At 49.3% G+C, this 283,596-nt stretch overlaps 2 protein-coding genes and 2 long non-coding RNA genes across 15 annotated transcripts; 2 read left to right on the top strand and 2 right to left on the bottom strand.

The window, feature by feature from the left end:
* Window positions 1-47,168: 47,168 nt before the first annotated feature.
* SOX8 (SRY-box transcription factor 8) lies at window positions 47,169-52,575 on the bottom strand. Its single transcript, XM_084537447.1, has 3 exons — window positions 51,787-52,575; window positions 50,367-50,605; window positions 47,169-49,483 (listed from the first exon to the last, which is right to left on the bottom strand). Exons 1-3 carry the CDS (start codon window positions 52,227-52,229, stop codon window positions 48,747-48,749), a joined length of 1,419 nt encoding a protein of 472 aa, XP_084393573.1. The 5' UTR covers window positions 52,230-52,575; the 3' UTR covers window positions 47,169-48,746.
* A 7,581-nt stretch (window positions 52,576-60,156) lies between these two features.
* On the top strand, window positions 60,157-250,836 carry LMF1 (lipase maturation factor 1). 5 transcript variants are annotated; one of them, XM_084536873.1, is made up of 10 exons: window positions 60,157-60,326; window positions 69,546-69,855; window positions 117,637-117,785; window positions 137,161-137,226; window positions 190,983-191,150; window positions 224,900-225,083; window positions 227,869-228,022; window positions 230,215-230,398; window positions 239,707-239,819; window positions 250,516-250,836. In XM_084536873.1, the coding sequence occupies exons 3-10, from the start codon at window positions 117,774-117,776 to the stop codon at window positions 250,688-250,690; spliced, it is 1,056 nt and encodes a 351-aa protein (XP_084392999.1). In that variant the 5' UTR covers window positions 60,157-60,326; window positions 69,546-69,855; window positions 117,637-117,773; the 3' UTR covers window positions 250,691-250,836. The 5 variants fall into 5 exon arrangements, with proteins under 5 accessions (XP_084392999.1, XP_084392997.1, XP_084392998.1 ...); XM_084536871.1 differs by having other exon boundaries at window positions 69,546-69,866; XM_084536872.1 differs by lacking the exon at window positions 60,157-60,326 and adding an exon at window positions 68,185-68,201 and having other exon boundaries at window positions 69,546-69,866.
* A 21,805-nt stretch (window positions 250,837-272,641) lies between these two features.
* Window positions 272,642-277,381, top strand: LOC311445126. 8 transcript variants are annotated; one of them, XR_014698226.1, is made up of 6 exons: window positions 272,651-272,862; window positions 273,226-273,495; window positions 274,158-274,277; window positions 274,542-274,823; window positions 275,147-276,551; window positions 276,670-277,381. It is a non-coding gene; the product is annotated as an uncharacterized lncRNA (long non-coding RNA). The 8 variants fall into 8 exon arrangements; XR_014698222.1 differs by having other exon boundaries at window positions 272,642-272,862; window positions 273,404-273,495; window positions 274,638-274,823; window positions 275,147-277,381; XR_014698223.1 differs by having other exon boundaries at window positions 272,642-272,862; window positions 273,404-273,495; window positions 275,147-277,381.
* A 919-nt stretch (window positions 277,382-278,300) lies between these two features.
* Window positions 278,301-279,937, bottom strand: LOC311445127. The gene is made up of 2 exons (XR_014698228.1): window positions 279,379-279,937; window positions 278,301-279,168 (listed from the first exon to the last, which is right to left on the bottom strand). It is a non-coding gene; the product is annotated as an uncharacterized lncRNA (long non-coding RNA).
* Window positions 279,938-283,596: the final 3,659 nt, after the last annotated feature.

Raw genomic sequence — 283,596 nt, 5'->3', positions numbered from 1 at the left:
TCCTCAGATCCTCCCAGGGGGCTGCCATTGGATTTCATCCTCCTCTTCCTCATTTTGTCAGTCTCTAAAAGCAAAAACATAAAAGTTTCCCCATTTGTAAAGCATTTTTCACAACAATGAAAAGTATGATGCAATGCTAAATATGTTTGGTGTAATAATCTTCTGTTCACTAAATAATCACTCACAGAGTAATGGATAGATAACAGATATTACAGAACATGAAAAAAATAAAAATAAATCTCTCCCATGGCAGGACCCTGCTCTCCACGGGTGCCCCTGTTCCTGCTCCAGCTCAGTCCCCTGTCAAGTGCTGGGAACTGAAATCCCACAGGGATGATGGCCTGATCTTGCAACCCTGACATGAAGGAAATTAGTCTCATTAACTTTAATAGAACACTCAACAGGAGCAAACTGCCTTTACACAATCAAGTCTTCCTCACACAGAAGGAAATGCACACCATCCCTCTGCTTATGGCTTCTCCCAGTTTCGCCACTTCGTGCTCTGCAAACCCATGGTTTGTTTAAGGGCTCAATTATATTTTAATTACCAAGATTCATCTGTACCAACAGTTCTGTCGTTTCAAGGCCATACTAAAGAATGGAGCTCATTTTTTTGCTGCATTTAAATCTGCAAAATCATTTTCTAGGTTCCATGGATGATTGAATTTTGCACTACTGGGACAGGAGAAAAACTGAATCTGAGATACCAGAGGGTTGTTTTGTTGTTGTTGTTGTTGTTTCTTTTTTCTTTTTTTTTTTTTTTTTTTCTTTTTTCACCTGACTGCAAAACCAGCAGCACGAAACAAGACCACGGGGTGGCAATTAAAGTAATTACCAAAAAATTAGATCCCTCCCCCTTTTTCCCTCACATAATGGCAGGTCATTAAAGTTAATAGCCAGGATCGCATTTGTACATGTCAGCAAAAAGTCATTGCAGCATCTTTCATCTCCGCTACTGCATGCAGCTTTCCTGCCATTCCTTCAGTCTCCGAGGGAGCAGCACGGTATGTCAGCTTCTGGGTTTGGGTTTTCTTCATTTTGCACCTGCTTCTGGGACTCGTCAGCAAAGGCTTTGTGGTGCTAAAACTGGTCTGTTGGGATAGGAAAGCTTTCAAGTCCTCTGAAGATTTCTAGGTCAGGGAGGAATTTTTGTTAGATGTAGCCCCAGAGACGACTCCATCTGGAGCCAGAGGTGGGTATTTGGTGGAGCAAGGGGAAAACCTGAGCTGCCTTTGATGGTGGCATCTCCACCCCGAGGGGGCAGGTTCCATCCCCATGCCGCAGCTGCCATGCGTCGAGCTAGGAGTGCCTCTGCACGGGGATGGATTCAGTCCAGAGCATCTCAACACCTTGACTTCCCACCAGAACAACACACCCATCCTTGAAAAGGTCCTGTGGGGTTTCACAAAAATGAGAGACCAGCTGTTCACCCTCAAAAAGGATCCTACCAATGCATGGCTTTTGGATAATGGATCCAAGCACAGCCCATGGGTACAGCACCTACTGCCTTATATTAATATAGATAAAGGTCTGTTCTGGGCACAGACAGGTATCTTCACCATAAAAACCATGTGTATCGCAGTTGGGCTTGTTGAAACAGTCTTTCTCCTGCTCTTCTCTCCAAGGACAAAGTTTGCCTGTCTTCTCAGCTGGCATTTGTGCCTCTTCAGAGCAGGGAGGAAGATAGAGGCAACAGGGAATGATAATAAGTAACAAAGGAAAACTAACACATGCAGTGAACATGCAGAAAGATTACCAATTTTATAGCAGCAAATGATACTAATAAATACGTGGCTCGGGGGAACCTGGCATCACAAGGGAAGTTCCAGGCTCCAAGCCACCAGCTGCTCTGTCCGCTCTGGTATCAGAGCACGACCCGAACAAACAGGATCTCTATTTTACATCTGATCCCGGAGAGATGGAGAGTGTCTGTGTTTGCTGAACTCTTCAGCGGGCCTCTCCCAACGGCTGAGCATGCCAGAGGCTGTTGAATGATGCAGGCTTGATGTGATCCTAGGAGAAAATTTCATTTCCCCATTTTTACGCTGGAAGGTCTCTGAACTATCCCAGCTGTTCGGGAGCAGTGAGGGTCTTTGGGAATGATGCACCTCAGCCACACTGCTTTTCCTCCCCACAGATCAAAACTAGCAATGACAGGACAGTGTGAGGCGTTCCTGAAGGAGAAGGGAAGAGGATCCTGCTATCGTGCTTTTGGGGAGAAATATGCTGAGATGTGCGCTGGGGGCTGGAGCTGCTGTCTCCCTCCCACCACCTTCGTGCCAAGGCTGTGCTTCCCAATGGTTCTCACTTCCCAACATGGATTTGGGGAGCCCCTTTGCAGGTATGGACCCTTTCCTTCACCAGGGAAACGGTCTCATGGCTTCACCAGCATCCTTGTCTTCACCTGGCTTCGCCCCCGGTTCCAAGCCCCAGAAAGGATGATGGTTTGGAGCCCAACATGACTGGTTGTGGGTAGTCATCATGGAGGGTCACTGAACACCCCCCAGGCTACTGAAAAGCTTCGCTTGCACCGACCCAGAGAGGGGCAGGGGACCAAATCTCGATTTGTCTTTTATCTCCTCTTCACACCTTGCCGAAAGGAGCATGTCTTTCACAGCCAGGACTGCCGTGGAGCTTCCAGCCTTCTGCAAGTCTGTCTTGTGGCTTCTAGTGGCCCTAAAAATTGCAATTAATATGTGGTGGAAATTCCCTAGCCTTGCCCATGCTCTCCCTGTGCAAGTCGCAGTACCTCCCATATCATTAGTCCTCCTTCGGCAAACTGCTATTGTGCATTTGATACTTTTATCTTTTAACAGTTTTCCTTTACATTTTTCATCTGCTAAATTGCATTTTTGTGGGCTTCTCTCTCTCTCTTTATTTTAGTTTATGTTATTTCTTTCCCCGGTGTAACCGTACTCTTAGGAAGATTTTAATTACCTTCCTTTAAAGCCAAATGACAAGTAGAGCATGTCATCTGTAGCTAAAGTATCACTTGAAAATGCAAAAGCCCCGGCTTTATCAGGCTTAAAAGCTTTCCTGGAATATGTTCAAAAACTGCTGACTGGGCAAGATTAAACATCGCAATGTTAAGTAAAAGATCTCTGCATGTGGTATTCCTTTATTCCCCCGGGCGATCGAGTTAAACGGCAATGCAGCCTTCAGGCCTTCTTCTAAAATATTATTAGTTTTTTTTCTTTTCTTCTCCTTTGTGCGATAGGGAGAGGGGTGGGCTCTTTGGGGGTGAGAATCTCAAAACAACTGTACCCAAAAGCAGAGGGGAGCCGCAGCCATGCCGCCATCAGAGGAGATCGGGTGTTTTTGGAGCCAAGCAGGGACAACAGAGGGCACCTGAGGAGCATCCCCATGCCACCTGTGCCTGGTGCTCGCCATCCCTGGCGCTCACCACCCCAAGCAATCCCCTCTTGTGAGCCGGGGTGGCCCCACGGCGCAGCAAGGCTCCGATGGGAAGCTGGAGGCCTGGAGGCTTTGGGGCACGGGGGGGCTCTGGATTTATGGTACCAGGTTTTTCCCTCCCTGATGAGGGAGTGAGATGATCCCTCTCTGCTGGCCAAGTGCTTGGAAAGGAGAACTCTGGGATGTGGAGGGAAAACACTTAGGGCTTAAAAGGCACGTTGGACTTCCAGGTCTGTCCAGATTGTCTCTGAAGAAATCCTCCGAGAGCTTGGATTACTCATTTTTAATACGAACAGGAACCACCTGCCTGCAATCACACACATAAACTGTTGGTTACATCTCAATGGAAGAGCAGCTCGAATGCTTTTTACTGTAATGCTTAACCCACTGTGCATTTTGGAGCTTTTTCTTCTTTTAATTGAAAACACACTTTTCAGCTGTGCGACGTGCTCGCCTTTATCTCCCCCCCGTCTCCCCAAGATGCAGGAACAAATCCAGACCCTTGCAGAGGGCTCTCCTTGGTTTGAGGTTGGGGGTTTGGGGTGATGCAGGGCATGGCAGGGCTCATGCCATCACCACACCAGGGCTGAGCTCACCCACGGCTCTGCTGCCCCCACAGCCTGTGGCCCCTCGGCACAACCACTGAGCTCCTTCTCCCCTTTTCCTCTTTTGAGACCTAGACAAGGGTCTTGAAGAAGGACTCCCAGAAAGATTTCTATTTTTCTTTCTGCAGATTCATTGAACCCTATTAACTCTCCCCACTAAATACAACTAGGACTTCTACATTTTTACTCTAATTTCTGGACAAACAGGCCACACAGTGCTTGTCTCCCAGATTTTAACCAGCTGGGAAAATAGAGCTCTCATTTTCGTGCCAAGCGTCCAACATTGGGGTGTTTTGTTGTTGTTCCCTTTTTTTTTGTTGTTTTTGTTTTCCCAACCAGGAAAATGCAACAGTTTTTCATCCTTGACCTGTGTGTGTGTAGCTGTGGTGTTTTAGCAGCTAGAATCACCTTTTGTCCTGTGGGGTTTCCATAGGGACTGAGCATTCCCTTCAATAAAGGGCTCAGAGTGAATGTAGCCTTCTCAGGGATATCACACAACCAGGCCTGCAAAAGCCTTTTATTAGGACATTCACCTCTGATGGGATAATTTTACCTATCAGATCACATAATCTCTTCCCCTGATGCTGAGCCAGGAAATGAAAAAAGACCAGTGGGGAGATTTTTGACTCCTGAGCCAGGTTCTGCTGTGATGACAGCCTCGATTACTTGGTCACAGTCTTCTCAAAAGACAAGTACATCGAGCAAAGCCTGAAATTACAATGCTCGACCAGACAATAGGTGGGGCAAGAAAGTGAGCAGCGACCAGACACTTTTAGATCAAATTATCAGCAGATCATGCCATTTAGTCTACTCATAAATACCTTAGCGGGTTAGTTAGCTCGCAGAGTTCACCAGGCTGGAAATTAAGGTATCTTCTGTTGCTCAATTTTTGTCCGCTGTAGTAATGTTTGGTGCAAACACAGGTGATTGAAAAAACACAGAGGTTAAGAGGATTTCGGAAAAGAGGATGCAGATTAGCACACAAGTAAGCTGAAACGTAAGCCTTCCTCTGCTCTGACTTGTTACCGCATATCCTCTTTCGCTGGGTCTAGGAGCAGTAACATAATCACGGCAAAGCGAAGGGCTGCACAGACCGCTGGAAGGTAATTAAAAAATACCTGGTTGCAAGAATAAACTATTGCCAGCCCAGAGGAATGGAGCCGGGGTTTCTGCTACACACTTTGGGTACAAATCATCGTCCCCATGAAAACAGAGCTACTGCCATGGTGAGGAGCAGATCCCAGATGCCCCACAGCAGGATCTGTTTTGCTGCTGTCCCTTCTGAGCAGCCAGAGACCTTCAGCAGGCAGAAGCTGGCAGTAGGGCTGCAGCCCGGCTTCACTGTCCCCCCCCCCCCCCCCCCTCACAGCTTTCAGTAAAATTCAGTCTGAACCTCTGCACTGAAATTTAAGCCGCCTCTTCTCCATCGTGCATGTGGAGAACTGATCATTCCCTCTCTCTTTTGCAGCAGTTTTTGAAGATTGCTCTCATCTGCTTTTCCAGTTTTCTCTTCCTGAGGCCAAACCATTATCCCTGCACCCTTTCTTTCATCAGGCCATTGATTCAGCTGGTGGCCTGCCATAGTCTTCAGACTCTTCTCTGAAGGACCACCGCCTGTCCAGTTGCTCTGCATCCTTGCCATTTACCCACAGGTTATTTTTGCAGTACTTTGCACTTGTTCACCTGCAAATCTAGTAAATGTACACTGAGCTAGGGCATCCTGGTGCTTAATCAGAAGATTGAATAGTATCACACCTTGGGCAGGTTCCTTGAGCCCACAGGATCCAGTTTTCTTCTATAGGTGAGGCACAACTGACTTCTTTCCCCAGGTTCCCTGTTTCACACCCACTCTAACATAGAGTAGCTTTGCCATGCCAGATAGCAAAGTCTTCTACACCCACGAACAACTGAAATTAAGTCCAATGTAAGTAATCTGCTTCATGCTGGCACTTCTGTCACTGCACCTGAACAATTCGCCTTTTGAAAGATAAAGCATTTCCCTTCCAGAATGTCATTGTTTTGCTGAAAATCAGTGGCTCATTCTAAAATGTCACCATTGTTCTTCCAAAATAACTCCTATGCTTGTATAGCATATCAGCTGAAACCTCTGAGCTGCTTGTCAAAACACCGGCTGTGTTCCCTCCAGCCCCTCCAAAAGAGCCGGGTCCTGTGCTTCCATTTTTCACTATAAACACAAATTGGCAATGGTCTTTTTAGCAATGTTGTGGCATTCACATTCTGGTTTCAGGGTTTGTTTGAGTCTGAAGGCACAGCAGTTGGGAAAAGGTCCTATTAGATGTAAGCAAATGTGCCAGGACGGGGTGGCCAGCCCTCCCTGATATAAGGTTCAATGCAAAACCTCCAGCGTGGCAAGAGCCACAAGCTGCACGTCACGTAGAGCAAAACCCCCAGGCGGGAAGAGCTCGAGCAGCAGAAGGACTAAAGGCTGGGGGAGCAGAAAGGGGAACTATAAAGAATACATCCCCGATGGAAGCCAGCTCATTGACCCCGGGTGAGGTCTGGGTCACCCCCTGAGCTCAGAGGTGTTGCTGCAAACTGACAGGAGTGCCAAGCGGTCAGAGTTGTTGGTTTATAGCTTGTGCATGGTGGAGGAAAGCCCTCTCCCTCACGGAAAAACTCCTTTTATAGGAATCTGAGAGGTGGAAGACAGAGACTGTCTTTGTGCTTACTTATTGATGATAATTTCTGGGAATTCCGCCTTTCCCTTGCCCTTCAGTGTTTGCCCTACAAGTTCACTTTTCATTTATTATGGGGAAGCAAGGCAAGGCAGAGGCATGCAAGTCACCTCCTAGGGTATTTTCTAACCAGAGCAGGAAGTTGCAGCTGGGTTGGTAACAAAGTCATCTTCCCTTTGATTTCCCCCCTGAGTCATTCCCTGCAGCCTCAGCTTGCTGCTGTAGTGTTGATCTGCCGTTTCACCTCCACTGCGAGTCTTCCTCCAGGATATTCCTACATGAAAGAGAAGGAAAACCCACACGGGACATTATTCTCTCAAAGCCAGACAAGGCCATTATGATCATCAAGTCTGACTTCACACGTAATACAGGACATACCTTTCTACACGGAGCTTGTAGCTCCTCTGTGAGCCGTAGCAGATCTTTGCAAAAAACTCCTGGGGTTAAAGTCTTCAAGCGATGGAGAATCTACAGCACACCTCCGTAATTCTCTGCTTGCTCCTACTGGTGTCTGTAGCTCGCAATTCCTGGAGAGGACGAGGATGAAAGGCAGGCACAGATCCTCGCTCCTGCACATCAGGAATGTTTAAATCAGCTGAAGGGTACTGAAGACAGTCTCTGTTCCTGGAAAGATGAGAAGATCAAGCTCATTGAAAAACTGCATATCACTGATCACACAAAAACAGCATTTCAAGCTGTTTGCAAATGAATCATAGAATCCCTTAAAAATAATAATAATAGAAGAAATGCTCCTGAACTTCACTATTTGAGACAAGTCTGTAGTGGAAGCAGTGATTTGGAAGGACCAGAATTAAGGAGGGGGGATGTCTATTTTCCATGCTATTTGGAAAGTGCCACAGCACATCTTAGCACCAGTGTGGTGAACCAGCCCACCTGAAAACCCCAGACCCTTAACACAGCCACAGTCCCTCTCTTTTCCTTGTTGCCATCCCCAGAAATTGCCGTCCAGCAGCTCGGGCTGGGGGCAGCATCCCGGTGCTGTGCTGCAGGATGCGTGCACCCACACACCCCCATAAGACCACATCCCCCTGCAGGGGCCATCACCAAACCTTGGCTTATCGCCTCCTTCCTCTGCAACATCTCAAAGCCAGGCTGGGGATGAGCAACGGGTGCTGAAAGGGTTCGTGGGGGCTGTTTGCTGGTTCCTGGCGGAGGCTGGAACATCTGCACCAGTGACCCAGTAACCAGAGAGGCCACTCTCCCCCACCTCGCCAGCTGGGCCGTGTTATGATCCTGACCGCAAATAAAGACAGCAAGGAAGCAGAGCACGGGCTGTCAGTCCGGCAGATAACCCGGCTGCCATTCCCAGGCAGATTCCCCCGGTATCAGGCCCAAGGGGCAGGTGCCCCCTCTCCCTGGGGGGTCAGAGTTCAGGCTCATTAGCGCAGGCTGAGGGAGAGCTAATCAGGGTGGAAGGGCTGATGTCAGAGCCCCCCTCACCCTGCCCGGTCCCACCAGGAAGGAGTTGCCCTGGGCTCCCACACAGCAGCCTGGCCATTAATTAGCTCCTTGATGAACCAAGTCTCCTTTCAAGTGAAGCAGTCTTTGCAGAAGCTGAAGGATGAGGTAAAAACATGGTGTTCGTTCCGGCCAGTGGCAATAACCATGCTTACTTCACCAAGGTCGTGATTTTAGCCTGGGGAGAAGCCAGACAGCAAAGCACTTCCCACCATCCACACAGAGCTATGTGGTCATCATATAAATGCTGTGGGCTGCTAAGGATGGACCAATGGCCCCTCCACTGGAAAAGGTTTCACCACTTTGAAAATCATTACTGAACGCTGGCATGGTCAAGCAGTCCAGCCCGTAATGGCTTAATCCAAAAAGGGCTGCTAAAATGCACCATTCCAGCTCCGTCCAGCTGGGTCCTTGTGCTGCATTCGTCGCGGTGGTATTGGATGGCAGAGCAAGGCAGGGACACGGAGGGAGGGGGCAGAGCCCGGGCTCCCAGACATCTGCCACACAGACCATACACAGCCAGTTGGGAGCAGCCAAAATCCCAAATCCGTTGCAGTGACAACACTTGAGGAGCCTTGACCCTGCTGTTCCAACATGCTCACTCCTCAGCCCATGCATCTGTTGCAGCCGGGTGGCATGCCCAGTGAGCCTGCAAACACCTCTGCAGTCCTGGGGAACGTGCCCATCCTGGGTCTATGCACCTTTTCCACCTGTGGCTGGTGAAACACCAAGCAGGCACCTGGGCTGGAGCAGCCCCGAGCCAGCAGAGCATAACCTGGCTGATAAATACGTGCAGAGGGGAAGGGCTGCCCCTGGCCGGCTGCACATGTCCAACTGCGCCCGCACATTCCAGGCTGAATTCAATTTTCTGCTCCTCACCCAGGGCCCTGGAGAGCAGCAGCTGCCTCAGACTGCACCTAAGATGCATATAAATAGAGGCATAATACCTTATTATAAAGGAATGCATGTCTAAGTAGGAGATACAGTTACCTTCTGAGGAGGAAGGGGGAGGAGGCGAAGCGCTGCGCAGAGGAAGGAAAAGCGGGCTGACAGAGATCTAGATTGACTTACAGTAACGAGATGCTGTCGAGATTAAAAATCACATTGACCCCCTCCCTTGCGCTGCAGCAAAAGCAGGGGACAGGCCCTGGCACCCTCCACTCCACAGTGCTGGGGAAGGACTTGGGTCTGCTTCTGAGATGCTGGGGAGTGAAAACAAGACCCTGACCCATCCTCAGGTGCACGGCACAACCACACAAAGGCATCCTCTGCAGGATGGTGAATTCTGGACACTGCTGCCTCCACTCTGCAGTAATTGAGGGAGTAATCTTGGAGTCAAGGATTTAATTTAGGGGCTGGAAATTGCTTTGGGCACAGACCAGCACTTGGGCCATCCGGTGTGTTCCTGGGCACCCCTCCTCAGCAGTGCGTCCCACAGCAGGTAGTCACCAAATCCCTGCTGTGCACATGGTTTGTGGAGGCCACCAGGCTGAGGACACGTGCCAAGTGGGGGCTCTGACCCAGGGTCCCCCACAGCCCTCTGTCTGTGCAATTTTGGGACAATCTTGCCTCTCACTTGCAGCCAGCAATTCCAGGCAGACTTCAGGGCTCTGCCTCCAGACCTGGCAGAAATCCTATGGACATAAACCATCGCCAGCGGGCACCACCCAGACAAGCAGAGTCGAGCCAGAGCCACCCAGCCCTGTGCCCCTTCCAATCCAGCAGATTTTGGGGACCCCTTGGTTCTTCCTCGAGGGCTGGGCTGCTACCACCCCGCTGCTGGCTCAGCCCGCGCCGTGGCCCGGCACACCGCACGCATGGCTGAACCAAACGGGACCTGCATGCAGCTGAGCTTGCCAGCGCTCCGACTTTGATCTTCCCAGCCCGGGATGTGATGTAACACCTGCAGAATTATAAAGTAATGAGTGAAAATAAAGTTTCTGGCAAATAAAAGGCACCAAAAGCAGGGCCTGGGAACCCGTCTGACAGCCCCGGCTCAGCACAGCGCCCTGCACGGCTCAGGTTTGGGGAGTTGGTTGGCAGAGGGATTTTTAAGTGGTTTTGTTTGTTTTTCCAGGCCAGACCTGTTGCACTTGTGCTCGCCCAAGCACCAGGCCCCCTCAGGGGGGTGAGGAGGAGGACGGGGCAGCCCCCATGGCTGTGCCCCCTGCTCGCAGCCCTGGCTGGACCCTGGGCACGGCCTCACTCCTCTGGCCAACGTCTGAGGTTTCCTAGCAATGTTATGTGCTACCTCAGACCAAAGAAAACACATTAGGAGAGCATCCACTTTAGAACAAGGACACAAACCGGTGCCAGAAACCATGGAAACCCCAGAGAAAACAACTGAAATCCGTGTTTATTCGCGGCTCCCGGTAGCTGCAGAAGTCCCGTTCCCACATGAAAGCGGCCATCGGCGGCCACCGAGCGGCCTGGCAGCCCGTCCAACTGCGGCCTGCCCCTGGCCTGCTGCTCCCCACAGCCGGGGGGATGTAAAGCTCCGTGTTCGTTAGTTAATGCTGGCAGAGTGCTCGGTGGATGAAGCTAGAAAGCCTCATACAAAGGCTAAGCGTCCGTCTTCTAGAGAGATTACTCTGCAAATTCAGGTGTCGGCAGCTTTGGGTTACATGAAGCTGACCCAAAGGAATGACCCGGCTGTGAGGGAAGAGTAGGATCTGGTTCAGTTTGATCCGTAGGATTTACCCTGGGATAAAACAGTGATTGGAAACGCACCCTAGACCTTTACCAACTGTGTCAGGGAAGTAAAACACATTTCCAGCTTGAACCCTGCCAGAGCAGTGGGCCCTTATTCCCTTGTACCAACTCTGGATTAAACCAGGCCCTCCAGCCCAAATATTTCTATATCCCTGGCAGGGGATCAAGATATCTGTAAGCAGAGACATGCAAATTTCCACGACTGAAGACGTGGCCCCAGCTGACGGAAGCAAAGGTTCTGAATCTGGTGTGTCTTTGGGCTATGGGAGAAGGCTTTCAGGGCAAGGAGCTGGTTTTCATGTTAAGAATCCTGCCATTTCTGATGATTTGTGACAAGCATAATCCCATACTAATTAGATTTCGGTGCATGTGTTGAAAGCACTGTGCACATTTAGATCGGTTGGGGTTTATGGAGGCTCTTGCTTGTTCTGCACAATTGTTTCAAAATTAATCTTTGGAAGCCTGTAAGCTCAGACCAGATAGGGCAGCCAGAAATCCAACCAAAAAAAAATCACTTTTTGTTTTCTAATTCTCCTGATCTAGTTGGGTAGTAGGCAGGTTACAATTTCTGACATTACGCTACCGCTCAAAAATGTCCCAAGCTGTCTGCTTTCATTGCATCAATGATATCAGCTGTGTTGACCTGCTCTTAGAGAGTTTTAATTCTGTTTGCTCTTGGCTAAACTCCATTCCTAATCCTATTTTCACCCATTTCTATCCAATTTAATACAGCTTCTGTAAGTCAAAATTAATTACTCCGTGTGCTCTCCCAGCCTTGTGGTCTAAAGGAATAATAGAGAAATCCTTCCTCATCGTTAACGGCACCTCAAGGCTGCTCTTATCCCAGGGAGCTGTGAGAGGGAGTGGGAGTTGCTTAAGAAAACCATAACACTTTGCTCCTTTTTGCAATTAGTATTTCATCATCACCGCTATCACCTCGGTCAGTCTCCGCGTGCCCGTTTGTGCATTTTTAGATGTGATACCTGAAGAAGAACGCTGATCTCCTGGGGCAAAGAAACAAATCAGCACCTCCAGGTCACCTTCTCCCTTTTCCTTCACCTACTCAGAAATATTTCATTTGCCTTTCATTTCCAGTATTAATTACTCCTTCCGTCCAACCTTTGCCAATGGGGTTCCCAAGGGGAGGAAGGATGGTTGTCTGGTCACACGCGTCTCACGTTTCGTTAGCCAGGCCTCCTGGTTTATGACTTACCCACCTAGACATTGGGTTTGTTCTTTAGAGCAACGCCACAAATTCCAATTAACTGAGATTCCTAAAGCATCCAGAAGATGTAAAGAAGAATTCCTAATAAACCCTAGAATAATTATTTTATCCCTGGTCTGCAGGCATCTAGGCATCCTACATCCAGGAGGGATATTTGTTCCTAGGTTTTGTTTGTAATTGTTTTACATCCTTCTCTTCCTTCTACCTCTAAATATAGATACAGCAACCACTCACTACGGAACTGAGAGGCACAAGAGCTACCTGGCTGCTTATGCCTGAATGACAAATCTGCCAAACCACCCCAGCACCAGGCACCTTATATAAGAGCAATCTGTCAATTAATATAATGTAATAAATAGACTATATATGTGAATGTCTTTTCTCCTTCATACAAACCACAGGAAGGTTTTTTCATTACCCACATGGGAGACTGGGCACAGCGCCTGTCACTGCAATTACAACAGGTGGATAAAGTGAAGCCATGTTAACTAGCTCTCAGTGCTATGACACAGCATTAGCCTTACATGAGATTTTTGTCCGTCTCTTGGCTGGGATGGGGGTAGAAGTGATATTTTGGGACATTGTTGGGACTCCAGGAAGGCATCACGTGGGGACATTGGGGGCTCCATGTGCCTCCAGAGGAGAAAGCTTTGCTCATGAGCTCTCTAGTCCAGAATGGGAAAATCAATGGACATTAAAGTAATAAGCCTATGAAAAAGAAATGAAATGTTTGTGTCTCTGTAACTGTGCACACCCAGCAACCAGTCTGGCCCAAGCTGTTCCCAGTGTTGCTGCATTTCAGAGCTAATTGCCCTCATTGGAAAGAGGACAGCACAAAGCTCTAGAAGGAAACTTCAAGTGCAGTGTGGCCAGCTTCTCTGCCAAGATGCAGAGGGGAAATTTCCTCCCTAGTATTCAGTAAATTGTGTGCAGAGGGTAGTCAGAGTCCTCCAGTAAAAATCAAATGGCTTTTCCTGGGAAGCAGAATGAACCACAAGTACCAACTCAGTGACATCAGTGAGCGTGATACAGGGTTAAAAATATCTAGCCAATAAAAAGTTTGTTTTTTCTATGTCAGACAATAAAATAAACCCATGATATAATAAAACAAAGAGTTTGCTTTCATACACTATTAAACCATTCATGCTGGCCCATGCTCTGTACTAAAGGGTAAAATCCAGTTATAGACAAAGTTACTATTAATGTAAAACTCTGCTCATTACATAGACCTAAGAGCAGATGCAGTTCTGCCATGTTCAGTTCTAAAAGATGTCATTGCAATGCTCTTATGTCTCCGAAGCATGGTTCACTTGGCATTTGGGGAAATATTTACTTGACTTCTTTCTTACTCTTTTTAATGTACTTGCTAAACCTTCACTAGAGGATTTTGTGTTTCAAAATATGTTTTCCTCATGTTTTGGAAAACAGCAAAATAACATTACGGATAATAGGTAACCACCAGAAATTCAGTCTGAATATCTTTGCAACAGCAAGACAATAATTACGTGATGTTTATGAGCAATACACAACTTCAGTTTGATCTCAGAATAAATCCTGTGGTCATAGTTTTGCTTTTACTTCTACAAAGTTCTTACTCCAACTTACAATTAAACTCTTGCAAAAAAAAAAAAGTTAAAGTTAGGAGTAAGGTATTAAAGAAGAGAGGTTGTCACACCAAGAAATTATTTTCCTATGCAACCTCTAAATGTTCTGTAGCTAGTTCTAACAGACACTCAGCTTGTGTAACTACAGTGTCCCAAGTATCAAGAAAAACATGTTTACAGGATAGAAATAATCATTTTTCCTATAACATTATGCTAATTCAGGTAAACAATTTGAAAATGAAAGCTTTTTAAAAATTAACTTCACTTCCATCACTTCATTGCCATTATTCATGCTGCGTTGTCTTCCTTTTAGCCTCAGTAAATTGTTCCTCTTTCAATTTTTCAGTAATTAGCACGTTGGTACGTGTTGGGCAGGAGGTTGTTTTAGGATTTGATTACCACAAAGCAGCACAGCAGAGACATGTGGAACAGTATTGTGAGGCATTGCGTCTTTCCCAAGTGCCTGGTTCGTCTGCTCTTAATAGCATTACCCCTGTAGCTTAAACAGAAGTTCATGTTGCAGAGCTGACGTATTTTGCGTAGGACCAGCCAAAAAATTATGTTCCTTCATAATGAAGAATGTCAAGGTTTTGTAAGTCCTTTTAATCCCCACCAAGGCTTTTGGAAACTATTTGTGGGGGGAAAAAAAACAACAAACACAAACACAAAGAGAAAGACCCTGCCTGACCCACCCACGCCACAGAGCCAGTAGCTCGCTTGGTGGTAAAGCATCTCCCAGGGGAAGCAAAGGCCAAAACTGCTTGTTATATTTCATCTGCTAACAGAGCTGTGCTGCAAAACGAAGATATGCAAGTGCTAAAACACACCGAGCACAAAGGTGCTCTTTCATTCCTGGGAGCCATCATCTTCAAGTAATTAACTGGGGATTAGAAATGATGCCCAAACAAATGAGATACGGAAGGGCAAGAAATTATACTCCTTTCTTGAACCTTGCATTATATGGAGCGCTGCCAGTGCAAACAGCAAAGAGAACAGAGCGTTATGTCTTACCAATAATGAAAAAATAAGATTGCCGATTAGAGCGGGATGGTTGTTTTCAAAACAAAGCAACTCGGGGGCGGACAGTGCTCTGCCTGAGCCTCCAGCACGGTCATCTTCCGCTGCCCCACTTCCTGAGGGCTCGCCGCTCCTCTGTCCCCCGTAGGAAGCCAGTGAGGGTTGCATGGGACTTGCCACAGCTTCTGCAGCTGTAAATCAAAGGCTGTGTCAACAGCATGTCAGCAGCATGAAGGAGTACTGCTGCTCCTCATGCGGAGTTTTCTTCTAACAATCTCTTCCTTTCATTTGCCTTTTTACGGCTGATGCGTAGCTCAGGAAGCAAAGCGCAGGAACAGTGCATTTGGTGGCAGTAAAACTGCATTGTCTGCACCTCTGGGGGAGTTTTATCCCTGAGAAGCACTCACACAGCAAGGCACTGGAGCTGCCGGAGCACCACAGCCTGGGGTTGCCCGCAGCAGGGTCTCCAGAGGAGAGGTCGCTGGTGCTGCCCTCCTGGTGCACGGCTGGCCCCGCGGTCTCCATGTTGCTGCAAGCACAGCACGGAGCGCCCTGCACACATCTGAGCTCCCCAGGCAATGTGTGAGTCCACAGCAAAATCCCAGCACAGCTCTCAGGGAGCCTCATGGCTCCCCCAAAACCTCTACAAGGTGCACAGGCCCCAGCAGCTCATGTGTCCATGCTGCCCCTGCTGCTGGTGCCCTGATAAATGCTGGGTTTTCTCTGGTCGGAGCAGCAAGAACCCTGCTACTGAGGGACTCCAGCCCACATCTGGGCCAAATCCTCTGCCCTCAGGCATCTCTGCAAACTCAGCCCTGCTTCTCCTGCTAAAGGCAGCAGCTGTCCTGCAGTGTGCTGGTGGCACAGGGAACAAGCCCACCTCGTTGTCAGCCCTATGGAGGAGAAAAGGAGGCAAGCTCTACACCCTGAGAGCAGTAATTGAGCATGTGTGTTAAGTAACTTTACAACGATGCTTCACTAGGAAGCCAATAAAAGGACAAAACACAATCACCGTGCTTTAATTAAGAAACTAACATTTAAATGGGGTGCCTCATCTGCTTGTGTTAAGCATGTTTGATTTAATTTGTTATAGTACACTTATTAAATAAATCAGCTTTATTGAATTTGCTGTGCCGGTGGCATGCTGAACAGAAGTGAATAGGAGAGAAGCCGGGTCTGGAATTTTCTTTTTAAGTCAACGAAGGCTCTGTCTGCTTGCATTGGCATTCAGGAAAATTAATTCCAGTTAATTAAAGACGTGAATTTAGAGCAGATCAGTTCAGCCACCCTAACACTCCGCGCAGACCTTTTCATTCAGAATTCGAGCGCCGTTGATTCAGCTCGGCTTGATTCACTTGGAGTGTGACGCAATAAATTGAATTAAGGCCATTTAAAATCTGAATGAACAGTGGCACCAGCCTTTCTCAGGGGCTAATTTGCCCCCTGGGTCCCACCTGAGCATCTCCACATAGCACTGAGGTTCCCAGGAGCGAGCGGGTTAAGCTGCCCTGTGCCCTGCTCCTGGCCCCGTGGGAAGTGCCAGCAGCCAGAAGAGCGAAGCCCTGGAGGGGGGAACAGCCCTGGTGCCACCACCCAGCCACTCCCTGCCATCTCCAGTCCAGACTGGCATGGAAATGCCATATTTAAGCTCTCTGAGACAGGAGATCCAGTATAGAGCTATTAATACATACTAGCTGGGGAGAAATCCTCCTGCAGTCGGCAGCCTCTGGCAAGACCACAGATCGTGGAGCCCAGCAGTCCCTGGGGACCGGGAGTCCCAGCCCGTCCCCACCCACCCGCTGCTTCATCTGCAGCAGGGGCAATCGCCCACCTTTTTCAGGGAGCCCCCAGCCCCAGTCCCTGCAGGCGTGGGGTCAGCGACGTCCCCCCGGCACTCTCACGCTCCAGCGCACCCAGGTGCGGGACGCTTCAAAAAACACCACCGCGAGCCCCAGCCTTTTCCTGGCTCGCCTCCATCCCTGCATACACTCAAGTCATACCTACTCATTTCACGGGGCGGGCAGGGGAGTTTAAAAGTCGCTTGTGAAGCCCTGGGCTGAAGGAGTGGGGCCGAGGCGTCGAGCTTGCTCCGTGGCACGTCGGCGGGGAGCGTCAATGAGCCCTTGTGCCGCCCGCCGCCGCGCGGTGCCGCCTGCCGTCCCTTCGGCTCTGCCTGCCCTTCTCCTCCGAGGGAAATGAAATTCCTGCCTCAGAATTGGCGCCACCGTGCCAGAACTCCAGTGACCTCTGTAACCACACAAGATTTAGTGGTTACTTTATTTCAGCTGTAATGAGGCTTTGTAAACCGCTAAAAGCCAAATGTTTTCTTCTCCTTTAACTCTTGGTGGATCGCGCGAAATAAATAACAGAACAGACGTGCTGTCTGTGCATGAATTGAGAACTGGCTTGCAATTACCTAGTGTCTGAAGTGGGTGAGGCGGTGGGACAGGGAGCAGGTGGGTGCTGAGTGAGAAGCTGTTTGCAGACAGCAGCCCTCAGCCCCCCCAGCAGCAAAGCCAGGGCTGCCCAGGGCACAGGGACAACTCTGGCTGCACTGGGGAGAGCTTGGTGCCGGGACCAGAAGGCAGATTTCCCCTGAGTCTCATGCAGGCATATGGGAGCGGTCATCTCACCTCCTGCAGCTCCACTTGAGGCTGTCCAGAGAAGCAAGTGCTCATCCTTCACTTGTTCACTACAAGCTTCATCTGCAGGAAGGCTCATTCCCATAAAAAGTGGTCTGGCTGCAGTCTGTCCTACTTGTCCCCACTAAAAACACCTGCCCTGAGTGCAGAAAGCTGACATTAGCTGATAAATACAGCTGAAGTAGTTAGTGGGGATGTTTTTAGGGATGAAATGCTCTTTCTTTAAATGTATTCCTTATTCCAGAGCCTGCTTTGCTGCACCATAAAAAGGTGATGATCAAAATACACTGATGTGCCTGTGCTCTATAATGAACTGCTTCACCCTCTGCTGCTAATGGAAAAACTTGCCCAGTTTTTGTGCTTTGCATCATGTTGGGATGTTTGCCACTCCTGTAGCTGCAAGGGCAGCCAGTGTGGTGCAGCCGTCATGCCAGGATTCAGGAAGAGAAGCAGGGGTGTCCCCAGCACACAGACAATGCCACCGCCATGCCACCACCACTCTACCATCACTGGGAACTACAGGGCCATGCAGGATTCAGCCGGTGTGACCCAATTAATTTGGAACAACTGGAAACATCTTTCTCCAGGTTTAATTTGCTGCATGAGTGAATATCGACTGTGTGATGATTTAATGTGGGAGAGGGGCAAGGCCCCAGGCAGGACCATGGCACTGAGTCACCGAAAAGAGGGCTCATGCTCCCTACCTGGGCTGTCCCCCGGTGCTGGGAGCGATGTGGCACCCGGTGCCCATCCCTGCTGCCAGTCCCTGTAGAGCTGCGTGCCCCGAGTCAGCAGGGACCTCGTGCCTGCTGTTAGCTGATAGAGGCTGCTCATCGTGTGGAACTATTAATTTATCAGAAAACACTGCCTTCTGCCCACAATTCCTCCTCACAAGATGAACTCAGCTGCACAATCTATCCCTGTGGTTGAGACAAGCCCTTTGAGGTGGAGGTAAGAGGAGTCTGCAGAGGTGAACTGAAAGTCAGGATTGCTGGTTTCAACTCCCAGCTTGGCCCTGAGTAAATAATAACAAGGGAGTAATGAGCTTTAATCAGGTGAGTGATCCGCTTGTGCTCGGGGAAGATCAAGAATTTCCATCAAATTCACCTTGTGGGTATTTTGCACCCAACCCTCTGCCCGACCAACGCCATGCAGCAAACTGTGGCTGGAACAAGGGGATGGGTTCAAAGGGCTGGGGGGTTCAGCAGAATTTTTTCAAGTGCACCTTCTCTTTGTTCATTTTCTGGTGAACTAATCTAGCTTGATATTCTAGTTTTTGTTACAGCCGTGACCTTTTCTATTCTAATTCACATATACAAGTCTAACCATTTTGGCATCTGTTAAGCTATTTGCTGTAACAATAATCTTGCATCAGTAAGTTCCACAAGTTTATAACCTATTGTACTGCAACAGTTTTATTTAAACAGATAAAGTCAGATTCTCACCTGCAGTAAGTTGGAGTGAAGTCAATTTATGCCATCAAAAGAGCTGGCCCAAATTTTTAATTTCATCAAACGCCTCTTTGATCTTCTATTAGAGGAAAGGCAAAATAAAAGCACTTTATAACTGGAGGGGGTTATGCCATGTGTTTTATCTTCTTTTGCCTCTTAAACTTTCAGAGTTCAACTGTGCTGTCCCTTTCAACCGTTCCTGGTTAGAGAGCCCCACTGGTGACTCTGGTTTGCAGTGACCCTCAGTACACGTCCAGTGGATCACCTCTCTGGCTTGAGCCTGCAGGACAGATTTCCTGCTGGGTTATCCACTGTGAGAAGACACCTACACGTTGCAAACATGTTTTAGGGAAGGCAGCAATTAACTCCGCACCTGCAGGGTGCCTTGTGGCTCTCTGCGGGGTCTGGTGCAAGACAAGGTTCTGCACTAGGTGGCCCTGCTCTTATCTGATCTCACTGCTCATGGGTTAAGGAAGGACCTTGTCCTGTCATTTGCTCTTGCTACCAGGAAGAAACATCTTCTCCGCATCCAACACCAAACAAAGGCTTTACTGTATGACGTTCTGCCATGTTCTCCTTCTCACCTTCCTCTTTAGTCCCTCCCTTGACCTCCCCATGATCCCTTAGATAAACCAGTTTCATCCCATGGAGCAGCCCTGCTGCAGCCAAATCACCTTCCTTTCCATTCCGTGTTGCCAATGTCATTTCTCTCTGGCATGGTACTTCAGCTGAACAGCACCCTGGGAAGGTTTCTCAAAAGGCATCTTTATGCCTCCATTGCTGTGTGGGCCAAGGAACACCATATGAGAAGACACTTTTCCAGTTAGACTCCTGCTTTTTATTTTTTTTTTATTTTTTTTCTTTCTTTTTTTGTACATGAGATCAGTCTGAGCTACCGAAATGGCCCAAAGGCTTGAACTAGGTCAATGTGCAATGATTGCATCGTTGGATTGCTGATACCCATCTCACCGAGGACAAGGCCATGCTGCCGTGACAGACCTCTGAGCATCATCTAAAGCTGATCATTTTCTGTCTCCACCAGGCAGAGCTGGATCTGAAACCCCAGGCTGTGATGGAAGCACAGCTTACCTCGGAGCTGCAGGAATCCCCACGCTGAGCTCTGAGTGAGGAATTTAATCAAGTCGGGTCTCCCTTGTCTTCAGGAGTGACTCAGGCCAGCTGCTTGAGAGGAAAGTGCAAACAGCCAGCCGTGGGCCTCTGTGCCCAAAAGGGAAGTTTTGTCCTTACCCCTGTTAATTAGAGCTCTGCAGAGCACTGAAGCATGAGGACTTAAAACCTTTCCCCAGTATTGCTTCTGGGTTTCTCCTAAGCCTCTCTGGGTCACGCTGCTGGTGTTACAACCCTGCTCCTGCTATGTTCCCCTCAGCTCTGGCTCACCTGCCGTGCCACAAGGCATCAGCAAGCCCAGCCAGCAGTTGTGCAGTAAGCTCCTGGAAACTCTGAAAGGTTAGAACATCCTTATAAACAGAAGGGCTACAAAAGTGGTATTTCCAGTCCTTCACCAGCATGGCCTCTCCCTGGGAGCCTTTGAGTCATGTTTTTCATAGCAAGGCAAAACTAAAATAAAAATAAAATAGAAAACCACAGAGCTTTTAACTTGGACTCTGTGCTGGGATCTGCTCAATGTTAGGAATAAGGCACTGGGTACTCTCCTGCTTTTACAGAGCCTACACATGGGCATGCCTCTAAAAGGGTCTGGTAATGGGGACAGGATGTAGGTTTCAAGAAGCGCTGATTTTGGTATCTGACCCTAATGATGATTGAAGACTTGCAGTGCAGAAGCAGGGAGTGGAGGCCCATGGACCCAGTGCCTTGCATCCGCTGGTCCCAGTTGAGTCCAGCAGGGCCCAGTGGAGAGGCGCGTACTGCCTGCTGGGCCTCATAGATGGCCTCAGGGCAAAGAGGGAGCAAAGACAAAATCCCAGAGCACACAGGGGCAGTGGCCTTCCACACCCTGCTTGTCGGGCAGAAGGGGAACCCTGCACTTATATTTACAGATGTTGGCCATGAGCGCCCTGAGATCTGCCTGCTGGCCTGGTGCTGGTGCAGCGCTGTCAGGCCAGCTCATGCCATGGGCCCTGGCCCCTATCTACACTCCTTCCAGCTAACGCTGAGCTGAAGCTGCACCTCCAGAGACAAAAGAGGTGAAGCTGAGCTTAGTTAATTCATTTAAACTGACTTCAACATGAGCCTGACTTCTCCTTTGTCTAGGCAAAAGCAAGAATGGGCTTGCTCACGGTGCGTAAGGCCATCGCCAGACATACACTTGGAGCCACAGAGGCTGTGACAAGAGCACGCAGGCCATTACCACACTAACGAAGCTGTGACCCACAAGAAGACCCTGCCAGCCCAGAGCTGGGAGTTACTCCCGGCACAGGCAGGAAAACCCATTGCAACCATACGTGAAGCAAGCCTGCACACGGGAAGAAGGTGTCTGCCACTGGGCTATGCAGCAGCGATCGCGACAGAAGTCCCTGGCTTGTGAAGTTGTCAAACTGTAAAGTTAATGAGGTAGAAATGAGAGTTCGGTGCAGGCGTCTGAATGTTGGAATGACTCCCCAACGGGCTCCCCCTCCTCTTATTGCAGCCTGCGTAAATGAAGTGACTAAGGGTCTCCTTGGACGCCGGCCAACTTGCCACTGCTGCTGCAAGGAGTGTGGAGTCTTGTTTTGCAGATTAATAAATACGAAGTTGCCGGTGAAGGAAGAACATGTGGTTTCTAAGAACTAGACAAGCAGGAAAAGCAGACAGACATTACCATGCTCCTTGTCCCGGTATTACAAAAAAAAAAAAAAAAAAAAAAAAAAAAAAAAAAACACAACAAACGCCACACAAGCCATGCTTGCAAACACCCCTCCACCAGGCATGGGAAAGCAGTGCTGGGGTGAGACAAAGCAGAGGTGTTTCTAGGAGGCTGGGGGATGCCGGGGGAGGCAAAGGCTTAGGTGCTAGGTGGAAAAAGATGCAGATTTTCGTGCTTTGCCACTGAAAGAGGAACTTAAGCTGGATGCATTTGGTTGGAGTTGAGGCCTGCATTGCCTGTGTGGAGGGACAGGTTGATGACCACAGAGCTGAAACGCCAGAAGGAGAAATGAGCTGGCAAAGGAAGACCTTCCCTTCTGGTACCAGTGAGCGGGTGGCTCTGCAGGGGAACGCACAGCACCATCAGTGTGTCTTTGTGGGAGCCCAGGAGCAGCATGAGTAGTGCTGCAGGTGGAAATGAAGAACAGACCTGTGTGCTATGGAAAGGTGAGGGATGAACATAGACATCTGCAAACTGCCTTGCTGGTTGAGGAACCAGCAAGGTACCCTCTGGGGGCTCCACCAGGTGACCTGCAGCACTGCTGAATTGTAGGAAGAACATGAATTGTAGGGGAAAACCCTCGTCTCATATTGCATTGCTTCAAATAAGCCATAGCCACATCTGTCCCTGGGTCCCACCACAAAGCAGGGGTTCGGGGAGCAACTTTCAGCTGAGGATACGAACAAGTTCAAAAGGTTCTGAAAGTGGGAGCCAGCGTTGGAGCAGGAGTGACCCATGTGGGTTCAAATGAGAATTTGGGCCCCTTTGCTGCTTCTTTCCCACACCAGAGGAGCTGGTCCATATGTGGACATCGAGAAGAGCAATCCCAGCAAGCCCAAACCATTTCCGACGTGCTGCTCAGCGTGTAGAGCGGGTCAGGCTCTCGCTGCACACATCTGTGCGCTCTGCATTATCTGCACCATCAAGCTTTCTATACTTCAGGCTCGAATCCACTCCCGGTGCATGCCATTTTGATAAAAAAGCAGCTGTTTAGATCCGGTATCATATCCAGTGTGCAGACAAACACATGTAATGGCAGCCCAGGGGTACTCTGCTCTCTGCTGATGACACACACAGCAACAGGGAAATTGTGAAGATCAATTTTACACCTAATTTAACATGAGTTAACATGTCTCTGTGAGTTTCCTAATGCAACACAGTCCCACTGCGTGTCACTTACAGCTGTTTCCTTTATTTTGTGACTTCCAAAATTGCCGACTTGTGAGTTTAGGAAATTGCCAAGCTGTGACTTTGGATTTTGCCGACTCGCGCCTTCCAAGATGCGCTGGAAAGGCTCCAGGGAAGCTCTGCGGCGGCTCTGGAAAAGCTTTAACGTGTCTCATTGGGAGCGGGGGTGTCTGAGATGGCTCTAGGGCATGTCCGGAGACACATTTGAATTCCTCTAGGACAAAGACTGCCCACGCTCTGGTGTGGATTTGGAAATCTCCTAGGAGCTCTGGGAAGGACTATTGAGGAGGTCCAGAACTGCCACAAGAGACTTGGTGCTATTGGGATGGTGCTGTGGGGCTCGGGGGAAGCTCTGCAGAGCTCTGTGGTGCTCTAGAAAGCTCCAGAGGTTTGTTTTGCCCCCAAATTAGCTCTGGAAAGGCCTGAGATGGTTTCTGCAAAGGTCACAGGGAGCTCTGTGAAGGCTCTGGAAAAGCTGTGGGCTCTGCAGGTCTCCAGAGATCTACAGAAGCCACAGCGCCACTCTGCAAAAGCCACAGTCACAAATCGACAGCTTCACAGGGTTGCCACTTGGCAGCATCGGGAGGCTGTGACTGCAAAATTCACATTTGTGACTCAGCGGATCACAAAGTCTGTGATTTATCGTGTTTCACTGCATTTTGCAAGTGTTTCACATTTGTGGGTTACAAATCTGAGGAGCTGTCAGCTGAAGGGCAATTTTCAGGCATACTTCCGTCCCATTACTGCTCCTCCATCACCTCTCCTGCTTCCTTCACTCTCAGAGAGAAGAACCAGAGTTCAAAGACCGTGCTCGAGCCTTCCCACATACCTGCACACCTTCTTCCTCCTCATTTTTTTTTTCTTTGCAGAATCGCTGTTTTTCCATACACAGAGTACAATATTTTCCAAGTTACTTCTTCATGTTTAATCACTACTAGAAAGCCAGCCCTTTCCTGCCTCCCCTTCTTCCCCCACGACAGATTTTGTTTTCTTACAGGTTTCACACCAGCGTCTGACTGCACACATTTTCCTCTGCCTTGCCTTGTCTGTTTTCATTTCTCCGTCCCTGCGGTATCCCTTCACCTTCCCAGGCAGGAGCCATCTGCACCACACCCTGACGTTTGCCTTCTGTACACAAGCACAGTCACTTAATTCAGTTTCTCCTCGATGGCCACAGTCTCCCCCCCACTCCCCTCTGTCACCAGCGGTGCTGGCACTGCTCCTCCTTTCCCTTCTGGTTTTCAGCACTGTTGCACACCGCAGGAGATATTATTGTGCTGCCTTATGAGAGGTAGAGAGAGATGGTCCTGCTTCTGGGAACAGATTGAGAGGACAGCATAGTGCAGAAGAAAAGCAATAGGATGCATTGTATTTCATTTTCCCACTCTGGCAGCTATTAAGCGTACCCATGTAAATGTGTGTGCCAGGTGGGGGGACAGCAGTGGTGGGTCGGATGCTGGCAGCATGAGGGATGCAGAAGCTTTCTTCCATGTGTCTGTCTTCCAAGTCTCGCTGTGGTTTTACCTCCTGTTTTGCCACTAAAGCATTGCTTACATTTTGCAGTAATCTCTAAAGAACAGGGCTTCAAGAGAGGGACTGCAGAAGGAATCAGCTTGCAAAGTCAGCATGCCAACCTTGTTTTATATAATTCCAACATTTCCCAGGAATTCTCATTTAAGACATTTTCACCAAAGCACAGTCATTCAAAAATTCCTTGGCGTTTCACTTGCAAAGCACAAATCATATGAGGGATGCCAATTCACATGAGTCAAGACAAGCAGGTCAAAGTTGGTGGGATGGACATCTCCTTACAAGTGCTTTGCCCTGGCTGTCCCCCCCATGGGGACACCTTTCCCTGGGTCTCTGCTGACCATCCCCAGCCCTGATTGCATCCATCAGAGCCGCTCGCTGCCTGCTCCTGCAGTAGAGAAGGAGCTGAAGCTCAGGATCCCTCACCCAGCCACACGGTGCTGTTAATGGGGTGAGATGCTTGCAGCAAGCCCTGCCTGCCCCACCATGTGCTGGAGACATCTCCTTTTCCCACCTCCCAGGCATGGCCTTTACCTCTTGTAAAGTGGTAGCAACAGCTCCTGTTCTGTAGACCTCAAATTCAGCAGCTCCCATCCCAGAGCTGGAGCTCGGGGGGCTTTTAAACACAGGTTAAGGTGAAACTCCAAAATGCTGCAGGGAATCAAAGTGCTGCTTCTTCCAGCTGCCTTCATCAAAACAGCACAATTGGTTCTTCATCCTGCAGTAACTAAAGTTTTTTTCCACTGGGTCCTAAGACTGATCTTATGCCATGCTCCCCATTCCCCATGCCCAAATCCTCATTTACCCAAAGGTAAGAAGTAGGTGCAGTCTGCATCTCCATCTGCCTCTCCCATGCCTGTGTTTTCCCTCTTTTCCTATGAGGGCCTTTTCATCTGGGCTGAGCCACCAGGAAAAACACGAGCTGCCTCCCAGCTCCTTGGCTCCACGGCATGGTCGCCGGGATTATGTTGCAGATGTTGCCTGGGCTAAATGTGTAAGGATACTACATGGTGGTGTCACAGCTGGACATCCCATTAATAAGAATAATATTTGGTTTGAGCCATTTTAATTGAAACCACGGCTGTAGCAGCATGTATTTTTTTCTTAATCGTAGGCAAACGTGTTCCTCTCGGCCCTCCCCGCCTCCTGTGCGATAGTTATTGCTCTAAGACATCTGGTTTCACAGTTCAACAAGCACAGGCGTATTTCCACCATGTAGTTCCTCGCTTGTTGACAGGGCAGAATTTTTTAATATGGGGTTACTATCATCCAGACTTCCTCCACCTCCTCATTTATGTGACGGATACCTCTAAACAGTCCCTCAGCTCCTCCATCTTCAATCTGCTGGCCCAGTTTTATTAGCTCGCATACATGACACCTCGATGTCTGATTTCCCTCTCCCCTCCCCTCCTAGATGAAATCCAAACCCCAAACGTGAAACGGGACTGATGCTTTTTTTTTGCTTTTGCTTTTTTTTTTTTTTTTTTTTTTCCTTTTGCCTTTTGTTTAGGGCTGTTCTGTAGAAACAAGGCCAGCAGCTTGGAGGCCATTAATATGGTTTGGGGGTGGGTGTAAGGGCAGGATGAGCCCTCTGCTCGGTCCGGATCAGGGCTGTAGGACAACCAGGAGCACAGCAGCTCCACAATCTCAACTTTCTTTCTCCATTGCCTCAGATTTTGCAGCCATTACATTTTGCAAAGTGCTTTGGTACCCATGTGAAGGCAAAAGGTGTGATCAGCCACCAGGGCTCGCCCACTGTGGCCAGGCTGACCCGTGCCAGGGGTCTGCATTGCTGCTAGCCAAGAGGGAAGTGGCACGGCTCTTGCAGCCCTGCTCTACCCTCCACATCCATCCCTCTGGGCAGATATTTCCAGCTGCAAACCAACCCCTCCGGGTGGTAGAAAGCATCACCCCATTGCAGAGATGGAAGGAGGGGAGGTGACTGGCACAGGGCACTGGAGGTGCCAGGAGGTACCAGCAGCAAGGTATCCCCGTGGAGATGGAGTGAGTTTATATAAATCATTGAGCAGATGAGAAAAGGGCATTGAGGTTGCACTGGACTGGAGGGAGCCCAGTGGCAAAGCCCAGAGCTGAACTAAGCCACTCCAGCAGGACTTTGTGCACCACCTAGGAGAAGTTTGAGCCTGGCTCAGAGAGGTGCACGCTCACTGCAACAATTACACCTGCTTGCCCGAGGTGTGAACTGGCCTTTTTTCTTTTTCTTTTTTTTTCTTTTTCCTCTCTAGGCTTTATTGTGCAAAAGGGGAAAAATAGAAGCAAAAATTATTAGGTAAGGTAAAAACAAATTTTACCTTTCATTCTTGGTTTATTGGTTACTGGAAAATAAGTTTTACAAACTATCTCTTGCAAAGGACTTGTTTTCAGCTAGTTTATATAGTAGCTTTTGTTCACATAAAAATTTAGAAAGCTACTTTCCTCTTCTCCTTTCCCCCCCCTCCAATACATAAGGGAGGTATTACAGTGTGAAATATATCTACCGCTAGCAGGGCTGTGTTGTGAAGCTAAAATGAACACAGTAAATTCTGAGAAGGAATTTGTTTAACCTATAACCTTAAAGTAATAAGTGGAGTGCTAAATGTTTTGGCTCACACTGATATATTTTTATAACACTTGGCAAGGCAGCTAGGAGTCTGAAAGAAAAACTCGAGCACTGGAGAAACAGCTCCCTGCCTCTCCGAGCCTCGGCCAGGCGCGGAGCCCTGTCCTCTGCGCAGGCACCGGGGGCACGCGTGGGGCCGCGTGCGCACACGTGTGGGGCCACAGCAGCCGCCTGAAATGGGACGGTGAAGCCACTGCAGCTCGACCCAGCTCACCCCCAGCCTGCTTTGGGCTGTATTAGTTGCATTTGGGTTTTTGTGGCTTGATTAAAATCCCTCCGGAGGGTTTTGGGGAGAGCACTGGGAGGCAGAAGTGGACGCAGTGTGGGTCCCACGCTGCTTGGACCCCCGGAGCTGGTCAGGGGCATCCTCAGGGCCCTGCTGCTCCCCATTTCCCCATCTGCCACTGGGAACAGCAGTTACCCTCCTCCCTCCAGCACGCACACACGTTTTCCCGAAGATTTAAGGGGGATGCAATGTGCAGGCCTGGTTTTCCTTCATTAACACCCGGCTGACATGGATTTCAATAACATCACCCCCTGCTCGTGCCACCATCAGGGCTGCGCGCGGGGGTGCCGAGCATCGCTGGGTCTCACCACGAGCCCCCTCCGGCTCCACAGCAGCCACGGGGCAGAGGGCAGCAGCCTGACCTCAGCTCCCCAAAGCCGCAGGGAGCTGCAGAGCAGGAGTTTGCACGGCCGAGGTGCAGACCAGGATTCGGCCCATCGCCTGGCGGGGGGCCAGGGTACAGTCTAGCCTGAAGCCCGCCTGTGTACTTTGGTTGCAAACCCACGCGCCGCAGGTTAAAGCAAATCCTTCTTTCTTTCCAGACAACGTCACTCCTGTTGCACCTCGGCCCGAGGTGGTGTTTTTCCTGGGGGGAGACCAAGGGCGCAGCGCTGGAGCCGGGTGAGGTGCTGCTGGGCTGCCCCGCTCGGGCAGAGCTGGCCGGGAGCCGAGGGGCGCATGGGGGCTCCAGGGCCCCGCTTCTTGGGGGTGCAGAGGTGGGGAAGGAGGGGATTCAGCCCCAGGAACCAGCCCAAGGGCTGCCAGCAGGCCAGGGCACCAGCAAAGTGGTAGCCTCGCCATGTAGATATGGGAAAATGGATTTTGGTGCCTCTGGTCCATTCAGGACACGGCCCTGAGAAGCAGAAAGGGTTGATATTCTGTGCTTAAAGATGGGGAAACCGAGGCACGGAGATATTAAGTGACCTTTTTGCAGGACACACAGGAGCCTGTGGTGGACCAGTGGGTGCCACGTGTCAGGACAAGGTGAGGAGCTCAGGACCCCTCTGTCAGCCCCCTGAAGCTCATGAGATTCACAAGGGGACATCTCTGAACCAGGGTATTCTTCCTCCCACTAGCAGCCCCCCCGGCAAGCACCATGCCTACAGAACCAGCCCGCACCCTACCCCAGGGAGCGGGGACAGCAGCAGGAATGTTTCGTGCCCCTCATTCTCCTTTTTTTTTTTAATTTGGCATTATTAATCTCGGGGGGGACATAAATAACCTCGCTCGCCCCTTCCCCGCCTCCACCTCCCAGATCATTTACTATGGATTAATATTTGCTAGCTCGTTTGCACAGTAGCCTGTAGATTTTCAGCCTCCTCACTGGAATGATGTTGACTTGCAGAGAAATTACAGGGGCTTTGCCCTGGTACAAAGCAAACAGTGTGTGCTGTAATCAGACTCAACACCTCAGCAAATAATGAAAAGAGATATTATGTGGCTATAATTTCCATGCGGGATTAGGTGTTTGTCTTGTAAAGCATTCAGGTGCCGCCGGGTGTATAAATGAGTGTGTAATTATGGTCATCAGGTTAAACAGAGGGAGCAGGAATCCGACCCGGGCTCGGGCGTGCACAGATGGGCCTGGCGGTAGCTGTTAATTTGCAGCTATGAATGGCTCTTACAGGTCCTGAATATTTGAGTGACTCTGCTTCTATTTATGGTTCCCGAAAGCAGAGCCCGACCCAAGGCTCGCAGAGGTCCACGGGAGCCTTTGCCCCGTCTCGGCACTGAGCCCCCTTCAGAACAGCTTTTGCTCATATCTGATTTTTGGCATAAATCAGATGTGTTCGATGGAGGAGAAGCACCTGGGCAGGGAGAGCGTGGGGACACCGCTGTCCCAGGGACACTTCCCCAGCAGCTCCTCGCTCTCAAGGGGTTTGGGCAGCGGGCAGGAGGGCGTGATGGGATGGCAGCACACGCGAAATTTCCTCCTGAATCGGTGCCTTGTTCCCTAAAGCTGGAGTGGGACCAACCCATTTTCCCCAGGCCAGCTGGGAGCTGACAGCTACCACTGCAAGCTCAGGGAAAGGCACCAAAGGATGACTGAGGGGTCTGAGCGCAGGGGGCAGAAATATCTCCTCCAGAGGCTTTTGCCAACAAACCCCAGCAGGGTCCAGCATGAGGTGACCAAAGCCCAGAAATTGAACCCATGCAAAGCTCAGACTGCTCTGGGCAGGAAGAATTGTTAGCTGCTGTTGAATACTCCAGGGAAAAGGGATGGACTCAGCCCCTCCGGATGGATGCGGGGATGTACCCCAGCCAAACACTCACACTTGGGTCCAGTACGGAGACAACCTGAGATACCTCATGGCCAAAAAGATCCAACCTTATCCCACACTCAGCTCTACAAACCTGATGATTTATCCCCTGCATGAATTAAGCCTACCCACTCAGTCCCAAGCCAGCTTGCCAGCTCCTGAGCCTTCCCCATGCACCCATGCAGAGGACCAGAGCTGTGGGGATGAGGCCGACACCCAGGAGGCTTTTGGGCAGCCCGGCAGGGAGAGGAACAGCTTGGCAAAGGCCAGGGCATCGCGGGGCCGCAGCCACCGGAGCAGGATGGAGGAGGCCGGAGGAGGAGGAGGCAGGAGGAGGAGGCTGGGCTGGTGCCCAGCAGAGGACGCGGCGCCTGCCCAGGCTCTGGCTCAGCTGCTGGAGCCAAGGGGACGATTTGCAGCCCCGGCAGCCGCCTGGAGCCATCCCGGCTGCCCAGCCTGCAGGCACACCAAGGGGGGGAAGGCAGGAGAACTATGACCCCACAGCACCCTCAGGGCCACATTTTTCCCCAAAATCCCACCCCATCATGGGGCTGCCCCTGTGCAGAGCCCCCTACACATGGCAGGTCAGTGTCCTTAAGCAGATGGGTGCGCAGCCCCCCCGGCACTCGAGGGAAGCAGCCCGGCCAAAATGTCTACGCCGCGCTCACGCCTTCCCCGAAACGGAGTCGCGGCTTATTATAGCAAATGTTATTGCAGCGGCGAAGGAGGCTGCATCCAGGAGCAGGCAATATCCTGCCTGAAATGTTCAGGGACTTCTGCCATGTGCGCATTCTTCCACGGTGTAATTAGGGTGGCAGGCGCTGGCGACAAGCGCGCAGTCTGCTCGGGACGGGGTTGTTTTTTTTTTTTTTTTTCTCTCTCTCTTTGCAGGAGATTCACCTCACATTGGGAACACACTGGTTTATTGAACACAAAATGTTCCAGAGGAAATCATTAAAGTGGGGTGGAGTGACAGAGTGCTCCGTTAATGTCACCTAAGAGAAAAAGGGCTTCCAGAAAGGAAGAATTCAGGAAAGCCCTGACGGCCCCACATGCTCTCGGTGAGAAACAGGGACGTGAAGCCGATGCTCTCCCAGGGAAAGTCTGCAGCAAGCCGATGGCTCCTGGGATCAGTACGAATAAAACGTGGATGTTCTTAAAGCAGAGCCCAGCAGGAGCTCATGCACAAGCCCACAGCCCTGCAGCACCTTGGGGGTACCCAGGAGCCTGGGAGGGCCATGTCCCCACTGGGGACACTGGTGGAGGGGAGGATGCTACCCCCAATCTTCTGAAGGCCACAAAATTATTTTCAAATTAAGAGTTTTAACAATCTCTTATCAATGTTGCAAGGCTTCTGCTTGCTGCAGAGACCACGCGTGCCTCCTGGTTGGAGAAGTGTGCGTTCAGGGAGGTTTTAAAGGAAAGGACATCACAGCAGGAGCCACGGAGAGTGATGAGGCTGGGCTCTGAGCAGCCCCCAGTCACTGCATGGGTCTTATCTCTGCACACACAAAGTCCCTGCGGCTTCGTAGGGATGGGTTCAGCCCTCTCCCAGCAGAGACATGAGCAGCATCTCAGAATAAACTGGGGTTCACACCCCGAGATGGGGATGAACCCGCTGGCAGGGCTAGGAGAAGCAGAGGTCTGCAGGTGTCAGCTTGCACCGTAGCCATCAGGGGCAGCAAGCTCCGGGGTGCTTGGGCAGAGGATGCTGTAGGTATGTGGCCGGCAGAGTCGGGACATTTGGTGCCCTGAAACTGTCCAGAACATGTAATAATTTACTATTTAAGTCCACTTCAGCAAGGGAAATGCAGACCTTTAACCCAGACTAAGTAACCATAAAGCCCATCTCCCTCAATTGCAGAAGAATTAAATGGGGAAAAATTAACTACTGAGTAGGCCTGTGTTTGCTGAGGGTGTCTGGAAATAACTTCATTCATTCCATGCTAGGTGGGTATATGGGGGAAATGCGTTACCCTGAGCGCTGCCTTTGGGTTTCACCTTAAAGCACACACTTAATATTTAGCTTGTTGTTTTCCTGTCTCCTCTCTGGGGTGACCTAGTCCCCAGGGAGAAACTTCCACAGCTATTTCAGAGCCCGAGGATGTGATTCATTTCGAGCAACCTATGCAAACACTGCAATAAGTGTCTGCCACCCCAGGAAGTGGAGGAAAGCTGTCACTCTTTAAGCTCCGTGGTGGGTGCCTAAATTCACAGCGAGTTTCTCCCACCAGCCTCATGGGTGGGTGCCACGGTGCCGCTGCTGGCTGCTGCCACCCCATCCATCTCCAGCCTGAAATGTCTGTCCCAGGAAAAAAGGACTGTGCCTTGGGTAGAGAAGGCAGAGCCATCCCCGGGTGGCCCTGCAGCAGCCAGGCACAGCGCCTCGTCCTTTCAGCCAGCTCCGTGCCCCAGCCCCAGTGCCCAGGGGAAAGCTGGGGGGGCTCAGTGGGCTGCAGGGAGAGGGAAGAGCCTGCTCACCGGTGAGGATTCGGGTAGTTTCACAGCAGCAGTGTGTAATTCAGAGAGAAAATTTAGCCGGCTAGCTGCAGCAGATGCAGCTGCATTCGCACAGGGAGGAACAGGATTTTAAAAATTTGGAAAGACAAAGCCTGAAGGTCCTCATCCTCTAAACTACATCCAGCAAACCTCTGTGGGCCCGATAGCTGACATTTATATCCACCAAGGGAGCTGTAAAACAATTCCCTCCCGCCTTGGTGCAGTTCCAAGCAGCCTCTACATGGAGCGAATGATGCAAATCCGTGCCCCTCTTTTTTGCATCTCCTCTGCATGCCTCCTCTTACACCGTGCCTCGCTGCCCCTGCTGCAGCCCTCGGGATGGGGTCAGGGCAAGCGGGCAGTGCTGCCCAGCTGGGATCGGGATGATGGGGCTGGGACTGGGAAAGGGGGTGGGAAAAGGGGTGGTGATGTGGGCAGGGATGGGGCATTGGTGCCGTCTCGCTCAAGGAAGGATCCAGCTTCAGAGCCAGCAACGTCAGTTGGTATTTTCCTTCGTCTCCTCTGTAGGAACTGACACGATTCAGCTCTGTTCATCTTTAAGAAATAAATGAAAGTTGCAAGGGGATTTTAGGAGGTCACTGAGTCTGGCTGTGGTGGGAAGGGAGGCGGAGATGGTTTCATCTCACTCTTGCTTGTGGCCGGGTGCTGTCTCTAGCATCCCTGGGAAAAAAGAAAAAGCAGATGCTCACAGCAGAAAAAAGCCCCTTTGCTCTCAGAGCAGTCAGCTGGTGAGGAGTGACTGCAAGGGGCATCCACAAAACCACCTGCTCCCCTGCTGTTATCCTGGGCAGGGGCCTGGGCAGCTCCAGGTTGCACAGCTGAGGGCTGGGGGCTGCAGGCAGCACTGAGGGGAGGACAGGATCTGCTGTGAGAGCCCCAAGCCCACACTCAGCCACCAGCAGGCGTGAGCACATCACCACCAGGACGCTGCCCCCACCAGGGTGATGACATAAATAAGAGTAATAAAACCCCGCTCTCACCGCAATAGCGAAGCCGGAGTGTGGAAGAAAGAAAAAAAATTATGCAAAGAAGGTTTATCGGCTGATCAGAATAACAAGTGAACTCGATCTGGAAGGGGACAGCCTTCCTGGGTAATGAGGATTATTTACACATCATTTCCCTTGCAAATCAGCCGCACTCTCCCAGTGCCAGCGGCACAGGGGGACGGATGCTCAGCACCCGGCTGTGCCCCTCCGAGGGGCCGGGGCGGCGCAGGGGGCTGCAGCACATTGGCAGCTCCGTGCAGCAGGGTGTGAGGCTTCACCGGGTGCCTCTCAGGCATCGCTCTGCTCTCCGTGGCCGCGCTGCATGGCTCCAGCAAAGCAGTTAACGTCATCCGCAGCCGCTGCCGAAGGGGGAGTTGCAAGCCACAGAAGCGAGTTTACATTTTGGCAATTAACAGTGTTCATAGCTATTTTGCTCGTCATTAGCGGGCAGAGCATCTGTCCCGTATCACGGAGCAGCACTTGCCAGTGACCCTGAAATCCTGCGCGGCGAGGCCAGCGTCTCAGCAGGCTGGATGTCCCGCTTCCTCGGCTCCGAGGGATCGCCCATTATTGAGTGCAGCTTCCAAGCAGCGCTCAGAGAGCTGTCTCTCGGAGCTATTTGGGTCTTACCCAGGCTTTCTGGGCCAGGACTATTCCCATATGCATGATCTATGTGTTCCAAAATATTAGCGTATTGGAAAGGTCCTAACTCAATTTCACTCTGCGTTTTCCAGACATTTATTAAAACAGTGAGCTGTGAAATTCTGCTGCGGATTCCCCCCAGCTCAATTTGTGTCTGGGATGGAAGAGCGTGGAGAAGACCGATCCAGTGCGAACCAGCACAGGGGAAACCCTCGCTGGGTGCTAACAGGAGCCTCTCACAGGGATCCCAGCGCGACATGTGAAACAAAAGCTGCTTCTTCTCGAGTATTCAGTGCAAGGAAACACCACAAATAACCAGGGCCTCTTTGTCTCTGTTAGAAGGATGTTTGTGGGACTCTCTGGAGCATCACCTCACTTTTCTTGGAGTATTCCTGCGCCATGGCCAGTGCTGGGCACAGCCGTGGGTGAAGACAGAGTTTGCTCTTGCCTGCAATTGTCCCTGATCTGGGGTTTCTGCAGTCTTCTGCTGTCCCGTGGAAGGAGCAGAGTCCTGGAGGAGGAAGATATACCACAGATGTGCCCGGGCTGCCAGAAACAGAAGGGATGGGACGTCAGGGCTGGCCCATCCCAGAGCTGTGTTAACTCCCAGCACAAACTCTTCCAGCCTCCTGGGAGCAGGGTTTCAAAGTGTCACCCGTGGGTGTGATCTGCCACCAGGGCTCCAGACCACCAACGACGGTGGAAGATCACTGAGTTAAGGCTCCTGGTGGGCAAGCATCATTTTGCGGGTTCAGAAAAGATCCTGCCCTCCCAAATCCTGCTCCTGGTGAAGGATCAGCAGTGGGACCATGCAGGACCTCCCTCTGTTCCCACTCAGCTCTGCTGGGGGATTTTTGGCAGGACATTAGGCTGGGGCTCTGTGGGAGGAGGGCTCAGCTCCAGACACACGTGGCCGGGGTGGGCACGAGGAGCTCCACAAGCCAGCGGCACGGAGGAGCCACCACGGCCCCGCTGAAGATGTGGAGAAATATGAAAAAGGGGGAACAGAATTATAAAGGCCCTGTGAATATTCTGGGTAGTAACCCGAGTCTGGCAGGCTCAGCGTGCTGAAACCCACCACACCCACGGCCAACAATGCACATTCATCTCGGCGTTCTGGGGGGCAGAGGGCGGCTGCTCGCACGCCGGCGCTGGGACTTTGTTCCAGAGCATCGTGCTGTGGGACGGGGACGTCCCAGCACAGACATCGTCCCATTGTCCCTCTGCCCCAGCGCTCCCACAGTCCAGAGCCGGTCTCCGAAGAGCAGACAGAGGAGGTGTTTGGGGGTTGTGTTTCCAGCCCCGAGGCCATCTGCGCTACGTGGACTTGCCAAGCTCAGCGCCGCTCACCCCAAAAACCTACAGAAGGATTTGCACCATTGTTAAAAATTTAGAGGCAGGCTTATTGCAGGATGTTACAGTTGAGTTTCGGTGATGGGTTCTCCAGGAGTTGCTGTAATAAAGAGCTCGTTGCTTCGTGGGCTTTGGGTACCAAAGGGCCAGGACAGCAGCCACTCAGCCAGGCTCCACTCTCATCACGCTTGTGCAAACCTGAAGTAACATTCCTGGTGTCAGCAAAGATGCTGCGTGTTTGGAGGCTTACGAATGGAAATAGGATTTGGCCTAAGATTTCTCCCAACAATCTTTTCTCATGCAAATACGGCCATTTTGCACACAGCCTGAATACCAGATCAGCACACGTTTTACTGCTCGGGCAGTCTCACGCTTCCAGCACACAACCTGCAGCCCCATTCCTGGCCGTGCCGCACATGGGCACGGGGCTTTCCCTGCCTGGGACCCCGCAGTGCCATCCACCGGTGGTGGCTTTGCTCACTGTAAAAGCAGATTGCAGTTGTTGCTCTATTTGCAACATCGGCCCATCAGATGGGACGGCCAAGGGCTGCTCCCGTGGGAGCATTCAGCCACGAAGCTGGGAGGAGCAGAAGAAATCAGGATGTGACGAGGAACCTGGGAAGCCCACAGGGAGCTTTGCTCCGTCTCCTGGCTGTGGATGAAGGTGCTCGAGCATCGCAGCACGGGGAGGGGACAAGCGGAATCCCCCGGCTTAGGTAACAGCCATGGGGCAGAAACGCTGGAGGAGAAAGGCATAGGAAGAAGAGAAAGGCATATTTCTGCTCCGCCAGCCGTAACCAGGGCGCACAGCCCTCATTCCCCAGTCCCTTCAGGTGCTGCGAGGGACCCGAGCCGGGGGAATTCACTTTTGTCTGGCTCCCGTCGCACTGATCCCGCTGCAGCTGGGAGGGGATTTCCCGTCAGCTCCAACCCAGCTGCTTAAAAAACTCTTCCACTAAGTGAGCTAATATTTCATGAATAAATTGAAGTGGTCAAGTCCCATTTTGTGCAGAAAGCACGGTTCCCTGCCGATTAGCCTCCTTGGTACTTTCGGGGATATAAATAACTTCACAGGCTCGTTCTCTGCGCCTTTCAAAATAAAAGCAACATTCAGTTATTTGATTTTTTTTTTTTAATTTTATGCAAATGATCTTCTGTTCTGTGTTATTATGTAAACGAGCCAACTGAAATGGTAATGAGGGAACCCAGAAGTATGCATATATTAACTGCCGCTTTGGAGCTTTACACCTCCAGAAATGGCACTGAATTGCATTTCTGAGGGAGGGACAGGTGTCTGGAGGGTGAAGATTTTATCCCAGGACTTGGTCACTTCTGAAATCCCTGTATATGAATGCTTCCTCCCCAGGAGAGCAGTCAGGCCGTCCATTCGGGGAGCGAGTCAGCATTTCAGCCAGAAATGGCTTATTTTCAGCGTGAGAAACGTGGTGCCTACAGGGGCCGTCAGGCTGGCAGCAGCACTTTTTGTCCCCCTCACCACAAGTCCAGCTCAGACCCAAGCCCACTGAGGCCAAGCAGCAGCAGCAACACGTAACGAGGACAAAGCTGGAGGAGTTTTTCTCTCCGTGTGCTCCTTTGCAGAAGAAAGTCTGGGGAAATCATCCCGAGGTGCACCGCACCAGGGCCTGGAGGAAAGGAGCATTTCTGGGCTGGCCAGAGCTCATGCTGGGATATGCAGGTAGGATGGTTAAGTCCTCAGAATAACTTCTTGTGTGCTTGAAGTAGAAGCAAAGCCCCTTTCCAGAGGCAATGCAGTATCTAGTGAAGCCCAGGGCAAAAATCACCAGTGTGAGAGGAATTAAAACATTTCTGCTTCCTAAAGAGCATCCTGGAGTCTGCCTGCTGCATAGGACATGCCCCAAGCAAGAAGAAAAAAGAAGAAAAAAAAAAAAAAAGAAATTAAAAAAATAATAAAAAAATAATAATTAAAAAAAATAGAATACCATAACAAGTAACATCTTCATTTTCTGCACTCTTCAAGAACATTCAAGGGTTTCAACCAAGATGAAAGCATCAGTTTTTACACCTTTCTAAAACACCCTGAGATAGCTGAAGCTGAGACCACGAGGGAGCAGGATCCTCAAATCCCTCCTAATCCCCGTGTTTAGCAGGGATGTTTGAAGTGATTAGAGGCACAGCGAGCACCGTTCCCAAGAAGGTACAGCAGATGTTGGACACGGAGGTGCACTAAGCTCTCGGCTGTAGCTGGACTGCAGAAATTTTGGACCAAATCCATCCCAACATGTCTGACCGTTGTGATTATTTGGCTCCAGACACAGCGGACTGGACCTGTAATATCACAGCACGGATCCACTTCTCGCATTTTGTGAACTCGCCACTGCATCGGGAGCTGGAGTGAAATCCAGGGGCCTCCTGAAGGCAGCGGGAGCCTTGTCCTTGATTCCAAGGCACGGGGGAGCTCCACATCTGCAACGTCTGCTTCGTAATTAAACGTGAACCATCAAATAATGGATAATTTATCATAGCGAAAACTACACCAAACACATAGGTCTGATCCAAAACCCCATGAAAGGCTGCCACTGAGCCGACTGGGTTTTGGAACAAGCCCATGGTGTAATAAAAAATAAATCCCTGTAATTAGGTAAAAGGGAAAAGATCCGAAAGATGCCATTTGAGCCATTTAGGGCTCCAAATCTGCACCCTGGGGTTAGGGCTGGGTGGCCCTGGGACCTCAGGTCAGGGCCTCGTGAAACAACAATTCCCCCGGGACCTGGGGTGCCCTGAGCCTGGACGGGATGCGGAGACGTGGCTCTGTTTGGGATGCTGCTGCATCTGCCCTGGCCTCTGCCCGTGTTTCCCAGGGAAAGCTGCTCTGCTCTGCTCCCCCACGCCAGCCCGTCCTCCCCTCAGGCACTCCTACAACCGTCCTGCTCGGGCTGCTGCACCAGCCAAGATGTAGATGTCATTTTGGGCAACACCGCAGCCTTCTCCGCTTTGTCTGTTTTCTCTGGAGTGTATTTTCCCAGAGATCCAGAAATTTATCACTTGGAAAGCACGGCACAAACAGCGGGATTTATTGCTCAGAACCAGGAAACCCTGACTTTTAAAGCATGTTTAAAGTCCATTTTTCACGCTGGGATGAGACAAACATCCCCGACATCAGTGCCAGGAGCGCATTGGGCCCCAGTGTGGAGTCAGAATGAAATCATGCCCAAAGAGGATATTTGGGGTTTGGAGCTGCATCGTGCTCCGTGCCTTTATCAGACTTGTTCCCCCCCCCCAATTTGGGGGCCTTCTGGCCTCGGCAGTGAGACACAGGTGATGGGGAAAGGTGTGAGAAGGGGAAAGGAGGCTAATTATTCCTCTCATCACTCAGTGGGCCTGTGACACAACAGGAGGGTGTCCAAGGAGGTGATTGAACAGAAAGCTGAAATTAGATAAAATAACTTATTTTTTTGTTTTGTTTTGTTTTTTGTCTCCACAGAGCCAATAGTCTGGCTGCAGAGCTCTGCCACAGGCAGGGGCCAAAAGCAGAGCTGGGCTCAGAGGAGCGTTAGACAAATCTGGGGAAAATACACAACCTCGGGGCACAGCATGCAGGCAGCACAAGTGTCTCAGCCTCTGTGACTGCTGGAGGCAGGCAGAGAGCAGGGAAGGGCTGTTTTGTACAGGCTGTGCTTGTATCTGTGGTCTGGGGGGGCCGTTTGCTCTGCAGGGCAAACCTACATGTGCTTTCGGAGGATGCTCTTTTAGCCAGACCTTTGCTCTCCTCCCATGCAGGCATTTCTATCTTCCTTCCTTCTCCCAAGCAGATCTGAACATCTATGTAGTTCAGGGCTGACCGTTTAGTGGTTTGGGGTTTTTTTTGTTGTTTTCTTTTTCCTTGGGGGGGTCAAAGAATTTTCTCTACATATCCAGAAATAGAGCACAAACATCGACTACTCGGATGTTTTGTTAAGTTATTTTCATTAAAAAAAATAAACTTGCTTCCATATGAGAATTTTGTTAAGTGTTTTAGGTACATTTTTAAGTTCTCTGTATCCCATAACCAGATGTGGAGTTCAGCCAACTGTTCCAGGGCCTGAACACACAGATCTTAAGGGATGGTCAAAATCTGGCTCTGAAGCTCTCACCTGACTTCATTCTGATAGACGTCGCTCCAAGCTCCTCCTCCGCAGATCTGATTTCTCCCAAATGTTGAGAATATCTGGATCCCTGCCCGAAACTTGTCCTCGTGGGTCCAGCCTTACCCCGGCTCCATCTGGTGACCAGGAGAGGCTCCCGAAGCCGGCAGACCTCCTGTGGGGCAGGTGGGCCCAGGGCAGTGAGAGCTTCAAGGGGTCAGGAGCAGGCACTGGGGGCCTCGAGAGCTCGGGACATTGCTACCCACCTAGGGAGGGGCTCATTAAATCCTCCTCGTTAGGAAAGGGCGGCGTTCGCAGGAAGAGCGAGTGGGCGGCTCGTGGCTCAGCTCCGCGGGACCGAGATGCTATGACCGCAGTGAGATTCAGCTTTGGTGGCAGAGCTGGGGCACAGCACAGCATGTCACACCGTGGCATGGCATAGCACAGCATGACACAGTGCTCAAATCCTGTGGCTGCAGCTCGGGCAGCATCGTCGCTTCCCAGCCGACCTGTCCCCAGCTTCCCCGGCTGCCTCTTTCCCAGCCACAGCACAGACAGAGGAGCACTACCAGGGTTGTTTTCCTCCTTTCACAGCATTAAGAAGTCTCCGAAGGAACCTCACAATTTCCAGTGAAACCAGCTACCTGCCCACCTCTTCTTTTTATTATTATTATTTTAGTTCAGTTTTGTTTGATGTGCGTGCCTTAACTTTCCTGCATGAAGAGTGCTGCTAACTACCTCTTAAAATATTACAGAAGGGATGTATTCTACTGAGAATAGCATTTTTGGTAATAACCTCATTTTCCTTTTCACTTATTCTTACCTAAAAAGTTTCAGATTGCAGCTCATCCATCTCCCTGACACCCAAATCCCCTCTCACATTTCCAAATACATATATTGTTAACCCATTATTAGCCCAGAGTACGCAGGAAACTAAAAAAAAAAAAAAAAAAAAAAAAAAAAAAAAAAAAAAGGAGAAAAAGAAAAAAAAAAAAAAAAAGAAAAGAAAAGAGAGAGAAGTGTGAGAAAAGGCTGGGACCTGAGTGAAGGCACAGGATGCTTGGGGATGTACAGTCACAAAGGCCAAGCTGGTGGCCCCATGCTGCCTGTGTGAGCTGGGACCAGTCCTCCCAGTTCATCCCTATCCAGCCAAGCTCCCCCAGAAGTCAGTGGGAGGTTTCCTGCAGGCTGCAGGAGTGCAGGACAAGGTGCTTCGGAGGTTTTTGCTCCTCTGTCTCTAGGAATGAGCGGGTTTATCCGTGCCAGCAGCGCTCCCTGAGCCCGTGGCAGGCACCTGCTGCTGGTGAGCAGCCACGGGGTGGGCACGCATTTGGTTATCAAAACAGCACCGAGGTGGGACAGATCCTGAGGACAGAAATATCCTTGTCGGAAACAGAGTTATCCTCTGTGAGCTTCTGAGCAGCATTAAAAATGTAATCTTCAGCGTGTACAAATGTCCAGTTTATGTCAGGGTGGGGGCTTTCTATTTTCATTGGGCTGGAAGGAATCACTTGCAGAAAAAGAAATTCCTTATCTTTGGTAAAGTTTCTTCTTTCCCCTGAAACTTTCAGCCAGCTGTGCACAGACCTGACAGTAAACTGCTATTCCTATTTGCTAACTCTTTAAAAAAAAAAACACACTGCATTCCTCATCAAAATCACACCTACCCAACATGCCTGGAAACTTTTTTTTTTATGCTTTCCCTCCCTTCTGTGTGTGTGGCTTTTATTATAACTCGCAGGCAACTGCTTAACATCAACAACAACAAGGAAACTTTGGCAGAAGCCGGCTCAAAGGATCCGTGTGCAGGATGTTCAATGGCCTTCCTAGCTACCAATGCTTCCAGTTGGCTGCTTTTCCTGCGGCCGCATCCTCCCGCTGCCGCGCCGTGGAAGTGCCCAGCGCTCGCTCGGGGCTGCTCCAGCTGCACGAGGCTTCCCCGAGCGGCCGCTCGGGGGGAACAGGGAAGCGGGAGAGAAGTTTATTCCTTCTTCTCCTTCCTATAAAGGAAGCTGCTTCTCTCAAGTCTAAATATTTACTGCCGTTTCTGGACACACACACGCGTGCGCGCGCCCAAAAATCGATAAAACTGTCCATGGAGCGAGATTCCGATTCCCAATTATTTTGCTTTTGCTAAGTTTAAAAAATAAAAAATAAAAAAAAAAAAATCCCAACTTTGTTTGTGCATTCTTATTGCAAACACAATGACAACAATGGCTAAATAGACAGCATAATAAATAGCACCACAATGCCGACATAAAGGCCTTTCTGGTACTGCATACAAAATATAAACTGTGCCATGCCATTATTATTCCGGAGCCCTTGCTGAAACAGTGCAGTTGAAATTCCACCCCCAATGTGCACCTAATCAGCCATTCAGAGCCCCTTAATGACTTGTCAGTTCTTTGCCCTGCCATTTTCTGTCCAATTAATTCTTTTATTGTGCACCGGATAAAGGAAGACAAAGGCCTTCCATGCAATAATGAATCATTAAAATTCAGCAGCTCCTCTCTTGTGCTCTTGGCTCCTCACCAGCAATTCAGGCTGTTTCGCATTCGTTATGTGTGTGGTGGTTAAAATTCACTCTACCTCAAACAAGACCTTTCAAAATGCTTAACCCTTTCCTGGGTGAAGACCTCCATCGCCACGCTGTGAATTCAGACCAAAAAAAAAAAAAAAAAAAAAAAAAAGAGAGAGAGAGAGAGATAGGAGGGGGAAGAGCGAGGGGAGGAGAAAGGCAGGCAGAGGTATTTTGGGTAAACGTTTTAATATCACGTCTCCGGCAGTCACAATATTGCCTGCACACACATCCACAAACAAATACGGGGAGCGGGAGCCGCTGCCAGGGCGGCTGGGGAGGAGCGGAGCTGGCGGTGCGTGCGCAGGGGCGAGCCCCCTGCCCGGGCAGCGCTCCCCGACCTGTGCCGGAGCCTCGGCGGTGGCCGCTGCGCATTTGCATCGCTTTCCCTAAACCAACACGGCCCCAGGAGCGGGTGGCGAGAGGCAGGAGGGACACACTCTTATTTTGGATTAGGAGCGGCTTGGTTTTCATTCCTAATTGGTTTAAGATAAACTGAAAGAAGCCGGCTTTTGGACCTGAATAAGTGTGTCCAACTGGCTTTTTTTGCTCAGGCTTCTCTAAATCAGGTCAAAACCAACACTCCAGCTAAGCCAGTGACACAGCGTGTCTGGCTGAGCCCCGCGGCCATATGGGAGCCTCTCAATAGGGGTCACCCGCAGCGCCCCGCGGCTCTTTCAAGCCGGCGCCGGGAGGGCAGAGCCCCGCTTGCAGCCACCCCGACCGTGCTTCTGCAAGCACCAAACCCTTTCTGGGCCAGCTGGTGGCCACGGCCACCCTGCCAGGCTCTCCCGTGGCAAGATCTGGCCACCCCCGGGCAGCAGGGTTGCAGCAGAAGATGGGGGTTCATTGGTTCCCAGACCTGTTAAAACTGCTTTTTTTCAGCATGAACTGCGTGGTTTTATTGAAAGACATCACCTCCCGTTTTGCTCCTCGTGCAGCACAGCTCTGAAAGAAAATAAACTCGCTTTCCACCCAGCACACAGAGACAGCTCCGGCCGCAGCCCTGCTAACACAATCTGCACTCACCCTTTACTGCCAGCACAGCACGAAGCTCCTCGGCCCCATGGTGGGAGCTGGGGGCCCGAGTGCCCACCCCGAGCCCTGCCTGGAGCAGGCACCTGGCAGTGAGAGAGGCTCTGGCACTCGTGCAAAGCCGCTCCTGCACCTGGCCACGGCAGGGATTGCCCCACAGCCCCCACTGCCCTGGCACAGGATGGGGCTGCGGGGCGGCAGGAGGACGAGGCAATCTGTCATCAGCGCCATTTGTTGTGGTTTGGGCTCCAGGGGATTGTTTTCAGCTCCTGCTGACTCATTTGGGGAATGGCTTCGCCTCTCCAAACATCATCCTCTGCCACTTGGTGCCGTCCCTAATTCCTGCCCGTAAGGAGCACGCGGTGACCTCGGGCTGGCAGCTGCGGGGTGGTGCGTGGCAGAACCCAACTGCCTGCAGCTCCCCGGCTCACACAGGCCCCTAAGCATCCCCCCACTCCCTTCACTAGGATGCCACATGATAAATCCCCAAAAAACTTTGTGGAGCCTCTGCAGGGTCTCTGAGGAAGAGCAGGAGGTGCTCGGGTGAGGTCTGATCTCTCTCAGGAGCTGGGTTCCTCTGTGAATCACTCACAGTGTGGTTGGGAGTGCCAGGGAAAAGTCCCCAGCCCCAGGAATGAGAGTTTGGAGCCCTTCTGCTACTGAATTCATGCTCACACATTTGCCCGCAGAATTAAAAAGGCCTACATCAGTCAGACCCAAAGTCACGCTCTCAAAGGCTGAAAACAGGGCAATGTCGGAGACTTTTTCATGCCCTCACAGTCATCCTCAGCTTGCCCAGCGCTGCCTTGCAGCTCCTGTGGTGGCTGAGCTGCTGCCACTGCTCTCAAAATGTCTTTGACTTTATATGGGAGGTGGTGTATCTTTTTATTTTATTTTATTTTATTTTATTTTATTTTATTTTATTTTATTTTATTTTATTTTATTTTATTTTATTTTATTTTATTTTATTTTATTTTATTTTATTATTTTTATTTTTATTTTACTCTATTTTATTCTGCTCCCAGACATCAGGCAATGCGTAGTCAGAGCTGCCGGCATCCAGCCTTGCCAATAGGATGAACACAGCAGAGGGAGGAGGCAGCTGCAACTCTTCTCATCTCTGCGAGGTCGGGGAAGCAACATGAGGCCGGCCAGATCCATGCACTCAGGCCATGATAGCCACAGCCAGGCTGGGCACACCTTCACCATGCCTGACAGGAGCAACCTGTCTGTGCCCCCTCCCCAAAATCTCCAGGGGAAGAGGATGGGATCTGCCAGGGATCCCATGGGTTGCGATACTGCATGGGAAGGGATGTGTGTGCCAACAAATACACAGGTGCTCACAATGGTGTGGACACAACCACATTTATTAGCAATTTCCTCATCAAAAAAAGGCAGGGATTCTCTGCCCGTTGAGTGTCTTGGGGCAGCCAGAGAGGGAAGAAGCAGAGAGCAGTAAAATGCAGCTGGTTAAAAACCAACACCCGTTGCCCACACAGAGGAGAGGCTGCAGACACACACCCAGCGCAGTAAATTAGAAAAGGGCAAAAGAAAAGTCTGGGAGCCACCCTTCCTGGGTGTCCCCCTGCAGGGTGGCACGGGGGCTCCTGTGGGCTGGGGGCATGAGGGACCCACGCAGAGGGCTGGTAAAACCCAGCACTGCCACAGAAATGCCTTTGGAGATTTTTTTTTTTGCCATAAAGTGAATATCCAACTGTAAAAAAAACGTGTAACAAAAGTTGATATCACTCCAGGAAAAATTATAACAAGGAGGATGGGAAGGGACTTTTTCTTCTTTCCACCATGTAGAAGGAATGTGGATATGGGCTATAAAATTAATTTCCTCTTTCTTACTAAACAGTGCCTTCTGAGCAGTTCAGATAAATAGCAACATTCATTCTTCTCTGCACCAAAATAAAAAAGAGGAACTTTTATCGCTTGTGTATTCCTGTAATTATCTTGAGAAGCCTTTTTTGTTGACAGCCAGAGGTCAAAAGCCGGTCTTGCTTTCACCTGATCTCATAGACTTCTGCAGAGACATTCCAGATTCACGCCAACACAAGAGCCATCGGAGCCGGGCTGGGGACACACAATGCTGCCATTCACGTCGGGAAGACGCCCGGCTCATGGAAAATCACTTCTCGTTCTGCAGGCTGTATCCACACGCAAAATGGAAGAAAGGAACAATGCACGAAAATGCATTTGTACAAACAGCACTAATTTCGACTCAAAATGCTCTTCTCTGCATATAAACTGTGCCACAGATCGGAGTTTACGAAAACGAAATGGGAGACATACTTTGAGTGTAAATCTAGGCGTGGGGAACGAACTTCTGGTGCCCTTCGAAATTTCCAGCACACTCTGAAGCCCGAGCGACTAGCTTAACTCAGAGCGATGAGTTTTCTCTGCCTACCACCTCCTTGGACATCCATTTGGTCACTGAATTTTACTCGACGAATTTGCAGTGGGTATCACCCACTCTGCGGGCCGACAGAACAAAGCTGAATGCCACTATTCAGCCCCGGCTGTCCGGGGGGAGCAGCTCACGGGGGCTCCCGAGGGCTCGCCAAGGCTCACGTTACTGCCCTTACCTGCTGAGCGCTGCGGATCCACAACGTTTTATTTCCGCAGGCGTTACTAGAAGCTAGCTTGATTTTCCAAAGCTCGGAGAGAGTGAGTGAGAACAAAAGGCCAGTAAGCATGGATAAAAGCAACTGGATTTAAAATCTGCATATTTTTGACACGCGTTTCCTCGGCGCTGTCACCAGGCTCGGCTGGGGACCCTGCGGCCACCCAGGGCTCACACAGCACCCGCGCCCAGCAGGAGGGGAGCGCATCCCGCAGCGCTCGGCCCTGCCAAGGATGTGCTCTCGCTGCTGGGCAGAGCTGTCCCCAGGCGTCCCCCGCTGCGAGGACACTACAGCTGGCACGATGCAATACTGCAGCAAGAGAGGGACAGCTCGGAAAGGCTTGTGGCTATGTGCAGGTCTGCCTGCAGAGCCCAGCGCTTTGTGGTACCCTCTGGAAGCTGGTCAGGAGGAGCTGATCGTGTCCCCACAATTAATTCCTTCTGCACAGTGGGAGAATGTACCTGCAGGGATACAGCAGGCTCCCAGGTCACGGACCCAAGCCACAGAAACCCCTCTGCCATGAGCCAGATCCTCAGCTGGAGATGCTTTTGGTGCGACTTTTAATTTCATTAATTTGAGTGTTTTGCAACACCACCCCACACAGATACTTGACTCTGTTTTAAATACTAATCCAGGCATCAGTGAAGTCATTGAAAGCTTTGGCATTAAACATCAAGAAGAAAGTAAAGATAAGCACTTATATTCCATCTCACTTTTTTTTTTTTTTCCCCTAAGCATGTCACTTTGGAGAGGAAGTCCTACATCTACATGCACAACAGGCAAAGCCAAAACGCATCAATTTTTCTAGCATGAGCTAGAATAAGTCTTGAAACTTGCATTGTAACTGGAGGGAAGGGAAAGAAGAAAAGAGTCTCCTCTGCAAGTTACTCTGCAGCTTTGGCTTATAGTGTAATAGTCATTTTGCCAGAAGTTTTGTAAATGAGCACAGAGAAAATGGTGTCCAGTTACAGACACTCTGGCAAGATAGGTCTTGGCAGAGGCTGCAAACAGCAGATTTGCTTTGGGACTCTGTTGTTCAGACTTTGTTAATGTTCTTGAGCTTCATTAATTGTCATCACATTTATTTTCTCCGTGTTAAAACATTTTCCACAGGGCTGCACTGCAACCAAGCCCTGAGTGCATTTCTCAGGCAGGGGCGGCTGGATTTCCCTAATCCCAGCCCTTTCCTCCCAATTAGGGCCCAGCCTGAAAATCTCACACGGGTTTTTCTCAACTGGTGAAACCAAACTGCAGCTTAGTTTATATAACCAAGAAAAAAAAAAAAGTCACGAATGTAACTATTTTAATGACTGTATTTAAAAAAACCACTACATGCAACATATAATTTTGTTGCTATCATAATTAAGAGGTATTTACACGGGCTCACCAACCAGAAAACAGAATCTGTTACTGTAAAATTCCTACGTGCTGTACAGAACAAAATGAACTCAGCTAAAACCATGCAGTCTGACCTTGCAAAGCCTTACTCATGTGAGCAGTCTCACTGAAATCCTATGAAATCCTTGGGATTACTTGCATAGAAATGTACTCCTTGAGGAGGTAAAAAAAATAAATTAAAGTCTCCTAGCAAGGCACCATTTAAATACAAGGAAAGGGAGCAAAGGGAGCAAGAATAAAAAAAATCGGAGAACAGAAATCCTTGGTCAACATATTTTATTCTGAGTAGCCTGTCTCTTTCAAAAGCGTTCTCCAAGTCACTTTTTGGCACAGAAATAGGCTGAAGTAGAAAGAAAACGTAACACAGACTTGATAAAAAGCAATTTTTAATTTTATCAAATTGATCTGTACAAAAGTTAGCATTGCTTAGTCAGAAGCTAGTGAAGAGAACAGATAAGTAACAGCCAAAGTCTTTCAAACTTTATACAGAAAAATAGATTGCATAAAAATGAATTTTCTGTATTTTCCCCCGCCCCCACGACCCCAAAAGGAAATATGCAAAAAATATTTTTAGAAAAAGAGTAGGAAATGTAGAAAAGGTAAAAAGATGATAACCTCTGAAATGTGTTTTTAGATTTACAAAGTTTTTAAAGGCACAAGTTACCATAAAATAGATGGTTATTATATGCTCAGCATACAATGGAAGAAGTAGAAATATATCAATGAAATATTAGTCTAAAACTAAGTACCTAAATTTTTTTTTTAGTGGAGAAGATTTTAGTTTCACAGCTTGATGGATGATATCTGGTCCCTAGAAGCCAAAAATCAAAGCAGAAGTTGATAATTCCTCATTAAATTACATCTTCCTATAAAGTAGTCCTGGTTCTGAAAGTGTACAAAGATCCTGCAATGCCTTAAATCCAATTTGAACGCCTGAAAGCAGGTAGCCAGAAAAATATCTTGCTGTCTGCTCCTTTTGCAATTGTTTTAGCCTCCGAATTTAATTAGTAACTTTTGCAGCAAGCCCTTAGCGTTGCACTTCCCTCCCTCCTTATTTTACATTCCCATTTGAGTTTCCTGTTCATGACCAGGTCTGCGTGAGGCAGATTTGTTCAGTCCCTCTCTCAAGCACGACTGCTGCAGCGGTTCAAAACAAAAAAACCCAAAAACCAAAGAAAATCTAGACTCATAACACCATTTTATTGTATCATCTCCACTATTTTTATGCTCCCTCCCCACCCCATCTTTAAAATCTTTTAAAATTCTACTTTTTGCACAAAATTACTTCATTAATTAAAAGACAAAATAATACAGAACATAAATACATATTTAACAGATTTAAAAAAAAAAAAAAAACACTTTAAGCTTCCAAAAACAAAACAAAATGTTAATTACAGCCAAACCTTGCTTAGAAGAACTCTTGACTAAAAAACAAATACTTCAGACATTTAATTGGTTGGTCCCACCAGACTCGTTTGTTCCCACAAGATTGTTACACGGAATCGCCGGGTTTTCAGTTTTCAGATGCGTTGGTCCGAGTGAGTTCTTGCCCTCAAGGTTGGTCCGTTTCTCACATTGCAATAGACCCTTAAAGTCTTGAACATCTTTCCTTCCCCCCCGCCCCCCGCTCCATTTTTGCACTTGTCAGCTTCCATGACGAGAAAGTTCAGTTCAGTCCTCACAGAGGAGTCAAATGGTTCTGTCCTTCATTTATTCAAAAGGAATCACCGGTCCTTTACTTTTAATTTTTTTTTCCTTATTTATTTAAAGAAAAATAGAGCTCTGTCCTTTCGGAGAGTTTTGAAGCAAGGGGACATCCAGTCGCAACGAGCAGAGTTCCCAGTGGCTCAGGAGGCACTTCGGAAACTTATCGCGGCACTCCACGTTCGTCTTCATTCCTTCATTAGTGCATACGCTGGGGAAGCCCTCGGGGGCTCCACGCATCCTTTAAGGCCTCGTCAGGGTTGTATAGACCGGCTGGTCCCAGTTAGCAGTGGGGCTGTGGGCCGGCGGGATGGACAAGCCGTTGAGGATGGGCGTCGCGTAGGGGCGCCGCGAGGAGTGGAAATAGGGATACTGGTAGATGCTGGAGGGGTAGCCGGGGTAGGGGTTGTAGTAGTTGGAGCTCTGGAGGTCCGTGTAGTCACACTGGGAGCTGGAGAAGGAGGCGGCGGCCGTGGCGGTGGAGGCGGTGGTGGCACAAGCCTGGGCGCTGTAGGAGCCGTAGTCGGAGTGCGCGGGGGAGCCGTGGGACTGGTCGCTGTAGTGGCTGGGGCTCAGCTGCTCCGTTTTGATGTGCGGCCTTTGCTGGCCCGAGTCAGCAGACGACGGCGACGCCGAGGCCGGGCTTTTGTGAGTCCACACCTGGTTGGCCCCGCCGGTGCCCGTTGCCGAGTGGGAGTAGGACGCGCCGTAGGAGCCGGCAGCAGCGTTGGGGCCATGGTCGGCTGGCATGGCAGCGTGGCCATTGAGCGGCAGGTACTGGTCAAACTCGTGCACATCGAAGGTCTCCATGTTGTTGATGACCTCGCTGCTCAGCTCCGAGATGTCCACGTTGCTGAAGTCAATGTTCTGGCGGCCGCTCTCCACGAGGCGGCGGCCCTCGTGCTTCAGCTCCTGCTTGCTGCCGTGGTGGAGGTCAGTTTTGGGGGTGGTGGGTGGGGTGGGTGGCCCGTGGGTCTGGCCTGAGGACAAAGGGACAGCAAGGCTTTAAGGAGAGCAGCCACAAAATACCCAGTGCCTCCATAAGGACAAAAAACACTCATTCTTTCCCCCCTCCCAATAGGGAGAGGAAGAAATTTAAATGTATAGCCCCATGTTAGAAGTGGCTGACATCCCCCTGCGACCATATCCTCAGGTGGGATAAACAGCCTGCAAAGCTTGCAGCAGGGAGATTTTGGGGAGCAGCACCCCACGGAGGTCTTTCTCTGAGGCACAACGGGACAGCCCCACTGCACAAACCACCCCTCGCCTGAGAGAGGAACCCTGGGGGACTCAGAGGGACCCCTCGAAGTGGGCAGCCTGAAGGCAGCCCTGATTTCCTGGAGCAGAGCAGCTGTCCCTGCAGTGCAGGAAGGGGCCAGATCCCCAGCCAGGCTGGGCGAGAGCGCAGACGCGTCTGAAGCTGCAGGACGTTCGCAATCCTCCTGGAATCTGTCAACACGCACCCAGTGCCAATTCACAGTGCTGCTGAGAAGCAGGGAGATTTGGGGGGATGCTGCATCTATGGGGCCCACTCCCCAAGCACCCTTCACATGCTAAATGCGTTATTAACCCTATCACCCTGCAATTGATTTCCGCCCTCCTGGTCCTGCTGCAAAACTGGGGTCCTTTAGCACTTTGGGGATTCCTATTGCACAGTGGACTACATGAGCACTTAGTAACTAAAACTGTGGCCACGTTCACAACCTGGTGTAAAACCACAGCTCCCAGGGCTTCAGATGCGCCCAGTCCCACCAATATTCCCACATGAGCTTGGGGGCAGATGAGCCTGTGCCTGCTGGCAGGTTCGGGTCTCAAACCAATGTGCCCAGGACCTACAGGATTTTTGCCCACAGCGCCCTTTACCTGCGTGATCGCCGTGGTGGTGGGAGTCAGCCATGCCCCCCAGCCCGCTGTCCGCTTTGTAGATCTGCGTGCCCGCATGGTGGCTGAGCTCAGCTCCGGAGTCGGAGTCACTCTGCCCAGCTTTTACACTTTTCCTCCTCCGTGGCTGGTATTTATAATCCGGGTGATCCTTTTTGTGCTGGACCCTGAGCCGCTCAGCTTCTTCCACAAAGGGACGTTTCTCATTTTCACTTAACAAACTGGTTGGGGGTTGATTTTTTTTTTTTTTTTAGGTAAGGAAGAGAAAAAAAGTCAAAATTAACATCATCCATAGAAGTTTTTAAACTATTTTCATACTCATATCCCTGCTTCCCATGCACTGACCAAAAAGGTCATTGCAAAACAAATTTGCAGTAGCAAAAAACCTAAATCATACTGCAAATAGGTATTAAATTATCAATTATAGAAGTATGAAAAAAGCATCCATTACAGATAGATATCGTTAACCAGGCAAAGCAAAATCTTAAATGCCATTTTTTATCCCTTAGCCAAATATTATTCCTATGTTTGTCCTACAAATGCTACCCCCTCGCCACAACCAGCAGCGCTGCCCATTTCCAGCTTTGTTTAGTCCTTACAAAGAAACCACGAAGGCAACAGCAACAGGATTATTTCTTTTTAAACTCTCCCCCACCCCGATCTCTCTTTGCAAACTCCTCGGGAAGGCTCAGCCCGCATTGGGAGCATCTCTGGCTCAAGCGGGTGGGAGAGATGCGGGTTTGGTGCAGTCAGAGCCGCTGTAACACGCGGTAAAGCGCAGCTCATCGCGAGCCCTGGAAAGCTGAGCGCCCAGCAAAAAGTTTGCATCAGTGGGTAGCGCTACAGATAACAAGGGAAATGAGAGAGCAGATTAAAATTACCGCTAAAGACGGGCTTGCTTAGTTTTACAGCTTGTTAAGCTGCAAGCAAGTAAAACCAGACAAAAAAAAATAGGAAAAAACATCGTAAGAGATGCAATAAGAAAAAAATCGGAGTTTCTCAGGGACGGGGATGCTGGAAGCAAGGGCAGGAGGGGGCCGGGGCTGCACATCCCGGCTGGGGCAGGGGAAGTCCGAGGGTGCCGCAGCAGGGGCAGAACCCGCAGCGGGCTCGGCGCAGCGCCCGGCCCCGCAGCGGGGTTTTTCGGCGGCCGGCAGGCTGCGGGGGGATTCCTGCGCTGCGCTCCGGAACGGCTCGAGAATCCCCCGCGGGCAGGCAGGCAGGCAGACAGACGCGAAGGAAAGGAAAAAAAAAATAGAAAAAAAAAAAAAGGAAGAAGGAAAAAAAAATAAAAAAAAAAGGAAGAAAAACAAGCAAAAGCGAGGGGAGGTCGGCGGCCGCGCACCCCGCGACGAAGCCCCTGCGGGACCCGCTGAGCGCTGCGGGGCGGCTCGGGACTCACCGCCAGAGCTTGCCCAGGGTCTTGCTGAGCTCGGCGTTGTGCAGATGCGGGTACTGGTCGGCCAGCTTCCTGCGGGCGGCCTGCGCCCACACCATGAAGGCGTTCATGGGCCGCTTGACGTGCGGCTTGGCTTTGAGCGATCCGTTGCCCCGCACGGGCATGGGCACCAGGCTCCAGTCGTAGCCCTTCAGCACCTGCGAGACGGCGTCGCGGATGCAGGCGGGGAAGCGCTCGTCCACCTCGGCCGCGTCCACCTTGGCTCCCAGCGGGGCGGCGCCGGGGGGGCGCTGGGTTGGCTGGGGGGCGCAGCCCAAGCCCTCGGAGCCGGCGGGGGACAGCGGCGAGTCCGAGTCCGAGTCCACGTGGGACATGGAGCTGGTGGTGCCCGCGGGGCTGCACGGAGCCTCCAGCGCTTTGTCGTGCTCCTCGGTCATGTTGAGCATTGGTGGCCGCGGGAGGGGCGGGCGGGCCGGCCGGGGATGGGGGGCGAGCAACAGGGTGGGAAAGGGGAGGGGGGCGCGGGGCTGAGCCGCCCCGAGGGCGACCGAGTGCCCGGGCGGAGCGGAGCGGCCGCGCACCCCACCGCGGGCTGCCGAAAGTTTTAAAAAATAATAATAATAAAATGGAAAAAAAAAAATCGAGAAGTGGAAAAACGCAGGAATAAACGCTGAAAGTCTGGGATTTCGGCAGGAAAAAAATAAGAATATTGGGAAAAAAAAATAATAAAGGAAATTGGAAGTCTCGCTGCAGTCCCGGCGCCCCGCTCCGCGCCCCGCGCCCGCCGCCGCGCTCCACGTCCAGTGCGAAGCGGGGCCCCTGGCAACAAGTGACTTTAAGGCGAGGGCGAGCGGCTCCTCCCCCGGCGCCGCTTCCCATTGGCGGAGCGGGCGGAGCTCATTTCCATAAGGGGCGGGGCCTTGCAGCTTGCCCGCCCTCCCGCCGCCCGGGCCCGGTGCCGCCGCTGCCCCGGGGCGCTGCGGGGGCTCCGCGCTGCTGGGGGACGGGGACGGGTTGCGAGCCCCCAGAGCCCCCCGACGGTCCCTGCTCGCCCTGCTGCACCCCCTCCCGAAGCCAGCCCGGCTTTTGCAGGGTTTTTTGGGAGCGTTTGGTTCTCGTTACCCGCCGATCCTGCCTCTGCTCGGAGAGAAGCGGCTCCCAAACCCCGGGTTTAGCTGCTGCTTCCCCGGGAAAAGCAAGATTTCAGCGTGAAGGGCAAGATTTACAGGAAAAAAAAGTGGATATCGGGCAAATGCTTCGAGTGTTTCAGCGTTTAAAAGTAATGGGAATGGGGGGAGCATGTTGTTTAATTGCTGGAGTGTATAATCAACATAAAACATGTAAACTTGAAATAAAGTGTGTGCTTTGAGTTTAAATGTAACGCCGGCTGTGTCTGTGTGTGCCAGGACGTGCGTGTCGCTCCTAGGGGAAAACGCGTGTGCTCCGATAAAGCGCAAAGCAGGATTTTGTATTTTTTTTAAATTTCCCATTTCCTTATTAGTAGAATCTTTAAAGATTTCAGCTTTCGGTTTCCATAGCCACAAAGCGAATTACCTCTGGGCAAAGATTTTTTAAAAAAATATAATTTTATAAAGTGTCACTGAAAAACAAAAAGCCTTTAAGCCCCAAGCCATGCTACATCTGTTGGCCTTGCGAGCGAGGAGTAACCGAAGGTCTCTTCCAGGGCACAGGCCAAAGCTTAATGAGGTTGTGGAAGGGTTTCTGTGTCCCGGGGCTTCAGACCGGCGGTTCAGCAGTGCTGCTGGACGCTTGGCAGAGCTTTTCTCAGTTGACAAATAAATAGCGTGCATTTCTGTAATGCCTGTCACTGCGGGATCTCATAGCTCATAGCGCTAAGATTACCCCACTGCATTTCTATGAGTCAGGTAAATTGTATTTCATTCATTTCAGGGGTGGCTGAGTCAAAGCAACGATCGCTGCTCTCAGTGCCTCTTCCAAAGGCAGCCTCTCCTGCAAGCGTCTTCCTTGGGAGATTCGAGCCTCGCTGTGTGGCTGGGGCTGTGGGATAAGCTGGTGGCGGTGGGGATGAGAAATGGGGCTCAGATCCTCTCCTCCCTGCCTTCAGTTATATGACACGTTCCTGTAGCAGAAGCCCCCAAGGACAGCCGGGACTGGCGATGTTGGTTTTTCCCCCCTTGCGTGCTGCTGCCTCGCACAGCTCCCCGGCTCTGCCCCAGGCAGGGAAGTGCATTTCCCAGCCCACACGCTTGAATTCCACTTTGTCAAAAGCAGGGAGGAGGAGGATGAGGAGGAGAACTCTCAGGAGCTGCTTCCTCTTACTCCGGAGGTGGGCAGGGGGAAGAGGTAGTGCCTGGAAAATGGGCAGGGCACGTCCCCTGCCTCATGTCTGCTTTGGGGGTCTTGCAGAAACCATCTCATGTGCCAGCAGGAGGAGGGAGCTGCATTGCCCTGCCTCAGGCCCCCCTCCGAGCCACAACGAGTGGGTTCAAGTGGCATCATTTGTCTCATAGGGGCTCAGGCTGAAATTTTGGGCGACAACGGGCCCATGGAGTTTGCACAGGGATGCACAAACAATGGAGCTGTGGGACAGGTCCTGTGATCCAGAGCTGGCCTAATGCTTCTCTGTCTTGCCCCAAAAAGCGGTGGTAGGGCAAAGATGCAGCAGAGCTACCGAGTGAAGCAAGGAAACTCTGCTGGCTGGGAAGGGCACAGACATCAGAAGAGAAAGAAGGGCACAGCAGGGACAGAAGTGACAGGTACAGCCAGGCTGCAGCTTCAGTTCCGCAGAAAGTGCGAGCGTATTTTTATCTTAGTGATTTTGTTTGCCGGGCTCCTGCTCTGTCCTGGTTCACGCCCTTTGGTCTTAACCAGAAGGGGTTATTTCCTCACCATCCCATTATACCATGCCTCAGCGGCCAAAGAAGAAACAGACCGCACAGCCTGCTCTGGGGAGCTCGTGCTCCCTGCTCGGGGGAAGCGATAGGATGAGCGGCTTCTCAAATTTCCATATATCTTGTCACTGGCGGTCATAATTTACATCTCGATGCTCTCTGGACAGAGAGTAATGTAAGTGATTCTTCCAACCAGCAGCTTATCAGTCTCGCAGCAGCTGGGAGTGACAGCATTTGGTGCTGGTGTCTCCTGCCCTGTTTTTAAGGTGATTTGGGTTATTCTCTGACTCCCGTCTCAGCTCCTGCACAGCCAGCAGCAGCTCTCGCAGGAGCGATCTCCGCAGCTCTGCGGGGATGGCTGTGCTGCGAATCCCACTGCGATTTTCTCTGACGTGCCAGGAAAAAGTTCCCAGTCCCAGGAATGAGAGTTTGCAGACAGAGGGAGCGGTCCCCAGTCCCAACCTCGGGACCTCCAGGACAAGGGTGCAGGTCAGGGAGAGAAGCACCAACATCCACACTGCCCAATGGAGGCTTAAACAGAGCACCTGAACGGGGTAAGCTTAAGGATTTGGGGTGGAACAGGGAGATAAAGAAGCTGCCTGTTCTTGGCAGAGCAGGCACATCAGGCACCTATACATGTAGGCAATGTTGCTTCATTTTTTCTGAAGTCTGACACTGTCTCCAATAAAATTCCTGGCCAGCTTGCACCAGCATTGCTTGGGATCAGGCATTAAATACCACATCTGTGTGCTTGGCTCCATCACTTTGTCACTTGTCCCCTGGTATCCCTCAGAATCACCATGGGCCAGGAGCACCCTGACCTCCCACCCCGGTTCCTCTCCTCTATACCTACTCTTTCTGCAGGAGCACTCATGTGCCTTGGCTTCAGACAGTCAGTGCCACACTAAAACAAGGGAGAGGACATTTTGTCATCTGTGTAAAGCAGGGAAATTGTTTTCAGAGCGTGTGGGAACTGTTGCACTCGTTGGGAAATGCTCTGCAATGTGCACTCCCTCCCTGGCCGGGGAGGCCCAGCCAAAAGGTGGGCTCTATCGCTCCATCTGACCAAGTGGCAAAGTTATCATTTTTCAAAAATTGGCTACCTTTGAACTGCGAGCAGGTTATACATGGGAATTTCAAAGAGCAAATAGAAAGGGCTTTACAGGGAGAAGAAAAAACAATCCCTAATCAGATAAGAGTAACCTATGCATCGTGTTAAAATAAGACTCTGACATCTGCAGGATTAATGCTCTGCCCAGAGGACACAGCAGTTCCATGGCAGTTCAGAGATTTCTGTGAAACGAGGTTCAGTCCTTCTCAGGAAAGCTACTGATTTCTAACAGGGAAAAAAAAAAAAAAAAAAAAAAAAAAAAAAAAAAAAAAAAAAAAAAAAAAAGATCTGCACTCTTTTAACTTGAAATTTTAACTTTCAGTTAATTTTAATTAAAATAGCATCTGAAGAGCAGAAAAGCTTTGCTCTGAAGAAGAGCCGTAGCACTGTGTCCAATCTTACACTGTGTGCTTGTGAAGGCTCCAGCACACAACCGGTGCCTGCTTGTACAACTCTAAGCCTGGATTTATATTGCTCAGCTGCTTGCAGATCAGTTTTGTTCCAAAATTTGTCATCCATTCGCATGAGATGAGCCTTGTTGCTCTGGATAATTTGGGAATCTAAGGAGTCAGATCCATTTGGAGGGGTAGAAGGGACAGAACCTTTCTGTAAATTTTAATGAGCGCTGTGGGTATTTGCTCCTCAGCATTTCCATAGCTCCCACCGCTGTGCTTAGCTGTGCTCACAAAATTCTTGGTGTCACCTGCACAGCAGGAGTGAAAAATGACCGTGTGCTCCCATCTGAGTTACCGCGTTCCAGTCACTGTGTGCTCCCACCACTGCAAGAACAAGTTTTTATTGTGCAGCCTCATCCAGAGCCCATTATTAGAGACATTTCTGTGGATTGCAAGGAGCTGGGACTCGAGGCTCGCATCCCAGTGACTGGAAGCAAGCTTGCACCCCTTGCACAGCTGCTGTAGTCTGCTGAGAATAGGGTGAAAAGAGAGAGGATTAAATATTAGTTTAATATTAGTTTTTACTGCGTTAATGGGGTGCTGAGCTCATGTGTCCCTCCTTTTTCTGGACAGGAAAGGTTTGGCAGCTGCAGGACAAAGTTAATGCAGGAACATGTCCCCCAGCAGCTCTTTCCCAACCCGCGAGCGTTTACCTGGCGCTGATACAAGAACCTCTGCACACCTGCACTGGGCAGGACTCCACTGACCTCTCTCCTGCTTAAAAGGCAAGTGGAGAGGAGTGCACGGGATTCCTACGTCCTGTCCTAGGTTTCAGCATGGCAGAGACATTAGTGAAAAAGGAACTTATTTCTAGAAAGCTTTAATTTCAAAGGCAATGAGTGCTTCACGAAAATCTTTACATGTTACGTTTGGCATAGAGGGGAATTTCTGCTAAAATAAAATAGCTCGTACTAACAAATGCTTTTATGATTATTAATTTTTAATATCCCAGGGGGAAACGTTAACGAGTGGCTTGTTCTGAGTTTTCGTCGTGCAGCTCTCACAGCCTGCTGTTGCACACTGGTGCTGGCAGCCACGGACCCGGCGGTGAACGCAATCACAAACCCGAAAGGGACAGCCGTCTCTTTCGGTCTCCAAAAACTTGTATGTGTAAAGACCAAAACAGCAGAAAGGAAAAGATATGTCAAGGTGTAATTCCTGTTCAAACATTCTAAGATACCAGTAACATGGCAAAATTTGGTTTTGAGTGATCATCGACACTTTACAATGACAATCACAGTTTAAAAGCCAGGTGATGCACTAGCAAGAGATCTGTTCCTTCTTCTTGCAGACTAGATGTCATTTTTTTTTCAAAATAATGGAGAACCGCAGTTTTATCAGTTAGGATTACTGTGATTATTAATTGTTTGTCCTAGAGTACCGCTTAGGAATCCCACTTCTGAATCAACACCCCCTTGTTACAGACGCTGTACAAATACAGTAGGAAAAAAGTAATTCTTCCTCCAAAAATCCTTTTCAGTCCTAATCCTGCTAACCCTGGAGTTAAAGATCGGATTTCCACAGGGAAGGATCAGAGATTTTAATGGAAAAAATATTACCGCTGGAAAAATCTTGACTAGTGGAAGGAAGCTCCCAAATTCTTTGTGAGATCCCCATCTCCCATTTAGTAGACACAGCTGAATGCTCAGTGGGATTGTGTGTAAGAGTATTATATGTAAGTGAATGTATGTTTTCTTTAGAGGAGTCCCCAAATGTTAATGCTGCTTTACAAAATAGTTATTTCTGCACACATTCGCTTTCTCTGTTTTATTTAAACCCAATTCCTGGCAGCCAGAGGGGGGAAAGACTAGACCTGAATGAACACAGAGTAATTTAGGGTGCCAGGGACAGCAGGGTTGAGGTGCTGGTGGGGACAGCTGCTGGGTGCTGTGACAGTAAATGCTTGTTTCTCTGTCACTTTTGCAGCTGTTTGGAACACAGCAAAATAGGGTCGGGCGGGGGGACGTGGCGGCTCGCATTTTGTTGAATGAAGATCAGCATCAATGATGCCTCTGCGCCTGCCTGCGGGCCTGACATTTATGAATCACTTTCCCTTTGAGACGAGGGCTCAGAGCCTCGCTCTTAAATATCTCGTTTGTGTTACTTGCTTGGTTTTTACGTTGTTTTCTTTTATGATACCTTTGTTTGGAAAGAGGGAATGCAAGCAAAAATCACATCGTGAAAATAAAAGCTAGTAAAAAAAAGTGAGCAGAAAACCAAACACAGATGACAATCCACACAAAGCTGCGTACCAGCCCGAAGTGCAGAACGGAGAGGAGGTAATTTAATGTTGTAATCCACCATTTTATTGCGCGCTTTCCTTTATAGCTTGATCCATCTTCCAGTAGAGCTAAAGGGAAGGCTTCTATTGCCTTTTATGAGAGTTGGATCAGCCCGTTAGAGTAACAACATTTTTATGCAATTTAATATACTTAAACTTTGCAGCTCGTATCGATGCAAGGCGCCGTTGACACACGACGTCCCCCGAGTGCGGGTCGGTTTCGTTTGCTGCTCCTTGCCGCTACTGTCCCAACCTGCGCATCTGGCAGACCTCAGGGCGATCTTTTGCAATGGAAACCAACCGCGTTCAGCATCCCCTTCCCAGCTCCAATTATTCCCTTTTTCCTAAATCTTTAGTCTAAGCCCTCCACTTTTCCTCAGTAATTTCCTCAATTATCCAGTTTGTTTTACAGACATTGCCATTTAACGTGGAATTTGCTGTAAAAGTTTCATAAAGACCTCACAAAGGAAACCATTAGCTTACATCTATTTAAATTTATCTAGCCAAACCTTGTGGCTAATCCAAAGGGAGAGCGAAACTGCAGTGTACCCGCGGCCTTTAACAAATAGCTTATTTTTCTTTGCCTATACAATGCACTATTATGTCGTGTGTGTGGTGTGTGTGTGTTTTTTTTTTTTTTTTGTAATGAGAACAATGCAAGCAGCAGTGATGGGAAACTGGAAAAACAAAAGAGGCATTTATAAGGGACTGGTTTACAGTCTGAAAAGCATTGAATAATGTTACACCTGATAACAGATACTTTCTCAGAGACCATCGCGCAGTTTAGCTGTGCGGTATTTACTCAGGCGGGATGCACCTCTAAAAGCATTGATCACGACTGCCGAGGCCACTTTATTAAAATGTTTTTGGTTAAAGAAAAACACGCATAGCTCAGCACAGAGCCAAGTGTTTGGCGGCTGTAAACTATACAAAGTAGAAATCACGGCAGCATCCGAAACAGCCGATGCGGCAAAGCGGGAGGGATTTTTGGTGAAATTGTGCACGGGGCTGGGTGCTGGGCGTTATGGGGACAGTGGGTGAGCTGCAAATTGGGGCTGGGGACTGGGCTGGTGTGTGGCCCCGGTGTGTGACACTGAGCCGGGTGTCACCGGCATGCCTGGCACCGGCTGCTGCCATCCCTACAGACCACGACGGAAAAAGGGGTTTTAGAACCACAGACTCATTAAGGTTGGAAGAGACCCCCCAGAATCATCTGCTCCAACCATCACCCTACCACCACCGCCACCCACTAAACCGTGCCCCTAAGCACCATGTCCGAGCCAGCCCCTTCCCCTTTGCTCCTTTTCTGAAAAAAAGTGGCCACTTTTACTCCTTTTTCGAGACTTCCTTCCTCATTCCAAACGATCAGAACACCCAAAACCCCATTTTTATCCCCATTTCCTTCTCCTACCACCCCCCACCCCCCCACACCCACCACCCCCGGCGGGGCTGCGGGGCCGTGTGCGCGGGGGCACCTCCACCCCCGAGGACCTCCGGGGGACCCCCGGGGACCCCCGAAGACCCCCGAGGGGACCCCCTTAGGACCCTTTAGTGCCCCCCCGGACCCCTTCATGCCCCCGGGGGCGGGCCGGCCGCACGCATGCTCTCTGCAGGCCGCGACATGGCGGCGCCCAGCGCGGCGCTGAGGCAGCGGCGGGCGGCACCGGGTGGCGGCGGCGGCGGCCCCGAGGCCCCGGGGAGGGCGGCAGCGGGGGCAGCGGCAGCAGCGGGGGCAGCGGGCGGCGGGGCCGTGCCGCCGGTATCGCCGGGCACCTTCTGGCTCACCCGCATCGTGCTGCTGCGTGCCGTCGCCCTGCTGTACCGTGAGTGTCCCGGGGCAGTGCTGCTTTCCGTGGCTCCTTCTATCCCGGGAGAGAGGAAAAAAAAAAAAAAAGAGGGAGCTGGATCCGAAATGGGGGCTGCTCGCTCGCCGGGGGTGGCACACGGAGCCCTCGGTCCCGGGGGTGTGTGGCCGCAGGTCGCCGTGGTGCAGGGGTTGTCGCCCCGGCTCAGCCCAAAGATGCCTCGGTTTTGGGGTGGTGGGGTTTGGGGTGCTTGGGGGGGCAGAAAGGGGGTGTGGGGAGAGCCCCCTGCTCTAAAAAGCAGGGACAGAGCTGGGGGGGGTGCAAGGAGAGAGCCTGCACTCAGCTTTGGGTCTGAATGTCCTTTATCAAGAGGTGTCATGAGCTGATGCTGCGAGAGAAACTCATTTCGAGGGATGCTGGAGAGCTAAAGTGAAGGAGCTGCACGCAGGACCAGAGGATGACGGCGTCCTTTGGTGCCATCGCTACCCCGTTTAAGGTGGTGAAGCTGCTTTTCCTCCTCAGCCCTGTGCGTTTGGCTCTCCTTTTGGCAAGCAAGGCGCAGAGCCGTGCTCCGAGCCCGCCGCTGAAAAAATATTCGCAGCGAAACCCAAACTGACATGTAACACGCTACATTACAAATTTTAAACTTGCCCCAGATTTGTCCACAAAATCGTTAGGATTTGTAGGCTGCCAGCCTGCTTGGATTATTTTGCATCAAAACCATGCAGAAGTTGTAGTTTTGTATGGTTTTGACACGTGCTCTGTTTCTAGTTTGGTTTTAGCTCTCGGTGAAATGCGGGGTTACGACTCTTTCAGTCAAAATGAAAGCGATTCTGATATTCCCCCGTGTGTAAATCCAGACTGCTGAGTTTCCCAGAGCTCAGTTTGCAGTTTCCTTATGAACAACTGATCAGCGTCCTCCACTGCATGTTCTGTGGAGGCTGCTGCTTTCCGATGGTGGATTTGGGGTGTAAATGTATCGTGTCCTGGAACAGATACTGCCCCGTAGGCCGGCGGTGTGTTAGATGGGAAGAGGCAGGAAGGAGGGAGCAGGCGGTGGCTGCAGGGGTGGAAAGTCATTGAGGCAGGGGATGGGAAGGAGCAAGGCTGATGAATGGGACCTTGTGGTGAGTGGGAGACCTCATGTGGGACAACTAGAGTGGTGAGAGGTGAGGAGCAAGCATCGTGTTCAGGGTGATGCGAGTTACAGCATGGAAATTTAAAAAAAGGGCACATGAAAGCAAGAGGAGGAAGCTGAGGTGGAAGGCTGCTGACTGAATGCATGGTGACAGCAAATAGAGGGAGAAGAGGTGGATTTGCTCAAAGAGGAGATGAGTAGAAATGTCTGCACATGGCAGGAGGGAACCCCAAAATGCTTTAGCAGTCCAGAGTGTGAGAACCCTTTTGAGAGCTGTCCTTGGAGGAAGGATTGCAGGTGCCAGACGCAGAGGCTGGAAGGAACAGGGTAGGAGGCTGGCTCCGTCCTTTATGATGGAAGAGGTATGAGAGGAGAAAAGTTTACCTGCTCGTTACGCAGCTTGTGTGTGATTGCAGTCAGGTAACAGCGATTTCTTGTTTTTGCTGAGTAACAGCCAAGTGACCCAAGGCCAGAAACGTGGGCTGGGTTTGAGACAGGTCAGATTGCAGCTCTGGCTGTCACCTCAGTGTTATAGGGACACCAGCACTGATCTTGAGGTGGGGGAGATGCCACACAGCCGGGACCTCGGTGGGGTAGGAGCTGATTGATGTGTCTGAGGTGGGGAGACCACGATCCGGCAGATTCCTCTGTCAGAGGCTGCAAAACCATGACATGGCTGTCAGGGTGGGATGCTCTCCAGGGAAGGTGCGTTGCCTTTTGATCTCTTCCGTGAGCCTGGGTTTAGAAACAGCAGAAAACAATTTTAAGCCTCTGTGCCAAGCACCTCTTCCACTCTCTTTTCTGAAGATGGAACCATTTACTCTTGACAGATTATTTTTTTTTTTTTCCCAGACGTGGCGATCCTGCACACACCGAGTCTCAGACTTGCTGAGGAAACGGTTGATGGCGTTGTGACAGTTTGACATTCCTCGGTTGTGGGATGTTTTTCCCCTTCTTTCATTTCGCCCTTCTCGGTGTAACCCTTTCATTCCTGCCGTGTTAGGAAACAAAACCTCTGGGGGGGGACCTTGTCAGGGAGAACAGCCTCCCCGATGGCTGCAGCTCCTGCTTACTGTGGAGCTTACTACTGAGTGTAAAAGGTGGGATGGGAGAGCGAAGGACCCCGTGGATTAGTAGAGAGAAACGCTATTTGGGGTGACAGTGACGTGGAGATGACAGGCCTCCAAATCACGCTTGGCAGTTCTGTCCCTCACCTCCTTCCCTGGTGCACAAATTTGCTCCTGAGGTGCTGCTTTGTTGCCTGCTGCAAGCCCAGGAGATGCTTTCCCTTTGGATCCTTCCCTCTGGTAGGAGGACAGGCAGGTGTGAAGTGTCCGTTGTGCCCTCCCTCCTCCCCTGCCCCCTTTGGTTTTTAACAGCTCTCCACCTTTTATTTTTTTTTCTTTGAAGGGGGTTTCCAGAAGCATCCAGGGCCTGGGAAGTCCCTGGCAGAGCGGCTGTTGTCTGAGAGGCAGGTTGGAGATGGGAAGGTGGAAGAGGATCTGGTGATTCGCGGAGGCCAGCGACCAAGCCCGCTGCTGCTTGCAGGAAGGGGAAGGAAGGGGAGAACGGGTGTGAGCTGGAGGTGCTCAGCGAGGTTTGCTGCATGAGAGGAGGCCAGGGGGGTTCTCCAAGCTGAGGGCTAACACACATAAAGTGCCTCTGTAAGTCCTGTGCCCAGCTGCCCAGACACCTCTCTGATCTGTGGAGGCATCTTTGTAGGGTGCCGCGTGCCAGTTATGACCTGGCAGACTTCCACAGCTAAGACCTGTCTTCACGGGCTAATTGCAATCTCTAATTCATGGGACAGGGAGCCCTGGAGAAATGCGGTTTTGACATTTGAAGTCTTCCCATCGTGGTCCTGTGCTGCGTGTTCTTTATGGCAGGGATTGACATTTTGTACGTACAGAAAGTCTTTGGGGTCTTGGTGGAGGCGCTGTTACAGGTAAATAGCTGGTCCCAAAGCTCTTGACAACAAATGTGTGTTATTTGCTCCCTTCAGCCTCCTTCTAAATCATTTTAAGTGCCCTTTTTTGGATGATTACTATCATCAGATTCCAGATGTAGAAGTTGAAGTAATTAGATACCACCCTTACCAATTTCAGCCATGCTTTGTAGAACGCTTTGAAATAAAAGCTATTATGTAAATACAGTTTATCTTCCTTCTCCTCATGTATTGTTTAATAGTAGTATTTTCTTTCCCCAGAGCTAGGACTACAGGAGGTTCATGCTACTCCTTCCTCGCTCTGAAATCTAAAGCCTCCTCGGGGGAGTTCGACTTCCTGCAGGTTCCTGGCTCTCTCCTGGTGTCCTTCCTCCCCTCTCTGCCGCCTGCCCTGCTTTCCCTTGCTCTTCCCTCAGTTATTTGAAGAGGTTCCCAGTCGCTTTCAGATTGCCTAGCCAGGATGCTGGTATAGCTTCTGACACTTTCTCTGCCCTGGAAGGTTTTATTTCATTGTAGTGCTTGTAAGCAAGTCCGCACAAAGGCAGGATGTTAGCGCTGATGGCTAGCGAGCTCCCTGCTCCCCTTTTAACTGCACGAGAGGGCCCAGTAAGCGTGGCAGAAGCAGGTTTGGTTCTGATCTAAGCACTTGCACCGTAGGAAGATGAATTAATAGCAAGCAGGGATAGTTCAAGGGAAGCGATAACAAGAACTGAGGAGCGATCCTGTCTCCCAGCGTGCTGCTTGCCTGGAGCTGCTCGGGGGAGAGGAATCCCACAGCATCCTTTGGCTGCAGGCTGGATGGCTGCTGGTGTGCTTCTGAACAGCCTGGGTGCTGTGAGGGAACTTGTGAGCAGCATCAGAGCCCAGCCTGGTGTGTTTGCTTCCTGCTATTTCAAGCAAAGAGACAATGGGGAGGTGTGCTCTTAAAAAGCCCCCAGATACAACCACCCCAAAGTCTTTTGCACCGCTGCTAATGGCAATAAAAGAAGTAAGAACGGACTTTGTGTGCTTACTGGTGGCTGTAGGATTGCAGGATGAAAAGGGGTTGCTTGATTTCATTATTCCTCTTTGCTTAGTACTGCACGTCCTTGCTTTTGCGTCGCAGAACTTTGCTGGGGAATTTATCCATTGAAAACCCTCATAGCAGCGAGGAGACCATGAATATTCTCCCCGTTTTTCTTGTCGGTAGTACAACCAGCATCCAGCATAGGGCTTTTTTTTTTAATTTTTTTTGAATGCCTCGCTGGGTCAAAGGTGCACTTGATATATGGCTCCAGGCAGACATTTTTTTGTGTGTAAAACGTAGTTTGGTTTTCATGCAAAGCTCTGTGCTTTTGCTTCATTTCTTCTTGTGGTTTGGGTTTTAAGCAAAAGTTGAGACTTCTTTTAATGGTGGGGAGAGAAAGCCATATGACCGGAAAGTCTTGGATTTCACATCTTTAAATCTTTACAGAGCATGAAGAATGGGATTCTCTCATTCTCCTACCATGACAGCCTGAGCCTGGACCTGGGGAAAGGAACTGAGGTGACAGGGCAATGTGGATAGACCAAATCATTTCAGATGGGTGACTCCTGTGCTGCATGCTCCAGTTGTGTTTATTGGTAGCATGTGGCTTTGAACAAGGAACGCCTTCAGCTGGAGGAGAGAGGAGCCTGGGAGGGGAGAGAGAAGGTGGAGGGTGGGGGGGGGGAATTAATGGAAAAATACAGTAAAGCACCTTCCGAGGTGAGGATAAGTAGCGAAGGTCTATTAGCAGTTGGTGACAATTTACATGTATTACTTATGTAAAGATCAGCTCGCAGCAGGTAGAGGAGCGTGCTCCCATGTGAGCTGTCAAAGGCTCCGTCTGCCTCCTGAGTGGGAGGGAGCATGGGAGTCGCTGAAGCCGAGCGTTTTTTTTTTCCCCATCTGCAGAGGAGTGAATAGTCTGAAGAAAAGCAAAGTGCTCTGGGGAGAAAGGAGAGATTGGCACGGGTGAAGGCACCCAAATCCGGGCAGCACTGGTAAAAAAAAAAAAATAAGTCCAGGTGGCCAGCAGCCACTGGGTGGTGGGGAAGGTGACAGGGCTTTGTTCTGGGTCTGGAGAATATGAGACGTGCCCAGTTGTGCTGGGGGCCTGCAGGGGACACCCCTGGATTGGGAACACATCCATAGCCTCACATCATTCCCATCAGTGATGCAGGAAGGGATAGCTATGGGAAAACAGCAGCTGCTGCATCCTGGCTGGGAAAGCGTTTCCTGAACTCAGGAAAAGCTCCCTACTCAGTTAAACTCCTTCTGTGAGGTGGTACCCAAAGGTGAGAGCCAGTCCGAGGGGCTGGAGGGCTCCGGTGACTGGCCCAGACCCTGTGCCAGCTCACTCCGTGCCATAGTGCTGATGGGGAGCCCACTACAGGCTCCCCAGTGCCGAGCTGGGGTGGTGCTGGTGCTGCCAGCGAGTGAGGGCTGGGGCTGGGGATGGTGAATGCATTGCCCAAGGGCTGCAGGTGCAGGGATTCAGCTCACTGGGGAAGCAGAAGGTGTCTGAGCAGGGTGCACAGGGCTGCAGCTGTGGTGCTGAGGTGCTGCCACTTGCCTGGCCACCAGCAGTGCCTGGAGGATGCTGGCTGCGGGTCCAGGCTCCTCTTTTCCTTCCAGCAACCCTTTGGGTAAGACCCGACTTGTTTGGAGAGGCTGCGGGGAAGCAGGGCAGTGCTGGAGTCCCTACAACAGCCCCTGGGGAGAAGCAGGGGGAAATCAGAAGTGGGTAACCTTGCCCCCAAGCCCTGGAGGCAGCACAGCAAGCCTGCCAGGCAGTGCCCAGGTGGAAGCGCGCTCGCTGACCATGTTTTATTTACCTGCAGGGAGTGGGAAGATGGGGAGTGGAAAATCCCCAAATAAAAGGCCAAAGGTGAGAGCCTTCAGAGTAGGGGTTAAGGAAGAGGAACAAAAGCACAAGCTTTGGGGGCAAAAGGGACTTTTTCTTCTGACTAAACCAAGATCAAAGTGAAGATCCCTGGAGGGATCCTTCCCTGGAGGAAGCAGTATCTGTTATAGTCGATTTAAGGGTTCAGCTTCTGGAGAGGTATTCAGGGAGACGAAGCACTGACAAGCTGATAGAGAACTTTTTTTTTTTTTTTTTCATCCCTGCTGGGTTTGTGCATCTCCTGCATTGTTGAAATCCTTTGCAAAATCCATCTTTATCTTCCCCTCTTGCATGTTTCTGGACGGGTGACATGGGAACTGCTGCCTACAGGGTGAGGCCTCTTGAAGGTTTAGCTGATGCCACGGCAGGGTGGGTCTGGATGACCTGCTGGTGGGATTTGGGAAGCAAATGGGATGTATCCTCCAGAGGTGCTCCCGAAGATGCTGGAAATGAGCAGGAGCGTGGCATGAAGCAGTGGCTTGGCCTGGGGAGGTCCAGGAGAAGGAGCTGGGTCAGGGACAGACCCCAAAAACCGTGTGAGCCATGAGTGGCGCTCACCATCCTTGTACCCCAGTGGTTCGGGGTGATGGATCCAAGTGTAGGTGGGTCTTGGTGAGATCTGTTGCCGATGGGGTTTAGCCCTGAAATCCTTGCATGCAAAATACCAGCAGTGCAGCATCTCAAAAGCAGTCGGTGTTCAGAGGGAAACTGCTCTGGAGCCCAGGCTGTGCAGCCCCTGGATGTGCAGCTCACGCCAGCCTATAATGCACTCGTTGCTGCTTTCAGACTCAAAAAGGCTGTGCAGTCTTTTGTACATACAATTTCTTCAATTGCTATAGTTTGCTTTTCCTAATTTGCCCTTTCCTTGTTTATCTTGCATACTGTACAGGGGTCTAATTTAGATTTTTTTTAAGGAAAAAAAATTGCGTAGCAGTTATGGGTTGGGGCAGCAATTTCTGTAGCGTTTCGAGGTGAATTTGATTAGCACTTTTGGAAAACTGGGCAGCAGACTGTAGTGCTAATCAGGGGAAGTCAAGCTGTGGAGTTTTAAGGTATAGTTGGTCTTTTTTTTTTTTTTTTTTTTTACCCAGAACTGAAGATGTTGTCTGAGGCTCAGAAGCATTGTTTCTACTGGTTTTTATGTGTTAGGCTTTCTGATTACACAGCTGTGCAGAACAAAGTATTGGTAGAAAAATACAAAACACAGAACATTTAAAATACAGAACATTAAAATCTAAGATACAGAACGTTCAATTTGCTGTACAAACCCGCTTCCTTAGTGCTGCAGACAGTTTGTTCCTGTCCATAATTGAGTAAAATATTCTGTGAGTCTTTAGCAGTGTGTGAAGTCCTTCGTGGTGTATAAAAGATGGGTAGAAAGAGATGCAAACGCTGAAAGCCTCAACTTTGTGTTGATGCTGGGACTCAGGACCTGCTGACATTGGTGGGAACCCTCGCAGTGACCTCGGGTCTGTGGGATTGTGAGTTTGTGGTGACTTCACAGTGAGACTGGAATAAATGCTGTGTGCGGGGAGGTGCAGCAGGTGTTATGGGGATTAGCTGTAGCCCGTGGGAGACTTTCCTGTGTGTCTGGGGGGAAACAGGACATTTGTTTTCATTCCCTGGGGCTGCAGATTGCTGGCCTGACTTGAAGGAAATGTGGGTCCAGGCCTGAACCCGGGGTGCTGTTTCACACGGGCTTTCTACTGGGGTTTCCAGTGAGAGACAGCGACCAGCCGAGCAGCAGCATGTTTTGATTGCAGAATGACAGCGTTCAGATAAGGAAGAAAACAGAATTGATCATTAACGAAGGAGAGCTGGGGGGAGATAAATTAGCATTTTGTAAGACCTCTGCTACTGCTGCGTGTGACGTGGCTGGTGTTTGGATAATGCCTGCGACGTGGGTAAGTTAGCTGCTGGGAGCAAAACGTGTGGAGCCTAATCAGGAAATGTCGGCCTTCATTTTTTTCCTGAGAAATGGAGATTACTGCAGTTGCAAACTGCAAATTGGTAACTAGAGGAGATGCCTAAAATATGAGATAATCCCTAGAAGCTGACCAACTTGCTCTGTAGAACATCAAATTCTAGGTCTATAATCTGTAATTAAATTGCTTATGTGCTGTTAAAAAAAGCATCTGGCTCTTCTAAGATTGTCCAGTGCAAGAGCATAGATCCTATACAAGACAACCATAGCGACATGTAAAAAGTAGCAATTTAGAGAATGGGAAAATATTAAATCTTTGTATTGCCAACCTACCAATATGTGAGAGGATCCAGAAGGTCAACCCGTACCATAAGTACTGGCCTTTGCTATTGCAGTGTTTAACCATTACACTGCCAGGCAAATGAAGGTGTGTTTTGGGCACTGCTGGGATGCTGTGCATGAGTTTAAGCTGTCCCATTAACCACCTCGTGAAATATTAAGTGTATTTAAAATGAGGACAAATTCCAATACTTGATAAAGGCACAGGTAATGCTTCCTAAAGATGGAAATAGGCTGTCCCCTGAAGTCAAAGCATAACATTGTGGATAAAATCTATCTGCCATGGGCTGTACGTGTTGGGAACAGTGGATATTATGTCACCACCACCACCGTTTGTGATGGAGGTGTGACACTGCAAAGCATTTGGTGAAACTGAAATACGAGGGGTCAGAAAGTACAGCTGTGTGCACCCTTCTGGCTGCTTAAATTGTGCTCCCCGGTATCTGCGTGTGTGGGTTTCTTGGTGTATCCTCTACAAATACGTTTTATCGGAAGCAAATTCCAGCTGAACATCTTGGAATTAATGCATTGCTTTCACTCTGCATCTGCAATGCAATTAAGCTGTTTTCCTCATCCGCATTAGGAGATTAACAGCATATGTGAGTAACGCGGGGTCATGCGGAGTCTGACGGAGCAGGGCTGAGCCTCCTGCTTGTGTGCGGGGTCAGGTCGCGTGCTCGCGGGGAGATTTTCCCAGAAGCGTGGTGTTGAGCTTGCCTGAAGCAAGAGGCACGTCCCTTACAGCAGCTGAGGAGAAATTTTATCTCAAAACAGATGCTGTGCCATTTCCTGGTGTGAAGGCAGAGACAGAATTCCTCTGCCTTCAGTGTCGTGGTAAATAGGAGTGACTGTGTTGTAGAGTAGTGGAAATGAGGACATGAACAAATTTCTTCACAACACCCAAATATTCTTCTGTAACTTTGGACTCAAAAGGTACGTTTCTGGGTAATTCCTAATACTATTTTTTTTCTCTCTGTTCTCCTAGTTGTGGCCTTCCTGGTGGCATACCATCAAAACAAGCAGCTGATAGGAGAAAAGGGGCTGCTCCCATGTAAACTCTACCTGCAGAGCGTCAAAAAGTATTTCAAAGGGAAGATAAACCTGGATGCTCTGAGCTATGCCCCAACAATCATCTGGTTTCTGGACTGGTCAGACATGGACAGCATCTTGGACAACATCTCTCTGGTCGGCCTGGCAACTTCAGCCTTTGTACTGGTGACTGGGTGTGCGAACATGGTCCTCATGGCTGTCCTGTGGGCTCTCTACCTCTCCTTGGTCAACGTTGGACAGATCTGGTAGGTTAACAGTCTCTCTGCCTTGTTTTTAATCTGTAATTTCTTGTTGTTCGTTGTACATGCTGATTTTCTATTATGCTTTGAGGTTGGTAATCTGGTAAGGAGTGATGTGGGCATGTGAGAGAAGGGCAGCGTTTGGCAGAAATGACTTGCAGGTGTGCTCCTGCTGTTTTGCCCAGTAAAACAGTCCTGATTTTCATTGTCCTCTGTGAGAGGAGCAGCAGCTGCATAACACGCCATGCTACACATTGCCCCTTCTGTGCAGCGCCTTCCTTTATGGCTGTTTCAAGGGAGTTCCTTTGAGATGGTTTATCAGTTTTCAGTTCTATCCAGAGGAGAGCTGGAGCCCTCCAGATAAATGTACAAAACCTGTGGGAGGGGAAAAGGAAAGGAGAAAAAGTGAGTGTCTGCACATTGCCTTGCTGCAGGGAAGGTCTGTGGTGTAGACTTTGGTTTTAAAAAATAATAAAATTTGTCAGTCTAAAATTTGTCCAACTGGATGATAGGCTTCAGCTGGTCCTCATGACAAGGTCCCAAAGACACACCCTAAAGGAATGGACCCTTGGGAAACCCAGCTTTGTTAGCTCACCTCATCAGGTTCCTGCACCTCTGCCTGCGTGGAGCTGGTGCAGTAACTGGGGAGCTGAAAGGCCACACCATGAAGAGGTACCCAAGGTGAGGATGTGATACATGTCACCAGCGTGGTCTGGCTTCACAGCACGTGGCAGGGCACCCTCATTATAGATGGGATCAGTGAATTTAATTTGAAGGATTTGCATGTGGTGGAGCAGCCCTGCATCTAGTCCTGTCCCATTCATTCCTCTCCTACTCCAGATGGTATGTAAGTGGGTGAAGGATAACAGCTTGGGTTTTCTGAAAAGCTCTGTTCTCCGAGCTCTTAACTCAGTATGAACTTAAGACCGTGAAAAGAAGCCACAATTTGAAAAAAAAGTTGCTTTCTGCTGCCCGTTTCCAAGTTATTCCCAAATTGCTTGTCTCTTTTTCTAGATACGTTACTACAGGGCAAGAATTCAAGCATCATCCTGCTCCCCAGAGATACAGGGGTCTCTGCCCTTGTAGAAGCAAAATCTGGATGTGTTGCTTGACTTCTATTTAGGGGTGCGATGGGGTAGGAATAATGCTCCCCCCCTGCTGCCAAAGCACAGCGTGATTCTAGCTGGAGGGTGGGCCTCTGGTGGTGGGAGGCTGAAGGCTTGACCTGGCCCTTCAGGAGCAGGCTAACTAAGAAATTAGCATAACGAGCTTTGTTAGCGCTCCTAAGGCAATCCGGAGTGCTTGGCGTACTGGTGTGGCATTAGCAGAGTTGTTGAGATTTCAATTTTAAAAAACAACCAAACAAAAAAACAGACTGGAGTGTGTTCTGTTCCCTGCTGGGCAGGCACGTCCTGCACTGCTCCTCTGCTCCCAGTTGCCTGTCCTGGTAAAGGTGGGCTCAAGGTGGGGGTGTGGACCCTCTGCAGCTGCTGGGGGGTCCTGAGGTTTTCCCGAAAGGGATCTGCTCGTGCCCAAGTAGCTCTGAGTGGCTGTTCTGTCTTTCAAGTCTTTGAGGGAGAAGCGAAAGGACAAGGGGATAGAGGGGAGTCCCCTGGTGTGCTGAACCACCACCAATGTCCAGCAGATCGCATCCAAACGCCTCCTTCCGAGGGGGTTTTGAAGCTCAGGACCAGGCGCTGGGGCTCTTTGCAGCTCCAAAGGCAATGAGCTGGCCAGCAGGAATGCAAGCAGAGCCCAGAGCTTGCATTCTGTGGATGCTGTGGTTGAAAGGAATTGCCTCTTGATTTTTAAGATAAGGCTTTTTTTTTTTTTTTTTTTTTTTTCTTTTTTTTTCCTCCTTTGCTACTTCAGATTCAGAGTTTGAAAGTTCCACTGCCCCAAGCGGGTAGCTCTGGGTATGCAGCAACAACACCGAGGGAACAGGGCAGGCTCTTTTGGGAGAAGGGGTGAGAGAAAAGGTGGGTGGGGAGGAAAGGTGGTGCTGCCTCAGCTTCTTCTCAGTTGTGGCATCAAATGCTTTAAACAGGAAATTAGGTTCCTTCTCCTAGGGGTAGGAGAAAGGAATCAAAGCAACCCAGCAGTACAATTCAGTCATCTGTGGTTACGTTTTTCATTAGATCCTCTGAAATGGGTCACTGGGTGGTCAAAAACATATTATTATTGTGCATATACTGTGACATTCAATTCCCTGGAGAAGGGGATGCTGGGTGCAGTGCAAGGAAATGTGGGGAGAGAGAAGGGGGGGGGTTGTAAATAATTTCTCATCCTCCTCCAGAGATTTGTGGTGGCTTTTGGTACATTCTGAAAGTACCTGAGTTCTGGAGAACTGCTGATCGCAGGTGGCAGTGCTGGCCTTGGAACTGAGGTGGCTTTGAAACTTTCTGCACTGATTTTCAGATGGTGTTAGGTGGTCTCTTAATGTTGGCTCCCAAGTTTGGACAGATGGAGAGGTTTTGATGGGCTCTGACTCTTCTCCAAAGCATCTGTTGAAGACCTCAGTGACTTCTCATAGGGTAAAAGATAACATCATCAGGCTTTCCTGTTTAGGGTTACGGGATGACTCGATGAAGGTGTCCGAGATAAGAAATTCCCCCTGCGGCCCCATTATTTGTGGTTGCTGAGCACCTAAAGGTGCTCTGCAGGTGCTGAGTCCTGTGGACCAGCACTGCTGGGCACGGACCCTTGGGCTGATCCAGCAAACGCTCCTCAGCTGCTGAGGGGGAAACCAGTTCAAGGAAGATACGGGAGGATAAGGAAGAACAGAGTTCTCTTTAAGCCCGTGAGGAACAATTTATTCTTTTTATTGCTTTTTTTTTTTTTCCTGTTTTAATTTTAAACACTTCTATTTGTTTTGGGCTGGAGTCTCCAGACCCCGAGTGCTGCTGAAGGAGCGAGTCTTTCAACTGCTGTCCAGCTGGCTTGGGCTCAGAGTCAGGGAAGCTTTGGACGGGCAGACCGTCCCCTGGGAGAGGCAGGACACGTCCCCTGCCCCCCTGCTTCTGCTGGCCACCTCCTCTGAGCCACGGCAGCTGGGGAATGTGCTGCGTGCCCGGGGAGCTGAGCCCACCGTGACAGCACTGCAAGGGAAGAGATGAAGGTCCCTGAGCATCTGGTAACACCTTTGCTTGGTTCTTAGAAGTTCACTCACATTAAAAAAAAAAAAAAAATAGGATTTAAAATCTGGAAGGTGCCTGACTGGATGGTGAAGGCAGGTAGCTAATGACTGTGGGAAATGAGGTTGGGGGGCTATGAGGCCACTTGGGTCACATCTTCGGAGGAATCACAGAATTACAGAATCAGCAGAGAACAGCAGGGCCACGTACTAGAGGATGGAGCTGCCCTTCAGGATGGTCCCTGGTACTCTGAGCACACAGTGGGTTGTAAAAACTACTGTGTGTGCAGGGAAGAAAGCTGTGCCTGCAGCGGTTGGTGTGAGGTCTGTGATGGACTTCCCAGGATAAGGAGTGCTTTGGGAACCTCAGAAGCTGAGAAGTGGGGCCAGGATGCTGTCCTGGCCCTAAACCCTTGACTTTGCTTGTTTGCTGTGTGAATTGTATGAAATAAGGTGTGCTTCGGTTGTGCTCAAAACTAGCCTAGCTTTTAGAGATTAACTTTGGTACCTCTAAAATGTAGGGCCGAGCCCACCTTTGCCAAATTTTAAGCGGGCAGCTTCTGTAATTTTGGGCGTTTTGTTCCCCAAAAAGCTGTGATATTCAGGGTCTGCTCAGGCCAAACGTGGACTTACTGTCTGGGTCGCAGGGCATGCACATAACGGTGCTGCTGGTATCATGAACTCAGCAGGTCTGTCTTAAGATACTGGAGTTTTCTTCCCTCTGCAATTCTGAACTTTTCCTTTTGAAGTAGGAGGAGGCTGTCAGGCATCCAGAGGCACTGCAAGAGCACAAAAGAATACTTAATGTCTGACCCATGGGCTGGGTGAAGTGCTTAATTGCTGTGCTGGTTTTCTTGCTGTTGTTGTAGACTGTTCTTCATTTCAGTAAAGTAACAAGAGTAAAAAGTGGCCCCAGTTTAACTGAAGCTTTTTAATGAAACTAGAGATGCCTAAAAAAAAATGTAATGGGAACCTCATACTTTAGTGTCCATGTTTTTTAGACTGCAAGTCCTGCTTGTCTCGGTCCAGTCACTAGAGGAATTCCCTGTAGGTCCAGGACGAGTGGCTTTGTCTATCTCCCTGCTCTTTCCCTTCTGAGTATTAACGTGAAAGATTGTAATAGATTTGAACAAGAATGGGAAAAGCTGCCCCTTTGTTTAAAAGGAAAAATACTTGTTGCGGGTGACCTCACGAAGCCTCCAGTTGTGGTTTTATTCCCCGTGGGTTGTGCCGGGGCACACGTCTGCAGGGATGGGCCATCAGCAGAACAGGTCCTTTGTCAGGCCGGGCTCTCTGGGAGAGGTGTTCTAGCAGAAGTTAAATCATTTTTTGTACCAGAATAGCTAATGCACTTCCAAAGTGAATTCGTAATTCTGGAATAAAATCACTTTTATCCCACAGTAAGGTGTCTCCAGAGAGCTATTACATTTTCTTATATAAACAAACTCTTAAACTACTCTGCCACTGATCTCCTGTTTCTTCTTCTGTTGTTTCCTCAGAGAACCACCCCCCTGCCACCCAACATTCAAATGTCATCTGAAAACCCTTTCCTTTCCCATGGTTATTGCATTTTTCATTTTACGAAACATCGTCCACTGCTAGAGAAGCATTCAGTGGTACGGTTTGTAAGACACTTGATACAAAAGCTAGAATTGTGGTTTTTAAATCCTATTGCCTTTTTCCCTTTCATGACTAAGATTCTGGTAGAGTTACAAGAGCTCAAGGGAATATGTTAAACAAGCCAATAAATAAAACGTTATAGCATGAGGTGGCTGCAGCGTTCTGTTCACTGTGTTCTTCCCTTGTGGAAAATGTTGGTGGAGCTACTGCTAACAGATATTTAGGATAAAATAAGACTATGCAGGCATGCTTTTCTGCAGGGAAAATGGGTCTGAACAGTGCTTCAGCACTGTACAACCCCAGAGGGTGCTGGCAAGTCCTGTTGGAGCTGTGCTCAGGTGCCCTTTGAAGGCTGCGTGCCAAGGTGGCTTCCAAGAAGTTGCAGATGCTTCAGCACTTTGCTAGAGAGGACATGCATCTGTCTTATTGCCCCCAAATGCCTGCTTTTTTATGTTTAGCTGATTGAACATAATATTAATAGCTTTTAACTTCTAATATTAAGAGCTTAATAGAGGGGCAGGTATACTGCAGGTCATGAAAGCATGTCTCTGAGGTGTGTAATTTAATTGCCATTAAATTACCATCCTCAGAAGTTCATTTACAATAGAGAATGAAGAAAGCCGTGTATGTCATGGAGGTTTTGTGTTTTATAGGTCTCATTAAAAACCACTTGACCTATGCAGGACTTTAATCACAGTGTTCTGTCTGCTAGCAGATGAACTAGTGAATGGTTCGTGTTGAACTCCATTAAATGCTAGGGGGCTGATGAGATGCTTCAGGCTGTATTTTTCCCTCTCCAGGAGGGCTTTAGTAGCCATCAGATGTATCTCTTCCCAATTTTCTTCCCTCTTTTATGTCTATGGCTTTGGTGTTTTTTATTTTTATGATTTTTTATTTTATTTAAAGCACTTGGGTTTTTGTCTAGTGTCTTCCCATTCAGTAAAAGCTGGGAACAGATATTTTCTGAGCTTGTAAATCAAGCAACGTGTGAACTGTGGGCTGGATTTGGCAACTTCATTCCCAAATTTGCTGTTTTTTGACCCTCTTATGATGAGGGCATAGCGCTTACAGGGATGGCCATTTTAAGACGAGAAGAGACCCAGCCTGACGTGCAAAATTCAGATGGAAGAATCACCCGCAGAGCCTCCAGCAAACCAGAGCCACCTCAAGTGTGAACGATGATATCTACACAGGCTTGGTGCGTTTGAGCTAATGCACACTTTATTCAGCAGCGTGGGTAGTTTGCTGAGGCTTTCGTGACTGCCCCTGAGCAAGCAAACACTGAAAGATCGCGAGCTGTGCAAGTAGGGAGCAGGAACGTGGGTGTCCTGGGTTTCACTGGTGTGCTTGGTTCGCTTGGAAAGTTTGCTGAGACTTCTGTATAGGCAGGAGTGGCTGTGCTGAGCTGTGCGTAACTGTATTTAACGATGTGATCTTGGCAGGGTCTTATATTATTTATATTAGTCCATGTCTGGAAGGAATACAAGGGTTGCACTAGAGGACTAGGGTTTAATTAATGTTAGCTTTTCCAATTTTAAGCTTTGAAACGCAAGCAAAACTTAATATCATGCCTGAATCCAGTGTACAATTTTGAGTATTGTAAAAACTGTCTAGGTTTTTAGGTAAATCACGTTCACGATTACCACCTTGGTGAGTATGCTAAGCCATTTGAACTTTGCAAATAACCCTTGCTGCAACCTGGCTTTATTTTTCTAGCTCTCCCAAGTATCCCAAGGACAACAACAACAAGGAAACTCAGACTATCTCATTCCTTTATCTGGTCTTTGCCTTGGCCATAAACCTCAGGAATGTCTTTGTTACTGTGTGGATCACAGCCTCGCATCCCTTTATTCCAAGCTTCCCTCCCTCCTTCCCCAGAAAGAAAAGATTATCTCTGGAAACGTAAACCAAGAGTTGCAGGATCTCGGGGGGTCATCCTTCCTGTCGAGGAAGCTGCTTTTTGGCACTTCCTCCTCCTGCAGAAGAGAGGCAGTGGATCAGTTTCAAAGAGCGCTGTGAGCAGACGCGAGGGGTTGATATGACACATTAATGAACACGGAGATTAATGCCATGTGACACCGCTGCCTGCACTACAACTGGGAACTAATGAGGCTAACGAGAACCATATTTTTGTTCGAGAGATTAAAATTTAATCACGGCTGATGTCAGAAATGAATCATTTCACGTTCTCCCCCCCTGCCCCCAGCGTGTTTAAGGCTTCCCCTCCTGGCCTCGGGCTGGCTTTTTGGCTCGGCAGGCCCTGAGAGGGGCCTGCCCCTCACTGCCCCCTTGGCATGGAGGCCGGGCCGTGTCTCTGCTCTTCTTCCTCAGTCCCTCAGAGCTGTGAGCATGGGTTTGGAGCATCAGGCTGCTGACGGCTGACATTTGAAGGCCGCTTAATGGGGGAGCGCAGGGCTGGGTCAGAGCAAGGAGCGTGGTCGGGTGTCCCGGGAGGCCTGAGCACATCCCTGCTGTGCCTTCTCCAGAAACCATGCATTAATCGGAGTGTGGGCTGAGATGACAGCTACAGATCCACCTGGTGAAGCAGCCTGGTCTGGTGGAGGCAGGAATCGAAGCTCTGTACAAGCTGCTGGTGGGAGCAGCGCTGCCAAACACCTTGCGGGCCAGCATGGGACTCAATGGTGATATCTCAGGCCACATCGGTCTGGTTGTTGCCTGCTTCCACTGGTGTATTTCTGGAGAAGAACTGACCCATGGCGAGTCCAGTTTGCCATTGAAATGCTCTGAAAAGTGAGAGAAGTCGTTTTGATCCGATGGTGTGCCAGGGTGTCTTGAGCAACTGCGGCATGGGAGATTGCAGCATCTGCTGGGGATGTTAATTTCTGTAGCAGGTAGCGCCTCTGTGATAGGTTTCATCTAAATAATAGGGATGCCTGTAGGAATTTAAGTATCTCTGAAAAGAGGGAAGTTGAAGAGGAATTAATCTCTTAAATTGGTTGTATCTAGTGTTTTCACTTTCTGTAGTTACTGGCTTTGCTTTGCTCAAAAATAACACCTTTGGAGGATTTTTTTTTTTAATTTCTATCTTCTGTAAGATAATCAAAGGCTTATTAAAATCACTAATTGACTATGAGAGAAGGAGCTGGTCTCTGTCCACACCAAAGCATCACACCGAGGGTCCCCTGGGATGTGCACAGGGTGCTGACCAGTGCTGCTGTGCATGTCCCTTGCATCCCATTGCTCTCTGTGCCCCTCGTGCCACTGCGTGTGCTCTGCGTTCATGGCCTCTGAGGCCGGCTGGTGGCTTTGTAATCTTGTTAGTTAATCCTGGTAATCGCTTCTGTCTAAGCATCGGGGCTGCTACCTGCGCACGGTACGAGGATAACACAGAAAAGCAGTGGTGTGTGTCTGCTGCTCCGCTTCGTAGGAAGCCTGACAAAATGATTTAACCTCGTAGGGCGCAGTGCTTTGATAGCAGAGCGAATGTTAGCACAAGGCAAGGAAGGATTTTCTTTCTCCTCCTCTCTGCTTCTCCGGCTCTGAACTTGATTTCACGAGAAGAAATGCTAAAACATCAGAAGCAATTAGGACGGGATATGGGGTAAAGCATCTGCACGGGGAGCTGTGTATACTGTACGGACAGCTAATAGCATCCCACTGGTTCCTTTGCATAAACTGTCTCTAGCTTCCAATCACTTCTGCAAATCACAGCCGATGAGAAAATGAGAGCACAGAAATTATCAGAAGATTATGTGGTTAGTGGCATGGCTGCGCGGTGTCTGATGTACCACGGGGCTTTGCCAGAGACTGAGACAAATATTTTTTTAATTGCTTATTATCTGGCACATCCAATTGCCAGCTGTATGCAGTATGGAGACTTGGGTATTGATTCCACAGCTGAAAGATTTAGGAAAAGAATGAATAATGTTTTTTCATGATCTCTTTTAACTGTAACTTGCCAAATAGCTTCATGCACCCAGTCTGGTCCAGCACACGTTCATGTTGCTTAACTCATCTAACTTCTCAAACAGCTGTGGTTGGAAAGAATGTTAATGCAGCCATTGGTGCAGCCGAAAAGCAATCAAGGCTTAGGGAAGGGTCCAAGCCCTGGTGGGATCTCTGTTTACTAACTTCCCTAAGGGTCTTAATCCAGAATGTTATTCCTGAGAGCAGTGCTCACGACCAGTGGGGCTGGCTCTTTTCTGGGTTGGGGTTATCCCATCACGGCAGTGATCTGGGGGCTGAGCCCTTACTGGAGACGTGTCCCAGATCTGCCTGGGCAAACTGCGGTGCTGTGCTGGGGAACAGGAGGACAGCGGCTGCAGGAACAGAGCGCTCTCCACTGGGGGAAGGGTCTGTGGGGGAAAATAGGTGGAAATTTGCATTAGGATAGCTCGTGTCTTCATGAACTTAGCATAGAAGAAATTGCCATGCTGTCACCAAATCCTGTAGCCATGCTGCAGACTGCATTTAACGGGGAATTGCGTTCAGTTTCTGAATGGTTGTCAGTGCGGGGCCAACCTTTGGAGAGAAATTAATGCAATTAAATGATTTTTTCTTCAAGAAATGGAATTACTGAAATGCAGTTTTCCTTGGATTTTACCTGTCAGCATGCAGGCAGCTGGCACACAAAACCTTTCTGCTGCAGTGTCTGACCAAGCCGGGCTGCAGCCCTCCTGTGCCTCGTGTTCCAGGGCACGGATGTATTCCAGCTGATGCTGCCCTTTACATCTTCCATCAGGGCCCCTTGTGCTGGCTCTGCACATGCTTTTGTTCACAAAAAGTGGCTGTGCAGGGGAGCACGGGGATTTTAGCAGGTCTGCGGGCAAAGCAGGACTAGGAGGCTGTGGGATGCTTTGCTGTCCCCATGCTGTTTCCCTCTCCCTTTCGCACGTTTCCTGCCTTAAATTCGCAGCCTGCTTTAAGGAGCAGCTCAGAGCGGGCTTCTCGAGGCTGCCATTTCAGCGTCTGGTTTTGGCACTGGAAGGATTTAACCAAACCAGACTTCACTCGAATTTGGCAAATTCTGCCGTCGTGTACGCCAGGGCTCATAATAACTGCAGCGTCGGAAATGAGCACAGACAGAAAACTTGGCGGGTGCCGGCCCTTAGTTGGGTAGCTCACATTTGGTCTTTAACTAAGCCTCGCTCCGTGCCTTGCAAGGGGAAAATAAAAGGGTGGATGGCCACTTTGAGGGCTCGCCATGGGATGTGTGGGATGGGGAGCGGTTGCGCGAGCACCCAACATTGCTGCAGGATGGTCGTGCCCTCCCTCGTCCTCTGCTTCGCTCCAGCTCTGCTCAAGCACCTTTCCCAACACCACGTGCAAACTGAGGCACAAAGCTCCTCTTCCAGCCATTTTTTTAAACGTTATCCCTGTTCCTTCCATTTAAATGTGGATGTTGTAATTACAGAGCGCAGAATCCCAGTTTTTAGAGATCTGCGACCACAATAAAGCGAATCCAGAAACCAGCCGAGTGGTTTCATTTACTACCATTCTAGCTTATTTCCTCCCCCCGCAACCACTGTGCAATGCTAAAGGCTTGGCAGCAACTGAAACCAGCTGTCAGAAATGTTTCTTACCCCCGCACTTTTAAGTTAATGATGTTCTGAAATTAATGGTGCACTAGACTAATTCTGTCATCTCGTTTTGATGGGCTCGCAGCCTCTTGGTCTCTTGCGAGTGGTATTTGCCAACTGGCTTCTTTGTTTGGAGGCAGTGCGCTTAGGAAGTGGATTCCCAAGTGCAAGGTACTGCGTGTGTGTATATGAAGATGCGTGTACGTGTATAAAAATAGAGATATTAAAAAGATGGTTTTAGCCCTAAAGTGTTTATGGCTTTAATTTGGTTAGCGTGCTGTGGTTCACCAAACGAGATTTCAGGCACGTAGGCTGGTAGCTTTTAGGGGTGTCACGCACACGACAGCAGCGGGTGAGGGTTCCTCGCCGTGCATTTGGGAGGTGTCAGCCAGCAGCGTGTCTGCCCGTGGTGCTGTGCAGGAAGAGGCACAGCCCTGGAAGCAGCACAGAAAGCGGGCTGGAGGAGCTGGGCTGGCGAGGGAAGGGAGAGCTGGGAAAGGAGACAAGTCTTTGAGTGCCTGGAAGTAGCAGACAAGATGGAAGTAAGGTCAGTTTTCTGTGCTTTTGTAGTTTCGCCCTTTTTTCTCGCCTAATGCGCTGCCTGGATTGACGGCAGGCAGCTCCTCCAGCTTTCCCTCTCACTAAAGCCTCAGAAAGAAGCTTCGAGCTCAGTCCATTGTGTGTGCATTTGGTTTCCAGCTGTGGTCTGAGGTTGCTGGTACCTCCTAGAGAGCAGCCCACTGCCTTCAATCCTCGCTGGGCACGCAGGGGGAGTTGTAACATCTCCATCCCTCCCCAGCAATGAGTACCCCCATCCGTAATCTCTCCTTGGTTTGTAGAAACTCTGCAGAGGTGCTGCTGTGGAAACATCTCTCCAGCAGACACCAGAGCCTGGTGGAGAATGGAAATCACATCTGTACTGCCCAAATCCTTTCCCCCATCCCGAGCTATGCAGCCCAGAGGATGAGAGGTTCATAATGGAGATGAAAGTTGACATCTGGGTTCACTTTCCGTAGAGGATGTTCTCCACGGAGAACAGTGAGATGCTGTTAACACCCGCTGCAGATTGGGGATGCGGCAGTGAGTTATCCTGCCTGGGGAAATCGCTGCAGTTGGAAGAGTCTTGTGGGGTCGGTCACTGCCAGGCTGAGAGGCAGGGAGGACGGGTTTTTTACTGTTAGAAATACAGACACATTTTCCTAGAAAGCACTGGTACGTGTAAAATGAAAAGTTGCTGTCTTTTAATACCACTCATTAGTAGACTCCATGCAGAATGTTGTCACTATTTACAGTCCCCGTTCCAAGCAACTCTTATGCTAACCAATTTGTGCAGCTGTGGGGTAGGTAAGTGGAGAAGGAATGTCAAGTTATCAGGTAAATGTGGCCAGCCTGCTTTTCCTCCGTGAGCAAACAGAAGCAATCATCCTGCGTGCTTTGCATGCTGAGCAAAGGGTGTAGTTACACAGAAAAAGGAGGGACTCCTTCCTCGCCAGGAGCAGTTATGCCCCAAGGAGCAGGGTGATGGCTTTGTTGGATGGCTCCTGTGTTTTGGTTGAGTTGGGGCTCATGCAGAATGGAGCCGTGCCCTCAAGCCAACGGGGTTGGTGCTGGAGGATGCACTGACTGGGACCGAAGTAGCTTACTGCAGTCTGGACCGTGCAGTGCTACGAGTTTTTGCTTTCCAGGAATATATTGGACCTGTACTGGTGTTAATCGGCATGAGAATGGGATGGAAAAAACTTAATCCCAATATTTGATGGTGTTTATGATTGCCAGCTGATGCTGACAGTCTCTCTGAGTGTGACATGAGATTTGCCTCTAATGACAAGTCATTGCTAATTACGATGTTTCTCCAACCGGAGAACAGAAATGACATCACACTTGTATTTGATTTAGAAAATATGAATGGAATGTGCTTTGAATTTGCAAGATTTCTGGGTTTTGACAATATGCAGATCAAAAGTCGCTCTATTGAAGTTTTCCGAGCCTCTCAAAATGAAATCCATGTTCTTTTGTCATCGTCTGTCAGTAATGTTTCAAACTCCAGGCAGGCAGGGAGTGACGAGATAAATATATATTTAATAAACACTTCTGTTTACATTGTATAAGCAAGGAAGAGGACTTAGGAAATGGAAAAACAGCAATTAGGTTCCAAACTACAGTCTGAAGTCCAGGGGAATTAGGTACCTGCCTGCTTGTACCTATAAAAAAAAATCTCTGCGAGAAGCCCTGCTGCTTTTATGTATTTGGAGTTGGCCATTTTCTTTGGTTTCCTTGGCATTTGTATTGCAAGCTTCTTCAGAGAAATAAATTCACAAGTGTTTGCCTGTCATCACATGACAAGTTATGGAGCCTAGATTGATGTAATCAGCAACAGACACACGTCAGAAAACTATGTGGTTCAGAAGAATACAATATTTTATTAATTCCTCATTTTGTGCGTGTCTCTGTGTGTGTGTTTTAAATGAGCCTCAGGGGGTTCTTTCCTTCTGCCAAGAAATAAGAATAATTCGTACAAGTTTGTGTTGAACTGCGCCACAACTGTGGTGGAGAACAGCAAAGTCAGGTTGCCCTTAATGACAGATATCTTCATGAAGAGCCCCTTTTATTAACAACCTTAGAACTTATCGTGCATCTTGAAGTTATTGCTCTCTACACATCAGTAGCCCTGTTTGAAATGGTTAAATATCATGCAGAATATTTAAATCAATAGTTTGTGTTTGTGTTGTGTTGCTGTTTTTTTTAATAACTATTTGAGGTACCTGTGTATGGTATAAGATTTGTGAATAGGATACTTTCGGTAAGAGAAAACTTTCTGAAAATAGAAAATATTTAGGGGACTTTTTTTGGTTTGGGTGGATGTTGTTTTTCCTTTTTTTTTTTTTTTAATTTATTTTTTTTTGCGGGTGTAGGTCAGATAAAAATTATAAAACCCTGGACTGAAACCCTAATGGGAGGAAACCTACTAGGGAACCTGCCCCAGCTTCAGCTAACGGCCCTGCGAGCACAGATCCTGTCCAGCTCCCGGTGCTGCGGGGCTGGCAGCAACATCCACAGCCCCAACATCTCTGCCTGGTGCTCACAGATGGGTGCTGCTGGAGCTGTGGCTTTGTGAGCAAAAGAAAGCAGCAAAATAGGCTTCAGGAGACATCCCGTTTATCAGGATGCTAAGCAGCTAAGGCTGAAGGAAATCTCAATGAGAAAATTAATTTGAATAAAAAAGAATTACATGATGCACCGGGGTGCGTTGATGTGAAGGTGGTGCAGCAGGCACGTGCTGCTTTGAAGCACGGGGGATTGCTAAGCAGAAGTGCACAGCACTCAACTGGCACATGACACGGTGCTAGACTTCTCTGTGCTTTAGAAAAAGGGGAAAAAAAAGTTTATCAGCAGGAGGCAACTTCTTGCTTTTTGGGCGAGGAGCTGCTCCTTGTGAAGCCAGCTCAGCCCAGGTGTTACCAGTTGGGATTTGGGACCGCGCTGTCTCTTTTGGGAATGCTGCTTGAGCATCTTTACAAAAAGATAGGTGACTGCTTGCTTGGAGTGCTGAATAACAGCTTAATTCTTCCCCAAAAGGGTTTAATTGGCTCTTGCCTTTCCAGTCAGCAGGGCAGTTTGAGAAGCAATTTGCCATTTAGTGCCTCTGGGTTGCACGTTGCGTGGCTCAGACATGTTTTCATACTCCCTGACAGATGTTTTGAAATTCAAAACCTGTGTGAAGTTTGAAATAAAAGTAATAATGAGGCATAAGTCCCCATGTTTGAACAACTGAGTTTAATTTTTTTTTGCTTTTTCTCCATTTTGTTTTGCAGGTATTCCTTTGGTAAGTGAATAAAAATGAGAAAAATTCTGCAGTAACAATTTATTGGTGCATTTGTGGGTATGTAGTTTTTACATTACTCTAGCTTTCTTTCTCCCTCTGTCAAATGTTTAAGTTACAATTGTCTTTATTCTCTGCTTTTCATTGTTTTTCTCTGCCTAAATGTCAGAAATGGAAGGAAAGGAAAACTGGAAGTAATTCTATAAATTGAGACCGAGGGAGGCTTGGTGGAAGGGTTGTGTAGCCACCAGCAGCATCATTCAGAGGGTGATTAAAGATGAATGGTTAAATAAGCCCAAGGCTACCAAACGAAATGAGATCTGAAGGACATCTGCTGGGAGGGAATCTGCATCTCTGCAATTCTAATTCCCTTTCTGCTAATGATTTGTATGAACATCAGGAACCTCATGCTCATTTTATCCTTTTTCCTGCTTGTGCAAGATGTAGCTATTGCTTCCTTGGAGTTCTGGGAGACTGACTTGTGCTTTGCACAGGTTTGATTTTATTTCAGCATTAAATATTCCAACCTACAGTCAGAGTCTAAATGGAAATTTAGAAATCGAAGTAGAAAAATTGTTCCTCTCTGTGGAAATATTAAGAAAACAGCTAGAGTACTTCCGACTTTATGGGGGAAGGAACAATGGTATGGCATAATGTCCCAAAACAGCATCTTTTGCTATGCCTGCTCATGCTTTCCGCTTGGTGTTCGGTCCCTCGGATAGGTGAGGTGGAAAGGAAACCAGTCACAAATAAAAATTTTGGTCCATTATAAGGCACAAGACCAAAGTCCTTTTGCGTTGCGTGTATTACTGAGGCTTGCAAATCTGATAAGCAGGTATGCCTCCCCTGCAGGGATTTGTATCCATCTCCCTGTGTAGGTTGGTCATTTTAATAAGTGGACTTAACATTTGGGTGTATGTGAGATCAGAAAGATGATGCTTTACCAAGTGGAGAAGCAGAGGAGTACAGAGAATTGTTCTCACTCCCGTGTATTTTAGCTAATCGTGCCAAGCAGAACGAGGAGATTTTAACCAGCTGGATTTTACAATACGAATGTTCACTGTAGTGGAGTTAGTGAGGACACCCATCACAGTTTTAACCCAAATTATTTGTCTTCTGTGTGTTTTCCACTTTCGCCGATAGCTGTAGAAAAACTGCCTTTCCTAAGTGCTATTTTACATTTCTGTCCCTTTGTGTGCTGACTGGAGAGCCACCCTGTGAGGGCTCCTGAAGTCCTTTGTACGCAGTAGGGACTCTCCCTTTTTTTTGGCTTACGGACTTTTTCTGAATAAGATGAATGAGATGTAAATCTTGAGCTACTTTTGTTAGAGTACAGGAAAACCACAATATTTTTGTTATAATATAGCTGAAACAACAACACTCATCCATTGCTGTAGAAGTACATTAAATATTGCTGAGCTCTGGAAGCCTTATTCTTTGGTAGCATCTACTTCAAAGCGGGATTTTTTTTTTTTAATAATAAAAAAAAAATAATTCCTGGAGAGGTCTTTGTAAATGCTGACTGTTTCCTATTCCCCTCCAGGAAGTGTGCTTTTTTGATACATCTTAGGATGGATTTTGGTAGCCTCTATTAAAACTGCAGGCTGTCCCTATGAATTTTAAAGAACTCCAGAGCCTGGAAATAACAACAAGCTGTTAGGCCAAATGGGATCAACTGGTATTGCCACAGGTTTTGCTCTTTGCTCTCACTGCTGTCAGGTAACAGTTATTAAAAACACTCCTCACTTAGGGAACGAGCTGTGAAACAGCCCTGCTGCGGTGTTCACGGCGTGCAGCACCGGCCGTGTCGGACCGCTCGCCTTCGACAGGCGAAGAGATGCCCTGCAATGCTGATCCTGCACGGGCACCAGCCGGGGAGCTGGAGCTGTTCTGAAGTTAGCTGAGCTGTAATAACTTCTTGGCTTTATTTATTGTTATTCTAAATGTGGCTTTAGATGTAGCACGGTGTGTTTCGGTGAGCACGTGGCCATTTTGCATCAGGTCCCTCCCCGCGGACAGGCACTGCTCAGGTGGGTCAGGTCCCTGCTGTGCGTGACCTGATGGCTCCTTCTTGTCCCTGTTTTCTGCAACTCAGTACTCTGGAGGTCAAGCATGGACTGTGCTCCAGTGGGACTGCTTGCTGGCCAGAGCACCCTGAACTGCTTCAGTCCTGCCAAGCTGAGCTGAAGCTGACGGGAGTCTCAGGAGGCTGGAGGTGCTGCCTGCCCTCTGCAGAGCACGCCTCGGGGCCATGCTGCTCCTGGGGAGCTGAGCTGGTATGGCAGAGCCATCCTCAGCCTGAATCTCCTCCCTGGGCTCCTCTGTCCCGAGGGCTTTCCTTCCTGGCCCTTTTTGTTTGAGTGCCTTGACTAGTTTATGCACCTTGAGGCTGGTTCAGCTCCAGAAACAGCAAGTCTCGCTCTGTCTGAAGGTTGCAGCTGTGATGCTGGGGCTAGAAAGAACCAGCAAGGTCAAGTTGTTATCTTTCTTAAAATTAAGGACATCTTTTCTGCTGGCGTAGAATAAGACTAAAGCTACTTCAGCAGATCCGTGGTGTTGACAGCTTTGCTGTTTCTGACCCCCTCTGAGCCAGGGTGTGCTCCTCTAGCACAGTAGTTCCCGATGATGCTTCTGTCTGAGATGCCCCCAGGGACATTGTTTTTCAGTGTGCGGGACTGGTTTCATGTGGTGATTTATTATCTCTGCTTGAGCAGAGGCTTTGAAAAAGATGATGCTCTCTTACAGGCTTTCTTGCCCTCTTCCTTTTGTTCTGCCTTCCTATTGCGTTAAGTAGCCCCAGATATTCAGAAGACAGCTTGACAGCACGATGTATGGCCTGAGATGCTACAGCAGTGCTGCTGGACGTGTGAGAGACAGTGGAGGGCTAAGCAGAGCTGCAGAAAGGCTGCAAAGGTTGTGCAGTTTGTAACGGAGAGCCGAGTCTCTCCGTGGAGCAGAAATCCAGGTGTGCCATGGGAAAATGATGCAACCGTTCGGGGAGATTCTGACTCTACACTGCTGTCTCCGTGGTCATCGGATACCTCTCAGCAGCAATGTGAATTCCTAACAAGGAATGTGCAGGAAAGACAGAAATGTGCCTGTTTACCTTCTGGCTATCAATGGGATCGTTAAACAGAAAGGATTGAGAAACAGCTGATCTTATTTGACTCTTGATGCACAAAAGTGTCCTGTTGGGAGCCAAAGCAAATGTTTCCTTGGGGATGGTTCCAGAGAGCCTTGCTTCTACGATCCTTGCAGGCCAACTGTATGGCTAGAATTGGAAGCATATTTTACAAATAAGAGTTTTTTTTTGTCCTCTGACAGTAAAATGTTGGTACTTTTGGTGTGGAGAGAAGGCAATCAGAGGTTTGCTGAACTTCGAATTAAACTCCCAATTTTTACCATCATCTGCAAACAAGGAATAAGCAAATAATTTAGTTCGTACCTCTGCCAGCCCCCCGGTTTTGTTGCATCTGTTATCTCAGAATTTAAGATGAAATGTGTTTTGATTAGGAGTGGAATAAAAAGTTGAGAGCAGAGCGTATGTAATTCTCCATTACTTGCTAAATCCTCACTCTTTACTTCAATGCAAATTGTTCCGAGGAGGATTCTTTTTTAAAAGGTCTTCAGGGATCTTGAATTTTAGATGTGCATTGACATGAAATGAAATGTTAGAGTGCACAGCTGGGGTTCTGGCTTTTGCAGTACAAGATGGAGATGTTTCTCCTTTGTGGGAACGTGTTCCCGAGGAAGGGGTGAAGTTTTCCTGTTAGTTGCACTATGTTAGCGAGCAGCGCAGGGGGTGCAGGATAAAATGAGAGCGAGTTGGAAAGACCAAGGCCAAACTTCAGGTCTGAAGCATGGTTTAAAGGCGTGCTGGGATGGGGACGGGTCTGGGCTGTACTGAGCCTGCAACCAAGCCATTCATTCCTGCAGCCCCATCTGTGGTGTCTGTTGGTGGGTTTGAGATCTCAGAGGTGTTAGAGCGAGGGAATTCACCAGGAGAGGCTTTGTTCGCTTGCACTAGCACATGGCAGCACTCGTTGTGGTCGGCACATAGGAGAGGCACGGGCAGGAGGATGTGGAGGGTGCCTTGGTCCCTGTTACTCCTGGAAAACTTTGTTCTCCTTGCAGCACGAGGCTGGTGAGCCCCTGGGGATCGCTGTGGGGCTGTGCACCCACATGGCCCTCGGTGCTATTTATTCGTCCTGCCCCCCGGCTGCGATGGGAGGGACGGGGCTGGCTTAGCGACTGTTCCTGTTCCTGGCTATTATCGTGATCTGCTGTTCCTATTTCTCGTGTAAGAGTGGGAAACTTTTCTCTCTGTCTTATTAAATCTATTTTTCAAGCTGTCACTTAACCAGGTCTAGTGACAGAGTCGGATGTTTATGTGGCCCTGGACACTTGAACTCTGGTGTTTTCAATCACAACAGCACCTTTTGCCAGCCGTTGTGAATTAAATACTCCTCGTGACCTTTTACCCTCGCCGCTCTTAAATTCATGCTTTAAAAACAGCTTAATGAGGGGTTTACTGGCCCAATTGGAAGTTTTTATTAAAACCTATTAGTGTGCTAGAGTAGCCTGCCTGAAGGAAACGATTAGCCCAAAGCAACTAAACTTGGAGCTGGCCCCTAGCCACACCAGGTTTTCACTAAACTGTTTCCAGACCCACGTTAACCCTAACACTGCAGCCTGCATGGTATTCATATCCTCTGCTTTAATTTATAGCTTGTCTGATTCTCTCCCCAGCCTTTCTCCATGTTCGCGAAAGCATTTTGGTTTAATGTAATTAGAGCTGCATTAAAGGGCAGCGTGCCTTCATCCAGGCCCCTCTCGTTTGCAAACCCTAATTAAGCAGAAGTGCCCCCCGCAGCCCTCCGCTGGCCGGGTGAGGTGTGTGCCCCTGCTCAGACGTGGCCGTGGTGTTCCTGGGACCCTGGCCCTTGGTCCCTTCCCACGAGGAGCATCTCAGCACCAAGCTGGAGGTGTTGGTGGAGCCCTGGGGTTAAAGCAGAGCTGGGGAAGGGGAGGACACGGCCTCAGGACAGCGCTCGGAGCAGGAGGGTGGGAATCCCGGCTGGTTTCTGCCTCCAGCCACCCCTTGGATCCCAGCATGTTTGCTCCAAGTCTGCATTCTGTTTTTAAGCCTGGGTCTGTGGTTCCTGCCAAGTTTAAATATACATTTTGCAATGCTGCTGAAGCCCTGTAGCCCTTATCTTAGTGTTCCTGTGCTAATGTGCCCGTGCAGCTGAGAGAAGCAGGTCAGAGCTCCAGCTTCAGCTGAAACAACTCCTCCAGAAGCTGCTCTGGAAGTCCCACGGCCTGAAGTGCTGAGCAGCAGTCACCTTTTTGCTGCTCCTCCAGCATCCCTGCCCCTGCCCTGCTCATCCAGGCTAAAGGCAACATCTCCCTCGAAAGCCACAAGATCTCTGGAGAAGGGGCTTCCAGTTCTTTTTTAGATATTTTTCATACTGTATCTTGCCTGTTTGTGGATGTCAGCAGCTACTGAGCTGACAGCATGAAACTCTGCACAATTTGTGATCTGTATTTAATGTTTTGCTGCTGTGTCTGCTGAACTGGCTGTCCTTGTGTTCCTGGTACAGCCCCAGTGCCCAGGGAGTCACTGCTGTATATACTGAACGAAGCTTGACAAGCTTCCTATTTTTCCATCAGTTATTATTAAGCACAAAACAAAAAGCACGGTCCCTCTCCACACCATGCGCTTCCTGAGTGTCACCTCCTGTCTTTATTTTTACTGGCATATGGATGCACCAACCTTGGGAGGCACCTTTTAAAAAGAATGTTTAAGGAAAAATCTGCCATTAAAGTTATTACAGTAAAGTACTGCCTTTGATTGCGGCAATTATGCAAATGATTTTAAGGGATAAAATACTTCTTAACAAGGACTGATGTAAATGGTGGTGCTGGAACGAGTGCATAACTTCTTCAAACACAATCTTTCTGTGCAAGTAATTTTCTCTCAGCGGTTTGCCATGTTGCCTGGATGTCGACCTGTGTAACCAATGACTGGCCTGCGGATGTGATTTTATTTTCTCTTGATACAGGAATGTAAGTGGGTGGAATGGGAACGCTGGTCTTGCAGAAACTGGGAAGCCCTTTCCCTAAGCAAATTGTTTCTCCACAGCTCTTGTGGCTGACTTTTGTCCTAGCTTTAATAAAAAGGAAACAAACAGAAATGCTTTTTGCAGGCACAGATATTCCTCTGAAAAAATGAGGTTGGATTGGGTGACTAGCAAGAGTGGGGCTCTTGTTGATTAAGGATTCTGCACTAATGCATTGCTGAGGTTAAGTTAAATGAAGCTTTCTCCAGTATCACTTTTAAAGCAGAGAAGTTGGATCCTGGTCTCCATGGTTTGGAAAAACATTGTCCATACTTTAAGATAGTAATCTGCTGCTGGTGTGGCTGAGACTTGCCTCCTATTTCAGTCTGATTGCAAAAAATGTGGATGGGCAGTCCGTGCCTTGGCTTTGGACTGGGCTGGGGATGTGCTCACCATATAATGGATTTGTTGCTGTTAGCCCTCCTGCAGCTGGCATATAACAACATAACCCCCTGAAACCTTTATAAATTCATTGGTGAGCAGCAGTGAACGTGCCAGCAGTGTGGCAGCGTGCCCATGTAGGATGTGATGGCATCGCTTTGTAAGGTAGCTGAGCTGCCTCATCCCCTTGAAACCCCAGTATTAAAGGTGTGGTGGAAATGCAAAGTATGTGTGTGTGTGTGTATCTTTGTTAGGGATCTGTTTGGTCTGCTTGAAAATCTGTTGTGGGGTGACAGCTGCAGGAATTAAAGATGTGGCAGCAAAAAGAGGCCTTGGAGGTCCAGTGACACAGATGTCAGGTATGGCTCTTGAGCTGCGGAAAACTGCGGGGCATTTTGTTCAGTCTGGGCTGCAGGAATAGACGCAGTCTGCATGGAGATGCAGCAAGCCTCTGTCCCTGCCAGCAGCAGCGACAGGGACCCCCCTGTTCAGGCAGTGCTGGGCTCACACGTAGCGCTTGGATGCTCTCACGTGGATCCAACACCAGTGCCCAGCTTGGCTGGAGCAGGTGTAGTAATTTGCAATTATAATCCTGGCTTCTGCTTTTGCAAATCTGTGTGCAAATAGCAAGGGTATTGTATGCAAAGCTTTATAACCCCTGCGTTTTCTTCTAAAACACATTCTCCCTTTCAGGGGTGTTGAGGTGGTTCTCCCTTACTAAGGGATTTAGTGTACTTACTGCAATGGTATCAGTGTCTGCTTAGATTTTTGTCCTTCTAACAAGATTGACCAAAGGGAAGGTGTCTTTGTTTTAGATCTGGGCATCAGCAGAAGACAGGTGATGCAGTTTGACTCATTTTAATTGCCATAGGTACAGAAGAACGACTCTCTTCACAGATAGACCTGAACAGCTCAGTACTGGCACTGAGTTCACTTGTGTGTGTTTTAAAGCCAGTAGTAGTTCTCCTTATCTCATAGTAGCATCTCTGTTATCTGTTATCATGAGCTTACGGTGGATTTGTGTTAAGCCTCCCCATTAACCTGTGACTTTGTGCAATGCTCCCGGTTGCTGCTTCCAATGCAAAAACAAGAACGAGACTTGGATTAGTAAGTGTCAGGTCAGCTCCTAAAAAATATAGATGAAAAACATACTAAAAGTACCAATATACATAGCGAGGTACATCTGAACAAAAGCTAGCTCTGATCATGCTGAAATTTTTGAGGAGGATTTGACTTGCATCCAAACATTCCAGCATGGACTGATTGCTACTTGTTTGTGTAACAAGAAGGCATTTCCTTTGCTAAAGGATCCCGAGCTTGTTCCAAGCTCACTGTAGGCAAGGAAAACTCTGCCCAACACCGAAAGGCTCCCACCACTTGGGGTGAGGTTTCATATGGTCCAAGCATGGGCAGTGCTCAGTGTGACACGGGGTAACCTGAACACAGTGCCACTTGTCTGGGGGCGTTTGGGGAGGTCGAATGTAATTACTCAGTTGGAGTGTGGCCGGGAGAGTATGATTAATTCCCTCGCTCCCTCAGAAAAGCCTGTGGGAACTTCAGTGACCTCAGCGATAAGATCCTCGTCGTTCAGCATCCGTTGGCATGGTTGAGCAGAGCAGACCTCCACCTGCTCAGCCCCGCTGCAGCGAGGGATCTACTCGGATCCGGGACCGACTGAGCAGTGAGGAGGGATGGGGCTGTGTGGGGTGGGCACGAGTGCCATCTGCAGTGCTATCACCCGTGTCCTCCGCCACAGACAGGTTTTTGGAAGGTAACCAGGCAGGAGGGGCTGCTCTGACCTTGCTCAGGCTGTGGGCTAGCGAGAGGTTGCAGCAGTTGTAGGGACTGCCAGGAGCTGCTGCTTCTCCCCCTTTCGGTTGCTACAATTCAATCACACAAAATCATGAATTCTCCCTCTGCAAAAGTGGAGCAAAGTATTCTGGCAAGGCTAACCTCGTACAATAGCCACAAAAATTGTTCTTGTAAATACTTCACTATAAGATTATTTTTCCTTTTGCTCTGCTTTTAAGCAACAGAACCGACAACTTTTTGAAATAGGACTTGTTTTCTAAGAGCTTTTGTGATTGCAGAGGATGTCGGCTTTATTTTGTCCTTGCCTTACTATGAGTTACCAATACTTTTTTCTGCTTCTGAGCAGTACCTTCTTTCTGTCTGTAGTGCTTACCTATGTGTTACTATGTTTGAAGGATCTTGAGGGTGCTGCTGCAAGCTGATCTGTTCCCTGCTGCCAAGCTGGGATAATGGCAGTCCTGTTTGCCCTGCAATATTTGCCGGTTGTCACAAATGTCCATGTCGAGCATAGTCCCTCTGCTTGGTTTTACCTGTTAGAAAGTAGTCAGGTCTGCTGTGAAGGTGCCACAAGCCAAAAGGGCACCGTGCAGCGTTACACACCTGAAACGTGGGAGGGAGGGAGGTGGTGGTAAAGTTTCCCTGGTTTGTAGTGAGGACACATTGGGGAGAATCCAGCAAAAACAATGGTTTAGCTCAGTGACCCTGTTGGCTTCAGCAGGCTGACGCTTCTCAGCAAGGGGCTATTTAAATTTGTTGCAATATCGCCAGGCTTTTGATGGAAAGAGGATGAGAGATGGGCAGAGTTGTCTTCAAGATCAAAAGTTCAATATTGGCAGGGCAGAACAAGTTTTATTTTTATTTTTCTCCCTTTTTCTGAAGTTAAATAAACCTTGATGTGCAGAATAACCCCTGAATAATAATAATAATAAACTGAAGGACATCCAAGGAACTGCTGGCGTTTTTATTTTTTCATTAATCGCGCTGTCATTTCTAACGTGCACCTGATTTATGTGTGTCTGGTTAACCATTCAAATGCCCTTTCTCTGACCTGATATACACCACATGAAAGTTTTATGGCAGTAATTTATAGAGGATGATTACAGCTCTGAATGTAAAGGTTTGGAATAACGTTCTTCTTGGGGCTGGCGGGGCTTGGTCCTGGCTGGGTGTTCCCCAGGTATATGGGAGAATTGCAAATTAAAAGGTTGAGGTTTGGGGACTTTGGGTATCTCAGAGCAGCAGAAGAAAGCTGTGTGTGGACCTGTGAGGAGGGTCAACAAGAGGTGGGCCCTAAACCTCTCCAAGGCAACCAACTCTGTTGAGTTATTCTTGATCCTTTATTCTGGATTTGATCTGGAGTTTGGAAGCTTGAGTGGAATGCCGTAGATTTTTGGATGTTTTCCATTAGGATTGTTTGAGCAGAAATGCACTGTACTTGGGGTCAGATTAAGTGGCGTAGGTCTTTTGTCTTTTTCAATCGCCTGTAGGCTCTAAAAGGCTCTGTCTGGAGATTCATCAGCAAAGCTGCAACATCCCCTGAATGTCCCTGTGCAAAAGCCCAACTGCACAAACACAGATGTGGAGGGACCGTCGTTAACAGCATTGAAATGGAAATGGCATTTCAGAAGGAGGAAGAACGCTTTAATATTCCTGCCTGCTTGTATCTGGTAATAACTTTTTTTTTTTTTTTTTTTTTTTTTTTTTTGGCCAAGCATTAAAACACAGCACTAATCCAGCGACTTGACCAATAAAACAAAGGGCTGGTTTCAGGACACACATCCTAGTGTGCTCTGATCTGCTCCTTTTGTCTCCTTTTTCTTGCTGGGAGGAGGAGTGTGGGTTTTTTCTTTTAAGTCATCTTAAGGGTATTTGTTTGACTGCTCAATGGTACCGAGGGCTAGAGGCTATGCTATGTATTTATGCTGGCAGCGTCCCTTGTCGAAACCTGTGTGCTTCTTCACAAGTCTGTTTTGAAGTTTATTGCATTTTCTGTGTTCCCTCTACTCATAAAGACTGGTGGAAGTACTGGCGTTGGTTAATGGAATGGGAGACAGAGGTCAAGTTTGATCTTCCTCTTAAGTGCTGGACTCCTTCATCTCCCCGTGGCAGGGAACAAACTGTCACTCCTCACTGTCTTTGCAGAAATTGATGCAAAAGTAAGTGACCACATGAAAGGAGCTGTCGAAGGATTTCTTGTTAAAGTTCCTTTGTCCAAGAATGTTGTCTCCTTGAAATGGAAATGATTCACGGGAATGCGCTGGTTCGAACAGATTCCTGGATCAGAAAAATTGAATCAATATTTTTGAAACTGTTGAAATTCTGTGTCTTGTCCTTAAATTAAAAAAAAAAAAAAAAAAAAAAAAAAAAAGAAAAGAAAAAAGAGTGACTTAGCATGCTGAATTGTGTTGGGTGGTATCCTAAAGCTACTGCGGCGGGGGCTTGGGCTTCAGAGGTGCAATTTTTTTTACTATCCCCAAAGCATTGTGTTAGACACACTGTCATAAAAATCTGTCATAAAATCACTGCAGCAACTGGTAGTTGAAATATCTTGTGCATTTTCCTCTTATTTGTGGCATCTTTGCACAGAAGGAGAAGCTGAGGCATCTGCTTCCTGCTGATCTGAGCGCATTTCAGCAGCGGGCTGAGAGGGGTGTCCTTGTTTTCTTCAATAGCATCCCAGCACTCAAGTATTCTGCGTTATTAATCGTTCTTTACGGAGCATGCCACCTAGCCAGATACTTCTGACCACCTCCTCGTTGCATCCGCCATGTTCTCTCAAACTTTTTTTTTTAATTTGATTTATTTATTTTTAGTCTAGTGAAATAATTTTCTCATGGGCTTGTCTTCCGTTTCTAAACTGGGTGAAACCGCAGTGTGAAGCCATCCTCTTCCCAGTCGCATATAGGAAGTGAGCGTGAGCCAAGGTACATATTTTATGTTAGTCGAAAGAGATAAGTGTCAGGATTTCAAAGTTAATTCCACCCGGCAACTTGCAGCGCTGAAATGTCTGCTGTGCCTTGGCTCTTGTGCCTCGCTTCAGAACAGTCGGAGCTGCTGTTGCACCTCTTGTATTTTCGTATTCTTTTGTGGATGGGGTGCCTGCGTGCGTGCCGAAACGGGCTGGCAGTGGGGTTGCATTGCCACCCGCTCGGCTGGCTCTACTAACCCCATCTTCCACCTCCTGGTTCCCGTTACATAAAATGGGGATAAGGATTTCCCCAAGGTGCTTCCAGGTCTTTATGTAAAGCTGCTACTGAAGAGCGAGTGATTGCTATTTGGTTAAGGCACGGTGCCTAAAATAACATTTTAGCAGTGGGATTTGGACTTCTATCCTGTGCTTTCAGGCTATTAGGTGATTAAACCACCATTAAAACCGGACTAAACAGCTCTGGGTTTTAGTGGAGCAGGTAGCTGAGGTGTGGAGGTTTGAGGTTACGTCTTGATTTACTATTTATTATGGACGTTTATCAGGGAGGAGATAGGGGGCAATTTTCTGCGCTTGCATGCAGCAGGGACCGGCTTGGCAGTGGGGTGATGGGTGGTGGAAAAGGGGTCCTGCAGTTCCCCAGAAATGTGGTAGGAGGGGTGAAAGGAGACAGCAAAAGTATTCCCCCAAAAGGGGCGAGAGGGTGAAAAATAAGCAAGCTGTGCAATAAAACAGCAACGAGCCATCCGGGTGCAGGGTGGGGATGAGATGTCAGGCTGGCTCCTTCGGGAGGGGAAAAAGGAGCAAGGAGAAAGGTGAAGGATGAAGGCTGGAGACCGATGGGGAAACAGTTCCTGTCCTTGTTCCTGCTGGCTGAGGTAATCCTGTTATTTTCGAGCAGCAAGCTGGGGCGCGTGGCCGAGATCAGCTCCCCCGAGCGCTGGCTGTGCTCGGCCTCGCAGCTGCAGGAGGAGCGCGGGCAGCGGCTGGCGGCTGGGGCTCGGCGTTGTCACCGGGGCCAGCACTGCCGGGGTTTTTTGTGAGCTTCGGTAAACACCAGGGCCAAGCTCTGGGTGTAAATCTGGAATGGTTTCAGCGCAGTTGGATCTGCCCAGCTGTACTGGATGCTGGGGTCACGGGGCTGCAGGAGGGGGCCGCGGGGAGGTGCCCCAGGGGACAGTGCGGAGCTTTCCGTTTTGCTGAGCTTTACATCGCCACTTCTCGTCCTCACTGTTTGACCAGCGAATACATTACATTCTCATTTGTATGGCTCACCTCTTAATATGATTTCTTGTGGCTCGTGCAGCTTATTCATCCCCTAAAGCAGATATGGCTGCTGGCTGGTGGCGTGGGGAGGAGGTTTGGAAGTGCCCGGGCACGGAGCAGCCGTGGGGCCCAGGGGAGGCCCTCGCGCGGCGCAGCGTTGCTCCACGTTGATTTCCACACTTGTGCATATCTGTGGGCACGTCGCAGAGCTCTTTGTCCTAAAAGGCTCTGGGATGTGCAGCTGTGTCGGTTGTTGGGCCCTCGGGGAGGCAGTTGGAGGGCTGTCAGTCTGAAGCGCTGCCTTGCCTGCGTCCATACTGCGGAGCGGGTGAGGTTCAATCTGGAGTGTCATTTGGGCTCTAAAACGCTCCCCCTGATACGGGAGTGAAGCAAACCTCAGAGCAGAGATAAATCCACGTTCCTGGGAGTTTCTCATAGGCTGCTGGGCTTGTGATCTGTCCTGCAGCTGCCTGTGTGCTGCGGTGTGGCACAGCTCGTATAAATCCTTGCTCGCATTTTGCAGTGCTGTCAGCCCTTCGGTGTGGCTCAGAAAGTGATTTTTTTTTATTTTTTTATTTTTTTTAAGAAAGTAGCTTGATGTGTATATTTCAGTCTACGGGAATATGGAGTCCTCTGAGATCTGTGCAGTGAAAATGGTATATAGATAGTTAAGCAGGGGAATTTGGCCAAGACTTTCTGGCACACAGCTTGGACAGTTATAGTAATTTATTATAATATTTTCCCATCTGTTTGTTATTATTAAATATGAAGTACTGATGTTGCACAATCTTACCTTTTGGATTTATGTCCAGAAGAAATCAGTGTACATTTTTATTGAATACCTTTTAACTTTAACTTATGGCTACGAGCAGCGTTTTGAACTTCTCCTTTGTGAGTTGAAAGTAAAATGAAATTAAAAAACTCCTGACACATGCCACTCTTTAAGGGTCAGCACTTTCTGGTTTGAAAATTAGCCCATACACGGATATCTTTCTTGAGTGTTTTATTTCCCTTCTAAATCCTGGGTTGCCAGCAGCTTCTTTTCCTGTTTGAGCTGTACATGAAAGCGTGGGTTCTGTGCTCTTGTCTTTGGCTGTGCACACAAGCAGCCGAAATAGTCGGTGTGCTTCTGGGGCCCCGGGGCAGCACCGGGTATAAAACTGCTGGGAATTACAAGGCTCGAGTGATGGCTGCATCGAGTGTGCTGCTGGGGGCGTTGGCCATCAGCACGGTTTTGTCATACCCTGCTTTGAGGGCAGCCCCCTGTAGTGGGCAACCCCCTGCACCTCCAGAAATCCAAGATAACAGTGAAAAATTCTCTGTGTCCTGCCAAGTCCATCCTGCAAGGCAGGGAGAAGCAGGGAAGAGGTGGCAGGAGGTGAGATCGCATGGGTTGCTTGTGGTGGGCTGGGTTGTGAAAGTAATTGGGCTGTGTTTCCCCTGCCCTGTGCTCTTCTGATAGATGCAGCTCTGTTGCAGCCCATCTAGCAGACCACGCGCATTTCCACTAATAACTTGTTACAGGCTGCACCTCTACCCCAAGTGGTTCTTCCTAGCTTATTGAATCGCCTACAGCTGCAACTCGCTCAAGGTCTTTTCAGTGCTCAAGTGCAACAGAAGTAACTTTCAGGGAAAGCCTTAATTTCCTGGGGCGATGGGCTGATATTTTCTTCTCTCAGGGCTGAAACCCTGGTCCCTGCATGTGTTTGGGGAGCAAGGCTCACCCTTGGGGAGCCGTCCCCTCTGCTCCTGGCCCCACTCCCCAGGATCACTTGTCCTGGGAAACGCGTGCGAGCCCTCCTGCTTGCAGAAACCTGTGAATTAAAACCCCATCATCTCACAAACAATATTATTTTTTTTCCACTTTAGAAATAACTCCCTTTATTGTGCTGAATGCAAAATGTTTCATGTTCCATAGGTGTAAATGCATATAAAACAGCTGCTGTGCTCTTTATTTCCACATTCCTAGATGTTTTTTAAAAAGTTTTATCTTTAATATCTGCACTTATCCTCTCGTATCGTTATTTGGAGCAATGCATTGTGTCATGCTAAAAAGCTATTGATCTCTTTTAAATGGCTTTCTAGACCACTGCGCAATACTGCACTTATTAAAGGAGTAATTTTTTGTATAAAAGTTTTTTGTGTTTTTGTTTAAATGTTACCACATGCGGCACTGGCTATTTCATAGAGTAATTATTTTGACAAATAATACAGATGCTTTAGAACTGATTTTGGTTACCTTACTGTGTTTCAAATGATTTTTAAATAAAACTTTTTTTCCTCCCTTACATCCAGGGACTTATTGGCATGAGCATACCAAAGCCTCAGGTGTATGATAAATCACCAGAGTAAGCTTTGCTTGTGTTCAGGCTACCTTCACAGATGTTTCCACTTAGGAAGTTTCAGCCCTCAGCTTTACTGACAAGTTTCCCATTAATTATTGGAAGTTCACATCAAAGAGCGGATAATTACTGCTATTAATAAATGGAATGCATTCTCTGAGCATCTATTTCAGGTGTTTGCTCGAAATTTCAGCATTAAAGCGGTTGCAGGATATTTTTCCCTGTTTTGCTGGAGCACTGGAAAGCATCCGACTGGTTGGTCCCCAAGCAATACCTGCTACTTCACGTTTCCAGGTCGGCCTTGCATTACTGAATGCTTACGAAGTACACAATCCCTTGCTGGATAACCCTTAGTTCTGGAGCACACGTATTTTCAGCCTGAATTAATAACGTTGTGGATTGAGGACAGAAAAGGCAGTGATTAATTCATATGTTTCATTTTAGGCACTGAAGTCATTTGGATTTCTTACAGCAGGGAGAGCTGAGCGGGTGTATGAGTCTTGTGGTATTGGGACATATGTGAATAGCTGTTTAATATCAGTTGTCACTATCTTGTGTGATTTTTTTTAATGTGGTTGATTTCAGTGGTTTATATAAAAATATGAAAAGCTTTTGCTTCAAATTAGAAGCAAAAATTCTAATTATATGCTACAGAATATCCTCACGAGTGAATCTGATGTCACACTCATGGGAAATTCACCACCCAGGCTGCAGACAGCGCAATCACCGCTCATCGCTTCGCCGCGCCCGGGGGTGGCAAGGGGCAAAAGGAAAATCTTGCTGCACGCCGTGTTACGTTATCATTAAACCTCGGACCCCTTCCAACTGGCAGCTTCTCAGCAGAACTTGATGGATGGTAATATTTGTGGGAAAACACGTTTTTCTCCCCTCCTTTCCTTTACCAGGAAGGCTTCATGATGTGTGCAGCTGAGCCAGAGAAGGGCCAGCTCGGTCTCCAGTTGGCTGTGGGTAGATGCTTGCGGGAATGCCCACCACCATATCTTTCATCAGAAAGCCATGATGCATGATCCACTGCAGGAGTAAGAGTGTTATTTAGCCCGGGTTCCCTGAACCAAGGCTGTGATCAGAAGTTGCATGAGCATCAGGACATCCTTGTCCAAAAACTGGCTGTGCAACCCCTTTGCTGAGCACTGTCGGGTCTTCACGCTGAACGAACGTGTTGGCTAAGCCACAGCTGGCAGTATGGGTGAGCTGCCTTCATGCTGCTACATCTTCAGTCTGTGGTCACAAAGGGAGCAAAATTCCTAGTCTAAACACCTCCAAAAACTTAATTTGCAATAGATTGATTTTGTAGCAGAAGAGATGAGTAGTAAACGATTGTTGAGGGAAGTAGAGAAAGGGCTACTGATGTGAAAAATGCATTCCTAGGGGAAAAAGCCTTGCCAGCTGAACTGTTGGAAAATTTAAAATGAAAGATTGCATCCTGTGAGCATGGTGGTGGTTGGTTTTGGTTTGGTTTTGTTGTGTTTTTCTACGATCTTCTGGCTAGAGGAGAAGACAGACGGGGTTGGATTTAGGGTTGTCTTTTTGTTGATGGTTTTCATTGCTGACAATGGGATGTTGACGTGAATAAAAATAGAACTGTGAGGCTTAAATTATTAGATATTGCTTCATAACATTATTGTGTCTGGAGTTTCAGGAATCTTCTCTAGCACTCCTGCCCTGCAGATGTAGTGGCAACAGTTGTCCAGACACTGCAGCTGGAGGGGGTGGAATACCCTGGGACAGAAATAATTAGTGTACTTAATTCCCTGCCAAGAGAAATTGGTTTGATGGATGGGACAGAAAACAAGGAATGAAGAGCCCTGCAGTTCTAAACCTGCTGGTGCTGCCACCAGCATTGCTGCTGCCAGTGCCTTGTGAGCAGGTCTGTGTGGCTTTGCTGCTGGTCCCAGCCTTGGCTGGCACATCCAAATGCTGCAGTAATCCAAACAGCTCACCTGCACGTCTGCAGGTTGTTTCACCTCTTGTGTCATGTGGGAAATCAAGGGCAAGGAATGGCAGTTGCTGTGCTCCTGGAAAATAGTTAAGAGTTTGCAGATGATTGCTTTTTTTCCTTTTGAACTCGGATCTGTAGGGTTTCCAGGTGCTCCCCTCTGCCCCTTGGTCATCTGCGTAAGGCTGTTTATGTAAATGGGGTGGAAGCAATAGCTTCTGCCTGGCACTTGCATGGAGAGCACCTGGTTACCAGCTCAGCTGGATTTCATGGGGAAGGTGATGACTTCCTGAGATATGCCACAGCTGAGGGGAGGTCCATGAGGCTCGGAGATACGGTGTGAGGAGAGGTCTGTCTGGTCCAAGGCTGCTACAGCAGCTTTGTGGGGCGATCGCAACCAGCTCCATCTGCAGGGAGACTGTGCCAAGGAGACCTGGGAATCACTGGTGTTAATGGAAACCTGGAAGGGGCAAGGTGAGTGGTATCTGAGGCTAATTTCCTTCTCCAGTCGAGAGAATTATAGTGCAAAGCCACCCGCTGGGGTGATGGGAGAGGTGGTAAACTGGGGCAGTGGCATGGCCCGAAGCTGGTAGCGGAAGACCAGAGGCTTCCTGCAGAGCGTGTGGCACGTGTTTAGTCTTGCACAGTCATTTCTGAAGAGTGCAATTATGTAGTTACTTTGCCTTGGGTAAATATAGATTTCAGCTAGCACGAGTTTGAAGTGGATGTTGTAATTCTGGGAACATATATCTGTTTTAATTTCCTTTCTAAGATTTTCTTGATCGCTCCCTTGATACCTCTCCCATCAAATTATTCTCCTGACAGTTGAGCGTGACAGCTCAGGTCTCAAGTATATTTGCTCCTGTCCCAGATGAATTTGGGCTTGCAAGCTGTTTGGAGGGGACGTGTAAGGGAAGGTTGGCAGAGCAGCCACTGCTCTGTAAGCAAAAGGGCAAAACTGTGTTTGCCCAGGAATGCCTTTAGGCACAGAACCTCTGCCACCCACCCCTTGTAGGTGCTGAGGTGTGTTTGCTGCTGTGAAACTGAGCTGCAGAGCCAAACACGAGTGCTCCTGAGCAGAGGTGTGAATGTGTGGCATGGGCAGTCCTGTGCTTCAGGTAGTGACTGATGAAGAGCAGTTCTTACACTGCAGATACTGGATTGTGTCTTCAAGCCCTTTGGTTTGGCATTGCTGAGTGTAAAGAAACACTCCTAGCTAGGCAGGCAGTTATTATTTTTTAATCTTTGTACTCTGTTCTTCTGTCACTACTTGCAATTTCTTCCTCACCTGAATAATTCTGGCTAGTTAGATTTAACAAAATAGTGTGCAAAAAGGGAAACACGAGGGATATGGTGCTGTGTGCAAAGATTCAGGAAGGGTTTAGAAGTAACACTGAATTACGATTTCACCTGCTGTGGTCATACAAACCCATGTGCTGCACATGAGCAACCAGTCTGTGTTCATGGCCCCACCTGTGCAGAAGCTGTAAATGATTATTTTTTTTAATAGTATAAAAAGAACTGTCCCATCTTCGGGCACTGCTTGAGGGTGAATGTCCACAAGAAAATGATAGAGGAGAAGGTGCCCCCCCCTGCTCGCTGGTTTTAGATCACCCAGTGATTCTGTGCAAGCTGCATCCCTCCCATGACTTCCAAAACTGGACTGCATCAGTGTCACAGCAGCTCATCTTCCTGACGGTGGCAACTGGAGAAAGTCTTTCTGTTTGTCCAGGCAGAGAAATACTTTTGAGAGCTTCCTTTTGGGAAAATGTCCTTGGAGAAATATTTCTGTGTTTTTAGCATGTAATGAGATTGACTGTTCAGTAGCAGACAATAGCTCAGAAAATAAAGAAGGATATGTATTATTTTTCAAGTGTTAGGAAAATTAGGGAAAGAATTCTGAGCTGGCATTATCAAATGTAAAACTAATGAGTAATATTTTCCAAAAAAATGGGGTGGCTCACGACTTCCAAGGTCCTTACTTCTCCATTAAGCAGTATTAACAGGAGTCATTCTCATAGAAGATATGCAGTTGCTGTCAGCTAACCTTGGCTGTGCCATTAACTGTGAACTTGATCTGGTAGTTCTTTATTTAATGAAGTCCACGGTACCTGCAGAACTGTCTGCTGACAGAGGTCAGAGAGGAGATGCAGGTCCTCCAAACGACGCAATGTAAAGCGACTGTAAATTTACAAGCTGCCTACATTTTGTCATAAACCCAGCCCCTGTGTAGGTGTGAGCTGCCTGAGGGTGCCGGGCTGGTGGCTTGGGTTGTGATGAACTGGAGGGGCCTTGGCTGGCCAGTGTGGCCTGCAGCTGGTTGTACCCTTTGGAAGCATTTTGCCTCTCCTGTCCTCACGGGGCTGCTCTGTGGTGCTGTGTCCAGCCCTGTCCCTTCTGTAGAGGTGGCCGATGCTGGGCCCCCACAGCCCCCATCACCCTCCTGGGCCCTCTGCAAGTCCTTCCCACAGCACAACCCGTTTTCAGGCACAGGAAATAAAGGGCCTACAAACCCAGTTTATCGTGCCCTTTGGGCGAAAGTGAGTTAAATATTTGGAATATATTAATGCTAAATAGCCTGTGTTGCTAGGTCTAATTTCCGCTGAAGGGAAGCACGTTCCTATTTACTTAAAACCGATGAAGCCATCGCCGTGGCTGGGCCTGTGGCACCTGTGTGGCTGTCAGCAGGAGCCCGTTGCCACAGTTACCCAGTGGGACCCCCACCGTGATCAGGACAGGGTTGGGGGCTTGCTGTCACCCTGCCACCCACCCTGGGGGTCACGACATCCCCCCACTCTGTGCCCAGCCCCAGAGCCCGTATTTTGGGGTGTTTGTTGCTGCCTCGCAGCCCGTCCGCGTTTAGCGAGGCTTCGTTATTTTTGCAGAGCAGATTTCGGTGTTTCCTTTAGAACCATCATAAACAGTTAAAACAGCGAAACCGCAGCTGTCAAAATAAATAACTGCGCTTTGTGTTGCTTTATCTTTTTGTTTTCTTATGGCGCTGAAAGTTGCTTATTCCTAAAAATGGAATCCACAGCGATTCTAGCAGCTGCTAGCTCAGATTAATGAGGGTGCCTGTCTCCGGCGCTCTTGCCAGCATCTGAGATTTTCGAGTTTAACAATATCTCCCCGTGTTGCAAGGAAACACAGTGAATGGCATCTTAATAAGAGCAAGCCTTGATGAATGCCACATCTGGCTGTTAATCAACATAAATCTAGACTTAGCTGATAAAAATGGTAAATATAATGTCTAAAACTGTGTTTTAAGTGCATGTTATAATTGGGTATTTACTCCTGTTATTTTGTAGGTAGCGAGCCGAGCTTCTTCATGCTGGTGTTTGACACCCGTGGAAGCGTCTCTGGGTGACTGCTGTTCATCCACACTTCGTAGCAGCAGTAAACTATTAAGGCAGGCTGAGGAAAGAGCTCAGAGAAATGACCTGAGATCTTAAGGCTCCTGCAATTATTTCTTTCCTCGCAGCGTATCCTGGTGAAGACTGATAGGCAATTTGATTGAGGCAGAGAATTCCTGTGAAAGGCAATGTTAGGGCAATGTTTAGGCTGACTTAAGGAGGGAAAAAAAAAAGAAAGATAAAATTGTATGTTTTCTATATGTTACTTAATGATTTTAGCTGTTTCTGGGAGATAGGGTGGAGAGGTCATCATTTGAAATCTTGGCTTCAGGCTTGTAGCATTTTAATTTGCTTTTCTCTGAAGCTGGAAATGGCAGCTTTTGGGTAGAGGCTGCTGCGGGTGGTTCTGCAGCCCGCGACTGCCTTCCCTCGCTCTGAAATCCATTAGCTGAGTGGCTTGAGAGGTGTCCTGAGGACACTTCTGGCTTTTTTCAAAGCAGGAAATGATGAGAAGAACACCAGCGTCTACAGTGGGTGGGTTTTGTTTCTGTGGTGAGCTGTCTTAGTATGTGGCAACAGGTTTGCCAGGTCAGTTGTGTTGGAGGTTTCACGTTCCTGCAGACGGACTGATCATCTGAACGGTCCCTTGCGGATCTGGAGTGAAAAATGTTGCTGTTGCTGGAAAGAATTGTTGAAGTATTTCTGATTTCTTCTGTTGTTTGTAATTTTAATGTCCTGTGTGTTAGCTTTGTTGTTCCAGCACTGAATTCATTGATTGCTAATCTAGTTCACCTCTTTCTTTGTATCAACAGTGCTCGAAGACTTGGCGAGTAGTTCAGGTCTCTGAACATCAGCATTTCTGCTTGTTTGTGTATTTGCTCATCTCTTTGTACTGTACAGGGAGAGAACAACTTCCTAATGCAGTTGACTTTTTGGCATTTGTCCTGTAATTGCCAAAAAAACTGCTGCTTCCTCCTACGTATCCATCAGATCTCTTTAAAGTCAGATGGATTTTGAAAGCAGCTTTTTGATTTCCTGAGGTCCGCATTTGGTCTTCCTTCCTCCTGCTCCCCCTTTCTTCCTTTGTTCTTCGAGGTTAAAGCTGTGGGTGTTGAGGTCCCGTTAGTCATTTTGGCCACTTCTGAGATCTTCATGTTGAAAAATGCCTGGATTAAACCATTCCTGAATTGCAGCAGGTTTACGTCACTGAGGCTACACTGGTTGAGTTACTTCAGGGTGATGTAGCTGAATGGAGAGCCCTGTTTATTTCTGCTGGGACTGGGGGGATGTCCTAAAGGACACAGCAATATCAGTTTTCTTATCTAATCCTAATCCCCCAATATAGCCTTCACTATGGACAGAGCAAATCCCCTTTTAGAATCAGAAAACTGATCAAAAAAATTAGAGGTACTGTAGTGATTATTGTCATGCTGTCTTGTATTAGTAGTATCCTCTGTCTTTTTTTATTATTATTTTTTTTTTGTCTCAAGCACAGAAGACGCTGAAGGAATGTAACAAAGCCCCACATGTGGATTAAAGTAGTTTCTGGAATTAATTGCTGCCAGAGGAAATGGACCCTGCTCTCCTCCCCTTCCCGGTGGCTGCTGGCTCGAGCACCGCTGCTGTTGCGTTAGATGAGTGTGGTCGGCGGGATCAGGGCCGTGCGAACACCGAGTTTGTCCCGGCTTCAGCCCCATGCCTTCAATCAGGGCTGGAGCTACCTCGGGCACTCGCTGCCCAAAGCATTTGGAGCACGAGCTCTGCAGGTGGTGGGTTTTGTGCAGCTGTGTGGGGATGAGTGGTGGTCGTGCCAAGCAGTGGGACCCTGACCCTGGCCGGCATCCCTAGCCTGTGCACTGGTGAAACCAAGGGGCAGTGCCCACTAACGAGTGTGCAGTGTTCTCCTTGCCTCTGAGTCTCCTTACTACCTGGACCTGGCTTTTCTTTCCTGCACCAGGGTTGCCTTTCATGTTCAGACTAAAAGCTGGCCATTACCTGCCCATGGTCTTCTTCGCTCCTGTGATTCCTCGGCTGGTTGGGGCATTGGATGGGTTGGGGTTAGTGGGTTGGGCAGTTTTTTATTTTCCCTACTTGGTATTTTCAAGGGAATATGTTTGAGAGAAATTTAGGGAGGCAGAGAAAACTTTAATCGGGAGGTTTAATTCAAGCTGGCAGGGAAAGCTGCACAAGGGAGTTGCTCCTTGGTGAGTATTTCTCATCTCCTGCAAATGTTGGTGTCAAAGCACGTGCTCGCATGAGGTTAAAATGTGAGGTTTTAAGGGCAATGGGAATCTCACATGATGCTGCAGGAAAAGTTTGTCTAATACGCTCTTTATTTCATGACTTGCTTTATAAGTCTGCTAGCAAAAGAGGTTGCCAGGTGCCTTCATGGTATTGGTTTTAATTTGCTCTCGCTTGAAGTGTACAAGTGGGGGAACGATAGGTTTGAAATGGTGAGGAAAGCAGGCTGGTTGAGCTGTTAGGCTCCCATGTTGCCATGCTAACCATGTTAACAGCTGCTAATGGTTTCTTAAGCTGCCAAAGCAGCCTGAAGATAGATTTAACACCCAACAGACACCTGTTTTTAGCAATTTAGCTCCACAGGCACATGGCACAGTACTGCAGGGGTCCTGTCCATAAAGAACAGATAAAATGTGTTCAACAGGTTGCTTGTAAAGGTGGAAATTGCTGGCTTTCTACTTCGTATTACGACTTTCTTGTTGGAGAGTAAGGAGGAAAAGCACGGCAAGAAGGCACGGTCTGGAAGAGATGAGCACTAGAGGGATTTCTTGGTGTTTCATACTCATTTTTGTCTTCCAAAGGCCTTACTTAGCATCTTTCCATCTGTCTGAGGACCCTCATTTCCCATTCCACCTCAGAGCCCGCCTGGAGCCAGGCCAGGCTGCACAATGACCTTCCCAGCAGTGTCAGCCCCCAGGCAGTGTCTGAGCTCCCGCCTGCTGATCCCAGCACTGCCTCAAGCACCCTGAAGGAAGGTTTGTGCTGGTTGCTGCCGTTCCTGCCTCCTGCACTGCCACCAGACTGCGACTGTCACCACAGGGCAGGGGGACATCCATGTCCTGCGGGGCTGCAGGAGGCAGGCCCAGCTCTGCACAAACCCACTCCAAGCTCAGCAAACAGGAGGCTTTTGAGACACAGATTTTGGGCTTTTCCAGTCACACAGCAGGAATGTGTGTAGTAACTACTGATTCCTGAACAACGCCAGACTGTTCTGGTTTGGTAGGTGAGGGTTCAGCCTTTGCCTTTCTCGTCCTTTGGGTATGTTCTGCTTTTGCTTATTTTCTTTCAGGCCCAAACCTCCTGACTCTGTGCACTTGGCTGTGCCATCACGTATTCTTTTCATGTGATCAGCGTGGGTTTACAGAAAAAAAACACCAGAGAATGGTAACTGGCCTTTAGTTATATCATGGACTTCAAAGCGATCAGCACAGAAAGGATAATTGGAAAGAAAGTCCCTTTCAGGTTATAATTATTTGTCCCAGGAACCAGAGTTCCTTAGCGGTGATGCATATTTTCCCTTTTGTTTTCCCAGTGCCATGGGAACCTGGCAGTAGAAGGTCTCTGCTGGTATGCGCAGCGTATACCTGAACCTCCGCACGGGGAAGTGTAGGAATCACGGTGCTGGATCCCGACCAGTGATCCATCGAGACTTGTTTCCAGCAGCACCAGAGCCAGCTGCTTCAAAGGAAAACAGAGCACTCTGCAGTAGGCAGGTTATCGTTTTCACAGGGAAAGCTTCCCTTGCAAGACTCCTGTCAGCCAGGGATTGTTCTTTGCCTTCGGACTTTTTTGTTTAAAGCCTTTAAAGCTGCTCGCTTTTCTTCCACTGGAAATTGGTTGAACAAGAACCCTTGCAGAGCACTTTGCTGTGCCCTAGTGCAACAGGTAGCACCACGTTAACTGGCTCGTATCATCTGGTCGTGGTCGTGTCGCTTTGCTCATGGCCTCTCCTTCCATTCTGCTTCTGTTCTTTGGCTCCTTGTTTCACAGTCAGTCCCTTCTGTCACTTTCCATCTCACTTACGAAATTCTCCCCATGGTTTGTGGACCGTTGCAGGATGCCCAGCTTTTGTTCTCCTTCCATCTTTGTGGTCTGCCCAAATCACACTGATCTTTGTCTGTTTACTGATGGCCATCATGGAGCCTGCTTGTTGTAACCCATCGGGGGAAATGGGGTGAGTCCTGTGTGCAGGAGCTGGGTCCAGAGGAGCTGTCAAAGCTGCTGGTGGCGTGTTTTGGGGCCCAGCACCGAGCTCAGCTGTGCCTGCAGGAGCCTGCTGGGGAACCCTGGAAAGCCACTGCCATCTCTTGGCTGTTCACCCGATGCTCCTTCTCAGTTCCCCAAGATTTATGGCCCTGGTCTTGCTGCAGTTGGTCGTGTGAAGGTTTTGAGGGATGGCTTGATGCTGAGAAGTCAAAGAGTAGGCAGCAGCCACTGTGGTTACACCTCTGTGGAGATGAAGAGCATCTCACTGGCAAGCAGCAACACTTGGATGTTCTCCTCACCTTGGTGGCCATGCCTGAGGGATGCTGGTGCCCGTGGGTTCAGATGAACACAGAGGAAATTATTTTTGTTACTTTAAGATGGAGTAATTAAATACAGTATATATGGATCCCTCAAAAATGACAGCCGCCCACAGAGCTAAAAACAGGAAATCCATTAACTTCATTATTTAAAAAATAAAATAAAAATCTTCCCAACTGATTCCTCTGTCACTTAAAGTTCTGCATGGAAGGAGGGCTAATTTAACGCTGCATTAACTCACTGTTATCACCCTCCTGTTACCTAAGTAGTTTCTAATGACTACCCTGGAGAGCACTTGGAAGCTTTTAAAAGTTTTTATGCTAAATTTTTTTTTTTTCTGTGTGGTTTATACTTTAAGAACAAAAGTTATTGATAACATTTTTCCAAATCTTCCAACAACATGAAAAACTACTCTGTTGCCTGCAGAAACGCGAAGCATCTCTAGTCTGTAATCTCTGGCAAACAAGAAATTTGAAATGTTAAGTGGTGAAATGTGCAAAAACGGATGGGGCAGAGTTTGTGGGACGCTGGAGCAGATTTGGGCTTGTGGGTGTTTGCAGTAGCAGCGTGTCCCGGGGGCGGGAGCGGGGCCATCCACCCTTGCCCAGGATGAGATGCCAAAGGGGGCTCTGTCCTTAAGCCCTCTGAGCTTTGGCTTTCAGAGCTCTGAAAGGAGACCCCGTGGGGCAGGCAGCTTAGGAGACCTGCCTCTTTGTTCGGAGGCCTTTAAGTGAAAGGCACCGCCGGATTGAGAAGCAATAAATCATTTTCTTCCCTCATTGTCTTTTCTTCAGAACTGTGGCGGGCTGATCTCTTCCTTTTTTAATCATCTCTCCTCCTTTCTGGGCCCAGGTTAAGATGTGCTTCTGAGGTCAGCATCTTTTGCACTTGGGATTGTGTTGGGGAAGGGGAGGAGGGTGACTTCAGAATGAATCATACTCATTGCTGCGCGGTATTTTCAAGTCTTAAAGTTATGACTTTCTGCTTAATATCACTTGAAAGGAGATCTTTGCTGTATGTCTCAGATGTTTGGTCGCTGACAAGTCAGAGGAACCCGCTCTGGGCTCTCTCCCACCGTAGCAGAGGAGATGCAGAGCGCAGAAGCTGTGCGGAGCTGGAGTTTCACCATTTGGGACACATCCATGGCTCCAGCTGCATGTGGCCGTTCACACAGCCTGTACAAGGGATTTCAGAAAATTTTAAAGAAAAACACAGTGCTTTAGGTTAGCAAAGAGTTGGTCTTTCAGAGCTCTGAGATGCAAGCTGTGATTTTGGAAAATGCTTGTGAATAAATGTGTACGCAGTGCTGCTGCCCTGGGCTTAGCTTTTGGTGGTTGATCGGAAGACCTAAATTATTTCCAAGTTAAGCCTTGCGTGTCTGCTCTCGCCAATAGAAGATATCCAGAACTGCCCTGTGACATTATTAGTGGGTTTTTCATGTTTATAGAATGACTTTGCAACTGCGGGGAGATCTGGTGTATCTATTAGGAACTGCCAGGAATCTTGTCCATAGGGAGCCCTGGGAAACCTTTTAAACTTGACACAAACTTGAACATTTCTTGCATGTTGCTTTATTGCAACTCAATTTTTCAGTGATATCTGGAAAGCTAGAGAGCGAAGGGGCTGAGTCTCTGCCGCCTGGATAGTTTTGTAGTCCTTCTGGAAAAGGAGAAATGACCGCAGAAAAAGGAAAAAAATAAATAAAAAGGGAAGGACAGCTGCTGGCGCTGCCTCGCAGAGCACACGGTGCTTCTGGGCTGCACAACACGACCGATGGCAATGTGAACTGCTGCACAGCAAAGCGATTTGCCCAACATCGCTGCATTTTAAGGCTTCCCTTCTGTAGTCTAAGCTGCATGCATTGAGCTGCTGTGTGCTCTGCCTGACATGGCACTGCAGCGAGCAGATCCTGCTCTTGGGGGTTCTTCCCCATCCTCCCCAGCCCCGTGTTGGTCCTGGGGGCTGGCTGGTGAGCCTGCTCCGCTCCTCTGCTCACCACATTGCAGCAGGTGGTAGCTAAGATGTGGATCTCTTGCGTGAAAGCCAAACCCAGTTGATACTGGTGATAATTTTGCCATGGATTTTAGTCTGGACATTATTTCATGCTGGAGATAAAAATGGTGCTTGTAGTTAGCTGACAAGCAGGGCATTTTAACTTAGCAGAGGACATACTGGTAAGGCACTTCAAAACGATGCAGCTCTGTAAAGTTAGGACCTTTGCTTTCCTTAGAGGAAGTTCTTGCTATGAGTGATGAAAGTTGTAATGATTTACAGTTCCTTTTCTTTTCTTTTTTTTTTTCTTTTTCTTTTTTTTTTTTTTTTTAAGTAAGGAAAAAGTAGAAATGCTTATCTTCCCTGGGTGTGTGGTTTTTTCATTTGTTCGTTTGATTTCTCTTTTCACAATTGGAAGAGGGCTGGGTCTGACCTAGCTCCTTTAGGGCACTCATGCTTATTAAAGTATTTGTCAGCCCGGTTCAGTGCATTTCCCAACCTGGGCTGTATTTCTGCCAGCGGGAGATCAGTAGCAAGAGGCAGGGGAAGCTCGGGGAGGAGCAGCCAGGTGCCCAGGGAACGTGCTGGAGCTCAGCACCTGGGTGCTCAGCACCGTGCTCGTGCCTGGCCGTGAGTCTGGCTCCATCAGTGGGACTGCCCGTGCTGGTTGCGACGAGTGCTTGCAGGCTGAAGCCCTTAACCAGAATATCCTGAAGCCATCAACGTATCCGATGCTATTTTCAACAGGTGTTTTAACGCTACAGCTTAAATTCTATCATACCGAATTTCAGGGAGGTAGGGAGGAGAGGCTCAGGAGCGGTTAATCTGATTCCAGTGCGAGTCGGTCCGTATTGGGTATCTTCCCTGTGCTGGCTGCCAGCGAGTGTGACACCCAATATTCATAGGGGGACAGCTGCGCTGTCCGCGCTGCGGCTCCTCTGTGTGCTGGCTGCAAGCTATAAAATGTGTGTACATCGCAGGAGCATTTGTCTGCGCCGTGCAGACCTGCCCTCTATAAATTTTGTGTGTTGATGTGTACAAGGAGAAGCAGTTTGCTGTTATTCTTTGACCCATATTATAGAAAGAAAAAAATAAAATAAATTCTGAGCTATGGATACTACAGCTAGGTATTGTTCTTTGGTTTTGATCGACTGCTTTTTTTTTTTTTTTCTCAGAAGAATAGATGAATTGAAAATAAGAACCTTTATTATCTTTGGGCCTTTCGTCTGGCCAGCTCTCTGTCCTCTGGCTCGTGGCTTTCTCCCCTGCTGGACGTGCAAACAGAAACCTGGCCGGGGGCGCGGGAAGCCGAAGGTGCAGCCCTGGGCTGGGTGGGGAGGGCTTCTCGTGGCTTTCCTCGGGAGCCGCGGGCAAGCTGCGATCCCTTGGATGTTTTTTTCATCACGTACTTGACGGTAAATAATAAAGATGAAAATTGGAAACTTAATGATATAATGCTACATAATCTATATTCCGTTAGAAATAATACCCTCTATAGGGAGCCATAATGGTGCTGCTTTGGACTTTTCTGGAGACTGTTCATACCAAATTGGCTTTTTTTCTACATGTTAAGTACCAGTAATGTTTTCCACAGCACATCAGATGTTTCTGCCAAGGAGTATGCTCCCTGCTGAAGAACTTGGTGAGGCAGCACGGTGGAGGCTCTCACAGTTCCTCCTTCAAATGGTTTTTGACTCCAGAGATCACTTGATGTTGAGCTAAATTTCCTCGCTGAGAGTTTGGATGAATGGTTTTATTTAATTTTGAAGAAAAACATTTGAAAACCCTAAAAAGAAAAACGGGAAAGCTTTTTTTATTATTTTTTATTATTGCTTCCCTATCTTCCCTTCTTGCCTCCTGTTGTGCCCCCCCAGCACCTCTCCACTTCTCCCCGTGCTCCCTCCCCGGTGGAGACCTCAGAAAATGCCAAACTCTGGATTTTGCTGCATCAAGTTAGGAGCATGGAACAAACATTCGCAACGCGTGTGAGGCAAGTGCAGCCACCATTGGCAGTTTATTTTATTTCTTTTTTTTTTTTTTTTTTTTTTTTTTCAAAAAAAAAAAAAAATTGGCTCCCTCTCCTGCTGCGCGGGAGATAACAATGGCGCATTGTGCCGCGCTGCAGCTGCTGAAATTTGACTAGATCCAACTGAAGAAAACAGGAGCAGGTGGGTCAACAACGTGACCCTTTCGTTCCCAGCAGTATCAGTGTGCGCCAGGGCCGGAGGGATGGGGGGCCGAGGTGAGCCCCGAGTTTCAGCCCAGGCGTGAGGATGAATTGCTTCGAGCTTGGAGGATGCGAGTTGCCTTGCTGAGATGACCTCGATGCCTCTAAGGACCGCGGGGTTTGCTGCCATTTGTAAAAACAGGTTTCACTCCGAAAATGCTAGGGAAGTGTCACTGTAGGTGGTAAATCAGCACCACTGCAGGCGAGAGGTTGCTGCTCCGTTACTGGCACTGGTGCTCAGTTCCCATTTTGTGCTGGTTTCTCTGTGGCTGCCGTACAGGTGCTGTGAAAGCCTCCAGCACCGAGTGCCTGCCCTCAGCTCCCAAAATTGGGGCATTATTTGGGTTACTTGACTTTTTCCCCCTTTAGGTCTTCACAGGTCACGGTAATAATTCCTTCATGGCAGTGCTTTCACATTGCTAGAGCTGTCCCAAAGATGTCGGGGCTGGGATTTCCCGCAGCTTGGTGTGAGGTTCCCAGTATTTCGGTGGGGATGAAGGACGCGGTTGTGTCGGGCTCCTTTGCCTGGCCCAATGCATCTCAACACTGACCAATTGTCAGAAAAAAGAGGGGGAAAACTCCAGTTGGAAAGGAAAGCTGCATGATCAACTAAGTCACAGCTTTTCCTGCGGTCTTCCCTGCTGAGGTGCGATGACTTGGGTGATTCCTCGGAGGAGCTGCAGCACCTCCAGGCTCTGTGAGCCTCAGAAGTGTCAGTGAAAGGTGGCAAGGTCCAGCCACGTGGTTATGGCCTCGAACCTTCCTAAGACTGCAAAGGGGGTGAGTTTGAGGCTTTTAGGGGGCAGACAACAACAACCGTTTGTAAGTCAGCAGTAGAAACTCAGGGTTTCTCCTGGTGGGTCTTGCAGTCTTGCTTTCTGGCATCAGCTTACAACAGGGTGAGGGCGAGATGGGGCAGAGCTCCCCCTGCTTTCTGCTCTGTGCTCTGGCTACGGCTGTGGTGGGTAAGTTGTAGTAGAAAACATGATGCTCCCAGCATTTTGGATAATCCTATCCACAAGTGCTTGTAGTGCTTGTGGAGTAGCATCAGACAGTACTTTATTTGCACATGATTATAGCTGTAAGAATAACAACCTATAGTCATGGAGGAGTCCCTGCTAAAAACAGTTCACGTTTGTCTGACTTTTTTGTCTGAGCTGAAGGCTTAGCCCAGCCTGTAGTTTTTAAGCTAAAACACAAACAGAAGTAGAAGACTGACTTTAGGGGAGAGAAACAGATCTCAGGGAGATCGGGGCCAACTTGGTTGTTGTATGAGCAGCTGGATGGATGAGGTGCAAATAAGGGAAGGGAAATTTTAATATCCAGAGGACATGGTAAAACTGGGGAGGCTGCAAAACCTTCCCCTGTTTTCATTTCTGGTGGCAAGGTGAGTCAAATGGGGAAGGGGAGAGTGGTGGCAGTGGGTAGGCGGCCGCTGTGGGCGAGGAGGAGATGGATGGAGGCTGCAGAGGGGCTTCCACAGCCAAGGGCAGGAGCTGTGACTGCGCGGGTGAGGCGTGCTAGCATGGAAAATTGATCTGCATGACCACATTACCAGCTGTGGTTGCTCAGTGCATCAGGAAGAGGGCCGTTAATAAATCAGAGGCTCTCCGTGCATGTCTGCATCTCAGACTTGTTTTTTAGCAGGAACTTGGTGTGATCTGATATGAGGGTCAGCAGCGGAGTGAAGGACAGCAGCACACAGCACCAAAGCCTCATCCATGCTAGCAAATCTGCCCATCACCATGCACGGATGCTGGAGCCGAACGAGATCTAGCTGCAGGCGGAGGAGGTTTAGACAGAGACTTCTGAAACGCTGCCGTGACCGTAGTTTGTCCTTGGCTGCACTTGCAGCAAAACCCTGTTTAGTGCTGGCTCAGCTGCACCCGTTGTCAGCAGCGGGTAATTTAAGAGGCTTCCACCAACAGCTGGGGAGCACTGTGTGCCGCGGTCCTCGCGCCGCGCTGAGCTGTCCCCTGGCTGGCACGTCACATCGTGCTGTTGGACTGGCAGCCGGGTGGTGGTGCCAGGATCCCAACTTGTCGCTTTGGAACGAGGAGCACAGGTGCAGGCTGAACTGATGATCCTCTGAGGCCAGCCGCATACCGGGGAGGCTTCGGCTTCGCTTCTGCCACGCACGTGCACATGCGCGGCTCTCGGCGTGCTGGGGTGACCCGTGCCACGCACAAGAAACGTGGCACAGGACTGCTTGATCCCGCAGTGCTCTTTCAGCAGGCATCTTCCTGGGAGTTTGGATTAAAATTAAAATAGTGAAAATGTCCCCGTGCCCTGCGTGGAGAGGGGCGATGCTGCTCTCCAAAGGGAGGCACGGCTGCAGATCCAGAGGCCGTTTGGGGATGTGGAGGCTCCTGCCTTCCTACTCAGCCATCCAGCGTGCATAGCGTGTGTCTGCGGGGGGACACGGTCATTACCATATGAAAACGCTGATAACAGTGGGATTCTTGTGCAGGCAGAAACGCATGAGATATACTACCATTTCGGTGCCAGTTAGACCCATAACTGCTATTTGTGGCTGGGTTTAGTAACAATTAACCTTTCACATTTTGTATTAGCCATTGCTTTCCTGGTGCAGCTGCTTTTACAACAATATACTTCGCTTCTCCTCCCAGAAGCGCTAATTTTGGCAGTTGGAGTATCTGTTCTAGAAAGCACAGGATGTATGGAGGAAGAGTGGAGATTTTCCAATAGCTGTTTTAAGTACAATATTTTTTTAAATGCATTTTGATTTAAGGAACCTTTTGCATTTTTTTTTAAAGGAAATTCCATTACAGCTATTTCATATTTTAAAGCGAATTTAGTGTAGTTTTCCTTGTGTGACAAAGTCACATTGCACGTTCAAAAAAATGTTGGCTGTGTGTGCATTTCAGGTATCTCAAACTGGAGCTGAAATGAATTAATGCCTTTGATAAATCATCTTTTCCAAGCTGGGGGAGACAGAGTTGTAGCAGACCAAACTGTTTCTTCCACTTTACAACTAGCAGTGTCCTGGGGAGTCTTGGGAAAAGCGTGGTTATGAATGACCCATGGGTGCTGTCTGGTTTATTGTATGCAGTTATGTAGGTAAGAGTATCAGTGTCCTAAATGGCTCTCATGAGGTTGCTGCTTTTTCAGGAATTGCCCTCTTTTAGGCATTTAGCATTTTTTAACGTCTTCAGAGTGCAATTGTATTGCAGAAAAATATTTGAAAATTCAAGTGTGCGATTGGAAGTGGGATTAAGATGTTGTAATGAATTTGAATTTGTTTTTGGCATCAGTATATTGTTACTTGATGTAGGGGAGGTTGAATTTCACCTGTCAAAACATAAATGCAATGTTCTGGCTCTTCCAGAGCAATCATTTCAATATTTATACTGTCTGCCGTGCTGGAGAAATAAAATGCAAAATGCAGATTTGCATGACATGGGCTATAGCCTGTCTTCTCCAAAGTGTTGTCACAGGTATCGGGTTATTGTGTTGTTACACGCCTGTGCTTTGATCTCAGACACACTGGTATTAACTCCAGAGTCCTTTTGCCAAATCCAGTAGCGTGTGAAACTGGCTTGATGGATGATTTGGACTTTTTTCATTATGATTTTTCTTCGTGATTAAAGATCCAAAGCTTCTGGTTGCACATTAATGCTGATGATGAATACAACCTAATGCAACTTTAATCATCCTCTTTTGAAGATGAAGACTGCCCTTTTTGGCTCGTGGCATGAATCCAGGGCAGCCAGCGGGATGGTGCTGCACAGGCCAGCAGAGATGTCATTCATCAGTGTCTGGGGCGTAGCAGGTTTGAGGAAAACCTTCCACGTGCATTCATCAAACGCTGCCGGTTTTAGACAATGGTGTGTGACACGAGGAGATTTCGGAGCAGGTTTACTGCAGAGGCTTGGGGGCATGCTGGCTGCATTTCCACTTTCTGTATTTTTAGGGTAGAATAATTACAGGCTTCTGGTTGTGCTAGGGGTGGAGGCACTGATGAATAAACGAGTAGCCCAACAGCAAGAGGTGGGCTTCCTTCCCTGCAGCAGCGGTCACAGCCAGGACACTACTGGCTCTGATCACTCATGTTCCTGGGTCACTTTGCCAATTCCCAGGGCACTTAAGCTGCATTTTCTTTTGCTTCGTAATAGGACATGCACTTTCTCTTGGTTCTTGTTGAATGAAATAACCACGTAAACAACACAAGTGTCGGCCCGTGTTCTTGAAGGAAAAACAGCAAAGCCCAAAGTATAGGTGCACGTCATCGGTGCTGTCAGACTGGAAAAACAAAGATAACACATGCCCAGAGAAGCTGTGGATGCCCCATCCCTGGGGGTGTTCGAGGCCAGGCTGGATGGGGCAGCCTTTGAGCAGCCTGGTGTGGTGGGAGGTGTCCCTGTCTATGGCAGGGGGTTGGAATTAGATGAGCTTTCAGGTTCCTCTTCCAACCCAAACCATTCTGTGACTGTGAGAATACAGACTTGGGTATTAACTATGGAATTGGTGCGAAATGCATTTACCGATGTACAGCGATGTATTTTTCTGGAGTTGATGGTGTTGCTTAAAGCATCTGAATTCATATAGCGAAGGCAGCGTGTGATGTGTGAATTAGAACAGAATTGGCAGCCAAGTTCCCTCAAGTCAAATTTCAAAAGCGTTGCAGGTTTTTTTTTCCTATTTGTGTATTTTAAAGTTGTTAAAGGATAATTGATAGGACGCTTACAATAAATATTTTCATTTTTCTTTCTCACATGCCTGTACCACAGGATGGGAATCGCAGCTCTTGGAGACTGGCTTCCTGGCGATATTCCTCTGCCCGCTCTGGACCCTCTCCCGCCTGCCCCCCTCCACGCCTCCCTCCGGCATCGTCATCTGGGGCTTTCGGTGGCTGATCTTCAGGATCATGCTTGGAGCGGTAAGTCGGCACATCACATCACAGTCCTCTAGTTCAGGATTTTATTTTTTTTTTGTTATAAGGACAGAACCTGTAGCAGGAAATGCCTCATGCTCTGTTTCACTGAGTCTTTAAACTTCTTATTAGTGTTTACTTTAAGAAAGACAAACACGGGAGTAAGAATACGTGTCGATGTGTTGGTGCTGTTCTTGCGATTGGCTCTTTAAAAGGAATTAAAGTGAAGTTTAAGACCTGGGCATTGTGACTTTTTGATAAGTTGCCTGCAAATCCAGTGGGTAATTCCCAGGAACCAGGAGCTTTATGTTGAGTTATTTTTTCTTTGTGTGTGCTTTACTGAAATGTCATTCTCTGCTCCGTGATTTCAAAGAGAACAATTGGTGCATTACTGTCCAAGTGCCAGTGGAAATTCCCAAGAAGGTTGTAAAAGAATCTGTCAGGAACTGACACATCTTTGTTAAAGTAAAGGTGTGGCAGGGGCATTATCCTGTGATCTGCATCTGCGTGTTGGACTCTTCAAAATACCCCAAAATTTTCATCCAAGGATCACTGCTGTAGGATTGTGGGCAGGTGGGACGTTCCTGTGTCTGTTTTCTCTAAAGCCCCTCTCTTATCCCGGCTCTTAAAGTGCTTCAATCTGTGGGCAAGCTCAGTAAGCTCTTAGTTATCCTCTAAATAACAAACAAACTTTGTATGTGTTAACCTCAGTGTCGCCTGCTTTTCAGCTTCGTTAGCGGGCAGCGTGCTATTGCAGCAGATATTCTTGGAAAATTCATGCTGCGGGCTTGTTGCGTCAGAGTGGCACCGCCCAGCCTACGACAGTTCAGCAGGATTTTTGTTGTTTTGTTGTTTTTTTTGTATACGTCACACCACTGGTATTTCACAACTCCCTCTTGGTTGCGTTTGCTTCTTTGCTTGTCATGTAGGGTTGCTGATTTTGCTCTGCTTCCTAAAGCTGGAGGGATTGATTGCCGCAATTCTTACTTTATACTTTATATTAAATAAAAATTATACTTTACATTAATTGAATAGATCTGTCCCTCCTGTGGGGCAGTAGAGATGGATTAAATGATTTATTGTAGAATCCTACATGTAGAACAGCTAGGATTGGAAGGGACCTTAAAGATCAAGTAGTTCCAACTCCCCTGCCATGGCCAGGGATGCCTTCTTAACCTTAAGTTATATGATCACCAAGTTTGTATCCCACTTTCCTATTACAATGGGATTCTGACTGCGCTTTGCTCTGCTCCTGTTAATTTTTTATATATGCTCTGAGTTATGGGACAGGTTTGATGTAAAGGAAAATCACGCTCATGAAAGGCCTTTGTTATTGTTATCTCTGTGCTGCCCCTCGGCTTTATCCAGAGAGTAACAAGTCTCCCGTTATTTTGGGAAGAGCCCTCTGCAAAATAGATGCCACCCCTTGAGTCCTTTGTCTGCCTTGGTTGCTGATATGTAACTAACAGGCATGGGAGAGTAAAACATGGAAAGGTCATTAAATGGGGATCTATGCAAGCAAGTGGAAATCGGTGATTGATGGGATCTTTAATGTTTTGGGGCCCAAACACGTGTACATTTCCTTCTCGGCCAGGGTAATGACGCTTGCAGGCACTGGGACACAAGTTTAATGCGTGAAAGCGAAATATCCTCCTGCAGCACAGGTGCACCTGCTCTAAGGCAGGCTTTGATTTCTTCACTAATCTGGGCAGGAGCTGAACCATGCGCGCAAATGGGGGCCGAAGGAAGGTTTCCCAGGGGAGGGATTGGCAGTGATTGTCTGGCACAGAAAGTTTGACTTGCACGGTTCTCCGGGGGCTCTTGAGCTGGCTGGGGTAAGGTTTTCCTTGTAAAATGCCATCCTCCAAGCAGGTGGCATTCCCTTAGGACATCTTTATTTCTCTCGCATGGTGCCGGATGGTGGGCGAGTGATGCCATAAACAGTTTTGAGACTCACCTTAAACGGGCCAGTGTGTCTGGTTTTTGCAATGTGATGGCTCCTAGGAAAGACCTCAGGTTCCCATCCCAAAGCTCCTTTTTTTTTCTGAAGTCAGCTTCTGTATCATGAACAGGACGAGGGTGTGGAGTTCGCTTTTCAGCCCTCCCTTCTTTTTTTCTTTTTTCTCCTCATTGTATCAGATTTGGGAACTCTTTCTGTGCAGAGCTCCAGCAAGCAGAGACTACAATAATGCACTAGGGGTTTCTGTGGGAACAAATGCTGATGCTCCTATGTCCATTGCAGCCTCTGTGAGGGAACAGACAGATGATCAATTCCAGTAGCTTCGAGGTACAAAATAAACCTCCCTGTAAGAAGGGAGGTGCATCCAGCTCCACCACGGTGCCAGCCTTGCAGCTTCCTGGCTACCCCTCCCAGCACCCCGGGACACGTGCACTGCTATCCACCTCTAAAATGCCAGACGTGCCGTTGTCTGTGTCCCAGAATAGCAACATCTTTGAGGAAAAGAGGAAGTGTTTCCTCACAAATCAAGAGCTGATGGGGTCTGAAATGAGTAACATGAGGCTTCGTGGTCAGAGCATCCCATTGCATGGTGCACATCCTGCATGGAACAGGAGCAGCCCTGAGCCCCATTCCCAGTGAGGCTATGCAGGTCTCTGGAAAAGTATTTGTGGCCAGATCTTGCTTTGTCATGCACGACTTCCCTGTGAGCAGGCTGGGCTTTGTTAGGAGAGAGGCAGCAAATGAGAAGTAAAATAATCCCTCCTGCGCTCCTGTGCAAGGCAAGGCGTGCATTCAGGCTCTGCTGCTGGGGTTTGATTGGCAGCAAGTGCTGGGCTGATCTCAAATATTGCTGACTTTTTAAAAGGCGTAATTATGTGATTCAATCTATATGTTTGATGTTCCTAATAACCCATTAGTGCAGGATGTAAAGACGGATGCTTCTTAGGAACATGCAGAGGCAAAAGAATAGTGGTCCCTTTGTGTGCGAGCCGTGTGTTCGGAAATAAGTGATGCAAACAGATTTATGCCGCCGATGTGCCGCAGGAGTGCTCTGCGACTTGAAACCTTCATTGCTTTGCTTGTGACTCTGGCTCTGATGTCTTCAGGCCTGGGAGATGCAGAGCACCCGGAGTGATGAGGTGGGCTGGGTAGGCAGAGGCGCGTGCTCAGCCTGTTAGCTGCTCTCAGCCTAGGGGAGCAGCCCAGGGTGTTGCCTGCTGATAATTCAGTGTTTTGACACCTGCAGCTGCTTGGAGAGATGCTGAAGGCACGATGCTGCTCTCGAAGAGCCTCGGTCCTCTCAAGCACCTTGTGTTTTTCATCAGGCTGAGGGTGTGCTCCCGCTGCTCCGTTCCCTGCAGAGCTCGGTGTGTCTGCGGATGGCACAGCGGTCTGTGTGCTGCTCTGGCTCCCCAGGCTGCTTGTGGCACCCGGGTCAGGCTCTTCCCCCAGCCCCTCGGGGCTCCAGGGACTCTGGGGTGCTGGCAGACGTTCAGCCTGACCGCAGGTTTTGAGCCCCAGTAACGGGACCTGTGTGAGGAGCAGCTGAGCTCCCCTGGCTCAGCTTCTCCCCTGCCCTCCCCGGCGTTTCAAAGCCAAGGCACGCGTGTGCTATCTGGGTTTGTGCTTTTGGAGGGAGCTGCTGGTTTACCCAGGCTGTGGTCGTCCACGGCACTAAGTGGGCCCTGGGCTTTGCCTCGAGATGAGTGCGCCTTGATTTGGTCCTTGTTTGTTTTCTGGCAGGCAGCAGTACTGCTTGTGAGCTGCCCTTTTACCTGCAGCTGTGATTTGCAGCTAGTGCTCTGTTCAGCAGATGTAATTCCCCTTCTCGTTTTGCAAGAGCTGTGAGAGCAGGTGAGCATTGTCATTTGTACGTTCTGTGCCATCACCTGCAGCCGGCCAGAGCCACGCACCGGGGGAGCACAGATCCTGCACCGCTGAGCACCGGGAGGCTGGGGAGCAGCCCTGAGACAGTGAATTGCCCACAGCACACCTCTGGAACTTCACAGTAGCTCTTTGGATCCCGAAAGTCATTAGTTGTTACATACGTAAGCCGTAAAACACAGTTTTTCTTCGTTAGTTTGAGTGTCAAAGGAAGGTTGCCGTGCGTACATGCTCAGAAATGTGTGAATTGGGTTTTCGTCAGCACCTGTGTGCGTAGCTATAGTAACGCTGATAAAACCGGGTAACAGAGCACACGTGGAGAGGGGCAGCAGTGCTTGGACCGAGGTGGGGTTCAGGGGAGCCCCAGCCAGCGTTGACCCCACGGGGCCACGGGAGCCCCGGCGCGCTGCGGTGCGAGGCCGCGGCTGGGCTGTGCGGGAGCCGGGCTGCGGCTTGGCTTGCGCCGCGCTGGATCTTGGCTTGTAGAGGCTGACGCTTTTCACTGCAGACATGGCTTTGATGATTTCCTCACTGATTATTCCCCAGAGCGCTCTGCTTATTACACATCACTCCTCAAGCCTCATACCAGAGGGCTTTTTTTTTTTTTTTTTTTTTTGACAAGAGGTAGTTAAGCGAGGGGCTGTTCCCTCCGAGCAGCACATCTCGCTGTCAGCTCAGCCGACAGAAACAAGCTGCGCTCTGCGCCCAGCTCTCACCCCGAGCACAGCATCGCCTCTGCCAGCTGGAGCTGGAGGAGCATGACGTTAACACGGGGCAGGGCAGAAGCAGTTCTTGGGGCAAAGCAAGCAGCCGGTGCCCCAGGAAAGCTGCTCTGGGCATGGGGTGGGCAGCGCTGGGGCAGTGCCAGGCTGCGTGATGCGGGGGATCGGGCAGGGAAAGGGCCCCCAGCGGGGCCGGGGAGCGGCGTGCTGGGGATGCTGTGCTGGTGCCAGCGAGGCACTGGGGCCCCTTGGTGGTGCTGCCAAAAGCCCCGCAGCTGGTTCAGGCTCAGCCAGCTGTGTGCCAGGCCCTGTCCCTGCACCGTCACCTCTCTGGTGTGATGGGGGGAGCGTTAAACAACCGCCAGCTCTTAGAGCGGAGGGGACGGGGGTGTTTTATATGGGGGTGTTTTATATGGGACTGTACGTGTGCTGCTTGCTGCGCTGCACATGGTTTGAGGCCGGGAGATGTTGGAAGCACGCGGGGAAGCTTTTAAGGGGTGCGGGCTGGGGGCAGCCGTGCGAGGCAGCCCCCGGGACCATGAGCTGCCGCTGTCTCACGGCGTCACCGCCGGGCTGCGGCTGCGCAGCTGGAGCGAGAAGCAGCAGGGTGGAAATGTCATTATCCCTTTACGGCTGGTGCTCATCCTGTAAAATGTGAAGCTCGCAAAGTGCCTCCGGGGCAGGTCGGGCTGGCGGCCGGCGAGGGGCAGCAGCTGAGGCTGAGCTTCCTGGAGGCAGAAGGAGCCCGAGCGTTCACTGCTGGCCGGGGCACACGTCCGCATCGCTGCCGTGTTGGCAGTCCCTCTGGAAGTGCCCAGCAGTGACACCAGGCTTTGGTTTGGGTGGATTTTCGTCCTTTCCAGCTAGAGCCAACTCCTGTGCCTCTTCCCTCCCAGCCTCCCTCGTTGTGGGACACGAACGTGGAGCCTGCAATTCCCTGTATTACGTACAGCCAAGCTTGTAACCGCTGCGCTCACAGCACGGATCCCATCCAAGTGTGTGCTCTGAGCAAGTGTCAGTGTGAATATCTGTCAGAAACAGCAATCAAGGAGGTTAAACGCCTCGAGGTCCTCCCTCTCTTCTCTTCGCAAGCCTGCTGCGCCTGTCTGCTGGCACGGAGCTGCGCTCCAGGAGCAGCCGTCCCTGCTCACTGTCACTGAAGGGTCACGGCTGGGGCTGGGGTCTGCCTGCTCTGCTCGGGGGCCCTGGCAGCAGGAGCTCTGGGAGCAGAGCCAGGGCTGCTGATGCGGGGCGCTCCCAGGCCTGGCCAGCAAGGGAGGGGGAAGGCATGTCCAGTGCGTCCCTGAAGGTAATGGAGAGCTGACAGGCACCTTCCCATTACTCCCTGGGTTTGGGGTCATTGCGCAGCCCCACAGGTAGGAGATCTGCATGGGGGGGCTCATTAAAATTGGCACAAGCTTTTTTCTTTTGGCTCTGGTGTGAGGGTGAATGAATGCAACACAGGGCTGCTGAGAAAGGCGAGGGGACCACATCTGCCAGGCTGAGGGACAGGCTCCTCAGGGGCCACGTTGCCACCTCTCCCCGGGCACGATGCTGGAGCTTCAGCTCCCCTCCACACAGGGTGGCACCGGGCACATCAAACCATCTGCATGCGTGGCACCGGCTTCTGCTGTGCCTCTTCCCTGGGACCTTTCCCCCTGCTGACATCAGGCAGGACGTGGGCGCTCCGTGAGCAGCGAGGCTTTTGGGCACGTGTTGCGTGAGCTCATGCACGTGCAGCTCAGCCGTGTTGGACTGCTAACGGAGAGCCAGGCCTTTCCCTGAGGTTTCTAAAAAGCGTTTTGTTTTGCATCAGGATCAGTCTGCAGTGCCCTGACGGTGATGAGCACGCAGCACTGCTGAGATGCTTACGTTAGCAGAGTCAAAGGACTAATTAGGTGCCGTTTGCAGAGCGCGGTGATGTGACGTCCTGTACAAATAATTGTCAGCACTGGGGATGTGGTGGGGATTCAAGAGCCAGGGGTGGAACTGCACGTTGGGAAACTGGAAGCAAATAGGGAATTAAGGTGGAGCTGTGTCTTGCGAAGGATCACAGACATATGGAATAAGTTACCAGGGAAGGTGGCTGGAGCAGAGAGTATAAGTGAGTCTGAGACATCTTGATTAGTTTCTGGAGGAAGGGATTGAAGAGTGTAGTGGAAAAGCAGGGAAACAGGATTTAAAGCACATTACCACTTTAATTTAAAAGTGCCCAAAGCAAGGAAATTCAGATTTAAAGCTGCCAATCCATCACTGGTGCGCCAGGTGTTGGAGCTGGGAGGGCGCGGCGGGGTCTGAGTGCAGATGGGTCGGTGGCGCTCAGCCCCCGGCCCCGGGCAGCACACGTGGGCAGCTGAAGGCAAAGCCTCAGGTTTGTGACCTGCCTGCCAAGCCCTGGCTTCTGCTCCCATCCCCTCATCTCCGTGGTTTCCATGGCCCATGGCCTTGTCTTAATGCCCTTAAAACCCCTCCAGGATGCTCCCCGCTCACCAGCCTCCTGGATGGCCAAAAGCGCCACTGCGGCATCGCTGGGAGATGGCTGGAGACAGGGTGATGCAGGGAAGGCAGGGTTTCTTTTCCCCCGCTGGCCTTGTATTTGGGAGCCCTCCATATGGAATTGTTGCCACCATGCCCCATTATACCGGATATGTCGGCGTATAGGAAATTCTTAATTTAGGGAATTAATTCATGCCCCTTCTCTTCTTCGCTGCCGCCCGCTCTCTTTTCACACATCCTTCCCCCAGAGCCGCCCCCTCCAGAGTCTGATCAGCGTGCACCAAAACGGCCCGAAAGGAACCCAAATCTGGGTCCCCAGCCCCACGACTGCTGCAGGACGTGGGTGGTTGTGCAGACCTGGCCCCAAAACCTCGGCCTCCCACTGCCCTGCCACTGATGCCACAGCAGCGCTTGCCCTCTTACACCAGCCGGGCTGCCTGGATGTAGAAGTCCCTGCCAGGCATAATCCATAGTATTCAAATGCCTGACGTTAATTTTAGGCAAAGGTTTTATTTATTTTATATTATTTTTTCAAATTTTGCTTTCTGACCAAAACTGCAGACTGTCGCCCTGAGTCAGAGCGTTGCCTCCCCGGGCTGCTCAAAGCCTCCCAAGGAGGAGTTGCTGCCACGGGTTGCAGAACAGAGCAGTCCCTGAGAGGTTTTTGGCAGGCAGAGGCTTACAAAATAATTTAAATCCTCTGGTTCTTCAAGTGTACACAAAAGATATGTTTTCCCTTGTGCCTTACAGAGGGGAAGAAAAAGATCATTTAAGGTAGCCGTCTTGGGGGAGAAATAGTGCAAAAAGATTTATAATAATTAGCAATAAATTCTTCCGCTCAATTCTCATCATTGTTTCCTGCTAAATGTTGCCGTCTCTCACACTGAGATGTGTTTTCACAGAGAAGGGATCAATTATTTCCAGATTTTGTGGATATCATTAGGTATTAATTCTTTATTTTTTATTACTTTTTTTTTTTTTGCAATTAGAATAAATGTTTCTTTTAACCCGCTGCAGCGAATTATTTTAGAAACTAAGTGGCTTATGTTGAACTCTTCTTTTTTTTTTTTTTTTGCTTGGATTCTGCTAAGTGTCATAACGTGGGTGGCATTTTAAAGGTTACTGGAAAGGGTGGGGATGTGATTAGCTAATAAGGGAGATGAACTTTCTGGCAAAAATAATGAAGACTTTGAAGCAAACAGAATCTGGATGCCTGTAGTAAAATTGCATTAGATGTAATGAAATAAAAGTTGGAATTTAGGATATCTTTGTAAATAATAAAAAAGAAAAAAAAAATCAAACGGATGTAGTTGTCATCTCAGTGACAAGCGTGCCCTGATCCTGGGCATTATGGCTCTGAAATTGAGAATAATTATTCTAATTTGTTTTATTACATTAGCGTGGGTAGGAGGGAAGAAAGGGAGCTTTCTTTTATGGCTTTCTCATTATTCATAGGAAGGGCCAGACTCCTGACTCGGGCGCTGGGGCTTCATGGGAATTTTTGGAAAATGATGTCTGCAATGTTCTGACCTTTGCCGTCCCAGCTGCAGCCTCCTCCTCTCTGCAGGGATCCCACACTTGACTCCTTAGCAACCTCCTTTGTGCCTCTGATCTCTCTCCATTTGTCTAGTAATAGCCCTTGGCAGGAAGACTTGTTGTTCCTTCAGTGGCTTTAAAAGGCATGGAGCCGTTAATGCCAAGTACTTTTCAAAATCCCTTTCACCCACTCCTTACAGCTCGTCTTCAAAGTCAATCAAACGCTGATGCAGCCATGGTAGTTTCTCAAAGGGTCTTTCTGGTAGCAGGGGGAAAAAGCAACAACAAATAAGACAAAACAAAAATCAACACCAGTGACTTCTCTTTCAGGAAGGCGCTTTTCGGTCCCCGAGCCCTGCAGTCGGGATGCTTTGCTCTCGCCTTTCCTGGTGCCTCTGGTTGAGTTTTTGCACCACGTCACCTTGCTCCCAGCACGGCAAACCCACCAGATGAGAGCATCCTTCTCTTTGCCTTGTTGGCTGTTTATTTGGTCACGTTTCCTCCATCCACATTGTGCCGTGATGGCGTGCAGGAGCTGAATTGTCACCTGGAGCTGCTGCTCTTCGAGTAGCTCCGAAAGAAGCTGTTCTTACCTGTTCTTACCCCTGCCATCAGAGTGCTTCCAAAGAGCGTTTATCAATATGGTGATAGATGCTTCATATATATAAATATATATATGTGAAGCTGTTTCTTTCTGTCGACATGCATGCAGAGGCAAGGCGTTGAGCTGCTCCGTGCCGCCGACCCAGGAGGAAATGTGGAGCCCTGTGCTGGTGTTGGGCCAGCACCAAGGAACCAGGCAAGTCCCAGCATCTTAAGTCCCAGCATCTTAGGCCTGAACCTTGATGGGGCTGGCCGGGGCTCTGAATTGATGTTCAAGTTACAGAACAAAGCTGCTCAAGCAGCAGTGCCACCTGATGAGCGAAAGCCTGTCATTCTCTGGCTAAGGAAGAGGTATTTCTAGCCCGTTATTTCACTTTGCAAGGAAGAAATTGGAGATTTGAATTACCGGCTGTGAATTTAATGAGAGGTTTGTATAACGAGAGGTAGAAGCTCTTTTTAAAGCCTTCGGTTTGCTGCTGTTAGAGTTGTAGAAAAGTTTCCAAGAAGCCGACTAGTACCTGTCGCATCCTCCCAGCCTGGCACTTCTACAAGAAAAGACTCCAACACCATGCTGCAGCCCGAGCAAAACGGCTCCTCTGTCCTGTGCTGGTGCTGCAGAGCTTGGGTGAGGCTTCGTGCTGAGGGCTGGGCGCTTCTGACCCTGATCGCTGCTAGCGTGGCTTGGGGACACTGCACCTGAGGACATGGGCTTGTAAGTTATAGGCATATTTAAAAGTACAGCCTCGAGGTGCAGAAAATGCATTGAATTTAAAAAAAAAAATAAAAATTACCTGGATCAAGCCTGAAACAGAGCCGTCCTAAGAGCAACACCATAGAAAAACCACCGATTGCTTTGGGAACGTGCGCCTTCAGGGCTGCCACCAGGCTTGGGGACAGCACGGCGGGCTGGGGCCTGTGGGTGCAGCCACCCTCGTTCCTCCGTGGGTCTGCCCCTCGTTTGGGTCCCTCCAAGAGGGACTGGCTCCCGTGGGGCTTTCTGGTGCTTTCCCGTCTCTGCATGAGTTACGAACATGCAGACCTACAGGGGCGTGCAGATCCATGTTAGAAAGCAGCTTTTTTATCGTGTCTGAAAAAAGAATGAGTCTCCTTAACTGTTTTTTTTTGTTTGTTTGTTTGTTTGTTTTTATCAATGTTAACTTCAGAATGGCACTTCCTTTTGCATGAATCTGGGGTCTAAATTGCGGCTGGTTTGTCTTCAAAATGCATTTGTATTTGTTTGGCTTTCCGAAATGTTGAAATCACAATTACTGTGGGGAGTGTAGGTTGGCAGGGAGCTGTGTGTGAGATGCAAGGCACTGATTTGGATTTTCTCTGAGTATTTAATATCATGAGAAAAATTAAATCCCAGAATTTAGGGTTGCCCTTCGTTGATTTTTTTTTTTTTTTCTTTTTCAGCCATCTTTCTTATTGTGAAGATGTAGAAAGAAGGTCTTTAGATTGACTCTAAATTTATAACTCTGGTGCCCTGTACCCCACCCTTCTCTCCAGCGCGGTTATCAATAGAGGATTTGCAGACATAGCTTGAGTCACCAGGCTTTTTCTCGCTTGCCGTGCTATTGGCCTGTCTGTACCATTTTTTTTCAGAATTAATTTTGGGCTGAAAAAGTCTCAAAGAGCGCTTTGTTCCTCCTTGACACTCACTCTGGGGAGGGAAAAAAAAAAAAAAAAGGAAAAGAAAAAAACCGTGGAAAATCTGACATCTGCATTGTAGAGAAAAATCAATAGATAGGGAGGAATATAATTATCCCCCACTCCTGAAAGAATTTTTAAGATATTTTTTGTAGCAGTGACTCATATCGGCTTAGAGCTTGAATGACATTTTAATTATTTAGGCTTTTTTTTTTTTCATTTTGAATCACCAAAGTACAGCAGCCTGAAAGGGGTACGGTTGGGCAGAGCGCACGGCGCGAGATGGGGAGGAAGGAGCTCGTGTGTCAGAGTGCAGCCGCTTCTCTCCCTGTCGCCGGAGTCGGAGCAGGAGCACGGCGTGATTCAGAGGCGTGCAAAACAAGTTTCCACGCCTGCACGCTCATCGCTTCGCTCCGGAGTGACAGATGATGGATCAGCCTCGGGTCTATGAATCATGTTTTCTGGCACCGAGTAAATAAGGAAACGGTTTATCTTCTCTGGGAGATGTTTTCCTCCTCGTACAAAGGGTGATAACCGGAATGGTTTCCGGCGATGGCGCGCCAGCGGATGCTCTGGTGCTGCCACGTGGTCCTGGGCATCGCACGGCAGGGAGGGGGTCGGGGACAGATGGGTGATGCTGGCCGGGATTGCAGATATCATGGCAGGGCTGGGGAGAGAAGGGGCCACATCCCCATGGGGCTCCTTGCTTGGCTGCGCAGTGTGGAGAGGTCCCTGTGCTGTGTGGAGAGGTCCCTGTGTCACTACTCATTGCTGGTGACCACCTTCAGGGGGCTGTGAGACCCCAGCAGCATCTTAGAAGAGAAAATACTCTACAGCGAGTCCCGATCCTCCTTGTTCGTTCATCCTCTCTGCGAGTTCAGAAGGCGGTCACCAGCACATCACCGTGCAAATTCAGCTTTCAGTGCAGTAACACCGAGCACAGGCGTCCTCGGAAGGGCAGTGGTGGTTGCACGGCTCCCAGTCCTCCTCCGTTCTGCGCCACAATCCCGTGTTAAGTTTCGTGTGCCGCTCTGCCGTGTCCGCAGGTTTGGGCACTTTGCCATGATTTAATCAAACTCGAAATGTACAAATCAAAAGCTGTTGGTAAACTTCCTCTCTATGGCTTAATTTCCCCTGGAATCCCTCTCGTTGGATACTCTTTCGGTGATGGGGAAAGAGAAGAGGCATGCGAGGTTACTCAATCAAGCGAGGCTGGAATTGATTCATTGGGAGTGAAGGGTTGATTTGGGTTTCCACCCCCAAAATCCCTTGGCCGCCAGTTGGCAAACTTTGCACATGTATTCAACAAACCTACTGGATTTGAAAGAGAATTTATTAGTCATAACTAGCTAGTTTACAGGAGGCGTGCAAGCTTTTATGAACTGGCCTTGTTAGGTGCCTTGCTGGTTGGCCTGAGTCCCGCAGCAGGCAGGCAAGAGGAAAGATGAATTTTGTCAGTGTGGGTTTTGCTGGGAATTTGCTGGGCAAGCCATTTTTTTCTCTGGTTCACTTCTGGATCTGCTCAAGTGATCACGTGGTTGTCTTCCCTTTAAAACTCTAGGTAGCTATTGAATCTATTGGTGGTGCTTGAGCCAAAATAGGGACTTGGCCCATGTAGGCAATATCTTACCTATAGCTGATAAATAAAACAAAAGCACAGGGCCAGGTGTCATCAACTACATCGCAGACATCACCTGCTGTGCCTCCAGGGAGCCTTCAGCTGAAATTGGGAATTGCCATTTTCAAGAGACTGGGATCATGAGTGCAGAGCAGAGCAGGGCTGGTACGCGGAGGGTGCGCGGGGGCTGAGAGCTGCTCCGGTGATTGAAAACAGGCATTTTATTGAATGCCATTAAAATAAATAATAAAAAAAAAAAGATCCCTAAATGTAATTTTCCTTCCGCTGTGAGAAATGCTGGTGGATGTAATGCCCCTTAATTGCGGGAGGCTGAGCGCCCCGGAGGTTGCCGCCGGGAGGCCGAGGCAGGTGCTGCGTCCCCGGCCGTGCCCCGGAGGGAGCGAGCTTAGCAGGGGAGCAGGTATTGAGCGCGTATTTCATTCGGGATGCTAATTCAATCCAGGGTTACCGTTTTATGGTTCTCATGCGGACAGCAGCGCGAGGAGATTTCTGAGGGTGCAGAATGGCCCGGAGACGCAGCCAGCTGTAAATTAATATGACAAAGATCTCAGCTTTCCCCTTCCCCAGGCCAGGCGTTCCCATTACTCGACAGGGCTGGTGAGCGCTCCGGCTGCCTCCGGCCCAGCTGAAAGGATCAGACCTCGGGTTCTTTGTAGCCCCCATCCGATCAGTATGAATTTAATAATTCTGCTTAGAGCTGGATTCAAAGCAAGGCCACGGAGGTGAAAGGGCAATTGCTAGTTCACTTAGCCACCTGTTTCCTTCCCTTTAGCTTATATTTAATTTGTATTGCTGAATACCTTTCCCTTCTGATATGCAGGGCTTTGAAAGGCCTCTCAGCCACCCCCAGCGTGCAAATAGAGCCCTCATTTCTGTTGGTGTTTGTTTTTTCCTGGGGTTGTGAGTTACATCTGAGAGAAAGGGAGATTTAGCCAGAGGCCGGTACAGTCAGCCTTATCTGGCGCCGTGATTTTGAGGACAGGCCTGGAGGAGCTGGCGCATTGTCAGGGTTTCTTCTCTTTATTTAAAGAAATACAGTTGGAGAATACTTTTAAGTTAGCAGGCTATATGCAACCAAGGATTCGAGGCTGCTGAACTATCTAAATATCTCCATGTTCTTGAACTTTGAGGGTGTTAGGCAGATCCAACCCTCAAAAAATGCCCCCAGGAGCACTGGAGGTGTTCTTTGTGAAAACATCTATGTCCTGCTCTTTCTAATAGTTGGTCTTTGCTTCCAGCACAGCCTTAATGCAGTGATACATCAGGCTTGTTCCTACATCTGTCCACCTAAATCTGGCTGATCCTTGGAGCTCAGTCACAATCATATACCTCAAACCAAATGCTTGGCTGCATCAGAGCCTGGAGATGGGCCACTTTCTGCCTCTCATTTTCTTTCGCTCAAGTGAAGCTACCAGGAGGTGGCTCGAGGTCTGAGGCCTGCCTGCAATGCGCTGGGAAGTGTTTGGGAATGGGATTTCAGGGCTGCGAGCCCTGCTCTCCCAAGTGCTGCCAAACGGTTTCTTTCCGTTCCTTGTTTGCCGTTTAATTTGTCTATATTGCTCGCCTCTCGAACCCTGCTTAATGCTTGCCCCCAGAACACTCCTCACGAGATGTTCTCAGCCTATGTCCAAATGAGATCAGGGTCTTCCAGTTCCGATGCGCTCAAATGTGGCTGTCCCATGCACGTGCCCTCGGGCTCCTTTTCTGTCTGGCCCCTTGCACGTTCTCTCCACATCCTAAGAGAGGACAGTTCGGGTACGTCAGAGATGCACGAGCCTCTGCTTGTCTGAGAGCAGGGGATGGGGATTTTTCCCCGTGCTTTGATCTGTGTTATGGCAGCATAATCTGCTGCAGCTGTGGAGTCTAGGCCAGTTCAATATACGCGGAGAAATCTTGAAAATGGATTGGGAATTGTTAGCAGACTGAAAGAAATCCAGCGCCTGTGAAACGCCAGCAGATGTGAGGATCCCCATTTCCTCCCCCTTCGTCCTCCGGCTCCAGCGCTCGCTTGGACCCCAGGCCTCCTCCTAATCCACTTTTCTCCTGATGCTTCTCTGGATGCCGCTCGTCGAGGTTGGAGAAGTTAATCTGCCTGTTAGTACACAGGGCATAAACACATCTGCGTTCAGGCACTTTCAGCCCTCAGCGTCTGAAATTCATGTGTTCCCTGTAAACAGCTTGCACATAGCCTGCCCCAGCTACAGAAAGCCCAGCGAGGTTTCCCTCGGCCCCTGCTCGGAGCGGCCTCCTCCGACAGGGCCGGTGCTGTGCCGAGTGGAGGAAGGCCTCAGGGTGGAGGAAGACCGCCGGGGGGAGGAAGGCCGCAGGCTCTGGCAGGCCTCTGACAGGCTCCGTGTGGCACTGACCGTGTGTCAGTGCCACACCAGTTAGCGTACTGGGAGAAAAAAAAGAGAAAAAAAAATCAAAATCAACAATCAGCCCCACTCCCTGTAGACATTGCCTCACTTAGTGTTGCATGTTTATATAATCATTTGGCAGTTGCTGCTCGTAAAGGATTACTCAGTTTGTACTCTGAACTCTTCGTGTGATTCGGAAGAGGCTTGGACCAAGGGATATTTCCACCCGAGGATCGGCCAGTTGGGGCTCTTTGGGTCCTTTTGGTGACCTTGTGCTGTCCACTCCGTAGGCTCAAGTGCTCCCTGCTCCAACATCCCTTCTGCCAAAGAGGATGCAGAGCACGAGCTTCCTACCACCAAGTGTGTCTGTTAACCAGTCCCCTGTATTTTGATTTACGCACTTAATTGATACTTGAATTTCAAGATAAAAAGCATCACGCTCCCTGTTTTAAAAGAGTCATTTCCTTTTTTTTTTTTTTTTTTTGCATGTCACTCCATCTGCCTGTAGGCAGCGAGGGTCTCAGAAGCTGTGCGAAACTCCTGCAGGGGAAGCTGCACGTGTCTCATCTTCGCATGACTTGAAACTAAACCTAAAATTGTTTATGAGGATGCATGATTGCTGGGCTTTCCGCAAGATAGTATTTCTTAGACTAAGTTTGCATCTTCAAGAGAATATGAGCCAACTTCAAAAATGTCAGCAGAAGCCAAGCAATTAGGGGAGGGTGTGTAAAATCAGATTTAATCTGAGCATGAAGGAAAGGAGGGTATGTCAGAGCTCCTTCTTGTGCATCCATACCAATGGACCCACTTTTGGTCTCCTTTCATGATCCTCAGGAGGGCTGAAGCTGCACCTGGAGTTTTTGCTCTATGTGTTCTAGTTGGTCCAGCTTCCTTTAAAAACAAAACCTTGGGCGCTGGGGTGGTGTGGAAGTGGGACCTTAAAACAGTGGCAGTGGAAAGAAGACTTGAAACAGCCGTTAATTATGGGAGTGGGAGTTTTCTGTGCTGAAAAACAGATTTGATATTCAGAGCTTTAAGTGACTTTCCTGTTTGAAAGATTTATAGTAAACAAAATGTGATTAATTCCCTTCATGACTCACTGCAAGAGAGATTTCGATTTTTATTATAGAGTTTTTCTATCATATACTTGTTTTAATCATCTCTGCTAAATAGTAGGGCTTGGTAACTGCTTGGGCAAGGCAGAAGGGAAGGTCATCAAACAGTTGTCCTTTTTTAATCTTCCAGCATTCTTGCACAGAGCCTTTCTTTGCGTCCTTTCTGCCACTGACAGGGCTGTCGGCTGCAGCACATCCTGTGAGATGCTATCAACGTATCCTGTAATTTTAGAAAAGGTTCTAGGGGCAGAGCAAGCCGTGGATGGTTCGGGGGGAGCTGAAGCTGCCGCTGTTGACAGGGAGCACATCTTGTCCCTGCCATCCCAGGCCAGGCTCTGACAGCACCTGCCCGGTATTCCCATCCCATAAGACTTCTTATACATCACTTTGTAGTCATCCTGCTCTTATCTGCCCCTTTTAAACTGGTTCTGCTTGGGTTTTTTGGTGTTGGTGCTGGAGGGGGCTGCCCCTTCCTCTCACTCCTAACTCCATCTCCTTATTCTTTCTCACTGGTTACCTTGCTTGGCTCACACCTGCAGCATTTACCCCCGAAGCTGTGTTTCTCTTGCTGCAGTGGGTTGATGCTGAGTGCTGCCAGGATGGTGCCCTCTGCCTGGCATTTCTGGGGCTGTGCTGTGCATGAACAGCCCCAGAGGTGGGGCTGCTCCCATCCCACCAGCTGGGACACCCCACGTGCCTCCTGGTCAGAATCAGCAGGATGATGTCCGTTGTCTGGATTCATGGACTTTGACAGTGTTTAATAGCTTCTGCTTACTGTCCTATGTCGTGATCACAGACATGAGAAATACTTCGTTTTCAGAAGTGGGGAAAAATGAAGAAGAAAAAAATAGGACAGCAGATGGTCAAAATCTGCTCAAACTTAGCAACGTGCCTGTAAGGGATGTAATTTAAAGCAGTAAGTGGCCCTACCGAAGGCTCTTGGGGTCACCGCCATTCACAAAGGCATACATGCCTAAACAGCATCTGCTGTAAGGCTCAGCCCAAGAAAGGCGCCAATTTCCTGCTAGTTTGTGTCAAATAAGCTTGGAACCGATTTTGTGGATCTCGTTTGTTTAAGAAGGCCTGTGCTGGGTTTAACTCGAGGTCCGGCTAACGTCCTATATGGTCTCTAAAGCAGCCAAGGGTGGAGGTGTGGGCAGGAAGACGAAGCACAAAGCATCTTCTGGCAGCAGATCCTGCTGACCAAGTGGTGCAGGGACTTCCCAGGGAGGAGATGTTCGGAAGTTACCCCGAGCCTCTCCTCTCTGAGGCTGCTGAAATCCTTCTGAACACGTCTACACTTTCGTAAATGATTTGAGGTGTGCAAAAGCACATCCTGGTTGCTTCTAAGCCAGCTACTTGACCCTTCCATCAGGTTGTCTCGCTGGACAAGGGTTTTGGGGGCATTTGTGGATATTTACTTATGAGCTTGGGGCAGTTGTATGGGGTCTTTAGGTCCCTGAAATGTGGGATTTTCTTGAGTCACAGGTCTGACAAACTGTTCGATGCTGCAGGTGAATAGTTTTAAGCAATGTGGATGGATCCAGCTAGGCCAGGCTGGACCATAGTGCCATTGACCTCTTCCTCTGAGCTGTCAGATTGTTAGCACTGAAAGATCAATGGTTTGATCTTGAAAACATGCCCTTACTGCGAATTTTAAAAAACAAAACAAAACAAAAAAACCACCTTCCGGATGCTCCCAGCATCGGGTCCATACAGAAACTCCACTTTCTGCTAAAGAAGGCAGGAACGCTGTAATTAGGGGCGATGTCAGAGGTAGGCAAATATCCCCTAATTGTATGCAGATGATAGAGCTGGTTCAGCCTTTTGACTAGCGAAGCCTTCCTCAATTTGGGATATTGTGATCCTAATCAGAGACCTTTAGCCATACATCAAAGCCGTCAGGCTGAACCTGCATACCTTCAGGCTGGCACGGCTTGATTGCAAGGCTTCCTGCTAACAGACTCATCTCTGGCCAGGTGTCCTTCCTGCTGTGGACGACTGATTCCTTTTTAGTCTTCATCACTGAGGCAAAGAAATTTAATCCCAATATTACTGCCAGCCCTGGAATGGGCCCACTGGTTTGGAAATTTCACTCTCTTGTTGCCCTGAAATATCAATGCACACAACCTCTGATACCTGCTTATTTCACTGCCAACCTCTAACCTAAGGTAGAGCAGACCTGTCATTAGTGCATTCATCTGTGTTTAGATCTGTCAGCTTCCTTCCCCTTCTCCTCTTTTGTTTCTCTAATTACTTTGATTGCATCTCTGCATCCAGCTCAGGGCTTCAGCGCTGCTGAGGCTGCATGCGATCTCAGCCCAGCCTGTGTCAGCCTTGCCTCTACTACAGGGAGTGAGGGAGAGAACAGGGCCTGGACTTTAAAATCGTGAATGCAGCTGTGTTTGGGTTTGCAGGCAACTTCTCCATCTGTTATAGAGAAATGCCCCAGTGCCAGAGTCTGTTTTTCAGACCTTTTTTGGTGGCTTCTCGATGCTCTGTGTCTCTTCACGTTGTACCCAGCAGTGCTGGGAGCCAATGCTGGGAGCAGTGGGTTGTTCATAGCTCCTCTGCAATGGTTTACGTGTGGGTGAGGGCATGGAGCCCTAGCAGAGCTGCCCCTCCTGTGGCCACCATCAGGATTTGGGGCTTGTTTCAGGTCCTGTGGTTCAGTGCTACCCAGCTTTGCTCTTTGTTACTGGCATTTGCATTGCTTTAATACTTGGAAGCCCTGTGCAACAAGCAAAGAGCTGCAGATGTGGGTGCTGGAGGCTCATCTCTGTCATAAAATTTTCATGACTAAGCTGGCAGGTTACTGGAAATGCTAAAAAACAGGAATATTTGGGATCTTGGTCCTTACTCTCCTGCATGTTCCCCAGGCTTGAGGTCAGCTCTCATGGTTCTCCATCAGCTCTGCTGCTCATCTCACAGCTGTAGAGCCCATTTCATTAATTAGCCAGGTCCTGAGCCCCTTCTGCTGTCCAAAGGGGTCTGTGCAGGATCAGCTCTTTGGGTTGGGTTCAGATAAGGAAGATTTCTGTGTCCCTGACGAGCTGCGCACCTTCCCTCCTGCTGTGCAGGCATCCCTTATCCCAGCACCTTCCAGCAGTTTGTAAGCAACGTGTCATTTTCCACAAGGATTCTGTCACATTTTCAGGAAGCAGGCAGCAGTCTGTTGCTCAGAGCCCTCTCCTGAGCTGTGTTTTGTAAGGGACAACAGCTGGGCCTGGGTACGGATCTGTGATGGATTTCCAGGGCAGTGCTTAGCCCCTGTGCTTCCCTGCTGGTACTGGACAATGCTGTCCCTGTAGTTTAACCAGAGATTTTGGCATCTTAAGTTAATACCTGAAATGTAGATAAAATAAAACAAAATATTTCTGACACTTATTTTTTGTTGTTGTTTTTTTTTTTTTTTCCAGGGGTTGATTAAAATTCGAGGAGATCGCTGCTGGAGAGAGTTAACTTGCATGGATTATCACTACGAGGTGAGCAATCTGCACATTAAAACTATTTTTTCTTGCCTGTTTTACTTTGGTAGAGTTTTTTTCTCTAACCTTTTCTCTTCTACCAGGCAGCTCTCCATGTTGTTCTTTCTTTATCGTTGCCTTCTGTCTTTGGCAACTCTGTCAATGTCCGTGTGCCAGCTCGGTGATGCTGTTTTTCCCAACCACAGTCCTAAAAGCCCAATTTCTCTCCTTCCCTCCCCTCACCGTCATAGTCTGAATCAGGGACAAACGTGAGCTCCACAGAAAACTCTGTAAAAACGGTAAAAGAGAGGAACAAAAAGGGCTTTTCTGTAGCATTGTGCTGTGTGCTTTCTGCTTACTTTTTGTTTTATTCCAAAATGCAGACATATGTAGACAGAAATAGAGCATCAGTGCTGTCCAAGATGCTGAGCCCTAATCGTTGGCAATTCAGAATTATACGGTTTTATCTTTTTGACATCTGTTTCAGTGATTACGTTACATTTTGATTATAAACTGTGGTTTGTATTCTGGCTCTGAGCGTTGTCTCATCTTTGATTACAGAGAGAGGGAGCTCAGCTTCCCTCTGCTTTTACCTATATTTTTGCATTTGCATTTTGTGTAAACAGAGTTAAAAAGGAAAAACTGCTGCGTACCGGGGTGCTCTGCTGAGCAAGTAGTCCTGGTTCCCTGTGAAAGAAACGGTACTGCAAGTGATGGTCTTTACTCTGGATTAACACTGGAGCCACAGAAAATGGCACGCCAAGTCACGGTGCCTTGGGTCCATAACCCACACGCATCTGACGAGCAGGGGAGCGTTCAGCATCTGGACTGCCGAGTCTGAGCCCTGCTCTGGTGCTGTGTTTGCCGGGTGTTGCTCAGACCAGCGTAATTCTTTGTTGGGTTTGGCAGGGAGGCCCGAGCTGCCGGTCCCTGGAGATCTACGCTCGGGGGGTGCTGTTCTCAGCGGACCTTCATCACGTCTGGAAAGCATTTTCCCCTTCCAGTTAAACCTTACGGATCCTGACTTCTCTGACCTGCAGAACATGTTCCGAGGTGTTGCCTATGAATTACTTCGTGCAGGGTAGGCACGCAGAGCAGCGGACATGGGGAGGCTCACACAGTGTTTCTCTCTTTCCACCATTGTATGGCAAGAACTGCATGTGAGTGGCAGGGACCATGTTACCGATCCTGTTACGGGATTAGGATTCCTCCTCCCAAAATAGGAAAAATCCTATCGGTTTCTATTCTGTTCTAACTAATTGCATGTTTCGAAATGGAATTTTGCAGGTCCAGAAAGGAGTTTCTGCCCTTTCAGGTTTAATGCTCCATTTTTTATTACCATTTACTTTTAATGGGTGTTTGGCCCCTTGAATGCAAGGGTTACCTTTTACGAATGCGGCTGCTTGGTCAGCACTCCTTGAACTATAGGTGTCCTGCCACATCCAGAGTAAAACTTTGCCTGCAAATACCCCTCAGTGCTGTTGTTCTTAATCCTGAACACAAAGGTGGCTGTGCTAAGCTGTCTGTCCTTTTTGCCTAGCAGTGAGAGTGCTGCTCTGCTCCGCATGCTGCTGGGCACCTGGCAGTAGTCAAAGAAAAGCCAGCTCAAGCTGAGCTCCCCACATTCCCTGGGCGGCTCTGCTGGTGACCCCAGCCCACAACAGTCAGCCTGCGTAATCCCAAATATTTCAAATCAAAACCAGAATCAGTTCTGTAACCCAGAAGGCTAATTAAGACCATTCCTGTCCTATCCATAATGCAGGATCCCTAGCCTGTGAAAGTAATTGGGAACAGGGGCAGGGGGCAGATCACATTATCAATATCAATTATTTTAATCCACACAAAAGAAGCTGCAATAAAGGGAAAATGAAAGAGGCCAACATTTTTCTGCTGGCGATAACAGACAAAGGACTGCAATTCACCTGTTGGTTTAGGTTTTTGTACTAGGTAAGGGGTAGAAATGCTCTGGGGGACCCCAGTGCTCACTGAGGAGGAAGCCCCGACAATTTGGTCCTCCTTAAAGTCCTCAAATGCAGAGAATCCAGCTCTGGTTCTGGTTCTGGAGATGCGTCAGGGCACAAGTCCCCCAAACCCAACTAGCCAGAGGGAGGAAGAAAAGGGTGAAGCTGAAGGCACCTCGGTGAGGGAGGGAGGGAGCTGGGAATCTGCTCGTAATTAGGATGATAAAACTGGGTATTGGACCAACTCGTAAGTGGACCTGGGCCAAATGGAGTCTGCTGTGATGTATGTTGGCCACCCCAGCTCTCGTATTCCAGCCCTGAGCTGCAGTCCAAAATCTACATGGGCTTCTCTGCCAAGAGAATTAATGAAAACACATGGCCTCCATCTCTTGCATGTTGAGCGCACCCTGGACTATTTATTTGTAGTAGAACCAGCAGCCATGCTCGTGGAAAATAACATTTCCACTTTTGTCAGGAATCATGTATAAAATAGTAAAATGTTGTTATGGCTTGGGTAATTAAACGGAGCATATTTTTCCTCCCTTTTTCCTTTCTAACGTGCAGGGCCTTAATCCCAGCCTTTATGGAGATCTGTTCCTCAACTGAAGACTCTCTGTTTAGAGGGCTTACGATCTGTGACGCTGTGTAATTTGGAGAGGGAAATGGCAGAACGCATGGTTTACATAGGAGAGGTATTTTCCTACCAGCCTAACACTCCTCCGATCCCCGAGGAGTAGATGGGCTCAAGTAAGTGTGGGAGAGAAGAGCAGACACTGACAGGGCTGAGAAGTTCAGGCTTTACTCCTCCAGCACGCCCAGCCTGGCACAAGGGAAGCGCCTGGAGGCTGGGCTGAGGGCTGGGAGTGGGGACACACAGAGGATTCATGGCACCTCTGGGTGCCAGCAGCCCCACACTACCCCCAGTTTGCTGAGAAACTGCTAACAGGGAGCTGAATCTCTTTCTGTGTTAGTTTCTTCGTTAGCAGCTCCGAGGCAGGCATGTAAATCCTCACCTCAGCGTGCACACAGTGGCGGCTGTGTGACGGAGCTTCGTGCCTGGCAGGTGAGGTCCCAGGTCCTGATGTGCCATGGGCCTGATTCATCGTTCCTTGCCTTTGCAGTCCTTTCACTGCTGGCTGCGGTTGGGTGGCTTTTTGCCCTCTGTGAGAAGTCCCAGCTACAAGGGAGGCTTTCGCTCAGTGGGACCTGCTCCTGATGCAGTTAATGCGGAGGGAAGCTGCTTCTGGGTTTGTCTGTTTGTCATCATTATTATTAAGCATTTATCTGCTGTGTACACAATGGTTTGCAAATATGCGCGCAGCGGTTTGCAGACTGGAGCTGGGTTTCTGCTCCCACTGGAGCTTGTGGCGCGGGTCCCACTGCGTTCGGTGGGGCTTGGAGAGCACCAACCTGCTCCCCGGGGCCTCTTACTCCTTCCTCCTTTGCCAAGCTTTATCTGGCCCTCACCTTGCTGATTCTGGGTGTGCTGCTTATCTGGCACGAGCCCAGCGTCTTAACATGCTCCAAATGGAGAAAACCCTCCGTGCTAGGCCCGGGTTTCAAACCTCCCCACCAAACCTGCAGCTCTCCGAGCCTCGCTCCTGCACTGCCGAGCACCTTGCAGCCATATGTCTTGGCACAGGGCAGCTTGGAGTGGCACAGGCAGGAGATGAGCGTTTCTGACTCGCAGCCAGACCCGGTGGAGCCCATGTTTTTGGATGCTGGTGGTGGTCCTGGCAGCGAAGTGAAGCAGATAATCTTTGGGGTTTAGAAATGGGAAAGTCCTACATGGTCGCATCTACCGCGTCTCCCCATATCCAGCGCAGACGTACTCGCTGTGGGATGTCATCCAGTGATGCATTTTGTGATGGCTGCCAAAGTATTGTTGCTTTTTTAATTACAGACAGATATCTTGTAAAATTCAGCCACCAACTGGTAGGAACAGCTGCCGAAGCAGCTGCTCGGGCAGCAGCATGCAGGGAGCAGAGATCCCTGCTGGGCAGCCACCTCCTCCTCCTCCTCCCCCTGCGTGGACTTTGGGTCGCAGCCCCCTCGGGATGTTCCAACACGTCCCTGGGGTCACCCACACCCCAACAGCGTGCCCTCAGCCAGGTCAGGCTGTGCAGAGCTGGGGGGAGCAGCAGCAGACGCCAAGCATGGAACCTGTGGCTTTTCCACGTGCAACTGGAGCAACTTGGATTTACTTTTTTTTTTAATTTAAAGATTTTTTTTTAAGTGGTGTTTAAAAGGGAATGCCTTTTATCCAGGCACAAAAGCCATGTGAGGAAAACAAACTTACCACTGGGACAAAGACGAGGTAGAGGGATAAAGAAAAATAATTAAAATATGGAAAACAAAACAAAAACAAAACAAAGCAAAAAACCACCACCCCTAATCACTAAATCTACAAAGTTTTTGCCAGTACTGGAAGTAGGAGCCAGGATTTCCTTCCCTATCTGCAGGTACTCAGGGAAGGGTGGTTGCCACCACGCAGAGAAGTCTGAAGGACTCTGCTTGATAACTGAGTCCCTTTTTAGTCCTTCTGAATTCGTCCCTGCTGCTGGAGGAAAGCTCTGTTCATTATGTAAGATACTGTGCAGCCACAAAGGTCACCTCTTCTGATTTGTACAAATTATTGCTAATTATTCTGTAACTGTTTTTCTTAAAGGGAGGCTGTCAATCAGGGCTCCAGCTTCTAGCTTACAACAGCTCCCCAGTTCCTCAAGGAGCTCTCTGGAGCACAATGTCTTTTGTACCTAATTACAGGCTTGCTGACTGATAACTGTGCTGATAAGGATGAGAAGGAAGCTTTAACTGCTCTTTAACTGCCTCGTGATTTCTTCTTTCCCTTCTACTCACTGTATTAGACCCTGTTAGACTTTTAACCTATTTTTTTCCAAGCTATTGTGAAACCAAAAGTAAGTGCATCAACAAATTATCTTTGATAAATCAGAAAGTGATCTGCTTTGGTGATCTGTGGTGTCTCAGGATGGGCTTTTTTCCATCAGTTTGTACTGCTGGGACCATAAATGTTCCTAACAGGGAAGCACATCTCTCACTCCAAGCGCGCGCTTTAAGGTTACAAATTAATGGGGGGAGAAGGTGTTGAATTGGACAGAAATTTTAAAAGAATTTTAAAGAAGTCTTAGCGCCACACAAAGCATTTTGGAGATCTCCTTTCTAATAACATAGTGCCAAACCCAGGGCTCTTCGAAGGGCTCCAAAGTCCTCGTAGCTATTTTTGTCTCGTTGGAAAGAAACATGGCAGTTTTCCCAAGGATAGAGAATATTGCCCCAAAAGTCGGAATGATTTGAGGTGATGGCTGATGCGGGGAGCCCGTGTGGTTTGCATTGGCAGGGGGAGAGCGTTGGTGAGGGCTGGTGCTGAGCCCACAGGTGTGGGTGAGAAGGGGCAGCAGTGCTGGGTGAAGGAGCTGCAGCAGCCTCCTGTGCTTGTGGGCTGGGGGAATGCAGCATGGCCCGTCGGTCTGCCCTGTCACTCGGTCCTCTGCGGGGTCGTGCAGCTGCAGGCAGCTGGCGCAGCCCTAAAAATCAGTGCAAAAGGCGTTTGTCCTACAGCTGGCTCTTCCCGGGGTACCAGGTACGGCATTGCACAAGCAATGATAAAAGCCACTGAGGCGTTGCATCTGTTGCAGAGGACAGTAACGTGTCTGCTCGGGAGGAGGAAACAGAATTTCCTTGCTGTCTTCTGTTTCGCCCTCCCCATTGTCTCTAAAAAATTATTTTGTAGTTTATTCACCAGAAATATTATGAGGAATACGGATCCAGTAATTTGCCTGATAGTATACATTCACTTCACAGCCAGGATGGTTTGATGTGACTCTGGGTTTTAGGCTAGAAGATTTCCATGTGCGAAGTTAAATACAAGCTCTCTGTGCTCGACATTCGGGCAAACACAGGCAAGGAATCCTGGATACGTGTGCAGAAAACAGAGGCTGGGACTGCGAGCAGTTACTGGGGTTTCGCGTGATCACGCCGGCTGCCAGTTATGATTTCTCCATCTTTGATTAATTAGGATTTTGCCTTCTGAAGTACTTTTAACTGACAGCAAAGCACTGAAACACCCAACGATCGCTGCCAGGCAGCCCTGCCTCAGCATGGGGATGCTGTTGTGCAGTGCTCGTCTTTGGCTTGTGGACCTCTCCCGAAAGCTTCTTAGTGCTTTTTTTTCCTCCTTTTTTTTTTTTTCCATACAAAATGGACTTTATTGCATAATCTGCGTGCTACCAGACAAAGCTTGCTGCAGAATTGATCCAAACTCGGAGGCTGCAGCCTCAGCCAGGGGTTTTCTGCAGGCGGTGGCAGGGGTCGGGCTTCTCCTGGGGCCGTGGAGCGCGTGGGGCCAGATGTTTCTGGGGCTACACACAGCCTGTCATTACATGGAACAGTAAAATTCATGCTCTGGAAGATGTGTTTCAGGGAAAATCTGAGTGAAATAGGTTGTGGTCTGTCTCTGTCCCCACCGGGCAACTTGTCCCGTGGAAGCCAAAGCAGCTGCTGAGCCCTCTGTAGGGAGAGTGACGTTGGGGAAGCGAGGTTCTGCCCAGGGCGGATTATAAATGCAGTTTGTTTTCATCTCCTGTTGTGAAAACAAGCTGTTCTTCGCGTTAAGGCGAGCGATACCAAAAGGAAGAGCACGTTTGTGAGCAGCTTTTTTTTTTTTTTTTTTTTTTTTTTCCATTTGGTCATAAGTTTTGAAAAATGACCTTTTCCGAGGCATAATTGAAAAACCAGTTGTCTCCGTTCACACGTATCGAAGGGCTGCCTAGTGTGGATTTGAAGCTGAGGATTAGGTGCTTTCTTCTGGGGTTTGGTGATTTGCATGATGTCAGTGGAAGAAGGGCTAATTCTTGACCTTGCCTGTGATCAATTAAGTAACAAGATCCATCATAAGGTAAGTGCATGAAGCAATAATATTGGCAGATGAATGTCAACACGACATCAAAAGCTTATTACGCTGTATCTGGATTTTGTATCAGGCTGCTGCATGAAGGTCTCTATCTGAGGCAGGTTTTCAGATGAATCCCAGGTGCTCTCTGTATAAAGAGATGTTTGAATGTAAATTGCTAGAAATGTTTGTTATTCCCAACGTAGGGCTGGGCCCTGTTGTTCTACTAACAGTTAAATATACAGATTGCTTAAAAAGAGAAGGATTGACGGGTGGATTTTGTGCTCAGCTTGGAAGCATTTGGGGCAGATAGGTATTGCTTGGTTTGCACAGGTCAGATTTGCTGGCAGAAGCTTACTGGAGCACAAGCAGAGATTCGGTGACTATAAATTAATGCTGAGCGCTTCTCGGAAAGAGGCCTGATTTTCCAGGATTTGGGCACTGGCAGCGAGTTCTGCTGCAGATGATCAGCACTGCTGGAAGTGAGGTCTGAGCTCACTAAAGCTGTGAAGCAGTAAATTTTCAGAAGTGTAGCCTTCCTTTTGCAGTTGCAAATTGAGAAGACATAATGATAAATACTGACATTTATGCCCAGTCATGTTGCTTTCTAAAAAAAAAAAACCAGAAAGGAATACAGGCCTTCTGCAGTCCAAGGGTGTTCTAGAAGAGCTAAAGTAATTAGTAACACTGGCCCTTAAGCAGAACAAAATCAGGTTTCTCCTACCTGCAGGGACATGATAAGTGATGTTTTATTCCAAATAGAGCAGGCAGGAAAGCTGCCTTCCAGAGCTATCCACTCAGCCAACATTTGGTACAGGAGTCTGGCTTGTGTTATCCCCAGCAGCAAACATGAAAGACGAATGGTAAGTGGATTCTCAACCACCTGAAAATCAGCATCAGTTCAGCTATTGTCTTCACAGGGACCAGGATCCCAGCAGTGAGTTTAGGAGAAGTGGAAAAGAGCGTCTGGTCAGTGAACTATCAAAATGAAAGGGAGAGCTGCGAATCAGCATCATCGAGCAGCCCGGCATCTTTGGCCCAGGCTCAGGAAACCACATACTGCTGATGTAAATTGGACTTAAGCAGGTGCTGAGAGAGAAACTTTGAAAATAGCTTTGAGAGGAAACTAATGGCAGGAATTTGAGGGATGGGCTAAGCACACAGAAAATGATCTCTGCCAGATTCCAGCTACCAGGGGCAGCAGAGTGCTTTTACCTTATCTTTTCGGTGCAGTTTAAAAACATCTTTTTTAGGGTGCACGTTTCTTCGCCGAAAGTAGCAGCACTGAAACAATCAAAGATAAAGTCAACAGCTTCCAAGATTTTCCGTTTGGTATAAGCAAAGCAGGTTAGTGGCACCTGTCACTTGGGTCACCCACCACTCCCCACCGGTTGCCCCAGCTTTCAGGCAATTTCCAGCAATATTAAAACAAAATAGGATAAACTAGCACAAGTTTAGTAGAAATGCCCCCCAGGGAACTTTCTGTTTTGAGCCGTTTGAGGTTTTTGAAGCGTAGGAAGACATTATCCCTCTCCACTGCTGGGATCAGAAGCAGAACTGTCAGTCACACGCTGTAAATGCATTGGGAATATGCCAATACCGTTTTCAGCAGTAATACAATTCCTCTTCCTGGATTCTTTTCTGTTTTTCTTAAGGATTTGTTTTAAGCCTGGTGAAAGCTTCCTGTACAACTATTGGATTTCATCTCTTCGTTACACTCTCCCACTGTTTCAAACTCGTTTACAGACCACCCAGGACCCTCATCACTTGCCTTAAATATTTTCCTCATTTTTTCTTCCTCCCCACCCTCCACCCATTTGGTCTTTCTCAGTCCTAGTCAAATTCATCCATATGACCCCCTTCCCAGCCACTTGACCGGCTCTCCATGCCCTGACCCAAGGTGGGCAGCTTCTCCAGCAGACGAGCTTCCCTCTGCCTTCCAGGTCCATGGGGAACAATGTACTGCTCGTGAAATGTTCAGGGCCCACGAGGTTTGTCAGCTTTGCAGATAACAGAGGCAATGCTCAGATAATTATTTAAATTGTGGGTTTATGAGCTAGTTAATGGCGTGTTTTAAAAAATCTGCAAAGAGAAGAAAGATGACAAATTTCAGTGCTACCTGGAAGGCTGAATTCAGCAAGAGGAGAACAGCAGGAGAAAATCTCAGAGCTTTCCAGTCTTTCCCAGTAGTGTGTCCATTATCCCTCCTGACATATCCCTCCTATCCCAGCTGAGAATTGCTCAGTTGGCCTCTTCCACGTGGTTCCAGCAACTCCTGCATTTCTATCAGAGCATCTCTGTCCTCTTGGCAGCACACCCCGAACCCCAGGCAGGGCTGGCTGCTTGGCCAGGACCCCCTGCCGTGGTGGGGCAGCTCCAGTGCCCAGCTTGGGAACTGCTTAGGGCATGTCCGGAGCCCTCATACACATGTACCTACCTCTGCAAACTCAGAAAGGTGAAAACTAGTCTCTGTGATGATAATTATGCTGATTTTTTTGCCATCTATCATGGCACGCATGGACATTAAATGCTGTTTTTTCTGGTCTCCTACATAGCAATGTGTCAGCAGCACCTCAGGAGTTGTTCTTCGCATCCATTCCCACCTCCCCCAGCATTTGTGGGGCATGTACCATCTTTCAGTTCCCTTGCTTCAGACACCTTTGGGATGATGCAAACTGTTGGTGTCTGCCAAAATTTAGTGCTCTTCTTTTTCTATAACAGTTGTTTTTTAACATCCAGAAGTCTAAGTGAACTGTAATTTGAACACATGCATTTTCACATAATATCAGCTACAAAATGGAGTGTGCAGTGCTCCAATGTACAATTAAATTACCTAAAAAACAGCCTACATCCTTGCCATCTGCCTTTCCAGGGAAAGCAAAATCAGTACAGGCTTTTAATTGCAGATAGAATTTAAACAAATAGGGTGTTTGTTTACAAGCTGGTGCTTTCTTCTTTGGGGATCAGATTGCATTTTCATCAGATTATGCACACATGCTACTGTTTCATCTTTCTTTGACTACTGAATGTGTTAAATTGTTTAATGAATTTTCACATAATAGAGAAATCTGTCCTAATTTAATAAGTAGGATACTGAATTTGTGTCCTACAAAATAGCAGACATGGAAAAAAGTCATGCCAAAGAAGCTACATTCCTCCCAGTGGATGTGTTTGTGCATGTCTCCTCCTCTGGTCTCCTACTAGGATTTTCTTAACGGAGCAATAATTTTTATTACAGGAGTAATCATAAGAAACTATTTCAGTTCTCAGGTTAATACTATATTAATTATTGCATGCATCCAAAATTTTAAATTCAGTTTGAAGTCTTATTTCCACAGAAACAGCCAGTCCAGGAGTAAGACCAGCTAGCAGCAGAATTTCATAAAATAAACCAGCCATTCCTTTTGCTGGTAAAAGTTCACATTATTTGCATATTTTCTGTTCCTTTTTAATTTATGCTGTTTCCATGTAATCCTCTGTGTTTTCAATCTTTCCCCATCAAACGTGTGTTTGATTTGAGTTGTAACACACAGGTAACGTCAGTAACGTAGGGGGCTGATTGCTTGATGCAATTCTTAGTCACAATTCCCTTCCTACCATAGATCTGGAAGAATTCCACATATTTGTCCAGTGCAATTTTTTTTCTGTCTTGCAACTATTTCTCTGTTCTCAGCAAACTCCCATAACTCCTGGTGGCTGCAAGGAGCAGGACGCAGAGTTGGGCTGGTGCATGAATGAGTTAATACAACTCTTTGCTGTGGTGTTTTGCTCCAAAGTCGTGTGCGCCAAACTGACCTTTAATCTTGGAATATAAATCACTTTCCAGTCCTATTATTTGTAAAATCCTACAGGCTTGCAAATGCACAAAAGAAGCCTTTGTCTCTTATTAATTTAATTTATAGGTTAAAGTTTCAAATCAGTGGCAAGCAAAAACTGATTTACTATTCACTTCAGGAATTGCTGTTCTGGAAAGCATGGCATTTGCTAGGCTGCCTAAAAATTGTGATATGTAATTAGGAGCTTCTGTAATTATATATAATGGAATATAACTTGCTTATCTTTTTTGGTACATATTATATGTAAAAGCTGGGAGGGTAACTCAATGTGAATTAGCTCTTTCAACCTTAAAAACTTGATAGATCACTAAAAACACTTTTTTGTCTCGTTCTATGAACATTGTGACAAGATCGATGTTTTCAAGCATTTAAAGTTGCTGCCCTTTTCTTTTACCTATGGAATATTCCCATCTTTTTTGTGCCATGCCATTTGTGCTGCAGCAAAAAATGGTGAATTCTGTGATAAAGTATAGATAAAAGCCTAGATTTTTTTCCCACCAGTTTGAAACAAAATGAAACAAGCATTCCTATTTCTTAAATTGGTTTAAGCTATGGAATTCCGCTGTGAAGTCAGATGTGTGACTGCGGTTTCTCTTCCCAGAGGTGGTTCCCATCTGCAGTTCAGACCCATTTCCTCCACTTTGTGGGATTTCTAGTTAAGCAGTTTTGTGACCAGGCTGGAAGGGGGGCAAGTCAGTGAGAGCTTTCTCTTTCCTAGGCTGTCTCAAAATTACTTGAGACAAAGAAATAAACCTTTTTCATAACCGTGCTGTCATACCGCATTCCAGTGTAAAAGGTTTGACTGCACAAGGTGCTTAGTAAAAGCTTTTACCTCTTGACCAATTCATACAGAAGAGTACAGCTTGTGAATTGTTGCTCTCGCAAGCATTGTGGAAATATTTGTATTAAAAATGGCATTTATCTTACTCACATTCATGAATTCACTTATCTCTGTTTTCCAAGGATCATATTCTTCCTTCTCCCTTTCAGCCTGAACGTCTCGATGGCTAAGAGGGGTTTTATGGCTTTAGCATTAATCAAGGCGTTTGACAGAATTGAACTGGATCCTGTCCAATTAGACTGAGACAATATTGAATTTCGGACTGTCACGTTGGATCCATTTTAATGTAACGCAGGATTGTTGGCCGCTGCAACCAACAACCCTGGCTGGAGGTGAGCGTGTGCCCACCTCACCCTCGTGTGCCAGGCACCATATATCTGCTGTGTGCTTGGCCATCCCTGCTCACACTGAGGAGAGCACAGGGAGATGTTAACCAGCAACTGCTGGGGCTCAGCAAAATCTGTTCTGCAAATAAAACTGTTAAAGAGCGCTTACTGAAATGCAGGATGCGAGCTGGCTTTAATACCCACCGGTCTGACTGCGTCGGTTGCCACAAAGATGATGTAGGTTTGTTGGTAGCTCAAGGGCCTTGCAACAGTCTTCATCTTGTTTGATAAAATTTCCTGTCATCTGTCTAAGGAGAAGAAATAGTATCCCACGCAGGAGGTGGCCCACGCTCTGTATGAAATGGGTTATGGTTGGTAAGTCCTTAAGGCAATCGTTGCAATTAACAGTTTGTGAGCAGCCCGCAATGGAAATCTGTTTGAATGTGTTACCCTTGGCCCCGAGGCAAATAAGTGAAATATTTTAATTCAAAAAGTTAATTGTGATTTTAGCAGCCTTTCAATATCAAATTTGGCAGATGCTGTGGAACCCTGTCCTGCTCTGCTCTAAGCCAAACGACTGGGAACACCAGCGCAGATGTGGAAACCAAACATGAGCAAGAACAGGCTGGAAATGTTTCTTTGCTTGTAAAGTCGTTCATTAACGATTTCTTTTTCGGTATTGCTGCCACACTTTAAGTTGGTGCAAATCACCATAAAGAATAGTTCCAGCAACTACAGAAAGAGCCCCGTGAGCAGACACCACGGTCACATCCTGAGATCTCTAACCACGAGCTGCCAGCTCAGGGTCCCTTTTCCTTTTGTGCTTCTGTTGGTAAACAGAGCTGATGGACGTTTCACAGCCTTCCCTCCTTTTGAACATTGAACCTGAACTATCTGAGTGCACAGGGGATTGACAGGAGAGAGAAGGAGCCAAAGAAAACTGCAATAACCTCTCTTCTCTGCCAAAAGAAGTGAAAGGATAATGTAGCATGTAGTTATCAAAGGGTAGTTTTCTCAAAGCCGGTCAAACCTGACTTTCCTAATTAAACTTTGGTTTTATTATAGAGAGAGCAGCTCGCTTTTGTAACTTGTTGAGATTAAAGTTCATGTGAGGGTGCCTCTCTGAATTCCTGCACCCTTGGCCTCGTGTGCTGACCCTGATTTTGGATGCTGCTTTTGGGAACCTTCTTCCAGCAGTTCTCATCAACACTGGCTCCACCAGAGGATGCTTGGGAAGGGCCTGTTGGGGACTGTCCAAGTGACACCAAGGGTGCAGAAGCCTCTGTGCATTTTTTTAAAAGGGTAATCCTTTAATTCTTTAAGTCACTAGTCTAGGTTTTACCATGGTCTGTGAATTTGTCATCGCCAAGGGTTTTTTTGTGTAACCGGAAATTTATCTTCACTAAGCAGTTGTTGTGTTGTGTTTTTTTTTGTTTTTTTGTTTTTTTTTACATTAATGCATTTCATTTCTGCAAAACGTTTGATCATTAGCATTCATCTGTGTATGTTTATGTGCAATTTTCATCAAGTTGCTCCTGCTGTACATTTTCCTAACCGCTACAGGATCTAACAGTGCTTTTTATAACTCCCTTTTGCAGTTATCTGTGCCAACTCTGTAGCAGTAAGCGCACGTGACCCGATTGTGCTACCAGCAGACAATCATTAGCTGATTACCTTGGGGGGATGTAAAGGCCAGCAGCAGTTAACAAACATACCCGTTCAGCTTCTTAAATATTGGAGATTTGTTTTCTATTGTTTTATTGCTTCTGTAAGTCTCAACAGCATGACTAATACCAGAAACATCACTTTCCTCGTTATTGTAATGAGAGTTTATCGAGTTGATAGCCGAGGGTGGAGTTCCCCGACATGATCGAGTGAGGAGCTGCACGGATGTGAAAGTCATGTGTGTTGCGTTATGCCATCAAATGCACAACTTTCCCAGCTACAAAGGCCGTCGGAGATTTGTAGTTGATACGTTTTCTTGTTTGGGGGACGGATGTAGGTAAAAGAAAAAGCTGCTGTGGGGACTGTAAGAGACAAATGATTTTTTTATTTACTTCTGAAGTAAAAGATTTCCTGAAGGTGTAGTTAAGCAGCTTGAGTGCTTCTGAGAATATCATCTGTGGCTTTGTCTTGTTCACTGTTTTCCTATCTGCAGCCTATATGAATTATTTGGTCTTACTCTTCTTTCCAGCCAGACTTGCCATGGGTATCTGCACAGGCAGGCAGGAGGAGACCCGGCACGGCTCGAGGTTAGAGCTGAGGCTCAGGAAGGGTATTTACCCGTGGGTTTTGCTCCCACAAAATGAGATGAGTCCAGGTTTCGTTTTATGCGATTTGTCTCCAGCAGATCTCGGAGGAATTTGCCAGGTTTGAACCTTTTGGCCTGTCTGTACGGGCTTTTAGCAGGGTCCCCTCTGCATCAAGTGCAGTATGGGTTTAATTTGCTAGTTAAGATGTTACTGACTTCTCCTAGATTTCTAATGTTTCCTCTTCTAGGAAATTGTATATGTTACCTATACAGGAGCAGTTTGGGCTGTCTTTTTTTTTTTTTTAGGAGAACACTCAGGAATTTCTTACTGTTTCTCTGGCACTTTAGTTCAATTGACACTGCACACTAAAGAAATAGTTCCCTTTAGGTTGGGATAGGTTACACTCTCTCCTCCGTGGAAGAACAAAGGACTGTCTGTTACAGCATGCACGTCTGTAAGTTAGGAGGTGATGCTGCAGACAGTGAGGATGCGAGGCTTTTGTGGGTGTATTTCACGTTTAGGGAGTTGACAGGCAATGAGAACATTGCAATGAAACAGGACACAACTCCTGAAATACTGGAAATGCTGAAAAAAGTAAGATGATTAAAGTTTGGGGTGTTTGCTGCAGTGTTGGTTTCTGTAGGGACACCATGGCAGCCCTTTGTGGGACCAGAGCCCTCAGTCGTTGCTTGTTGAGAGGTGCTGGGGGCCATACGGGTCGCTGACAGCCCTCGGCTGTGTCAGTGTCCCCAGAACATCTCTGTCCTCCTCCGGAGCCTGAACGGCCTCCTCCACCTCTGGCTCCATGGAGCCTCTTGTTGAGCTTAACTTGCATCTTTGGGCCAAAATGGGGCCTTTTAGTACTGCCGAGGTAGTCACCAAAAGTGGGTGAAGTTGCTTCATTTTATTTTTTTTTTTAATATCAATCACTTAAAACCTGTTCTCCACAAAGATCTGTTTGTCTTCCCCTCGGTTCTTCTTGGTGGCCCCCAGCACAATGTGCCTTGTGCTGCTTTCTGCTGCATCCTCACCAGTGGGACAACAGAGGCCAGCCTTGTGAGCCTTGTGTTTTTGTGGCAAAGGAGCTCTGCCTTGAGATCTGTATAAATGCACAACATGAAAGCACTATATAACCCAACGTGATGCTTTTTGTGCAGGTTTGTAGCCTGCCTCCTCTTCAGAGCCTGTTGGAGATGCGCCCCGTGGCCATGGGACTCTCGCACATGCAGACCCCTGCACAGTAGCAAGCCCTGACCTCTCTTCCAGGACTTTTCACGCTGGGCAGAATGAACCCCTGTGGACCCTTAATAGGTGTTTTCATGTTTGGTTTAAGGAGGCTCCACAACATGCTGTTTTTATGGCTATTGCATTTGTGCGCACCAGAGCTGGGTTTAGGGTCCCTCAGGGATGAGAGGCCAAGTCACTCCCCCGGTCTTTTCTTGCAGAAGTTGTATTTAGAGGTAAAGCAGCTGTAAAATTGTATAATCTCTCCTCTGCCATCAGAAACTGCTGCTGGAGAATAGGATTGAAAGCCACAAAGAGATAGGCAGCAATCAGCAGCGATTTTCTCCCTGGAACAGGGGCTGATAGGATGAGCTGAAGTGTGTTTCTCCCACTGTTAACATAACCACTGCCTTTGATCCCAAAGATATCTAGGGCAGACGTAGGCAGGCGTTGCTGAAGGTGTGGAGATTTTAGCACCTGATACCATGCGATGAGAGTTGACTTCTTAGATGTCATCCTCACCCTCTTAGACAGTCACGGGCCCTTACTCTGTGCCTTCTTGTTCCTGGGCAGGCATCATGTGGGCATGGATTTGCAGTGGTTTTTGGGGGGCTCTGCCTGGGTGTGGAGACCCAGACCCAGGCAGTCCTCCAGGAAGGTCATCCACATGATGTAGGGAGGTCTGCCACAGGCTTAGGGAGGAGAAAGCACCAACCATGGGTCGTGGGGCTGGCTGTGGCACCAGAAGTTCCCACATGTGTGATGGGTGTCGTGTCGCTACGTGCCAGAAGGGTGACGGCCGGGAGCCATCTGAATGTTTTTAGCCAAAGCACATTCTCGTTTTGTACATAAAAGCGTCTTGTGAGGAATTCCTTACAGCATGCACGTGTTTGTCTCGGTCCTGACGTGCCAGGCGCCTGCCATCCGGGTGGCCAGCGGGCCTCGGTCGGGTGTCAACGGGTAGTAAGGAGCATCACACGCTGTTAGGGGGTTACGGCTTCTGAGAGAGCCCGACTGTTTTAAGAAGGCTTGCTTCAGGATTCAGTTCTACCTGTTGAAAGAATTTATTATAAAAGATATTGAGAGCTTTGTCTTGTTTCGTTTACAGATTTCACGGGATAAATTGTATCCATGTTACGGGACTGCGAATGTGTGTCTATGACACCAGCTGTTTTCGATAAACTATAAAATGGCCTGTCTCAAGTAAATTAAACACAAATTTTACAAAACAATTATGCATCGGCCTTTTTATTCCCTTCCCTCAGAGTTTGAATTTAATTTTATTGCTTCAGATTTAGCAGAAATTTAATACTTTATCATCTTCTGAAGGGCGAACCATCTCTCCAAGGCCCAGCATTCCTTTGGCTGTACAGCACAGATTTTTTGGTTCCAAGCACAGCGTAGCTTATATTTTGCCAAACTTAAGTTACTTCTGTACCCAAGCTGCCCAAGTTTAGTGGATGCTTAAAACTTTTGAAGTTTGCTCAAGAATGTGCTTTACGTTTAGTTGCATGGCGGGAAAGATTCCCTCTTTTTAATTTTTCATTTAAAGCAGCCTTTGGTCAAAAAGCCAGACTCAACCAACATGTCATGAGGCACTAATCTTTCAAGATGTTGGGTTGGGCCTGCGGAGCTATCTGCTTATTCAACAAGGAGCCAAGCCTTATCTTTATTGAAAGAAAGTAATTCAGAGCCACCGATGCAGCACTTGCTCATGTGGTTATTAGATGAGTGTCTAAGCTGCCCTGCCACGGGGCTGCGGGCCTCCAGCTTTACTAATGATAGGAATTTCATTAGCGTCTTCTGTGGGGCTCTGGTGTAATAAATACTTCCATGTGCGAGAGTGTTGACGTTTCAAGATAGGAGCTCTATAGACATTCACGCATGAAGGCATCCACCAGCTCAGGATTGTTTAATGTATGATTGAAACACAATATGGTCGGTGGTGCTGGAGAAGGAGAATCTGGCATGCAGGCAGGAGAGTTTAGAGGGAGCGTGGTGCTGAGGCATGGAGCCCTCAGGTGTTGTGGTGTTGGTGGACGGGGGATGCGGTGGGCCAAGGTTGTGGGGTGGCTGCTTCAGCTCTAGGCTGTCCTAGGAGAGCCACCTAGTGCTTCCCCACAGGACTGGGGCATCCCAAACCCTTCCTTTGGGAGAAAGTAAGGACTTTGTTGTGCTAAGCTAAGGGCTTGTGGTGAAGTTAGATATTTTTGTTCAAGGTTTCTTTGGAGACCACGTTTCTTTTCTGCTTGGCGATGATCTGGATCAAGTGCAGGATGTGAGGTGGAAGTCTCAAATAGGTGTACACGGCTATGCAGAAGCGGCCTGTGTTGCTGTCCCCTGTTTGTGAATGCAAGTGTCTTCCTCAGGGCTCTGAGCTGAGTTAGGTGAAGGCAGAGCCCCCTCTCCCCTTGACTTTTGGGTCCCAGCACGGTGCTGGAGACAGCTGATGGGATCGGCTGCCCTGGGCCTTCTCGGACAATCTCCAGAAATGCCAGAGTTAGCCCGGTGACTGGCCTGACAGCCATGCCCATGCACCTTATTAGCAATTATGGCCATTTGTGTTCATAGCGTGCTGCTCCGTGGAGTTACCCCCTCGATATTAATGCTATGGGGTAAAACTGCTGGCTTTAAATGCCGTTTTCCAGTCTGCTCCATCAAAGAATGTCCTTTGTTCTTGCAAACTCAGATCGTGCAGTTTCTGTGGAAGGACAGTGCCCAGGGCTAGTTCGTAGGAGGGCTGAGGTGGGTGGAAGAATGATCACATTATTCCGTGTAGACATGTGGTTAGCTGCACATGCAGAGGGGCTGCTTTTTACGGGCGCGGGTGTCTGCCAGAATGGCAGGGTTTCGTCTGATTTGCAGGGGGAGGAGTGGGGGGAGCAGTTTGGGTTTGCCCCGAAGGGCTTCACCCCAAAGGTTATCAAGATTTTGCAGCGTTTGCGTTCGGCGAGTTTGGCTCCCGCGTGAAGGTCCCCAACTCCCCATTGACACATTTGCAGGCAACTCTGAATTGCGCTGCTTTTTGTGAGCTCGTGCCAGACCTGTATTATTTTAATGTGGCTGTTAGTGTGTAAATCTGTCCATATTGTGGCATATAAACAACAGCGTTTTCCCTTTGCAGTTTTTAAAAAAACACAGCATTGTTTATTCCTCTGGTTTCTGTCCAGTGACACTGGGCATCTACCGCCTGAATTCGAAGGCTGAAAAAGCAAGTCCTGGTCTAAAAAAAAAAAAATAGGAGGTTGCCCGTCGCCTGATATTTGAAGTAATTCTGGTTTTTGTGCTTTGTCAGAGGATGATACAGTGAAGATCTGATCAGGGCCAGTGGTTGGTATGGGGAATCTCTGCAGCAGGGATGAGGCTTTCCTAACGGGACCCTCCTTGGCAGGTCCCCGAGGCGCGCAGCACTGGCAGGAAAGGCATTGTAAAGTCATTAAAGGTGTCACAGCTCTTATCTGCTTTTTGTTTATTAAAAAAAAAAAAAAAAAGCTACAAATAAAGCAGTGTCACAAGATCCTACTTGTAATTGAGGGTCCTAAATTAATTAGCTATGGTGAATGTTCTGCATGGCTTTCTCTCTCCTCAGATGAAGGACCCCTTTGTGCATCCCAGCTGAAGGCAGCCCAGGCAGGATCTGCACATGAAATACCTGAGGGCATCACAAGGCCTTTTACTCCCTCTCTCATTTTCACACTTCTCTCTCCGTTTCCTTGCCTGTCCTTTCAAATTCTTTGCACGGGAGGATTTCCTAATATCTCTTTTCAGCATCACTTCCTCTTCCTCTCCTTCATGTTTCCCTTAATGTCTCTAAAATCAACTGTAGCTTTGTGTCCTTTGCTTCAGCGATCTCATTTCACTCGCTGCTTGTTAAAAATGAAGGACGATGGAAAAGGAAAAAATACATAGCAAAAAAGAGGCTCTGGGGCATGGATTTTCAGACCCTTGCTGGCTGGTAGCTGCAGCTCATCCTTGGCCAGGGTGTGAGGCTGCACCTCTCTGCCGCTTTGTCTGCTGTCATGTTTTAAGTGATGTGTTCCTGTGCTCCTTTCTCCTTTACTGTGCCACTTACTTTGGGGCTTACTAGTTTCTCTTTAGGCTTGATTTTTGTAGCCAACTCTGTCCTTTTGGGGGGATGATCGACACTGTTTTGCTCTTAGTATTTTGATGGAGCTACTGCTTTGAAGAGTTCTGTCAGCAGTAAGTTCTGTAGTCTTGGAGGGTTTTTTTTATTTTTATTATTTTAACCTTTTTCTACTCACAGCCACTTTGGATTTTTCCAGTGGAGGAACTGACTCCAACATAGCAAATTCAAGTCTGCAGATAATGGTTGTTAGCCTTGAAAATATACTTTATATAATTTATAACTTTAAATGATGATTTATATCTATTAATCAGCAATGGACTGAAGGCCCTTCTAGTTCTTATATTTAATTTGTGCTTCCCAGGGGTACAGGGCTTCGTCCTGCCCTCGCCGTGCGTGCAGGAGCTTCCCCACCACCACCAGCTTGTGCATGGGGAGCGAGAGCTGGTGGCAGGCGAGGAATGTTCCCACCAGCTCCACGTAACCAGGATGGGAAGCATGTTGGGGACAAACCACTAGCTGTTTCAGCGAGCTGTCACCCATGGCTCAAAGACAAGAGTTAAGTGACTGGTGTCATAGTGGGGCTGTCCTGTCCTGTCCCTGCATCGCTCCCCAACGCTGCCTCTGGGTGCTGTCTGTGTTGCTGGGCCAGGGGCACGTCCAGCCACTGGTAGGGGAAATGGAGGTGATCTTATGGAGGGCTAAACCCAGAGAAAACCCATTCTCACTCAGCCAACACAACCAGTGCAAGCTGGGAACCTGGCTGTAATCTGTTCCAGTTGCGAACTTGCAATCAGTCCTCACCCTACTACCCTTTTAATACTTTTGGGGCTGTTTAAGCTAAATCTGCTCAGCATGAGTATAATCTTATTTTACTGTTCAATGCAATGTTGTTCCAAGCGGGCCAGGCTAATTAAACTCCACAGCCGCTTGTGTACTGACACTTTTGATAGAGTAACTGGAGTAATTCATGTTTAAATCCACCAGGCAGCCGAGCCAGGGCTGACATTGGAGACATATTTCATAGAGCAGTAATGAGCCTAAATTTCAGGTATGCGTCCTCTTCCCCAGCCCTCAACAACATGGCTGCAACACACTGTTTACTCAAGGAAATTAAAGCCAGCAATGTGCATGCTGAGTTTTTTTATTTGTTTTTTCTGTTAAAAAAAAAAAAAAAAAAAAAAAAGAACTCACAACACCCTCCCTGACTGTTAAAGTTTGTGCATGATTGATTTTAGTGGGTGGATTAAAAGAGCAAATCTTTTCTACCGCATTCCAAATCATACATCAGAAATCATAGGGGAGACATTTCTACCCTGGGAGTTGGGCGTATGTTATCCCTGGTTTAATTGTGAGGCCTGGATGTGTGCAAACTGTTTCTTAACGTAATTGGATGAGGGTCACTGGCTGCCCTGAGATATATGGGCACACTAATCAGAGAATAATTTCGACCGAGGTTGAAGTTGCCAGTAAAAGTTGTAAAAGTTAATTTTATAGGAGTTTGTACAAAATATCAGCGAGCAGTTTTGTACTTATGGTTTATTTGCTTTGTCTAGTGACATTTTTATTATGTTTTATTATTATTATTTGTGCTTTAAATGCAATTTTGGGCAGAAGGAAGGAGAGGAGGGAGCAGTGACCTGGTTAGCAGTCAGAGCAGTGTGTGCAGATGGATTGACCAAAGTGGGGGTGATTCGTAAACTGACACAAGCTGCCCTGGCCAGAACCAGGCCAGGAGAGTCACAATTACATCAAGATTCAGGGTAATTTATATATTTTTACCTATATATTCTTCTATTTGCCTTCCAACAAGCAGCAGAACTCAGCCAGAGTGCATTAAATAAGAGGTTTTATATATGCCATCGCCTATTACTCTACGGGGATCAAACCCTTTCAAAATGCTGTCCTGAGCCGAGGTCTTCAGTCGCTGCGTGCAGAGGAGGGGTGACATGGGGCACATGGTGGGAATTCACACATTTTTGGGTGTTTGCAGGACACCAAATCCAGAGAGCAGCCTGTTGGTTTGGAATTTCATCAAACCCATCTTGGAAGATAATTTCTGTGTTACAATTACATGAGTCCTTCCTTGATCTGTACCTAATCATGTCAGCTTTTACAGTTCCCATTAATTAATAGGATTATTAATTAATATTAATAGATATGGCTGAAACCCAATGTCATCAGGTTCCCATTTATATTCTTATTTCAGGTGGAGTGCTTCATGCTTGGATTTTTGCCACGCGTGCCTTTTTTGTTCTATAAGCTTCAGCAAGGTCTGTTGTTGAGTGGTGCAGAGCCGTGCCTCCGATCTTAAAGAATTTGGTGGGGACCTAATTGCTTGGGCATGCAAATAGCCCTCAATTAAAATAAAAAAAAATAATAATAAAAAATCAAGGTTTGTCCCATTGTGAAAGTAAGTGGTAGATGAGAAAACAGTCAAGCAACGATGGAAGTATGGAAGTTGCCCGTTGTGGAGCTCGCTGGAGGGATGTGCAGAGGGGTGGGCAGACCCAGCTGGAGCCCCCCCGGGCCCTATCTGCAGAGTCTTCCTGCCCGAGGCCAGCAGGCGCCCCGCCAGGAGCAGGCTCTGCTGGGTACCACACCAAAACACACGGTATAAAATGTTATAGCCCTTATAAATGAGTAATTGCTTTGGAAAGAGCCCCGTTAAAAGAGCGAGCGATGCCGGTGCAATGAAGTTACCCATTAAACTGGAGAAAACACCTAGAGAGCTGGGAGAGTCGCTGGCCAACGCTGACAAAGCTCGGCTGGATTACAGTTACGCTCTTGTCTGCGCTCTCTGTTTGAAAGCCTGTGCTCTGGCCTGAAATACGGCTCCCTGCTTTTTCAGCAGCATGACTTCAATGTACTTTCTCAAAATAATTTTCTGTGGTCCTGGAGAATCCCCTGAGCTTTGCAGTTTAAATAAAAGCCAGACCTCAAATGAAAGCTTTGTAACAGTCGAGCAACCCACGTTGACGGTTTCTGCAGCACGGCACGACCCTTTTTCCAAAAGCAAACAAGATGGTCATACTTCTCAATGAAAGATTTGGGGCTACTAAATGGCCTGAACTGCATTCTGATGCCTGTCTGCTTACCTTTCTATTTTCTGCTTCCAAAGTGAGAACTCGAATGTCTGGAGGTCCTGCTGGGGATTTGGGGCTCACGCTTGCTCAGTCCCCAGTAGAGATGTTAATGTTTGGTAATGAGGCGCGGTGTTACTGTCTCGTGAAATTTTCCTTAATGGGTATTGAGCAAGGGATCGGAATACAGGGTAGGAGAGAATCATTTGCGATGCTCTGCCCTGGCATCGAAGGGGCATCCTCGGTCTGAAATGGTGTTGCAGCTGCCCCGTGTTTGATCCGATGCTTCCAACACACCAGGTTGCTTCACAGCAGCTCCTGAGGCTGGTTCCAGTAACCTGGGGTCCTCCTGCGGCCAGGAGATGGCTTTGGGAGCCCCAATCCCTACATGTAGGAGTTGAGATTCATGGCACCGGAGGGCAAGGCATGCTACAGCAGGAGCTCCAGGTTGGGCTCCTCGAGGGTCCACTCCTCAGAAACCATCCTGTGTGGTTCATTTACTGTCTTTTAAACCTCTTGTAAATGCTCCGGGCTCCTAGCCTGCCCGCAGCCTGGTCAGCAGTTATATTTGTTCTTGGTCACAAGAGTTTTCTGCAGTCGTTTCACATTAGGCGAAAGCAGGACTTTTCGAACAGGGGGTTGTGTAATTGGAATTGTTTTTCAGAGCCTGGTGTGAGCACCGTTCTTATTCACCTTCCTGCTATTCATCTTAGCGTGTAATCTGATCCGCAGAATCTCTATTGTTTTCTGCCGGGCTGAGTCTGGTAGCAGAAAAATGACTTAGGATGGACCTCGGGGGATTTCATCACTAATAATAAACCGCTGGAGGAATCAGCAAGTATTTGGCATTGGCATTTGACATGAAATGGGCACTTTGCCATTTGACTTCAGAGTAGCTGCTTTCCTTTTCTTTTCTGGGGGCTCATCGCGTGTGCACGGAGGTTGCACTGCTCAGCCTGTTCAGCTGCACCTCTTCAGCCACGTGCCAGGTGATTTTTTTTTTATTAACGTAGGACTGATAAAATCAAGCATAAACAGCATTTGAAAAGTGTTTGCCTTGTGAAACACTGCAGTCTTCCTCTATTGGCAGTAGAACGGGAGTTCAAATTTGTGTGTATTACAAGAAGCAAGAGAGGCTGTTCCTGTTGAAATGATGAGCTGTGTGTTTTGGAGGTCTATTCAATATCTGCAGGACAGGTAAAACGTTACAGCCATCTCGCCTGTTGGTTTTAATGTCCCAGGGACAGATGCATTTAATTATTTGTGCAAACTTTAAGTAATTGAACTTCTTTGTGTAAATAAAGGGAGAGTTGTGTTAGTAATTTTGGAAAGCAGGGTGGTCACTCAGCCCTTTCTAATATCTATTAAAATGTTTGGTCACAGGGCTAGTCCCCTTTATAAAGAGAGTCCTAAAAGATATCTTCACGTTTTATGAACTGAAACAAGTAGTTTCTTTTTAGGACAAGTCTGACTACACTGGGAAACACACTCTTCTGCATCCTTGTGTTTATGTACTCATGCACTGTGCTGTTCACAGCTGCCCCCATCAGTGCTACAAAAAAGGGACTGACTTTTGCAGTGACAACTGCTTGCCTTTTCACCCTTTCCCTTGCACCATTCAGAATCTGCTCCCCCCTTTTTCCTGCTGTTTCCTGCCAGCTTTCCATGCCAGAGGAGGGACTCAGGGTCTGTAACCTGTGATGCCCCGTGCGATTCCCATATTGCCAGGGATGAGCACAGGGGATATTGCCTGGCATCCTGGTGGCAGATTGTGGCTTTTCTTCCTAAAGCCAGAAGGATGCTTGTGTCTTCTCATCACACAGAAAGCATCTTTTGTTCTGATTGTTTTCTCTGTTTGGAATTACGTACTGCTACATCACAGCTCCTGCAGGCAGCTTCTCCGTCCAGGTGTCGGTGGAAGCTCCAAGGGCATTTGGATTCCTGGATACACCAGGCAGCTGATCTCTGCATCTGTAAGAGCTGCAGCCATGTCTCTGGGACCTGCTGCTTCACCCAGGTGGCTGCCGGGGGCTGGGGTGGACACAGGGACTGGGACATCCTCGGTCAGCATCTCCACATGCGGCTGCTCCTGGTCACAAAGACCACGAGCAGCATCAGCGCAGGCAGCTGGGAGACGTGGGAGGCAAAAAAAAAAAAAAAGTAAATGCCACTTGACTCTGTTTATGCCTACTGGTGGCATTGTTTAATGTGTGCTTCCTGGTTGGTAGAGTGACCCTCTTTAATTCGCTTCTGTAGGGAAGGATTCATTAACACTGATTAGGGAATTCTTGAACTCTTTCCCAGTGGTTTCCTTCATTACCGCAGACGTTCAAGTCCGAGAGCCAGCCTGCAAACAATATTAGCGCGGGGATGACAGATGGATGCTTTTTGCTGCCTGCTCTGTTCAAGTTTCGATGCTGAAGTTTCATTAACCAGAGCAAAAATGCAGCAGAGGGGACAGGCAGGGTCTCCAGGTTGCTCCAGGTTGTTGGAGGCCGTGGGGCGAGCAGAGCCCAGCAGTGATCTCCCCGAGTTCACATCCTGGCCTCGGACCAAACCCGAAGCTCCTAAGAACCTACAGGGCCCGGGCGGGTGGGAAGCGACGTGGGGGCCACAGCAGGCTTTGGGCTGGGCCCCGGTTTCCAGTGTCACGCCAGCCCACCATGTGAAGGGCAAAATTAAGAGCTCAAGACCCTGCTTTAATTAAATTCAAAAGCACCCATAAATTCCACTCATTTTTCATTAGCGTGTAGGATCAGGAAATCGTGCTTTTGGGTCTCAGACTTTAATAAGGAGACCAGCGTAGTCTGTCTCCTGTAACTTTTTGATGGCTAGGTCTATTAATGGGTGAGAAATTACTTAATTTGACTCCTCGGTTTTATCTGACATTAAGCAGTTTCACAGCTCCAGTTCCTGGATTCAGGAAAATGTGCTTAATTCTGATCATACATCTGTGTGATTTGTGATCTGTAACTTCCTTCTCTCACTCTAGCAGATAGTATCGCCGTGTGCCTTGTTGGTATTTAAGAGGGTGCCTGTCTCCAGTTCTTATTCATTTATTCTGTTTTTATGTTGTTTCTGTGCAGGTTTATTCTAAAGAGCTCAGTCCTTGCCCTAGGCAGTCCGCACGGAGGAAGCAGTTGGGTTGGGGTACACGGCTTTTATTTTACCTAGGAGGAGCTGGTTTGGGTTCTGACACGTTACGGGTTAAAAAAGCAGAATTCAAGATCTTAATGAACGCAGCTAAGATGCATAAATTCCATCTTCAGTGCTATGGAAAGAGCTCAGGGACACAGGAGTCGACACGGCTCTGTGGTGTGTGGTCTCGTGGTGCCCGGTTTATTTAATCCACTAGAGTGGGACGCAGAAATACGTCCTCAGCATTGATAGGAATGGATTCAAGGACAGATCCACTTGCTATCTAAAACGCCCCAATTGGGGTTGATCTGGCTGTCTGGGGAGAGCGTGAGATATTCAGTGTTTTTAGCATTAGTCTAAAAGTCCATCTCTGATCTAAAGAAAAAAATAGTTTTAACAGAAGTGCCTCAGTGGAATTAAAATACATAAATAACTTGTCAAGGTGCCGGCCTGGGGTTTGACTGCGGTGTTTATCCAGCCACTGACAGATGGAGATGAGCCTTGAAAAGCCAAACGTGTGCGGGCCCAGGCTGCAGCCCTGTGGCTCTCCACACCTCGGCTGCTGGGAGCTCCCAAATTGTGCCCAGCTCCACCAGGCAAGAGAAGCGAGCCTGGGCTGAGAGGGAGTCGAGAGCCCTTGGACAAGGCTTTGCAGAGCATCTGACAATGAAAAAAAAAAAAGTGGTTTTAATTATTATAAGTAGGCAAAATATTTGCATTATTAAAAACATCTGCATCCAGCTGGGATCGCTCTTATCAAGTAGAATGTTAATTGCTTTTGACTGAAGCCGCGGTATGTTTATTCAAACATGCCTTTCATTTTCATGATGCCGCTAATTAAGTCCTTTATTTTATTTAGACAATTATGTCCAAACAATTGCGGAGTTACAGTAGCTCTAATACAGCTATTATTTTCATACATGCCTGGAGATTATACGTGGCTTCAAAGAGAGCAAGGTGGGGCTGGAGTTCTGGACCGGGGCGTCTGAGAGCCCAGAATCCAGCACAAATTTGTCAGCTTCCAGTTCCTGTTTCTGTCTGCGATGTTTGCAGGTGGAGGTAAAAGGTTTTGCTTCATCTTGGATTTATTTAGTGGATTCTGCTTCCCAGAGCCATGTATTGATGCTGTGGGTGTTTCTCTCATGAATTGGGTACATCTTTTCCTTGCAGAGAAATGCAGAAGCTGAGCCACGGGTAGGTCTGTGGAAGGGGCAGGGATATCCGTCACATTTATTTGTAGGCAAACCATGAGTTACTCTGAGCTCACCCTCATCTCAATTTTCTTTTCTTCCTGTTGCCAATTCCCTCACATCCCTGGACAAAACCCAAGGCTGGGGTCTGTGTGGCTCTGAATCCCCTGTCACAAGCGGGTACCTGACAGCTGGGATCAGGAGTTCACTGGGGAGAAAGAACTTTTTCACCCATCCCTCCGCTTTGAGCACGTGTTTTTGCTAGCATTTTTCCCAGCTGTTTCTCTTGTTACATTAGTGTAAACTAGCAATAACGCTACTAAATTCACCAGAGTTATGTGGGAATGACTTTCTGCAGTCCTTTGCTTGTGGTTTTGTTTCTATTTTTAGGAGTGCTGCTATGAAAACAGGATCCTTTCTCCTCTGGTCACCAGACACCCGCTTCCCCATCTTCTGATGCTGCTGTCTCTGTGCCTGGCACCCGCAGCTCGGCTGCTTTAACTGTTGCACCCTCATCTTGCTGTCTTGGCTTTCTCTGCTGCTGTTTTTCTGGCACTTCTTTACTATATCCCTCTAAAATTACAAAAAAAAATAAAACTTCCAACTAGTAAAACATGTATTTCCCCATATCCTTTTATTTATAAATCAATACATTTTCAATGTAATAAATGATTTATAGCCCCACACTTAACTTTTTCTCTCCTCTGTTGGCTTTATTTGTAGCAGCTCTGAATTTATAGGTGTGTGTTGTTTCTCTCTTTCTACCCGTTTTATTTTTATTTTTCTGCCATCTGCCCAGTTTCCTTGTTCGGGACAAGCCTGTGGTTTTTCCCTGCGCTGCAGCTACCTCCTCACAGCTTCGGTGACATCTCTGGGGCTTTTCCCACAGGGATGGGGAGGAACTGCTGAGATTGTTTGCTGGAGCTGCCCCTTGGTCTGGGACACGTCCCAGGCACGTTACAGTTCCCAGACTATACTCATGCTGCTCTTCTTCCCTGCTTTGACTCAAATAATTGCTGTGAGATGAGAGCACGGAGCACCAGAGAGGCGAGATTTTCAGACTACTGTATCAGTTTAGTAACGGGGATCAGGAGTTGTTTTAACTACATTTCCTAAACATAGCCCAGGTGTGAAATCGCTAACTTTCCTTTCCTCCTTCCTCTTGCTTTCCTTCCTCTCCCCAGGCACTGAGCTGTGGGTTTCTTTCTGGCTGCAGCCAAAAGCCGCACGAAGCCCCCCGGGTACCTTCTCCACGCAGTATCTCCTGGCCCCTCTGCAGCAGCCTGGCGCTCAGCTGGTTGCTTCTCAGATGCAACTTTCAGGCCTGCAGCAGGAGGATGTTATATCTTGAGATTCCTGGTGTGGATAAATGCCTCGGAGCTTTGGTTTGGGTGCAGTTACACGAAGTGCTGTCATATAGAGAACGGGAGGGTTGCGAAGGAAACGATGGGGCAGGTGGATGAGTGGGGACAGATGGACAGGGATGCTCAAGCAATTATTTTCTTGCATGGAAGGGGAAGAAAACGCCTGCTTCATCAGGAGAGAGAGCAGAACTGTTAGAGCTGCTTTAACTGATTTTTCACTGTGGAATAAATTGACATGGCCCAAAAGTCCTGGCGAATTAATCTTTGTTAGGGTACCCAACAGCTGCCTGTCGTTGCCCTACCTGGGCACTTCCCTCCCATATCAGCAGAATCCCTGCAGGGTGCCGGGGCCTCTGGCACATCCCTCTTTCAGGCAGGGAGCTTGTTCTCATTTTTCTTTTACGGGATTGCCTTCAGCATGTGCCTGGGGTCAGGATCAGAGGCATGTGCACATCCGTGCTGTGGATATCATTCCTACCACAACATTTGTCCCCCCCATGTTGAGCAGGGCTGCTTTTTGCAGGCCAGTCTGCACCTCCCCGATGGAAAGCCTGCTGTTATCAGGCAGGGCGCTGGGCTCGCTGCTTCCCCCGTTCCTCCCACGGGAGCTGCTCCTCCCCTGAGCTCCAGCACACGCACGCAAATAAATATAAATAATATTTTGTCAACAGCACAGGGTGGGGGGGGGGGATGTTTGGAGACTTACGAAGTTGTTTGTAAGGAAAAGCAGCTGAAGACCTCCCTTGCCTTTTCCATCTTGTTTATACCTGCGAGACTAGTTATTAAATTAAAAATACACGTGCCCTTTAGGGTTAGGTCTGTTTTAAGCACTGAGCGTTATATTTTAAAATATAAAAATGGAAATATGGGGTGCTCTGGCCAATTCCCTCATTTGCTTCCTGTCTGTGACCCCCAGTGCCTCCTGAGATCACCGAGGGGCTCAGGGTGCCAGCACTGGGCTCAGAGGACAGCAGGGATCCCACAAGCCATGGGAGCTGAGTACCCCAGGGACCACCACGGTCACCCGAGGTGCAGGTCCCCTGGGGCTGCAGACAGCTGACCCCCTTGTCCTCGTCTTCCTGGCCTGCAAACCAAGCAAATAAGGCTATAAGTAGACTTGGGCTAACTAGTAGCATGGGTTAATCCAAATTTAGGTGGCCTCCCGCTGTTTGAACAGGATGCTAATGTTGGTGCCGTTCCTCTCCTGTCTGGGATGGGGCAATGGGATGTGTTTGCGCTGGCAAAGGGTGAGGGGGTGAACAAAATACCTCCTTCTCCTGCTGCCTCTGCCCTGTCTGTGCCATCCTGACCGGGAAGATCTCCGGGGGATTGCAGAGCCCAGAGGGTTTGGTTTGCCAGCAGCCCCATCCCGCGTCTCCCCCTGCTTGCTGGGGCGCCGAGGCCCGGGGCGCTCGCAGGTGCCTGTGCGGGTGGGAGAGCTGCCCTGATCAAAGGCTATTTACTGTCCTAGGGACAAGGAAAGGCTGTGTTATGTCAGGTGCGGCCGGAGGCTGACAGAGCAGTTTGTCCTTGCTTCTTGGTTCCCATTCTCCTGACCTGTTTGGAAAGTGTCACGTGCAGGGGAGCTACCGGCGCGGGGCTGGAGCAGGTAGGGGCTCACTTATCTGCCTTCCTCTGAAGTCAGCCAGGGTTGTTATTGCTCTCTCCATACCTCAGCAACAAAGCAGGGTTCCCTTGTTTGTGTTTGCTGGGAATGTCAGGGGGATGATGGATTTGGCTGGAAAGGTAAATAATCTGCCGGGCTGAAGTGTAGACCAAGCAACCCTGAGAATGTGCAGTCACTATCTTGAAGGCCTTTCATCTGTTACATTTGATTTGACAGGTTTGGGTGATTACTCAATATTTTCACTCAGCTTTGGGCCCACACTGTTTATTTCTCTTAGAAGTTACTTAAACATCCCAAATTTGTTCTTAAACAGTTGCTTCAGAGAGGCTCTAAGGCGGTAGGTGCCTCTGACTTTGCAGTGCAAATACATAAATAATCCGTTTCCAGGATTTCCATTTTGTTGCTGTTTATTTTCTTTCAATACACACGCACATATGCACGCACTAAGTAGCTGGACATAGAGAGCATGGTGATGCATTGGGCTAATTCCATCCTCGTTTGTTAAAAAGTGATGTATTGTGATGTCCTGGAGCAGGGAGACTGAATGTGTTCGAGGTACGCTGAGTGCTGCGTAAAACATGCTAAATTCAATGGCCCTCATACCAGAGGGGAGAGAGGCACTGCTTCTCCTCTGACGAATGGAGAAGCACACACAGCTTTTTGGTTGTAGGGCAGATAGGTCACCACACCAAGGAGATGTTCCCACTGGTTTGTCTGATCCTTTCCCTTCTCCCCGTGGTGATGCTCACCGCTCAGGTTCTGCAGCTCGTTCATCGCCTCTGCCCCTGGGACCTAAGGTGTGAGACAGACGGAGCCAGCTTCCCAGCTCAGTCCCCGGGCAGGGTTTGGATATTCCCTAAGCTGCTTCTCTCTGCAGCCACATCCCTGCAGCCCTGGCATTAGCCCTTGCTGTAGAGCAGCAGCAGTGAATACGCAGCGGTGTGTACGTTGGCACAATGGACCGGTGAGTACCCCAGACACCACACAGCGTGGTGATGTGGTTATTCCCAGCACCAAAGCTTCTGCTTTTTGTGCGTCTCCTACCTGCCTGGCTTGGTCCCCTACTGCCTACAGCCTGGTCCCTCCTGATATGTGTGACTGCTGCGTTCCAGGTACGTCCCTGAGGGAGAAAACAGCGGTCACCAGGGCTGGAGCTGTAGAGACTGCGGCCTTCGTGGAGTCTATTTAGAGCATAAACCCTTTGGGGCAGGGCCTGGGCTTTGTTTCAGACCTGCAGGCACTGCAGTAAAACAAATAAGAAAAGTAAAAAAACAGTAGCCATGTAATAGAGCTTTTACTCCAGAAGTAAACCCTATTGTTTAATTGTAGCATTGCCAAGCTGAAAAGGGACGGGGGGAAAAAAGCTCTCTGTTAATGCTTTGAAATGCTTACAGCTGCTATCACATAAAACCCATGAAAGGATTATTTTCGGAAACTTTGTTGGCAGGACTGTAAGGTCACTGTTTATTGTCAGCCCAAGCCATGCTATTTTGGGGCAAAGCGTGCCGAGTCGCTCAGTGTCGGGCGCTTGCTTCTTCGCCCCGCAAGCAGCAAGGGCAGGCAGGGGGCAGTGGGGGGCATGTGGGATTTGGGTTTCCTGGCATAGAGTGCAACCCTGCAAGGTAATTTGTCTCATGTTGTGAGCTGGTGGTGCTTTTGGAGTGGGCTTTCCTTCCACCACCTCTAACCAAGGGCTCTTTGGGGTGAGCTGGGCAATGGGAGATGTCTGGTGGGGGACAGGTAACAGGAGGAGTGAAACCATTTGAACAACGTTCATAAGCAAAGTAAAGCATCAGCACAATTAAACTTCCAGAGCAGTAACAGCTTCTAGTGCCAAAAGCCAATTTTGCCTGGTTTGACCATGGCACAGCCTTTGGGTGCTGGCAATGGCTGGGTACACAGCTCCCCAGTTCTTGTTTTATTCCAGCGCTCCCAACAAAACAAGCTAATATCTACCTAGTGCCTGGAGCCATTTGGAATTAGATTAAAAGTTTTCATCGGCTCTTCTTAATAGAGCCAGATAAACCAGGCTAATAGTCATGTGTTGAGTTATTGAAGGGAAGTTCAGGTAATATGCAATCACCTTTAACCTTCAGCTTCCTAAGACCTCCTGCTTAGTGATTGTTTGTCTGTGGTGTAAACCATAGTCCAGTTCATAAATTATTATGTAGTTCCACTAACCTTAATGCAGTACAGGTTTCACGGTGTTTCATTTTGTAGTGTAAGCTAATTCCGGCTGTGCACACAATAAAGCTCGAACGTTGTTAGAATTAACCCTTTCCCTGGCGACTCCTGGTTCACCAGCAAGTGAATTACTGCTACTGTTGCACTGGTCTGTATTTCTTGGGCATCGTCCTTGCTTAGTTGTCGTTCCTAGAGATTCTGAAAAATTTCATAAGAAAAACATAGCAGAAAGCTTTTATCAAAAATAATAGTAATTAAAAATGTCATCTTCAGAATTCAGTGTTAATATCACAGTGATATTGATTTTAACAGTGAATGTTAGGTTGACTTCAGTTTTACCCCAGGAATATGTATTTTGGTAAAAAGTCAAGTACAATAGTGGTCTGATATTTGGTCTGATTTTTTTTAATTGAATATGAGCCAATAGATCAAAATGCCCCACGCATGGTGCAGCATCCTGAGTAGTGACCATGGCGAGGAAGTAGTGCCAAAAGGCATTCAGATGCTGAGCCTCTCAGCCAGTCTGCCTTGCAGTCTGAAGCGTCAGAAGGTGCAGCTGAGCCCTTCCTGAAACACGAGCATCTGAAGTCTGCCATCCATGCGTAGCTGTACACTTCTCTAAGTTCTATAATTCCTCTCGAAATAAATTCTGTGCGTGTGCTTCTACACGATATTGGCAGATGCACTCTAAATCCAAGGGATGCAGCAGCAGACTCAAAGTTGTTTCCCAGCATTTTCAGGGGAAGGGAACTTTTTTTTTTTTTTTTTTTGGGTTACACTTCCCTGTAGTTTCCTTGAAGCAGAGTTGCTGCCAGCCTGTGACAAACCCCCAGCCTCAGGGCCCTGCTGAAGCGCACGGCACCGCGCAGGGCTGCTGCTGCCCTCTGCGGGAGCCCACTCCCGGCTGCCTCCTGCTCCCACCAGCACAACTCCTCACCCCACCAAGCACGCAGGCTCCTGCCGCACCCCATCACCATGCCGTGGAACAATCCCACAGTTAGCCATGACCCACGTTGTGCATGCACACTGGTGGGAGCGGGGAGCCCAGGTTCTCCCCCGTGGAAGGGCATTTTCCCTGATGTGCAAGCCCTGCCTTCCTCCTCTGCCTCGTGGCACTTAGAAATATCATAAGCTAAAAGATTCATATTGCTTTAATAATCATGGATTAATATAATAATGCATTAATGTAATGTGCTTAGAAATTAGTTATAAGTGGTGATTTTTTTCTTTGTTCTTCTGAACATCTATGAAAATTTCATTTGTACTCATGCAAATTTTTTCAGAGTTTTTCTGAATTACTTTCAGTAATCCTTCCTGCTATTACTCATTTACCATTCTTCACTTAAGTAGCAGATACACTACCCTGCACTGAGGGTTGCCTGATAAACACCATCAACAGGATAAGAAAATGTTGAAACCCTTCTGGAAGAGCAGGATGATGTTGCTTGTAGGGGTTGCTGAGTGGCTGCAACAGGAGCTGGGAGCACTTTCGGGGGTTTATGCCCTGACTGCTCGACAGGCTTTCATAATTTTCACTCGGACGCTGTAATTTTTATTACTGAGAAGCCATGAGGGATGAAACTCAGATTGTACTGTTTCTTGTAGAACCTGGTGCTGGTAGGACAAAGCAGACCTTGGGCAGGAGCAGCGAGCAGAAGCGCTTGGTGCCCATGGCTGCTGCTCCTTCCAAGCCATCGACTTTCGCCTCTGTCTCCAGCAGCCCTGTACACTGGTGTTCTCGACGTTTCTTGTTTTTGGAAAAAGTTATTGCTTCGTTAGCTCTGCAGGACCTGGATTGCAGCCATGAGGTAGGAGATTTGCACCGGAGGAACTGGACGGCCATTGAGGCCCATGTTGGCTCTGATCTCAGGCCAGCTGGCTCTGGGAAACCCTTTGCTTTTTTGGCCCTTGGTTCCCTTTCCTAGAACTGGATTTGATCCCCCATCCCACTCTACCAGGCCGTCTCACCTGTGAATCCCACCCCAACCTGACCCGGCCCCACACCCAGGACCAGCTCACCTCCTCCGTGGGCTCCCCATGCTCTGCCTCACTCACGGTGCCCCTCCGGCCTTATCCCACCCGACCACGCCATTCAGGCCTTGCTCAGACCAACCCTGAGTCTCTTACAGCCTCTTCACTCTAGCAGGCTGATGAAAACACAGCACTGCTCAGGGGGAGGTGGCCCCCCACCCGCCTGCTGCTCCTGCTGCCCCTCAGCCTGGTTCCCTGCCTCCCCCTCCGCTTCCTCCAGGCTGCTCTCCGTCACCCTCCTTGTGCTCGCCCGCTCCAGCCAGAAGGATCCTTGCTCCCTGGAGGTCCTTGGCTGCGGCTTGTGTTTCGGCAGTGTCCTCTGCAAGGGGGTTCTCAGACTGCCAGAGCCACGGGCGCCCTCCTCCTGGCACCCAGCACTCGCAGCTGGCTGCGGGAGCTGTCCTGATGTCTCCTTCCTCACACGGGCCACCCAAAATGTTGCTGGCAAAACACTCAGGAGGCCCTCGCTGGAAGGTTTGCCTGCACTTCCAGTTGGGTTTCTGTCACCTCATTGCAAACACCGCGTGGTCCAGCACGTCTCTGGGCAGTTTTTCCCCCCTCTTTGAGCGGCGAGCAATAACAAACTTGCTGGTTAAAAGCAGGAATGAGTCTGCACTGGTACATTTGTTCCTGCCATCCACGCGGCTTCGAGGTGGTGAATGCTGTTTCTTCATCCTCTTCTTGGCCAAGAGCTCAGCCCCTGAGGTAGATTGCCACGTACAGTAGCCTGGAGGTTCTGCTGGCTCTCCTGGGAGCTCTGGGGCCCCTCTTTTGTGACGCTGAGTGCCGTGGCGATTGCCATCATCCACTGACATTTGGCAGTCGGGTAAGAGACTGCTGCGTTGAGTCTCGTCCACAGCAAACCAGAGCTAGAAGTTGTTTGTGATAATTCCTGGCAGCCAAGCCCACAGCCAAGGCTTTTTGTTGTTGACTTGTGTATTTCATTATCTCCCCTCCCAAAATTTTCTTTTCTGCTCTAGACGTGGCACGGTGACAAGCAAGGCAGCAAATAGCCATGGCTCTGCTGAGGCAAATATGAGATTGTTGATTCAGAAAGTGCCAGGAAATACAAGACGTTTCTCAACTCCATCCCACCTTCCTAGCCTTTTCCATTTTGGTAGTGCAAATGGGCCATTTATCAGAGCAGCAAGTTTATTTGGAAAAGCTGAATTTGGGGGAGGAAAGGCTGCTAGCAGCAAGCCGGCTGCAGCATACCCAGGGTCCCTGGTAGTGGCAGGGGTAGGTACCAGCAGGAGATTCCAGGAACGTTAGCATCATAACACCAACAGCACATAAATTCACAGAATATGGTGATGTGCTTGTGTGACACGGCAAAAGTGGTACTGATGTGGTTGCAGAAGACGGGGCCGTGGTCCGTGTGGGTCCTCACCGCGGGCTGGGTACAAAGCCCCTCCTATCCTCATAGCCACCCCGCACCTCCTGAGAGCCGCCTGGATTTTATTTTTTTTTTTTTTGCAGGAGTCCGTTTTCCTCCCAGGAGCAGCAGCCGATGTTAGTTTTTCCATCTCCACCGGGAACCACACTCGTTAAAGCCGTCGCAGGGCGGGCAGAGCGGAGGGATCCGGTTCCTTACAATAACAGCGCGCGCCGCTCGCAGCGGGCACGGCGTTGGGGCGAGCAGAAAACATTGCCCCATTCAGGGCCGCCTCGGGCTGCGCTAGGCTCCCGGTCTCCTTGCTGCAAGCTGACACCTATTGGCACGCTCTGCACAAAGAGGTCCCTAATAATTCGGAGCTCTCTTTAAATGCAACCAGAATAACAACACGGGCATAATTTTCACATTCTTGCTAGCGTCTTTGTGACCTGCCTGGGGAGCCTGGGGAAGGAGTCCTTCGAGCACTGATTTACCCCTGCTCCTCTCCTTTCCTGGGCTTGTTTGTATTTATTAATTCGTCCACATCTTAAAATAATTTGGGCTGTTAGGTGCTCTTTGCTTTTCCCCTCAGAGCTTACAAGAGGAGGTCACTGGTTTTTTTATATTTTTTAGTGAGACTCTTGAGTGTCCAGGCACCCAAATTGTCTTGGAAATCAGATTGTGAATAAATTCTTATTCCTTTACAGCTGGGATGATGCATTTCTAGAAGCCAAGACTGATGGGTCAGTGACTGAGTTAACTTGCAAAGCACCCTGGCTGTGTGTGTGCAGAAGGGGATGTAGCAGTGGACTAAACATGGACCAGCTTGGTACTCTCTTAGCTAAGGAGCAGTTTATGTACATACAACAGCTCTTACTTAGGTAGGGAACCTCAGAAATATATTTCTTGTGTGCCACGTATTGAGAACTTCTGCTCTGGGATAAGACTATCGAGTCTTTTTATTATTCATTAACTGGAAAATTCTGTTTTATTTCTTTACTCACGTGGGATTGCCTTCAAATAATCAACCACAGTACTGTTTATATGGAGAAACCGATTTGGGTAGTTTTGATGCCTATGCTGGCAGCAAGGCAAGGAAGTGGAAAAGAATGGTTGAGCACGGGGGCATCATCGGAGGGGCAGGGATGGAGAGAGCTCGTCCGCGTTCACGTCCTAGGCACATCTGCTGAAAGACAGTGACAGACTGAAAAGCCTTGTCAGTACAAAAGTGGTCCCAGTTCGTCCTTTGTGAGCTTGTACCTGGTCTCTGTGATTAAGAGGTTGCAGTTCCTAACTAATTTTCCCCCAAACACGGAAGGAAATTGTTGGCTATGAAGAACTAAAACAGCACTGGCCATTAAAATGTACAGAGTTTTACTTCCTAGCTTACTTATTTGTAAATTTTACTTTAATTAGAGCATCGACTTGGAAATGTGTTAATCAATAATACATAGGTCCTTGCAACTCTCTTCTTCTTGCGTTGCTGCATACTTCTAATGCACTGAGCTGCTTGTGTGGGCGAGAAGCTTACTTTTTACATATTTTATGGAAGGCACAAAGTCTCAGAGGTGTTTTATGTGGCAAGCTAAAGATGTAATTTAATAACAACAAATAGTTGAGGGGTTATTCGGGGAAAGTTTGCCTCTGTGCAGAAATGCTGAAGAAAGTAATGGAAAAGCCAAATTACCTTTGTATGGCACACCGATTTCTGGTGCCCCCCAAAACAACAAGGCTGTGGGTTTATTTCATTTGATAGCTCTTCTTATGGTAGAGTCTGATCCTAAAATCTTTGTTTTTCACAGTTGGTTTTCAGCAGCACATGGGGTAACCAGTGTGGGGCATCCCTCGATGCTCCTGCAGCTCGCAGGAGAGGCTTCCAGGGCAGTGCAGGGTGTTCTGGGTGTGCTGATACTGTACTGCACTTCGATAGATAAGGACTTTTTTTTTTTGCTCTTTACAAAGTCTGTGTGCCAAAAGACTTGCAGAAAAAAAATGGAGAAAAAAAAAAAAAAAGAGGAAATCTTTGTTTTAGTAGTCTCTTCAGAAAAACTGAAAATTGCTTTCTGCTCCCTCCAGCTCACCGTGAGCTTCTTGGCACTGAGCTAGAAAAGAAGGGGCAGGCTGCAGGACCTGGCTCTTCCTCTCCTCTGCTTTTGTGAACTGATTTGGGGCTGCACAAGGAGGTGCCTCGGTTCGGGCTGTGCCTTCGTCTCCCTTTGGGCTGGAGGAGCTGCTAGTTGTGTGGCTCCATCCTGCGCCGCCGTACGGCCTGGCTTGAGATGCAGCTCCTGGTGCTGTCCTGTAACATAGCTGCGCTCGCCAGGAGGAGGGATTATCAAGGAAATGTAAAATGATGCATAGCACAAGTGGCATGAAATGTCATTACGGGAGAGGCGGTGGAGAGGGGAGGACCAGGGAGCTCGCAGACCCCTCTCCTGTTCCTCTGAGAGTGCTGTTAATACATCCTCTTAGTCACGTCACTTTTTTGTGCTTCGTTCCTCTCTTAGCTTATAAAACATCTGTACCAGGCTTTCTGCTCTGATCCATTGCTTCAGCATTCAGTGCAATCAGGTCCCAGACATGGGCAAATTACTGCACAAACAAAACCACCGCTTTCCGTGCGCAGACACACGTGGCACGACCAAACGGGACAGCTCTGAGCTCACTCTCACCTTCTTGTTTGCTCTTGGCAGTGGTGTTCTCGTGGCCGTGCTGTGGTGTTGGGAATAATCGTAAATTGTAGGCAGGGTTAGTGACAACAAGCGTGGCACGTTGCACGCTTGTGCGCAGTTCTGGGCAGCGGCGAGTGGCTTTGTACAACGGAGCTGCGTGGCTTCGCTCTGCATTGCAAATCAGGATTATTTAAATTCTTGGGTAGGCAGAGACGTGTTGTGTGGGGGTGGCCTCATCTCAGCGTTGCTCTTTCGCTCTGGATTTCTTGTGGACAGTTGCGTTAGCTTTATTTTGTCCTTGATTTAAGTACAGCTGGAAAGGCAGCTCAGACTGTATTTAATAACTAGTCCTTCAACACAGAGAGGTGCAGAAAGTAATTTGTCCCCCTGCCAAGCACCAGAAAGAATGGGCATTTTGTTCTTCGCTTCACGGTGATTTTACCTGGGTGTATTATGGAAAGAGAGAGAGACTTGTGCTACTGTTACTCTGCACGCTGTGTTGATTTATTGAAATTGGACCCTGCAAGTGTAAGTCGCGAGGTACGTTATGACATGGAATTTCTAGGAGAAATATACAATTGGTCTGGTTATTATTTTTTCCCTCCGCCGTTCACTTGGGCACGTTTCCAGCTTTTGCACTAAGGAACAAGATTTTAAATTAGTGTTGAATTTTAACACAGTGCAGCTTTGCCATCGTGTTCCCAGCGCTTTATTATAAAGCGTCTGAGCTTGCGTTCCTGTTTCATCTGTGCAGCTTTTCGTTGTGTGCGGCTCAGCAAAGTCTCAGCTCTCTTCTGCAGTGTCTAAAGCAAGCCTTGCTCACCTGCTCCGAGACGGACACTTTCCATCTCATGTTCAGAAGAACAAATTCAAAAGAAGCCGCGAGCATTGACGTTGTCCCACCCTCTGGCATTGTGCTGCTGGGCTGAAAGTGTAACTTCAGCTTCATCCCCCCCTTTTCTTTGTACGCCTGTGTGAGCCGCAGATGCCTTTGCAGGTGTGTGCACTTTCAGGTAACCCGGCACCCTCACACAGGAGATCTTGTCCCAGAATTTCAGGGGACTTGCCAGTGGCCACCCTGGAACACCTCAAAATCCAGCAAAGCACAAAAAAGCACGTGTTTCAGGACTTTTACTCATACTGAGCTGGGAGGGAGTTTGGCAGTCGCCTGGCCCAGCCCCTGCTCGCACAGGGCGTTAGCAGGCTCGGGAAAAGCTGGAGAGCTTGCTCTTATTTGGGAAATTCTGATATCATTGTTGCAGAAGCTCAGCATGCTGGCATTGCAGAAAATGCTTTTGACCATTTTGCTCACAAGATTAATGGCAAAATGGAATAAATTTGTTGGGATATCACAGCACTTTATCTCAGGTTTAAGTGAAAGCACATGGGGACGGCAGGAGGAGCTTTGCTGGGTGTTTTGTAGGGCTTTATTTTCATTTCTTTGCTCGTATTTCTATATAATTCTCTATCCGCTTCCAGAAGCTGATAGAGGCATTACAAATGCAGTGGTCTGAAAATGTAAGGATTAGCAGTGGTGTGTTCATTACAGGAATGAGGAGGGTGCCAGCCCCGGGTCTGGCCAAGGCAGCAAGGAATTGCCTCGGGCAGGCGTTCGTTCCTGCTCCGCGTGAGGGTGAGCACCCTTCGGTGTGTGGAGCTGCTGGAGGAAGGTCCCACTCACACACTGTGGCCATGTATGTAATAAAACATGGGAAATTTTCAGCTCCACTCGGCGAGTTATGTTCTCACCTCTTTGTCTTTCTATTAAGATCATCGCTTTTAAAATAATAAACGTTCTCGATGGAGGAACGGGCCCGGGGTGGCTGAGCGCTCGCCTACGTGTGGCAGCCAGATGTGCGCTGGCACTGGCAGAGCCTGGAGGAGGCGAAGCCCTCTAATATCTCGGCATGGCCTAATAAAGTGTGCAGCGTGTTGGTTATGGAAAAATTGACGCAGATGAGGAAACCACAGGGAAGGAGTTGTTTGAAGACATGGTGCTGTGTTATCCATTTCTGAGATCTGTAAGAAGAGTGAATTCCCTGATAGCAACTCTGGTCAGTTTGTTTCATCTTGATCTGTACTGAAATACACGTTTAAAAAAGGTCTTCTCTTAATATTGCTAGCATTCATGTGTTTGTTCATATTTAATTATTTTTAGAGCAAGAAATTCAGGTTGAGTATTTTGAACTGGCATATTCAGGCTTATTTTATATCTCTTTATTAGATACATTCTTCTTTTCCAGTTTTAAATTATTGACTGGGTAGGCTTCTGCTCTCCAATCTCACTTACTACTCAGCATACCTGGCGGGGTTACATCTTGAACAAGACTTGAATCTGTTCCATTAACAAATTCTCGACAAATGAACTTGGGATTTGAGCATTGCAGCCCTTAGAAATGTTGTAGATTTCCACTGCGCTTCTCCATTAGCGGATTTCTGTTAATTATTGTCCTGCACAGTTATTAATGATATCTGTGATCATCAAGCTCAAGCACTTCAATGGGCTGATGTTTCTCCATGGGAAGCGTATTTGCTTCTTGACATGTGCAGTAATCCAGCGAAACTTCAGCACGTGCTTAATTCTGGACCCCCAATGCTCACTTACCACTGGATACAGACCTGTGCCGCGGCGTGAGCCCAGCAAAAGGCAGCGTTGAGGTGGTACGAGACAAATTTAGGGGATGCACATCAGGCAGAGAGCTGGGGCTGCTGGAGGGAAGAGACCGTGGCCACTGGGCACAGGTCCTCTGCCATCCCCATTTTCCTCTCGTGCAGTTTGATCAACGGGAGAAATCTGTCTTCCCTCGCCGGTGAAAGATCAGCTCCCACGTAATGATGTCCAGCTGTACTGACAAAATGTGATTGCTCATCAGTTTGGTTGATGACTTAATCTGGGGCTGATTAGCATCTTGGAGACAGTCCAGACGATCAAAAATGATGCATAATTTTGCTGCGGGCCACGGTTTATTTAACATTTGAGCATCCTCCCAGCTTGCGCGTAGGCACGGGCGGGGAAGGGGCTTGCTGCAGGGCATCACTACCAGCAGGTCTGTGCCATGGGGGTAAAGATAAACAATAAAGGTGACAAAAACCCTCTCCTTTCCCCCAGAAAAAAGTGCTGCATCCTTCAGCATCCAGATACATTTTCCGTTCCTCCTTGCAGCCTTGGCCTCGTCAGAACTTCTTTGCTGCCAGCTGCCAGCGAGGGTTTTCGGTGCCAGAGGGGGGAACCCAACTTCTGGGGCTGGGCTGGGACGGGGCTGTGGAGGCAGCCGGGCAGAGCCTGGCAAGGGTTAAAGCCCGAGCAGGGCCGCTGGAAGGGTTCAGTTGTTTTACATTAGGACGGGGCGGCCCTGGCTGCCTGACGTGCTCTGGGACCCGGGGGCCGAGTCCCCAGTGTTAAATCTGCGTAACCGATGCCGTACAACTGGCACCAGCCTTGACCACAAGTGGCCGTTAAAATAAACATCCCCGGGCTTAACTGACAGGCAGACTCAAGGAGAAACAGGCCTGCATGACGGGGAATATTAAATACCCCGCGAGAACCTAACTTCATCAGACAAACGCTCCCCCCACCCTGCGGCCTCAATGCGCGCGCTGTTCGGTGCCGGCGCGTGTCGCTCCCGGGGGGCTCGAGGCCAGTGCTGGTGGTGGGGAATAAACGGGAGCCACAGCGGGAGGGGGTGACTGTGCTAAAAGGATGGAGACGGAGGGAGGATGCCCCAAAAAGCAGCCCCTTGGGTAGCCGGGAGCTTGCCCGGGTCCTTGTCCAAGCATGGGGTCGTGGCCTGTCCAAGCACAACCCCGTGGCTCCCGTCCTGCCCCTAGGTGGGCTCCGGGCTCGTGCTTTGGGACGTCTGTTGTCATTAGGAAAGGAGGTAAAAGGCTTTATTAGAAATGAGGCGTTTGGCTTGGGAGCACATTTTTATTTGTAACGATGACTTGTAAGCCCTCCAATGCAGGACAAGTGTGAGGGCATTATTACGTCCGTGGGGATAGCGGAGTGACACGTTTATTGGGTGGAATTTATTTGTCTACAGAATTTTTTATTATTTTTTTTTTAGAAAAGCCTAGAAACAAGCTGCACTTACAAAACAAGCAAGGCGATTACCCAAGTGCAAAGCTTCACAGGGCTCAAGGCAGAAAGATTTGAGTGCTGAGCCATGCGGGCGGTGCGCTGGGCACGTTGTGCTCCCCACCAGTGAGCGGCTCCAGCATGGGCTGCTCAAAGGCTGCTCCACTCCTGTGCCAGAAGGTAAACCCCCAGAGCTGTTAACAACGTGCTGTAGAACTTTCCACTCCTAAATTGTGCTTAGAAATACAGGTAATTATTATTTTTACCCAAGGAAGGCCTTGAGCAGGATGAGGACATTTGTAACAAATAGCTTTTATGTGCCTGAAGATGTCCGTTCCCTGCCTTTTGCAGATTTTCAGTTTTCTATCAGTTTCACAATGTGTGTCTATCACTTCCTAGCAAATGGGCATGCCTTTGCAAAAAGTCACTATTTTAACCCTTAAAATAATTAGAATTGTTTCCAGAGAAGAAAATGTGCTGCTTAATGACCACAGAGGTGCGGCTCATTGCCAGGAGAGCAGAGCTGGCGGTGGTATTCACCCAACTCTTTCAGGAGTTCATGCACCAGCTCCTCGTGGCAAAGGGTTTTCCTTGTAAATAGTTTTATTTGTCCTAAACTCTTTCAGTCTACAGCCATTGTTACTAGGGAGAGACCTTAAAACAGAGGTAGATTTGCTGAGCCTTTGGCTGCATCTTCAGACCAGCTTCTTGTTTCTCCTGTCTTGCTAAAGAGTTGCTAATGCAGAAGGTGACACTTTCTGGTTTCCAGACTTTGGCAGATTTTGTTTTTCTTTTCTTCCCTAGGAAACAAAGGGATTATTTTCATTCCTTGGCCTGTTTGCAGTGTATCCAAGAGCTGTACAACTTCAGCTCTACAAAAATAGTTAAGTTTCTAAAATACCAATGGACTGGAATGGGCAGAGTTATCCTAGTGTTTATGCTCATGTAGTTTCTAGAGGAAAATGGGAATACACTATACCACAAGTTACTTTATCAATTTGGATTGAAGTGTCATATTCATTTTGGGTTAAAAAAAAAAAAAAACTAAATATTCACTATAAGCATGTCAATAAATTGGAAAGTAATGTAGCAGAGATGTCAGGCATTACTGTTGAAAAATGGGATCGTGGAAGACACAAAACAAGATGAGAATATGTATTAGAAATCTCTGTTTCAATATCTGAAGCAACAGTCCTAAGGAGCAGAGATGTCTTCTGTCTGCAGAGGGATGTACTTGGGTGTACTTTTCAGTACAGAACAGGAGAGTGGCTCCATACCTGAGCTTTCTCAAGTCTCAGGGACTTTTATTTTCAATTTTGCCTTTCGTGCTAAATGCTAAAGAAAAAAGAATTTATTAATCTGGTTTCTTGCTTGCCTTTTGGGTGTTAGCTGCTACAATGATGGGAGCATAGAGAAGCAGACTTTGCTGATGTTACTGCAAGAAATCCCACACCAGGGTTATTCAAAGGCTTTGTGGAACTGCTAGGCAAAACATACATTTCCTTAATGATAGCCATGCATTTTTGCACTTCTAATGGAGTGAAGGATCAGTTTCTTTTTTATTATTATTATTTGGAAGCACTGTTTTCAGTTACGTTATTTGCATTACAAGAAGACATTGCAGTTCTCTGGACATTGATCCGTGAGGATGGGAGCTGACCATCTTCACCCCTTCCAGCCTTGCAAAAACATCTGAGCAGTGTGATTGCCAGTCACTGCACAAAGGGGTTAGGTCTTCAACCCAGGTCCCTAAGGGGATGTCAAGTGTGCTTTTTATCTGAAATCTCTTGAGAGCATTTTTTGTTTCATTTTAATGTGAAAGTTAAATTTTACATAACTTTCCTCTTTTCTGACATGGCTTTTAGTCTTTTCAGTAATGCCCAGGTGACTCGTAGAACTAACCAGCACAAGGGCACCTTTTACTCAGCCCCTTTCACTGCTGGGATATTTCATTTATAATAGCAACTGCCCAAACCAGGTGGTTGGTTTAAATGTCCTTACTTGAAGCAGATGATGTTCAGCTCTCTCTCTCTCTCTCTCTGGTGTAGTTGGAAAGTTAAACTAGACAGCCTGTGACTCTGAGTTTCCCCTCCTTCCCCTTGAGTTTGATTTGGCGTGGAGCGACGTGGTGTTCCAGTTCGGAGAATTCAAATGACCATCCAGGTAGCGAGTTCCTAATGGCACAATTTACCCTTTGTGAACACATTTTATGAAAGATCCCACTGTTTGTCTCTAGTTGTAACTCTCCTGCATGAAGAAAAAAAAAAACAATCCTGTAAACGTCCAGGCCGCCAAACTGCCTAATCTAAACACAGGCACGAGCCGTGGGCTTTGCTGGCATTCACCGCCCTCTGATTTTGCCCATGTGTTCCTTGGCCTGGTGCTGAACGCCATATTTATGAGCATGCACAAAAAATAAAGCCCTCTAAAGGAGATACGATTCTGGTTTTAGCACTGGACTTTTGAAAAGGAAAAAAAAAAATGAAATAATGAAGGCCTTCGGGAAGGCAGCCGCAGTGCAGCACTGCACATGGGAGTGGTGAATGGGAGGTTAATTCCAAATCCCTGGGCTCTCAAGAGCGGGCATAGCATTGGAAAGATGGTCTTGCACCCTCTCTAAAGCAGCAGATTTGGCCTCCAGAGCACATCCCCTCCGAGAGAGAACGGACCGCTCTGTACAGAAAGGGTCTCGAGTGTGGATGGAAAATGGGCACTGGCTGGTTTGGCAATGCCTCGCAGTGTGGGGCTGCCGTGCACGGAGAAGCAGATCACTCAGAGCTGAGAGCCCTTGAAAAATGTCCAGGCTGGAGCCTGGACACCCACAGAAACGGCTGCCTTTCCAGAAGGGTTGGACCTGGCATTTCCTCCACAGTCAGCGGCTTTGGATGGCTCAAGAACCGCCAACCTCCACGGCGCTGGCGTCCTGCGGATGGAGCCTTTGTGGGGCGATGGCCTCCACCCAGCCCTGCACGCTGAGAAAGCAAGACTGCCCGTCTTGCCTGCCTTCGTGTTCGAGCGGGAGGCTGTCCTCTTTCTTCAGGACCATCCCTTCTCTGCAGCCAGCCAAGACCCAGGGCTGCTGCTGCCGTGGGGGCAGAGAGGCTCTCCCTGAGCAGTCTGTGAGCACGAGGATGCGACTGCAGCAGCACTGGGGCAGCTGTCTGCAACGAGGTATTTTTCCATCCTAGCTGACATCTCCCGAAAACCCTTTGCAAGTGAGCTGCTGGAGGCTGTTGGGCAGCAGGCAAGAGCCCTGTGGTAGCTCTTGGTTTGTGTGTCTTTGTCCCTGTTACCCTGATAGGCACGGGTCAAGCTCCTCCATTTCCCGCAGCAGGCAGCATCCCAGAATGGTGTCCAAAGCTCACCACTCCTCTGCTGCATCCAGGGGCTACAGCAAACCAGGGAATAATCGGGATTGTAAGCAGTGAGCTCAGCAAAGCATCTCTGCTGACAGCAGCGCTGGCTCTGTGCTGTCTTGCTGTGCTGTGCTGACCGAGTAGCCTTTCACTTGCAAAGTGTTTTAAAAACACATTAATTTTGATATCATTCCATAGCTGTGTTATCAGCTAGAGAGTGCCAGGAACTGTTTGCTTAAAGGGTCAGAAAATCCCAGTTCACTGAAAAATCTCGCAGCGCAATGTTTTCGTAAAGCTTTGCTGAGCACATTACTCAAGCCTGGATGGAACTGGATCGAAATGCAGTCTCTAGACACGTTATAGCCCAGGGGTGAAGGCCTGACATGGGATAAGGGGAGCCCATCCCAGCTTGTAGGCCTTCTGGAGTGAATTTGTCCGTATCAGTTGCATCCTTGATGTGCACTGGGCTATTTGGCTATGCTGGTGATGTGGCTCTTCGATTCTGGGGATCTTCGAGGTGCCAAAGATCTCAAGGAAATGGGTTGTGGGGCCTACAAGGTCCTATTTGGTCCCAGCTGGAGTTAGCAGCATGGAAGGTGCTGGTCTCTAGCATGGCCCACACTTCTCAGGATGAAATGTTGGGATCCTTTCCTTCACAACATTTTATTCTCAGGCAGAATAAGGAACTGCATGAGCCTTAGTGCTGGAAATGTTAACCACTGTCTTCTCTCTACTGGATGGTGGAGCCTGGGGTCTCACAGTGATGATAAATGCCTGATTTGGTGTCCCGGCTCCCTGTTTTGTCTTCTTTTGGCTGTTTATCCTTGGGACGTAACAGGACACAACCCGTTTGAGAGACCACAGGACAGAATAGGTGCAGCCCCTCACCTGATTTACCAGGGGTACCTGGTGGGAGCTGGCAAATCCACCAGCATGCTCCTGACCAAAGCCATCCTCTGTCCTACAGGAGAAAAGACCAAACGAACCCCAAAGTAACGTACACTAAAAGAAAATGTAAAATGGCAGAGGCCACATGAACTAAGCAGAGGTATTTTCTAGCTGTCTAGTCTAACGTTTGGTATCATTTTTCTCTAGGATTACAGGGGCTTTCACCTCATAAATTTGTGCCTGTTTGAGGTCGTTAATCTTTCTTTACATGTTGCCTTGCAATTTTAGAGCTTTGCCACCATCTGGGATCACATTTTAAATGGAGTTTCCACTCAGTACGTTCCTTTTCGTGAAATTATTTATATATGCAGAAATATATAATAAATATATCAGGCCTGGGTTGTTTTTAAACATTTTCAGTGCTTTCGTAAGGGCTTACCTTGTGTGGAAAAACTTGTCTTCTCTAATAGAGAGCCATAACAGTGACCAATTAAAGGATCACATTTGCAATATGCTCTTAAATGGCAATTTAAAATATAGGTGAGTGACCTGCCTCGTGATCCGTGGGGAACGTGAGCTCTGTCAGAAAGCCTCGGGCCGGGAGCGCGCTGCGGGGCCGGGCAGTCCCAGAGCAGGAGATGCACCAGGGAAGCCCCCTCCACAGTGGTTCCCTGGGAAAAACGGGGTTTTGGGGACAGATTGGGACCTGGGGAGAGGCAGCCCCCTGCCTCAGCCCTGTTCCCATTGGGATGGGAGCTTCTAGATAAGCTTTAATTACCCTCAGCTGCTGTTTCTTGCAGATGTGCCCTCTGGTCTGCTTCCCAAACCTGGCAGACCCAGCTCTGGTGCTGTTCCTAAACTGGGTTTTCCCTCAACGGGGACACGGGGGAGGCAGTGATGACTTGCAGTTGGTAGCACCAGCTTCTTCTGGCCCCCACCAGAGCCGAGATGTCTGTTCCAGCCCCACTAATTATTTTAAAGGGATTTTGAACAAATAAATAGCCTGAGCAGTTCAGCAGTTCCTTGTGTAATTTTAGCTCTGGACCCCTCCAAGAATGTACAGAATAAATAGGTGAATCTGTAATACATCCACAATTAACTCTATATACAGCAAGCAGCTCGGAGGCACGCTATGTCGGAGCAGTGTCAATAAACAGGTATGCTGTGGGCCGTGGAAATGTGGTCTTTATTATTGGAGGAGGATAGCTCTGACCAGGAGGTAGGGTGCAGTCTGGAAAAGCAAACAGTGCTGCTATAGATCCTTCTGCCCCCACCCAGCTTGGTGGAATTCAAAATCTGTCATTTACGTGTAACCCTGGTAAAATACAGCCCTCGGAGCCAGCCTGCTCCTCGCTCGTGCTGCTGTAGATCGGGGCTGACTCATGATGAGCAAAGCTTGGCTTTGTAGCTAAATGTCACAGATGTGGCAGGAAGGTTTCACCTACGCGGTGACTTTGCAAGTGCAACTCTGTGAACACAACAAAATTCCTCGGGATATTTTATAACGCAGAGGCATGAAATTGCACAGCAGAATTTTCTCCAAAGACCCTTTCCCCTCTGGCATCTGTAGCCACATGTGCAGCCATCGTTCCCCAAGAAACCCAACGCCCAGACGTGAATCATTTCTCTGATTTTTCATGCTTTTAACTTTTCATTGCTGAGGCTTCGCTCAGCCGGGAGAAGCAGGGACCTGTTTCAGCTTTGAAAAACCTTAGACAGAGGGAAGGCTGGGGAAAGGAGTTAAAAATGAAACAGCAGATTTATATATATAAAAAGTAAAAATATATGTTCTACATCTGAAGTTTATTTAGGTCCTTTGGGAGAGTGGCGCGGCACTACGTCTCTACTAAATTGCCAACATTTTATGGTCGTGCTGGCACCGAGTCAAACACACATCTCCTTGGCTTGGGTTGCTGTCTTGAAGCAGGCAGATTCCAGTATGTTTTTCTATGAACTGAATATTTCTATTGACTGGACAAGGGAAGCTCTGCCCAGCAAGAACATATAGGTAACTTTTCTTTTTAACAGATCTATCGAGATTTAATTATTTCGATGTTGTGTGACTGAAGAGCCGACCCCTTGCAACCCACCCTGACATCAGATGCCTTTGTTTTAAGAGATCAACTTTTTACTTTTTCTTGTGATTTCATTTTGATTGGAAATATAATAATCAATAATTGGAAGGTTTCAAAGCAACTATTTTTAAATGATTAGCTGTGGTGTATTCAAGGATGGCAGTAGCATGCACATGGAGACCTGTGTGCATGCATGTAAATATAAAATTCACACGGCACAAGTTACAGCTGGGACTTGTGCAAGAGGCCGAGCAGTTTGCTGCTCAATTTCCTTTCTAAACCCGTTCCTACATGTGTACCTTTGTGCAAAATCGCTGTTGTTCATCAATCAAGTTGGCCGCGCATGCAGCGTGCCCACCACAAAGCCTCGCGGGCCGGGAAGCCGCAGCTCTCCGTGATCTCCCCGTTTCACGCCGAGGTGGCTGCTCACTGTGCATCACGAGAGCCGCTCCGGCCTCACTGCAGACACGCGTCTTCCCACACTTAGCAGCAGCTGGGAGGGACCCAGTTTATCTCCCTTCTGCTCGCTGCCTTTTGCTCTTCTGCACGGGCCCATTTCTGCTCAGGTTTTGGAAAGCGGAGCTTTGATCTGCAGATGCGTAAGGAGGAAGGGTCAAGATCTGAAGCAGAATGGACTGGCAGAGAAACAGCCTGTTGGATCATGTTGATCAGATTACACTCCGCAATGGAGAACCCTTTTTCTTTTTTTGGTCCAAAGTACGAGAGAGCTGAGAGCTTCTCTTTGAAGCCGAGAAGATGAGTTCATGCCTCAGTGCTTAGGGAAGCTGGAGAACTGTGCTTTACAGTTCATCTATACCTTCCCCAAACCTTCAGGAAAACGTTTAATAAAACTTCTCAGCCTGGCTTTCCAGGGTACTGCTCTTCTTCACGCCTTTCTCTTTGCGCCAAAGACTTCCTCTCTTTTGATCGTCTGAGCCCCTGGTGCCTGCACACCGTTAGTCAAGTGTCTGCTGCGCCAAGCCAGCCCCGGTTCTCTGGATGGAGCAGTTGCACGTTCTCACCATTTATTCATATTTGCTGTTGTTCAATTTCCTTCTCTTTTTCAAGATTTTTCTGCAGTTACATGCACTCACATTCGAGTATTTTGTTTAAGTAGGTGCTTTTCAGTGCAAGCAAATAATAGTCTCTAGAGTATGTAAGATATTTATGGCTGGCTTTGTTTTTCACAGAGCCAGATTTCTGCAATAGGCGCCCAGGGTGATATTTTGAAAGGCTGTCCGCAGTGTTGTTTTAATATTAATGCCAAGTATAATTCGGGTTATCTGAACCAATAGATAATCTGATTTTACTTTATACAAACAGGTAGAATAATGGATGTTTTGTTCACCTTTTTGAAACAGATTCATTCATAACTCGCTACTGGTTCTTGAAAGAGACCTTGTGAGTTTGTTCTGTTAAAGTGCTCAGCCGAGCGAGCAAAGACAACAGAGGCTCAGGAAGACGTGCTGCAGGTCACCGGGGAGTGAAGGAGGGGAAAAATCCATCATTGCAAGGGACAGATCTCATGTGGTATGTCTCTGGCCTCCTCCTTGTTTGTAGTCTTGAGAAAACGGTGTCTCCCCTACCCTCTGACTTTGCAGTTGCAGTTCCTTGCACAGGAGTTTTGCTCGTGGTGAACGTATAAAATACCCAGCCCTGTTTGAGCAGCGGGTTGTTCAAGGACAATGTGGGACTTGTTTTCGTGCACATGTGTAGGAGAGCTTGGAGATTTCCCTCGGCTGGGATGGGGTATCTAACACGGATTAAATGCTCTGTCGGAGTTTATGTAATGCCATACCAGTAAGGAGGCTGAGAGGAGGGACCGTGTGCATTTACAGTCCCCGAGAAGAGCATTTACTCTGGTGTATAATAGCCTTCTGTTGGGTTTTAGTGGCGTATAGTTTAGTAAATTAGGAGTCTTCAGGTACTTAGCACTTTAATGGTTCTCACTAAGAACATAATTAAACCATAGACCCCTTAGGGAGAAAAAACAGTTTATTGTGCATATTTTTAGAATCTGTTACCAGCCCTCATAAAACCTGGTAGATACAAGCCAGAGAACATGCCTTAGCTGGCAACCCAGAATTCATTTATCAACGCAAGCAGCCCCTGCCGAATATCGCCCCGAAGTCACACGTTACAAATCTGCCCTGTGAATTATGGAATTAATTTTCCCCAATCTTATTTCAGAACACATTTGCAGCGCAGTTTTTCTCTGGCTGCTGGAGGTGTGAGGCAGGCAGAAGGTTTATTATGCTGCACCTTGCGTTGACACTTCAAGCCAGTTTTTGCTAATCATTTTTTTATTTAAAAAGGCTTTATGATTCACTGAGGTACCCAGAAACGTGGCTTGTCTGAGACGGCGCTGAGCAGGGTCCCCTCTGCTCCGTTCCCCGTGCACCGTCCTTGGCCTCGTTTATTCAGCTGCATCTGACCTGGAGCTGCGTGTTTCTGTCCACATTCACCAAGATTTCACTGTTCTCCATGCAAGGGATCTCCCGGCTGCTTTCTAGGCTGCTTCTCCTCGCAGGGCAGCTGCGAAGCAAAGCGCAAAGCTCAAAATCCCCGGTGAAGTGAGCCGGGTGAAGAGATGCTGGAATGCATTTCCCTCCTCCCGGGCTGTGACACCACCGCCTCCGACACTGATGTTTGTGCAGGAAACAATTGCCCTGGGAAGGCATTCAGCACGCCTGCGCTCTGCAGGTTTCCCTTCGCTCCCAGCAATGTGCCCACGCATGGGGTGATGCAGGTCCCGTGGTTAGGACAGCGGGTGCCAGGCACCCCTTTGCCCTAAGTGGGGTTTTGCAGCATGGCAGGTGCCTGTGCTGGGGCTGCCGGGGCAGCTGGCTTTCACACCATGCTCTGGTGGTTCCTTGTTCCAACCCCAGCACCCCTTCCCGAGTAAACACGGTTTTCTCCCCGGGAAACCTGCGCCGCGCTACGCCCATGCTCGCAGCATCTGGAAGGCATCGGGAGGAACACACACGCGCAGCGCTCGCCTCCCTCGCCCTCCCCCTGCAGCCTTCCCACTCGTTGCTGAGACATGCGAGGCACTCCGCTAGCGCTCTGGTTTTGAGGTTTAGGCTCCAGAGAAGCGGCCGCAGCGGTGGGGAGGAAGGGTTCCTCGCTGATAGCCTCCCCGGAGGCTGCATTGCCAGTGGTGCTCTTATCGAGGGCATTTCTTTCCCTCTGTCAAAACAAATGCCAAGAAACCGTGCATTACTTGCGGTGTGCCTGGCGCTGTTTTAGGCTGTCAGTCGTGGGAGCTGATGCTTGCTGTTTGGCTTATCTTGCCTGTCGTGCAGCATTGCCCCTGCTGACACCCTGATAATGTCAGTGCTGGTAATGCAAAGGATGAAAACGCTGTCGTGTCTGGGAGCGAATTATTAACCCATGCCAGATTTCTTCTTTGCTTTGCTTCTCCTTTTCCCTCTTTCTACTTCAGGGCATGAATTAGGCCACAGCTAAAAAGCACAGCTGTGGGAGATAAAACACACTAGATCCATCCTGCCAAGCTGGTCTCTTCCCAAGCAAGCCCATACGAGAAGCCAAACGAGCCTAAAACACAAATTTTCTGTTGCTTTCTATCCCCACTGCATGGGACTGGAGGTGCGATGCACCTCAGTGCAATCACATGGTGAGGTTTAATTGCATCTGCAAGCACGTGTGTGCTTGTGTGTGTAACACAGCCCCTTCTCTATGGTTTTGGGTGCAAGTGCAGCTCACGTGGACGAGGGCAGGTCCTGGTGCTGCCCCCAGCCTGCTGCCCACTGGAGATGGGATGGCTGAGCTGCAGGGCTAAACGTCACCACCTGTAGGATTGCCACCTCATCGAGGTCACTTTTGCTTCACGCACTGGAGAATAAAACTATGTAAAAGAAGCCAAGAAAGCAACCTGCCTTCCTGGAAAGGATGAAAGCATTTCTCAGCAATTCGGGATCGAGGTAAAAAAAAAAAAAAAAAAAAAACAATGAAAAAAAAAAAAAACAACCCTCTCGGTGAGCCTCCCCCAGGTTCTGGGAGCGCTCGAGAGCCGTCACGCGGGCAGATTAACTCGAACCAGCTCCCGTGTGGCGGGGAAGGGCCCTGGGTGGCAGCGGGGCCGCGGCCCCCCCGGGGTGGGGGCGCCCTGACCCCCGCCCCCGCGCTGGCCGTGCGCCCGCAGCGCTCCGCGACCCCGACACCGCTCCATCCGGTGCCGCTGTCCGAGGAAGGAAGGATGCGGTCTCCTGTCCTAAGGGGTTACAGCAGCCTCAAACCCATGGAAAGCAACAAGTTTATTAGTCCCAGCTTTGCTAATAAGGAATTACAATAGTTGTGGGACTTGGCAGTGGAAGCGCTCTCAGTTGCCATGCATAGTACAATATTTTCCCTGTTTTGTTTGTATTTTTGATTTAACTACAAATAATTTAAAGATGTGTTGCGTCTCCTTCAATTAAAACTCGCCTCTTCGTCCTCTCCGTTTTTCTGCCACAATTTTAAAACAATACTAATGAATTCGAGCTCGTCAGACATGCTAAGGTGAATTGTTAGCTTCTTTCTTCGCTGTTTAGATTGCAGCATTTCTCAGGGTTGCGGTTATTAACATATCGTGGGTTGTTTTCTTTGTAAAATTTGCAGCTTTATTGTACTGGATGGAAGATCTCCCAGCGTCAAAAAATTTCAGGCGAATAGAAGAATAATATTGTCACAAGGCCAGCATGTAAATACCTTAAACCAATATAGCGTGTTTAGAGGAATTATATTTTCCTCTCCCGAATTATGATTTTGGAAGGCAACCCTACCACCACATTTATTTCAAATTTAAACATTTTGAAAGAATATCTCCTAGGTTTTGAAATCTGGTTTCCATTCCTGTCTCTCTTTGACCTGCTGCGTGACCCCAAGAAAATCTTTTTCTCAGTTTCTGTATCTGCTCAGTTGCTCTCAGGGTCTCCAGCACTTCAGCAGTGATTTAACGTCAGTCAGCGTGGCGCTATGTGCAACACTGCAGTATTAAATGCGAGGGGGGCAATTGGAGAAGAATGTTTTCTGGTTATGTAAAGAAATTAGATAATTAAAACTCTGTTTTATTTAAAAAAAGATGTATTGCTTTAAGAATTCTTGGGTTTTGCATGGAAAAAAAAATCTGGATGAAGTAATTTTCTGTAAATGAAATGTTCAGAGGCAGGGGACGGTTCTGCAAGCAAGCGTGGGGAAGGAGGGAAAGGGGCTGCACAGTACCATGGCTGGCCTCAATGCTGGGCTGCAGGAGGGGATTGACCTTGTGTGTTCATCTTTCAGACCCAGCCGGTGCCCAACCCCATCGCCTATTTCATGCACCGCTCGCCGTGGTGGTTCCATCAGTTCGAGACGCTCTTCAACCACTTCATCGAGCTGGTGGTGCCCTTCTTCATCTTCCTGGGACGGCGGATGTGCATCGTGCATGGTGTCCTGCAGATCCTTTTCCAGGTGAGGTCCTCCTGGCATTGTTTCCCTCATCCCCATCCCCTCGCAGCGCGTAGCATCCCGTGGGGGCGATGTGCCGGAGCAGGAGCGCTCCATGCTGCTCTGTGCCTTGCTGCAGCCCATCCTGCCCGAACCAGAGCAGCACCCAGGGGAACTGACTCAAGGAGCAGGTCAAGAGTTCAGGTTCGAGTGAGTCAGGATGATTCAGAGCTGCTCGCTCTTGGCCTTTGGGTAGCTCGCACTGCCCCTGGCATGTTGCTGGAGATGTGCTGCCCTGGCCTCGGGTTTGGTTTCCGTTCACATGGGTGGCAGAGAAACAACGCAGGACTAGCACAGGGTCTGATTCTGCAGGGGCCAGGAGGCTGTGGATGGTCAGGATGAATACTTGAAATATCTCCAGAAGTTAGTTTTGATAGACATCTTTCTCTGTCCAAAGAGGTTTTTTGATAATTAATGTGTAAGGGCTGTTCTTTATCTCTGAAAATTTTTGAATATTTTGTTTTGTTTTGTTTTGTTTTGTGTTTTTTTTACAACCACCAGATTTACTGAGCCTAGGTTCATTGTGAAAAGGTTTTCTTCAAAAATTAAGAGCATTCATGTTTCAGTTGTTACTGGTTTTTCACGTGAAATAAATATATCTCTATCTGTGCAAAAGTTAGAGGAAAGAAGTTCCTGACCATATGCTTTCTGAGACCCCCTCTGATTTCTCCTCTCTGTCCCCGGATAATTGGAAGACCTCTCTAAAGCCCAGCACCTTCCACAGCGCAGCTTTCAGCTCTTGCTTACTGCAGGCTTTGTTCAATATCATTTCAGCATCATGAAATTCATACGCTGTAGCTGTTACTGCTTCCTGTAAATACGTGTGATGATTAAACTGGAGAACAGCTTATAAACTATATTGTTAAACCACAAAAATGCTGATCAGATTTTAAAGGGCTGACATAAAAGTCGCGGGATTTGTGCGCTCGCAGAGGAGCCTGCTCTTTCTCCGGCTTCCCAAACACGTCCTCTTGTGTCTGGGTACCACCGAGCACACAACTCGTAATTGTGATTGCTCAGCACAGCCTTTGGCATCAGGTTTTGATGTGGTGGGATCTTAGCGGGTGGCTGGAGGTCCCAGGAGCGGGGCAGAGGGTGGCTGCTGAGCGCCACAGCTGCGACCTGCAGAGGTGCCAGGGCCCCGCTCCACCACGTGCTGGTTGTGTTTGTGGCAGGCTTTGCGTGTGGTTTTTGCAGTGGAACTGGGACGATCCCATTCAGCTCAGCCCTAAAAGTGGACAACCTGCGCTTCTGTTTCATTGACGAAGCAGAACATCCCCTGCTGGCTGCTGCTCGAGAAGGGAGCAGGGCGTTGGGACGGAGCTGATGGAAATCGGATTAGCAGATAGGCGAGTAGAAATCCTTCTGCACGTGGAGCAGTGTAGGGAGGGTGACGATGGCTCCTTCTCAAGGCAAATAGACCCAGAAAGGACCAGAGCACAGCACGGTGAGCGGCCCCTCGGAAAACAAAGCCGTGGTGCCAAATTGCAGGCTTTGGCACGGCTCTGCGGTCTCAGAGCTGCCGTGCTCTGCTCGGCTCCGCGTTGACAGAAAAATAATAGCCTGATAGACTGAGACGATGCTGCTTCGCCTTCGCATCTCTGACAGAGGAGACTTTTTATGTTACTCTCCTCCCTTCCTTGGCTCTAGGCTGCCCAGGGCTTGCCCTGCTCCTGTGCAGGGGCTGGTGCTGAGCTGGGCAGTGCCGCTGCCACCGCTCCTCCGCGGGCCCCTACCCAGCAGCGCCGTCGTTTGTGTGCTGGGGGACTTGAGACAGAGCCACTGGGATCTGAAAGAGCAAACTACATACAATAAAGGGCCATAATGACATATTGTAAATGCATGCATCTAACCACCCTTTAATTGGCGCTTTATTGATAGTTTGCAATTACTGACTTATTTCTATCATGAGGGGAGTCTGCAAAGGAAAAAAGGGACCCAGTGTAAAATGCAGCTCTGGTGCATTTATAGCATTTCAACAAAAACCTGTTTATTTAATATTTACTGCCCTTTTCTTCATTCAGAATGACTTTTATTGACAATACTTCTGCTCTGCAAAGGAAGCAATAAAGTTTAATGTTGATATACCACTTAATTCTGCTTTTCAAGATTTGAATTGACATTACATGCAAGTTTTATTGGACATTTTATAATTGTTATTGGAGTCATGGTGGCTAGGTTGAGTGAGTGTATTTTTCCAGATTCCAACTGGCCTGGAGAATATTGCTTTGTCAGGAGCCCAAAAAAAGTTGTGCTTCTAAAAAAAAAAAAAAAAAGCCACCCCCACGCCCCCAAGTGTGAACTTACTCTTCTTGCCCAGTTCAGGTTTGTAAGGAAAAAGGCTTAGTGAGCAGGCAGCGCGTTCGGAAACAGCCCTGCGGAAGGGCTCGGGCGCCGCCGGCTCGGCTCTGTCCCCAGCTGGATCGCTGGGCGGTCACGGCCACCCCTTGTGCAGGAGATTTGGGTGTTGGCGAGTGAATTTCGGCATGTCTCTGCACCATCCCCTTCTTCTGCTCATGCCCTGTGTCCTCGTGAGCCCTGCTGGTCCCAGGATGAGTGCCTGGAGCCCGCAACCTCCCTCCGTTTTGTGGCTTCGCGTGCATTGGTGCTGCTGGCAGTGTGCTCCTACACGTGGGAGCATGTTTGGGATCTCATATGAGTCCTCCATAACTTGAACTTGCAGAATTTTCCCCGTTTGGCCACTTTTTGATCTCAAATAAGTTGAAGAGTTTTATTTATTGCACATATCTCAATATAAATAGACTTTGCTTGCAAAGAAAAAAAATAATTCCAGGAGTGGGTTGAATGCTGGCCAGTTCCCATTAGAAAAATCATTCTTCACTGTTGCTAACCACCAGGCTGGGGAGAGCTTTGTGATGTCCAGCTGTGGGTGCAGCTTTTGCAGGACATCTGCAACCGGAGATCTTCTTGATCAAATCGTGGCGCCCGGAGCACATTTGCCAGGATCAAAGGTGAGCTGAGAGAAAATGTCGTCCAAGATTTCACAGCAGCGGGGCCAGGCCCCATCAGCAGCTCGTCCCCGGCCAGGCTGCTCATCTCCTGCATGCCTGGTGCTCATCTTCAGCACCGGTGATTCCCTGCTCCCAAAAGCAGAGACTCCCAACCTCCAGTTTACATGGGTGAACTTCACCCCGTGAGGCTTTTTTCTTGCTCTCGTGTCTCTGGGATCTGACCTCCGTGGCTTTCTGAAACCCAGAGCAGTGCACTGGGCCACCCCATATGCAGGGGAGCCTGCTCTAAAGATCTCAGCTGGCATGGAAGTACGAGCAGGTGATGGTGGCAAAGTCTCCCCCGTGGGCTGTATGCGCTCAGAGCATCATTTTGCACGTAGAAAGAAATCGTAGATGAATGGCAGCCAGTTATAGAGGACCTCCAATGTAAATATTCGGTATTGTTTCAAAAAAACATTTTCTAGCATTTACGGTACGTAGAAATCCAAATCTAAAACAGAAATTAAAGTAAATGGACGTTTAACTTTTCAACATCGTTAGGGATTTATTGTAAGCAGGTGCCAGACTCGACGTGCCGAGCAACACTGCTGCAAATTGTCTCTGCCAGGAATAAGGCTGGAGGAGAGACGTACAGCTCGGCCCCTTCCCTGCTCCGTTCTGCACTGCAGCCCTGTAAAAACAGGCTGGTGAGAAAGGTCCAGTCTGAGCCACAGAAACCTCCAAACATGCCTGAGGTGGAGTTTGCCCTCTGCTCGTATATAATCAGGAGTATTCAGAGTTGTCGAGAGTTCGCCAAATACTGAAAGCTTTTTGCTGCCATTTTTTTTGTGGCATTCCTGGAGAGCGTGGGCACGTTTTGCAGCGCTGTGAAGAGGCAGGACTGTGTTCACCGAGATGCTCGTGCCCAGAGGTTTAAACTTTTAGCATTAGGGTTGGGGGTTCGGACACCCACCCTAACCCTAACGGATGGACTAGTTTTCACTGAGTGTGTCTGGATGGTGGCTGTTGAGTGTGATGGGCACTTAATGGGCTGGAGATGGAAAAGTTTGGGAAATTCAGTTCATCTCCAGCCACGTGGAAGTCCGTGCTTGTGCATGGTACGAGGCGGGCAGAAACCAGAGCACTGCGTGCCACAGCGTGGGAAAGCCACACGCTGCAGCCACCGGTGGTTGCAGTGCCACTGGTAAATGTTTCACAAATAACTGATGGCTGATTATTTCATTTGGGGTCTGCTGGTACCGGCTGGCTGGTTTTGTAGCAGTATGGGGGCTGATCCACAAAATAAACATGTAGAACTGAAGCACCCTCGCAGTTCATGAGAAATCAAGGCCAAGATGTGGTTGCAGGTATCTAGAGATGGAAGAAGAGGTCTTGGAGTCTCTGGAGACCCCAGGTGAGGTTTGGACCTCGTTGTTCTTGTAGAGGCATCAAGCCAGAGCCTCTCTGTGCCTTAAAGAGCTTCTGGTTTTGAAGGGCAGGAGGATGAAAGTGTGGACGGGGAGAGGGGAAGCAGCATGGGGAAGGCAAATCCTTGCTCCTACTCACAATCCAGCAGCGCTCAGGGGTCGGCCCCCTCCCCACCAAACCCGTGAGAGCGCCGCTTTGTCTCTCCCTTCTCCCCGCGCTGCCGTTTCCATCCCCTGTGCTCACGCGCCCAGCGTTGTGCGGCCTTAGGTCCGTCCCTGCGCTCACCACCCACGGCCAGAGGCGAGTGCGAGGGTCCGGGAGTGAAACCCGAGAGGGTGAACAAACAGCTCGGCGCTGCTTTGCGGGTGTTTCGCTGCTCTGCGGAGCTGGCTCCTAAAACCCTGAAGCTGCATGTTTTTGACGACGTCTAACGCGCGGCTTACACCAGCAAACGTATTTCTTGGCTCCGTCAGCCAGGCTGTAAAATTACACTGCTTGGCAAGCGGGTGGATGAGGGGAAACGAGGGGAAAGCCAAAAAGCGAGGAAAAAGCCACCTTGCCCCCATGAGCTGGCAGGTAGTGCCGGGCTCGGCTGTGTGGCAAGGCAGCTTGCAGGGCCCGGGGCTGAGGTTTCCTACAGCCCTGGGGTGGTTTTGGCTGTGCCAGGGGTGGGAAGGAGCTTCAGCATCATAAAAATAAAATAAATAAATATAGTAATTTCATATAACAGTAAATGGAAAGCGTAAAGCTAAAAAGCTAGTACTGTTGGAGAAGGGGGGTCATTGCTTTGCTTCCAGGGTGCTGTTCTAGGTGAAAGCTGTACAGACACGGTTTGGGATTTTCAGGATGCAGGGAGAGTTGTAGGCCCTCAAACCCCTTTTGAATTGTTTTTGAATCCTGGATTTGAATGAGATTTTGGGGCCTGATCCCTTCCATGGCCCCTGAAAACTCCTGGTGCCTCCTGCTGCATGGAGCATCCCCCGTGCAGCCTGAGGACTGGGGATGGTGGTGCTGGGAGGAGATCAGCATAAAACGGGACAGAAATACCCCAAAAGAGCTGGAGCCTCGGGGCTGTCCCTCATCCTTGTCCCATGGAGGCTTGGCAGGGGTTTTAAGTCAGTTTGGTCCGAGGTTGTGTTCAGCAGGAGCCGCATGTAAAAGGGAGAAACGACAACGCCAAGAGCAAAGCTGAATTCCAGGCTTGTGGAAGGGGAAGACAAAACCCTCCGCAGCCAAACCCCAGCCTGATTCAGAGCGCTGACAAACAAAGCTCCTGGGGCAGCTCTCGGGGTCCATCCAAGGAGCTGCACGGGGAAGCGGCAGTTTTACGAGCTGGTGGAGGGCCAGGGGCAGGGGCCCTGCCAGCGAGCCCCCGCTGCAGGAACCTCTGCTCCTTCCCCTCGGACGGGGAGCCCCAAACGCTGCTGCGCCGGCACCGCACCGAGACCCAGCCCTGCGCTCCCGGCATCCCTGCAGAGGGATGCAGCCAGGAGAGAGGGCAGCACAATCATTTTCCTGACTTTTCTCTTTCTTTTTTTTTTTTCCTTTAAAGCAGAAAACAGTTGTTGATTAAATAGATATTTTCTGCCCTCCCTCCCCCACTCTTTTTTTCTTTTTCGGCTTGGACAAACCCCAACCTCCTAAAGATTTTGATGGGGACGATCCTTTTCCCCTCTCTTTTCCAAAGCTGTGCATGAGAAGGGAAGCATGGCTTTTTCCCCTCTCTTTGGGGAGGACCAAGCCCCCCGCTTCCAGCGCTGCTGCCACGCCACAAGATGTTAGAGGGATGAACTACCCCTCCAGCCACACACACGCAAATTAAATCAGGCTGTTGCAGTGCCACAGCTGCAACATATTGTGTTGCTAACTTAGGAGGTAGCAGAGGTCACAGCAGCAGCCCAGAGAGAAGGAACAAAAATTAAACAGCTCCCCCCTTTCCTGCAGAAAGTGTCTGAATCCAGTGTTTGTTTTCACTTGTCAGATACGGGCTCGGTTTTGTTCTTTTTCTTACACTGGTGTAAATCAGATGTGGCTCCAGGAGGATTGCCAGGGTTGCACAGTCCCACAGGTCTCATGGCAGAAGAATCAGGTCCTTCGTTTCTGCTTTAATTACGCACCTATTGAATATTTGCACTGCTCAGGTAGTTGTTTTTTCTTTACTGACACAGCACGGTGTCATGACCATACAAACACAGCACGCATGCAAATAAAACCACTGCCCCCTTTGCCGTATGAGCCAGGGCTGCTGCCTGATGGTAGGCAAGAGGCAGAAAAATTGGGCATCCATCCTGCAGTTCAGCACGTGAGTAAGCTTGAATGAAGACCACAGGCAGTAATTCTCCACGAGATATCCCCAGGCCAGCCCTGATTTCACTTGCAGCAGGCCAGCTCCGTGGCGAGGTCGGGTGCGAGGTCCCCGCGGCGGGCGGTGGGTGTGCGCTCCCCAGGCTGGGGCACAGCAGAGGAAATTCAGTGTTCCCCAAAGCCCAAATTCTGTTGATTTTGTTGTGGTTTAGAAAGAAACAACAAACAGAAAACGTCCCAGGAAAATTAACAACAGAACGTTAGTTTGCTGCTAGGGGAGAAACGGCCCTCTGGAAAATAGTTTTGCAGCTCAGTTGTTTAAAAATCTGGTTTGGACTCAGGTCCGAGATGGAGGCTACAGGGGGAGAGCAGTTGAAAAGGTTGTTGGGAACCTGGAAGGGCCAGGCTGGGACTAGGAAATTCGCTCGGTGCTGCTGCAGCCCCAGATCCCTGGGGCTGGCACTGGGCACCCATCCTCGAGCAGCCGGCCCTGGCGCAGCCCCAGCTCTGTTGGTACCACCAGCAAAACAAGAGGAATGGGAAATCAGAGGAGCTGCAGGACAGACTTTCTGCTGCATTTAAGCCACCTTAAATTAAATAACAAGCTGTTCAAAAAAAAATAATCTAACTTAAACAGGCAGAGCTCAAACTGTTCAATCACTCCTATATTTGGTTTCACATCCAGCTTGATAATATCTGTTGCGAGGCGAGGCTGCCATACCAGACACAAGAATACCAGCACATACCACCCCAGATCAGTAAATAACGCTGCTCATATAATGGTGTCTGGTATTAGTTAGCAACAAGTTAAGTTCTTGCATTTTGCAGTAGTCAGAGTGACTTCGAAACACTTACTGTTAGCCATGGGAGTGCATTTAATTAGCTTCTGATTCAGGGGGCTGGGGGCTTTTTCTTTTCTTTTCTTTCTTTTTTTTTTTTTAAATCATTAAATAAAGTGTCACCCCTAGCCAGTGCTGTAAACTCTATTTTGATTGTGGCTGCAATAACCCCTTTGGGCGTCATTCAAATTGTACTAAACAGTTTCTGGAGAGCGCTGGTTTCTCTCAAAATAAACCAAAGTCCGGCTTTGACAAGCTCTAATGAAAAACAAATTGTTATATTACTTAGAAAAATAATTTGAAGGAAGTCTGAATTAGTTGTAAAGGTGGAAAAGGTTCAGCTACTTGAAAATAGAAATTTGGAAGGTATTTATTTTAACCATTAAGCCAGCGGCCTTGAAATACAGCCTTGTTTGTTACAGAATGCGCCTAACGAGAGACATGAATCATGCAGTTAATCAGTATGGGAACTTGATTAATTGGAAAGGGGACCGTCAGTGACTCCAAAAGGCGGAGTCGCCTGGCAGCAGTCTGACACGAAGCCCTGGAGCTGGTGTGATTTACCATCAGTCATTCTGCTGGCACTCGGAGGGAAGCTTTGGAGGGATCCCACAGCCTCGGGTTTGCGGGTTGTTGTTTTTTTAAATTGAGAATAAAATGTGGTTATTTAGGACGCTGTCAGCCTTTGATTTTTGGTGCCTCCGAGTTCGGTTGTCCAACTTGCAGCAAGCTCGGGGCCTGGCTCTGCATGGAGGAGGGCTCTGCTCCTCCCGGCAGCATCTTGTCGGGGTGTCCCAGGCCAGGCGCCCGCTGCTGCACCTTTGCTGCTGGTGGAGGCCTTGCTTATCAACCCTGAGAGGCAGCTTGGACACCCAGCTATGAAATCACATTTGCATGAGAGGCCCCAGCGATGGGAAGTGCTGCCATGGCTATAAAATCGCAGCAGGAAGGCTCGTATTAATTTTCGCTGCTGACTGGGGCCAGGAAGAGCTGGAGTGAGTGTGGCCCTCCCAAAGCACTGGTTTTGTTTCAGATCCGGGTGAATTGGCTTCCATGTGGCAGGGTGGGAAGGACCCTGGGGCCGTATCGGGGCTGATCCAGCTCCATCAGGCTCACAGAGCACCCATGGGTGCTGTCTGAACGAGGCCATCTGAACGGCGCTGGCCCTGTTGGTGCTGTCAGTGTCATGTCCAGAGGTGTATTAAATACCATGGCTGACATCCACCAAGGGAAGAGCCTGTAGAGTACTTCGGCTCATAGGGCTGTTGGGCAGGGTTGTTACTGGTTTGGGTTTTTTTCCTGCTTTAATTTTCCATTTGATTTTCAAGATCTCTCAGATTCAGAGACGTCGCGTTCGCAGTGCTCCAGTAGGATTCCAGGTGCTTGGGCTTGAAGAGAAAAATCAATTACGACGATGTTGTCAGTGAAACTATACGAGTTGGCGAGGCTGCAACAGCATTGAAACATCTGCACTTCCCAGATGTGATTCTCTCCGTACGATGCTGCAGCTTTTGGGCCCGAATGAGGATGGGAGATGAAGTATGTGCTGCACATGTGAGTGCACGTATGTGTGAGTGTACGTATGGAGCATCGCCTAATGGGAGCCAGACTGCCTATAAACCAGGGATGTTACTGAAGTCAGTGACATGAGCTTGAACATGCACTGCTGCCATATTTCCAGCGATTATTATTTATTTGTGTTTAGGTGGGGCTGCTAAAGCTAGCTAAAGCCGTTACGATCCATCGCGTTGCCCAAGCCAAAGCACTCACCCTCTAACGTCTCAAATATCTGTGTAAGCTGTAGGTTCATGCAGTTTTAGTGTCGTGGCTTTAAGCGATGGTAAAGTTTGGAGTGAAACCACTTGCTTTGTACCATATTCCTGATTTGAAGTGGCTGCACTGCATCTTCCCAGCCCTTGGCTGTCACTGACTCTTTGCCAGTGGTTGGCATCGCTTTCCAGCAGTGTGGCAGTGGTGCTGTTGGGATTTGGGTTTCTGTCTCCCTAACATCCAGATTTCAGGACCTTTAAATAATGTTTTACATTGGTATTAAAAAAAAAAAAAAAAAAAAGTAATAATCAGAACAGCCTAACTGGAAACAGATGGCAGATAATGAACTTTTTTTAAAGGAACTTTATAATAGATGTATTCTGGAGAGTCATTTAATGGTGTCAGATACAGACGTGTGAAGACAGAATGTGCCTATTTGAGAAGTGGAAGTGTCTGGGAGTGGGCTGTTGCCTTTGGAGCATTTGCTTGTGTTTGAGGAGAATTTTTCTGCGTAGTTAACAGCTACAGAGAGCTGGCTGCCTGAAATGAGGGGTTCCTACCATTGCTGCTCTTTCTTCTTTCCTCTGGTGTCACTGTCTGTTGTAGCAGTTTAGATTATGCTCCTAGCCTTGGGTTTCTGGGTCCAGGTTAGAAAAGCCAGGTAGCCTGGTGGGACAGAGCTCTTCTGAAGGAGCTGTCCCCAAAGTGCAGATGAATATCTGACTGTGCTGACCTTGACAGATCTTCCCTGGGTGTAACCAGTGTGACTCCGAGTCCGCTGACATGTACCTGTGTGCCCAGATGCCACCCAGTGTCCTCTCACATAGTGAACTCTTTTTTTTGTTATTAATTTTAGTATTTCAGTAAGTTATTTTCTGCTAGGTTAATTTAGGGCATCATTCATGCATTTGTTGATATGTGGGGAGTTTGGTTCAAGCACACCTTGTATCAGCTGAGCATACATCTGTAAAAATGCCTCCAGATCAGAGATGCAAGTTCCTCCCTTGCATAAAAAACTAATACCTTCAATTAAACCCATAAAAATGAATCCTGTGCATTCCAGGGTGAGGACAAAACCCTGAAACTTGGTGTCCAGGCTGCTGAGGGTTGGAGATAAAGATGAATTTCGTAGTGTCCTGCTTCAATGAAAATAACTCACTTGCTTGTTCTGGGCCAAGTTGCTGGGTTTAATGTTTCTCTGTAATGATGCTGCCTCCAGAGAGGTTTTATTTTGATTTGGAAGTGTTGGGATGAGGATGCGGCCCTGGGATGCTTTAGCCCACACGCAGTTTACACAGCTGTATTATCTGAGTCCCCAGGCACCACCAAAGACATTATCTCCTTGGTGATGCAACAGCTAGAAATCGCAGGAAACCTGTGTCACTCAGTGCTTTCATCTTCCTATAAAAACGGGGCTTTCTTGGAGCCGGTGACTCAGAGAAGTCGCCGACGGGTGCAAGATACCCCTCGAGCAGCTGTGCTTCGTTTGCCACCCTGGCTGCAGCAGGAGGCAGGCGTGGAGCCGTGCCGGGGTGGGACGGGGACGCTGCACTGGGGCCAGCAGCGATCCCCAGCCGGGGAGCACTCCCTAAACCCAAGTCTCCCCTTTTTTGCACTCTGAATTTTGCAGAAGGATGGTGGGTTTTGTTTGCTGCCATCAGTGGCTGATCTCGGCGGGATCTCAAGCCCCAAAATACCTTGATGCAGCCGGTGTTCGTGTCACGGGGCTGCACCTCTCTTACTTTGCTCCGAGGGACTCCCGTGGCTTAGCTTAATTTCTCCCAGGAGCACACAGGTTTGTCCACGGGAGGCGTTCCTGATTAACTGCTTGTTTCACACACGTGCAACCCACTTTGAAGATGGGTTAAGCTAAACAGGAACCACACAGGTTTTTTTCTGGGAGTGGTGTCCACATATGGAGTTATTCAGGAAGAGATATGGCACTTCAGATTTACACCCTACTTTAATTAGAAAAACTTGCAAGCCCAGAGAAACTCTAGACCGGTGCCAGTTTTACAGACTGAGAAAGAAAGTGGCCTGAAACAATGTTCTCTGCTCATCGCATCGGCACTTCTCGTGACTTGTGTTGATGAGAGAAGAGATGAAAGAAAATCCCAGAGGCTGATTCATTCGGCTAATAAAGCTCCAAGGATCTGAACCGTCTGACAACTTGCAAAGCTTGTTCCCTTCCATGAAACGTAGTGTCCCTGAGCTGGTGCTAGTGGTAGCTGGAACACCAGTGCACGCGTAGCACCGAATCGCAGAAACCATTTGTGCAAAGTGGGACCTCGGAGAAGGTCTAGCAGGAATGCTCACAAAATAGCAATAACTCCATAGTTTGGAAACATTTAGCACAATATTGTGCTTTTGTGTAGCATGGCAGTCAGGTTTGCTGGGTCTTGTGGATTGATTTCTTTCGCTTTACAAGCAAGGAAGCAGAGAGGAGAGTGTCAGATGTTCTGAGGAACCCTTCTGGCAGGGGCAGGTTGCTGCTTGGCTGCCCCTCTTGCTCCTGGAGTGCCCCTGTATAATCTTAGCTGGTTTCTGTAGTATTTTGTTCTGCTCTGAGCTTGCACCAGCAGCCCAGCCTGTAGCCATTCTGGCCAGCTCAGCACCATCGGCTTGAGGCAGGCTCTAAGGCACGTTCAGAGATGTGCTCACATCACTTCACTCTACTAGCTGCACTGGTTGTTTCCTTCTGAGGCTCATCTTTTTCCTGGTGACAAAAGACTGATGAATTTCTTTTCATCCTCACCATAACCAGCTCATCTGCAGGAGCCGTTTTTACCCAGTTTCAATGTTTTTTTTGCTAAAACTTGCCTGGCTGCTGGGATCTGTGCTGTTCCCTGCCAGGAGTCCTGCAGGGTTGCTAGCATTTAAGGTGGGAGTTTTCCCCTAAACCTCCTTCAGCTACATCCTCCTTCTTGGAGGAAACGCTGGATTTTGGAAGAGTTAACATATAACAGCTCAAATCATTCTTCCTGAGCGAAGTAAGTGGTTAGGGAAAGGGGGATTTGCTGAAGCACACATTCCTGTAGCATGAAACAGGTTGGGAGAGAAGGGGAGACAGTCAGTTCTCGCATTGTGGTCCTTGCTTCAGAGCACCTGAGAGCTCCGGCTGCTTGGTGCTGCGGAGAGATGCGGGAATACAGGGGCAGCAGAAAACTCAGAGCACAGTCAACATAAATGTAAAATTTCCTCTGTAAAAACGAATCGTACTGCATTGTTTGTTCAGATCAGGGCTGGGAATTAGTATGGCAGGAGCGGAGAATGGGAACAGGACAGGGATTGCTATTATTGCATCAGTAATGTCATTTATTCCATAGCCAGCCCTTGCAAACCAGTTCTAATCCCCACTCAAATCCCTCTGTAGCAACAACGGCAAATCTGCCAGTTCTCCTAATCAAAGGCTGATCATTGCTGCGGGCCAGAAACCTCAGAAGGGAGCAAAGCCAAGGTAAAAGGGTCAGGATCTGGGGGAGGGGGCACTGAGAAGCCTCACGCATCCAAATCAGCTCCATTTTGGTGATTCAGTGGGCAGATGGGATGGTGCCAGAGACACTGCTGGGCCAAGGCTTTTCTTCCATCCACACGAAGCGTTCAGGGGCAGGCGGCGGGGTCCTAAAGAAAGGCAGAGATCATTTTCCCGTGGCTGTTGAGAAGAAACACAACTGCAGATAAGAGCTAGAGCTTCAAAATGTTATTGTCCATCCTACGTTTCTTCCCCTTTCCCCTTCCCCACCTCTTCACCCCAAAAAAGAGGTGAGCAGCTGGAGGGTTCCCAGCGGGGCAGTTCCTCTGCCTGGTCCCGGTTGCCATCAGCGAAAAGGATCGCTGGTGCCTGCGGTGTCTCTGCTGGAGGGTTTTCCTCTGGCCCCAATTACTGATCGCTGGAGCGCAGGGGAAGGGGAAGGAGATGTTTTCATGGAAATCTGTACCTCAAGCGTCTTGGCAGCCAAACCTAAATGGCTCAAGTCTTTTGCCCCCAACTTCATGTTTATGGTCAATCTGAAACTCCACCTGTGATCACCACATGCGTCCTCGGCAAGACTGCAGTAAATTAAAGCACAACAGGGAATTTTAAGAAATACATCCTCTTCCTTCTTGGAGTCAGGTTACATCGACCTCCGAACATCTGGACTCAGTGTCTCAGGGCTCCCAGAGGTTCTGCCGTATTAAAGGTTCATCTGCCTTTGTTAAATTCCCGGCCTTTTCCCTTCCTCGTTGCCTCCTCTTGATTGAGCGTAGCTTTTAGTGTGGCTGGTCCTCTGTGTAACTGGTATTTTATGTTCAGTACGTAAAACGCACCGTGGAATTTCAGTTATCTGTTACCATTGGTAAACACAGATCCGTAGCCCATCGCCACTCACTGTGCTTGTGGGAGAAGTCTAAAATTAAGCATGCTCCTGTTTTTTCAAAAGCCTGAATTCCTTCTAAGCTACTGGTAACCGATATCCTCAAAGACTGAAATACAATGTTAATTAAAAAAAAAATAATGGTAAAGTTATGGTATTCCCTGGTATTCCCTAGGACACAGAAATGCGTTTGTTTGTGTGATGCCCCTTAGTTTTTAATTCCCTTTGCCAGATCTGCAGGTTGCCATGATAAAGAGGCAGGCTTTAATCACCCTGTCCTGCTAATTAAACTGAAGAGGTCCGTGCAGTGCGGGCCCTGCTGCTCTGGATTTTTTAAAGCCCAGAGCCAAAGCAAGAAGCAAAAGCCATGGCATGGCTAAAGGTGTTAGCAGAGAAGGGCTGGCATGGAGCTTCTCAATGAGATGTCCTTGCAGCTCTGTGGCAGGGCTGGCAGTAGGAAAGGGAGTTGGCTGCAAACATGGTCAGATGCCTCTGACAAAGGTCTGAAGCTTCACGTGGCCCAAAATTCAAGTGTGCATTGAACTGAGAGCTGGGTGCTGCCTGTTCGTTCAAGTCCCTGCATGTGGCACCACTGCCTGTAGAGTCCCCGTCACCATGCTCATCACCAGTCACCGTGCTCCATTCCCTTTTGCTCAGGTCTTCTCTCTTCTACTGGATGTCGTGGGATGTCCCACCTCTAACAAGAGCATCATCGTAGCCATGGTGCCCAAATCCTGGGCTGCGATGCAGTCAGGCCAGTTTCTAGCTTTTACTACCAAAATGCAGCATCTCATGGAAGTCACCCACGGGGAGGGCTCCAGCTCTGCCTTCACCCCCGTGGCACCCCAGCCCTTCAGCTGTTGTGCAGAGATCAACGCCCCGAAGGAAAATGCAACTCCAGCTTTCTGCCTTTCAGGCATAAGCCTCAAGGTTTTAAAGACTTACATATGTGTTTCACTTGATGTGCTCTGAGTATTCCCATTGAAGTTAACTAAGTGGATAAGACTTCACAGGATTAAAGCCAAATGAGTCCTCACCCACCATGCTGGGAAGTCTCGTTGAAGTGGGTCATTGGAGGGAAAGGAGGAGGAGTCTGCCGAACTTGCCCCTTTCATTTTATGCTTCTATTTATTTAAAGGATATTTTTTCTAAGCCAGCTTGAGGGGGGGGGGAGAAAAAAAAAAAAGCCCCAGGCTGTGGTGTAACCACCACAGTCAGTTGTTGTCATGACTACTAAACAAGAAACCTAATTTATAAAATGAGGAAAAACATATGAATGTGAAAAAAGAGGAAAAAAAAAAAGAGAGAGAGAGACGATCTCAAAATATTAGGTATGATGTAGAGAAAAATATAAACAGACAGAGTTAGGAAATTCCATAAGGAATATGACTTGTTTAATATTAATCATAAAGGAAAAGATTATGAGAGCTCCAACAAGTGCCAAATGAAATACTCCACACTCATCCAGGACTCTGATAAGAGTCCTCACAGTGCTTTCGCTTGGCTGCTGGGGCAGTCAGAGTTCTGCTGCCCTGCTCGGAGGAGGGCTCGGAGGTGTCCTTGGTGTCCCGCTGTTCTTTTCTTCTCTCCCCAGTGCTTTTCCTCCCTTGCAGGCTGGGTGCAGGGTGTAACTGAGTGGAAACCTCTATCCATTCAGTGACAGACGAAATAATCTGTACCTTTATTTAAAATATTGACAACCGAATTGGGGAAGATAATTCTGCTTAGGGATGCTCTTCTCTCTGTCTTGCCATCTGTCCTTCACACAGTTTGGAAAGCTTGTGGAGATCCTGAAAGGGAAGTGTTGGAGAAGTCCCAGATATTCGTGATTTGCTCATGAATATGCATGAATGTTCACGAGCTCACCAGCTAAGGACAAGACCGTTCCTTCTCCAGGGCAAGGTTAAAACAGGGAGCCCCGTGGGGGTCTTTTGGGACCAGGCTCACCAACAGGACACCTCCGAGCAGGTAGCAAAGGGCTCCTTCAGGGCTCGCCAGGTGCCGTGCCAAATTCCTTTTGTCAAGCTGGGCTGGCACCACTCGGCTCTGTGCTGGTGACAGTGCCCTGATGTGGCCCAGGCACCCCTGACCACCAGCACCACGACAGCAGTGGTGCCACCACAAGACGCCAGAAAGGAGCTGCACCGACCACAATTGCCATGAGCGAGTACTGGGAAATACCTATGTGGTATCTCGGGTGGAAAATCCTCGGGCAGAGCTGTAATTTGCTGCTTCGTTAAACTTCCCTCAGTCTTGTCTGAGCTCCCCGTGCGTATGTCACGGAGAGATTTCAAGGCTAAAATTGTGCGCTGGGAGATTAATGTCTTGTGGCACGTCCTGTGCTCTATCGTGTAATTTTGCAGCGCTGGGGCTGGCTGCTCGCAGGCCACATTGGACCGGTCTCTGTTTGGCACTCGCCTGTAAACATTTTGGTTTACAGAAACCTTCAGGGTTCCTTCTCACTGTCAGACAAAATTAAGCTACGAAGCCCTACTAAAACCACCCAGAACAACATCGGACTGCAGCCCATAGCACCGAGGGCTGGGATGGAGGTGACCCAGCAGGGATGGGGAAACCTCAATGTGCCCACGGCAGCGCTGCAACCCCTGGGGGGATCCTTTCCCCCGGCCGCAGTCCAGCGCCGCCCCGACCTGGCACTGGGCGTTCGCATGCGGCCGTGCTGCCAGAACACTCATCACAACATCGATGGTGCGGAAAAGCCGGACCAGCAGAGCTCCGTGCATCTTTTCCCAGCTCAGGGCTGGCTCGCGGCAGCCTGGAAGCGTTCAGGTCCCGGTTGCTTCTGATTTACGGCTCCCTTCTGCTCACTGCGATGTCAAACGCGAGCCGCAGCAGCAGCGCCAGGTCCAGGCAAGTTCTGGGCTCTTCCGCTCCGTGTCTTGTTCCCCTTCCTCTGTCTTAATGTCCTGCTAGCTGTCACCCGGCTCAAAAGAGCACATTATTCTACTTTGTTAGATGAGGCCGTATGAATCTCAGGACCAGGCGGTGCTGAATTTTCACTCTGGCTGTCTGTTGACAAATCTAATTTGCTGGTGAATAATGAGTAACCTTTTAAAATCAGCCCCACGGCTGATGTTGATGAACTCGGTTTTTGCTGAATGAGTCACACGCTCGCTTTGGAGCATAGGAACTTACTCATGGACAGGCAGCTGTATTTCATCCTCTGCTAGAGATTAATTTGCGCTGGAAAACCTCAAGCCCAGTGCAGCTTTCTTCCAAGAGCGCATCCTTTCTTGATAACGGTGCAGCTGCCACTAGGCTCTTGTCAGTGCACGGGCTAATCGCAGCCTTAGTCCGCCAGCAGTAAGGCTGTGCTGTGACGGCTCTTCCTGGAATATTCTAATATATGTATATTTTTCCTCCTCTTCCAGGGCTCATCTCATATGTAAGTGATCAGTGCAGCAGCATGAGCAGGGATCTCCTTGCAGCTGTGACCTTGAAAGTGGGTGGCATTTTCTGTTTCCTCTCCAGCATCCTCCGGGATCCACATTTCATGTGAGCCCATCTGACACCGGCCAAATCTGTGCTGGGAAAAGTAGTACGATACTACCAGGAAATACCCACTGCCCTCGCCTCTTTATGGTCGAGATCTTCAAAGCTCCCTGTAGGAGACGGGCTCCTTAGGCAGCTTTTGAAACCCTAATTTGCCATGTGTGCGCGCAGCTACCTATTAGTTAAATTGTACACACTTTATTTGTTCACGTACGTTCCTTCAGACAACCTTATCTTTTCTGTTGTGCTCTACAAAGCTAAACATGGGGTTTCAGCTTCTTTTAAATTTGTTTAATCCTTCCCAGTGCCAAACTGACCCGATCAGTTCCTCTATGTGAGGCTCAGGGCAGTTTTCTAGAGGCAAACAAATACGTGCACACAGATGGATAAATAAAATAACAGCAATGCTGGAGGAGTGTTGAGCATCCTGATCCACCCAGCAGGCTTCCTGGGCTCTGCAGCCCTTCCCCAGCTGCCTCCCACCCGTTGTCCTCAGGCGTAATTCGGTCCCGTGTAGAAGGACCCGCTCTGGGAGGGAAGGGAAGGAGTTGGAGGTTCACCTTTTTGGATCATTTCATAATTTACACCTCACTCCCATTGTAACCTAAATTACAAGCAAGGCGCCCAAACACCGAAAAGAAACTGCTGCAGATGGCAGCAAAAAAAAAAAAAGTGTTACTTAACACATTTTGTGTTTTCTTAAGTGTATCTGGTTTTGCCCAATGTACATTTCATTTGCTATTTACTTAAGTCCCCACCACTGACAGCTTGTGGATGCTAAGCTACCATCTGGGATGTAAGGAAAATGCCTTTTTTCTCCTCCTCCCTCTTTTGGCCCCACAAAATTCAACAAAGGCTTTATGTGGACCACTTGGGCATCTCAAACCGTATTTTAAATATGCGGTGCAGCGTGTCAGCGAGTTGCCCACTAGCATCATGTATTTGTCACAATTTTCAGCCCGTTTTGTGCCTTTCTGCTCCCCTTGCCCAAGCTAAAGCAGCAAAACCCACGGGGCTCTGGGTAGAGCAAGGAGCTTATTTCCAAGCTTGAAAGCGTCGTACGTGCAGCTCGCTGAGGTTTGGAGGTCAGGTCTGGCTGGCTCGTGCCCGCTCAGAGTCCTTACACAACGCTGGGAACTGCTACGGGTACTTGCAGCAGGGAGCAGCCGGCGCTGCGCATCGCTGGTACCCGGTGGCTGCAAAGGCTCTTCCGTAGCAACCTTCATCCCCCAGATGGAGATGCTAGGGCACGGCAACAGCTCTGCGCTTTCCTCACGTTCCTTCTCTTTTTCTTTTTTATTAAACATATCATTTCCACTGAAGCTTTTACATTCAATCTTTTATTTTTATCCCTGAGGCTTTTACAGGTTTTCTTTATTAAAATCAAATGGTAACCAGCCCCAAATAAGGCACTGGATTTTTTTAATTTTTTTTTTTTGGTGCGTTTTCACACCACAACTGTTTTCTATTTTGCCTAAGCCTGCAGAAGCCCGTGGCCCGGCAGCTCAGAGCGGAGCTGGGACGTGTGTGAGCTCGGAGCGTGCTGCGAGAGGTTGGTTTGGTGGAAAAATCCAGGTCATCCTGCATTTTGAAATACGCCCAGCCTTGGCTTTCAGTGACACCGAGTAGCCAACCCAAGTTAAATATTTTACTGCAGATGTTGCTAAGAGCTTAGAGTTACTGAAATTATGTACTTTAATGAGGCAAAGAAAGTAGCTGCAGAAAGATATAAATCAGAGAAGCCACCAATGTTTTCCACCATAGTGTCAAGCTGATCAGATGTGACATCCCCTTGACTTTTTCCTTATATTTTCAGTATGCCTGCGGATGTGGTCATGTTCTTTACTTTTAGCTTTAAAAGGAAAAGATGAGTTTGAATCGATGTTGGGATTGAAATGCCAGTGAATTTGGGGAGCGGAGTCCCGATCCAGCTTTTGCAGCTGGCTGCTATGTCTCCACAATTGGTCAAACCAAAAGCTTGGATTTGAATTGTTTTGAAAGGGATCCGTAACACGGATCCCATTTCTGTGTGCCAGGACTGTCTGAGATTCGAGGTACTCAGCCCGCCCATCCCCGTTTGCTCCAAAGAACATTGTTTTCCTCATACTCTGTCTTCAATACCAATGTGATCCAAATTTTACCAAGACCTGGCCAGATGCTAAGCAGAAGTTCTCTATCGCCATAAATTGTTGTCATGTGTTCTCCTTCTCTAATGGGGCTTGCTCTTATTTTTGCGATTGTTAGATTCATCTGAATATTGTAGAAAAAAAAAGTGAATTTCAAAGGAGTCTGCAGTGACTGCATGTGGAAGGGGAATTGAAGTATTTTTGCCAGAAGTATTTTAGCATTCCTTCAATCAAGGAATATAAACAGTTCCATGTGACTTCAGGCTGATCCAGGATTTGAGAGAGCAGGGTTTAATTCGGATCATTTCTTGCAAAAGGAATTTTGAAGCCACACGTCTCTGTGAGGAATGTCCTCATTAGCAGAGAAAAGGAGATTCTGGAAAAGGGACTCGCACTTTCTCCTCTTAATGCTGTTCTCCTTTATCACTGATGATTAAATAATCATCAAGCATCTGTTACAGCGGAGCTCTGGACTGCGCCATGTAAGTTGTGAAAAAGTTATGGATCTCTGCCTATTGACAGCCTATCCCAGATTGCTATTAAAACAGGATAGAGCTCAAGTAAGAATTGTTTCTGCTGGAGTGAAAAGTGCTTTTGCTGAATACTCTTTTTTCCTGTATTTTAGAATTAGGTGATAATGTTTGCTTTTAAGCAGGAATGGCAAATGAAGTGATGTCTGTGGTTTGACCAGATCATGAGTTATACCACTGGAACGGGTTTGTCCTTGCAGAATCTGGGTCCTGTTGAAGCTGATACGAACCGCCCCCCCCACCCCAAGGCTGTGCACAGGTCTCCATCCTCTGAAACCTGCCATCCCCAAAACCCCTGTACCTTCTGGGAAAAAAGTGTGCTACAGATGCCAAGTCCTGCAGTCTTGATCCCTGGCACAGTGCCAGGCCAAAGGGCCATCATTTTGCCACATCAACCTTCTACTTTGTCCTTGCATGTGGTTGAATTCAAAGCATCACCACATGGGATTTACTGCAATACAGACCTAAGGTCCCTTGGTTCGAGGGGATGCATAGTCTCCCAACAAACAGGCTGCATTTCCTCTTCTGAGGGCTTCCCACGTCGTGGCACCATCTCAAATCGTTGGTCTGAAATTCCCTCCTGGCTCCCCGTCCTCAGAGACGCGCTATGCGCCCTGCAGCTCGCTGAAGGCATGCTCTGTGCAGCTGGCAGGCTGCAGACAAGGTGCCCAGCAGACTCCCACCAAGCCTTTCACGGCACATAACAGCCACCCCACATCATCCTGCGGTGGGGACATGGCCGGAGGTTTGTCCCGGGAGCAGGGACAGGCTGTGCTGCTGGTGCACCGCCGGTATTTGTCTGCAGCCGTTCCCAGAAGCGCATCCAGCCAGCGGCGCGAGCAGCCCGTGTAACTCCTTAGTTTTTTGACAGTTTTATAACCTTAAATTTGCACCTTATGGAAAACTATGACAGTCAGTGATTAATTGCCGTGTTGGAATTTTTCTTATGATGTCTTAATATCCGAGTATGTAGCAGACCTCAGCAGAGAGGAAAAATAAAAACCTGCAGCAAAGCGCTCCCAGAACAACTTGACTAGGCAAGTATTGCCCAGTCCAGCTAGCGCTATCCAAAAGACATGGTTATATTTAGTATTATTTCTTTTAAAGCTGTCATGCTATTTACTAGGTGTCTAGCTCAAATTTGAAACCAGCTTGAAAGGAAGCTATGAAACGATTTTTCACGGATGCGTTCTTCAATCACATGTTCGTAAGAAAGTGGCTTTTGATATTACAAACCAGATGCTGGCTGTTAACGAAAACAGGCGAGAGCTCTTCATTAAACACTTCTGTTGTTGCGCTCCGAGAATACCTTACTGCAGCGCTAGTGAGAAAAACTATTTCTATCATTTTTTACTGTCAGCTGCTTTCAGCTTATTTGCCTTCCTTGCTTTATCTTGTGTCTGGCTGTCTCCACCTGACTGCCTGCCTGGAGAGCAGCACGGGGTGATGATGTTTTGATCCTTAAGCAGCCAGGATGGGATCAGGGTTCCCAGGGAAGGTGCTCAGAGGTTGGTCCCCCGTCATATTTTGACAAACCTTCAAAATCTGATTGGAAAAAAGTCTTTCCAACCCGAGCTCCCGGCGGAGGAGGGCAAAGCCTGCCCGAGGGTCTCGGTCCAGCACGACCCATCTGGAGGTACCACCGAAGCAGAGCACTTCTGCTGGACTTCAGCTCCGCATGTGCAATAAAAGCACTTTTAATGAGCGGGACGGAGCTGGTTAGTGAAACTCTTGGACCATTAATGGATGTAGAACTTTTTTAACGTGCTGTTTGACTTTATTGATGAAATGAGCTAATCGGAACGAGCGCTGCTCTCGCGCTGAGTGAAGAAATCCAGGCATGCTTTGTGGTAACAATGCTCTGGTTTTCCACAGCGCCGTTGTCTTGCGGATGGGTCCTCGAGCATTGTGCAAACACTTTCGAAGCACCAGTGGGCTGCGGTGCTGGCAGGGGGACATCTCAGCTCCTCGGCTGCCTGCCCGTGGTGCCGCCGAGCGCTCCGGCAACCTGCCTCGCAGCCGGGGCTGAGACCTCCTGCGTCCCGTCCCGCCTCGCCCGGCTCCGCAGAAAATTCCACGGTCGCTTTTATGACCATGAGTAATCAGGAACTCGGTTTTACATCCTGTTTCAAAGTCCACACAAGGCCCCATAATTACATGCTAATACGGTTTTCTCGGGGCTGAAGCAGGGCCAGGTTCTGACCTCATGCTGGGACAAACCAACGGGGTCGGTCGCTCCGGTAGCTCTGCCCCTTCCTGCTTCTCCTCCTCCTCCTGCCCAGGACGGTCGTTCTGGTGGTGCCAAGCCTTCTGCTAGCACTTAGAGCTTTGGACCGGTGCCTCGTGGGCATAACCTGCCTGCAGGGCCGGGTTTGGTTGCAGCTCGAGCTGTTCCTGGGTTCCTGCAGAGCTCCAGCTCTGAGGGTCTCACCCATCCATTTGCCTTCTTTTCATGGAAATGTTCTCCATGGAGGAGCTCTCCGTCCCAGACCTAAAGGACTCAGTCTTAACCTGCTGATAACAGCATCCTAATGGAGGAGTCCTGCCACTCAAGTCAGCTTTCTGGAGCAAATTAGAGAAAAATCAGGAAGAAATTAGCTGAAATCAGTCCTCTGCCTGTAGGATGCTGCTGAAAAGCTCGCCGAGATTTGCTGCTCCATGGAAATGCTCTTTGGCCTTTAGTAAAATGGGGTCTTGAAAGGTTTTTGCCATTAGATATCTTTGTGACAGCTTCTCCCTTTAGGAAGTAACTTTACCGTCAGGGATGGAAAGATGTTGATAATTCAGAGCAGAGTAGCAAAATTCCTTCCTTCTGTAAAATTATTCTTTCATTTTATATTGTTCCAACACTCTACATAAACACTCCTTCGGCAGTTATTTAGCCTGTAATATATTAATGGGGAACACTGTAGCCTCTAGCAAAAGCGTCATCGGATCAAGCAACACCAAGAGGTACTTTACATAACAAAGCTGCGGAGCAGAGTAAATGTGTCAAAGTCAGTAATTCGGAGACATCTCAGCTCCGAGGGGGCTGGACGGGAGTCAGGTTGTGTTTCAGACCCAAAGCAAGCAACTGATTGAAACCTAAATTCACACACAATTCTTTGGTAATTGAGTTAAATGTATAAGATTTCCTAGATCAGAAATACTTGCTACGAGTTCTTGTGCTACATGATAAATGAAAGAAACTCGGTTTAACCCCTTCGGCTCCGGGTTTCTCTCCCATCGCAGCGTTGTGCTGGGTGTGAGGCTGCTGGAAGGCACAGGGGTGTGCGTGAACACGGTCAATCCTCTCGCACTCTCTCCCCTCTCTTTGCAATATCTTTAATTGAACATTGGGAAGTTGTGCTTCTCCATGGAAATGCCCCGCGGTCAAATCCCATAATCCGTGGGAACGATGGTAGGTGGTTCGTGTGGCTACAAATTAAGAGTGAACATGGATTGAAACGTTCATATTGCTTCACATTTAGATCAAGAACAAATGTGGCGTATAGAGCAGGAACGGAAAGGGTTGGGGTCCCCATTGCTGTAGCACAATTCCATTTGTAACTTTATACCAGGCACTTACAGAGTGGGACTGCAAAACCCTTACAGTGCAATTTGTAACGTGTCAAAATCTGACTCAATTCATAGACCAGTTTTAGGTGGGATTGCTGCCTGATTGCATTTGTGCATCCGTACTTAATTTATTCCTCGATATTTCCATGAAACATTTCAGCAGAATCTCTAGCTGTTAAATATTTAGAAATATAAGTACTGACCTCTGTTTTTTAGGGATAAATGTTGGTCTTTTTTAATTTCGTTGTTCAAGTCCCCAGTCATAGCTACTTAGAAAAATAAAAATCCATATGTAGCATGTGAGTTATAAAACATTTTGAATTCTAGCTAATTCCTCTGGCTCTAAATGAATCATTTGCATAGCTTCAGTTATGGCAGTGACCACTCACTAACCGGAGGTGCTCGGTGTGTGTACATAGCTGTGCGAGGCACATCGCGGGGTTTATTATTTTCTTATTTCTGTATTAAATGTGGTAATAATATGTGGGTTCTCTCCTATCATCTTGTGGGAAGGAAATACTCAGCCTGTGCCTATGAAGTCATGTTTTGGATACCACATTTGGGATATTTCCTGACTCCACAATATTCCCAGCGAGCTGGGTGAGTTTGGAAAGCCAGAGCTGACACAATTTATGGCCGAGCTCTCCGAGGAGTGCCCGGGTGTCCTGAGATATCAGGTGTGCCCGTAACAGGTACGGGATGGAGAAAGGGAGACAGCTCCGCGTGAAGCCTAGGAAGTGCTCCGAGGCCATTTGAGCCCTGTGCTTGGGGGAGGGAAGAAAAAAAAAAAATCAACCAAAACATTGACTCATGTTATGTCTTGGCTGTCAGGATTTCTAGGCAGAGAAACGAGACACGTGTGCTGCGTGCCGCGAGGGCGCAGCGTGCCCGCCGCGGAGCCACGAGCCGGAGAGGGGCCCGCGCTCAGCCTGCCCTCGCTCGCGCTCCCATTTCCTCCTTGGCTTCTCTCTGCTGGGAAAGCAGAAGCAGGTTGTGTTTAAAGAACAAACAGAAATGCACGTGGGCTGTGTTTCGTAATGTGGATTAGGCTGAGATCACCTAATTCACCGCCCGTCCAAAAGTAAACTGAAGTCGAGCCTTGTTCCTCTTTCTGGTCTGGCTGGCACGACTCGCTTTGCTCCTTTTTCTCCTGGTACTTCCAATAGCTTTCTGAATTTCTGTGGGATTCACAAAGCTGTTTTATCTGCTGTATAAAACAGAGCAAGTGGACGGGGTAATTATTTTCCTATATATTTTTTCTCACCAAATAGCTCTGCAAAGCAGAGATTAAATCCTCATGCAAATACTGAGTCAAGAAGTTAACAAGAGATTAAATTAATAATGGGGGAAAATTAAATGTTCTCGCTGTTGTCATTTAATGGGAATTTTTTGCCCGTGCCTACAATAACTTTTGGGAAAAACTACATATATAAGTATTTTTCAAACTGAAACCAGATGGGGGAATGATAGCCTGTTTTTCTTTGTGGGAGGCTGTGTTTTCATGGTACGCAAGTAACTGGAGGCACATTAGAATCAAATTTGGCTTTTGAGGCTTGTCCTTCCTATCTCTTACAGGAAGGACCAGCTTTTGATGTTGTGAATTTCAGCTTGCCGTGTGAGCAGGAGATTCTCTGGCGGTGGGGCTGCAGGTCTCAGAAGAGCAGAGTTAACTGTTTAACCAAACCCAAAGCAACCTACCCCCATTAAGGGGAAGCTGGCGTTTTCTTTTCAAAGATCCGTCCCAGGCACAGATGGCACAGAGGCTGTGGGCGATGAAGTGTTCCCAAGGCACTTGTGCTATCAATTCCAGTGGCACTCCCATGCCACCCTCTGCCGTTCACTGAGCCCAGCTGCTGTCTGCCCCCAGTGAAACCAGCAGGAGAGCAAGCTGTCGGAGAAGTGAGGAGTGATGCCGAGGGACTGGGCAAATGCACGTAGGTGGGTGATGGCAAATCTCCCTTTCTCTTCCCTTCTCCTGCACCAACACTTTGTCCCTCTCTTCTCAGAGCTGTGGCCTCGCCGGGTCATTTCCAAGCTCCTAATTTCTCTAGTTCCCCCAGGGAGCTGAGCAGCTCAAAGTACCTTTGCTCGGCCATGGGAAGGATACCCAGTGCAGGCACTTCTCGCAGCTGGGGACCTTGCAGGAAGCCCCCTGTAGCTGCTGGGTGTGCAGGATGCATGCAGGGTGAAGGGGATGGGGACCAGGTGGTCCTGCTGAATGCAGCAGCTCCCTCGTCCCTTCTCGGTGGTGGCATGTCACCTCCTCTCATCGGCGCCTTCATAAAGCCACAAAATCCAGCTGTAAAGACTAATTTCCTCTTTCTTCGGTGACGTGCAAAGCCCATTGAGCAGCATTCTTGAGTTTTGGAGGTCCAGCAAGAGGAGGGGTCTTCGTTTTCCTCATCAGCTGAGCTGGTCCCCACGTGTGCCTCTGGGGACCTGCACTGAGAAGGCACACGGGTACTGCAGTACTGACAGCACCGAGGTGAGCTGCTCTCTTTGGTCTCCTGCTTTTCACCAGCACAGAGTGAGTAAGTGCTTGTTTATTCTGTGTGCAACGAAGGAGGTTTACTTTCTTCTGCATCCCTTTTTTTTTTTTCGGAGTTGATAAATAGGTTCTGTGTTTTATCTTGAAATGATTAGTGCCTTTTTTATAACAGTCAGCACTAAAAAGTCACCTCTCAGGAGGCTGTTGGTATAATTAAGACCAGTAACAAAGCAGGATGACCTCAGCCACAACCAGGGGAGAGCTAGAGAGTACTTAGCAAAGTTGGATCTTTTCAAATCATCTGAGCCTAAGGAAATCCATCCTAGGGCTGTTAAAGAGCTAGCCGTTGAAATCTTGTCAGCATTAGTGATTATCTCTGAGAATTAGTAGAACATAGGTGAGGTAATGAAAGGATGGAGAAGGGCTAATACAGTACCTGTCCTCTAAAGAGAGAAAAAAGAAGAGCCAGGAGATTACAGAGCCAGTGCTGGAAGAAAATGATGAAACAGGCCATTTGTAAATACCTCCAAAAAACAAAGGGATAGCTGCAGCCATCGTGGTTTTGCCAAGAGCAGGCTGTGTAAAAGCAGTCTTCTTCCCTTCACTGACAAAACAGGGCACAAGAATAGAGGATAAACAATATATGCTTTTACTGAGGCTTTTGAAACTGTTTCACATAAAGTCTCATAAACAACCCAAGAAAACAGTGTCTGGGAGACATAGGAAATACTGCCCAGTGGATAAAACTGGGTGGAAACTCTATTCAGCAGCTACCAATGGCTCACTGACAGTGGGAGGGATTTATCAAGGGGACCTCCTTGGGGATCTCTCTGGTGGTATTTAGGGCTTCATTAATGATGTCTAATATTTAATCAGGACACACTCAGATGGAGGGAACTGGTGGTGTGTTGGAGCACATGGTTAGAATTCAGAGTGATCTTGACAAACTGGAGATGCAGAAGGAGAAGACTGAACACAAAGCAGAAGATACGAGTGCAAAGCACTGGCGATATTATTTTTTTCCCCGGGTAGTGGGGTTGGGCAGCAATATCTAGGTGCCAAATCCACAAATCCTGTGAATGGCAATGTGATTGAGTTGGCAGGGCTGAACCACTGTATAAAGGGTGATCCTACTGGACTATATAAATTCTTTGGAGGGACATGTCCCAGCTGGAGAAGATCCAGAGAACAATGAGAATAACCAGGGATCCGGAGGGTGGGTTCACAGGGCAAGGCTGGACCAGCTGAGATCATTCCATCCAAAAGAGAACATTACAGGAAGGAGAAAGAGGCGGTGGACAAGAGGCTACTTTTCACATAAGTGAAGGCTATTGCAGATAGATGAGAACAGAGTGAGTAGAGGATGAGTCATGGGATTACATATTGTCAAGGAAGTCAGCCTAGATATCAGGAATAACTTGCAAATGGTAAAGATGGGGAAGCACTGGAGCAGGTAGCCTGGGGAAGGATGTGGACCCAGCTCAGCAGGGCTTTGAGGAAGAGGTTGGTCAACCCTATCACAGCCTGGGCAGACTCACCCCTGTCCTGGGACAGCAGAAAAAACTTCCTGAAGTCTCTTCCAGCCCTATGATTCTGTGTTTTCCTTCTAAAGATATTATACTTCTTCTGGGCACTCCTGTTTTTGCTCTTCTTTGCCAATTGCTTAGCATCAGAGCGCTCCAGTGCCACGTGGTGGCCGTGTCCCAGCGCTCTGATGAAGCCTGCGAGCTCCAGCCCCGACCTGAACAGTTTACAGCCCGTTGTTGTTGTTCCTTCTGGACAAATATACAGTCTGCTACAGAGAATATGAGCTTCACGTACCTACTGTATGTTTGTAACAATCTGTGATTTCAAAAATAAAAACCAGCCAAACAAAGAAGTCCAACCTGTAAAAAAGTTATGGGTGTAGGTGCCCATTTTCTGACAGAGGGGTTTGGTAACAGTGCAGGGGACAGAAATGTAAGGAATAATTGTTTTTGGGCCTAGAACCAGGAAAACTACTTTTCCAAATTAATCCAGTGAGAGCCATGAATCCACAGTATTTCATATCACACTTCATAAAACTCCAGTCATAATCCATAAAACTGACATTATTAGATTAAAAACCTCAGTTCCTCCTATAAGGAGCTCGCTCATTAGACATGCTGTAGTTTTATAACCTTAAAGTTCCTACCCAATTACCATGATTAATACTGTGCTTTAATAAAAAATTTTTTAAAAATCACCACAGGGGTTGATACCATCTGTTTGTTATAATTGCGCATTTAAACATCGTCCGGCAAGAAAAGGACACTTAGGAAACAGAAATGAGGGCTGAGCTAGGCAGGGCGCAGCCCAGCAGCCACGGAGAGGTGGGGATGGCCCTGCTGGGTTGTGATCGGGGCACTTTGCACGTTGCAAGGGCTGAAATTGGTGGGAGATGCGTGCAACAACCTCCTGATTGTGTGTGGGTGATGGGGAAGGAGCAGATGCTCCCCATGCCCCAGCTCCTGGAGGTCTGCGGTGTCCTTGTCCCCAGAGGTGGGTGTGGAGGAGGTCCAGCACCCACACACCCGCCCTGCACATGAGAGAAGTAAGAATTTGGGGATTTTGGGGATGAACTCCAGATCAGCACTCGCTGCTGCTAGGCGTGAATGCTCTTCATATACCAGGGCAGGAGCTGAGCGCATTCAATACGAGCTTGAATCACAGAGGATCCACCAGCCCCAGTCACTCAGCTGACAAAGCTTTGGTCTCACCGCCGGATAAACACCAAATATCGCCTGCCTCTTGCAGAAGTGGCTGCAAAACCATCTGCTGGGACAGGCAGCCGTCAGCATCCTTGCAGAACTGTCCGTTTTCCTGTTAATTGACTTTGAAGCGGGAGTTCCTTTGAGGTTTATTTTTGCAAAGCTCGGGGATTCGCGGCGTTCATCCCCCCTCGGGCAGGGGACGATGTTAACCCGTGTGTCAGTTCTCGGGCTGGTGCCTGCTCAGCAGCCGCAGTGGCCAGCGCGAGCATCGAGCCTCGGCTGGAATAACTGAAGTTAAAAATGTGTCAGGTTCGTGATTCCACCCACAGACCAGAAAACGCCAAATTTGTATTATTTTTGAATCCCCTGATTTTAAGGGCTGGTGGAAATAAGATATCTTGCTTCTGACTTCCAAGCAATAAAGAGAGGTGAATCACTACCGAAAAAAAGCCTCTAATGGACCACCCAGTCGCTCCTTACAAAGCTGTAAAACGATCCTCCGCAGAAGTGGCAAAGTGGAGAACTATTTTCTTAATATTACTGCAATTGTGCAAGGCAAATCAAATCAGAAAAGCATCAGGGTTTCCTAACAAAGTGGCTAAGTGAGAAGTGTGTTAATGAATACAGGCTGATTAACATGCATTGAACTGAAAGCTAAACCACAGACGGGTCAAAGGGGGAACGCAAAGCGTATTTACTCCTTTGAGTACAACATGTTATGTTCGAGGACCTAACATGTGTATGTAATTCAGATTTAAATACTTTCGTCCCCCTCGTCATTCTGGATAATTATCCAACTCAGGGTAAATAAGTTAGTTTAGTTTTGTTTTTACTAAATAATAGCAGGACTTTTGTTACTTAACTTCAATTGGTCCGATCTCTAATTTTTTTTAGGATTATGTGAATCTGCTACCAGAGAGTCCTACCAGGGTTTTTGAAAATTATAACTTAAAATAACTGTATTTAAAAAAAAAAAAAAAAAAAAAAGCCAATCTCTGACGGAGGTAAATGACATGTTTTTAACATTTATTTGTTGTCATTTTTAACAAGAAAATGTGCATCTTTTTAATAGTACACTGTCTCAGACCAAAACTGTGCATGTTATTGATATTTGGGTTGTGGAATAGTATTCTGGGAGACCGTCTTTTATTTTCATGTGTAGGGCCCCAGCGGGACATCAAGCACACAAAAATGAGCCTTTTTGAAGGAAAAAAAGTGCACGCTGGCTGAGTGCACACCGGGATAAACCATGGGGAAACTCTGGGGATTGGCCTTTGGGCATGCAGGTATTTCGGGGGGACTTGTAATTAGGAAACTGGATTTGTAATTGGGAGATTTGGGTCCTATTTCAGGCCCTGCTGCAAGAGCCCTTAGGTGATCTTGGGTAAGTTTCCTTAAGGCGATGTCCCCAGAGAGCGTTGTCGAAATAAGAACTAGGTGCCAAAATTCTTCCATTCTCCGCCTGTAACACAGCTGTATTAAATCCTAATTTTGATCTAACTTTGTCTTGCATGTTTAGATTTAAGTTTCTTCAGAACAAGAACTGTCTCTTACCACTCGATTTAGCAAGTCCAGGCTACACCAGTCCGTATTGCAATAGAGCCTCCTCGTCTATGTGAGTATAGCAAAATCCTACTAACTCTGGGTAATGCCCCAGAGCCCTTGACAGCTAAATTGTCCTGCTTACGAGGTGAGGTGGAGGTCTCCTGCATGGAGCCCTTGCTCTCCACAAGCCCCGGTACATTGGGGTTCATCTGCCAGAGCTGTCTGAGCTTTCACTGCCTTAACCAGAGGAGTACCTGCAAGGTTTGGTGGGGTTTTCTCTATGCTGGGATGTAGCTTTTCGGTGTTCATGGAGGGGGGCTGTGTTAGAGAAGGCAGACTCAAGCCTGTACGCAGGAGGATAAAGTTCAGCTGCGTGTATGGAGAAGTGTTCTTTAAATAGAGTAAAAGTAGTACCAACCAAGGTTACAGCTTTCAATCCAGATGGAAGGTGGGGGAAGTTCTCATTTGTTGGTCTGAAGTCTGAAAAGTAACTGACTATTACATCAGAGCATTATTTTTCAACGAGTAATACATTAAGTCAGCCTTATATCTTCATTTTTTATGGATAAGATGGTGAGACCACTTTCTTTTCTTTCCTATTTTCTTCCTTTTTGTTTTAATATGTCTGAGGAACAGCTAGTTAATTAGCAGACCCAGGGCTAAATCCTAAGTAATGTGACTAATGGGACAAGAATCCAAATCAGTCTCAAAACTAAAATAGTCCTGAGCAGGCATCAGCTGCTTTTCTTTCCTTGTTTTGTCTTTGTGTGCGCGGATTCCCATATAGTGACTGATGCCAGCGTGATGAATCGCTCACAGGACGCCCCTTTCTGAGCACCGCGGTGGCTCGAGGCAGGCAGCCCCAGGGCACGCCAGATGTGGCTTCGTGGTGACCTCCTGGGGTGGGCTTGGTGCTGTGGTGCTGGCGTTGAAGCGAGCTCGTGGTGTCCGTTCCGCATCTGGTGCGAGTCGTGGTGTCCGCAGGGCTGAGCTGGCAGCGGTCCCTCATCGTGCAAAACTGTGGAACAGTTGAAGCCGTGGCTGCCCTAGGTTAAAAACCATATGGTTTGTGTTCACCAGCAAAGCAGTGAGTTTTTGGGTCAGTCAGTTCTCAGCATCCTCAGTCCGGGCTGGCCTCAAAGGTCAGCGGGGCAGGTGGGATGGGACGGGGCTGTGCAGCATGCGGGGCAATGCTCCCGGCTTGGGAGCAGAAAATGCTGCATTTCGTCTCAGTTTGGGGAAATTGTGTGTGTGTAGGGGGAAATTGTGCACACAGGCTGCTTGCAGGGTGCTGGCAACTACCAACGTGACACCCCGGTGGAGCAGATAAACACGGGGTTAGCACGCAGTGGGAGGAGTAGTTCTGGTTGGGAAAGGGAATGTTAGCACCGCCGTAGGAGTTCCTGGTGAGATTCATCTGATGTCCTCTGTGCAGTTCTTGTCAGCACCCAGAAAGATTGATTGGACCTTGTTCAGGTTCAGGGCATGGTTGCTGGGATAAGCAGACAATGAAGTCCTCTGTGAGCGGAGGCAGGAGCTGGCCGGCTGGCTTGAAAGCGTGAGGGCGGAGAAGGGATGTAGCTGCAGAGATTAAACGGGGGCATCGATGAACTGCAAAAAACAACTTAAAAAAAAAAAACAGCTATAGGCTGGGCTTGAATAAATTTAGGCTAGAACAAACAGAAAAATGTTCACAGCCCTCTGGAGAATGAGGCTTTGGCAGAGCTGCCCAGGATGGGAGCCAAGCCCCCGGCGGTAGGGGCAGCACCCGAAAACGCTGTGAGAGGAGATGGGTGTTGGGGGGTCCCACCAGCGCCACATCCCTCGTTCACACGTGGTCAAAAGCCAAATAATGTGTGATACAAACCCTGCTCCACTCGCTCACACTGGTGGGGAAGCTTCCCACGGGAATATCGCTGTCGCCAGCAGGGCTGTGGGAGTGGTGACAGAGGTGCAGGTGCCCTCTGCCTGCTCCGTGCCGCACTGGCTCCTGTAGTGGATTTTCTTCATTGCATGCTTGTGCAGCAGCAGAGGCATCCATGCAAGGTTTTGCACCGATTTCTTGAATCCATACAGATGCAGACAAGGAGTAGGGTTTGACCGAGAGGCGTTTGTGGCTCTTTTGTGGCTCGGCGTGCAGGAGCGTGGCTGAGCATGCCTGCTTGCGGCTCCCGAGACGTCGGTTGTCATCAGTGAGTGCAGGGAAGGGCTGTGATGCAGGAGGTCTCACGGTTCCCAGCCCTTCTGTCCTCCTTCCTTTGCCCTGCTGTGCTTCTTCAGGGCTGGCAAGGAGCCTGCAGTGGGGGCAGAAATTGAAAACAATGCTTACAAGTAGCAGAAATTGTTCTGGGCGTTGGGTTTTATGTGGAGGCGTAGTGGAAGGCTCTGGCAGGGGGTCGGGGTGTACCTCGAGCAGAGGTGCGGCTGCACCTTCGCCGTGGCTGATGTATGGAAATGGCAAGGAAGTTACATCATGGAACCGTGGGGAGAGCTGCAAAACAAAGCCATATGCTGCGAAGATGTGATTCATGGCCGAGGCTAAACGGGCTGTGCCCAAACATGACCGCGTGGTGCTCATTAGGACTCGCCGGAGAACTGGGGTGCCAGAAGGTTCCTTCTGTTTTTCCAGTCATTGTGATAGTAAGAAAAAAAATACTGTGTGTCTACAAAAAGCCCTTCCTGCTATGTACAAATATTTATGGAGGCTCTTCCAAAGTCTCGCAGATTTTTCCACTTTTTCTGCCTTGCGCATGCAGAACATTCTCATAAATGGGCAATAAAAGTTAAAATAAAAAATGCCTCTTAAAAAAAAAAATAGCATTCTTCATATTTAAAGCTGGTCTTCAATTAGAAGTTCCAATATTTCCTGCTGAAGGGTTTCAGAAGCATTGATTCTGTAGATAAATGGGCATCATCAGGAGGGGGGCGATGCCCCTGGGAGCACTGCGGAGATGCGGTCACACCGCGCTTGGGCTCGTCTTGTCCCCTGGGGAGTGTTTTTGGGCCCGTAGCCTGGGCAGGGAGGGACAGGGTTTGCCGTCAGTGTTACAGTCATGGAAAATCAGCTGACGGTGTGCTCCGGTTTAAAACACCATCAGCATTTCCTTCGTCACAGCCCTGAGCCCTTGCTGTCGCGTGGGCAGGTTTGAGGCAGGAGGAGGGAGCTCGGCCAGGGCGTTGCATCATGAGACCCCTCTGGATCCCCATGTCCTGAAACCAACTGCCAAGGGACACCTTACATTTTGTTCCTGTTCCATTCACTTACAGGACAGCAGCGTTTGGGTTTCCCTGGCAGAGAAACACCAGCAGGGCCAGGATGGGGAGCAGGCTGCGGCCTGTGGACCAGGGCAGAGCTCACGTGTGCAGCTTCGGATTTTGGGGGCCTGCTGGGCAACACATCGTCCAGGGCAGCTCAAATATGTGTGCAGGGCCAGGGACTGCCCAAGTTTTTCCTAAGCTGTTTTTAAGCGGGTTTCATTCAGCAAAGCCCACAGAGATGGGAGCTGTGGGGTCTCCTCCCAGCCTCGGGCAGCTGGCAACTTCAACACCCTCTGCTTCGTTCTTCCCTGTGTAGGTGCTTCTGATAATCAGCGGAAACCTGAGCTTCCTCAACTGGCTGACCATCGTGCCCAGCATCGCTTGCTTTGATGACCTCAGCCTGGGATTCCTCTTCAGCTCCAGGCGAGGAGGGGTGAAAGACCGGGTGGTGCAGATGCAGGCCAGGCAGGCAGCCGGCGAGAAGCCTCCCCTGGGATACGGTGAGTTGTTTCTGGAGGGAGAAAAAGCTACAGAAAGGTGTATTTGGTGTGTTTATCTCAAAAGCTTTCATCTTCTCCTTCTGGAGAAAACATGGATGAGGAGGGAGATAATTTTCCCCCTGCGTGGTCTCCTCTGTGGTTTGAAGGGTGGCTGATTCTTGAGCTGACGACAAATGAGTGCAAAACCAGGAGCTGGTTTATAAAGGTCTGCTGTGACATTGCCACTAGAGGGCACGTCCTCAGTGCAGGTACGGTGCCTTTGGGGGACGTGCAGCAGAAATCCTGACTTCTCTGCTCACAGCAATCAGGGTTCCTTGCCCTCGCCCCAGCGAGCATCAAACTCCAGCCCTAACTAAGCAATGTAGAATTGCACAATTTAGCTTGCGGGTATTTTTTTTTTCTTATTTTTATTTTGACTATTTAAAGTCGAGGATGAAACACGCAGAGTGGTTTGGGACAAGGGTTTCATGTCAGAAGTTGGATGCAGAAGCAGGTCTCGTGCTTGCTCACTCTCAGCACTCCTCTCCCCCCGCGGCACGGTGACCCTCTGGCCAATTTGCCCTCCTGCCCCTAGAGCCCACGGGCATTAGGGCTCTGCTTAAGTAACTCCACATGAAGCCAGACTTCCAGAAAGAGCAAAATTGGTTATTGATCTGTTGTGGAGCCAATAACTCTTGCTCCAAGGGGAAAAGCGAGCTGGCAGCTGGGGAGGTGGCTGTCCCCACTCAGCATCCCGCTTGGAGGAGTCGAGAGGAGCGGCTGCGTGGGCACTGCCACAGGGGGGAGAGTTCCCAAAAACAGGGTGGAGGTGAACTCCTGTTCATACCACGAACACAGGGAAGCAAACACAAGGGGGTTTGTAACTTCACAAAGGGGATTAATGTGGCTGATGCTCCGCTCGGAAGAGAGTTTTCAAACAGCCTGCTTCCAGAAGATTGCCTGCACAAGCAACACTGGGATATTTTTCATGGGGCTGTGTAACAGATGTAGAGTTGTATTTGTAGTATTTTTATAAACCGCATATAAGCAACAAATTGCCTGTAATATCAACAACAATTGCAGATGCTCATTTTTAAATACACTAAACATCTGTCAGAAGAGTGAAAAATGTCAGCAAGATAGAGCATCTGTCTCTAGTCCTTTCTCATCTACCAAGAAACACAGCTCATTAACCGGAGGGGTTACTTCCAGCAAGGCTAATGCAATTTCATTAAGCTTTCTGTGTGTCCTATCCTATGTATTTTGCTAGAAATCTTAAACACTTTTTCCATTCTGGTAGCTTTGCTGTGGGAGCCAACAGCTTTCCTACCAACTGTATTTTTACATCTAGTTCCAAACAACACTCAAGTTGCACCGTGCTTCTTGGAGGAGAAGCCAAAGGGTGCTTCTCTGCTATGTCACTCCGTGAGTCACTGTGAGGGGGGGATAGACCTTTTTTTTGAGGAACTTGCTCCTTTTCTGTGATGTTCTCCAGAAAACCATGCTGAGCCAGCGCTGCCCCAAGCAAGGAGAGTCATCCATAGCTGCCACTGCTCTGGAGTGTAAATGTGTCCCTGTCCTGGGATTTAAAAAAAAAAAAAGGGGGAATCTGTAAGTAAAGGGTAGGGTATCTGTAATATTCTGGGTGAATTTGGATTTCTGCATATTTTTTCTGCTAGCAAAGCAGAGGCTGTTGAGCTGGCACTGATGCTCTGTGTGGCAAGAGGCTTAGAGGAGCACTCACCCCTGGGTCACAAGAGCAGAAGACAGGAGGGTACCCAGTCATGCCCTGCTCGTGAACTGATTTTATAAGGATCTGGCCAGGCTGAAGGGCTCATCTCGAAGACAAATCGCTGCCCGGCCGCCTCGTCCTGCTCTTGCAGCAGCCCTGCAGCAGCGCAGGGGGCGAGGGGAGGTATCTCAGCGAGCTCCTTTCCAAACCAAACTTTTTTCTGGTTCTTTTCTGGTCCTTTTTCAAACCAAACAAATTTCTGGTTCTCCAGAAATGTTCTCAGACTAAACAATTATTAATAGCTTCTGAGAGGGGTTCAAATAAACATCCCTCTCCTGCAGAGATAAGGGGAAAGCTACATGCTATTGCTTTGAATCTGATCCTTTGGCTGTTAATGTTAAACAAATTAAAAACGGCCATAAGCATGGGAGCCCTTCAGAGGTCACTTGTGCTTATTTGTCTGATTGCGCTGGGTTTCTCTCCAGACCGAAATGCCACGTGAATCCAGCGCTGTTCCTGCAAGCCGAATACCAGAGCGCTGCTGAAGTAACACATCTCACACAGAAACGATAAGTCACAGAGATTTGCAGAGGAAGCAGGGAGGTTTGAACGGAGCCACTGAGTGACAGGGAGGAAAATGCAGGAAACGAGGCTGGGTGGCAGGAGCCCGGGGCGGCCACGTGCGGGAGCGAAGCCGGGGCGAGCCGGAGGCAGCCCACGCACGCTGGGGACCAGGAGGGCGACTCTGAGCAAGGTGCGAGTGCCAGCTGGGTTTTTTCCCCCGCGCCGAAGCGATGATTAATCTTGCATTTTAGACATTTTTCCTTTTAGCCCTTTCTCAGACTATTTAGAGAAAGGCAGATCTCTCCAGCGATAGCGCATGGCCCTCGGCAAGCTCTGCTCGATTACGGGGGGCGTTCGCCAGCCCCAGGCGCGGAGCCGAGCAGCTGCAAGCACCCAGCGGGGTCCCGGCCGGCCCGGGGGGGTCCTGCTATGCCCCCAGGGGCGCAGGAGCAGAGCTGGCTGCTGGCAGCAAAATCACATTCCTCTGCTCTGCTTTCGTGTCCCGAACAGGCCGCTGCATCCGCCAAGTGGTGAACATCTCCTTCGGGCTCCTGATCGCTTACCTCAGCGTCCCTGTTGTCCTGAACCTGCTCAGCTCCAGACAAGTCATGAACACCTCCTTCAACCCTCTCAGGATAGTAAACACCTACGGAGCTTTTGGAAGGTACTCGCATTTTAACGGCACGTTGTACTCCTGCTGTCAGCAGTGTGTGGGATGGTCTGATAGCCTTAAAGCTAAACAGAAACCTTTCCAGTAGCCGGTAGACTTGGAATATCTGTTTATGAGGGAGAAGGAGAAAAAGGAGCAGGTTTCTTTCCCATTAAATGACAATTTGTTTTCTTTGAGCTCCTTTCGGTGAGCTCATTATATTGATGGAGCAAATGTAATAGCAGGATGAAAATATCCGTAAGAGAGTTCATCCAGTGGATAGTCTTCACCATCACCAGCCCACTTTATTTATGGTGCACTTCTCTTCCCGTGCACACATTTGCTCTCCCTCATGTAAATATTCACATAAGCTATTGGGTAGCAGATTTAAGGCCAACAAAAGGAAGTGCTTTTTCCAACAAGTGACTTGGGGAATTCATCGCTACAGGAAGCTGTGGAGACTAAAGTATAAATGGACTCACAAAAAGAACAAGACAGATGGAGAGGACAGGCCCAACAGCGGTCTGGCTGCTGCCAGCAGCTCAGGAAATGCCACGTAGGACCAAGGGGTGGTCCCCAAGAGGACCCTGAGGGCTCCCCTGGGGTTAGTGGGCTCAGGACAAGGCCCCACAGGAGGATCAGCAGCAGCTGGGGCTTTTGCTGCAGGTTGGCTGCTGGGGCAGGAGGGTCTCGCTGTAGGCACGGGAGGTACAGAGCACACCTGCAGCACATCAAGTTAACATGAGGTTTTCCCCAATTTTTCAAACAGCAGGCATTTCTATAGAAAAAAAAAATGAAAAAAATGATAAAAAATATCAACACTAAAAAAGTTGTGAGAAAAACTGAAGTTTCTTCTTTTCTGAGAGAAGAAGTAATAACCCCTGAACCTCTTCGAAGGCTGGAGTGGTGAAGCTACAGGAGATTGTTTTCTTTGGGTTGTTGTTCTTTTTCTTCTTCAGTCCATGGTTTCTGTTTCAACAGTTACCAGAACCTAAAGAGCATGTGATGAAATGCTGCTGTAATATGTTTGTAATTCCAGCCTATGTAAACCAATAAAAAGAGGATTGCAGCTTATAATGAATATACGATTATGTGAAACTTGACATATTTTGAATCACACAGTAGGAACATACTTTTATTAGTAATTTGGTGTCCCTGATTTACAGTGTGTTTCTAACCATTGGGCAGCTGGCCACGGCTCATAACTCAGCCCAGCATATAATATGGAGCTTGGCTGGAGAATCCAGAAATCTATTAAATGTAGGTAACAATTATAAGCTGGGATGTACAGCATTCCTTGCTTGTAAGCATCTGTCACTGGAAGGTACTGGGGAGAAGGTGGAGCCCGAGTGTGTCCCAACTTTCAGTTTCTTGGGCTGAGGGAGGAAGGACCAAAGCAGTAAAAAATTAAAAGGGTGTTGGGAGCGGGACAGGGTAGATAGGCAGAGTGGCCTGAGCATCCCTGACAGGCACTGAAAACCTGGAAGCTGTGGTTTCACGTGGGTTGTCCATGGCCTGGAGTTTGCCATCCCTGCTGCTCTGCCACCTGGCTGTGCAGAGAAAGTCAACCAAGCAGCAAAGGGAATATGCATGACCTGCTGTAAGGCTGGGGTGCTTTTTAACCCAGTTTCTAAACATCTACCAGGTACGGGGAGCTTGTTTTGTTTTCATTTTCTACTTTTCTTGGCTTGATTTGCAGTGGCTCACGCAGTACCTCCTGCTCTAGCTGAGTAATCGTGAGACCTCCCTTACAGCCAGGATGGAGAAGATGGGGATGTGACCATCCTTCATCTCCACTTTCCTATATGATGAGGAGTTTGTAGTCAGAGAGCTCATTTGTCAGAGTAACAAGAGAAAGATTTTCTTCACAAACCTGGTACAAAGAGACAGATTGGCCCAGGGTGAAGATGCTTGTCTGGGACGTGGGAAATGCTTGTTGTATTCTCTCTCTTTCTTGAGAAAGACAAGATCAAGAAGGACAGAGCGATCAATTTCAGTAGGAATCATCCTTCTGGGCCGCAGTTCGTCCTTGGCCTAGCACAAGTGCAGAGTGAGAGAGGGAAATAAGGGAAAAATGTGAAAGATGGACATTTCCATGTAATTTGCTGCTGGAAAGATAAAAGGCTGCCAGACAGTGGCTGTGCTGACTCTTGTGAACCAGCATTTTACATGACTTGAGACAACTAACAGTCTGATGTGTCCCACAGCATTACCAAGGAGAGAACAGAAGTCATCCTTCAGGGTACGTCCAGCACAGACCCCAACGACCCCACCGCTGTCTGGGAGGAGTACGACTTCAAGTGCAAGCCCGGGGACTTGAAGAGGCGCCCGTGCTTCATAAGCCCCTACCACTACCGCCTGGACTGGCTGATGTGGTTCGCTGCCTTCCAGGTTCGTGCCTTTGTGTGTCCTGAGACGTGTGTGTCCCCTGAACCAGGAAAAACAATTTACGTGAATTTACAATGTGCTTGGGGTGGGGGGGGATGGATATTTGAAGCCTCGGCTAAGTTAATTATGTTTTTAAAAAAAAAAAAAAAATGTATTCCTAAAGGATGTCTGCTGCTAGTGTAATGAAACTCTTGGAAATTTTATGTGAGGCTTTTTAATTGTTTCTCAGCAATAACGGAGCTGAAGGCATTGAGAAGGCGCATGGACTGCACCTGTCCCCAGGCGTGGTGGCACGGTGGGGGTTCACTGCTCTGTACGGGGCAGAATCTGCCCCACAGTGTGCCCGTGTCCTGCAGGGTCACTCTGTCAGCCGCTGGGACCCTCAGCCCCCTGGGGACACCCCTGGGGACCCGGCAGATGCTTTTGCTGCTTGCCTGCCTGCCTGCAGATGTAGCATCCTCACGTGGTATCAGCAGGCAGGTGGCAGCTATACATTAAGAAGGAATAGGGGGAGAACTTGTAAATGTTACTCTTTAATGTCTTGTAGCCTTTTCTGCGAAATCGCAGCCGTGTGACCAGCAGAACTTAGGTGGGATTTTACAAATCTGGGGCTTACAGCAGGGGTGTGAGGCAGCTCCATCTCAGGCTGTGGCAGGCTTTTCTCTTTGTTCTCATGTCCTCTCCTGATGCTCTTCCCTCTCTCCTCTCCCCCCTGCCCCAAACTTCTCTGTTTTCTTTCTTTGTGGTATTTTCATTTAGGCGCCTTTTAGATTCCTCAGTGATGACATAACCATCACTCTTTGGCTATGGTTTTATATTTACCCCGCTAGTTTTTGTGCGCTGGAATTTCATTTAATCTGCATTAGGTATGCTTATCCCTCAGCAAGACGATAGCAAAGGTTAAAACTTCAGCCAGCAGCGGTGCACAGCATTCAATGAGGGTGCAGACGTTTGAAGGGGAGCTGCTGGTGTAAACCTTACCGCATTTCGGGAGGGCTCCAGCTGCAGAGAAGTCCAGGTCACCCAGCAGAAGGCTGTGCCTGCGGAGAGAAGCATTTCTGAGATGAGAGAAAGGCCGCTTGTTTCCTGGGCAGGAATACCCCCAAGGCCTTACAATACAAAGTGTTCTCGGGTTTAAAAACAAACAGGGGAAGGGCAGAAACGCTCATGCATCGTGGGCAAGTGCTGGCCGTGCTGGTGCTGAGAGACCCCGTCACACGCCAGCGCCGTCTGTCAGCGGACACCGGCCGCGTGCTGAGTGACGGTGATGTATGGGAGCAGCCTGGGGAGGAGGAGGAAGAGGAAGTAACACAGGCTCCTTCGCATCTGTTTTCTTTTTTTTTAATTTCGCTGAAGGGTTCCCCAAAGCGCTCCTGTGAGCGGGGGGCTGGTGGAGTGCGTGCGTGCAGAGGCATCTGTCCGCAGCAGCTGATTAGCAGTAATTAGCTCCGTGGGTCTCTTGCGCCGGGCAGTGGAGGTGCTCGTCCCCTCCTTGCCATGAGCCTGAGTGGGATGCTCAGGGCTGGGACCACAAATCCTTTCCTGAGCAAGAACAGGGCGTTCACACAGCCTCCCAGTGCAAACCGCTCTTTGGGAAGCAGTCCCAGATCCTGCTTAAGAGTGGAATTAAGAAAAAGAGCAGAAAGGAGAAGAAAAACCCTCAGAGATCTGGGGATGACGCATGTTGAAAACAGCAGGAACGCAAGTAACATGCACAGCAGCAAACATTTTCAAGCATGGCTGTTTAGGTTTAGGCATGCAAATACATGCGTAAGCGTGGAAGTAAATCTCCTCCGGAGTGGCTGAAGGTTTGTTTGAAAACTGTGAGCTGTGTACTTAGTGTCAGCTGTCATCCTTGGGAAAGCTGGCCGTCCTGCTCGGAGCTGCCGGAGCCTGCAGAAGGATGTTCGCTGCTTGGCTTTGAGTCCCGCAGAGCCGCGGAAAAGACGAGGAACCAGCAGCCGAAACCCCAGAAGAAGTTTGTGGAGTCAGGCAAGTTTTGCAAACCCCATACAGTAGTTTATGGAGTCCATAAAACCAAGTTACTTCAGCCTCCGGATTATGTTTAATTTGTTTTTTAAAAGTTCTGGATTTTTAACACCGCTGTTCACAGCCTGCGCGATCGCTTCCAAGCAGCCGGCCGCAGGGTTGGTTTTGCAGTTTGCTGGAGGCGGTCAGTTAAGGACCTGACGTATCCAGCTCTGACAGCCTGCAGAAAAGCCCGGGGAGTTTGGGGGAAGATATTTACCATCCCTTTGTGCTGCTCGTGACAGGTTCCTCTTTGCACCTCATCACCGCTTGACATACGACGCCTTCCTTCGCTGCGGGCTTCCTGCGAAGCTTTCCACCTTGGCTGTAGCTGCAGGATTTGCTTTGAAGAGCCCAAAATTGGGAGAGCCAGGCCCTTGGCCAGGCTGGCACGGGTCAGCTCTGTGAGGAGCCGCCGGCATGGCCCCAGCTCCGAAACAGGAGGAGCCACGGCGCTGCCCCACCTCTGAAGTGCAATTAGCAGTTGGCTGCCTCTTAATTACTGTTTCCAGTAGTGCCTTGATTGTATGCAATGTAACATGGCATTATTTTTCCAGGAAACAATTTTCATGATGTTAATTTTATTATCTAAATATAATATGCCTTTTCATTTGTTTTCTAAATCCCCTCTTTGTTTCATACGTCTCGCCATCCTGTGGGTGCTCTAGCTCTGAATTAAAGTCCTTCATTTAGCTCTGGCAGGGACGTAACCCGTCCAGAACCATGTCTGCGTGGCTTCTTCCTGTCTGCAGAAGGGGAAAATCTCCCACAGATAGCCAGCAGCAACAGCGTGCGGAAATCTCTGCGACCTTTTTCAGTGGCTTCTCAGCAGCTGCCTCGGACCGGACTGCCTTTGGTCCATCGCCCAGCTGATAACACCATCACTCAAGTGCAAAGTGAGCTAGGACATTTTTGACAAAAATGGCCCGTCCCTTGGTGAGGAGCTGGTGGTCAGGTGCCTGTTACTGACTCCGCATCCCCTACCTCCATCAGAGCAATTTAAACCCAGGTTTCACCCAGCTCAATGCAATGCACATTTTTAAGAGGAGCTCCAACGACCTGGAAAGAGCAGCGCGATGTGCTCAGTACATTTGCAGGTGCCACCAAGCTGTGTGAGTACAACAGAGGAGGAGATCTGAAAGCACAGCCATCCTGCTGGTTTTGGTCCAAGCAAACAAGAGAGTAGTGCAAGGTGATGCTAGCAGGCAGGAGCTGTCACCTGCCCTGGATGGGTCGGATCAGAGAGCCGTTCTCCAAGGCAGCCTCTTGGGCCAAGTGTGCAGCACCAGAAGAGGACCTGCAGTGATGTTTCAGCATTATAAAAAGAAAAACACCATACAAAGGAGGTGAGCAGGCATTTGACGTGCACGGTGTCACCCTCCCACTAAGCCAAGCATCCTAATTCAGGAAAGACACAGACAACTGGCAAGGCTGCAGCAGAGGGACCTGCAGAAACCTCGTCTCACAGCGACTGCCTGAACAGATCTGCATGGGGTGAGAGCAGGAGGGAAGGCTGGCCATCAAAACAGGTTTGGAATATGTGGAAACCTACCGCAAAGTGGAAAGTAACAATCTGTTTTCTGCGTCCCTGTGGAGAAGGGAGGAAATAATGGACCAAATGGCAGAATATGATTTAATCTCAAGAAAATTCAGGTTAAGCGTTAGGAAAAACTTTCCAACAAGAAGATAGTGTGATGGCAGAATCCGCTCCCAGAGGTGTCGTTCCAATGCAAAGACGTCCTGTTTGTACAGAAGCTGGAGACAAATTTGTTAAAGCTTTTTTCTCTCCTCCAGCTGATGACAATGCTCCTGTAATTATTTGACTTATATGTTTATTGTTTTTAGGTGCCCCACCATCGTATCCTAGAAATGAGCTGTGTGGTGCCACTGGTATGAAAAGTGTTTTGGGCAGATTTTTGGCAGGCTGCAGGTGGATTCAGTGTTGTTAAGAAATAACAACCAGAAAACAAAATAGTGCTCATAGTTTTGGGGCTTTGAGTTGGTCAGTTTTCCTGGTAGTGGGATGTCTTGGACTTTGCAAAAGCCGGTTGTTTGTAGTAAAAGACATTTGTTCTTCACCATTGGGCAGTAGTAGAAAGCCTTCACTGCTCTTAATAAAGAATAATCAAAGGAAAGGCTTTTTCCTCCTTGCTGTGGCATGAAGGTTATTTATTCTGTTTAGGTCGTGTAAGCTCTCCATGTTGGGGTCTGTGTTTGGCCATGCTCTTGGTGCTTACCACATAATAACTAGTCAAAAAAAAAATAACAATCCCACTGTCCTCTTGAGATTGTTTTGTAAAGCTGAGTGTTTTCCTGCATTATACCTTGAAGCAACTCCAAGAGTATCAGAGTGTCAGGATGGCCTGTAGCCCAGGGGACACATCTAAAATTCAGACCACTTTTGCTGTGCAGGAGTTGTGTTGCTCCACGTTAATGAGGTGAGAGCGGTGGGATCCCGGTGTGCTGCACAGTGACACACCTGGGATGTTTAAGACTTAAGGAGCATCATACTCGATAGCATGGCAGAACCACAGGCAACATCAATGCTAATATCAGGGGCTGTTCCCCCTCCAAGCATCTCCCTTCCCTGGCATCTGTCTGTCTGTCTCAGATGACCGTTCTGAGGCTGCACGTTGTGTTTGGGATGTTTTAACTCCAGCAGGGGACCGGCAGCACCACGGTGCCACCAGACACCGGCACAGAAGCTGCTCTGACTGCGGCTGTATCCTAAAAGCTCTGAAAACTGGCACCAAACCTTCCAAATAACAGAAGCTGTGGTGCACCCAGAAGAACCTTGTGTTTTCCAGGTGCGATGTGTAAGTTTATAGAAAAAACTCAGCTGACTCCATAAAAGAAGACAGAAACATGAGCAGCAGGATGGGTGTTCGAGGACCTTTTGCTGGAAGAGCTGAGAAAAAGAAATCCTATATGTAGGGAAGGCAGATGAAACTTCTATAAAATATTTTATTCAAACCTCTCTTACCTGGCTTGTCCAGCCAGGAGGTACTTACAGGAAAAAGCTGCATGGCAGCAGAGCAGAGGAGGAGGTGTGTGTAACGTAGTAAAACCTAAACCTCGTGACCAACGTACTAAGCAGGGCCTTTTACATTTCCTTTCTTTCCCCTTCCAAAAATACAGGCCTCAATTCACTTCCATTTTCCATTGCCGCATGCATACGTTTTGGTCCACGTGCAGAATGTAGGAATTATATTTTCTCCTTTTAACTGCGATCAGAATGAGAAATTTCAACCCCCCTGAGGGGCATTAGTGCCAGCTGCAGGCCGGGTCGTGCAGCGCTGCAGTGCCCAGGAGCACAGGTAAGGCCGACGGCCTGCCACGTACAGCCACGGGCTGTACGAACACCGAGCAAGACCTGGGCTCTACAGGGAGTGAGTGTTGCCCACGGGGGCTGCTGTGGGTCCCTGTCTGCATTTTGTCCTGGAACAAAGCGACTTTTCTTTCCCAGCGCAGAGGTGGTACGGGAGCCGTGCCAGCTGCACCTTTCCTGTGTGGGCAAGGTCTGAGGAGCGGTTTCCCTGTCCTGCTCGGCTCTCTCACAGCCTTTAGTCCCCCCTAGGACTGCTGCCCTCCCAGCTGTGCACAATTCCTCCGGGGACACGCTGCTTTCATGAGCACCTTGTGGTAGAGCAGGCTAAGGGGGCGACTGAGTGTGCCTTGAGGAACTGCCCCCACAGAATTAACAAACAGCGAGCCAGACCTGCTGTAAAAAGCTTTGCCTCTCTAAGAAACTCCTAGGAAGAGGGGAATGAGGTCACTGGAGATGATGAGGAGTGCTACACGCTGAAGTAGCCTTCAGCCTTCCCTGGTGAAGTCACTCGGGTAGCGGGACGGTAGTGAACTTTGCTGAGATGGAGCATTGCAGGAAAGCAAAGCATCGCATTAGTTATGCTCTCCTTTCTGCACGACGTGGTTCATTTCTCCAGCTGATAGCTCAAGTTCTCCAAACAGCAACAGTTGAAGCCACTCAGCTGCAGAAGGGTAAACGTCAGTGTAAGCAGAAATGTGAATATTGGGTGAAAACATCCCGGATGGTGGAGTTACTGCTTTACATCCCCAAAGCGGGTAGGCTGTGACGCAAAAAAAAAGCCCCTTACGACACAGGGCTGCAATGCAAACCCTCCCCCGGTCATCTGCAGTTGCACACCGAGCCCGATGTGAAAACGTGCAGGGCTCCCAACCATGTGAAATAATAATGCCGGGCTCCCGTGCCAAGTTTCCAGCTGTTTCCACATGTGCATCTCATAGTTACCTCCTCCCGTGCGCCTGTGCCAGGACTGAGATTCAATAAAATGCCACACTAATCCGCAGTCCTTTTTCATTAAATGACCAATTAAAGCTGGAGGAAAAGGGTTCTTATTATTATTATTTCAGTTGGGAACATGTTCCCTGTAGAGCCGTGTGGTTTTTATATATATATTTTTGCGATGATTATATTCTCTCCTACTTTATCTCTGCAGAGTTCCGTTGCTACTGCAGCTGCCTTACCCCCAGCTCCTTGCTGTTGCCTGACTTAGTGGAGATTTGGCTTAAAATTCTGTAAAAGGTATTAAATTCGGCTGCCTGCAAGTGACTGTATTCAAGGTGAGAATGCCGTGTTTATACACCGGCAAAGTGTAAAAACGGAGAAGTCGGAGAATATAAACAGCTGCAGAAAAGTCTCTTTGCACAGAAAGGTGGTGGTGGCAGCCTGGGGCTGCGGCGAGGCGAGGCTCCTTGCGCTGGACACGCAAAGACAGGGAGAAGGAGCAAAGAAAGCCCCGTCCCCAAGCAGTGAGGAGGGCAGGGACACCGGGAGGAGCTGATTAGTGAGCTTTGCATGAGGCTGAAGCCAGTTGGGAAATAAAAGCTCAGGGCGCCTTAACCTGTCTTGGTCAGTCCACCACGTTATGCCCAACACCCAATTTGGGGAGGTCCCGTGGTGGTGCCAACTGGAAGAGGAGCTGGAGGTGGTCTTGGTCCCTGCAGAGCTGCGAGTGCTGCATTGCCCAGGGGCTGCAGGGGCTGCCTGGGAGCATGAGGGGAGCTGAGCCCCAGCGTTGGACGTGGAGGACAGGAGCCAGATGGGGCCTCGCTCCCTGCCCATGGAGCTGCAGGGAGGCCAAGCAGCCCGCTCGCAGCCTGCCCTGCTCAGGCGCCTGTGACACGTGCATCTCTCCTGTTTTATTTGATGCACAGGGTGCTTCAGGCTCTGACTCCTCTGTTTTGCATGCTCACAGCTAGCAAAAGTCAAGCTCAACGCCAGATGAGTCTCTCCCATTCTAAATATCATAAATATATATTGCAGCTCTGCAGACGGTGTCGGGGTCTGGTCCCACCAGATCCGCAGAGAGGAACTGTCACCTTCCTGCCCTGCGCCTTGATGCTTCCCTGGACGGAGCCCAAATCACCTGGGCTCTTTTTTTTTTTCCCCTTTGCCACCGTATCGCTTTACAGCCTAACGAGTTAACCAGCGCAGGCGTGAGCGCGGCTCTGCTCCCGCGTGCTCCCAGCATCGGCGGCGTGCGATATCCAAGCCTTTGTGTTGGGGGGAGCCTGGGGGAGCTGCGCCGGGTGGAAATTTCTCACCGCAGACTTTGCTGGGGCCAGACATGCTGTAAATTTTACAAGAAAAACACTTTACAAACCAGAAGTCCAACTCTCGTGCGCATGGAGCCGCTAATTAACAGTTTGGAGACCGGGCGAGCCAGGGAGCCGATTCCACCATCACTGAGCCTCTTGGTTTTGCATCAGGCTTTCAGGATTTGGGGTTCTCTGCAAAGTTCCAGCTCCGGGAGGCTGGGGGCTCCTGTTGCTGTTTTTCTCCCACTTCCCCCACCTCATGCACAGGACCCCTCACACTTCAGGTGTCGCGGAGCCGCACGGCTCAGCTGGAAGCCTCAGCTGGAGTCACTGGGGGTTCCTCAACATGCCAGGACTGCAGGCAGGGACACGGCCGGCTTCTGCCCCTCCATGAGAGCCCCCAGCACCTCTGCACCAGGCAGGGAGCCAGGAGGAGAAGGAGAAATGGGAGATGGGGTTCTGAGAGGTGTGGAGGAGGAAGGAGAGCACCTGGAGGTGGCACGGGGCGGTGGCACAGCCGGGACAGACCCAAGGGGAAGCGCCGTGAGGCAGGACAGAAGCAGGCAGATGGGGAGAGGAACCTTTTTTAAAAAGTTTTGGCTGAAATAACTGTGGTTTTCCTCTAAATTGTGATGAGCATGGGTCAGAAGCCCTCCGAGGCAGGGCTGCTGCTTGATGGGCCTCTCCACCAGAATTTGGTGTTTTCCATCTCTTTTCTCTCCTCTGTTTCCCGTGGCAACGGAAATAACAAACTTTGCCATTAGAAAAGATTTGCAGAGTAACTTTGCATTGATGTTCTGCATTAGTCACAGTCTTGCAGGTACAAATGCCGGGTTTAGCTTTCCCACAGTGTCCCCTACTGCTTGCATTAAAAAATCCATTTAGGTGCACGTTAAAAAACAGGGAAAAAAAATGTAAGGCACTGAAAGTCACCAGAAAGGGAAATGGTTTTTATGGAGCCTCACCAAGAATCTCTGCAAGTTGTGAGATGCATTCATTCCTGGAGGGGGGTAAATACAGAGCCAAAATTGCTGACTGCAGTGTCCTAGAGCTGATTAATTTGGTTTCAGAGGTAGCACGATAAAGGGTTTGGCCTAGACATTGCATGTAAAGAGGACAGACTAGAAGAGAGGAAATAAAGAGGATGCAAGAGAAAGGAATCCAGGAATAGAGATTTCACCTTCTTCTGCTTTCTTTCTGCTAGCACAGCAGGGAAAGCAGCATAGGATGGGTGGATTCTCACTTCCAAATGTGCAGTTTTGGCCATCAGGTGCGCTGCGGCCGCTGGCCAGGCTTCAGGGATGCCTGCGGTGGTGGGCCCTGCATTGCTCTTGGGGCAGCCCAGCAGGGTGTGAGAAGCCATCGCAGCTCAGCTAATGAGAAACTCATTAAATCTGTGTTCCTGGAACGCCCTCAGCTGCATCCATTCCCTTGGGAATGATTTCCAGATGGGGTGAACTCAGGAGCTCTCCGGGCTGCCCTGGGATGCTGGCGTGCCACACCAGGCTCCTGGTGACACCGCAGGTCTTGCTCTAGACCTAGAGTTGTTGGATCCCACAAGATCTGTTCCTGCAACACCAGGACATTGATTGTTGGCCATCGCATCAGCTGTAGTCTCTCCCCAGAGACCGTGCAGACATCTGCAATGGTGACTGTGCTGCAGGGCAGTGTCTAACATTGGTATTTCTTTCTTTTTCCCCAAGACCTACGAGCAGAATGAATGGATCATCCACCTGGCTGGGAAGCTGCTGGCCCAGGAAGAGGAGATCCTGTCCCTGATGGCAACAAACCCATTCGAGGGCAGGGCACCCCCACGGTAAGCTTTGGGTTTCGCCAAGGGAGCTGAAAGCTCCTGGGCTTTGTGTTCAGCGTGATCGTTCCTATCCTGGATGTCCAAACACGTTTTCTGAGGCCATTAAATAGGGTGTTTTTTTGATATCAGGGCACCGTGAAGAGCTGGTGCTCTCAGCACCTTGCTGTCTTCTGCTGGAGACCTGGGGACCCTCTGGTTGGGTCTCTTCCCAGTCTCCAGGGGCTCGGTGCTGCTTCTCTTGGACGGGAATCTCGACTGCTGCGGTGGTTTCCTGCCCAGCAGCTTCAGATTTTTTGCCACGATCACTTTGCGAGGTCAGATCAAAAATACCATTTCTAGCAGCCTATTGAGATATTTCAAAGATGAAACAGCCCTGCAGAAATACTTGTTTTTGTTGATACTCGTCTCGGAATTGTTTGCATTTTCAATGAAGAGACAAAGCAAACATCAGCAAGGGAAAAGCACAGACGAAAACGCCGAGGTTTCTACAAAAGGAAAATTTTCACAAAAGTGTCTATTTTGTTGATGAAGTTATTTTTAGCTGAAAAAACACTTTAAGGGAATTTTGGATCAACTTAAGTAATATTATGCTCTTGCTAATATTTTCCATTTGAGGCTCTCAAGATGCATAGCAAACAGGGATTAAGGTTCCCAGCACCAAGTGAAATGAACTTCCCTTTGAAACAGAGCTGGTGTTTTTCAGCTGTAACACAGTGTAGCCCTAAAACCTGGAGGAGAGATTCCTTTTCTAGCCTAGACACTAAGAATTTCCACCTTTTACCAAGGTGCTTCCTTTAGGACATGCCATTTGGAGGCTCATACACTGAGGTGAACGTGTGTCTGCATACATTCTGCAGAAAATCAGCAGGCTCACAGCTTGGGATGTACTGTTGAAGTGACTTTCCCACCACAGCATTTGAGTATTTCCTATATTTCCACATTTCCAGGGTTCCCCAGGCATCCCAAATTGTCTCCTAGCGCACAGGTCCCGTATCGGAGCGCTGGTACAGGCTGATGGTAACGAGTTCCCTCCAAGCACGGGAGCCAAGGCTGCAGGAACAGCAGAAATTTGGGGTTGCACGTATTCTCCTCTCAGAACCCATTTCCCCTCAGCACAGCCCTCCCGGTGCGTGGAGCAGGAGGCTGCCCCTAGCCCGGAGACTCCCCACCGCGCCGGCGTTCCCGTAAATCGGGGTTTATTGTGCAGCTTGGCTTATGGGGCTGTGCTGCGGCTTGTTGGGTCTGGTACACACAAATAATTACACCTTGGCTCGGGTCCAGGAGGGACCTCGGGAACCTGTATTAATTACTGCTACAAAAGGCGTGCTGGGAGATAGCAGCACGTCCCTTGCCACGGATGGATACAGCTTTAATAGCATCGATGGAGGGGTTTTAGCTCTGCTTAGCTCTGCTCGCCTTGGTTAGGAGCAGAGCGGAGGTGCTGCGCGAGGGGGCTCGTGCCGGGACCTGCAGGGCTGCGTCTTTATGGAGCTTGTCACAGGATCGTGTCGGGCTGTAATTTGTGAGGCTGAGCTGAAATAGCTGCTGGAGACCTGTACGATGCTGGCTCCGCGTCAAACGGGGGGATTTACTGTCCGAGTCTCCCCAGACTTTGCTGATATCCCCGAGGCTCGGGGCTGTAAATTCACTGAGCGGCGTCCTTTGTGGGGAGTTCCCGTGCCTTGCTTTCTTTTAAAAAGCCAGCCCTGAGTGCTGGCTGACCCCGGGGGGTTCAGCAGAACCTGGACCTTTAGACACCGAGTCACCAGTTTGAATTAGGTGTCCCCTGGTGCCAGCAACCAAAAGTCATTACCATCTGGTGGCTGCTGGCTGTAAACGGCTCTCGCGGTTCGCCGAGTGACAGAAGCATTTGATAATCCCAGAGCTGTTTATTACCGCCTGTCCCCCAGTGCCATAAACATCGCTGCTGCTACTCACCACGACTGAAACTGAAAACAAGACATCGCAGCAGATTAAAACTCAAGATGTATATCGCGTCTCACCTTGCAAGGCTTTGCCATGGGTTGCGTCTCTTGTATGTTTTCTGGCATCAGTGGTGTTAAAAAAAATATAAAGTAGATGAATATAGGAACTCATTTAAAATTGAAAATAAAGAAACGGGTAACACTACATTGTTCCAGGTGTGAATAGCTTTTTTGTCATATTCTGTAACAGGTAAGGAAATTGAATGTTCAGGAGCTTAAAGCAAAAACAAAAGCAAATCTTTATCTTAGCTTTTATAGGATAACGATTGCCTAGAGGACAGAGGTGTACAAGCATTTCCGATAGCTGTGGAGCAGCATGGATGCTGTGTTGAACACACAAAGCCATATATATTGTTGAACAGGGTCTTGATTCATGCGGTACCTTGCCTTTACCAAAGCACAGACTCTGTTTTCACTCTTTAGCAGCTAGTTTATAGTAGGAAAAGATCAGGATCCAGTGCTGGTTTTATGTGTCAGCTGCCTTTGCTCTGGCATTAGTTGTGCTTTAAAAGTTTTTCATGGGTCTAGTGTATTTTTGGGTGGCTTAAAATAAAAATAACAATTTACAAATGCTCATTTTGGCTCAAACCAAAGTCCAACACACCATTTAACCCTGGATCCCAGTTTGTAGGTCACGTTTCTGGTTTTAGCGAGCCAAACCCAAATACCTGGGACCTTGGCCCTGTCCATATTTTACCCAGGTGCAAAGGGGAGGGCTGCGAGGATGCAGGAGCTGGACCACAGCCTGCAGTGGGGTTGCCACTTTGTCACCAATTCCTGTTGTTATTTACACGTTTTTGGCTGTTGTTTGCTGGTAGCACCTCCCCTGCATAGCTTGCATATGGAAACTGAAGTGATCGTTTGCCTTTTTTTTTTTTTTTCCTCCCAGTTTTTATGCCCCATCCCAGTTCTGCTGAGTTGACACTTCTGGCATTTGCGGCTGGCGCGTTCGCAGCAGCTCTGTCAGCTCCTTCGGATCCAGCATTCGTTCTGCTCAGGCGGGCTCGCCTGCCAGGCTAGCTGGGGCTTTTTTCTTTAAATTTCAAAAATTTGCCATTTCTCTGCTGGATTTCAGGCGGTCCCTTGTTGCACTTGGAAGTGGGTTCCCTCCTGCGCCTGCTGAGCCCCAGTTGCCCAGGAGAGCTGCCCACAGCTGGGGACACTTCCCTGGGCCCTTGGGCCTGGGAGGGAACGGAGGCAGCAGTGGGAAATGAGCAGGAGACCCCCGCTTGGATTCATTCCCCTGAGCAATATTTAGCTGCACGCTGCATGCACAGATCCCCAGCGCTGGCATTTGCCTTTTTGGCGTTACAATTTCATTCTGGTTGTAAGCAAAAACCTTAAATTTGGGCCCTAACGGTAGCATCTGGAAAGAAGAGCAAATTCCAGGGGTGTGGAGCTGTGGTGGTGCCCGGAGGCTGCCCATGAGCTGGCTGCTGCGAGCCTCCAGCGCGGCGCGGTGCCACCTCCCAGCTCACTCCCGCGCTCCCCTTCGGTAGCTGCCTGGAAAAAGGGCTAATTTTCCTACCAGATCCCCCCCTCCACTCTGAAGGGAATTTTGAGACTTAATTATTTTCATTCCCTGCTAGACTAAATAATTAGGGGAAGGGACTGTTTTCCATAAGAACATTACGCTCCATACTCCACGGAGTTTATTCTGTTAATGGAAACTCTACACCTTAAATAGCCAAGGGACTTTCAAAATGAGTTAATGCCTTCGAAATGAAATTTCTGAGACCAAAGTTTGTAGGTTTCTTTACAACTCTAGAAATTATAGTATTTTTTCAAGTGTGATAAACTTAAAATGAGAAACAGGTGACTGATTAAAAATGAGGGCATTGTTGAGCGCCCAGCCTAGCTGAGTGTGAAGCTTTACTTCAAGCAAAGTGATGTTTGTGGAATGTAGATTTACAAAATATTATTGTGCAGCGGATAGTTCATAAAACACCCGCCATCATAAATCTGAATGGTAGGGCTTTGGCTGAGAAATTAATAAGTGTTTAACACACCGTCATGGAAACAGCCTGCAACAACGAAAGAAAACAAAAATCAGGTTTTGCCTACAGAGGGAGGGAAAAAAAAAAATCGATTTTATTTTTGACCTGAAGTGTTCAGTGTGTCTGATATTAAATCATGTTCACTTAAGGACTTTTATTCCAATTATAGTAGCACTCTGTTGAAAAAGCCCCAGCGTGCAGCTGAAGACCTGGATTTGTCGCGGCAGCGTTATTTATGGAGGCAGCACTTCCAATTTGATGCTACCTGACCAGGAAGGGCCAGGCCTTAAAATATCTGTTTACAGCCCTTAGTGGCTCTAACGACACAGAAGAGAACCAGAAATCCCCACAGAGCAGGGTGCAGGGTTAGCTCCCTTGGGTGCAGGAGCAAAGTCCTCCCTGCGAGTGTGGGTCAGGGCTGTGTGCCTGTGGGGAGAGGATGGCGTGGGAGGAAGAAAGCTCCGGGACTCAGTCCGGTGGGGTGGTTATAGGCACAGTGAGCATCTGAGGAACTTATTTAGGGTAAAATACCACAAGTTCCTTGAAGTTTGTTTTTTAAATAGAACAAACAAACAGGAGACCAACCCAGCACGGGTGGGCAGTGGTCATTCTGTAACTATTGAGGGCAGTGCTGGAGGAAGGCAGGGCATACAGAATTAGATGTAAATATGGGCTGGAGGGGGAATGATATTTCTAACCCTGTGGGGTCTCCCCGAAAAGAGTCCCGAGAGGCAGTGAGAGCAGTGCTCACAGGCAGGGGATGCTGCACAGGCACGCAAGGCCTTCAAGGTGTGAGCGGAGCTGTGACAATCCCAGGCGGCCCCTGTCAGCCCAGACATTTCTCTCCTGGGACAAGTCTCCCTCCAAGCTCTGATCCCAAAGCCAAGAGAAGTGTTTGCCTTCCTGGCTGTTCAGACAAATGGGCAGGAGCCAACAAAAATTCACTTTGTCCTTCCCTGGGTCCCTGCTGCGGGCAAGGTCCTGGTGCAGGCCGGAGTTGTGCCCGTGCCGAGCCGCAGGAGGGCCCGTCCTGCACCTCAGGGTTTGTTCTGGTTTCCCAGGATAATCCTTTTGTTCTACGTTTATTTGATGAACACTGTGATTTGGCAGAATGTGGCTGTGAGAGATCTCTGGGTACCCGTGTGGGCCACGCAGCATCGCAGCGTAAGGTGGCTGCAGAAATCAGCAGAGCCCCAGAGCATCTCCCACAAGCATTGGTGTCAACCACACAGAAGTAATATATTTTGTGTGTTTCCCACTGAAAAGATGTTTCACCAGCAATGAGAACTGGGAGGTGATGGAGTACTTATGGGTGAAAAAGTCCAAACACGTTCCTTTGGCAATCTCATTGGGTTTTATTGCAGTTCCTGTACTAAGAGCAGCACCTGTGCTAAGATAACACCTCTGATTTATCATAAGCAATACATGGCCTAATATTATCAGAGTGAAATGATTCTGCTGTCCTGGAGGGAGACTTTAAGGAATTTTCTTTACATTAAAAGAAAAACAACCCCATATTTCAGCACTGTCAAGGGGCAGCAGGGCAGAGCTAATGTCACAGCGCTGGGATCTCGGCAGGGCCATGGCCAGCTCGTGTTTGCTCCATGCCCTGCCACCTGCCACATACCGACCGTTAACCCCTGCTGAAGGTAATGCCTGGCAGTGCTGTAAGCCCTGGGGATATCCACGTTTCTTTCCCACCAGGTTCACTCTGTTGTCGCTGTAGACACAGCCTCTGAGCATCAGTTTTCAACCTGTCAAATGGAGTGAAAAAAATCGTTGCCCGCTCCTGAGAGAGTTTTGAGGATGAGTTGCCCACGAGATGCTCCAGCTCTGCAGGGCCAGACCCCACAAGAGCCTTGGAGAAAAAGAGGTCAGTGACATGGAAAAAAAACAACCCATGGAACTACCCTCATTCTGCAATGGTTTGCGGGCCAAAGATGAATTTATGGTCGCTGCTGCTACTAGCAGCACAGGAACAAGCAAGAAAGGCAATGATGGAGGCTCTGCTAATTTAATGAATTTGTACTTTCCACTGCCACTTGCTCTCTGATTTACAATGGAGTGGGGAACCTCGAGATAAAAAAAAAAAAAATCACACATTGAAAAGACGACTCGTGTTTTGGTTTCTTTCTTCCCTCTCCCACCCTGGCTCGCCCTGTCAGGCCATTAATTCTAACAGAAAACACCGGGTCTGGTTTTTTCCCTCGAACCCCTCAGCTGTTGCAGGGAGACAGCTGCACCCTCTGGAACTAATTACAGCTGTCTGGGAGATTTAGCCCTCCATCGCAACAACTCCAATATTGCTGCTAATTTTTAACACGTACAGTTGGAAGATGTCATAATAGGCTGATATATGATCGAATCTTAAAAGTGCTACAGCGCAGCTGCTACCGGGCATCTGGTAGGATGAATATATTGATTTAAAAAATAACGCTGATTATTTTTAGCTTCCCTGCCTGCCCCAAGGCTGCAGCCTTGCCTGATGCATGCGGTGATGGAGGGCGCGTGCATCCCCGGGGGGGCGGTGGCACACGTGTCCCCACACTGTGCCACGTGGGGCTGGCAGGCCCGTCTGCATGGCGTGTGGACCTGTCCTTCCTCGCCATCTGCACTAAGATCCACAGCTGCCTTGTGGGTCCTCCAGGCACTGCCACCATGGCTGGGAGGAGCTGGCAAAGGGACGCCCGTGTCCCTTGTCCTGCGTCCCATCAGAGGCTGTCGTAGCGGAGGTGGTTTTCTGTCTCCTGGAGGAGCAACCTCTGGCTCGCTTTATCTAACCAAATCCTATTTCTTGCTTCTCAAGTAATTGTTTTTCTCTCGTGTGTCTCGTAAGGGACCTACCCTGGACATTGCTGGTTCAGCTGGATGCTTCCTCCAGGCTGGTCCCCACCTGGCTGTGGCAGTTGTACCCGCTGCATCCCGCTGTGTCAGGGAGAGCTCCTAGCTTTTGTTCACTCAATAAATCCTGGGAAACTGCTTGCAGCAAGGAATGGCTTTCCTGACCTTCCTGACTGTCTCTGAAACATGAGCATTGCTCGTTCTTCCCCTGGTATGAGGGATCACCTGTGGCATTAGTCTCCTTTTAACGTAGATGAAGTCAAGTAGCTTGCTCGTGACCTTCCTCAAGATGCTCACATTTCCCTAGCGCAGCAAGCCAGGTTCCCGCATGCTGGGAGTTTCCAGCAGCCAGAGGAGCCTCAGGGACCTTTGGATCCCTTCCACCACCCAGAAGGTCTTTGCGTGAGCACTGAGGTAGTGAAAAACACAAGCTCTTTCCGATAAGGCAAGCTGCAGCCTGCAGCAGTCTCTTGGTCTGCAGGCAGCCACGTCTGTGCGGGTCCCTGAGTGATGCTTGGAAACTCTGCGAGCCCTGCCGGGACGGGCTGCAGGGCCTTCTGCTCCGGATGCCTTCATATGGGGTGTGCTTGCTCCCCCATGGGATGAGGAGGGAGTAGGTACAGCCAGCCCACGCTGGGAGAGGTTGCAAACCCTGTAACTTTGGAAACGAGGTACCCAGGTAGATTATAAATGCTGGGATAGCTTGTAAACTCTATGAGCCCTGAAATGAAGGGCTCCAGTGAGTATTAAATTCAGAAACTTACATCAGAGTGGCTCAGAAGGCGAGATTCACGGAGGTCACAAGTTTTCCACATATCCCCTGTAGCCTCCAGCCCTGGGAAGGCACAGAGAGGCTGAGCAGTGGAGGCTCTGCAGTGCCCTCCTTGTGCTTTGGTGCATTTTTGCTGCAGTTGCTCAGCTTTCACACATGGGGTGAGTGATTCAGAGCCTGGCAGAGCTCAGCACCACGAACCCTGCAGCCCAGTATGTGCAGGTCCCTCCTGCACTGGGCTCGGACTGCGCATCCCAGCAGCGCAGGTGGGATGGGGCTGGGACAGGAGGGTCACTCAGGTTAGAGACTGGGGGCTCGGGGGGACCTCTCAGGTTTACTTCGACTCCAAACACAAGGCCTTGAAGCGTGCTCAGATAGAAAGGCAAACTTTATGCCACAAAAATGCAGCTTCAGTTGCGTGTGGTTGCTTTAAAGCTCACACGGTTCTAGTTTTACATGCCGATCCCTTTGATAGCACACATTTTAATAGACAAAGAACATATGGGAAAAATCATACCAAATCAGATGATAGATAGCGTTTAATCTGGGCAGGGAAGCCCAGTTGAAAGGGACAAGGAGCTTTTCATTTCGTGGGGTTACTGGGCAGTGCTTGGGTAGGGGAAGGCACTTTGGGGGCTGAACAGAGTTCCGGGGTCTCCAAGTTCTGCTTGGGGCACTCAGAGAAGTCCTCTGCCTTCTGTTCTCCACATCCCCAGCAAGCAAATGGGGACCTTGCCAGTCAGGGCTTGCAGGTAGCTCCTTTGGGCATCCTGCTGGTTTTGTATCGTGGGTGCACATGGAGACAGGAGTACCTGGGCAGTGAAGAAAAGCCCCAAAAGTCCCAGTGAGGCCGCTGGAGTGGGAGAGGAACTGGTGTAAAATCAGCTGGTGGCTCGGCCACATGCATCCCATTACCAGGCTGCCTTTGGCAGATGGCTCCAGGTCTCCTTCCCCATGTGTCCTGTTGGCACAGGGGCCTCTATTTCAATGCCATTTCCCAGGTTTTGGGGAGGAGCTGGTTGTGTGGGTTGCTTCCCTGGTTGGTGCTGGGAGCTCCAGATAAGGGCAGCCAAAGCTCTGCTGCTTGCACCTCTCTAGGCAGCCAGAACCGTCAGAATGAAGCTTTTGGGGTGGTGGATTTGTTCTGTGAATTCAGGAAAGCAATCAAGCAGCACAGCTTTTAAACCTCCTAACTATCTCGGGCGGGAGCCTGCAGGCTACCCAGACCCGCATAAACCTTGCTGCTCAGTAGTGCTCTAATTATGAACAGGAAATTTTGTGCTCCTGCGAAGTAAACACTGTGGGAGTAACACTTCAGCCCCCGTTTGACTTTTACCAGCCACAGAAAAGCGAGGAGAAGGGGCATAAAACTGGCCCTGGCGGCAGGGAAGCCGGCAGCTGCAGGGCAGGGTTTGCAGCGCTGAGGTGCGGGCGGCCCCGAGCTGTGGGGGGGCTCCCAGGCAGCATCCCCAGGACCCCAAGACCCTGGTGCCTGGATGCTGGATGGGGTTGGGGGGCAGAGGAGCAGCCAGGGCCCTCAGTGTCTGCCCCTTCTGCAGCAGGGAGGTGGCTCCTGCTCTCTGGGCCACTCTTTGAATCAGGTTCCTCGGGCTCCTTTTCCCAGCACCTAACTGAGATCTCCCAGGCTGTCATCAGCACCCCTCTGTTCTTGTTCCAGACACAGTTATGGGATCAGCCCCTTTTTCTGTTTGTCTTTCGTGTATTTGAGGACTGTCACCAGCCCCTGTTCAGCAGGCAGCGAGGTGGGGTGCCAAGGAGTGTACAGCATCGGGCGACGATGTTTAAATGAGAGCTGTCCCAGTGCAGCTCCACGTGTGTCAGTCTGGGCTCCCTTGGCTCACCCCGTTCTCCTGAGAGGAGCGTGAAACCCCGAGGTGTTTGCTCTGCTTTCCTTGAAGTCAGGAGACAATCCGGGCATGGATTGCAGTCGGTGGCAGCAAGGCAGCAGCCGCCTTCGTGCCTTTTGTTAACAGAATCGTTCCCGTCGTGCTCGTCTGGGTCCCCGTCAAGATTTAAATTGAGATGTCAAGATGTGCTTGCAGCAGACCTTTTAATTGGGCTGCAGTTTTATCAGCCGTCTGCCATCTCTCCTGCTTCCCGTGTGAGTGCGTTACAAAGGTGAGTGCTAATGGCAGCCCTACAGGAGTCGTCCCTAATTATTTTAGCAGTAGGAGCCAACTCGGCGGCGTCCCGAGGCGCAGCCCTGCGAGCGAGCAGCTGCGCGAGCGTGGTGCCCTGCTCAGTAGCAGGGTTTGTATTTTAGTAGTGAAGCAAAGCAGCTTTAAATGAGCATTGACATGACTTTGACATTTTTATATTGTGGGTTAGTTTATGAACTTATCCAGCAAACGCGGCGATGCACTCCGCAAGCAGGGACCCCAACGCTGAAGGACCGGGGTGTTACTCCTGCTCTTGTCAGCATGCCCTACATCAAGCGGGACCAAACCTCCCGAACCGAGCGGCATGTTTAGCCTCCGAACGTGTTTCGCGAGGCTGATGAATGCTTCTTTCTGCACTGTTTTAAAATCTCCTTTTCTGTCAACTCCCAGGGCGGCCAGAAAACAGATGCGCTCGGAGCCCCGCTAACAAGCGGCGGAGCGAAGGGAACAGCCGCCGGCCGGGGCAGCGGGGCACGGGGGGAGCTGGGGTTGGGCTGTGTACCCACAAGTGTCCTGGGCAGAAATACTCTGTAGTGCTCTCAGAAAAGGAAAAGAAAACAAAAAACAAAAAAAAAAAAACTTTTGTGCTTTGTTATTCTCCTTTCAGCTAGGTTGTAGAGGGGTGTGCGGTGGTGAGTAGTGCACGGGGTGGTGGTGGTGTGCCATAAAGCTCTCCTGCCTCACGTATTGCTCCTGAATGGCATTTAGAGGAGCCAGGAAGGCTCCAGCAGTGACAACCAGCACCGCTGCTGGTGGCATAAGGGCTGGGGCTGGATGGGGCAATGGGGAGGGCGAGCCAGGCTGAGCACACTGCGGCTCAGTGCTCCGCTTCCCGTGCACTACAAATACAGTCTGGCTGTCCTGCAGGGCGAGGAGCCCAGCGCCAGGCCCCTCCTGACCACCCTGTGCTTTGTCTCTCCAAAGGTGGATCCGAGGGGAACACTTCAAGTACAAATTCAGCCGACCTGGGGGAACGCACGCCGGCGAGGGGAAGTGGTGGATTCGGAAGAGGATCGGCGCCTACTTCCCCCCCGTCAACCTCCAGGGCCTGAAGAAGTTTTACGAAGACAGGAGCTGGCCGTACCCCGTGCGGGACTGATGGAGGGGAAGGAGCCAGGTCAAGAGCGACTGGCTGGGGAGGAGCGAGAGCCGGCAGCTCCCTTATAAAGCACACTTCTTGCCTCTCTATTTTTTTACAGATCTTTGTTTACACATATTTTACAGTAGGTTCCCAGCCAACCTGTCCACCTGCTGTTGTGGTCTGGTTTTTCTCATCTCTCTGTTTCTGTCTGTTTGTCTTTCTCTTCATAGCCTTGCCTGATGATTGATTTCTTTTGTCAGGCTGCTCCATTAGAAAATCATCAGCTCTAGAGTCAAGAGAAAGGAGAACAAATACTGACTCAAGTTAATATGTCCAATTTGGCACATTCCAGATTTGTAACAAGTATTTGTGAAGAGGGTTTTTATACCTCTGCTGGTGCTGGAATTTCACTTTATTAGATGAAGTTTTGCAGGTAAAGCTCAAAATGGACCAAAAACTATGAAATGTACTTTTGGGGGAGAGGTTCAGTAAAGGCAAAGCTCCTTTCCCTTTCTCACTGCTGTCCACTTTGCAAACTCTCAGGGCCACATTCAGGTCAGAATTAAATTCAGAAATTAAATTCAGATTTAATTCTGTGCAATTTAAGGCACTAACACAGAGGGGGCTCAGCTGAGTTTTCTCTGTCCAGCTGAAAGGAGGCTCAGAACACCTTGCTGCTTTCCCTATCCTTTGCACCAGAGCCCAGTGCTTCTGCCTGTCCACCTTCTGTCTTGCTGCTGCTGGAATCAGCTTGCGAAATGGGATGCAGAGTTCAGAAATGGCTGGTTGATGTTCTGCATCCTGAGCTGTCCTGATCAGTAAGTCGCTGTGGGGGGCAGAAATCCCTGCCCTGCAGTGCAGCACCACTCATGCCAGCCCAGCCGACTCGCTGAGCCACCAAAGCTGCTTTATTCCCAATATACCTGCCCTTATGCTACCCCCTCATCACCCTGGGAAGGGCCTGCCCAGAGCCACCTGATTGCAGGGCAGTGACCAGGCTGCACCACATCCAGAGCTGCTGATCCCTGCAAGGAGCTGGCCCCGGGGCTGGGGGACCCCCTAAGTCCCCCCTAAGTCCCCCCTTACCCCTCCTTGCTTTGTAGTCAGGGTTCAGCATCACCCCACAAGGTCCCACCACATGGGTGTTGCTTGTTGAGCCCTGATCACAGACACGGGAGGAAAATGATAATATGCAGAGCCTGGATGGCTCCTGGAAACAGTGGGCAGCTGGCCCGGGTTGGTGCTAATAACTGATCGCTTGTTAGCACAATTTGCTGCAGACATTTCTTCCTAAAGGGAAAAAAAAGTTCAAAGCAACCTGCGTAACGCATAAAATCCCCTTGCCTTGGGGTTGCTTGCAGAAAGCCACAGGTCTGCTGAGGGTCCCAAAATAGCTCACGGTGGAGCTGCCGTGTGGGTTCCACGCGTCGCCAGCGCGGCCCCGAGGACAAGCGCAGCCCTGTGCGGCCCTGCAGTGCCCAGCACACAGCACCCACGCACCCGGCCGCTGCTCGGGGCTCAGCCGGGGACAGGGGCTGCTTTCAGGAGGCGGCTGGAGTCACCGAGTCTGCCGCCGGCCCCACCAAACTCAAACAGGTTTTGTTTTATCGGGCCCTGGCCTGGCCGCGCAGACGCGCTGGGCTGCTTTTTCCTGTTTGCTTAACCTGGGGTTTTATAACTGGCTCTTTCTCTCGGCCCAGAGCCGCGTGTTTGGAGAGCTGGCGGGGTTTGGTGCCGCGGGTGTCTGTGCTCAGGGGGTGTCGAGCATCCTGTGGGGCACGGCCCCACGCTTGGGGTAGGAGAGGAGCAGCCGCGGGCCGGTCCCGCTGGGTCTTGGTGGTGCCGTTGGCTTCAGCCCCCCCAGGGGACAGCGGTGGCTTGAGAGCACACAAAGAGGCTTTCAGCCTTCCAGCTTGGGGTCAGCCCAAGCCACAAGTGAAGGGATGAGCATTGCTCTGTGCTGAGCCCTGAAACGGGTCGGTGCTCAGGGCAGCGACAGCATCCCTCGGTGCCACCAACTGCGTGGGGGCTGATGCAGGCCTTGCCCCCGCCCTGTCCCCAGGGCTCATCTGAGCCTGTCCTCTCGCAGCATGAGATGCTCAGCAGCATGGCCAGTTGCAGTTTTGAAGGAAAAACCTGAGAAAGCAACCAGCAGATAAACCTGGCCTACACACCGGAGTGGGGGGGTGACCACACAGGAGGGAGGATGCGGGCACAAACGCCGTGTCACACGTTCCCCCCCGCCTTCAGGCCGCATGTACCAAACGGGCACCACCAGGAGTGTATTTCTGGAAGGGGATTAAAGACAGCAGCTCGTCAGTAACCACAGAGAGCCTCCCTCATCTTGAATTTTTTCCTGAAAGTGTTAAAAAAGGAAACAACCACCCCGGTGCAGGCAGCCTGCTGTGGTGTATGCCCTGACGTGGGTGCTTGCCCGCTGGGGACACCGCGACTCTGGGGACTCACCACGATGACTCTGTTGAGTCCTGAGTGTTACACCACTCGTTTCTGTTTGCGGCAGGGCTTGGTGGCATGCCTGAAGATCTGATCCCCATCCCGCTGACCCCAGAGGATGGCAGGGGTGCCTGTGGGACCATGGGTGCTGTGAGGTGTCCACCTTTGCCAGAGGTGCTCCAGGCTCAGCATGGCCGAGCCCCATGAGGGTGCACAGATGAGCCACCCGCACGCTCCCCTCTCCCAGTACCACCAAGGCCAGCACCAGCAGGGAGATGAGCTTTGCAGGGGGTTAAAACCTGTCCCAGTGACCGTTTGCAGCTGGCACCAGTGAAAGCTGTGGCCACGGTGGTGCTTAGCCCCTCGCTACAGCCTCAGCACCGCTGCAAAGTGTCGGTGCTCCCAGGCAGCAACCGGGCGAGTCCCGTGTATGAGCTGCATTTGAACCCCGACTAATAGCTTAACTGCAGGGCTTGGAGCAACCTATAGTGCTCTCTGAACTGTAAATAATGTTTATGGCTCAATTGTGTTTTCCTAAATATTTGCCATAGTTCAAAACCAATATTCTTAATGCGTCTTCCTGCAAACAATGGAACATTTTGTTCCCATTACCGTGCGGAAGGACGGGGGTGAGCGCTGCGATGCCGCCTCTCGCTCCCAGCATCTCCCATCCTAGCATGGCTGGGGGACAGCAGCAGGCTCTGCCTTTGCTGTGCTTGGGGTGACGGAGGCTGCTTTGTGCCCGTCAAGGTCTGCTGTAGTTCAGGCCCCCCCAAAAAGCACCAAGCAGAGGTTAAGGGGCGAAGCTCGGCTGCTGGGGGCTGCCGGCGCAGCTGCTGCCTTGCTCAGCCTTCGGGGGGATTCAGTGCGGAGCCTCCCGTGGAGCATCCCTGTCTGTGTGAGCACAGGAGCTGCCGGCTCTCACCTCACTGCCAGATGTTATTTGAAGCATTTCATGATATTTTTTTTTCCCAGTTCTCACACAGCTGAAATTCAGCCCTGGGGCCGGATGCTCTCGCAGGGCCACGGGCAGCCCCGGCTGCTGGGCTCTTGGCAGGGTGCTGGGGTGGGGAGCTGGGGGGGGAGCCCTATGCAGCTCTGATCTCTCAGGCTTGGCAGGATGATGGAGCCTCCTGTGGATGGGGAACCCGGGGACTTTGCACCTGCAGTCCGTGATGGTTAAGCCTGCCCTATCCCCATCTGTGCCCCGTGAGGGACCAGGCTCCCACTTCATGCATCCACACAGCCTCCTGAGCTAACTCTCCACTAAAAGCTCCCCCAGCCTCTCCGGCTGCTTCCCATCCGCGTTCATCTCTAATGCAAACAAGCTGTCCCTGACCAGGGCAGGATCCGTGCCAGCCCCGTCCATCCCAGTGAGTGACAGTGCGAGGGCGCAGCAGGGCCAGGGGAGCGCGGCCGCGTGTCCCATGGGGACAGAGCCCCTCTGCACCACGGCCCCTTGCGGGCTGCTCACCGGCAGCTCACGGGGTGCCCCCCCACACACCCCGCTTTAATTAATTTCTTTTGGTTTCCAACCTCTGGGTCAGGGATAATGGAACCCAGACCGTCATTTACATTCCTGTTTGTTGTGCGTTGCGCTGCTTAAGGTTTTTTTCTTCTCCCTTTTTTTTTTTTTAAATCTGAAATTCTCGCTCCACTCTGGAGCGCTGGCTGGAAGATAATATACATTCAAAGGCAGCGAGGAAGGTGCACGCAGGGAATTAAATTAGAAACGTTTCCCTGGGACAAAATTTTTAAAAAGAAAAGGAACAATTATTTTGAGGGGGTTAGGAAATCAGAACCACATTGTGTTATCTGTTGACTGGAAGTTTTCTTGGAGAGGTTTTTTTTTTTTTTTCTTCTCTCTGAGCTATGCACTGGACATAAAACTTTGTGGCGTTCCCAAATCAACGCGCCATAAATCCATTTGAAAGATAACTCTGTCTGAGGCCTGCTCCTGCCAAGTCCCTCTCCCTCAGATGCTGCAGAGGATGGGAAGGGGACACCCACCGTGCACCAGCCGGGGGGATTAGGGTCTGGACATAAACCACGGCAGCTCCCCGGTGCAGGGTGCAGGTCTGTCAGTCAGAACAGCCCCTGGCTTGCCCCCCATGACAACTCTGTTGTGTTTGCTGTGCTCTCCCAGCCCATCCCCTGATCCAGAGTCGGACCTAATCCCACTCCTTCCTCCGGTTCCTTCTTGAGGTCCACAGAGGTCTCAAAGCCACTGGTGACGAGGCCAGGGTGCTGCTGTGTGTCTGCCCCATCCTGGGACTCCCAGGCTCCCACGGCGGTCACATCCATCCCAGCAGACACGGGCGGATCAAATTAAGCAGCTTTTCTTTTTCTTTTTGTAGAAAAATGTGTCCGACTCACGGGTTGTTAGGAACACGTCCTCCAAAGAGGCGATCCGGTGCGCGTGCACCCTGCGTGGAGCACTGGGGAGCCGCACACCTCCTGCCCTCCCCGGCCCAGGGCCCAGCTGCATCACTGTGCCAGGGCTGTCTGTCTGTCTGTCTGTCTGTCTGTCTGTGAGGACAGGTGGCACTCTCAGACCCCGAGAAGATGTGTGAGTGCCATCAGGAGGGCTGGGGCAGGTGAGCTGTGTGTCCAGCACCCCCTCTGGGGTTGACACAAGGGTGCCTGCTGAAGTGCTGGGCAGGGGGGCATTTTTAGGCAAAGACCATTTTTTTTTGTTTGTTTGTTTGTTTTCCTTTTTCCCATGATTACAAAGTTTTGAAAGTTTTGGGTTTGTATTTCCACCCATTGGTGGTGTTGGGTCCTGCAGCCTTGTCCAGGCTGCTCACCCCAAAAAAGGGAACCGGGCTGTTTTCATCCTATACATAAATGCCTGGTCCTGTGTGGCTGCTGGAGAACACAAGTTAATGTACACAGACAGGTGGAATTTAGTTCTCTCTTGTACACAGGGAAAGGCTAAATCAATCCCTACTTGGGTAATTTGGGAAAAGCCAGCAGTGTGGCTTTCAGAGCAAGCTGAAGGTGTTCACGCCAAGGGGACAGTGGGGTGGGAGGCTGGATAAGGCCATTCAGGGTCCCCAGAGGGGCCGAGCCCTTTGGTTGCATTATTGTTCTCCCTGTCGTGTGAGGCTTTGGCTTGGACTTCACTGAATATAAAGTTGCAAGGGCTTTCAAGTTTTTATAGATAGCTCCCTGTCTCCGAGCCCTGCAGGAGAGCTGTCTTCTGGAGGTAAGATGAAAACCTGCGCCGTGTGTTAACACGCAGCGTTTAGCCTCCCGCAGGAATTTAAGACAGCTGGAAAATCTTTCATGATGGATTTATATTTTGAAGTTGTTTCCAAACACAGGAAGGGTCGCTGTAAGACAGCTGAGCTTTCTGCGGGGATTAGCGGTAGCAAGGTGACGTGGAGTGGAAATGCTTTGTGCTGCCGCTGATGGCAGGGTGGGTTCTGTCGCAGGAGCACGGGGAGGCTCCCGACTCCATCACCATCTCACTGCTCCGTGGACCCTTGGAGAACTTCTGCCCCCCTTCAAAGCCCCTCAAACCGACACCCTTCCTTTAAAAAAGACCTCTAGGGTTGGTCTAAAAAAGCCCTAGGACTGGGGCAAGCAGTCCGTCCTCTTGTTTGATTTTTTGGGATCCACCCAGGTCGTACTTTGAGACCTTTCTCTGGATAGCGGCGTGCATTCGAGCAGCACCCAGGGCCGTGGCTCTGCAGCAGGGCCAGCAGTGAGTCCTGCAGGATTCACCAGGCTCATACCTGTCCTAGCAGCACCGTGCACCAGCCGGGGACCTCCTTGTTCCTGCAGCATTCCTAAGCCGTGTTTTTTTGTTGTGAAGCAGCCAAGCTTCAGTCTGTGAGTTCCCGTAGACGTCTCGGTGTGCCTTCCCCACTCGGAGCTGCTTTTAGAAGCTGGCTTCGCTTTAACACATATTAAAGGAAAGAGCTTTTTTCCTTCCCAGTAGATTAAGTTTGGCTAAACAATTCAGTGTGAACTGCTGGGCATGAGGCAGAAACCTGTAGGCTAAATTACCCAGCTGCTATAAGTTTAGACCAGCATGGGATGAATTTCAGGATCGTATATTAGTTTTCATTTAATCTGATTATTCTGGGCTGGAGTTCCTGGAGGGTCTTCAGGTTATTGTCAGTCAAAAGAATCTTTAAAAGCTTCCATTTGCACTAAACTTTTCCCATTAGAAGTCTATTTTCATTATGGATCAATTTTTATTTTAATGAAAAAATTATTCCCCTCTTTTTTTTTTTTTTTTTTTTTTTTTTTCCAGATGGGTTAAAAATGAAGCAGCGGCGGTTGCTTCCCTGCTTTGTGTCAGATGTGCAGCCGGGGGGGGGGACTGGCGAGGTCCAGGCACGGAGGGGTTGGCGGGGTCTTGCCAATCAAAATGCCATTTTCCTCTTCGGGCGAGGATCTGGCGTGGCTGAAAGACCTCAGGCAGGCGAGGCGGAAAACGCAGAGCCCTTTCCCTTGGGATTTTAGTTTAAAAAGCGATGTGGAGGTTTCCAGAAATAAACCCCAAACCCGTGTCCTTTGTTTATGCAGGATTTTGCACTGGATGTGCCAGCCCAAACCCTGTGTCCCCGCGCTGCTCCAGCTGGCAGTCCAGCACTGAGCCATTTGGGGCCAGCGCCGTGCGAGGCTCTGTGGGGACCCGCTGCTGTCTCCATGTCCCGGTGCCTCGTCACTGCCAGAACCACTCAGCCAGGGCACGCTTTGCAGGGGGGTGATGGGGAGGAGGGAGCTGAGCCGTGGAGCTGCACATCCCAGCTGAGCACCCTGCGGGTCCCCGCGGGTGTTGGGTTTTCTGGGCAGCCCTGGCTTGCTGGGGACAGCCCCGGGCACACGGTGTTGGTGCTGCCAGAGCTGGACTGTGGTCCAGCCGTGCCTCAGTTTCCCTTTATGCAACAGAGGAGATTTCATGCTCTCTGAGAAATAATGCAGATGTAGGTCTGGTTTTGTCTTGGGGGGGGGGGATTTCTGGGCTGCTCTCTCACCAGCAGAGCCTTCCTCCACCCAACCACCCTCTCCATCCGACAGCCCCCGACTCCCCCATCCTCTACAACCTCCCATTTCTTCCTCCCCAGAGCAGGAATTTGGGAGCAGCTCTGCAGCAGCCAGGGGATGCTGCAATGCCCTGCACGTCATTTATTCGGGGGGCTTTCCCCTCTCCCCCCAGCACGGAGGAGCCTGCTTCCTCCGCGGTAGCTGCTCCGGATAGGATTGCACGTCGCTGAGCTTTTCTGTGTGTGTAACTGTTGCTGAGACAATTACGTTAAAATCACACCACCTGCAAGCAGTTAGTTAGAATAATAAATAAGTGATAGATTATCAAATAAAGTGTTCGCTTCAGATGAGGTCATCCTAGCACCGTGTCGCGGGTCTCGGAGGGTTTGCAGGCTGCTTTCCTGCCGCTGATCAGCTAAATAGCTCTTGTATCAGTCAATAAAAAACTTGTAGAGATTAAAGAATCAATTAGGCATTAGCCGAAGGGGCAAAAGCATAACCCAAACATGCTGATAAAATCCAGTAGGTGATTATGGGAACGGTTCCTATTTCATTTTACTTTAGGAAGGAATAATTGCTCGTTACAGAGCATGGAGCGGCCTGGCCTGGATACTTTTCCAGCTTTATAGGGCAGCAGGAGGAAATCCTGGTGCTGGGCTGACAAACGCAGAGGCACGCTGTGTGTTAGGGCTGAATGTGTGGGTTTTGGTGCGTGCTTTGAGGAATGGCATTTTAGCTCCAAAAAGGAAGATAGGGGAGCCTGAGCTGTTGTTTGCCATGGCTTCACCAGGAGAGATTTCTGCCCCAACCAGAAAATTGCCTGCTGAAGACAAAAGGCCATGGGCACACGTTTGCAAACACATTTCTGGACCCAAGCAGCGCTGATGCCCATCAATGGGCTGCACCCTGTGAGGTATGGGAGCATTTACGTTCACATGCATTGCGCCTGGCAGATGTCTGCTGTTGGTACACACACAAATTTTGGCTGACCAACCAAAATCTGATCAGCTGAAAAAGCATTTGGGTATGTGTATATTCCAGCCCTTTCCAATATTTCCCACGTGGCCATCCATTTTCCATGAAAACGCATCCTCAGCGCCAGCTCTGGTCTGAGCGGCTCGTGGGGGGAACCGGGCTGTGCCATGTCACATTTTGCTAATTCATGCTAACATTTATTAAGTGTTAGTCTAGTGCAAAGCCTTACCTCATTCTAAGGCTCTGCATACCGGCCAAAGATAGAGAGCAAAGGTGTGGGGATGCAAAGGCGATGGGCTGCTCCCATCAAGGGCATCCCTCCGTTTGAAGCAGGGCAGCTTCCCGGGCAGGGGCTGCTCTGCCCTCCCCTGCTCTTCCAGGATCTTGTTCAGCATGGCTCCGGGTTTCACGCCGCAGGAATCCCCAAGGAACCCAGCTGGCTGCCTGCCCAACCACCCAGCACAGGTGAGCATGGGGACAGCCGGTGAGGCTGTCACATTTCGTCTCTCCGCATACCTGTCTGGCAGGTGAGACGGGGAATTTGTTTTTCCCTTTGTTTGTTTTTTTTTCTTTTTTCCTTTTTTACAGTTCATATACCAGCAGGCCGTGCTGTGGCTGCAGGCAGATTGCTTCAGGTCACTTTGTTTTAGGAACGTGGGAGAGGTTTGGGCAGAGCTGTGCCATGGGGCACGTGCACGAGGCTAGGGCGTTGCCTGGCCTGCATTTTTCCACATTCACCAAAATAAATAAATAAAGCCCAAAGCTGCAGGGCTGGCTCCCCGGCCGGTGCAATGCCGTGCGGCTCGTGCTGGAGCTCGTCTTGCCCAGCTGCAAGGCGGCCGCTGCCGCCCGGGGTTGGGTTTCCAGTGCAGGGGAAAAAAGAGCCCGATCCTCGCTCGGGGGCTGCGCGGCTAATCCCCTGTTTATTCTCCGTCTAGCCCAGACGCCCACGCTGTCCTGAGCTTTTGTGTTCCTTAACAAGGTCCAGAGTAAAAAGATACCTCTGCGGCAGCTGCCTGCCGCTCCTGGGGCCGGCACTGCTCCGCCTGGCCACAACGCTGAGCTTTTATTTCACCTACGGTGCTGCACGGACAGCGAATGTAGTGCAGGAAGGCTCTGCGGCTGCTGACCGTACCTATAGTGCACGAGCAATCCCATGTGCTGCCCCTGAGCTGGTGCATTTCTGTGGTAAAATAATCTTTGTCTCCTGGGGCAATTTACAGGGCCAACTGCTGTTCTGGAGCCGGGGAAAGTGGGGTAGAAGTGGGAAAGTGGGATCTCCACACTGCAGCTTATACATCCCGTTACACTGCTAATGAAGTGTCGAAAGATGCAGAAGTAAATAATAATAATAGTAATAATAATAATAGTAAAATAGTAGTGCTGAAATCCTAAGGGAGATAAATATACTTTGGAAATGAAATCAATAAGTGTTCTCATCTCCTGGAGTAAAGTAACTGTTTAAAAGGCCGGGATTGTTTTGAAACCTTTAAATAAATTCAGAGGTGACTGAATGAATTTAAATGACTTCAGTCTCTGAGATGGTTTTGCAAGACCCCAGATGCTGTGTGAGGGCCCCGGGTGCTGTGTCCCACAGGTACCCCCCTGCCTCCAATGCAAAACGTGCCCATAGCCCGCATGGCAGAGCCACCCAAGGCAGGGCAGCAGGGGGGCTTTTCAAATAGGTGTTTTTCCAATCAATAATTTGCTGGAAGTGTGTTTTCTGCAGCCATGCTGGGCACCGCACTGGCCTCACAGCACCCTCCTGACACAGCCCTGCTCACGGGGCAGCGCATCGGCCACCGGGGTTTGCCTCTTGAGCTGGAACCAGGGGCCAAGAGCAGACGCTGGAAAAGCCAGAAAGGAAATCAGAAGGATTCCCATCCTTGACAAAGCGGCTGCTTTTCATAAGCAGCTTCTCCCCGTCTCCAGGAAGGCCTTTGGGAACGACCACAAGCCGTGCGAGCCCTCCGCAAACCGTCCCGTTTGTGGGGCCGCAGGTGCCCACCGCAAGGCCAGCGCGGACAGCTGGGTCGGCTCCTTGGGAGACCCCGGCACCCCTTCCCGCTCGCTCCCCTCCTCTCATTAATTGCGTTTTCTGTCCCTTTGTGGCACGGGCGCGACGGCTCGAGCGTGCAGCTGTGCGCCCGGCGCGGAGCAGCCATCTGCAGCGCCCGCGCCCGCCCTGGAAGAAAGCCTCGCAGCTGCGCTCGCCTGGTACCGGCGGTACCCGGACGAGGTCATTCATCACCAGGAGCCCGGGCAAGGAAGCTTGGCAGGGAAGAGGAGGACGGCAACCACAGGAGGCAAATTTTAAAGATACCGTGCGGGTGGCAGTTGTTGTATCCGCAGCCTGAGCTCGTTTCCTCTCGCTGCTTGAGACGGGCAGTGATGGTCCCCGCCGGGGCTGCGAGCGCCCTTTGTGTCCTGCCTGGGATGGAGCAGCCCCAGCACGGCTCCATCGAGGAGCAATGACCCAGGGCTGGGGCCAGCTCTGCCCCGAGAGGTGGCAGTGGGTGGTGGGATGGATGTCCCCATCTGTGCAGCATGAGGAGCGTGGAAATGGGGAATGAACAGCTCGGTCCCAAGGGCAGCGCGTTGGGTTATGCTGGGAGGGTGCCTTCCCTGGTGGCCTCACTGAGATCCTTCCTTGCTGCCTTCCCCCGGTCTCTAGACCCACATACAATAACAGGAGAGCAAAATGTGTGAGCTGAGCCCTGTAGGTACTGAGGTGCACCAGCCCCACTGGCTCTGGCTGTGTGAAATGCTGTGGAAGGCTCCGAGCCCTGCGGCTATCCTGCAGCAGCTGCAGGTCCCGTCCCCCCCCCAGCACCCGTTAGCAGCACGGCTGGCTGGGAGAGCAGCCACGGTGATGAGCCAAGGTCTTGGGCTGGGGAGCTCACGGTCACCCCCTGGGCCTCCTCCCTGGCCACTGCTTGGCCCAGCAGACACCCAACAGTGACGTCCACTGCAGCTCTGATGTTGCTTCTGGTCTTCTTGGCCCCCAGGGCACTGGAGAGGAGGGTGGGTGCCAGGAGCTGCGTGCGAGCCATGAGCTGACCACCCCAAAACAGCATCTGCAGGACCCTGATGTGCTGCAATGGGCACAGGGTGCCACTGCTGGACCCTTCGGTGGCAACAGCTTCATTCAGATAAGACAGGACACGGTCACCTTCCCGGCAGAGAGAGGTGAGACTGGGGAGCACGGTGCTTGTCCCCAAAAGGGACCAGGGAATAGGGTGCACGAGGGCACCTGCAGAGCAGAGAGCAGCAAGACCTTGTCCAGCAATGCTCATCACTACTGGTCGTCCCTCCGTGGGATGCCCCGTCTTTCCTGTTTACTTGTTATTTTGGAAATGGAACAATAAATAATTTATCGCTGATCGGTTGGCACGCGTCCGACTTGTCAGTTAAGTCGATTTTAACTGGCCAAGTGTCAGGGCAAAAGGCCAGGAACGCTGTGTTAGGGAACAGTCAACAGCACAATTATAAGATTAACACCTTGTTTAGTGGTCAGATACTGTCGAGTGGTAAAAGATTGCCCCAGTTTGTCTCTATAGAGCATCGCTCACAAATTACCTTATTAAGCAGGATCTCACTCGCGGTCGGCTCCCTGCACCTGTGTCCTCAGATATTTCCATTCATGCTGGAGAGGAGGCCAGCACTGCCGGGGCTGCTGGGGGCTGCGCAGCTGCGGCAGCATTATTCGCTCTTAGCATATTTGCATATCAATGAGACTCTGATTAATATTTAAAGAGCCAGCTGTCCGAGCCACCTATGAAAGAAAAAAAGCTCTGTTAGTGTTTTATCTATTTTATTATTTTTTTTTAAGGGATAACACTTACTGCCCTTTATCAAGTACGCTTCATTTTTAACCCCCCCTATTCTTTTTATTAAAAAAAAAAAAAAATGCCAGGGGAAAAAAAAAAAATATATGAAACGCCATTAAGGAGTTATCAGTGAATTAGTTGTGCTGCTCTCAATGCGTCTCAGTGCCTTTGTGCCGCGGTTGCAGCTGCATGGCGCAGGTTTGCAGGGGCCGCGGGGCCGGCGGGCGCCCATGGGAACTGCGGCTGGGGGCAGCTCCGGGAGAGCGCTGGGGGCTCGGCAGCGGGTGGCAGGGCAGGGGCTGCCTTGCTGGGTGCCTTTTCTCACCCCGGGTTCCCCTTGATGCTGTGGCACAGCCATCGGTGGTGTCACTGCGCCCCAGTTCTCCTTGCCTGTGGGCACCCGAAATGTTCCCACCACTGGGGGCTCATTGGGGTGGGCTGGGGGCTTGTTGGGGTGGGCTAGGGGCTCACTGGGGTGGGCTGGGGACACAAAGCCACTCTGTCCATGCCATGTGCCCCGTGTGGTCACTGTGGCCATGTGGCCGGTGGCAGCCGGTGCGGACACGGTGAGCGTGGTGACGGGCGCTGGTTTGCGCCCCACCAAAAGTCGGCTACGGGAAAGGAGCAGGACACAAAGGAATGGCTCGAGCAGGCTAATCAGCTGAAATGCCAGCGAAAAACCAAGGCTTGGTATTTTCTGTGCCTTCTCAGCGCTGTTAATCGTCAGGCCCTTTTGTTTCCCTGCTTAAAAAGCTGTCATTTTAATAGGCTATTCTCTTGCCGTTTTTTTCCTTGCGCGTTTGTCAATAATCCTCAAACAGCGGAAGCTTTGTTATCCCAACTAATTGGAGTCAAGTAGGGCTCTGATAAAAGATTTTTCACGACCAAGCCCTGGGAAAAATGCAAAAGGATTTTAATTTTCAATAAAATATGCAGATAAGTAGAAATTAGCAGTGGGGAAGGGGGTCTGGAGGCTGCGTGAATAATGGTGCTGCTCAGACGGCCGCGGCTCGAGGGACTTAATGAGGACTTCAGTGGGTTGTTTGCGTTGCTGCCGGCTCTGTGGGACAGGCAGGGACCAGGGGGTCAGCACATGGACCTTGCTGGGATGGCAGCATCCCCCCCGCACCTGCCCGGCTGCCACCACCCTCCAGCCTGCGCTTTCCAAGGGAAAAGGATCACTCGGGTACTTTTTTTTTATTGTAATCAGTACTTTCTGCAGAGGTGGGGCTTATCTGGCAGGTTGCATCCAACTGCAGCTGCTGCAGAAATATTTCAGGTCGTGCTTTGTTATTTTTGCACAGGAATGGGGGAAACTGGGGCCTCTGTTAGGACAGCATCACTGCGGGACATGTGCAGCTCCCAGTACAGGCACGCGTTTGGCCGTGGCCAGGTTTGGTTGGGACGCACGGGGGCTCGCTGCTCGCTGCCTCCCCCCTGCAAGCACCACACAGGAGCTCCATCCACCTTTCCCAACAGCTCAGAGCACTTCTTAGGATGATTTGGCACAACTAATGCCTCCCAGCAGATGCGCCCCATCCCGCTGGGATGTGCTCAGCCCGGGGCAGGAGGCAGCCGCACGCAGCCGCCGGGGAGAGCAGGAAGGAGCCGGTGGCCCCGTGGCCAGCTGAGGACGCGGGGAGCAGCCCCCCTGCTGCCTACAGCCCGCACGGGGGGCTCGCAGAGGGCCCTGGGGGGAGCACAGCTGAGCCGTCACCTGTTGGAGCTCAGACGGCCGCAGCTGCGCCCGGCAGCTTTGAACCCGCTGGATTAGGCAGACAAGAGTCCCCCGCACGCACTTGTGCTCCGCATGCCAATGCCTTCCTCCTCCTCCTCCTCCTCCTCCTCCCAGCACCAGCACGCTGCTGGAGCTGGCGCACGCCCGCAGCCTCCCCGACCCAAAGTCTCAGCCGTGTTGGAGCAGCAGAGGTGTGTGGAATTCGGATGATTTCACAAAACGCACCGTGCCTGGGGAGCACATCATGCAGACATCGCGTCCAGGGTCCGCATCGAGCCTGTCTTTTGTTTTTGGCCCCAAAGTGAGCAAAACGTGGTGTTTCCAGGAAAAGCTGATGGCTCAGCTGGCCGGGAGCCCACCGCCACTGTCTGCGTGGGTAAAATCATGGGAAATCTGGGAGAAAAAAAAAAAATTATATATTTTAACTTTGGGAGAGCCAGCATGTAGTCACAGCCCAGTGCTCAACTGCAGTTTTTCAGCCCTTTCCCATCACCTTCCCACCCCCGTTGTGGTGGGACTCACAAATCATCTGCACCCTCCTTTCCCTGTTTTGTCTCGCCCTCCTGCACCAGGCATCCAAAAGCCCAGAGGTGGTCCAATTCTGCCCTCAGACAGCAGCAGCCCAAGTGCCCCTGAGCCCTGGCGGAGCTCAGCACAGCTTTTTGGAGACACAAAGGCTGCAGGCACAGCTTTGGTGCCCCGATCATGCCCTGCTGCTCCCCATGGGCTGCCTGCCCTCGGCAGGGGGCTGGGAGCTGCCCCCACTTCTCATTCCCTGGTTGAACGTTGCGGTGCTGCCCGAGCTTCAAACAAACCCAAAGCCCATGAGGTCGGTGGAAGCGGGTCTGAGGATGGCCTCGGTCCCCAGGTGTGTTGCTCAGGATTTGCCCTCTGCCAGTAAAAGCAGAGAGGGATCGGTTTGGGTCTGGGTTGCTGGGTTTTTGTGTTTTTCAAGCTTTCTTCCCTGCGCTGTACTTTTAAAATTGACGAGTTTTGCTATCTGTTCCCCACGCTCATGCTTTTGGTCTATTTAAGAGCAAGACTGTAACATTAAGGTGATTTATAGCAAGCTCTGGAGTGGAAGGGCAGAGAGCTGGGTATTTTTTTCCTTTTCCTCAGGTGAAAGAAAACCTCGAATGTTAACTCATGAGACATTACAACGACTGCTCCTTCAATCCTTGATTTACGAGCTCAAATTTATGAGTTAAAAATTATTATTCCACTCGCATATATTTTTTCCCCTGGCCGTTTTAGTGCTTGTGAAAGGTGAGGGTTTTGACAGCTCCTGGAAACAAAAGCCTTTAATATCTCCCCGAGCGAGGCTCTCCCAGGCAAGAGGAGAGCTGCCAGGAGGACTTTCCCTCGCCGCTGCAGATATTGGTCACTCCAGCTCCAGCTTATCCAAACAGAGCAGAAAGTTGGCGTGAGATAAGGCAGGGCTAATGAGCGAAGTCTGGTTTTTGTGCCTCTGGGATCATCCTCCACACCCGGGGAAGATGGGCTGGGGAGCACGGCTGGCACAAGGATGCCCATCGCAGCCCTGCTCCTGGCCACCTCCAGGCTTTTTGGCAGGGGATGCGCAGGGCACTCTGCTTTGAAAGCTCTTTATGTAGTGCAAATCTTACAAAGCACTGTGGGATCATAGAAAGATTCAGTGTGTTACCCATGATGTGGGATGTCTGCAGCCCTCAGCCCAGGTTTAAGGGGATAACCCGGCCCCACAGCATCACCGGGAGGTTTAAGGGCACGTTGCTGGCAGGCTGGGGGAGCCCTGCTTGTGTCACTCACATCAAGCAGGAAAAACCAGGCGTAGAACTGAGTTTTCAGTAAAGAAGCTGTTTGTTTCCAGAGCACCTTTCCCATCACATCACAGCAGCCAGGCTGTGCCGGCTCACCCTCCTCTCCCCAGGTGGCTGCAGGATTTTTCTGATCACTTTGGTGAAGAACCTACCCCAGCCCCGACTGACACCAGCGTCTTGGGCTAACCTAAGCTGGCAGCAGCCTCTAAAACGTAACATCTGTGAAATACCAGTGAGCAAAAAATATCCTCTTTAAAGCATATGTCGCGCAGTGGCTTAGAGAGCCTGGGGATTAAAACCTTCGTGGCACTCGGGAAATAGTGCCAGAGCCCCTGCTGCACTTCATTAAAGTACATTTTTGATGCAGCTTGCCTTATTCAATAACAATTTAGTTGACCAAAACCCGAATCAAAAGGGACAGACAACTGCACAACGTTTTGTTGCATTTGCATTTTCAGCATTTTTTTTGTGTCAGTTTGCCATCCGCTGCCACAACGCCGGAGATACAGGTCTGCTATCCAAAATGTAGTTCTGCTATCCAAAATGCAGCCAAACCACCCCCAGCTTGGGGCAGCAGTGCTCGTCCCCTCCATGGTGGCTGCCTGTCCCAAGGTCACCACGCCGCAGAAAACACTTCTGGTTTTACTGGCCACGAAAATGAAAAGTTGGGGTTTGGGCGGTTTGAGTGTCAGAGCAGAAAGGAAAAGTTGTGCTGACCTTGGCTGCTTCCTGTGGACATTTCCATTTTGAGGGAAAAGGCATTTTTCTGTTCAAAAACACGCTCTTGGAGGGAAGGAGAAGGACGGCTCGGTCAGCGCAGGACCAACACGAATGTCTGCAGATGTTCCTGGTGCAGATCTGTCCCTGAGGACATGTCAGGGCCCAGATGGGACAAACATCCCACATCCCGGTGGCTTTATGGACACCTGGGAATCTGGAAGCCCTGAACATCTCTTCCACCTTACAGAAAGTCATTGCAAGAAGTGAGCCAGTTTCAGGGTATGAAATGGCAGCTCACATGGCATCGAGTTGTTTTTGTGTCCTTCACCAACCTGCTCCTACAGGCAGATTTTCTTACCTAGAAATTTGATCAAAAAGGAAAAGAAAAAAAAATCCCAGGTTGAGAATTTGTATTTCAGGTATATGGGGTGGGTTGGTTGTTTTCCTTCATGCAGGCAGGGCAGCTGAGGCTTTGCTGGGCATTGGCTGTGCCGTATTTGAGCCACTTGATTTGGGGAGTGGAATATTTGGGAATATTTGGAGGTTTAACATTTGGGAGAGGACATTGCACAAGCTGAGACTGCAGGCACTTCTCCATGTGAGTCTGTACAGGGCTGATGTGCCCTAGGCTGTGGTTTTTTGGATGCAGAGCCCCTTTTCTGCCCTTGTTACCTGCCCATGGGCAGAGCAGGTGCTGCACTCATTGCAAGCTACCTGCTGCAGGGTGGGCACAAGGAGTTCGAGGTGGAACAAGCACCAAGGGCTATTAAGGGACATTTTCCAGCTTCAGGCATTTCTGACCGTGCCTGTTCCCTTCTGGTGCACCAAAGACCAGACTGAGGGATCCCTGGGATCCAGCAAAGCCCTCATGTTCTCCATCCATGCACCACAATGTTCGCACAACTTTATCACCATGGGCTCCCTTGTGTTGGGTGAACCGGGGAGCAGGTCAGGGCTGTGGATGACGTGAAGCCGTGAGCGATGCTCCTGAGGTCAAGTGCGGGCAGAAAGGGTCCCAGGGGAGCCGGGCAGCCAGGTCCAAGCGTGGCCCCACCACGTGCATCTTCTCCAGGAGCAGCCAGCCAATGTTCCCACAGCGTGTGTCACGGTTCCCTGAATAACCAAGGCGTTCATACAAACAAAACAAAGAAACCCTCCGTCTCTCCGGAGACAAGTCACAAACAGAAAGCCAGGCCAAGCTCATTGATAGAGCTGTGCGCGGTGAATCACTCAACCAGCTGTAGTTGAAGCAATTTGGGTCAAATATGCACCCTGGCACAACTCCACTGGCTTATCTTGCCTTTCACTTGTTGTACCTCAGCTGAGAGCTTGCTGTGCGGGGCTGTCCGCTAACTGGCGAGTCCTTGGTGCTGAGGGTGGGTACCTGCATGTGCAAATTTACCTGAGGAATATGCTCTGATGTTTTTCTGCCTATCTATGGTGATGGCACTTTTATTCCTGGCTCGTTTTTCCTGCAGCCACACACAGAGGACAGCAAGAGCTGCGTGAGCAAGGAGTTGCACTGAGCTACTCATGTCCCCATGGGTGCAGGGTGCACTCAGACCCTCACAGGTGTATGAACAGGTCTGTAACATGCCCCGTGGTGCAGCACCGGGGTGCCAGGCAATGACCCACCTCTGTGAGCCAGCACAGGGCTGCAGCGAGGTCTCGGCGCAGCTCCCGATCAACGAGCGTGGGCCCAGGGGACCTTTCTCCAAGATTACATCAGTAGCATGAGGATGCTGAGTGTACTGTCTGGGAATCTAGAAGACGAGGGGTTTTTTTCCTTCAAGATTATGTATATGATAAAATATGTTCTTCTGACTCTCTCTTTTGGGCTGCCTGCAAGCAGGGATGTGCTGCAAATAGCGGCGCTGCCTGCTTGCCCCGCACCTGGGGCAGTTTTGTTTGCTAAGACGGGGCAGGACAGGGCTCAGGGCTCAGTTTCCCTTCTCTGAGCTCATGCCCAGTTTGGTACTGGTGGCACAGTGGCTGGAAATGGTGTGGAAATGGAAGTGGCTGGGCAGGAGCGGTGTGCACAGCACTGGGTTCTCGGCAGGGGCTGGGCGCAATGGAGATGTTTGACAGCTCTGGGTTTGGGTACCACCATCAGGGTGCTCCAAGCAGGGAGCAGCTCATGAGGGCAGCTTTATTGGTGCTGTCCTTGGAGCTGCTAGCTGTCTGGGTGAGGATTTCAGTAGATGAAGGGGGCAGCATTGTGTGGCAATAGAACCTGGTGTTTCCAGCCTTCTAGTAGGGGATTTTACCCCAAAATAGGGGGTGAGGTGGGAGAAGGATCCAAGGAGGTGCAGCTGGGAGCCTGCCCAAGATATGGTGCACACAGATCTCAGCTTAGCTCTACACGGGGTCCTGGTGCAATGCGGGACCAGAACTGGGGGGACGAGGGCAGCCCGGGGGCTCTCTGTATGGGGACAAGCTGCTCTGCACAAGTGTTCGCTGGCAGCAGGGGGGAGGCAACGAGGATCCAGTTCCTCGAATTGAGGCTAGCTGGAAAATGAAGGTCTGCCCCTGGGCAGCTGGGGATTAGCTGGGGGGAACTGCAGAAGGGGGCAAAACGCAGGGCTTCCTTCGGCCAGGATCACAGGAGCATAGTTGAGCAGCGGCCAAGGCCTCTCACAGCCCCGCGCCCCGCAGACAGACTCCACCTCCCGCAACAAGCGCCTCGCGCCGGCTTGGCAGCGCTGCTGCTTCTGGCAGCCCCCTCCCGAACAGCCTCAAAACGTGTCTGACAGATCCAGGGTGAGCTCTGGTCCCAGAAGGGGATGAGAGGAGGAGGCCGGCAGGACCCGCATCAGCTCTGCTGCCCGCGTTGTGCCCTTCCCGTGGGTGCAGCTTGGCCAGGAACAGGTGGGAGAAGGGGATGGGGCTGAGCATCGCCCTCAGTGCTGTGTTAGAGACACAGGTTGTGCACTTCAAGCCCTTCTGGATGGAGGAGGGAGGTCAGGGCATGTCCTTGTCCCCTCTGGTAGCCCAGCGGGTTGCCCTGGTGCCCACTGAGCCTGCCCAGGGCTCCTGGCTGGCAGGAGGGATGCTCGGAGGGACAGCGCTGGCTTGCCAAGCCCTGGTGTGTTGGGGAGCGAAGCATCTTTAAAAAATCAAAATAAATTGCTCCCTTTCAACATTTCATCAGGGAACTGAAATTTTAGCGCTGGGGAAAAATGGAAGAAAAAATGTCAGTGGGGATGTCGGTGAGTCGCTCGGCTCCTCTGTCCTCCCCCCAGCACAGAGCAAGAGGGGATTGCTTCACAACTGCAGTTTTCACCCAAAGAAATTAAAACAAACAAACAAACAAAAAGGGAAAAGAAAGAAAGAACACTTGGCCGTGTTTTTCATGGTTCCCTTCCCCCTCCTTTTTTGATCGTCTCTGTCTTGTCCAAGCCTGGTAGAGGCCGACAAGTGAGGATCTCACCCGTCCTTTCAAAGTAGCGGGAAGGAAGAAAGCAGCCTTTGTGAAGGGGTTTCTGAACTTCTCTGTTCTGGGAAGGTTGGAAATAGCACAAAAACATCCTTTCTCACTATATTGTGTCGCTTCCAGCTCTAAGCTCCACCATGACCCAGATGTTTAGATGCTGATGCTGAAAAGGAAAAATAAGAGCTACGAGAGAAAGCCAAGAGAGGGGGACGCTGTGTGAAACTCGCTTCTAGAAACCTGCTCTGGGTTGGGTAGGATGCTTTCTTTTACGATCAGGGAAAAGAATTAGTGAAGGAGATTGAGACGTTGTGAATCAGTCTTAACTCGGTGGGTACTGCAGTGACTGTTAGGCCAACTGCACACCTCCTTCCATGCAGCTGTGTAGGTTGCTGTAGGACACTGCACAGTCAGCCTTGAGCGTGTTCAGGATTTGTTTCTATCAGGAATTTTTGCTGCCTTTTGATCCGATTCTCCTCTTTTCACCCCTCTGTTTTGAAGTACCCTTTTCCTGACCTTGGTGCGAGTGCATCATTTTGCTTTTCAAGTTATCTTTATTCAGAAGGAGGGAGCTGTTTAGGTGGATGTAGGGAATAGCTGTTACTGCATACTTGGTTGGACAAGGAAAGTTAAGTGTGAAACTCTTCTGTATTGTCTCTTTCCTCTCTCTAGGGCAGCAAACCCTGTGTTGGGGTGGCAGTAGGAGCAGGAGATGGGCACCGTGCTCACCCGCAGGCCAGGCATATGCCAGGTGGGTGTCCCTGTGTCCCCCACAGGAGCCATCCCTGGGTCTGTCCCCAGGGTGCGAGTGATGCTTGTTGCTTTGGGGTGATGCCTTGTGGCTCTGTGACTGCTGGGAAAATCCCACGCTTTGCTCCTGTGCAGGCTGCTGGGGGCAAGGAGGTGGATGCAGCAGGGAGGGCGACATGGTCAGCACCCAACGTGGGCTGTGTGGTGACAGGGAGGATCCACGGACATGAAGCTGACCCCAATTTTCTCCAGTGATGTGCCCTGCCTTGTGCTGCGCTTCTGCCCATCCCTAAGCTTGCATGGGTGTGAGCTTGTGCTCCTGCTCACGGCGGGTCCCTGCTGTCACAGTGTCCCCACACACCCCCCTCACCATTCCCCAACCCTTGCTGGACAGAAGAGCGGTCAGAGACCCGGCTCCCGCCCTCCCTTTCCCCCAGTCGTGCTTAATTCAATTTGCTGCTCCCCAAACGGCTTCCCATAGTTTGACCATTAACAAATGGACTTGGCCAGAGGCCCCGGGGACCATTTGCATGATAAACCTTCTGCCGCGGCGCGCGCGCCAGCCCCGGGCACCAGCGAGCCGTGCAGGCCCTGCCAGCAGCCCCGCGGTCGGCACGCCGCGGAGAGGTGCCAAATCTCAGCCAGCCCGTGCCAATTCGGAGAGAAAGGGGTGAGGGAGCTGCACACAAAGAGCGGTTTATAGCCCGGCCGGGCACCTGACACTGGGAGGAGGGAGGGCTGGGACGTGCTTAGCCCTGATAATCCCCGGGTTGAGTTTAATATATATATATATACTTTTTTTTTTTTTTTTTTTTTTAATCAAAAGCACAGCAACAGCTGGGGCTGAGGCTTTCCAGGAGATGAACTCATGAACAACTGTTCAAAATAACTTTATTCGTACTGCTATTAGATCAGTCCACTGGGGAGCAACCAATTATTTTTGATTACTCGAGGCAGATAAGGCTGGGGTAGAGCCGAGAACCACGCGCTGCAAGGGAGAGGGGCTGGAGGGAGGCACCTCCTGGCTCGTGCACGCTGGCTGCGATCTCCCTGGCAGGGTGAGGGCACCCAGCCCCTGTGGGAGCCCCCAGCACCTGTGAGAGCCCCCAGCACATTGGGTTTGAGGGTTTTGCACAAGGCTTTGCAGGTGTGCATGGTGTGGGCATGAAGGAGGCACAGGTGTGCTGCAGGCAGGCAGGTGGGGATGTTTGCAGGCAGGTGTGTGTTGTTTCCACCTACAAAACAATTAACGGTGATGCTGCTGAGCTCATTAGCCTACCTGTGGCTGGCCCATCCACCTTGTTTGCTAGCCCCCAGCATGGAGTCAGCCCAGTGGAGCACAGGGGCTGAGCAGGGCAGGTCCTGTCCCAGCAGCTGAAACAAGCTGTGCCTGGTCTTGGTGCAGCAGTGCCAGCAGGAGTCAGCATGGGCAAGGAAATGAGAAGCTCGTAAATAATTTACCACCCTCTGCTTGCACAAAATCCATTTGCACGGTGGGTGAGGAACAGAAAAGGGGGCTGGGGTCCCTTTGTGCTGCTCCGAGGCACAGAGCTGGGCTGCTTGGGGTGCAGGACCTGTGCAAGCTCCACGCTGCCCCAGGGTTGGATTGGGCTGGATGTTTCCATCTCTTCCCTTACTGGGCTGGGCTCCTCCACAAGGCTGCAGCGTTGCCCATCACCCAGTGGGCACCAGTGTGGGGTGGCTGGGCCGGTGGCATCTCGCTGTCCCTGCCCCAAACCTTTGACTTTTGAGATTTTGCTGTGCTTGGTCACTTGCCCTGCCTTCATCCGTTGGGTGCTCGGGGTTAAAGTGCGTTCAGTCAGCTGAGGCCAGCGTCGGCCGTTTCTGCTTTCCAGCATGACATCAAGCAAACCTGAGTGTGCAAGCTGCTAGCCAGCAGAATGGTCTCCCAGGGGAAAGAAAGGTGGAAGCTGAAACGCTGAAAACTGGGCTGCAGGGAACAGCCTGCACTGGCCAGGAGACAGACTGCATGATCTAATAGGTCTTTTCCATTTCTCGCTCCTGTGATTCAAGAAGTCCTGTCACTGGGGATTTTTTCAAAAATAGACTGGATGAAACACAAGACGGTGGATGGACAGATCGGTCCTGCCTTGGCCGGGGGACAGGTTGGTCTAACAGGACTTTTCCATCGCTCTGTTCCATGATTAGTCAAGACAAGAGGAGAAAAAGGAAACTGATAAACTCTGGATGGAATTACTGTTGTGTTTGCCTTAGTCAGGTTATTATAATCCTGACATCATGTCTTGAAAAGAAGACTGGAAATAAATCTCTAGCAGATAGGATCTGCTTGCAGGGGATGAGGGGTGCGTGGGGCTGCAGGGAGGCAGGAGTCAACCCTTGCCGGGTCCCCCTGCCCAAAAAGCCTCCTCTGGGCTCCCAGCCCTGCAGAGGGAGCAGGTGGCTTCCAGGAGAGACCTCGCTCCTTCTTCTGCCTGTGCTTTCCTGCCAGAAGCACTCCGACTTGCAGGAAACAACAACCAAAAAAAAGCATTTTCTGAAGGGTGTTTCAAGGTGGTGTCTTTCCTGCCAGGTCCCGCTGGTTCCTGGAAGACTTGGATGCTCTGTGGGGGTGGCACAGGTGCCTTTGGGGTGTAAATCAGGGTTTTTGGTCCCTCTGCTGCTATGGGTGGGTGCGAGCCCCAGGGTGAGGCTGCCCCAAGCTGTGTCAGAGCCCACAGAGCCCTGGTCCTTACTGACCACAAAGGTCCTGGTGGAAATCACTGTTTCAGGGAGACAAATGAAATATTCTCCCCTTTTTTTTCCCTAGCAGGTCTCCACGAATGGAAGGTCTCAGTCTGGAACTGATTTGACTCCAGTCACCAGAGCCGCTGCTACCAGGGATTTTGTAAGAGTCTGCAAGGCCTTTAATCTCTTCCCCTACAAATAGGTATGATGTAAAACCCAAATCCTGACCACCTCGTGGTTACAAGTCCTGCGGCACTTCCTGCAAGAGCCAGGAGCGTGAGCCCCGGGGTCCTGGCCAAATTCCAGCGTGGGATTTCGCCTCTGCCCCTCTGTTCTTGCAGCATCAGCTCCGCACTGCTCGCTGCCAGGGCCGGGCTGCATCCTCACAGCAGCCCCTGTGCTGTGGTGCTATGCCCCGAGAAAAATGCATTTTTTTTTTTGCATTTGTTTTGTTTTTCTCATTTAGTTTGTTTAGCGAGTTAGTTTTGTTTGGTCTGTGGAAACCTGCTCCACTGCTCTCCTGCCTTCAGCCCTTCGTGGAGCTGCCTCCCTGTGCTCCTAGGGCTGCTTCTCATCGTTCTGATGCCAAATCCCCAGCCGACTCACACCTGCAAGGGAGAAATCCAGAGCAGGACAGGCAGCCCTGCTGCACCCTGCTGAGGTCTGGCCACCTCCAGCCCAGAAATTGTCCTGGCTAATTCCAACCTGGCACAGGGCCGAGTGTTTACGGGTTGAAACATGAAAAAATGTATCTTTTCTTTATTTATTATTTTATTTTTTAATTAAATTTTTAATTCAGTTCTGCCTGTTGCATGAGGTGGAGCACTGCAGCCTGCACCCAGCACCATGGGAAGCTGAAGAGTGTGCAGGGAGATCCTCACTCCGCCGCCAGCTTTGGGCTCCTGGCAGGCAGCAGTGCCCTCTAGTGCGGCTGCACCTGCTTGGCTTTGGGCTTTTTCCTTAGATTTTGGAGTTTTGTTGTTGCGGTGGTGGTGGTGGCTTTTTGTTTGTTTTAGTAAGGGTCATCATCACATCTGATTTTATTTTTTTTTTCCCCCTGACCTACTGGAGCTCTGCAAACGCCTCTCCTGGCACCGTGCCCCAGGGAGCTGTGAGCATCCCTGCACCACGCCACGACCTCAGGAGCACCCAGCTGCACCCCCCGGGAGGGTCACCTGCCTCGTGTCCCTTCTCTAGCTCAGAACTGTGCCTGGGGATGACAGGGATGTGGCAAGCAATGGATTCATGGTCCCTGTGCTCTCCTGCCCGGGGTGACAGGGAGGTCTCCACGAGGAATTTCGGTGCAGATGTTTAATAACAGCGGGACACGTGAAGTCTTGTTCGCCTTCACGGCTATCGGTGCTGCTCAGCCACGCACACGGTTGTTTTCCTTGGCTCTGACAGAGAAATGCGCTCCTCGAGGACTTTTCATTAAGCAAAAATTTATGAGAGAGGATGAAAATTATGTTTTACTGTCTGAGGGCTCAGTCAGTGCTGTTTCTTCAGACTTTTTAGTAATTCGTCTTGGCAAGGACCTAGAAAATGTCTCCAGTGGAACAGAAATTTCCCTTGGACGCTTGGAGTCGCTCGCATCGGCCGGTCCCGTCCCCAGCGTGGACCGCTGCCCGGATTAACGACCTGCCCCCCCAGGAGCCAAAACAAAAGCAAAACACCTCTCAATTTATGTCCAGTGAAAAATAACGTGCACATGATGTAAAGCGTTATTGGGATTTGATGCTAATTTTAGTGGTCACCTTGGCTGCGTTTGAGGAAGTTGCCGGCGCTGCCAAGAGCAAATTTACCTGATGATGAATGAGGAATCAGAGCATAAAATAAATAAATATCAGCAACACCTTTTTTTTCCCTGCTTTTTTGGCAGGTTGGTGTCATCCAAGGTCACACATTTGTGCATTAGGAGAACTACTGCCAGAGCTTAGCACTTTAAAGTCATTTCTGAGTGAAGAGCAGCATCTTTAAGGGCTGAGTCTTAAAAAAAGAGTCCAAAACATTCTCCCAAAAATTCTTGCCATTGGCTAGGTTTGCACATAAGGTGTTAATCTTCTTCCCTCCTTGTGTTTCTTCTTAGGCTTGGAAGCAGCTTGCTAGGAATTTCTGCAAAAATTCCTTGTTTTCCTCCTTGAATCCAGGGCTGAAAGCACCCACAGCAGCCCTGACCTGGAGAGGGGCAGGGCAGGGTGTCCTGCAGGGGAGGAGGTCAGGCCACGGGGTGCCCCTTGTTCTCCTCTCCATGGGAAGACCTCTCTAAACTTTGGTTTTCTGTGCTCTAAATGGAGAAAAGGAGGGTTTTCTGTTTGTTTTTCAACAAATCGCAACAAGCAGGAAAATCTTTTGTTTCCATCAGCGCTTTTTTCAGACAGAGCCCGTGTCCCAGCCAGCTCCTGGCACGAACTCAGGGCTGGAGCCAGGCTCTGCTGAAGCGAGCAGCACATCCCAGGGCTGCCTGAAGCACCCCGAGGTATTTCAGCTCCCCGCGGAGGTGCCCTGCCACTGTCGGAGGACAGACCCTGGACCTGGGGGAAATACAGCCATCCCAGCGTTTTTGTGATTTCTTTTATTACTTTGTCTTCCCACAGCAAACCAGGAGGGAGGTCAGGAAGAACAAGCGTTTTCAGGCTCCCAGCACTGCGACGACAGAAAGCAGACCTCTGAACGCTTGCCCCTCTGCGAGCTTCCAAAAACCAGTGCAAGCCCTGGGCAAGTCACAGCTACAGAAGGGCCTGCAAGCAAAACCAACACAAGCCTTCCTGAATGACCCCTGCTCCTGGGGTTCAGAGGGCAGCAAGTGTCACTGCCCTGGCTCCCAAGCTGTTGCTAATTACTGAAAGCATCTCTAATAAACCAGGAAGCTCCCCTTTAGAAACCACGAGCCTTATTTGCGTGTAGTACCAAGCATTCTGTGGTTTCAGAGATGGCCTTTCAAGATTTTTTTTTGTTGTTGTTGTTTTGTTTGTTTTTATTATTTTGTTATTTTTTTCCTCCCAAAGAGGATGCAGGAAGGGGATGTGTAAGGCTGCCGAAATAACGCAGCCTATGCAGGGAGGCGGAGGGGACGTTTGCGTTGCGTTAAGCAGGTTCCTCGGTGGAGACGAGGCACGGCTGAATTTATAGCAACCCTCAGAAGAGAATGATAAATGGAAGCTGTAATTTTTATTGGGGAGGGGGACAGATCATGGGTGAGGGAACAAAATAATAAAAAAAGCATAAATTAGAAGCGCAGCTTGACGGCTGGGAGTCGAAAGTGTTTGGCTCGTATATAATGTGCGTTTCTTGTGGAACATGATCCAGCCCAGCGCATGGAAATTACCTGCAAAAAGACTTTCTATTAAGTCATATTACTGTGAACTCTCTCTACAAGGGCTCCGAGGACGGGTGCCCTGAGAGGCGCTGCTGCTCCTTGCTTCCTGCTGCTCCTGACCCACATCCTACAACAACCGCCCGCCCTCAGCTGGCCTGCGCAGCGCTGCTCCGTTTTGGCACGTCCATATATTTAATATAGACAGGATGAAAGTCAGAGTGCAGGGCCAGCACACCTTTTAAGCCCAATACAAGCCCAGTGGGACACCCTGTAGTTCTCCTTTCTCTCCTTAGGAGAGGTTTGGATGGTCTGGGGGCAGCTGCTTGTTCTTGCACCCATCCAGCATAGATGCGTGCTGGTCCCCATCCTATTCCAAGCACCCTGGGCTATGGGGCAATGCTCTGTCTCTTGGAGCCACTGTTTTTTATCCAGGAAAAAACACAATGTGCCACGAAGCAGCACTGCGGATGGCTCCAGGACCCTCCATCACCAGGAGAGTGCAGGAACATCACTGCCAGGACATGGGAATGTCACTGCTGGGACACAGGAACGTCACTGCCAGGATGAGCAGCTCAGAGGACATAGTGTGTGCCCCTGCCCATCCCAATGCCAGCAGTTTGGCTGCTCACAGACCCTTCAGATCTGGGTGCCACTGGGATGTGCACGACCTGCAGCAAAGTCACCTGCAGAGCCTTGCCTCAGAGAGAAGTGTTAAACCAGGACAGCTCCTCCATGCAGGGAGGGTGATGAGGCAGCCTGGAGGAAGGCAGGAACCAGAGGCTTTGGTGGACCCACAGGAGAAACAGCAGTGCCACAGAAAGAGACTGCACATGGGTGTTTGGTGGGTCTCTCCCCATCCACACAGGGCAGCCGTTCTCCTAGGCATTAATTTCTAGATCCCCGCAGACACGTTGGCACCAAACGCGTTACAGAGCCCTGATGGCTTGCACAGGATCCCCCCTCTTTCCTCTCAAAAGGACAAGCATCCCCAGAGGATCTCACCACATGCTGTATGAACGGAGTGACTCTGGGTCTGCCTGATCAAATAACCAGAGTGGGAAGGGGCCAAGCATCTTTCCATGACACGTTTCCACCCTCCACACGTTCTCGAGGAGCAGCAGCCTCACAGCGCCCCAGACTTCCCAAGTCTCGTCCTGACAGCCAAGTTTGTCTCTAAACCTGACCGGTTTCTTTGGGTTTGAGTCCATCTACTGATCCCTTTTTGATGCCAGAAGTGCTTCCCTGAACCAAATTTCCCTGGTAATTGTCCTTTGGATTAGTTTGGAAAATTGCATAAGCCCTGGGTTAGAGCTGGCTGCGTCTCTCATCCGAGTGCCTAAGGCTTCATGGGGCAAAGACTAAAGAGCTGTGAAATGCAGAGATATAACAGATGTTGACATGTAGTGAAAATACTAGACGCAGGAGCCTAAGATAATAAATCTGAAAAATTAACACGTAGGAGAACGAAAAAAGGAGCAATATGTTTTGGTAATCATTCTGAACTGCTGAACCCTTCTCCTGCAGTTCAAAAATCTCTGGTATTAAGCAGATGTCATTCAACCAATGATTAACACATTACCGAATTTCTCCAGTCGTTTAATAAAAGTTTTACATAACATGCAGGTAATTGCTTCCAAATGTCAAGGTAACAATGTGGGCTTCTATGGATGGCATTGTTTCCAGCGTCAGGTGAAAACCCCTCTCGGTGCCGTGCTATCAGGCGAGGTCCCGCTGCGAAGACCCCGCGCCTGGCCAGCTGCTTTTCCCGTCACTCCTCCTACAGCAGAAACAAAGAGACAGTCGGGGAAGATTAAAAGCCTTCGATCTGGTAATGTTTTCTTCCCTTTGAATGTCTGCGCAGGCAGCAAACAGGCCTCGTGCTCCAAAAAGGGGGCACAGGCATCAGGCTCGCAGCCACCCAGCCCATTTCTGCAGCTCTGTCCCCATCCCTGAGGCCACCCTGAGCTCAAAACCCGAATTTACCCACCGTGGGAGCAGGGAAATGTTCATCCCAACCAGGTTATTTGCCTGAGAGCTGTCCCCGTGTACAGCTGGGGGTCTCAGCACCACTGCAGGGTCTCGCTTGTTATTTCAGCATCACTCCCAGCGAGGTGTGAGAGTGATGGATGCCCAGGGATGGGGGAGCCTGACAGGCTGCAAACTGTGTGCAGACTCTGCGAATTGCTGGCCGGTGGCTTTCCAGGCTGCAAATTAGCTTCCTAAATTATAGCTGGGGAACAGGATACTGCTAAAACAACCGATCTGTCGCGAGATGCATCCTGTGTTTGTCAGAGGCTGGTGTAGCTCTGTTGAGAACAGCAAGGGGTGGCTGTCCAAGGTGCATGTAGATGCCACAGCTTTGACGTGACGCTGGCTTTTAGGAAACCTTTAAGTGTTTTGTCCTGGCACGGCAGGTGGCACACACTCCTGCTAACCAGCATCTGCATTGGATCTCGCTGCTGCTGAGATGGGCAGGGCTGAGAGAGCAGGATTGTCCCCAGTCTTGTGAGCAGAGGAGTCCTGTCCCAGGTGCAGATGCTGTCGGCCAGGTGGTCCCAGCGATGGGAGCAGGATGGGGAGAAGGGGACGAAGGCAGGGTAGAGCTGTTGGAAAGGGCTGGTTTGCTGCCCTGACCCTCTGGGGGTGCTGGTATTGCTGACACGGGCACGGGATGGGCACAGTGCAGCTCCTACCTGGCTGCAGAGCGGCCCTGGCCCTTCTGCCAGCCATCAGGGAGCAGGGTGGGAAGGCCTGGCAGGAGGTCTTTACATTGCTCTGTACTGAAAAGCAATACCTGCTGAGATTAAACCGCTTGGCCTCCTTCCCCCGGTCTCCAAGGCAAACAGAGACGGTTCTATTCATACCCACAAGAAATACATATTTCAGCATTTTGTTCTTTTTTTGTGTGTGTGCGCTTTGTTTTATCTAGTGCCACGGAGCTTGGATGTCTCTTTCAACTCATATTGTGCTTTGGATGCGGCCTCTCCTATTCAGCCCTCTTGCTGCCTTCATAAAGAATAACAGCAGCAGTTGTTTTTCCCCTGGAGCACGGGCTGCTGTAAACCGACAGGAACCTTCTTGCTGAAAGGGGACAGAGCGGCCAGGATGCTGCCATGGCCATTTCCACAGCTGCCCTGTAGCCTGGGCAGATTGGCTTTCCCAAATCTGCACGGAAAGCAACAAATTGTCCTGTAAAGATTATTTTCTTGATTTCTATTTTTCTAAGGAGACAGGCCCAGCTTGTAAACTTGGGACTGACATTTCCTCCTTCTCAAATGGGCAGCCGAGTCCACGATAGAAGCCGTAGCACTGACATCTCAAAGGGGTCTTCAGATTCTGCCCCTCTCCCTCCCTAAATACACACTTGAAGCCTCCTTTCCTGGCTGTGGGAAGTCCATCCAGGGGACTTACCTAAGCCCCCACCTTGTGCAACCCCTCAGCAGCTGTCAGACAGCAGAAAACCACGCAAGGACATTTCTACTGATCGTCCAGCTGAGAAGGGACAAGAGCTGTGGGCCCAAGTGCCAGCACTGAGTCTTTCCCCCATCGTCCTGCTGCTGTGGTTTCCAGTGACCATGAGTGATGCTGGGAGCAAGAACACCTTGTGGCAATGTGTTGCCCTTGAACCTTGGGCTGGGAATTGTGGATTTTAAGGCATTTGAAATCTGTGTCTGAAATCTGTGTCTCGTCTCATGCCCTAACCTTAGAGAAGGGACGTTTTGGGGTGGGGTGGCCAAATGAGTGAACAAGAGCAGCTGTGTGGGACCTGCACCACTGCCTGGGGACAGCACCTAGGGTCCATGCCCAAAAATGCCCATCCCGGCTCCAGCTCCCACCAGCTGTCAGTGGGGTCAGTTGATGCCGATGCACCCATTGTCTGAGACAGCTGAAGGTCTGGTTCTTCATGCCCAGGTGAGCACCCAAACCTCTTCTTTTTTAAAATGCACCCACTTCTATTTGTCTGGGGCTCCATGTCGCATGAAAGTGCACCCAAGGCTGCTCTGATTCTTGCTGCCTGCTTGCAAAGGGGCAGCTGAGGGATGGCCGGTGCCATCCCCACTAATGGGCTGCCAGTCCTGCCCTCCAGGCAGCCAGGGAGGAGGCAGATGAGGCTCCAGCCCCACATGTCTCAGCTGTGCAGAGCACCGAAGACAAATGAACTGCAGGAAGCATTTCCTCTGCCGAAGGCTCGCGCTCGGGAGGTTTCTGTTCACAGCGTAGGTCAAGAGTTGAAAAACGAAGAAGAAAGGAAAACAGATAGGAAGATCCATCTTCCCCTGTAAAATCCCCAGAGCGGGGGGCACTGGGAAGTAATTTTTCACTGAGCTGAGAGCTGTTTCTGGCCCTTCAGCAGACGTTATTCTCTGCTCAGACCTCATGTTTTGGGACATCCTCATGGGTGTGGGAAGAGCAGGCTCGGGGGTGAACACGGTGCCGGGAGCAGCTCAGGTCAGGCAAGGCAGGTCAGGTCCAGCCCCAAAACAGGCCTTATAAAACGTTCCTTGTAGTGCCTTGGGATGAGGGAGGAATTTTCCCTGCAGGAGGATTGTCCTGGGCTTGCCGGGTGAAATACACTTTGCACCTTCCTCTTTGCACTACGCTGCTTTGGGATTTGGGGCAATGGGGCCACAGCTCCACACGTGCTGGCAGCTCAGTTCCTCAGCATGCAAACATTTTACAACAGCTAGGGCTGAGAGGCAAGGAGAAATGAGGAGCTTGGATTTGCCAGCATTAATGCACAGGTTAAGAGGGACAGCTTTTAACGGGGAACAACCTCTGCAACAAGAGGAAGGAGAATTTCAGTACAGTTGAAGCAAATCTAAATAAAATTCCTTTCTGGAAGGAATTCAAGAAAATTATTTTCCTTCTGTGTTTCTGTCTCTCTTCTTCTGGCTTATAAAAACACCTTGGCTTGGATATTACATCAACTCTGCCTTTTATTAAAAACCCCTGCTCCAGTTGTGCAGATATCATGCTGTTACATGAAAGTAAAATTTTATGACCAGAAGCTGAAATTAGGAAGGAAACTTTTGTTGCTGTTGTCGTGGGCTGGATGCTGTGGGTAGTCACGGGGGCCTGTTTATTTTTGTTGTTCCTGAAAGGCAGCCAGCCCTGGGGCTCGGCACTCGGGGCTTTTTGGGGTGTTTGCTCCAAGCAGGTGCTGGCAGGGGGCAGCTGCGCCCTGGGCTGTGCAAGGAGCTGGGTGCTGGCCTCCATCATGGCTTTTGTCACCTTCAAGTGAGCAGGGTTTTGTGTTTTTTTGCCATTTTTCACCTTAAAGGTGGTACTTCTGGTCGTCCATGAATTCCTCCCTCCACTGATAAAAAAATAATATGTATATAAGGGCCAAAATAATGTTTTGAAGGTGAGGCCACTCCACCAGCCTGGTGGTGGCTCAGAGCTGGGGACCTTTGCGGCACAGCTTCATCTGCAGCACCCCAGGGATGAGAGGACACCTCAGGGGACTTCAGGCCTCGAGGACAATCCCTGCATGCGGCCAGCTGGGAATGGGGCTGGGCTGTCCAGAGACACCGTGGCGGGGATGGGGGCTGCAGGTCAGGCCCAGCGGCCCCTCCGTTTCCTTCCAGCCCCAACGTCTGCACAGCCGACTGCTGCCCTGGGAAGATTTACGGAGCAGCAGTAAGTATTTCACCAGCTCTTTATTAATAACGCGGCAATAAAAAAGGTGCAGCCTTTCTTCCCAAGGACTCACAGAGCCCCTAATAATCCAAGGAGGGATTTGGCTCCCCCCGGTAGATGGCTCACCGGTGGGCATGCTTTACGGCCCCTTTGTTGGAGAGGGGCTGTCCCCCAGCATCAAAGTGCGAACTGAGGCTCGGTGATGGGCTACCCCATAAATCTCTCCTCCCTAATCCTTTCCTTTCTACCATTTGCAAACTGGGGGAGGTGGGGGTGGACTGGACGAGGCAGGCCGGTTTTAACCCTTTGTGCTTTTGGGGAATCTTCTCCTCCTGAGCAGAAGAACCGGGTGTGTGAGAGGGAGACTGGTGTGTAGCCACCTTGTAGCAGCAGGTAGTTGTGTTCTGCAATTAAACCCCAAATGACAGCTTAAAGAGCTCCTTTGGAAGTTTAATAAGCCCACCACTGTATATAAGAAATAAATCTGGCTGCATTACAATCATTTCCAACTACTTAAGCAATAAATGCAGAGCTCTGCTCCTGTTCACCCATTACATGGGTAGGG

Source organism: Aythya ferina (genome assembly GCF_964211825.1).
Source record: "Aythya ferina genome assembly, chromosome: 15".
NCBI lineage: Eukaryota > Metazoa > Chordata > Aves > Anseriformes > Anatidae > Aythya > Aythya ferina.
Note: the sequence above shows the minus strand (reverse complement) of the source record. Positions and strands in the feature narration are given on the sequence as shown.

Bases quoted from the DNA above. Each gene is read 5' to 3' on its own strand.
- SOX8 (XM_084537447.1), bottom strand. From the start codon at position 52,229: ATGCTCAACATGACCGAGGAGCACGACAAAGCGCTGGAGGCTCCGTGC. The intron at 50,606-51,786 runs GTGAGTCCCGAG...ACCCCCAACCAG, and splicing joins ACCCTGGGCAAGCTCTGGCG to TTTGTTAAGTGAAAATGAGA. The intron at 49,484-50,366 runs GTAAAGGGCGCT...CTTTGTCCTCAG, and splicing joins CCACCACGGCGATCACGCAG to GCCAGACCCACGGGCCACCC.
- LMF1 (XM_084536870.1), top strand. From the start codon at position 101,221: ATGGAAACCTGGAAGGGGCAAG. The intron at 228,023-230,214 runs GTACTCGCATTT...TGTGTCCCACAG, and splicing joins ACCTACGGAGCTTTTGGAAG to CATTACCAAGGAGAGAACAG. The intron at 239,820-250,515 runs GTAAGCTTTGGG...GTCTCTCCAAAG, and splicing joins GAGGGCAGGGCACCCCCACG to GTGGATCCGAGGGGAACACT.